Raw genomic sequence first — 284,539 nt, 5'->3', positions numbered from 1 at the left:
CCATGAATCGAGCTATTGTGGAAGTTTGTGCCAGGCTATTAGCAAATCCTTGGCATATGTATAAAGTTATAGGCTAGACAACAAAAAAGGATGTAATATCTTTGACCTGTAAGTGTGATATTGACCTTTGAGTGTTAAATTTGACATCATCTTATGGGAATTGTTCGTACTAAATTATTTGAATATTCATCTATGTATGTATACAAAAATACCAAAGTCATAGACTGGACATGAAAAATGAGGAATTTACCTCTAAGGCTGACATTGACCTTTTAGTTAGGTGTGTAGGTATTGCATGCAACACACGGTCTAGCTATGGTAAATGTTCTTGCCAAAGTACTTGAATATCCATCCATTCATACAAAAGTTATTGACTGGACAAGAAAATTATGTAGGTCTTGCGTGTAACACACGGTCTCGCTATGGTAAATGTCCTTGCCAAATGAATATATATCCATTCATACAAAAGTTATTGACTGGACAAGAAAATTATGTTTGAACTGTAGGAAGTGTGACCTTGACCTTTGGTGTGGGTATGGGCATTGAACGCGATAAGTCGTCTTGTTATGGTAAATGTTTGTGCCAAGTTATCTGAATATCCATGTTTGCATATAATAAACCACTGAGTGTGACCTTGACCTATAAACGTGGCAAGTCGTCTTTTTACGATGGTCAATTGTGCCAAGTCATTTCAAAATCCGACAGAGCAAAACAAAGGTATAGGTCGGAAAGGATTTTGTGCATGGACAGGCGGACACACATACGATCAGGGATAACACTATATCCTCCACCCCACCCTATTTAATGCAGGATGCATAATTACAGATTTGGGACTTGTGATTTATCTCATTTCGCACAACTGTTTAGTTAGTTTTTAGCTCACCTGAGCCAAAGGCGAGCTTTTGTGACCGTCCGTCGTGCGTCGTGTGTCGTGTGTCAACAATTTCTAAAATCTCTTCTTCAAAACCACCGGGAAGATTTACACCAAACTTCACAGGAATGATCCTTGGGTGTCCCCCTTACAGAATTGCCCAAAGAATTAAAATCCATTTAGAGCTGTGGTTGCCATGGCAACCGAAAGGAAAATCTTTAACCAAAATTGCTTAAGCCGTTCCAGTTCTGTAAAAAACATGGCTGCCAAGAGGCGGGGCTTATTTTCCCTATATGACTATATTGTAAATTTCAAAAATCTTCAACTCTGAAACCTGAAGACTTAGAGCTTAGATATTTGTTAAGTGGCATTGTCTAGTGGACTTTTACCAAGATTGTTCAAGTTATGATTCATGGGTCAATATTGGGGCCGCCGCATGGTCCCTTGAATGGTCCTAGACTGTTTAATTATAATTACCTGATGACCCCAAGTAATAATTAGGGGTCACTTGACTGTCACCTTGACCTGCAGACCTACTTTCTTGTTGTTTTTTTACAGCCTTGAAATTTGGCTGACATATACAGTTTTGCACACCGATCGTAAAACTGACTTTAGTGTCCATGAATGTGACCTACTGACCTACTTTCTGAATATTTTAGTATCAGTTTGACATTTGAAACATGTTCACACAACTGGGAAAAGATTTCAATGCTTACTTATATTTGACTTTCTTACTTGTCTGTGTAGCTCATATTACTCAGGTGAGCGATCCAGGATCATCATGACCCTCTTGTTTATTTTTGTTCTTTTTAGCTTACCTGAGCACAAAGTGCTCATTGTAAGATAATTGTGTCCGTCGTCCGTCGTGCGTCCGTCCGTCGTTAAAAATTGTGTTTAAAAGACATCTCCTCCAAAACCACTATATGGATTTTGATGAAGCTTCTTGGTATGGATGTTCTTGGATGGTCCTCAACCAAATTTGTTCAAACGGTTCAACTTGGTTGCACATAGGAGCCGCCAGAGCTAAAAATAGAAAAATCTTCAAACGACATCTCCTCCTAAAGCGATGGTCTGATTTTGAAATAATTTCACACAAACGGTTCTTGTGTGACCCTCTACCAAAAGTGTTCAAATTATAACGATTCATCAAAAAAAAACATGGCCGCCACGGGTCGTGGTAACTTTTCCCTATATGTATATAGTGGAAATTTTTAAAATCTTATGTGTGAAACTGCTGGCCCGATTTTAAAATAATTTTACACAAATGGTTCTTGTGTGACCCTCTACCAAAAGTGTTCAAATTATACCGATTCACCAAAAAGAAAAAACATGGCCGCCATGGGTCGTGGCAACTTTTTCCTATATGTAGGCCTATATAGTGGAAATTTTAAAAATCTTCTTGTGTGAAACTGCTGGCCCGATTTTAAAATAATTTTACACAAATGGTTCTTGCGTGACCCTCTACCAAGATTGTTCAAATCATTCCGATTCGTCAAAAACATGGCTGCCAGGGGCGTGGCCACTTTTCCATATATGTATATGGTTCAAACTTAGAAAATCTTGTATAAAACTGTTAATCTGATTTTAAAATAATGTCCTTATGTGACCTTCTACAAATATTTTCAATAAACATTGCCGCAAGAGGGCGAGGTCACTATGTAATGCAAAAAGAGACAACTCTGGCATGCATAAGAATGAAATAATTATCTCTTTATAAAAAAAGTGCAAAATCGTAAAGACATAACTCATGTCAAACTTACAAAATGTAAGAGTTGTCTCCCTTTGCATGCAAAATTTCCACAATACACGCATTTTAAGACAATTGACTACCCACAAAAGTATTCCGTAGCCCCCTTTTCTGGTAGAAAGAGAAACCCTTCTCCCGGGAGTAACTTCCCTCGCAAGGCAATGTATTTACTATTATAGAAAAAATGTCGTCGCTCTATATAATACTATGAGTAAAACTTACAGACCCTGCGTATTCCTAAGCATGTATGCATTATCATCTACAGTAATCAGAATACAAACCTTCGGTTTGTCCGATGTAATACAAAAAGAGACAACTCTGACATGCATAAGAATTAAAGAGATCTCTAATAAAAAAATGCAAAATCGTTAAGAGATAACTCATGTCAAACTTACAAAATGTAAGAGTTGTCTTCTTTGCATGCAGAATTTCCATAATATTCGTATTTTAAGACACTTAACTACCCCAAAAAGTATTCCGTAGCCCCTTTTTTCTGGCATAAAGAGCCCCAAGAGAAACTACTTCCCTCTCAATGCACTGTAATTACTATTGTGGAAAAAAATTTCGTCGCTCTATATAATACTATGGGTAAAACTTACAGGCACATTGTAATTCTATGCATAATAATTTACAGTTAAAAAGTTCAAAGTGAAAATTCTTCATTTAGGTTTTAATACCATGATATAAAAATATTTACAGTTTTCAAATTTTCATAACAAACTAATCAATGTCGTTAATTATAAAGTATATACAATGTAATAAGTCCATATAAATAGACTGAAAGCCATTGAATGAAATCTTAATATCTTTATTCCATCTAATACCACAATAATCTTTCATAATTGCTTGATAATGTTATCGAACATTTCAGAAAATCACATTACCATGGGGAGCTTGAATGATCTGCAGCTCGTACTGAATATATCGCTTCTTTGAACACGTTGAACTTCGATGAAAATAAGTAGTTTTTCTTACCGCACCAAATAGGATGTTGACAAAATTAACAGGAAATGCCGGTAATGGAACGTACAATATACCATGTATGTAGCGTACACGCCGTAAATGCAACGTATACGTTGGACACGGTGACTGTGCCCAAAATGGCTGCCGTTTCATTACATATTAGGTGGTACTCAAATGGCTATAACTTTTTAGCTCACCTGTCACGTAGTGAGAAGGTGAGCTTTTGTGATCGCCCTTCGTCCGTCCGTCTTCGTCCGTCGGCGTCCATCGTCCGTCCACAATTTCTTGTGGACACGATAGAGACCACATTTTGCAATCAATTTTAATCAAACTTGAACACAACTTGTATTGGCATAATATCTCGGTTCCTTTCGAAAACTGGCCAGATCCCATCATATGTTCTAGAGTTATGACCCCTTAAAGGGCCAAAATTTACTACTAGTATTTTGGCTTGTGAACACGATAGAGACCACATTTTGCAATCGATTTTAATCAAACTTGCACGCAACTTTTATTGGCTAAATATCTCGGTTCCTTCCGCAAACTGGCCAGATCCCATTATGGGTTCTAGAGTTGTGGCCCTCTAAGGGCCAAAATGTGCTATTTTAGCTTTTGCAGCCATACAGAGACTTAATTTATGGTTTGATTTGATACAAACTTGCAAAATATCTTTAACAACACTAGATCTTGGATTCCATGATTAATCTGTCAGATCCAATCATAGGTTCCGGAGTTACGGCCCCTGATTGACCCCTGAAAGAGCAAAAATTTGTTAATTTTTACCTTGTGAACACGATAGAAGTATATTTTAAAGTCACAATAAGATCTCGGTTCCTTTCAAAAATCGGCTAGATTCCTTTATGGGTTCTGGAGTTACTGCCCACAGTTTTCTATTTTGGCCCTTTCAGGCATATAGAGGTTTCATTTATGCTTTGATTTTATACAAACCTGCACAGAATGTTTATCTTGATGATCTTTAGGCCCAGTTTGAAACTGGGTTATGCGGGGTCAAAAACTAGGTCACCAGGTCAAATCAAAGGTAAAGCTTGTTAACATCCTAGAGGCCACGTTTATAATCCTATCTTCATGAAACTTAGCCAGAATGTTTATCTTAACGTTTCTGATGCCAATTTCAAAACTGGATTATATGGGGTCAAGAACTAGGTCACCCGGTCAAATCAAAGAAAAAGCGTTTTAACACTCCTGAGGCCACATTTATGACCCTATCTTCATAAAAACTTGGTCAGAATGTTTATCTTGACGATTCCTAGGCCAGGTTTGAAACTGTGTCATTTTGGTCAGAAACTAGGTCACCCGCTCAAATCAAAGGTAAAGCTTGGTGACACTCAACAGGCCATATTTATGAAATTATGTTCATGAAACTTGGTAAGATTGTGTATCTTGATGATTCCAAGGCCAAGTTCGAAACTGGGCCATGTGGGGTCAAAAACTAGGTCACCAAAAATCAAAGGAAAAGCTTGTTAATACTGTAGAGGCCACATTTATGACGCTATCTTCATGAAACTTGGTCAGAATGTTTATCTTGATGATTACAAGGCCTAGTTTAACAGGTGAGCAATATAGGGTCATCATTACCCTCTTGTTTGTTTGTAGTCCGATTTTGATACTTTTGTCTTTAGTGTTAATGTTGCACCTAGTTCTTCCCAATAAGAAATGTTGCCTAATGTTGCATATTCCCCTTTAAATATCAAATTTGAATGTGATAGAACTTGAAAAAAAAACACTTTCTTTCTTCCTAAAAACATGGTGAAATTTGTAATGTATTCCTAAGTAAGTTTCTTATTAGAGTTATTTATGTTAAATAAAGAAATGCCAAAAATAGATAAAAGAAATTAAAGTTATCACATATTTATCAAATAAAAATAAATGTAAGGTAGACTGACTTCTTGTTTGTATACAAATCCGTTGTATTAGGAGAGATCGTGTTTGTATACAAATCCGTTGTATTAGGAGAGATCGTGTTTGTATACTTAAGAGAGATCGTGTTTGTATACGAATACGTTGTGTAATCTATTTTTAGAACTGATAAGACAGTGATCGGGTGGGCAGACGCCGAACATCCATGTTTTTTGTAAACAATGATGTTTTTCTAACGGCCTATTCTTTCTTAAAACACAAATTATATCAATAACTTTTTGATCAATGGAAAGGTTATAAAACCAGCAATTTATTAATTACTTTTAATTATTATTTCGAAATAAAATGGATTAATTATGAACTCTTAACTTACAGTGTTTTCCTAAAAGTTTTGAACATCACCACGCCGCTACTAAAACTATTTGTCATTTAAAACGGTTATTTATTAAAAAAAACGGATATTTGAATACAAAAATATGAAAATTGTACGCATTTCAAAACTTATTAAATTTTGAAAATGCATAAATGAGCGAAAATGTTATTAAAAATTCCGATCCCATACACAAACGATGTAAAAATATTGTTTTTGCCCACCACCAGATAAACAGTACAATCTTTCCTTATAACCGCATACTGTGGAAGTCATTAGCCCCCAACTGTGCTAATGAAGACAGAAATCCCTTGGCCCACTGCCAAGGTCTATGCCTTTAAGGGGAAATCCTGGCAGTATCGTGGAATAAGAATGTGAAAATATATCCTATATGTAGATTAGTATTAAACGATTATTTCTCTTTAGCTGGTATTAGTCTTCCAATAATGAAAATTACGTAGCCAAATTGTAATTTTGCGCAACGTTACATCACAGTTGAGACAAAATTTAACTTAAGAACTAATAACTCGATCAATATTTTATAAGGTCTCTCAGTAATACAGTTTCCGTTGATTGCAAAAACACTATTGGATATTCATTCATTATAGCATACTGTAATATAAAGGAAGGGAAAATGTCGAAGACACAAGACAACCATTCTGACCATTGGCAACATTTAAAGTACAAAGCTTTAGCCGTCGGCTTCTTCTGTCGGCATGTGTCGGACAAATCCCGCCAGCGTGAAATACTTACAAGGTAAGTTTTCCCTATTTAGCCTAAATTATGTTCATTTTTATTAATAAGATATAGGCATGTCGATCTGCAGAATGTCCTCGAAAAGTTCAACCATAAGTTTTGTGTGAAAAAAACAACAACAAAAAACCAACGAATTTTGCAGATATATAAGCAAGCCTCTGTGGCGTACATGCTGCGTATTTGCTGTGTATATGCCGCGAACACAGCAGTACGCCAGAGGAGTACATTATACATACACCGCATGCCGCGTACATGCCGCGTACTATTTCGACGAGTACACAGCATGTACGCAGGAGGTCACTAGTACACTTCAAGTACGCAGCACAGACTCTAAAAATTTAAGGAGTACACTGCATGTACGCAGGAGGGACTTGTACAAGAAAATAGTACACTGCATGTACACCGCAGATACTTTGAAATTTGTGCAGTACACTTCATATACGCAGGAAAGACTTGTACAATTTCTTTTGGCATTTATACTTAGTTTTTTTTTATATAAGTTAAAGTCTGAAGTAAACTTCATATACGCGGGATGGACTTGTTCATTTTCTTTTGGTGTTTATACTTTGAATTTTTTTAGGTAAAAGTCTGAAGTACACTTCATGCAGGAAGGATTTGTACATTTTTTTTTTTTTTTTTGGAAGCAAGAACTTGATTTCCGAGTAACTTTTATCTTAATAGCATAGAATAGTTCAGATTACCAGTATTCTGAACAATGAAAATTTGCCAAACTATTTGCAATGTTCATTTGTGAAGCTTTCATCTTTGCATTACATTTTGTAATACATTAAATAATTACCAAGATAATGCCTCGACAGCGCCCGAATGAAAAAGAATTAATAGCTCTCACTGTTATTCGAATACTCTTAAGCAAAACATCATTCTATCATGTTTTATAAAGGCTTTAATGCTCATTATGTTAACTCATTAAGGCCTCACCAAATTAAAAAGTTGTTCATCGGATTTGCCGCTCATATATTTTCAGAACGTTTTTTGCTAATTGCGCTCGCCCCATTGGAAAAAATCAATCCAAAATTTTTTGGTGCGCTACTTTTTACGGACGTAAAAGTGAATAAATGCTTATATAATTCCAGTCCTAGATTGTTCTCAGATGGATTTTGATCAAAATAAATACACACTACGCACACATCGTCTATAATAAATCATAGGCAGTGGCTACGATTACGGTACCGTAATCCTAGCCTCTGGTTCTAGGATTACGGAAGTTCCGTATTCCTAGACAACCCTATAGGGATAGGCTAGGATTACGGAAGTATTTAAGAGGCTTCAAATTTAGGACATGCGTAACTGACGTAAAATTACTTATTTCACTATTATTTCGTGCTATCGATCCGCTGTTCTGGGTTAGTATAATCTTAATGGTGGCACGCGGAAATATTATAGAATTATCTATGTTTCATATATACCTGCAATTTTTGTCATCAGATCAACACAAATGGTCTTGAATAACATACAATATGGCTATAAATTAAAAAATTCAAGTATAGAATATTTTTTTAAACCTAACTTTTACCCTCATATTTCTATAATATTTCCGCGGGCCGCCATTAATATAGCGTTTAAGATTATACTAACCCAAAATGGCGGATAGATAACACGGAATAATAAGGCAGGCATCAAAAATCGCTATTTTGATAAAGTGAAATAAGAAGTTTACAACATCATTCATGCATGTCCTAACATATTTTGATGTCTCTTAAATACTTCCGTAATCCTAGCCTATCCTCATAGGGTTGTCTAGGAATACGGAACTTCCGTAATCCTAGAACCGGAGGCTAGGATTACGGTACCGTAATCGTAGCCACTGCCCTTATCATAACATTTATATTTAGTTGCGTTAAAGGGGCCTGTATAAAACGCAGACGAATAACGCAGACCATATAGTTATAGAGGGAAAACGCAGACGACTTTTTGGAAAACGCAGACAGGCTAATAAAACAATATTTAATTGCATGAAAGAGGTGTTTTTACAAAGGAAGTTCAACAAAATGATAATAATCGATAAAATTATTAATTCATTTGTTTATAGATCTATATTAACTGAGAAAAGATAATTAGACATACAAAGATTCGAGGGAATTAAAAAATTATTTTTAAGGGGGCAATTTGGACATGGACTTCGTTTTCTCCTGAAGCAACGTTGTAGGCTATATTGTATTTCGAATGCAAAAATAAATAGAAATCTAGCATTTATTAAAAAAAAAGAAAGAACAAAACATGAAATGTGAATTTTTAATAACACAGGTCTATGCTTGAATGTACAAATATTGATCAAATGAACTTGTAGAAAATGCAAAAATAAATAGAAATCTAGCATTTATTTAAAAAAAAAAGAAACAACAAAACATGAAATATGAATTTTTAATAGATCTATTAACACAGGCCTATGTTTGAATGTACAAATATTAATCAAATGAACTTGCAGAAAATATATATAATTTCTTCTAGTCAGTGTGTTATCGTCTGCGTTCTCCTTAAATAACTATATTGTCTGCGGTTTCTAACAACATAAAAACATCTACTTACTCACTTACTTACTTATATATGCATAGATTCTATCGTCAGCGTTTTCTCTATATAAATATTTTGTCTGCGTTTTCTAACTTACATGAAACATTGACTTACTAACTTACTTACTGATATATGTACACATCTGTGTTTTCACTATGTAACTACTGCCTGCATTTTTTAACTGACATAAAACATTTACTTACGCACTCACTTACTTACTTATACATGTATATGCACATAGTCTAGGCGTCTGCGTTTTCACTATGTAACTATATCGTCTGTGTTTTCTAACTTTCATTAAACATTTACTTACTCACTTATTTACTTACTTATATATGCACATACCATATCGTCTGCGTTTTCCCTATATAACTATATTGTCTGCGTTTTCTAACATACATAAAACATTTACTTACGCACTTACCTACTTACCTATATATGAACATACTCTGTCGTCAGCGTACGTTTTCACTATGTAACTATATTGTCTGCGTTTTCTAACATACATAAAAACATTTACTTACTCACTTACTTACCGGTACTTACTTATATATGCACATACTCTATCGTCTGCGTTTTCGCTATGTAACTATATCGTCTGCGTTTTCTAACATGCATAAAAACATTTACTTACTCACTCACTCACTTACTTACTTACTGACTTACTTACTTACTTATATATGCACATAGTCTAGGCCTATCGTCTGCGTTTTCACTATGTAACTATATCGTCTGTGTTTTCTAACTTACATTAAACATTTACTTACTCTCTTATTTACTTACTTATATATGCACATACCATATCGTCTGCGTTTTCCCTATTTAACTATATTGTCTGCGTTTTCTAACATACATAAAAACATTTACTTACTCACTTACTTACTTATATATGCACATACTATATCGTCTGCGTTTTCCCTATATAACTATATTGTCTGCGTTTTCTAACATACATAAAAACATTTACTTACTCACTTACTTACCGGTACTTACTTATATATGCACATACTCTATCGTCTGCGTTTTCACTATGTAACTATATCGCCTGCGTTTTCTAAATTACATAAAAACATTTACTTACTCACTTACTTACTTACTTATATATGCACATACTCTATGCATATCGTCTGCGTTTTCACTATGTAACTATATCGTTTGCGTTTTCTAACTTATATTAAACATTTACTTACGCACTTACCTACTTACCTGTATATGAACATACTCTATCGTCTGCGTTTTCCCTATATAACTATATTGTCTGCGTTTTCTAACATACAACCGCCAAACTATATTGTCTGCATTATATGGTGTCACTGTCTGCGTTTTCACATACATACTACGACTCTGTCGTCTGCATTTTCTTTAAATAAACGTATTTATCTGCGTTTCCTAACTTATAATCGCCAGTAATACAGTGTCTGCGTTTTCATCTCACATACGTAATTCAAACTTTTTTGTCTGCGGACTATCAGCATTTTCTAAGTATCATCATCGTCATAATCATCATCGCCATAGTTAAAACATCATAACCATGACTTCTGCGACCTTTGCATTGAAAATATCTGCTTATGTCATTAAAGCAAATGAAACATGTTGTAACTGCGAATTTGATCTTACCATTACATTTATAAATGCACAATACAAAAAGAATGGGAAAAGAAACTGATTTTCTCTTAAATGCACAGTCATCATTTTTTTTATTGTTGTTGTTGTTATAAGTGATGGTGGTATATAATGTGATAGGATCAAATTTTAAAAAAAATCGGTAGCTCTTTCACGAAGCACAGAGCACCAAAATAAAACAAACAAAAAAACACATACATCCAGTAGTTATCTGAAAATAAATGTCACACTTTTCTTGAATATCACATTTAAATATGTGCACAATTTTCAAAGTAATCGCATATCTATTTTAAAAGTGTTTTCTAACAAAATTTATTTATTCATAATTTTATAAAATCAACTGTCTCCTCTTCTCACTTATTGGTATAATATAAAGTAGACCGACTTTCCAATAAACAATGACTCCTGTTTATTGGGACCCTACTGTGAAAGTCTTTGTCCGCCAAGATCTGAAAAAAGGTGCGAATGGCCTGAAGATAATGGGATTACGAAGAATAACAAGTTAAGACAAATTAGATGTATCCTACTAATTCATAATTGATTTTTTTTAACAGAACAGAATCAATTTATTCCAGACCTATGCATACTTTCCGGAAAAATGTACAGAAGACACCAGTAAAGTTATCATAGTATGATAATCATTTAAAAAAAAAAAGTAAAATCTTCGTAGAAAAACGGAATATGAAGAAAAAAAATGTCCCGGCAGATATCTGATTTATCTGTAAAATAAATCTAGTACATTTGAAAAATATGTCACCCAAATTACTATATATTTATGGTATTGATCAAAGTCTGTTTTTCTTTTAATGATATTCAGATTAAGACTACCCACGTTTACATTAGTTAGAAGTGAAATAGTGAAATGAACTTTTACACTTTTTTTGGCGACGAGACGGTCGCTGATCGTTTCTGCTAAATTTCAAATTGGTAAAAAAGGTAAAAACAAAGAACCAAAGACCCAAATAAAGATATATTATTTCAATAAGATAAGTGGCAGTTTGGCAGTTTGTTTTTGAAGTATAGTATGATTATTTGATACAAAACATAATTCAATAAATAAATATATAAATGATATGTAGAGTGGGTATCCTATAGACTATAGTATTCATTTTCCGCTTCTTTCTTATTTCTTTTTATTAATTTATTATCATTTTTGTCAAGTCAAAAAAGTCAAGCGCTATTACATTTTTAATCAGTCAAAACCTATATTACTTTGATATTACCGGTATAGCTCTTTTATGACAGACATAAAATGATCGAGACACAAACGCGTGCCACTGTGTTTCGATCGTCTCCGTCCTTTAATGAGGTGATAAAAGGATTAGTGCATTTTTGTGATTATATGATTATATTTTTTTTTTCAGTTATAAATGAAAATAGAAATGCATGACATATATATTTGCATTAATTATCAGGTTGCAAAACTTTACAAAAGCTTCGGTAAAGAAAGTTACTCAATACGATGTTGAAGTTATGAAAATAAGCCAGTTATGTATATTGTAATTATTGGGTGATCAAAGGCATCAATAATAATAATAATACAACAAGTTTGTTGCTTGATCTGTTAACATTCTACTATTGAATTTAATGACTTGGAAAAGAGATGTTCTGTTCTTCTGATCTGAAATGCAGTTAAGGTATAAATTATTATAAACATGTCCTTCTTTTGAAATGACGTTCTAATTTATCAAGGAAGTTGTAAGAAATGCTGAAATCTTTTATGTTTACCGCTAACTTATTGATTTAATTTCTTAATAACTCTACACAATATCGAGTATCTAATTAAAAAGCAAAAATAAGACCTATGTAAAATTGACGTTCATGCCAAATAAGTATAGAATACATTTTATAGGGTAAAATGGGGTAACTGGGACAATGGGGAAACTGGGACACTTTACACTTTTCAGTAAATTGGGGTAAATATTGGTTACGTTCCCTAAATAAGATCATATGTTGAAAAAAGACATTCAGTGTTAAAGCCTAATATGACAAAACTTTTCTGCCGATGGATTGGAAAATATTTTAAGAATCGATTTTCTTAGACATATGTTGAGAGTATTACTAATTAAATAAAAATAAGAAAACATAAAATTACACGCTGTAAATAATTATGCCTATTTTTTCAGATGGTGCATTAAAATATTCTCGTTATGTTCCTGTCTAGTGAAACGCACAGTAGAAATAGTCGTCTGACTTTATAGATGTATTTGCTTATATGTGGTCGGTATATCAATAAAGATATTTAATTTCGGTACCGTAACGGCTTGATCATAAATGTGACGTCAATTTTGACGCAAGAAGCTGGTTCTCGTATACACAAAATATCGCATTTAACTTGTTTGAAATATTGAAGCGTATTATGTATCATTGCAAATCAAGGACATGCCATTATTTTTTTAAAATTCTATAAAAAAGTATAATGATTTTGTTTTATTGACTTTCATTTTGAATAATAAAGTGGCCTGTCATGAACCGTTGCGTTGACGTCAGACAACGACGTTATAAAACAGGTGCTTGTTTGTGAAATATGGCATTTCCAAAATATTTATATTAGTATGTGTTGATACCTTCAGTTATGGGAAGAGTTGCAAAACTGTAGGTATCACATTACTATTTCATACAATGGGATTTGTTTTTGAGAAAATTACAACATACTTTATTTTTGAACGTTCCTTTTCAAAAGTGTCCCACTTACCTAATGTATTGGGGCAAGTTGGACACTGTCATTAAGAACAAAGTTCTCCATGATTTTATTTTTGAACGAACTGGATGCTGGAAGAAAATGGGGATATGCTCCAATGGACAGTACATAAAAGTTGTACATAACTGGACATAACCACTATAAATTGTCAACTTTTAATCTTTTTCCACAAATGAAATGAAAATAGGAAAGAAAGTCTAGTAATGACGAAACTCTGATATTTTGTAAGTATACCACTAGTTCACAGGCGTGGTCATAATATATATTAGCTTAACTCTGGTGCAACTACTGAATTTTCTACCCGATACCAAGTTTACATGATCTAAGTCACTGTTTAGTCACATACGTTTATTTAAAGGGAGATCGTTCCGTGAACCCCTCCCACTCATTCCGCGTAAAATCTGGTGAGTTTAGAATTTTTGATAGTCTAATAGGCTAATACTGATATTTCTTTCATGTTTAAAGAAACTGTCGTTAAATCTTATATTAATAAGTAGTATTTATACTAGGTGAAGCGCAGGAACCAACCGACAGTCAAGCCAACATAGTAATATTCAGGCTAAAGCAAACACCAAATATTGGCCAGACAACACATTTCAGGTACAGTTTGCCAATAGTTTCCGAGAGCGTATGCCATGTGTCCGTCTAGATCTCCTTAACCCTGCCTTCATTCCCCTCACATTTCATCCCCTCCTCCCGAGTCTTCCTGTATGCAAAAAGCTAGTTAATGTCCTTATTTCTTTGTGAAAAAAGAAACACATTTTAATTGTCCCGTTAATATTTGATAAAATCTATGTTTTAAGACTGTTTAAAATTTTGATCAGTTTCAAGTTAAAAATCACATATATAAGTACATAATGGATTATGTCAAGTTTATGTTTAATTCATACATAGTTATTACACTTATAACATTTTTCTATTTTAAACGATTTATATAATAAGCATATATTGAAACAAATAATGACATAATTTAGGCAAAACTTGGACATATTGATTTCTTTATGCATCCTTGTTTTACAAAACAGTCATAAATTGTAATTAATACAGAGCTATATTTTCAGTTTAGAATTCGTTTTTGATCTGTGGACATGAATGGTTTCATTTGTCATAAATGCGACTGTAATATACATAAATTCTAATAAAACTAAAATGTCCCAAGTTACCCCAACTGGGTGGGGTAACTTGGGACACTTGACCAATGTTTAATTAATTTATAGTTAGTCACAGGTTATCAGGTATTTGTAAAAGTTTATATTCGTCATATATTATATAGGTTGCGCATACTGAAATATCAATAAATCAAGTATATATTTTGTCTTTCTAAAATATTACTCAACAGTGATTCTTTAAGTGTCCCAGTTACCCCATTTTACCCTATTTGTAGTTCTTTATTTTGGTAAATACCAATTCAAAATGTCTAATTTACTTTGATAATAACCTGTTGAAATGCATTGCATCAGCTGCGTTATAGTTTCTCCTATATGTTGTATATTGTCTGCGTTTTCACACTACCCGTCTGCGTTTTCCCTCTATATCTATATTGTCTGCGTTATTCGTCTGCGTTTTAATCCGTGCCCCGTGCCCCCGCGTTAAAGTTGTTTCCCCTTGATGCAGTTACGCCATTTTCTTCAAATGTTTACCAAATTACATGCTACAAAAATTGATTTATTTCATTGAAAAGTGGATGAAGAAAAGCATACTAATTTATTTGATAACATCAATCTACATTATTTTGGTAAGGGTAAATACTTACTGATGCATGTCACTTATCTTCTTTTCTGTTTTTTTCTGTCCAAATGATCAGCATTTGCATACGAAAGTTGGTGGGGTAAGGAATTTACATTATCACAGCAGTTTCGCCACAAGAGTACACGTACAGCATGTACGCCGCAGGACTCGGGCCAGGAGTACACAGCATGTACGCCGCAGGGGTAGTACACCGCAGGCTCATTTGCATGTGAAATTTATTTATTTATTTTGTTGGGTTTAACGTCGCACCGACACAATTTCAGGTCATATGGCGACTTTCCAGCTTTAATAGTGGAGGAAGACCCCAGGTGCCCCTCCGTGCACTATTTCATCATGAGCGGGCACCTGGGTAGAACCACCGACCTTCCGTAAGCCAGCTGGATGGCTTCCTCACGTGAAGAATTCTACGCCCCAAATGAAGTTTCGAACCCACATCGATGAGGGGCAAATGGTTTGAAGTCAACGACTCTAACCACTCGGCCACGGAGGCCCCTTGCATGTGAAAAGTTTATGTGCCGCATACATGCTGCTTACTATTTCCCGCATACTAAATTCCTCCAGTGTACATCCTGTGTACTATGTAGTCCACAGCATGTACGCAGCAAGTAGTACGCGACAGAGCTCATTTGCATGTCAAAAGTGTACTACAAATGTACTATCGGTGTATGTGCGGTGTATATCCTGCGTACTATTTAAAGCCCTTGATTTCAGTACACATCATGTACGCATCATATACGCTGTATGTACACAGCAAGAGTATGCAGCAGGCCTTTTTCTTCTGTAAGGGTAGGGGAAAAAACTACAGAAGGTTGAAAGTACGCATCATAAAAATGTATTTCTATTTTAATTAAAGTGTACAATGTGTATACGTAAAAGACTTACGTAAGTACGATTTACATGACAGTTTTATGAGGAGAATGAAGACACAAATGGAGAACGACAAGGATGAGCTGTTGAGGAAACTAGAGGACTATACCATTACAGAAAGTCCTAGCATATCTACAATCCGACCAAGGTCACCCGTACAGTCAACCCGTAAAATACCGAACCCGGACGTGCCGACATATGTTAAGGTATATCTTCTTTTTTTAAACCATATCCGAACATTGTAGCTGGAACCGGGTTCTACAGTTAAAGATGGAAATGTTTTAAATGTAGACTTCATGATACGTTACTGCAATAGATTAAGTCTGTGTATTTGACGAGTGCACTAAACACACGCACAATTTCTTTGGATATCAAAAATCGCTACAGTCGCTCAACAATTTATCTTTCTTTCCAGTATGAGATACCTTCAAATACTAAATGTGCGATATGTGAGCACGTGTTTGCCGTGTTCCACGAGCACGAGGCAGTACCATGTCGAGTGTGTGATGATGTCTTCCATAAAGATTGTCTGATGAGATGTGGAGATCTTACAGATACAGACAAACATAACATAGACAAAGCAAGGTCCAATATCGGATGGAGCTGTCCGCATTGCGTACGTATATTGCTTACAAGTTCAAATATATCATGAAGACGAAATTCAAAAAAGATTGTATACACGTTGTTGCTTGTCAATATCACTACGACCAGTTTGCATATATTTCAGGCAAACATTTTGCTGTTATTAACGACTGAAGAAGTGAAGGCGATGACATATTTATTCGAGAAAATAGACTTCAATCAAGGTACAGCGTCTTTATGTACATTTCTCTTAATATGTCTGTCCAATCTAATAGACATCAAAACAATGGATTTTGTGTCAAGTTTGAAATAATTTACTTGGACGATGAATTTTGAACATGAAAAAATCCGTATCTGTGATTTTCCTTAATTAAATTTTGACAAATACATTTATTTACGCAAGTAATTTGTTAGTTTTAAAGCTCACCAAATATAAAGATGTTCTTACATATTTTTCCAGATTTACAAATTTCACTGACGGAGTACCTTCACCATTTTTCACGCCGGTGTTCACTGACCAACAAACGTGGCCAGCTATTACCGGCAGAACGGGACAGACTTTCACGCAAATTCAAATACATGGACATGAACAAAGAGGGAAAACTGGACTGGTGGGAATTTGTCAACCACGAAAGTAAACTTTATCCGGCTGATAAAAACAAAGTATGTTAAAATAGTCTTTACTTAACATAGACTTAAGACGTGCATATGCTGCAAAACATTTGATTACATAATCGTTTGTTACAATATGCATGACGTAATTTAACGTGTGGCGCAGGTGGCCGAGGGACTAGTGGATATTTCTATCCAATTCGTCAACACATGACTAATATTTTTTCTTGCACAGAGCTTTTTATTTTGACAGTTTATTTTTCTTGCATGCCGTATCTTACAAATAAATTAAGCAAACAGAAATACTTTCAATGTAGCACTCTTTCTTATAGTAGAGTATGTACACAATGTGCGGGAAATTAACGTCTGTAAGCAGGAGTGACGTCATTACATTTCAGCGACGCACAGTAACAAAGTTCCCCTTTAATCCACAGGTGCTAGTAATTAAATCCTTTTCAAAGGATTATAGAACATTATAAAGGATTTACTGGCACCTGTGCTTTAATCGTTTGTAGCGTAATGTATGTTCTCACCAAAAAATAACGTATTTTGAATCGAGAAATTTACTAGATCTATAAGGAATAAACAATAAATAATCAATGCATGAATCACCACTGGTTGTCTTTAACAGCACGAGAGTCATCTCCAAATCCGTGACTCTAGTTACCTCCACTGACGGTCCGTCCACATAGTCACAAGCAACGACTATTAAAAGTCGGCGTAATCGAGGTACTTCAATCCTTCAGACAGAGTTGTACGCTACCTGATGTTTTCGTATTTTACATAAACAATATATAGGCCTAACCAATGCATCAATCGCTACTAGTTGTCATTAACAGCACGAGAGTCATCTGGCATGGGGTAAATCAAAATCCGTGACTCTAGTTACCTCCCCTGACGGTCCGTCCGCAGAGTCACAAGCAACGACTATTAAAAATCGGCGTAATCAAGGTACTTCATTCCTTCAGACATGACTGCTAGCTTAATGATGATTTAATGGCGAAAAGAAAAATATTTCTAGCAAATGTCTTTGTGTAAAACGTAATAGATCTATATCATGTCATGTGCAGCTGCGCTTTACTCGAAGAAAGTCACCTATTGATCTATATTTGGTGTATCTATACAAGTATCTGAAGTTAAATTACAACATTTGAAAACAAAACAGATCTAGGGAGAGATCTGTTCATATCTACTCTATTCCCATGTGCTTGTTCCTTCATGAACACCCGGAATAAAGATAGGTGAACAAATCGAGCATGACTTTACACTGTGCTAAAAGCTGTAATAATAACTCTGTAGGGAATAAATGTTTCATTATTGAGTCGGCTAAACGCTGTCAAGCGTTTGACGAGTCCTTGCTATCGCTCGATTTCTCATTCTTAAATGGCCTCACAACACAGCGAAGTGATGTAGTTCCATTAGATTGTCTCTAATTTCAAAGAGTTCATTGATCCAATGAAGTTCATTTATGTCAATCCTATTTGCTATGACCAGTATACGATGTAATCTGTCATATTTATGACTTGTAATTGTGCAATACTCAAATAAAGCCACGTATTTTCTTCCGCGGTAACTCATTAAGCATAAACACACATAACGATTCTGCGGGATTTGGTAATACATTTGCGCATATGATTTTTGGTGACAAATTTTATGCCTTTTGTCACAAAATAGCAAATATGATGTTCGTAAATTCAAATAAAAACTGACATTAACTTATTATCCAAATTATCCTTTGTTACCCTGTCGTTTCAAAAAATAATCTTTAAAATCATTGCGCAAATAACAAATTTATTGCGCTGTGCTTTTATGAATTGCGCAGGCTTACAAAACTTGGCGTAACATCCAGCGAAAGAAAATATAGTTCCAGAACATACTGCTAGTTATTTTATTGAGTGGGTACCTCTGAAAGCTTGGAATGTCTCTTAAAAAGAGTTTCCACATCGTGAAATTAAATTATGACAGCTTCATTTTAAATGACCTGAAAAAGATATGTGCGTACGTTAATTCTTCCCCGAGACTTCGCGGATGAATCCTACTACATTCTGGACACTTGTCGGCAAACCGCGTGACCTGTTTATAACAACGCTTCTACGATCTTGCGTGGGTTGATTTTGCAGTCAGTAAACGGATAAATTATCGGAAGAAGAAGATTTATGGTTTGTTTAGTACTATTTATATTAAAAATGATTTTATTTCTTATTTTTCGGAAATAAAAAAATCGGCGAAACATTAAATTGTATTTTTTTGTAGTTTTTGAAATCGAAAGTAGATCGTCTATGTTTGGCTGCTTTGACGAAACGAAACAACTTTTTTTATAAAAAGATTTAAATAAGAAGTAATTTAACCGTAAACTTCAATGTCAGATACTGCCAATTGCTGCTAAATTTCTTCGTATCATTGGTAAATATCGAGCTGTGTTATGAAATTTTAACATTCAAGTAACATACATGGTAGATATTATTGTAACAGAAATGATTCTAAGGGATTTATTTTTTACACCTACATATAATCTATATCAGACTCATTTCTAGTCCTGAGGCATGATCTGAAAAGTAAAAAGATGAAGTGACAGTCATACTTTGGTATTGTAATACTAGAAAGAATCTAGGTAATATTTTGAAATTGAAACAAAGATTTTCAGTTTTAAAAACGCACCAAAGGCTGTATCAAGGGTCTACATATTCAAAAATTTTCTTGTGGTAATACCCAAACCTACTTGCAAAAAAGTGGGTATCCTCCCACACCCTTCCCCCATATTGCCACTTTACAGTTTGATACATTTTCCCTTTTAAAACCTGCCGAAATGCCATTTTCAAAATCTGACTGCAATTTAAAAGCGGAAAGAAACACCCTCCCCACACCCCCACCCTGCTACCGACCACGTAAAAATTGCTCAAAATTTTCTGCCCAGTTGGGCCGTCTGTCTACATGAATCAAAATGGATAATTGAATGTGGATGGACTTCGGGATAACAGACATGATTTTTTTTGGGGTTAACAAGTCTGAAATAGAATAAATGATAGTTTTAACTAAAAAGAACTGCATTTATTAATATCGGTTACACTATATATTGACACTCAGCAACATTTACATACATGTATCTCTAAACGCAAAAGTAAGTGTACTTTAAATTTTACATCACTTATAATATGATTGAACAAACCTAACATATGAAAGGCTATCGCCAGGCCCCCTTATAATATCTGTAAATATCAGTTCTTTCGTCCATCCGTTACAAATTGTATGTGGCAATCCGCGCTGTAAAATTTTAAATTATAAATTGTCATATTCAAATTTTATCATGTGCGAATATATACCAGCCGATAATTGCCTCTTTTGGCAATGCCGGAGGCAAATGTTTACTGGAAAAATATATAAAGTCATGGGCAGTATCTTAGTGTCAGCTGTCAAATTGTAGTTTGTACTTTCAACATTTTTATTTCTGCGAACCACTCTTCAATTTTAGAGAAATATATTGGGTTTAAATACTTGTATAATGTCAATCAAAGTTTTACTAGGCATCGACCGAATGTTCATTTCATTTATTGTAACAAAATCTCTCTTTAGTTGGGGGAAAAAAACTGAAAACAAACTGAAACTGGTAGACTATACTGTCAGTACATCAATCATTAGCCGACTCAGGCCCTTCAGGCCTTTGATATTTTTGATTGTGTACACTTTATTCCTGAAAGAAAAAAAAGACATCCCAAGAGATCTAAGAACGCGCAATAGTGTATCTTTTCAAATCTGATAGTCTGTTAGAACTGTTTGTTAAAACTTGCATTATTTGTTAAAAATGTGATGCAAAAGGTAAAGTAATTTTACCACCTTCCACCTACATAATATAACTTCCACCTACATGATATTACATAATATAACTTCCACCTACATGATATAACTTCCATCTACATAATATAACTTCAACCTACATAATATAACTTCCACTACATAAGATAACTTCCATTACATAATATAACTTCCACCTACATAATATAACTTCCACCTACATGATATTACATAATATAACTTCCACCTACATGATATAACTTCCATCTACATAATATAACTTCCACCTACATAATATAACTTCCACTACATAATATAACTTCCATTACATAATATAACTTCCATCTACATAATATAACTTCCACCTACATAATATAACTTCCACCTACATGATATTACATAATATAACTTCCACCTACATAATATAACTTCCACCTACATAATATAACTTTACATTTACACATATTTACACGTCTAGTCACCCTCAGATAGAATTACTGTTTGAAATATGTCTGAACTGTCTTGAGACTGTTTTGTAGAAATTGTTAGTGTGTCATACAGATGCCCTTATGGGGCCTTGTATTGAAATAAACTGAAACTGAACTGTAAGTTCATGCATATATTTGATAGTTGTTTTTCTATGGGTTTTATGCGGAACATGTCAAATAACGTTTCTATGCACGAGATAAAATGTATCATAGATTATACAGCAAACTAAATTTTATAGATCTACTGTGATAATTACGTCATATAAAATTCTTTCACTGGTGACAGGTGCAGATGGGAATATCCGGCTCGAGGGTAACTGTTTACGGCGGTAACGAGGCCCCTGCCGAGTTACCGCTTAAACGGTTACCCGAGAGCTGGATATTAAATCTTTTTCTTGCATGCCATATTCAACAAATAATAGTAAAACTAGATTCAAACAAATGATTTTCTTATAACACCTTTTTCTTAAAGTGGCGTATCAACAAAGCGCGGGAACTTTGCGTCCTTAAACAGGAAGTATGTCATGACGTTACAAAGACGGAAACAACGTAATAGTTCCAGTTTTGTTTTATCATCTACAGTGAAACGTTATATTTTTTCCGTAAAATGACGTTTTTCGAATCGAGAAATATGTTATAAGGAACAAAGAGAAACTATCAAGGTATCTGATTTTTATTCCGTTTTACTTAAAACATAATTATTACTACACAAATCTAGGCTATTGTACAGATGTAGTTAGTTAACGTCATTTACGGCACTAGTCATCTTACACTAAGATGGAGTTTTCCAGCACCGGTGAAATCACCAGAAATCCCAGTCTGGTATGCAAGATTGAGGGGTGCCAGATGGATTTTGCTGGCATGGGTAAAATCACCGGAACGCCAGTCCGGTGTGCAAGAAATATTTACATATTTACATTCACTATACATTGAAGTGGAAAGAAAGAAGCGGTTATTTTGTATAAACAACATTGGTGTAATTATATCAAGGACGACCCTTTTCGTGTTCTGACATCATTCAAAAAAAAAGAAAAAGAAGAAGAAAGAAAGAAAAAAATGGCGTCGTTCGAAAACTTTCAAAATTGGACGTAAAAATTTCAAAAAGAAAAATATCAAAACTGAACTTAAACGACTGCATGTATGATTTATCACTTGATTTAGCAATATTTTAAATACAAACTAGGCACTGTATTTTATCGAAAGCCTAATCACAATTAAATGTGGCAGGGTGTTTTGACTGTTCTATGTCGAAAAGTGCGAAATCCTGACATGTACGTATTTTGATTTTTCTGATACTACTTGAAAGCAAACCACTTATTCCTGGTAACATTTATGCTACCCATATAATGGCTATCAGGCAAAATAGAATGATCTAAATGCTATTTTTGTGCGTTTAAACAGGTATAAACCACATTACGACTTCTTGCACACCGGCCTTTGGCGTTTCCGGTGATTTTATCCAAGCTGGCACCATTTGGAGCTACAGATGACTCTCGTGTTGTTAGGACAACTAGCGATTCATTCATTGTCTATTGTTTATGTAAAATACGGAAAAAATCAGGTACCTTGACAGTTTCTCTCCGTTCCTTATAGTATATTATAATGTAAATATGACATTGTAAAGAAAACTTTGGTATTTACACACGTGCTTGCACATAATGAAGGGCAATTTAGTATATACACTACGAAGAGCAGTTTGGTAAATACACAATGTACGTGTACATAATGAAGAACATTTTGGTATACACTCATGTACATGTACATTGTAAAGTAATGGTCTATAAAATAGGCCTGTTCCAAAATGAAAATTCCACTCAAATGAGGGACTAAATAAATTATTGGATAAATGACTGATATTTTGCCTTCAGTATGATTTGGTTGATCTATTAACCAAGAAGGAACTGTGTGCAGCCAAGGCAATATTTAACAAGATGGATACCGACGGCGACGGCAGAATCAGGGAATATGAAGTAAAAGAGACCTTCAAACATTGGTACAGAAATTTCGAAAGTCAGAAGCCTAGCTTGAAGTAAGTTTATACAACTGGCCTTGCTTTTTATGCTTTGCCAACAATTATCTCCATGTTCAGGTCGATGATTTTTCATCGAGTTATTTCCCTTTGATAATTCAACATTAGTACACTATATATGCAGTGTAACTAAAAATACAAACTTCAAGTAGGAACAATCTGTTTTAGATATATGTTAGTTAACTGCATCAAAGTATGTAGACTGAAAAAATATTATAATATCATTTTTTGAGAAAAAAGTTATTTGAGCTGAAAAAAATGATCCCGGATAAAATCTTTGGAAAATATGGAGACAACTTCGCTAAGACTTTATGGTAGATTAAGGTGACTATTAGCCTAGAACCTCATGCAAACTATGCAGTTTTTACCTCTAAAATGTCAGAACCCACAGAATTTCACAAAGTAAAATATGCTGAAAAGGCTACTGCTGGAAAGAGGACAATCTCTACTACCCATATATATGCGTCAAAGTATGGGAAAAATATCAAGAAATATGAGAAAATCAAAGAAATCAATTTCAGGACTGTTAGATGCATGACTGTCTTATCATGCATAGCATTTAACATAGATAGGTTACTTTTCCTTTGCACTGATATAACATGGACAGGATTAGGATTAACAGACGATGTTCACTCAACAATTTCACCATATATAAAAAGATTGTACCTCTTGTTTAAAGAAGGCTTAGGGTAAGTCTCTACACTATAACATCATTTCTTGTCTCGTGTATTCCTCAGCAACCACACGCTGGCGTTCAGCGAAACTTCATAAGAAGCTTCATGTCCAATAGGAGATGCGCATATTACCTTCATGTTCCGGTCGGATGATTTTTCACTGAGTTATTGCCCTTTGATTATTCAACTTTAGTAAGCTATAGCACCATCCTTGCCGAGAGTATTCCTAAGCAACCTCTGGCTGATATTCAACGAAATTTCAAATGAAGTTTACTCCCAGGAGAAGTGCATAAGTTGTGGGTGCTTTTACTAGTAACAACTACTTGCTGGAGTTCTTAGAAGCTTCTTTGGAAGCTTCACTACTAAGAAGCCAAATCCTGCTTTTGTGCTTTTAATATGCAATAGTCATACTTCGGGGAGCATCAATTGGTTTACCGATTTTTTCTTGTTCTTTTCGATTTGCAAAAGTTGTCACCAGCTATATTATCAATTCATTGATGGATATATGATGTCATCGATGTCAATGTATTTAAGACAATTATAAGTTAATAAAATGAGTGGTTTCACATCACAGGAGATAATGTAACACAGAGGACATCTCACAACAAGGTTATTAAGAACACAGACCCCTCTCAGTTTCCTTTAAACCAACTTTATAGTGATTATACTTTCCAGTCGGCATAACAGGAATATTTCTTTTTTAATATTACCAAATTCGAACGTGTACTGCCAGATAATTTTCAGAAAGACAAGTCAAAATGCATCTATTCTTCTATCGTGTGCTTACAGGACAGAGATGGTGAAAGACTCGGACATCCTTGATCTACATGCCAGTGTTTTCACCCAGTTGGTCATGGAATCTAATAACAGTCAGGGGTACATATTTCAACGGGTTTTAGGTCATACCAACATATTTAAGGAACTAGCTTTAATGGTGGAGGAAGACAGAAGATGCCCCTCTGGAATTAATTCAGACGGGCTGGCATATGGATAAAACCACCAAACTTCCACAAACCAGCTGGACAACTTCCTCGCATTACAACTCAGCAGAGCAGACCACAATGTAGTTGGCTCAAAAGCTCACATGAGTTTATGTTTGTACTTGTTTACTATCTTGCCAACTTTGAATAAATCTTACCTTAAACCTAAATTAATAGCAATTTGCCGTAGAAAGTTACCTTTTTTGCAAATAATTTTATAGTGGGTTTTAATTTAAGAACTCTTTCTTTTGGACATCTTACAAATGGTGTTTCTATTAAATATTGCAAGTAAATAATAATATTGCAAGTAAATAATAATTTCAACATAAAATAATTACAAACCTATCAAAATGATAACCTAACAATTTCTGTATTACAGTGATGTGAAATGGGAGGATTTCATATTAGACCAGGCATTGTATATCATTTGTGCTCGACCAAACATCAACATATAGGAGAAAGGATACAAATCAACTTGAAAACACCATTCAAAGTTTTTAACAATTCTCAGGGATTATTTGTCAGTTGAAACAGCAAATGCTAAAAATGTGTATCTCTGACACAAAGACGGTTTAAGCACTGGTATGGAAGGAATGTTGTATGTGAAGTATATAATTTTAACTTGTGTTATTGTGTATATATGATGAGAACAGAAATAGTACATTTTTTACAATCGGATTTCAAATTTTTGTGCTATGTAATATGTATTAAAAACAAGAGGGCCAAGATGGCCCAAGGTCGCTCACCTGAGAAACACACCATAACAGTGTAAACATGTTTGATCTAGGGATTTCTGGCCAATTTTCATTACAATTGGACCACAAATGTGGTCTCAAATATTTTATTTGATATGACCTAGTGACCTAGTTTTTGACCCCAGGTGGATGACCCATATTCAAATTTGACTTAGATTTCATCAAGGCCATCATTCTGACCAAATTTTATGAAGATCAGTTGAAAAATACAGCTTCTATCGCATACACAGTGTTTTTCTTTGAGTTGACCTAGTGACCTACTTTTTTACCACAGATGACCCATATTCAAACCTGACCTAAATTTCATCAATGCAATCGTACTGACCAAATTTAATGAAGATCAATTGAAAAATACAGCCTCTATCGCATACACAAGGTTTTTCTTTGATTTGAACTAGTGACCTAGTTTTTTTACTCCAGATGACCCATCATCTAACTTGACCTAGATTTCATCAATGCAATCATTCTGACCATAATTCATGAAGATCAATTGAAAAATACAGCCTCTATCGCATACACAAGGTTTGTCTTTGATTTGACCTAGTGACCTAGTTTTTAACCCCAGATAACCCATTTTCGAACTTGGGCGAGATTTTATCAAGGTTATTATTCTGACCAAATTTCATGAAGATCAATTGAAAAATACAGCCTCTATCGCATACACAAGGTTTTTCCGTGATGTGACCTGTTGACCTAGTTTTTGATCCCAGATAACCCATTTTCGAACTCAGCCTAGATTTCATCAAGGTAATCATTCAGACCAAATTTCATGAAGATCAGTTGAAAAATACAGCCTCTATCGCATACACAAGTTAAATGTTGACGGACGACAGATGCCGGACATCGAGCGGTCAGAAAAACTCACCCGACCATTGCTCAGGTGAGCTAATAATAGGGGATCGATCCCTCTACGGTAACATGCGATATACCGAATTAGATATATACTGTCGAATTAAAAAATATGTCCTTCCGGCACGTGCTCAGAGCATCTGACTTCGGATTTTGTTTTAGTAAGCGTCTACATAACTTGTCCCAATCGCAACGTCTTGCACATCAGTACAAATAAGGGAAGTTGTTGTTTTTATTCCAAAATCTACCTTTAAACTGATAGGGAATCGATCTACGATAACATGCGATATACCGAATGAGATATTTACTATCAAATTTAAAAAACAAGAGGGCCATGATGGCCCTAGGTCGCTCACCAGAGTAACACACCATAACAAACATGTTTGACCTAGTGACCCAGTTTTTGACACCACATGACGCAGTTTCAAACTCATCTGAGTTTTCAAGGACATAAACATTCTGACCAAGTTTCATGAAGATTGGGGCAAAAATGTGGCCTCTCGTGTTTTTTCTTCAATCTGACCTAGTAACCTAGTTTTTACACAACCGGAGCTAATTTTTAACCTGTCCGAAATTTCATAGAGACAAATATTCTGACCAATTTTCATTAAGATTGGACCAAAAAATGTGGCCTGAGTGTAAAAAAGAGCGCCAAGATGGCCCTAGGTCGCTCACCTGAGAAACACACAGTAACAGTGTAAATATGTTTGACCTAGTGATTTCATGGAAACATATATTCTGTTTAATTTTCATGAAGATTGAACCAAAAATGTGTAAACAAGTATTTTATTCCATTTGACCTAGTGACCTGGTTTTTGAGCCAAGATGACCTACATTCGAAGGCTATCATTCTGACCAAATTTCATGAAAATCAATTGAAAAATACGGTCTCTATCGCATACACAAGGTTTTTCTTTGTAGTGACCTAGTTTTTGACCACAGATGAGACATATTCTGACTTGACCTAGATTTCATTAGGGCAATTATTCTGACTAAATTTTATGAATATCCAGTGTAAAATGCAGCCCCTATTGCATACACAAGGTTGTTCTTTAATTTGACTGGGCGACCTAGATTTTGACCCTAGATGACCCATATTCTAACACGACCCAGACTTCATCAAGACAAACATTCGGATCAAATTTCATGAAGATGCAGTATAAAATGCAGCCCCTATTGCATACACGAGGTTTTTCTTTGATCTGACCTAGTGACCTAGTTTTTGACCTTAGATGACCCATATTCGAACCTGACCTAGAATTTATCAAAGCAATCATTCTGACCAAAATTCATAAAAATCAATTAAAAAATACAGCCTCTATCGCATACACAAGGTTTTTCTTTGATTTGACCTAGTGACCTAGTCTTTGATCCTAGATAACCCATTTTTAAACTTGGCCTAGATTTCATCAAGATAATTATTCTGACCAAATTTCACGAAGATCAGTTGAAAAATACAGCCTCTATCGCATACACAAGGTTTCTCTTTGATTTAACCTAGTGACCTAGTTTTTGACCCCAGATGACACATTTTTCGACGTTGGCCTAGATTTCATCAAGGTAATCATTCTGACCAAGATCCATGAAGATCAATTGAAAAATACAGCCTCTATCGCATACACAAGGCTTTTCTTTGATTTGACCTAGTGACCTAGTTTTTGACCCCAGATGACCCATTTTCGAACCTGGCCTAGAGTTCATCAAGGTAATCATCCTGACCAAGTTTCATGAGCTAACAAGCATTTTCTTTCATTTGACCTAGTGACCTAGTTTTTTGACCCCACATGACCCAAATTAAAACTAGTCCACGATTTCATGAAAACAACATTCTGACAAAAGTTTTGTGAAGATTGAAGCAAAAAAGTGGCCTCTAGAGTATAAACAAGCTTTTCATTTGATTTTACCAAGTGGCCTAGTTTTTGACCCTACATAACCACACCCTATAACCTGATGCCCACCACGCCGAGGGATGCGGCTGTCACAGAGGTCAGAAATCAATAACGATGAGTAGTGGTGTTAGTCTTTTAAGCTGTATTTTTTCATTTCGACTTTCCATGAAAATATTCTGGCGCAAGCATACGTGTAAATGCCTTAAGATATTATGTAATTAATCCTGGTGACCAATTTTGCGAAATAAAGAAGAATTCAGCTGTTTAAATTGGACGTTTATTAAAATTGATGTGAAAATCATATTTAAAGGCCCCATTCGAAGTGTTTACAAAATATTTTGATCGGATTTACCTCACACGCCAAACCATCAATCATCTGGGGATAGTCCTGGCAAGTTTCAAGTCTGTCCGTACGTCTACACCGACGTTCTGACCCTCCAAAGGGACCCGGGTATAGTCACGCATGATAAACCTTACCGCAGAGTGCATTTTTAAATGATGCCCATCCCGCTGAGGAGTCAAAATATAGGATACCGTTTACGGCAGAGGGGAATTTGGTGTAAAAACGTCTATTTTGGCTGTTTGTTGCGCTTTTAAGACTTGGAGGTCATGGAATCATTTGCAGTATGCATTGTTTATACTTGTGTTTAAAATGGGCTATTTTCAATGGTGAACACCGCTGTAACACAGTGTTAGTCAGTCTAGATTGAACTTCTATCTATCTCCGACGTTGCATACTATCTGCTACATGTATAGATTGGTTCTGCTGCAGTAAATGTTCATTTTGTATCAATTTCTTTTATGATGAAATATACAGAAATAATGATATCTTAAGTTCTGGTACTTGCGTTCTTGCAGGATTCAGTGTTGAAGTTACGGTTAATATTAGATATTAAATCGTTTTGCATTTATTATATACAGCTTTCATTTAAATACACATCTGATCATATAGTTTAACACAGTTTGTTGAGTAGTATATTTAAGCATATGTATTTGAAATATATGAGAATTGTTTTTTAAAAAAATGCTAAGACACTGATTTGCAGCTTACGCTAGAATGATTGACCATTTAGTTACAGGGAACTGAAACAGATGAAAACATTTGGAATGCTGGATATAGGACAAAAACATACACCTCCACACTTTAAAAACGCACCACTCAGAAAATGGGTCACAAAATTTTATTTTATATGACAATTCCATTATTTTTATGTGATTACATAAATTCATTATCTGGTACACAAACAAGGAAAACTTAACAAAAATCGGTTAACAAAAACTGTTCATTTTGTCTTATTAAACAACACCACCCTCCGAGTCAAAATTCACAGACGGCCAGTATTTTATTAGAGATCACGAATTTATCAATTTTATATTATTTGACAACTCGCATGTACAGTGCACATGCAAAACGTGCTAGTCTTACCTGTGCATAATAAGTCACGGATGAGTGGTTTTGAATAAATATAATTATCCCCTGCCGATGAAATCGAAAGTGGGGTATTGAAATGGCGTTGTCCGTCCGTCAGTCCGCAGCCATTTCTCAGTAACTACTTCATAGAATTTCATGAAACTTGAAACAAACATGAACCAACATACTGCGATGCACGCCAAGTTTTTTTTTTTTTTGGATTGGTCAATTTCGCTCAGAGTTATTGCCCTTGATTTAATGAAAAATGCACAAAAATATCCCTCCACAGCCATTTCTCAGTTACTAGCAGGTAGAATTTCATCAAACTTGAAATAAATATGAACTAACATACTTTGATGATGCCCGTCATTTTCTTTTTTCATTGGTCAATTTTTCATATAGTTATTGCCCTTTAATTGTTTAAAAATCCACAGATCTGTACATAACAAACCAACCAATTGGAAGAATTTCATTATACTTCTTTCATTCTTTTCCATGAACATTTATTATAAACATGTGATGTTGTGTACCTACACCTGGTCGCCACCTTACCTTGGTCACACCCCCTCCCCCTCAACCCCCCCCCCCCCTCCCCAATTTTTTTTTTTTCATGTTTAGTTTTCCATCAATATTTATAATCAGCATGTAAACTTTTGTATCCTCACCCCCCCCCCCCCCCCCCCCCCCCCCAAAAAAAAAAACAAAAACAAACAAACAAAAAACATTCATTTTCTGTTAATTTGATTTTGACTAATGAAATTACTTGCTTCTTGGTAACAATCTTAACTTTTTGCTGGATATATTTTTTTTGCCGTTCCTCACCACTGACCCTTTCGGCGGGGGATACCAATTTATCGAATTTGCTTGTCTTAATTAAGGGGGAATGGTACTTTGTCAAAATTTAAGATCTGATGATTGTCTTATATACCAAAATAAACTTGAAGATATTTCCAATTGATATCATCATCTTTTAGAGCAGTAAACATGCGTATGACGTTACCATGACGTCGCAAACATGACCCGTTTTCGCGCTTTTTACGTCCGCTAATGGTAGCACTAAAATAGTATAAAACTCGATACTACAAGCGTATTGTTGGCGTCAATGCATTAGATTATATATCAAACGACAGAATAAAGCAATTTCTTAGTGATTATTAACATGAACTGGTATGTTCTATCTGAATTTTCGAAGGAGGTTCGAAAACAGACATTTGGTTGTTTAAGAAAATTCAGGAAGAAAATCGATTATGATCCATTTTGCAAAAAATTGGCCCGTGGAATTTTTGCCAAATTTTTGTATGTGAAAAATTCATTATGTTGTTAATATCTGTGCCAAAATAGAAAAAAGTTCACCGAAGCGTTTTTGTAGTAAAACCGTTTGAACTTGACTACTGCAGCGTCGTTAAAAGACATGTAATCGTTATGTAACGTTACATGTGTTTATTTTAAATGGCTTGTCATAATTCTACCTGGAAACCTATAAACAAGCAGTTATGAGACATGAATTAAATATTTCAATCTAATCGTAAAAATATTACACATTTCATAACATGCAGTATTCCAAAATATTTTCATTGAAAAGTGCGTATATTTTAAATTACTAGAAGTTCTTGATGTTCATTTCAATAGCCACTTCATGCACCTTTTTCAAACTCAGCTGCTCTCTAAAATCTCTAAAGTTGTGATAAATACGGACAGTTCAGAAGGCTAAAAAAGTTAAGTTTTTGAAGAAAGGGAGTGTCGGGAGTGATAATAAAACAGAGAAAAGCAAAATAGAAGAATCGTCGACAATGGTTGCAAAATATGCGGAAAAAGACTTTACTGAAGCCCGCCCGCTTAGCTCAATAGGTAAGAGCGTTGATCTACGGATCTCGGGGTCGCTAGTTCGATCCTCGGACGGGGCGTATGTTCTCCGTGACTATTTGATGAACGACACTGTGCCTGATATCATTAGTCCTCCACCTCTGATTCATGTGGGAAGTTGGCAGTTACTTGCGGAGAACAGGTTTGTACTGGTACAGAATCCAGGAAAACTGGTTAGGTTAACAGCCCGCCGTTATATGACTGAAAAACTGTTGAAAAAATGGCATTAAACTCAAAACAAAGACTTTACTGGAAAAAACCTATTTTCCGAAACTAAGTATGGTCTATATAGTGTACTACATTTTAAATATCTAAAATGCTATGGCGTTTTAACGGAACCCCTATTTAATAAACGTTGCAGCTGCATTAGGTAAGCATGGATAATCAAAATACAAACATTTCCGCACAGTTCTATCCGAATGTGAATTTCGTTTAAATTGTATTAATGATACAATTAAAGGCAGATTTATAGAATTTAAGTAAGTACTACAGTAATAAGACTGTCAAAAAAGTTGATTAATTTTCTGAATCAAGTTTTTAAACGCTCGTTTCTACAGTATGGCGGGTAGTTTCCTTAAACATTGTTCCTGGGAACGACCAGTACTAAACCCCTAACCTCCGACACAAACTACCAAGTGTTCTCACATAAAGAGCCATGTTCGGTAGCGGGGCTTGAACTTACAGTCCTCCATCAGTGAGATATCTCAGTGAATCAGACCACGTAGGCAGTCCTAAAAGTTGACAGTTTATATATATATGCTATTTGTCTTTTGCAAGCAGTACAACGGAATTTTAAAATTCAAATGTTAAGTATGAATTTTAAGATTCTGCCGTGTACTGTTTGCAAAACACGTCAAAACCTTTACATAAATGGTTACCGTTCTACCTGTTTTAACATATGTTATTTGAGCCGCGCCATGAAAAAACCAACATAGTGGCTTTGCGACTAGCTTTGATCCAGACCAGCTTGCGCAGTCTTGTCAGGATCTATGTTGTTCGCTTTTAAAGCCTATTGCAATTTAAGAAACCGTTAGCGAACAGCATGGATCCTGATCAGACTGCAAAGCCACCGTATGTTGGTTTTCACAAGGCGCGGCTCATTTCATTTAAATATTTCTGTTATTTGTTATTTGTTGCACAGGACGGGGAAAAAAGCCTGAATAGAAACGACTAAATTATGAATTTTAAACATGCCATCACGGACAGGTGCCCCTTCCGTTTACATGACGACATAACGATATAGCATGATGAATGTTCGTCCAGATGCCGTTTGTTTCGCGGCTTGGTTCACAATATTGTCTTTCCTAAAATTCAATAAAAAATATATTAAAGTTTGCAATGTTGGTCCAAATAGAAACTAGCAGTATACACTAGAGAACGATCACTCAAAAAGATGCTAAATCCGTTCCCGATCCTGGATTATGTACTGAGCTTTTATTTTACACGTATTTTAGAAAGAATAAGTTTGAATAGAATGGCTGTATAATAAGTCTTAATAAATTAAGAATGCTTATATTTTTGATAAAAAAACAGCCAATGAGCGGCAGTAAGCTTGTCTACCTGCCTGACATAATTGAAATACTGAAAGGGCCGTACAACAGGATTCTATCAATCAAAACAAACAACAATATGAATTCATTTGGAATTTCCATATAAGCCGACAATCTCGCATGTTATGCGCCCTTTTCCGAGGTCACCGTACCGCGCTACTGATAATTTCCTGACAAGTCAACACGATGCTTCTGTAATAAGAATGTATATAACAGCCGTACTTAATTAATCAGTATCTGTTTGTCTCCCTTGGCTATATTTTTGCATGAAAACAAAAATGGGATAATCTCGTAAATATTAGAACTAAAGAAATATTATCAATAAATTCATCTATAAATATAAATTTGCCATCAAAATATTATGTCTGTTTCAAAGCAACTTATTACATAAAATAAATACACATACAAAAATAATATATATGCAAATTTAACACACCCGTGTGAGTGATAATTATCTATGACTGCTATATAAGTACAATAATTTTCTAAAAGTTAGAGTGAAAAAGAGCATTACTTTTATTGAGTTTTCTGTCAATTTATTTATGTTAATTTCGTTTTGAAAACTATATTATTATTGACCATTGAGCCACTGGATATGCTATGGTAATTCACTGGAAGAGGTAATGCCCTCTTCCGTGAATATCACATCATATCCGATGGCTTAACAGTCAATAACTGTTTTATTATATGGGTTCAAGTTTATAAATAAGTAACAAATATTGTTGCAACATATGTAATGTTTGAAAGTAACAATAAATGTGTGAAAACTTATCAAAGTTTACGCGAAAACAATTAAATATGGTCAACTTCACAGATGCCAAAAAATTGGAGCAATTCTGTAAAAGCTATGGAGCCCGATATTCGTGCTCAATTGCATAAAGAGGCAAGCAATTCTGGACTGATGTACAAACATATTATAGAGGACGATGACTCTGCAGCAACGAAATAAACAAGGGAGAAAGTTAATTCTGACATTGTAAAATTTTCAGATCCAGCACATACAAAACGGATCGTAGGAAATAAACTTGAAAAGATTAGTCGAGCCTGTCCATCATTAATCGAAAAAGTGAAATCATCATTCATTATAAATTTCACATACGCTGTCAATCAAAACAAACAAAAAGGAGAAGCTGAATTAATACAGGCGCTAGAAAGCATAGTTCCACATATGTATGGAGAGCACCATCTTTGCAGCCACTGGTGTAAAAATAAGGCTAATAATGTAAATATTCACGTGCTTACGTCATGTCTTAAGCGACGTTGTTTATTGCGTCACAATGCTCTAATTCAAACGGTTATACTTGAAAAACGCTTCGGTGAACTTTTTTCTATTTTGGCACAGCCATTACCAACATAATGAATTTTTACATACAAAAATTTGGCAAAAATTCCACGGGCCAAATTTTTGCAAAATGGATCAGAAGCGATTTTTTTCCTGAATTTTCTTAAACAACCAAAAGTCTGTTTTCGCACCTCCTTCGAAAATTCGGATAGAAAATACCTTTTCATGTTAATGATCACTAAGAAATTGCTTTATTCTGTCGTTTGATATATAATCTGATGCATTGACGCCAACAATACGTTTGTAGTATCGAGTTTTATACCATTTTAGTGCTACCATTAACGGACGTAAAAAGCGCGAAAACGGGCCATGTTTGCGCCGTCATGGTAACGTCATACGCATGTTTATCGCTCTAAAAGATGATGATACAAATTTGAAATATCTTCAAGTTTATTTTGGTATATACGAGTATTAGCAAATCTTAAATTTTGACAAAGTACCATTCCCCCTTAAGCGACAAGTGACTAGTTTATTGGAATAAGACATTTGTTATCATTTAAATTAATATTGGAAGACTTTATGCGTGAAATAAGTAATAAAAAATCTCAAAATTCTATTTTGTGATTTTTGAAACTGAGGGGTACCAGATATAAACATCTTAAATAAGTAGTTTTTATTTATAGATCTTTTTCATTTTTGCACATCTTATGGAAGAGATATTGAGATTACTGTATAATACAAGAATGAATAAATTGATCCACTCAGAAAGTGTAATTTGTGTATTTATTAAGTGGTGCGTTTTTAAAGTGCGGAGGTGTATATTGATGTGATTCTAAACGAAGGTGAAATACTTATTTCTAGCAACCAGCGTGTGGGCATTTATCGAAGTTACAGGGCAAAATATCAAAATTGAATACATCTTTAAAGTTGTCAAGCGAGGTTGATCAGAATGAAATCTTCATTTCAGATAGTAACTCAAGAGGTGGTTTAATTGTTTCCATTGCATTTTGATATATCTCTCTTGACATGACAATTAACTAAATGGTCAATCACTCCAGTGTTAACTTCAAAATCATTGTTACAGTAATAACACATGTATGCCTTCATCTCTGGTTCTAAAATTGAATACAAGATAAATTGTTTAGAACATTTCTGTAAACAATTAATGAATAACAGCTTTATTTAGAACCGATCAATTGACTTATGCCACTGACAACAAATAATTGTAAAATAAATGTTAGTTTGTATATACTTGACATTCTGTCAGTGGAAATATGTTTTGAACAGCCGAAAGTGTGCCTGATATGGATACAACACCTTGAATCATCATCAGTTTGGTGTTTTCTGAACTTGTATCACCTAGGTTTGACAAACTACCCTATGGTACTACTTTCATTGTCAGTTGTGATACACAAACAAGTTGATACCACATCTTGTGGTGTTTTCTAAACTGATAGACTACATTTTGTATGTAGGTAGTTTACACTAGCGTGTTGGTCTGGGCATTTCATATCCTGTGTCACTGACTGAGTTACACTAGCGTGTCGGTCAGGGCATTTCATATCCTGTGTCACTGACTGAGTTACACTAGCGTGTCGGTCTGGGCATTTCATATCCTGTGTCACTGACTGAGTTACACTAGCGTGTCGGTCTGGGCATTTCATATCCTGTGTCACTGACTGAGTTACACAAGCGTGTCGGTCTGGGCATTTCATATCCTGTGTCACTGACTGAGTTACACTTGGTATTAAGGACAATATGAAATCAACACAACCGACTTGACTCGATACAAATGTCCTGTTCAACACACTAGCATTGTATTCCCTATGTACTGTGGGGTTGTATAAGGCATTTGGTATAAAAGCTGAATGTGATTACAGGAAGTGGTGGCAGTGTTGGATTTGATGGCAGTCCATAACAGTAACATTTATTTGTCTAACCAACCTGACAACTCTAGTAAGAAAACATGTTTCATTTTAAACAGCTAGTGTTATAGTTTGATATAGAACATAACACTAGTAAGAAATCAAAGTACTGAGAGGACTGATGGGGACAATGCTTTGCAGTTTCAAGACTTGATATAACCCATTCAAGTCAGGGAAGTACAAGCAGGCATTATGTAATGTACTTGTGTGGGGCAAGAAATGGAGTGGTCACAACTTTAACAGTGCACAACAATAAAATTTATCAACTTTGTTTTCAATACACTTCTATATTTTGATAAAAAAATCTATCTTGTTCAATAGCAGTTGTTCATCGACAAACAAAAAACTTTCATTGTCAGATTTGATAAAATGAAAAAGATAAAGCTATACACTGTATTTCAATTTCTTCAATACTTCTATGTCCTGACATCATGTGTTCTTGACAGTGTAACAGAAACAGGAAAACTTTGTAACACTATGAAATGTTGGAAAAAAAGTCAAAATATTCCAATATGTGAAAGTTTAAAGGAACAGGATTTCCTTGAACTGACATTGAAAACATCTAGGCTATGTTTTCTATTGTGTACAATACTTATTTTTTTTTAAAAAAGTCAGGAATGTTATTTTGTTACAAATAAGCATCATTTTAATAAGGAGTCGTCATTAGTTAACACACAAACACCTGTAAAAAATAATTTTACAGATCTACCTTTATTCCTTTCCAACTGTTGCTAAAATTCAATAACTGCTTTCGTAAAAACATACATGATATATGATGATATTATTATTTATATTGTTTGTTGTTTGATGTTTAAAATAACATTGTCTGTTTCAATTTTAAGTTATTTAATATACACCTGTATTTCAAACTATCAATATCATAATATAAGAAAAACATTAAACACTATGAAAACCGTGATTCATCATATCAATGAACCTACCGAACTGGCGTATACAGTTAAGTTCGAGTAAATGAGGATACGAAACACCCGCGGAAAAAGAACAAAATTTCTGGTGGTTCTGCCTTCGAATATCACCATCAGAAACCATTTGCACCTTCAGATAGATGAAATACATTAAACTGGTAACATAAATGTACATCTGCAGGGATAATTACCAAGAAAATGAGGCAAAAATATGACGGGTACCTGCCGCAAGTTATCATCGCAAATGGTGGATAGCAAAAATTACTCGGTGTGAAAAATGTTGAAATACGTATATGTGTTTACGTGCAGTTATAACAGTATTTAGCGCACTTTTTACGCTAAACGATAATTTTCCTGCAGATAAATACCAGTTTGATCAGCGTATATGGCGTTTCTATTTTTTAATATAAAAGTCTGGGAATGAATTCAAGGATTTCTCGAACATTATATGTTAAACACGTCATATACACAATGTTCTGATCTTTAGACTAAAGAATCGGGTACATGTTCAGTTTGGGAAATGCTGTACTTTCCAAGAATAAGCGCGTTCCTATTGGCCCTACAGTAAAGTCGGATTTCAGGAAAAAGTAAAAAAAAAATTCCCCTGATTTGCCGTGTCATGGTGGTTGCTATTGAAATTACTGCCTTCCCGCAAGATTCTGATATCATAACTTTTGACAACATCTCCATGGATTCAACTCCTCTTCCCTAGATAACATGTATATTCAGGATGGTCTCTCCGATTCACAGTACATATCCACTCTTTGCGAAATATCGGCACCGACTATTCTTTGCTATAAACAGTGCCCAGGTTGGTATGGGAGGCGAAAAGTCGAGCTGCCATCCACAATCAAAGGTATACTGCTCAAAAATAAGTAGAGCACGGAACGTAAGATTGCCTTTTCTATGTTTTATAGTGTTTACTTTTTAACTATCAGCGATTTTGCTCGCAACTCGATGAAACTTGTTGATGGTGTACTGACATGGAACATTAGCCCGACTTTTTCCACATCTTTAACCAGTTTTTGCTTTGATATCATACATATCAAGCGCACTATATGTTTTCATTTATCAATATTCTTCCAAATAATAAAGATAAATAGGCTGAAATGTAAATGGATTTTTTCAAAACCACTTACTTTCGGTTTTGTCATGGCACCTTTTTATGCAACTTTTGTGGACAAGACATTTTGATTAACGATTTACAGCTGATTTCGAGATCAAAATATATAAATATACATAATATACAGTCACGAATATGGACGGTCCGACCACATACATGTGATACGTCCCGGATTGCCCGGGATTGTCCCGAAAATTACATACTCGTCCCGGTGTCCCGCACAGGGTTGAAAAGTCCCGGAAAAAATAAAAATATAGGAACAAATAAAAATAATAAAAAAAAAATGTTTTTTGTCTATAAATTGTTCAATTTTACACAATAAACAGTCCGCGGTGTCACATTGTTTATTCCTAATCAGTTTCATGCCCTCGAGCGGGACACGTGTTGATTCGCGCGACGATCTTTTGATGACACTGATTAAGTTACAGTCAGTTATTATGATGACCCTGATTAAGAACTGACAGGATTATGCAATCAGTAACTGTTTTATCATACTTAAATTAGGAAGAAAAGTCGTAAATCTCCTTGTTTTTAGCACGTTGGCGGTAAAGCTACATGTAGCCTTTATGGAAGAGATTATTGAAAATGGTCAATTAAATGATAATTATTTTAAAAGGTTGTAATCATTTAAGATCTAGATCGATTGTCACACATATTCTAAATTAAAATGTTAAATGCCTTTGCCGACCGACCGATGAAAATTGACCCAACTCCATATATTTTATATTGTCGATTTTTATCTACAAAATTTATTTTATTCCTTGAAGGATTCAATTTAATCATTAGATAAATAGATAAATGTTTAAGCTTTAGAATAATACCAAATTAGCTAGAATCTAAATCATGATGACCTGGTTGATTCTTTTAATCAACGTATATAGTAAGTCTCTTAATTCTGTTCACCTCTGGAATGCAATAAATTCCCGTGCCGAACTATAGATGTGTATTCCCTGTACATGTATTTACCTCCCTTAGAAAGCTAGACGACATTTGCAGCAAATAAATACAAGCTAGTGAACATTGTTTATCTCTGGAAACTACACGTAATAGTATGATATTTTTGCATGAAACAGACGAATACCAAAGTCACGGTGTATGTCCCGGACAAAAGGTAAAAATCCCTGAAATTTTAACTCAGAATCCCGGAAACGTTCTGAAAAATTATGGCATGTATGCCGACCAAGTACATAAATATGTCTTTAAGCTGTAAATGTTCTTAATAGTTTGTGTAAATTTAAACGGAAAACAATAAGAGAAAAAATCTACTGACGATTATTAGATTAGATAATAATTACAAAAAAAAATCAAACTGTCAAATCAATTTCTTTCCTCCCCACCCCAGAACCAAATAAGTCATAAATTCAAACTGAAGAATAAGTAATGAATTTTTTTCTACCTATTCTATTCCAAGTAAAACACTGTTTTTATTTAATTTATTATTATTCTTTTGTATAGTATTAATTCTTATAAATAACATATCTCTTGAAAATATTTTCTTAGACATGCGAAAAGTATTTCATTTCAGCACTGTATTTCCTAAAATAATATTTTAGAAATAGCACCTGCACAGAAAAGATATTTTAACAGATTGCGAATCGGGATCTATATGATTTTGCCGCATATTTATTGATTCGCCTACTGATAAACGGTACTGATCGCCGCATATTGATAAAGTTTCTACATAACGCAATACACATCCACAACATAGTCGAGGCACAGCATGAAAAAATCAATAATCTATCGGCTTATCAGTGGCGTTGCAATTCCTTAGTAGTTGCTATTTTCACGCAGAATCATGAACACATTTTTTAGCGTATTGAAACTGGTTATTGGATTTCAGAATAGGTCACATGATCAAAACACGTGTCGGTTTCAGAATCGATCATGTGATCAAATCAAGCATCCTTATTATTCTTACGCTTACGAAGATCTATTATAATTTATATTTATAAAAGGTTAGTTTTCTTCACATACTGTTGTTAAAAAAGGTGTAGATCTATTTAATCATATCTGGATCAAAAATATAATTGCAAAATGCAATATGAAAGTTATGTTTGGTAAATACTTTGGAACTTGTTTTCTGTGTTGTCAGGTTGGTCATAAGCTCGACAAGAAAATTGAAAGAAGGTTTGTTAAATCTGGGGGCATTGCCCCCAAAAATGTTTCATTTTAAACAGCTAGTGTTATAGTTTGATATAGAACATAGCAAAGGTTTGTTACATCTTCAAATGTCTCAAAGTACGATTATAAGTAATTTCAAAAACGAAACTGCAGCCATCTGCCTGATATTTAAGATTATTAAGGTCCCAAATAAAACCTAACAATCTTTTCAGGTTTAACAACATTTTATGTATTTTTTATATCTAAAATGATGAGAAGTACATAAATGAAAGGCTACAACACAAAAACAAGAGGACCATGATGGCCCTATATCACTCACCTGTTATCATTGCACTTGAGGACAAGAAGGTCCTCAGAAAAAAAAGTTCAAAAGACAGGAAAAACAAAGGAAAGAAATCTAACCAAAAAGAAAAAAAAATCTTACAAGGTACAGATATGTCAAAATACACCTAAAAATTGGAGGTACCATCCATGTTGTACCATAGAAAAGTGGTCTCGATTTTTCCCTACGGCCTATAGTAAAAAAGTTAATAAAATAAGCTATTTATATTAATGTAAAAGGGAAGTAATTAAAAGAAAATTATTGTAAGTAATCAAAAGAAGAAACTGCCAAATAAATCTGTTGACATAAATGAAATTTCAGGTCAGTATCTTCATTAGTTACGGAGATATACCCATTTTAATTTGAAATAAAGGGAGGTAATTTGACATAAAATCAGTCCATAGTTATCTACTTTGATTGGCTCAGTCCAACTAATGACAACAATGAAATTTCAAATAAGTCCTATAAGTACTTTTACTGATATAAATCCATTTTGACTGCAATCAGGGGAGGTAATCAGATATAAAATAACTCTGGAACCTACGATTGGATCTAATTTGTCATGGAATCCAAGATTTATTGTTGTTGAAGATATTTTAGAAGTTTGTATCAAATAAAACCATAAATGAAGACTCTATATAGCTGCGAAAGCCAAAATAGCCAATTTTGGACCTTTAAGGGGCCATAACTCTGGACCCCATGATGGAACCTGGCCAGTTCAAGAAAGGAACCAAGATCTTGTGGTGATACAAGTTGTGTGCAAGTTTGGTTAAAATCAAATAATAAATGAAATTGCTATTGTGCAAACAAGGTCAATATAGCTAATTTTGGCCCTTTCAGGGGCCATAACTCTGGAACCCATTACGGGAATTGGACGGTTCAAGAAAGGAACCAAGATCTTATGGTGATACAAGTTGTGTGCCAGTTTGGTAAAAATCAAATCATAAATAAAGCTGCTATTGTGCAGACAAGGTCAAAATAGCCGATTTTGGACCTTTCAGGGGCCATAACTCTGGAACCCATAATGGGATCTGACCAGTTCAAGAAAGGAACCGAGATCTTATGGTGATACAAGTTGTGTGCCAGTCTGGTAAAAATCAAATCAAAAATAAAGCTGCTATTGTGCAGACAAGGACAAAATAGCTGATTTTGGACATTTCAGGGACCATAACTCTGGAACCCATAATGGGATCTGGCCAGTTCAAGAAAGGAACCAAGATCTTATGGTGATACAAGTTGTGTGCAACCTTGGTTAAAATATAATCATAAATAAAGCTGCTATTCTGCAGACAAGGTCAAAATAGCTGATTTTGGCCCTTGCAGGGGCCATAACTCTGGAACCCATAATGGGATCTGACCAGTTTAAGAAAGGAACTGAGATCTTATGGTGATACAAGTTGTGTGCCAGTTTGGTAAAAATCAAACCAGAAATAAAGCTGCTTTTGTGCAGACAAGGTCTAAATAGCTGATTTTGGCCCTTTCAGGGGCCATAACTCTGGAACCCATAATGGGATCTGGCCAGTTCAAGAAAGGAACCGAGATCTTATGGTGATACAAGTTGTGTGCAAGTTTGGTTAAAATAAAATCATAAATGAAACCACTATCGTGCAGACAAGAAATTGTTGACGGACAGACGGACGCACGCACGGACCGACGACGGACGAAGGCTGATCACAAAAGCTCACCTTGTCACTATGTGACAGGTGAGCTAATAAAACCATAAATGAAGTCTCTATATGGCTGCAAAAGCCAAAATAGCCAATTTTGGACCTTTAAGGGGCCATAACTCTGGAACCCATGATGGAATTTGGCCAGTTCAAGAAAGGAACCAAGACCTTGTGGTGATACAAGTCGTGTGCAAGTTTGGTTAAAATCAAATCATAAATGAAGCTGCTATTGTGCAGACAAGGTCAAAATAGCTAATTTTGGCCCTTTCAGGGGCCATTACTCTGGAACCCATTGTGGGATCTAGCCGGTTTAAGAAAAGAACTAAAATCTTATGGTGACACAAGTTTTGTGCAAGTCTGATTTAATTCAAATCATAAATGAAGCTGCTAATGTGCAGACAAGGTCAAAATAGCTGATTTTGGCTCTTTCAGGGGCCATAACTCTAGAACCCATAAAGGAATCTGGCCAGTTCAAGAAAGGAACCAAGATCTTATGGTGATACAAGTTGTGCGCAAGTTTGGTAAAAATCAAATCATAAATAAAGCTGCTATTGCGCAGACAAGGTCAAAATAGCTAATTTTGGCCCTTTCAGGGGCCATAACTCTGAAACCCATAATGGGATCTGGCCAGTTCAAGAAAGGAACCGAGATCTTATGGTGATACAAGTTGTGTGCAAGTTTGGTTAAAATAAAATCATAAATGAAACCACTATCGTGCTGACAAGAAATTGTTTACGCACGCACGGACGGACGCACAGACGACGGGTGATCACAAAAGCTCACCTTGTCACTATGTGACAGGTGAGCTAAAAACAGAACAAAACACTGAGTAGTAATCAAAGTTGATAGAAAAAACTTACAAGCATAACCGATAATAAAATTACTGGACCAGTTGCAATTATTTTTTACAATTTATATAAAACAATCTATAGATACAATGGCATACTATAGTAATAAAACAATATATAGACACAATGTTATATACTTGGCATACTATAGTAATAACAAGAGCTGTCCGTAAGACAGCCAAGCTCGACTATTCGAAATATTGTCCCAGAGGCAGGAAAATATTACCTAAAAAGGTTAAATATCAAAAGAGTTTTAAGTTCAAAAGGGGGAATAATTTGACCAAAATGCATATCAGTTATGGGACTTGCTGCTATCAACTAGTTTTATAACCCCTAAGGCACAAGTGAAGTTTCAAATCAATATCTGCGTTAGTTTTGGAGAAAGAAACTCGCATGTAAAACTTAACCAGAATTTTCAAAGTCCAAAAGGGGGCATAATTTGCCCAAAATACATGCCAGAGTTATGGAACTTGATCCAGTGAGGTTAGTAATTGATGTAGAAAAAGAAAAAGTAAGTTTCAAATCTATATGCCTTTTAGTAATAGCTGTATGTACTTGCACGCAAAACTTTAACCAGAATTTGCTAAGTCCAAAAGGGGGCATAATTTGGCCAAAATGAAGGTCAGAGTTATGGGACTTGATGCTATCAACTAGTTTTATAACCCAGAAGACACATGTGAAGTTTCAAATCAATATCTGCATTAGTTTTGGAGATAATAACTTGCATGTAAAACTTAACCAAAATTTTCTAAGTCTAAAAGGGGGCATAATTTGCTCAAAAAACATGTCAGAGTTATGGAACTTGACCCAGTGAGGTTGGTAATTGATCTAGAAAAAGAAAAAATAAGTTTCAAATCTATATGCCTTTTAGAAATAGCTGTATGTACTTGCACGCAAAACTTTAACCAGAATTTTCTAAGTCCAAAAGGGGGCATAATTTGGCCAAAATGAAGGTCAGAGTTACGGGACTTGCTGCTATCAACTAGTTTTATAACCCTGAAGACACATGTGAAGTTTCAAATCAATATCTGCATTAGTTTTGGAGATAATAACTTGCATGTAAAACTTTAACCAAAATTTTGTAAGTCTAAAAGGGGACATAATTTGCTAAAAATACATGTCAGAGTTACGGGTCTTGGTCCAGTGAGGTTGGTAATTGATCTAGAAAAAGAAAAAATAAGTTTCAAATCTATAAGCCTTTTAGAAATAGCTGTATGTACTTGCACGCAAAACTTTAACCAGAATTTTCTAAGTCCAAAAGGGGGCATAATTTGGCCAAAATGAAAGTCAGAGTTATGGGACTTGCTACTATCAACTAGTTTTATAACCCCGAAGACACGTGAAGTTTCAAATCAATATCTGCATTAGTTTTGGAGATAGTAACTTGCATGTAAAACTTTAACCAAAATTTTCTAAGTCCAAAAGGGGGCATAATTTGCTCAAAATACATGTCAGAGTTATGGGACTTGACCCAGAGAGGTTGGTAATTGACCTAGAAAAAGAAAAAATAAGTTTCAAAGCTATATGCCTTTAATTGATGGCTGTATGTACTTGCATGCAAAAACTTAACCAAGGTGTGACGCCGATGCCGACGCCAGGGTGAGTAGAATATCTCTTCAGAAGAGGGTTGAAATGTTGAAACAGAGTACAAACTTGGCTACAACAAACCGCTATATAAAAGCATATATAAAGTCTGCTGTTCAAACAATGGGTGAACTCCTATTATTCCACATACAGAATGGTACTGGAATATATTATTCTAATAAATAATTTGGAAATCTAACAAGAGGGCCAAGATGGCCCTAGGTCGCTCACCTGAGAAATACACCATGTTTGACCTAGTGATTTTATGGAAACAAATTTTCTGGCCAATTTTCATTAGGATTGGACCAAAAATGTGGTCTCTTGAGTTTAAACAAGTATTACCTAGTGACTTAGTTTTTGACTCCAGATGACTCCAGATGACTCATATTCGAACTCGACCTAGATTTCATCAAGGCAATCATTCTGACCAAATTTCATAAAGATCAATTGAAAAATACAGCCTCTATCGCATACACAAGGTTTTTCTTTGATTTGACCTAGTGACATACTTTTTGATCCCAGATAACCCATATTCAAACTCGACATAGATTTCATCAAGGCAATCATTCTGACTTAATTTCATGAAGATCAATTGAAAAATACAGCCTCTATCGCATACACAAGGTTTTTCTTTGATCTGACCTAATGACCTACTTTTTGACCCCAGATGACCCATATTCGAACTCTAACTAGATTTCATCAAGGCAACCATTCTGACCAAATTTCATGAAGATCAATTGAAAAATACAGCCTCTATCACATACCTTGTTTTACTTTGATTTGACTTAAGACTTTTTAACCCCAGATGACCCATATTCGAACTCGACCTCGATTTCATCAAGGCAATCATTCTGACCAAATTTCATGAAGATCAATTGAAAAATACAGCCTCTATCGCATACTCAAGGTTTTTCTTTGACTTGACCTAGTGACCTACTTTTTGGTCCCAGATAACCCATATTCAAACCTGACGTAGATTTCATCAAGGCAATCATTCTGACTTAATTTCATGAAGATCAATTGAAAAATACAGCCTCTATCGCATACACAAGGTTTTTCTTTGATTTGACCTACTTTTTGACCCCAGATGACCCATATTCGAACTCGACCTAGATTTCATCAAGGCAATCATTCAGACCAAATTTCATGAAGATCAATTGAAAAATACAGCCTCTATCGCATGCACAAGCTAAATGTTGACAGACAGACAACAGACGCCGGACATTGAGCGATCACAGTAACTCACCCGAGCATTGCTAAGGTGAGCTAATAAACAAGAGCTGTCACTAATGGTGGCAAATGCCCCCAAAGCACCTTTACCTTTGACCTGATGACCTTGACCTTTGACCCCAAAGTCAATAGGGGTCGTGTACTCAATAAGTACTATTAGCATGTGAAGTTTGAAGGTCCTGGGTGCACTGGTTCGCGAGTAAAGTGCCTTCATGCAAAAAGTTAACGTTGCGATGAACGAACTAACGAACAAACAGACGGACAGTTGAAGACTGATATGCCTCCCTTCGGGGGCATAAACACAAACACATCTACTATGATAAGCTGAGAAAATTCTCTCTTAACGAAGACATGAACATAAGCTTCAGCATAAAATCTAACACTGTTTAAGCTTATCTTGTATTCTGTATCTAACACTGTTTAAGCTTATCTTGTATTCTGTATCTAAAACTTTTCAAGCTTATCTTGTATTCTCATTATAGAAATAGTGCAATAAAATCACTTTTATTTCAACATACTACACACTGCAACAGCTTCAATGTACTACACACTGCAATAGCTTCAACATACTACACATTACAATAGCTTCAATGCCAATGACCTTAAATATCTTTGGAGATGATTTTTTTTGCGGAAATTAAAAAATGACCATTCATCAGATTGTCAACTTATATTAACTACATTAATGGAATCTCTTTGTTCAGCTTAAATCAGTCCAGCAAATCATACAGATTTTCTCTTCTTTCTGGGGTAATGTAGTGCTGGTTATGTTGTTTTACAGTTATTTACTTCTTCCTGGCATTCTCTGATGAGTTTATCCTCTTTCTTGCTTGGATTCAGGTCTGGTACTTTATATCTTGGTTCCTTCTTTGGACTAGGTGGCACTGTCATGTAATCTGTGCCCGTTTCTGAGGCAGTTACAAACATGTCTGCAACAGTATCATATAAAACGTTACACATCTGCTTAATTCATCCACTATTTAGATTTCACATATTGCAAATATTTTACATACATTTTATATTTTATAAACATACTTAAACAGGGTTGAATATTAACGCTTTAAGCTCATGCTTTCATTTATTTTACCTGGAATCTAGAATATACAGTAATAAGGTCATCAACAATGGATCAGAAAGTCATTACACATAAGAACAGATTTAAATGAATGAAAATTCTAAGAAGTTTAATTCACATAAGAAAATGGATACTGTAATTATAGTTTTACCTCCCAGTGGATGTCTCGAATTTAAACTGTTAACCAATGATGTGTCCCTATGCGAGTCCTTGCTTTTACACATGGCCCTGTAAAATATATATTTAAAGCCTGAATACACCCAAGTACAGGAGATTCTTAAATTCTGTAACTAATTATAAAAGTCTCAGGTGCCTTAACAGCTATATAAATGAATTCTCACAAAAAGAATACTTCCTGTATTTATATGGAAATATTATTAATCTTGAGAAGAGGTTCTACCAATACACAGAGTAGAATGTTATAAAAGCTACACTCTTATTCTGCACTGTCATTAATGAACTGCCACTTTACCATGTCTTTTTCCAAACTAGAGCTATCACTGAAGATGATTAATATCCCCAGATGCTGCTTCAATACAGGAAGGGTAAGCACTCTTGATAAGGTAACTAACAACTGATGTTAGTTCTATAACAATTCTTTGAGTGACTTAGAAGATAATTACCGAGTGGAAATAAAATACACGGAAAGCTATTTGACCTTTGAAACCTCGATCAAGCTGTCTACATACCTCGATCAAGCTTTCTACATATCCTCTTTAATGCTAGTTTTATGAAAATCTCGAGTGGACACAAAATAAAACTATCTGATCTTTGATCTCCAAGTGCAATCTAATTACCTTGATCATGTTTGTGTCTTGTATTATGATGTGAACATTTATATATAGTCACTTGTAAATTAAAAGGTTTTGAAGATACGGCTCCTGGCAGGAATTAAGAATGTACCATCAGTCATACCAGTATTATTACTCTAATATTATCTCCGTATATATTGGATCTGGGGGAATTACAATTACACATCTAACAGGGATATAAATTAACACTCAGCAGCTATTAGCCAGCTGGGCTTGTAACTTCCAAAGTTTAGGGGCCCAGCCTAAAACTTAGGGGCCCAACTATATAACAAAATACATTACAATATGCCTAATACATACAAATGTACTTATTTCTTTTTAGATTGTGAATGATGCATAAATGTACTGTTATCAATAAAATCATTCATTCTGATGACCCCTTTATACATCTTTCCTCAAACAAAATCAATGTTCAGGAAAAATTTGCTAGTTTGTACATCAATATTATACTGAAATAAGTCAGCATAATTACTGCACGTCTAGACCTTGGTCTGCCTTAGAGGGATGCCCTTTACCACAACTTTGGAAATAATACACACAAGAATCTTTCATGGGAGCTGCCATTAGATGGTCTGTAAATTATATATCAAGTATGCTGATTAAGTGAAGCATATACTGGCAATTGTAACTGGTCCACCATGTCACACAAAAGATAAAGTTATAAATAAAACGATAGGAAAGCCCAAGCTATTGCAGCTGGCTGGCTGGGCGATTGTCTAGGAAGACTAATTTGTCCAGTTTAAAACACAGTCATAGTGGGTGACTGGGCAAGTGTTAATTTATATCCTCTAAATTATGAAATTCCACATAGTATTTACATCCCAAAGCATTTTCATTTTAACAGAAAGATCATACTTTTTAAGTTCTTCTTTCAGATGCAAGTTTTCCTTTTCAATTTCTTCAATGTGTTGATATTTCTTACGGAAATTCTGTAACTCTTCTTTCACTCTGGAGTTTTCACGTTCTAGGTCTTCAACTCGAGACATTTTCTTTTTCTGTTTATCCATCTCCTGTTTGAGTCTCTTGTTCTCTGCCTCTGTGATACACACCTTTAACAAGAGTTATACCAACATGCAGAAATCAATACAAAAATCTACAAGCCACAGGCTCTCAAGGTGTTAGCAACCTATACAAGAGCTGTCAGTGGACAGTGCGCTCGACTATTCTCAGTGCTTGATAGTATAATATATAAGCAATGAGTAAAACTTTAACATTACAATAAGCATATTCTAAGTCAAAAAGGGGCCATAATTCAGTCAAAATGCTTGATAGAGTTGCCTCCTCCTTTTTACAGACTGGGGCCATGATGGTAAACAAGTATGCAAAATATGAAAGCAATATCTCAATGGACTTTGAAAATATTTGGGGTGGTACGCAAACTTTAACATTTATTCTAAGTCGAAAAGGGGCCATAATTCAGTCAAAATGCTTGATAGAGTTCCCTCCTCCTTTTTACAGACTGGGGTCATGATGGTAAACAAGTATGCAAAATATGAAAGCAATATCTCAATGGACTTTGAAAATATTTGGGGTGGTACGCAAACTTTAACATTTGTGTGAAGCACACGCTAATGCTGACGCCGGGGCGAGTAGGATAGCTCCCCTATTCTTCGAATAGTCGAGCTAAAAATACTGTTTAAATACAATCATTTGAACACAAACTATATACAATGTACAACAGCAAACTGATTTATTTGAAAGCTTAAAAACAAACTGATTTTAAATAAAATCTTTCCTATCTTTACTGACAGTGACATTAATCTGAGTGTTGTTACACATTCCTTGCAACATACTTTCTCTGTTTACCAAATCATACCATCATGATTGTTACCTTAAAGTGGTCGACAATTCCACCACTCATACTGTTACCATATGATATATCATCCTGTGCTGAAGGTGTACTACAGGGGTTGTTTGCCGGGACAGGTCTAGGCTGGGTATCCATCTCCAGCTTGGCTATCTTCACTGATCTTCCATCAACTACAATATAACAATATGCTATGAAATAAAAACTCCATGTTGTTTGTCAGATAAAACTACACCTGCTGGTGTGCATTCCAAATATTAAACAACCATAGCCTTTCAGTGTGGTTGATATTATACAATTATTGCCTTTTGGTGAGGTCGGTATGTGAATTTATCAGGTCAACAAATCCACATATCGACCAAACTTAAAAGGCAATTTTTATTATTAAATCCAGCCTACTCATAAGTATAAACTTTAAATACAAATAACTGCAGCCTTTCGTCATTATTCATGGTAAATTGTGTACGACGTCGCATTGTTTTGACGTCAAACTGTGATGTCACAGCTGGAGGTTAATACGCGTTTTGGGCTCCACCTTCGAGTCAATACGACTTTTTGTCATTGATCATGGGACTACATCTAGACCAACGGAAAGGACTATAAATATAGATTTAATAATAAACAGATTTATCAGCCTGGGAAAAGTGATACTGACCAAACATTAAAGGTATATTAAATCCAACAACATGGACACAGTTGTGTGAAATTTTAACAGGTGATTAAGCTAATGGTTGATTAACTTTAAGACTTATATTTCAACACTCAAGAAGACATAGTAAAACAAATGTAAGGGTTAAAGATTATGAACACTAAAAGGTACTTACACTAAAATCAAAACATCAAACTAGTGTTTCCTACCAAGACAAATATTTCTAAAAGTTAAAGTTTCGAACATATGTACCCTGAAGATTACTTGTGGAAAGGATTAAAAACATAGTTTTTACATTTGATAGTATTTTTTTCATTATAGTCTTAAATTTTGTATGACGTCACATTTCATGACCTCACTGCTGAAAGTCATGCAGTAGATTTTTGACTGTCCTCTAATCAATAAGATTTCTTGTTACTAATCATATATAATATTTAGACTAATTTGATCTTTGAACTCTAAGTGTGGCAATGACCTTGGACTTATTGACCCTGGTCATCTGCTATGCATGTTGTCTTGATGAGTTAAAGTATAGATGTTAGTTTGATGAATATCTTCCAAGTAGTTTAGATATGGATGAGACACGAAGTGAAGCTATTTGACCTCTGACTTCAAAGTATGACCTAGGACCTAGTGACATGAGTCGTGCATTCTGCATGTCAACTTGATGAGATTAATAACTGATACCAGTTTTTTGAAATTCTTCCAAGAAGTTAGGAAGATATGGAGCAAACACAGCATGAATTCAATATAGCTGTCATATACTTTGAATCTGTGGGTATAATGGCTTTAAAAGTCGTTTTGATAATAACACATGATTATCATTATTACCTCATTCTAAAGTCAGTGCTCGAATGTTAAAATAATTTCAATTTTGCAAATTTTTTTACTAACACTACTAACAACAATATTGAACAGTGTACTATATTTACATGTTGTGTCCATATTACTCTGGTATCTCCTCATCTCATTCTTCATACGGGCAATTCTCGCATCATACTGTTGTATAGTCTCTTTATACTGCACTATCCTACAAAATGAACATCATAATTCAGTATAATTCTATACAGTTAATGTCATAAATCAGCACAACTCTACACATTTAGCCTGGTAAGTCAGTACAACTCTATACATTTAGCCTGGTAAGTCAGTACAACTCTATACATTTAGCCTGGTAAGTCAGCACAACTCTACACATTTAGCCTGGTAAGTCAGCACAACTCTACACATTTAGCCTGGTAAGTCAGCACAACTCTACACATTTAGCCTGGTAAGTCAGCACAACTCTACACATTTAGCCTGGTAAGTCAGTACAACTCTACTCATTTAGCCTGGTAAATTTAGCCTGGTAAGTCAGCACAACTCTACACATTTAGCCTGGTAAGTCAGTACAACTCTACTCATTTAGCCTGGTAAGTCAGTACAACTCTACACATTTAGCCTGATAAGTCAGTACAACTCTATACAGTTAGCCTAATAAATCAGTACAACTCTATACAATTAACACCGTAAGTCAGTATAACTCTATACAATTAAAATTATAAGCCAGTACAACTCTTGACAATTTACACCATAACCAGGTTTTTTCCCCCTTCTATAATAGGGGCCATTAACAGGCCTCTTCCCCTCAGAAAATTTCTTTTAAATCATGCAGTTTTGACTTTACATCAGGTTTTTTTATTCCCCTTTGCCTAAATACTGAGCTATTTCCACCCCCACCCCCAAATCACAGGCCTGGGCCCCTTCCCACAACCCTGATAACTATCATATGCAAAACTATAATCCTTTTTTTGTTTGATTTTCCAGTACAGTATGGCATTAAAGGTAAATATATTAACTTTGTCATAAATCTGTGTCAGTTACAATACTGCACCCAGCCCCCACCATGATCAACAATTAGGTAAAATTTGTCGTCTTATCGGTAAAATTATCCCCCTTCAAATCACCTGGCAGTGCGATATCGATTTTTATCTGGTTGATATTTTCCAATAGAAACAAAGAAGGAAAAAAAGTTTGAACAAATATTGTTTTAATTAGAACGAATACACAATATTTATTATCCTATTGAAGTGTTCGTCATTCTTTTCTCTTTACAAAGATACAAAAATTATTTATCTAAAATGAAAAATTAATGCTTCCCTTGGCGATTAAAAAACATCACTATCAGTCTCTGTTTACGACATACAGTTACTGAATAAAATAAGCAAAAACCTGTGATACGTATCTTATTCTTTTCCCTGTAGCCACTTTATTCATATTTTGAGAATATTTATTATCCTATTGAAGTATTCTACAGACAATAAACTTTTTATATATGTTTTTATTTTGAAATTATTTTAATGTCTTCTTGCTTCCCTAGACGTTTAAAAGTTGGTGATTTTTGTATTATTTTTTTATTTGCCGTGTCCGTGGTATTTCTGGACGCGTGCGGAAACGCACGAACTCGCCCGAAGTTTAGCTGCCGATGATACAGAAAATATGATTGTTACAACATAGTATTAAGTGATAATAACAGTGCGGGAATAATTTCAGTTATATAAAGGCGAACCATAGTCTTTGGGAATTACAAGCTTTCCGCAAAATAAATGTTACAGAGAAAGATGCTGACGTATCATGTTAATAAATAAAAAAAATTAAGACATGATGCACGTTGCAACTATATATATTTCTTTCTAAACCACTGTCTCGTATTTTAAAGATTCGTTTAATTATACTTATACCCCTTAGTTTAAGTTTTAACCATAAATATGTTATAAAGAATTTATATAATGCAACATTTGAGTAAATTGTTTGAGGGGCCTTGAAACAGCCATATTAAAGCGCTTTTCGATAGTTGTTTATTACCAATTTGCAAGTTTATTGCTTATCAACACCTTTTTATTAGGGGATTAGGGACGATCAGGTCTTTTTATTACAAAGACAATAATCTTCTCGGTGACTGCGTAAGAGCATTTTGAAAATTGTAACATGTTTAATGAACGAGACTTAAATACACAATAATTTTTTTTTTCATTTTCAAGTACAAATGTTGTTAGATACATAAGATAATGGGACAGTGATTGAGTATTTAATTGTATTTGATTAACAGAATTTTTCTGAATACAGGTTAATTGTTCGATATTAAAGTATAGCTATATATAACACGTGTTAAAAGTTCGCCTAAGAGTGAAAATATTATACTATAGAAGCTTTGTGACAACATTGTGAAACATTGTCGTTTATTGATTTATTAGTTTATTCAAAGAAGTATAAAATGCATTTTTAATTTTTTTTATAGCTCTTTGGTTTATTGTCTCTTTTGAAAATTATTATGTACTTTCTCTGCTCCATATTATATAATGCTTTCACTTGCTGTAGGCATTGTATTTATGCAATAAATCGAAACTGAATTGAACAGCTAATCTCAAGAAGGTATAGCACGCGCTAAAAGATGAAAAATCTGTAATCCCCTGTTCATATAGTAAACATATTCGTGATAGTTATTATGAATAACCTTTACACTACATTAGCGTCACTTTATCCTAAATCTTTTCTAAAAGACTTTCTTTCTATGGTGTGCTTGTTTTATTCTTAGGTTTTCCACTATTTATTTTAAAAATCGACATTATTAAATAGTACAGTCAGTCCCTTTCAAAAATCACGAGAAGCTGCATAATTCGCAATTTACTTTTAATTCAATGACAGCTCGGGGCAAATAGGTTCACCTTCCAATAACAGCTCTGTGTAATAAGAAGATACCTTTTACAGTTTCAATTATTTTGCTATTAGTTTTCTCTCATGTAAGACTATAGTTCAAATTTCATACATCCAAAATAATTTGACAATAAAATGTTTAATAAGATATAAAAACGCATTCACACTATTTAGTAATGACTGAAAATGAAAATTGTCCAATTGTAAGCCTTTTAAAGTATATAACTATATTTTTTTGCCTGCTCAAAATTTTAAATAATAGTAGTTTTCTAGTCCAAAGTATTTGCCGCAAAATAACATGATTTTGTGATTTATATCGTTTTATGTGTCAGTTTCTTTCATTAAAATAAAAGAAAAAATAAGTTTAGATCATATTTTTCATAATACTTATGCCAAAGAAATAAAAACTTTTTTATAGCTCTTGATATCAATAATAGAAAATAACGTATGTCTTCTTTTTTCGTTCCGTATTTACTTATGTCAAAAGCAGAATTAAGCCAAATGATGCAAGTTATTGTGTTGTTTTACAGTATTAAAATTGTGTAAAATAAATCACACCCTCACTACGTTTTACAAATCTATATCTATAATCTTGTATTTTTTATGATGCACTGAACGATAACGAGATAAAATAACATCTGAATCTCGTAAAACATAATTCCATAAGTGATCGTATATTTAGCTAACTCGAAGGAGACAACATGTAAGGTTTCTCAATAAACAAAAAATAGAATCATTTTGGATTAGCCCAATTCTTCTAACTCACCCCATAATTACATTTATAATGTACTTGACCCAAAACTGCTGTCATGTATTTAAAGATATATTTGTTTTCTTCATGCAAAACACTGTAATAGCAGTAAAACTTTGCATATTCTTAAATGAATATCAAGTAATTAAAATCAGAATTTGTTTAAAAGGTATTTTTTAAGATTATTATTTATTAAATAAGAAATTAGTCAACTTTTTTAACAGTATGACAAAATTAAGCCAAGTATGTTAGTATTGGATTTTATATGTGCAAATGTTATATCTGATTACCTTCCAGAATGCAAATTGAATTTGACAATAAATTGGTGTGTTAGTAATACAACAAACCTTTTAACTGTTGTCATTAATAATAATTGAAATGAAAATTGTCATAGTTATGTGTAAGGCACACTTTATAAATATTCTATAATATATTTTTTTCTGTTTAATTTTTTAATTAAATGTTTAGTCAGTAGTTTTTGCTGCTAATTACATTGAATTTTGACACTAATTTTAAAGATGTTTTTAAAAGTTGCATCTCTTCCAGGTAATAAATAAATGATTAATATAGTCGACCTATTTAAACTTGAAAGAGTAAACACACTTTTTTTTTAAAAAGCTCTTTGAATTTTATGAAAATTTAAAATGAAATTAATAACGTAGTGTTTACATTTTTTCCTTGTTATATCTTAATATGGAAAACCTGAATTAAACCAAGATTGATACAATTACATTGTTTTTTTTACAGTACATTAAAAGGTAAACTAAAACACACGCTTACTAGTTTTACAGGAGATTCCTTAAATTATAATCTGTGTTTTTTTTTAATGAATCGGCAATTCCCTGATACGATAACGGAGATAGCCAAACCATAACGACTGAACACTCGCTAAAAAATATCCGATAGTGATCGATATTTAGCTAGACGGTCGAAGGGAGACAACAAGGTATAGCGTTGTTCTCAATAAACAAGGAAAGATAATAGAATCGATTTTTGCCCAATTCTTCAGTATGACCCCACCCCATTAATTATTATAATGCTACTATGAACCTTCAAAACTGTCTGTCAGTGTATTTAAGAGCGTATATATTTTGTTTTCAATTTTCATTGCCAAAACACGTGTAATAGCAGTAAAATTTAGGCCATATTTTTAAATTGAAATATGCAAGTAATTAAAATTCAGAAATTTGTTTTAAAAAGGTATTTTTTTTAAGATTATTTATTTATTAAATTAAGAAGATTTTCAGTAGATTTATTATGCAGATAATATGCAAACAAAATGTGAAGCCAAGCTATATGATAAGATATTGGCACTTTTATGTGCAGATATGTGATATCTGGCATTACCTGTCCAGAACTGCTAATTGCAATTATCATAAATTGGTGTGTCTGCTATCACCAGGTATCTTTTATAAGCTTGTTGTCATGTAGATATAATTTGAATATTGAATAATGGTATTAGTTTATGGCTTTAGATGTGAGAGGGTCATCCAGGCCCTTTCAAGCTTAAATTTGATTGGCTGCTGATAAAAGTATATTTCTTTTCATTGGTTAATTATTTTTAATTGCAAATCTTGATCAGGCAGTTTTTGCTGCTATTCAGGGGGTTAAGTTTTAGACACTAAGTTGTAAAGATGTTTTAAAAGTTCCTGGCATCTCTTGCCAGGAATAGAGGCATATCAGTGACTTATATTGAGTCAGCCTATTAAACTTTGAAGGAACACTTAAGCTTTGCTTTGTTATTTAAATACAGGCTTTTGTGAATTGTTGTAACTTTAACATTGGAAATTTATTATTCACTGGAACTTTGTTACATCTTTGTTGCTTGTTATCATCTAAATGGGAAACCTGAATTAAACTTCAAAAAACAGTTACATTGTGTTTATCTGCAGTGTGGACAATTATCTAAAGGTCAAGCCTAAAACCAAAGGCTTATAAGTCTGTCAAAAGGAGGTTCCTTTAAATTTATAACACTCGGTAGAATCTCACAGGAGCTTGAACCTGGCTAATTTCCCCAAGACTACAAAAATCAACCGGTACCACCTGTGAGCCCGAGTCATGACCCCAACACCCTTGAAACGATAACGGCCCTCTATAACACATCCTTCATTAGTAACTGACAAAAATTACAAAGAAACATGTATAGAAGTGAGCCAAGCTACAAATTTGTTCATCTTTTGCATGTCATTTGATCAGATATGACTTAATGCCTTTCAGAAGGCATTTTTAATTAAAATACCGAAAGTTAAAACAATTTTTTCTAGCAAATATCTGAAAGCTGTTATATCCTAAACAACGTAAAAGTACCTTACATAAAACACAAAATTACAAACGGATGATACTGAACAACACAAGACAATTTATAGCTCTTAGCAGTCAGGGGTGTAACTGTTTCAAGTTATGGCAGTTTATAACCCATTTGAGTTACTGCTTAAACTTTCATAACTTGTTTAAGTTTTCATAAAATACTACAAAGCCCTCCTGTGCCAATTCCTCATTATGAATGAAACTAATGCAATTATTTCATGAATCTTTGACCTTTTATCTTTCCAGCTATGCAGTAAAAAAATTTTATGCAAGGCTGATAAAGTTTTACGCAAACGTTTTAAAGCTATAAAACTCTTAATATCCCATTATGCTAATCAGGTCATGCTCAGACTAAAAGAGAATTTGATTAACCACAGTTTGCTACTAATTTCACTTTAAAGGTCACTTTGTGAGAACAGCAAAGACTTTTTTTGAATAACTTACCTGAGTTAACTATATTTTATAACTAATACAGGTTATAAAATGCTTGACTGAAACAGGTTACATAACTTAAAACAGTTTCATCCCTGATTGCTTAGCATATTATATTCATCTGTACAAACAGAAAGTCTACTAATGAGAACCAAGTACATGAAAATACATAGAACCCACCTCTTAGCATGCTCCTCCTGAGCTGTTTGTAATTTTTCTGTGGCACTGAAACTCTCCAGCTTGTACTTGCATGGATGGTCTTCCATCATAAAGTCAATTTCTGTATACAGAAAACTGCATAATGATATCTTACTAAGCAATGCATTTGTTTTAATTATCATAGTTTAGACTTTTTTCTAAATTTGGGAAGAAAATATGAAAGACCAGTCGACAAGCATCAGAGCAATACTTGAGACGACAAATTCTAGTCTTACTCTGGATTAACATTTAAATTTTTCTAACACTGTGACAGTATAGGGCTATGATAATATCAATTGCTTAATTTCAAGACACTTGAAATTAACTTGAGGTACTCAGAGAAATTCGAGAATGAATCTTAATTTTTTTCAGGAACTATATGTATGTCACAGTTTCAGACTTAATTTAGTGAGAATGTTCAAGCAAACTGTTAGCTCAGTCAGTATAGCATAGAGACAGTGTTCCAACATGGAACCCCTGACAATATGCATGTGTCCACTTGATATTGATGAATACCAAGTTCCAATTACATGGGATGAGAAATGTAAGAGGAGTTAAGTGCACAAACTACAGACCATACAGATCTAGTAAATACAACTAGAGCTGTCACAGGTGTGTCGAATTATACCCCCACAATACTCCCTTGTCACAGAAGTAAGCAAATGTCAAAGGCGAACTTCAAAATCAACAGAGGTCATCTGCTGGTCATGATCAACCTCCCTATTAAGTTTCGTGATCCTAGGCCCAAGCATTCTCAAGTTATCATCCTGAAACGATTTAAATGTTCCGGGTCACTGTGACCTTGACCTTTGACCTACTGACCTCAAAAATCAATAGGGGTCATCTGCTGGTCATGACCAACCTCCCTATCAACTTTCATGATCCTAGGCCCAAGCATTCTCAAGTTATCATCTGGAAACTGTTCCGGGTCATTGTGACCTTGACCCTTGTGTATTGGAACCATACTGTGATGGTCATTAGGCCCCAACTGTGCTGGTGAAGACAAAAATCCCTTGGCCCACTGCCAAAATCTAGGCCTTTAACTGTTCCGGGTCATTGTGACCTTGACCCTTGACCTACTGAACTCAAAGTCAACCATGACCTGTATCTTAAGATGTTGCACCTGTGTACCAAAATTTAAGATCCTTGGCCCAAACATTCTCAAGTTATCATCCGGAAACCGCTTAACTGTTCCAGGTCACCGTGACCTTGACCTTTAACCTACTGACCTCAAAGTCGAACTTGACCTGTATTTTATGATGTTACACCTGTATACCAAAATTTATGATCCTTGGTCCAAGCCTTCTCAAGTTATCATCCGGAAACTGTTTACCTGTTCCAGGTCATTGTGTCCTTGACCTTTGACCTATTGACCTACACCTGTGTACCAAAAAACTATTTAAATCTGTCAAGCCTTTCATGAATTATTGTCCGGAAACCATGAAAACCAACGGACCAACAGATAGACTGACTGACAAGCTCACTCCTATATACCCCCCAAACTTATTTTTGTGGCAGTAATACAAATTATAATAATCACACATAGATCTCCTGAAAATATGCATATGTCCACTCGATGTTGAAGGGGTAATCCAATTTTCATTTGAAGTAGATGGAAACTGTAAAACGTGTTGAGTACACAAGGTACTAATGTAGTTGACTTGTAGTAGTATGAAGTCCCAAAAATATGCGCATGTCCATCTCATGTTAAAGAAGTATACCAAGTTTTATTTGAAAAGCAGTGAAGCTGTTGGAGAATTTGAGTATACAAGAAAGTGAGATAGACAGACTTCCAGACAGACAATTCAAATACTATATGTATACAGGGTCTTTGACACAGTAGGCAAGCCCCCTCCCCCCCACCCCCCCCAAAATGTATGTTTGTTTGTTTTAGGTTTAACGCCGTTTTTTCAACAGTATTTCAGTCACATAACGGTGGACAGTTAACCTAACCAGTGTTCCTGGTTTCTGTACCAGTACAAACCTGTTCTCCGCAAGTAACTGCCAACTTCCCCACATGAATCAGAGGTGGAGGACTAATGATTTCAGACACAATGTCGTTTATCAAATAGTCACGGAGAACATACGCCCCGCCCTAGGATCGAACTCACGACCCCGCGATCTGTAGGCCGATGCTCTACCTACTGAGCTAAGCGGGCGGGCTCATGTATGAGAAAAGCAATGTCAAGACAATTACATAGAAGATGTTTGTTCTTTTTTTTTTTTCGGAATACAGAATATATCTAATCAACAAGTAAGACAATTTAAAACAAGAGGACCATGATGGTCCTGAATCGCTCACCTCTTCCCACATGCCCTAGTTTTGAGTATGACGTCGTTTTTTCTATTATTTGACATAGTGACCTAGTTTTTGAGCTCATGTGACCCAGTTTTGACCTTGACCTAGATATTATCAAGATAAAAATTCTGACCAATTTTCATGAAGATCCATTGAAAAATATGGTCTCTAGAGAGGTCACAAGGTTTTTCTATTATTTGACCTATTGCCCTAGTTTTCAAAGGTATGTGACCCTGTTTTGAAAATTACCTAGATATCATCAAGGTGAACATTCTCACTAATTTTCATGAAGATCTCATGAAAAATATGGCCTCTAGAGAGGTCACAAGGTTTTTCTATTTCTATACCTACTGGCCTAGATTTTGACCGCACGTGACCCAGTTTCGAAACTGACCTAGATATCATCAAGGTGAACATTCAGATCAATTTTCATGAAGATCCATTGAAAAATATGGCCTCTAGAGAGGTCAAAAGATTTTAATAATTTAAGACCTACTGACCTAGTTTTTGACCGCAGTTGACCCAGTTTCAAATTTGACCTAGATGTCATCAAGAAAAACATTCAGACCAACTTTCATACAGATCCCATGAGAAGTATGGCCGCTAGAGAGGTCACAAGGTTTTTTTATTTCAAGACCTACTGACCTAGTTTTTGATCGCAGTTGACCCAGTTTAAAACTTGACCTATATATCATCAAGATAAACATTCAGACCACTTTTCATACAGATCCCATGAAAAATATGGCCTCTAGAGAGATCAGAACGTTTTTTTATTATTTGACCTATGACCTACTTTTTGAAGGCACGTGACCCACTTTCGAATCTGACCTAGATATCATCAAGATGAACATTCTGACCAATTTTTATGGAGATCCATTCACAAGTATGGCCTCTAGAGAGGTCACAAGGTTTTTCTATTTTTAGACCTACTGACCTAGTTTTTTACCGCACATGACCCTGTTTCGAACTTGACCTAGATAACATCAAGATGAACATTCAGACCAACTTTCATACAGATCCCATGAAAAATATGGCCTTTAAGAGAGGTCACAAGGGTTTTCTATTATTTGACCTACTGACCTAGTTTTTGAAGGCATGTGACCCACTTTCGAACTTGGCCTAGATATCATCAAGATGAACATTCAGACCAACTTTCATACAGATCCCATGAAAAATATGGCCTCTAGAGAGGTCACAAGGTTTTTCTATTATTTGACCTACTGACCTAGTTTTTGATGGCACATGACCCACTTTCGAACTTGACCTAGATATCATCAGGGTGAACATTCTCACCAATTTTCATGAAGATCTCATGAAATATATGGCCTCTAGAGAGGTCACAAGGTTTTTCTATTTTTAGACCTACTGACCTAGTTTTTGACCGCACGTGACCCAGTTTCGAACTTGACCTAGATATCATCAAGATGAACATTCCGACCAACTTTCATACAGATCCCATGAAAAATATGGCCTTTAGAGAGGTCACAAGGTTTTTCTATTTTTTGACCTACTGACCTAGTTTTTGAAGGCACGTGACCCAGTTTCAAACCTGACCTAGATATCATCAAGGTGAATGTTCTGACCAATTTTCATGAAAATCTTGTGAAATATATGGCCTCTAGAGAAGTCACAAGGTTTTTCTATTTTTAGACCTACTGACTTACTTTTTGAAGGCACGTGACCCAGTTTCGAACTTGACCTAGATATCATCAAGATGAAAAATTCTGACCAATTTTCATAAAGATCCCACAAAAAATGTGACCTCTAGAGTGGTCACAAGCAAAAGTTTACGGACGGACGCACGGACGGACGGACGACTGACGCTGCATGATCACAAAAGCTCACCTTGTCACTATGTGACAGGTGAGCTAACAAGAGCACTGCCTTGCGGGTGCAGACGCTCATCTGATTTTTTTGTCTCTGTAAAATAGAAATATTGTCCTACTCATGATTTTCTAAGTCCAAAAGGGGCCATAATTCTTGAAAAAAGCAGGCTGGAGTTATGTTTCTTTCTGTAGAGAGTCCGCTTATGATGGTGAACAAGTGTTGCAAGTTTCAAAGCAATAGCTTTGATAGCTTAGGAGAAAAGTTTACCTAAACATAAAACTTAACCAAGAAATCTGATATTTTCTAAGTCCAAAAGGGGCCATAATTCTTGCAAAAAGCAGGATGGAGTTATGTTCCTTGCTTAACAAGGCAACGGCAATGCCGACACCGACCAAGTGTTGACAATAACTCATTATTTTTTTTTCAAACAAGAGGGCCATGATGGCCCTATATATCGCTCACCAGTTGATCTGGCCTACTGACCTAGTTTTTTACCCCACATGAGCCAGTTTCAAATTTAACCTAGAGATCATCAAGACAAACATTCTGGCCAAGTTTCATAAAGACTGAGTCACAACTGTAGCCTTTAGAGTGTTCACAAACTTTTTCTTTGATTTGACCATGTGACGTTTTGACCCTAAATGACCGAGATTAAAACTTGACCTAGAGATCATCAAGACAAACATTCTGACCAAGTTTCATAAATACTGAGTCACAACTGTGGCCTCTAGAGTGTTCAAAAGCTTTTCCTTTGATCTGGCCTACTGACCTTGTTTTTGACCCCACATGACCCAGATTCGAACTCGGCCTAGAGATCATCAAGACAAACATTCTGACCAAATTTCATAACGATTGGGTCACAACTGTGGCCTCTAGAGTGTTCACAAGCTTTTCCTTTGATCTGACCATGTGACCTAGTTGTTGACCCAACATGACCCAAATTTGAACTTGATCTATAGATAATCAAGACAAACATTCTGACTAATTCTAATGAGTTTCAAACTTGAATTGTAGTCTCCAGAGTGTTGACAAGATTTTCCTTTGATCTGGCCTACTGACCTAGTTTTTGACCCAACATGACCCAGTTTCAAACTTGACCTAAAGAACATCAAGACTAACATTCTGACCAAGTTTCATCAAGATTGGGTCAAAAATGTGGCCTCTAGATTATTCTCAAGCTTTTTCCTTTGATCTAGCCTACTGACCTAGTTTTTGACCCAACATGACCCAGTTTCGAACATGACCTAGAGATCATCAAGACAAACATTCTGACCAAGTTTCATTAAGACTGGGTCACAAATGTGGCCTCTAGAGTGTTCACAAGCTTTTCCCCTATGATCTGGTCTACTGACCTAGTTTTTGACCCCACATGACCCAGATTCAAACTTGACCTATCAAGACTAACATTCTGACCAAGTTTCATAAAGATTGGGCCAGAAATGTGGCCTCTAGAGTGTTCACAAGGCGAATGTTGACGCACGCCGGACAATGACCGGTCACAATAGCTCACCTTGAGCACTTTATGCTCTGGTGAGCTAAAAATCAGATGAGCTAAAAACAAATATACATTATTTCTATCTTAAGCTAATTGATTAATTAAGCAGAGAAATAAACAAAAATTGTTTCACAGTGAGTGATATGGATTATATTTTACTGAAAGAACAGTATTTCATCAATCTGGAAAGTAAATCAGCATATCTTAAATTCCTCATGACTGTGGTGATTTATATACATACTTGTTGTTCCTTCACCATGTCCTTTTTCGAGTTTCTCGATTTTCTCTCTCAACTCCTTAGTGATGTTTCTTTCCCTCTCAAGGTCGTAGTACAGGGTATTAGCCTCATCACTGACAGACTTGATCTGCTCCTCCAGTTTCTTGTACACTTCTGTATTCTGTTCTTTCTCATACACAGCCTGTTTAAAAACTCAATTATAATGTTACTGTTCAAATAGTAAAAGTCTCATATGGCATCAAAAAAGAACAGAAAAGCAGTTATAGTGAACAGTCAGCTGAGAAAAACATAGGTAAATTTCATACATATCTGAATAAACATTTAATGTGTTTGATAGTCCAAGAAGCAACTTTGAAGTATGTAAATAAATGCATGTTCCTTTATATGTAGAAAACTATAAGTACCTCAATACTTGCATCATGGAATGTTAGAAATTTATTCCTTGAAAAATTTACTCTGTTCTATACAACTGGACTCTCTTTTATTCTAAACAATCAGACTGTCCTTTACTCTAAATAATGACCTTCCTTTGTTCTAAACAATTAGACTTCCCTTTGTTGTAAACAGACTTTTCTTTGTTCTAAACAATTAGACTTCCCTTTGCTATAAACAGACTTTTCTTTGTTCTAAACTAGAGCTATCACTTAAGGTGATGAATGTACCCCTCTCATGCACTGACACAGTACATAGCAATTTGATGCACACAAGATTGCATAATTATCTGGACTGTATGTATATAGACTGTATGTATACAGTATAGTAACAAAAAACAAAGTCCCATAACTATGCAGAATATTTATCTAAAAGAAAGTAACATGCACCATGCACAACTAGGGTTGGTACTGATCACTTGTGTGGTTTCATTAAATTGTGTTTAAGGGTTCGGAAGATTAGGCGCGCACAAGATTGCATATGCAGCCTGTATGTACATAGTATGTTAACAAGAAACAAAGTCCCATAACTCTGCAAATTTTTTTTCTGAAAGAACCTAACATGACCCATGCACAACTACTGTTGTTACTGATCAGTTGTGTGAAGTTTCATTAAATTGTGTCAAGGGGATGAGGAGACATGGTGCGTACAATATTGTGTCTATGTATATAGTATAGTAACAAAAAACAAAGTCCCGTAACTCTGCAATTTTTTTATCTGAAAGAACCTAACATGCCCCATGCACAACTACTGTTGTTACTGATCACTTGTGTGAAGTTTCAATAAATTGTGTCAAGGGGATGAGGAGAGATGGTGTGCACAAGATTGTGTCTACGGACTGACAGACAAGACAACCTGAAACCAGTATACCCTCCCCCCTTACAACTTTGTTGTCGGGGGGGGGGGGGGGCAAAAATCATAGTCCTTTGTTCTAACAATCTGACTTTCCTTTATTCTGAATAATCTGACTTTCCTTTGTTCTAAACAATCAGACTTTTCTTTATAACTTTGAAGAGCTTCTTAATGTAAAAACATTTATTGACCACAACCTGTGAACAATCTTAAAGGTGAACAACTTTTCTTATATTCATTTTATAATTTAAGACTGTAGTTTATACTTCTAATGCTTCCTCATATGCATTCTTCTGTCTTTCTTGTTCCTTCTGTACTTCCTTCTTCAGTGATCTTACAGTCGCAAACACAGCCACACGCTGAAAACACCATTTACAGTAATAATCCTGCTCCATCTAATCTTTGTTTACTGGATTTCAACAGTATTTCAGTTATGTAGCAGAGTCAGTCAACATTCAACATGCTGCTGAATATTGTACCAATACTAACCTGTTTCTTGCACAATAACAAGAATCTACATGAATCAGAGGCATATGATTGAAACACTGTTAAAGAGAACATCTAGAATCAACTAGTTAGTATAATTCTTCCTCTACTGAAGGCTGGACAGCTTTTTAATGTAGATTTACATGAACAAAGTTCTTTAATAAGATGTACCTTCTATGTATATACTAGATTTAAGCTGCAGACAGTGTCTAGTCTGTGCACAAATATATCTGGATATACACATAGACTAACATAATGGCAAACATTTGATTAAGAACTATCAACTAAATGTAAAATTGTGCATAAGTATACCTTTTTCTTTTCTTCCCTTACAAACTCATTCCACCTATTCTCCCAGTCAATATTCTCTGGCTGAAATTATATCATTATTAATACAATGATGGCTTAGCTCTTTAACTGTTACAATCATCTCAAATTGTTCTTTGAAATATCAACAGACTGAGAGGAAAGGTTGTTTAGTTCATGCTATATGAGATCTACTAAAGATACTTGCTATCAAAGATCTAGTGAGGTCTCTTGCTGAGGGTTGTTACTATCAAAGATCTAGTGAGGGTTGTTGCTATCAAAGATCTAGTGAGGGTTGCTGCTATCAAAGATCTAGTGAGGGTTCTGGCAATCAAAGATCTAGTGAGGGTTGCTGCTATCAAAGATCTAGTGAGGGTTCTGGCAATCAAAGATCTAGTGAGGGTTGTTGCTATCAAAGATCTAGTGAGGGTTCTGGCAATCAAAGATCTAGTGAGGGTTGCTGCTATCAAAGATCTAGTGAGGGTTCTGGCAATCAAAGATCTAGTGAGGGTTCTGGCTATCAAAGATCTAGTGAGGGTTCTGGCTATCAAAGATCTAGTGAGGGTTCTGGCTATCAAAGATCTAGTGAGGGTTGTTGCTATCAAAGATCTAGTGAGGGTTCTAGCTATTAAATATCTTGTGAGCGTTGTTGCTATCAAACACATAGTGAGGGCTCTGGCTATCAAAGATTAGTGAGGGTTCTTGATATCAAAGATTTAAAGAGGGCTCTTGCTATCAAAGATCTAGCGAGGGTTGTTGCTATCAAATATCTAGTGAGGGTTCTAGCTATTAAATATCTTGTGAGCGTTGCTGCTATCAAACACATAGTGAGGGCTCTGGCTATCAAAGATTAGTGAGGGTTCTTGATATCAAAGATTTAAAGAGGGCTCTTGCTGTCAAAGATCTAGCGAGGTCGTTGCTATCAAAGATCATGTGAGTGCTGCTGCTATAAGAGAACTTAGTGAGATTTGTTGCTATCAAAAATCTAGTGAGGGTTCTTGCTATCAAAGATGTAGTGAGGGTTCTTGCTATCAAAGATCTAATGAGGGTCTTGCTAACAATAAATAACAACAGAAGTAAAAGGGTGGAAGGGGAAAACAACACGTCCCAACACCAGAAAAGTTTAAGATTGTTTACAGTTCAACCTCTGTAGAGCAACACACTTAGGGAGATACAAATATTGACTGTTATGTAGAGGTTGATGTTTTGAAGAGGTAAATTTGATAGTATATTTCAGCTTAGGGAAATTTTGAAGATGTTGTTATAGAGAGGTTTTTGCTTAAGAGAGGGCAGTTCATGAGAGGCTGTACCATTCAATATAACACAGGTTTCGGTATATAGAAAACCTTCATCAGGTTATCAAGTAATAACAGAGATAAACTGAAAGTGCATCAGACGTACGCTGACGCTGGAGTGAGTAGGACAGCTTTCCATATAATTTATATAGTTGAGCTAAAAAATCTCAATATCAAAATCTAAAAGACTTACCAGAGAATGGTATTTGATAGCTGTTGGATGTAATCCTTTCTCCAACTGTAGTTTGTCCTCTTCCAGTGACAACTTCACCTCCTCCAGGTCATTCAATCTCTGTGCAGATTATAAACATTTATAAAATTAAAATATCATTTCTGATTGGTTAAATTTAAGAAACAGAAAGAATTTAAACAATGACCCTGGATCGTTCACCTGAGTAATATGAGCTACATAGACAAGTAAGAAAGTCAAATATAAGTAAGCATTGAAATCTTTTCCCAGTTGTGTAAACATGTTTCAAATGTCAAACTGATGCTAAAATATTAAGAAAGTAGGTCAGTAGGTCAAGTTCATGGTCACTGAAGTCAGTTTTAAGATTGGTGTGCAAACCTGTGTATGTCATCCAAATTTCAAGGCTGTATCTAAAAAAACAAGAAAGTAGGTCAAGGTCACAGTCGAGTGACCCCTAATTACTTGGGGTCATCAGGTAATTATAATTAACAGTCTAGGAAATATGATCAGATAATTTTTTAAGTATTTTTTCTTCTATAACTCATACAATAAGTGACCCCTGGAGTGGGGCCTCTTTTCACCCCAGGGGCATAATTTAAACAATCTTGTTAGAGAACCACTAGGCAATGCTACGTACCAAATATCAAAGGCCTTGGCCTTGAACTTTCAGACAAGAAGATTTTTCAATCTTAGATAAGTCTATGTAAAACTTTGGACCCCCAGGGCGGGACCTCTTTTCACCCGGGGTAATATTTTGAACAATCTTGGTAAAGGACCACAAGACAATGCTAAATATCAAATACCAAAGGCCTAGGTCTTGTGGTTTCAGAAATAAAGATTTTTAAAGTTTTTTCCTATATAAGTAATAAACAAGAGCTGTCTCCATAGGATGACATATGCCCCCTATGGCACTTTGAATGAGTAGTTATGGCCGATGTTAGAGTTTAGGACCTTTGACCTACGGAGCTGGGTCTTGCGCGCGACACGTCGTCTTACTGTGCCACACATTCATGCGTAGTTATTTTAAAACCCATGCATGAATGACAAAGATATGGACCGGACACGCCCATCAATGCACTATCATGAAAAATGACCTTTAACGTCTAAGTGTGACCTTGACCTTTGAGCTACGGACCTGGGTCTTGCGCGCGACATGTCGTCTTACTGTGGTACACATTCATGCCAAGTTATTTGAAAGTCTATCCATCGATGACAAAGATATGGACCGGACACGCCCATCAATGCACTATCCTTTAATGTCTAAGTGTGACCTTGACCTTTGAGCTACGGACCTGGGTCTTGCGGGCGACACGTCGTCTTACTGTGGTACACATTCATGCCAAGTTATTTGAAAATCCATCCATCGATGACAAAGATATGGACCGGACACGCCCATCAATGCACTATCCTTTAATGTCTAAGTGTGACCTTGACCTTTGAGCTACGGACCTGGGTCTTGCGCACGACACGTCGTCTTACTGTGGTACACATTCATGCCAAGTTATTTGAAAATCCATCCATCGATGACAAAGATATGGACCGGACACGAAAATTGCGGACAGACTGACAGACTGGCAGACTGACAGACCGACAGACGGACGGACGGTTCAAAAACTATATGCCTCCCTTCGGGGGCATAAAAAGTATAACTATGTCAAACTTGGGACCCCCAGGGGTATAATTTGAACAATCTTCATAGAGGACCATTAGATGATGTCACATGCTAAATCTCAAGCTATATGCCTTGCAGTTTTGGACAAGAAGATTTTTTAAGTTTTTCCTATTGGTTGCCATGGCAACCAGAGTTCTGTGTGGAATTCAACTGTTAGAACAATTTTGAAAGGGGGGCACCCAAGAATCATTCCTGTGAAGTTTGGTGTAAATCTGCCCTGTGGTTTTCAAGGTTGTTTTTTTTAGAAATTGTTGACAGACGGAGCCTTAGGCTCAGGTGAACTAAAAAGCTCTTATATTCTCTCCGAAATGTGTTTAAAATACATTTTCTCTCATAGATTTTAACATTGTAGTTGCAGGCTACAAATCATCTTCATTATATAAATATATGTACAAAGAAATTTTCAAGTCCCATCCTAACAACTGCTTTTTTAAGTTAATCTTGCAGATAAACACTCAGTCCCCAGGAGTTCAAAGTACCAAGTTTCAACTGTATAAGATGGATTTTGATGCCAAAATTTTAGGTAAAGAAAACAAGCAAATTCGATGAATTGGTATCCCCCGCCGAAAGGGTTTGTGGTGAGGAATGGCAAAACAATATATCAGGCAAAAAGTTAAGGATGTTACTTTAGAGGCAAATAATTTCATTAGTCAAAATCAATTTAACAGAAAATTGGTGGTGGTGGTGGTGGTGGTGGGGGGGGGTGACTGGGTGAGAGTACAAAACATCACATGTTGATCAAGGTTTGAAAAAAAAGTAATTAAAAGGAATAAAAAAAAAAAATTCTTTTTTTTTTTTGGCAGGGGGAGGGGATGACCAAGGCAAGGTGGTGACCAGGTGTGGGTACACAACTTCACATGTTTATAATAAATGTTCATGAAAAAAAAATGAAAGAAGTTTAATGAAGTTCTACCAGCTTGTTACTGAGAAATGGCTTCAGACGTGGATTTTTCATTAAATCAAGGGCAATAACTCCAAGGGAAATTGACCAATCAAAAAAAAACTTGACGGGCATCATCGCAGTATATTGGTGCATCTTTATTTCAAGTTGTATGAAATTCTACCTAATAGTCACTGAGAAATGGCTGTGGACGGACATTTTTTGGTATTTTTCAATAAATCAAGGGCAATAACTCTAAGGAAAATTGACCAATCAAAAAAAAAACTTGACGGGCATCATCACAGTATGTTGGTGCATGTTTGTTTCAAGTTTCATAAAATTCTACCTGATAGTTACTGAGAAATGGCTGCGGACGGACGGACGGACGGACGCACGGACAACGCCATTTCAATACCCCCCTCCCGATTTCATCGGCGGGGGATAAAAATAACTTAACTGACCAGGCTTAATCATTTGTTAAGCTGAACTTATTTGTAACTGACAAGTCTCAATGCATCTAATTCTTGTTGAGCATCAGTTTCAAGTAAGAAAAACATGACAATTATTGCCCTTCTGTCAATAGAAAAATATTGGTTATCAGAAATTTTTAAGCATATGGTAATTGGTTGAGAGCCTGTGGTTGGCTTTTGTATTTGCTTACATCAATGTAAAACAAGAGGGCCATAATGGCCCTATATCGCTCAGCTGTTATCACTGCACTTAAGGACAAGTAGGTCAAACAACAAAGGGAAGAAATTTAACCAAAAAGAAAAAAAATTCTTACAAGGTACAGTTATGTCAAAATACACCTAAAGATTGGAGATACCATCCATGTTGTACCACAGAAAAGTAGTCTCGGTTTTTCCCTACGGCCAATAATAAAACAGTTACTAAATAATAGTAACATAAAAGGGAAGTAATTAAAAAAGTAAATGGAGGCAATTTGTCATAAATTCAGTCAATATGTATCTTCACTGATTGTCCAAGTCCATCTGTTGACATAAATCAAATTTCAGATCAATATCTTCATTAGTTAAGGAGATATACCCATTTTATATTTGAAATAAAGGGAGGTAATTTGACATAGTCAGTCCATAGTTATCTACCCTGATTGTCTCTGTCCAACTAATAACAATAATGAAATTTCAAATAAGTCCTATAGGACTTAAATCCATTTTGATTACAATCAGGGGAGGTAATCAGATATAAAATAACTCTGCAACCTACGTTTGGATCTGACAGATTCATCATGGAATCCAAGATTTATCGTTGTTGAAGATATTTTGGAAGTTTGTATCAAATCAAACCATAAATGAAGTCTCTATATGGCTGCAAAAGCCAAAATAGCAAATTTTGGACCTTTAAGGAGCCATAACTCTGGAACCCATGATAGGATCTGGCCAGTTCAACAAAGGAACCAAGATCTTATGGTGATACAAGTTGTGTGCAAGTTTGGTTAAAATAAAAATCATAAATGAAGCTGACCAAGGCAAGTGGGTGACCAGGTGTGGGTGCGCAACTTCACATGTTTATAAAGTTTCATAGTTCAAGGTCAAATATATCAAAAGTTATGATGCAGAAATTGCCATATCTATAGATCTATAGTACCCTATATTATAGTTAACACTAGAAACTTCTAAGGGCCATAACTCTGGTGTTACTTGGGCAATCTGACTGAAACTTGACGGTCCGCAAGAACTCATAGTGGTGAACATGTATATGAAGTTTTAAATAAATATTCCCAACTATTTCCTAGATATGGCTCCGGACGGACAACGCCAAAACTATATCCCTCCGACTTTGTCGGGGGATAATAAAATCATAAATGAAACCACTATCGTGCAGACAAGAAATTGTTGACGCATGACGGACAGACAAAGGGTGATCACAAAAGCTCACCTTGTCACTATGTGACAGGTGAGCTAATAAAAAATTTGAATGCATCACTATAGAACTAGAGTGGTAAGGAAACAGTACAGTAAATTATTCAATGTTTCTATGAAGACTAACTTAATCTTCCTTTAATTCACTTCACCTTTTCAATTGCTTCTTTTTCAGTCTTCAGACTTTCTGCCAGTCTCTTTATTTCATCTCGCTCTCCTTCTATGACCTTAACCTTTTTCTCAGCAGCCTTCACATTTTTGTTAAATTCTGTTTCTAGTCTATCCAACTCTTCCTTTTCTACAGATGTACTTTCCGCTAATGCCAATTTATCTTTCAAACACTCAATTTCAGTTTCACATTTAGCTATAAATTCTAATTTTTCACTTAATTCTGATTCTAGACTTTCCAGTTTGACCTTAAGCATGTCATTCTCTGACAGCGTTTCCCTGGCAACCTTACTGTCAGCTTCAAGTTCAGTAACTCTGGAGCGGAGAAGTTCACTCTCCTCCTCATTCAACTTTATCTCTTCCTGAAGTTCCTTCACAGTCTCTGCATAGATATCCAACTTCTGTAATATAAGGAATGGAATCAGAAGCAGCCCAAATCGTTCATTGACTAAAATAAAACTGTAAATATCTATGCACCATATTTAACACTCAAACAGATAGGCAAATTGACAAGAGCTGTTGGAAGGACAGAGCGCTTGGCTATAAGAAACTGTTTACTAACAGATAAAAGAAAATGAGGCATGAGGGATACTGAGAAACAATATATCAGATGCAAGTTAGTGCGAAAAATGTAAAGAAAACCCAAACATTTCAGGATGGGGGGAGAGGGTAAAGTCTCTCAGGGTGTGAGGGTTACTAAGAAACAACAGGAGATAGAGGGATCTTCATGGCTGAATGGTTATGACTGATGACCTCTAACCCTTAATGCTGTAACTTTGAAACCTTAATAATGGTGTAGAATTCGTTCATTTTCTGGCTGGTTTGAGGAAGGTCAGCTGTTCTACACAGGGGCTTGTGTCTGAAATAATGCCCTGAAGGGTTCAACATCAAAAGCTGAGAAGTAAACTAAGAATCATTTGTGTGGAAGTAATTTTACAAGAGCATCGCAATGTGGAGCAATATACCTCCAAAGTTATGACCTTTGACCCCTAAGTGTGACCCTGACATTCAAAGTGTGCCATCCAAAACATGCGCACTGCATGTCACCTCGATGTGGTGAACATTTATGCCAAGTTTCTTTAAAATCCTTCAAGCAGTTCAAGAGTTACAAAGCGGACACGAAACAAAGTCATATGACTTTTGACCCCTATGTGTGACCTCGACCTTGAAGTGAACCATTCAAAATATGTGCTCTGCACATCGTCTCGATGTGGTGAATATTTGTGTCAAGTTTCTTCCAAATCCTTCAAGGGGTTCAAGAGTTACAGAGCGGACACCAAATTGCTAACAGACTGACGGACAGACGGCCACCAGTGTCGTAACATAATACGTCCCTTTGGGCTTATAAAAATCAGGAATACAGTTTCTAAACAAGATTTTTAAAATTCTTCCTCTCTTTTGTCAGAGTTTTGCATGGAATGGATTTTTTTTTTAACAACTTTGGAAGATTACCATCCACGAAACATTTAGGCCAAGATTCATCAACTTTCTACAAATGGTTTTAGAGAATTCACTTGAAGAAGATGCTGACGGAATGACAATGGACAGTAAGTGACCACAACAGCTCAACATGAGTGTCTGTAACAATGGCTGATATCCAACACATTATAAAGAGTTGATTCATTGTGCCATTAAGTGACTGGAACTTTAAGTAGCCTGATTTCTCATGATACCGGGGTACTTAACATGCGCAAAACGAACAAAACTAAAGAAAATAATTCACCTCAGTATTTTATTTCTTTGCTGCTTCCTATATCCTTCATTATTATTATGAATTGAAAACTTTAATTATCTGGTTATTGTTTATGAATTCCCGATGAGCATGATGCCACGTTGAAATCTGACAAGTTAAAGTTGTTTCCCATGATACCGGTGTAATCATAAAAAAGTGTCAACTATGGAAAGCCTGATACAGAATGATATTAATATTTCTCAATAATTCTGGTAAGTTTACAGTCTATGATTTCAGACAAATTTCAAAAGATTTTTTTTCAACACAAAAAGAACACTGAACAATCCTACATTTAGAGGGCATATTACCAAAGATATACTTTTACCAAATGATATCTAGATCTTACCTTTTAGACCCAGATCTATCTAGGTCAAAAGTTTTGGCAAGAATTTCACAAGTTACCATATTAAAGAGTAGCAAAGATATCTTGTGTGAATATACATTTAAATCTTTTTTAAATGACAGACCCATATATATATATCAACTGGGGCTTAATTGGGTATCATTATATTTTGCATATTGCTGTAATTCCATTAATTTTGCCTTAACGGCTTGCCATACTTTCATTTCTAAGAAATGTCCTAGATATAGAAACAACATGGCTTCCGGTTTGGTGAAGTCATCAGCATTATGTCAGACGATATTTTTAGCTAAAGATTCTAGATGATAAACATTGTTTATAGGAGATATAGATGTTTAAACCTGACATTTTCACAAAAAAATGTGCGATAAGGAAGAGCGGCTTCCGGTTTACTCTGCTAATTATGTCAACATCCAGTAGGCGGGGCTAACATAAAAGTCTCGCGAGAAAACTGTTTACACCGGCATCATGGAACCCCCGGTACCATGAGAAAGGAGTATATACATGTAGATACAAAAAGTCAATATATATACTGTACCATTAATATCTCAGTCATTCTATATTCAATAAAGACAAAATTCCAGTACTTGCCTCTTCCATTTCATGCAGTTTCTCCTTTGATTCATCCAGTTGTTGTTCAAATTTCATCACAGATTCTTCTTTCTCTTTTTCAATCTCTTCTCTTTTCTCAGATTCTTTTTTTAACGCTTCCTTGAGTTCTTCAACTTTCCTTGATATAATTTCAAACTTATTTTGAATTTCATTTCGTTGAGATTCTATCTCCTTTAAATGGTTTGACGACTGTTTTAATTCAGTTTCAAGTTCTGCTATTTTGTCTTGGTATCTGCACTGGATTTCTTTTAACTCCATGTCTTTGTTTTGGGCCAACTCTAAATGTTCTGTTAGTCCCTCTATCCTTTTTTCCTGCTCTGAAAAAGTATTTTCCAATTCCGTGTTTTTTGCTTTCACAGATTCAATGTCCGTTTCCAGCAGAACAATCTTCTCTTCGTACTCGGTACAAACTTTACTCAACTCTTCCTCTTTTTCTTTATACATTTCCACATCAGACTCTAGATTAAGAATTTTATCTGAAAATTGAGCTTCACACTGTTCTAATTCTTCAATTTTTTCATTTGCTTGTTTCAATGTTTCTTCACCTTCACTAACTTTCACTTCAAGTTTGATTGTGTATTCTTTCATCTCTCTAACTTTTTCTTGCAATTCAGTGTCCAAACTTTCTTTCTGTTCATCAAGATCACTAGCAAGCTTCCTTAGTTCCTCATCTTTACTTGCTAGCATGCCTTTACCAATAGTTATATGGTGTTCTAGCTCTTTCAGTCTTGACTTGAGACACACATTTTCCTCTTCTATTTGTCGAATGTTATCCTGCAATTCTTTTTGTTTTTCTTGCAGCTCCTTAATAGTAACTTCATGGTCATCACACATCTAAAACAATTTTGCATAACACTTATGTATTATGCTTCACAGCTTCAAAAAAGCTTACTTAGTTAATGAAGAGGAACTTTCTGATAGAAAACTGTAGAACTGAGGCAAAAATTACTTATCAAATCTCACATTTTCTCAACTAAACAAGAGCTGTCACTAATGGTGACAAATGCCCCCGCAGCGCCTTGATCTTTGACCTGGTGACCTTGACCTTTGACCCCAAAGTCAATAGGGATCGTGTACTCAATAAGTACTATTAGCATGTGAAGTTTGAAGGTCCTGGGTGCAGTGGTTCACGAGTAAAGTGCCTTCATGCAAAAAGTTAACATTGGCCCCTGTGACCTTGACCTTTGACCTGGTGATCTCAAAGTTAGTAGGGGTTGTGTACTCAATAAGTACTATCAGCATGTGAAGTTTGAAGGTCCTGGGTGCAGTGGTTGGCGAGTAAAGTGCCTTCATGCAAAAAGTTAACGTTGGCCCCTGTGACCTTGAACTTTGACCTGGTGATCCCAAAGTTAGTAGGGGTCGTGTACTCAATGAGTACTATCAGCACGTGAAGTTTGAAGGTCCTGGGTGCAGTGGTTCGAGAGTAAAGTGCCTTCATGCAAAAAGTTAACGTTGTGACTAACGAACGAACGAACGGACAGTTGAAAACTAATATGCCTCCCTTCGGGGGCATAAAATGTTAATTCTTACAAAAATTTAGAAACAAATCCCTTTAAGATTCTTTAAATGTGAACCGAACCTTGGTTTATAATACTAGTCCCTCTTGACTTTCTGTGACATTTTTGTTTTCAAAACTGTTTAAATGACTAGATTCAATGAAGAAGAACTAGAAATGTGTCCATGGGACACAGATGCCCCCACTACATGACAAAGGACACAAAGTTTTTCCTAGGTCAGGGGCCATAACTCCTACAATACTGAATGAATCCGGACGCGAAACCCCAGGTGCACAACTGCACATGCTGACCAACATTCCTTTAAACTTTGGTGACACTAGGTCAAATACTTTTGGAGCTACGCGCGACACAACATTAAAATGACCAATTTTTAACTAAGTCAGGGGCCATAACTCCTACACGACTGAATGAATCCGGACGCGAAACCCTAGGTGCACAACTGCACATGCTGACCAACATTCCTTTAGACTTTGGTGACACTAGGTCAAATACTTTTGGAGCTACGTGCGACACAACATTAAAATGACCAATTTTTTACTAAATCAGGGGCCATAACTCCTACACGACTGAATGAATCCGGACGCGAAACCCCAGGTGCACAACTGCACATGCTGACCAACATTCCTGTAAACTTTGGTGACTCTAGGTCAAAAACTTCTGGAGCAGGCGGGACACAACATTAAAATGACCAATTTTTGACTACTAAGTCAGGGGCCATAAATCCTACACGACTGAATGAATCTGGACGCGAAACCCCAGGTACACAACTGCACATGCTGACCAACATTCCTTTAGACTTTGGTGACACTAGGTCAAATACTTTTGGAGCTACGTGCGACACAACATTAAAATGACCAATTTTTAACTAAATCAGGGGCCATAACTCCTACACGACTGAATGAATCAGGACGCGAAACCCCAGGTGCACAACTGCACATGCTGACCAACATTCCTGTAACATTTGGTGACTCTAGGTCAAATACTTCTAGAGCACACGCGACAAAACATTAGAATGACCAATTTTTAACTAAATCAGGAGCCGTAACTCCTACACGACTGAATGAATCCAGATGCTAAACCCCAGGTGCACAACTGCACATGCTGACCAACATTCCTGTAAAGTTTTGTGACTCTACGTCAAATACTTTTGGAGCTAGGCGCGACACAACACTAAAATGACCAACTTTTACAAAGTCAGGGGCCATAACTCCGACACGACAGAATGAATCTGGACGCAAAACTCCAGGTGCACAACTACACATGCTGATCAACATTCCTGTAAAGTTTTGTGACTCTATGTCAAATACTTTTGGAGCTAGGTGTAATACAACATTCTCGGAAGGACGGATAAGAACAAATCTATATGCCCACCCCCACAAAGTGGGGGCATAAAAACCAGTCTCTGACTTTGAACAATATTACTAGTCAATCTGAACTCACAACAAGCTACTTCACAATTTACAGATGAACTGAAAATTACTGCAAAAACAATTATGCAAAAACAGGCAATTATTGAATTTATGAAAATACTTTACATGACTGAATCTTTCTCTAGCATTTATGAGGTCAAGTTTCTCCTGTTTAAGTCTAGCATTGGCAGTCTGTAAGATTTCTATATCTTTAGGAAGTTGTTGTAACTGTGTTGTCATATTGCTGAGGTCATCCTGCATCTCTTCTATATTCCTCTCATATACTTCGCGTTGCTGAAAGTAATCTTTGCCACATTATGTTGTTCAAACACTTCTAATATAAGACTGAGAAAATGCTGTAAAAGGTAATGGTAAATTTTAGTTTTTATCTGCACTTTGGAAGACAAGAAACATAAGCTCTGTAAAGCTTAAAAGAAATTACATATTACCCCTAGCAATTTGCTGTTACTGATTTACAGTAGGGTTAATTGAGGACATTGTGATATAGTGTCTTACACAAAGACACTCGACAATAGGCGTAGCTAGAATTTGAACCTGGAACTTTCAATCCAGTCAAAAGCATTTTAATCCTCTGACCGACCAATGAGTCCAGCACAGGGCTCCGGAAATTTTGATAACTCAATCGGTCCGAAACGAAAATCTTGACATCGGCGCTACCCCACCCACTGCATTCCCAATATTACATATTTTGTAAAACGTGATAGAGTAAAGATATAATCATGTCATGCATTAAAACTGAGTTACCGGTCACCGCGTGTTTCCATACAATGAAGACAGTTATTCAGTGTTATGTGTGATTGTTACTTTGTTTAAATTTCGATTTTTTTCCGAGAAAATACTTGTAAGGATAAAATTACCGAGGCATTGACACCGTGTGCGTAACTAGTCTAAAAGCCAACGCACGTGACCGGTACCGTATACACGGCAGATACTTTGTGATGTTTCCTCATTCTTTGACGGAATTCTATAAAATACAATTACATGACACATATTCTCTGCTAAACAGTCTCGGTATTTTAAGAATACTCTGCCGCGGACCGAATGTGTACGTTATATGAACGCTGAGATCGAATTTCCCGCATGTATAGTACCAAAAGGTCACGCGTGTTGGCCACGGATATTTCATTTCACTTATGTTGTACTTCAATAAGCAGCTACATTTTAAAAGTTATATGTTCTCTTCTGATGTAAACAAAATTTCATTTTGAAAGGTTTTTTAAAAGACCGATTTGATAAACAGCACCACTCCGGTTTTCTTTATCATTCGTGTTTGCCAGTCCATTTTTTTTTTCTTTTTCTTTTTTGCACCGTCGGGTTGCAAAGACGATTTTCTGCACTTGTTTCAACTGGAGCCCCAACAAATGAATCTTGTAATTTTTTCAAATCAAGTTATTATAAAAAATATTTTGATTGGTTTTCCGTGTGATGTCTCATTAAATCAAAGACCTATAATGTACAATTATAGCTCTTTGATTAAATGCAGTGACCATTTGTTTTTTACCATGATGAAACATAGCCTTTTGAAATAAACCATCCGTCGGATTGTAAATAAAAGAAGTGGATCCCAGTCGAAATGATTTGGATCCAGTCAGACATATCTGGAAACCAGTCAAAAATGTTTAATACATTGCAGTCGGCTGTCTGCAAACATTAAAGGATGTGCCACGCTAGTACTGATTGCGTCACATGCTAGTTACGGACCGATTATCAAAGTGACAGTCAGACTGTTTGACACGTTTATTGATTATCTGAGGGTGCGACCAACAATTTCCTGCTTGGCAGTAGATGGTGTATTGAGATATCAGACAGAAATTTGTACTTTTCTCCATTTTTACGGGACCGATTTTTTTTGTTTTTTCACTTTATGAATCGGTCTGAAAAGTAAAAAATCGGTCCAAAACCGACAAACCGGCAAATTTCCTAAGCCCTGGTCCAGCACATAATATAAACTTACTGAATATCAATGTTAACAGTAGATGTTGTCTACAACAGATCATTTCATTTGTTGTATGTTCTTCATAAAATCTGGAACATTTAAATCCTTTGCAGTTATTTATTTGGGATAATATCAAATCAAACTAGAGCTGCTTTTGAGAAAAGCGCATGTCTCCTACAACTGCCTAATCATCTGAATAGTAGTATAGAAGTCAACCATGCACCAAGGCCTCAACTGCCTAATCATCTGACATGATTAGGTCTTGGGGCATAAATGACTCCTATACTACTATTCACATAACTTGTAGTATACAAGTCATTTATGCCCCAAGACCTTACTGGTAAACACATTTTGTTCAACTTTTGTAAAGATTGGATGAGAAATGTTCGACTTAAAACGTGTGGGCAAGATTTGTGACAGACTGACAAACACACAGACAGGAGTAAATCAATATGTTCTCCCACCACAGTGGTGTGGGAGACATAATTTACTTCAGGAACTACTTTCAAATGAGATTTTATTTTAAAAAAAAATCACTTTAATATTTTGAGGAAACATCAAGGCATTGAGATTTTCAAAAGCAGAAATGCATTGCTTTTAATTTTAGACACATTTTGTGAAGTACACGCTTAAAACACATCCATGTTTAGCAATCATGTTGATAAATAATGTAAGCTATTTTGTTTACGGTACCTTCTCAAAAGATTCTATAGTGTCTTTTAACTGTGAGATTTTCCCTCTCTCTCCCTCCAAACATTTTTGGCAGCTTTCCAAGTCCAGCCTAAGTTGCTTTACCTCATCAGCTTCTGGCATGCTGTCTTCAACTAACAGTCACAAAATTATTATAAACTTTACTGATTTTTGTAAAGCAGCTGGCCTGTATAATTTTAATCAATGTAGGCCATTTTAACATGTAATTATATCAAGATGAGAGACCATAAACTGAATCTGTAAAAGGTATTTTCAACACATCCTTTGAATTTTTAAAGGATCAAGTAACTTTGCTTAAATTGTTAAAACTAAACTTAATCAAAAAATCATTAATATTTGGATGAAGTGAAACATTATTCAACTTTACAAGTGAACTGCCTCTAGATATCTAGTCTAAGTATGTAAATATTACTAGACTCACCTTGTATTTTATTGGTGTTAATACTAACATCAATTGTCTCCTTGCGACTTACTGACTGTATCTGTCCCTGTAATTTTCCTATTTCCTCAGCATGATTTTCTTTCAGTGTTTCTATTTCTGCTCTGAGCATCTCACTCTGAAGGTCCATGCCTACACATTCTGAGTCTTCAATGCAATTTTGTGGACTGTTAGCACTTATTGTTTCTAGTTTTTGCTGAAGTTCTGAAATCTCTTTTTCATATCTAATTCTCAAATCTTCAGTAAGACTAGGGTCTTTGCTACATTCTTGCAATATTTTCTTCTTTTCAAGTTCTGACTGTAAAGATTCTATTTCTAATTTGTGTGTCTTTTTCAATTCGTCCAGTTCAGATTTCAATAATTGTGATCTCAAAACACAACAATCTGACTCGCTTTTATTCTCTTCAGCTTGTTTGCATTTCTCTTTCAAATTTTGTAATTCTTTTTTCAGACTGTCAATTTCTTTCTCATATAAAGTTTTGATCTCTTCTGTATCAGATTCTCCTTCCAGGCCTTTCCCCTGTAAATGCTGCTCAGCAAACTTTGCAAACTCTTCCTTCATAAATTCAATTTCTCTTTTATGCTTATCTTCAAGCTCTTCTATGTGTGTCTGAAGTTTTTCATTATCTAATACTACAGAAACATTATTCTGCTCTGCAGTGTTTTCACAGCTATTTTCATTCTTTTCTTTCTCAATTTCATACAAATTTGTAAACTTCTGCAATTCAGTTTTCAACCGTTCTATTTCTTCAATGTATTTACCCATATTACCTTCTACTTCTCCCTCCAACTTTTGGTCATCCGTACTCTGACTTTTTCCTTCCTCCAACAAATCCATGTAAATTTTAATATCCTCATTCAGTTCCTTAATTTTTCCTTCATACATACTTTTCATACTTTCATGTTTCTCCAGTTCAGTCCTGCGTTCATCAACTGATTCAAGAATCCTCTCCATTTTCTCCTTTTCCTGCTGCAGCATTTCCTCATAGGAAGTCAGCTTTGCCTTCAGTTCAAGTATTTCCAAGTTTTGTGTCTCAATCTCCTCATTCTCACATTGTGTTTGATTTTTCTGTAACTGTTCCTCATAAGATGTTAATTTAGATTTCAATTCCTGGATTTCCTCAATGTACTTAGCCTCAGCTTCTTCCTGTTCAGCTCTTAACATTTCTGATCTCAAATCTAAAACTTCTTCACCTGATAAATTGTTCCTTTTTTTCTCAACTTCAAGATCATCAGTTAACTCTTGTATTTTTGCCCTTAACCTTTTTATTTCGTCTTCAAACTTTTGATTAACTTCAACAATTTGTTCATGTACTACATTACCATGAAGACTTTTGTTAGGGCATTCTTCAGACATGTTTTGGGATTGAATAGTTTCCAACATTCTAACATATTTATTGATCTCTTCTCTTAATTCAGTTACTTCAGATTCATGACATTCCTTCAGTTTGTCAATTTCAGCTTGTAACATTTCTTTCTGTAAATCTATTCCACTGTTTGCATTATGTTCAGTGCTTGTTGCAATACAATCACTTGTGCAAACACTTTCATCTAAGGTAAAACTTAATCCCCCGCTCCTCCTCAGTTTGGCTTTTTCAGATTCAAATAAGTCTTTGTATTTCTCAACCTCTAACTTCAAGTCTTGTATCTGTTCTTTCAACTGCTTAACAAATTCTTCATCATGTTCTTCTGAGCTTAATTTATCATTATCAACATCTAATTCTGACGAATTCTTATTGTCACAGAGTTCCTTGTACCTATCAATTTCAGATTTCAAGGTGAAAATTTGCTCATCATACTGTGTTTTAAGTAGAACTAAATCGCTTGCTTGTGACTCATTCATACTTTTTTCTTCCAAGACGGCATGATAAGCATCTCTTTCTTCAGTCAGTTCAGTTATAACACTTTCATACATCTCCTTCTGGTTTTTTATTTCAGCAGTATAATCAAAGTTGACATGCCTTTCTATCTTATCTGTTTGACATTCTTTGGACTCTTTTATACTTGCATTGCAGTCAACTGACTGATCCTTCAACTGTTCTTTCAACTCAGATTTCAAATTTTCATTTATTTCCTTCAGATCATTTATCTGCTTTTTATATTCATTTTCCCTCTCAGTTTCATTATTCTTTTCCATTTCTAACTCTTCGGCTAAATGCGTAGTTTTAATTTCATATTCTGCTTTCATTTCATCCATTTTCTTTTCATATTCTGCTATCATTGCATCAATTTTCTTATCATATACTACAGAAACATTTTCTTCTTCTGACACTTCTTTACCACTGCCCGCCATCTCTCTAAGTTTAGTAATTTCATTTTGTAGCTTTGCAATGTCAGTTTTATAATTTTGCTTTTGTAATTCAAATTCAGACTGCAATTCTGTCAGTCTTACATCATCAACACTGGCTGTCACCTCACCATTCTGTTTTGTGTTCATCCTTTTAGCTTTTTCTTCCTCCAACATTTGCTGATATATTTCAATTTCTTCTTTTGCCTCATCAATATCTTTCTGAAATCGAGACTTCTGGTCTTCCAATTCCAGCTCAGACTGTTTCTGAGATTCAGCAGTCTCTTGCTTCTCTTTCTCAAGAGCTAATACTAACATATCAACCTCATTTCTCAGATCATTAATCTCTTGTTCATGTTTCTGTTTTAATTCTGCTATTTCATCATTTTTCTCTGTATTAACTTGATCTAATTCCTCTGACTGACTAGAAAGTCTAGCTTTTATACTATTGTAGTCTACACCTTTTTCTTCAAGCATTGTTGTGTAAACTTCTAACTTATGTTTCATCTGTTGGATAGCAAATTCATACTGTGATTTCTGAATCTCAAGATCAGTGTTTAGATCTGAAACTCGTGCCTCTGACACTGTCAACTGTTTACTTTTTTCTGATAGTCCTGAACCATCCTCTGCAGCATTCAATTTGGCATTTGTTGACTGCACAGTCATTCTTAGGTTCTTCCTTTCATTCTGTGACTTCATCAGTTCTTCTTCCAGCCAGTTTACAGTTTCTTTCATTGATCTGTTCTCCTCGGTCAATTTCTTCAAATCCTAAAACCAGAAAATTTACACATTTTGCTAGTATATGTTATAACTAAATCATTCTAAAATGCAAGTAAACAAAAACAAGAGCTGGCGGATGACATCACGCTCGACTATTCGAAGAATTGATTGAAGAATGGGCTCAAAATATTACCACAGATATTCAGACAAAAGAAAAAAAAGATAAGACAAACAATGTTCTTGTATTTGTAGATTTCGATAAGTCTTGCACTAAATGGCAATGTGTGAACCAATTTCAAAATCCAAAAAGGGCCATAATTCAGCCAAAATAGTTGTCAGATTTATGTACTCTTGCCTACAGATTGAAATCATGATGATAAACAAGTGTTCAAAGTTTAAAAGCAATATGTCAAATCGTTTTGACAAAACGTGGACTTGTATGAAAACCGAACCAATTTGCAAGTCCAAAAAGGGCCATAATTCAGCCAAAATAGATGACAGAGTTATGTACTCTTTCCTACAGATAGAGACTATTATACTGAACAAGTGATAAAAGTTTCAAAGCCATATGTCAAACACTTTACACAAAATATTATCTGGTACGAAAAACTTAACCCAGATTTCTAAGTCAAAAGGGGCCTAATTCAGCCAAAATCCTTGATGGAGTTATGTACTCTTGCCTATAACTGGACATGGTGATGGTAAACATGTGTTGAAAATTTCAAAGCTTTATCTCAAAAGACTGTCAAAATATGAACTGGTACAAAAAACTTAACCAAGATTTCTAAGTCAAAAAGGGCCATAATTCAGCCAAAATCCTTGATGGAGTTATGTTCTCTTGCCTATAACTGGGCATGGTGATGGTAAACAAGTGTTGAAATTTCAAAGCTTTATCTAAAAAGACTTTGTCAAAATATGAACTGGTTCGAAAAACTTAACCGAGATTTTTAAGTCAAAAGGGGCCATAATTCAGCCAAAATCCTTGATGGATTTATGTACTCCTGCCTATAACTGAACATGGTGATGGTAAATAAGTGTTGAAAGTTTCAAAGCTTTATCTCAAAAGACTTTGTCAAAATATGAACTGGTACGAAAAACTTAACCATGATTTCTAAGTCAAAAGGGGCCATAATTCAGCCAAAATCCTTGATGGAGTTATGTGCTCTTGCCTATAACTGGTCATGGTCATGGTAAACAAGTGTTGAAAGTTTCAAAGCTTTATCTCAAAAGACTTTGTAAAAATGTGGACTGGTACGAAAAATTTAACCAAGGTGTGACGCCGACGCCATGGTGAGTAGGATAGCTCCACTTATTCTTCGAATAGTCGAGCTAAAAAACATTTAAACAACAGTACGTTCAGAAAACAGCCACAAGCTCATTGCAGTCATGCACTTTCTATATTTGTAAATTCCTGCATTTCTTTAAATCTGCAGATTAAATTAAAATGCAGACACTTGCAGAAGAGATAAATACAGTCACAAACAAGTGTTACATCTTTTATCAATTAAGACCACTTAATTAAGCACAGGTGCTTGAAGCTTGAATATTATATAGCCAATTCCATTATCATGTTAAACCATATTTGCCTTCTACTGCGTTATATTGAGAGGATCTTTCAAGAATGCCTTAGACCAAATTTGGTGAAAATCCTGCAAGTGGTTCATGAGAAGAAACTGTTTAAAAGTTGGTCTATTTTTAGCTCTTGTGACCCCATAAACAGGTGAAGTGAACCATCTGAAGAAAATTGAAAGCAGTTCATACAAGGGTGCTACAGACCAAGTTTGATGAAGATCAATCAGCTGGTTCATGAAAGTTGTTCAAAGGTTTGCAGATCTTGTTTCCCAAAACAGGGGCCTAGTGAAACCACTTGAACCACGTTGAGAGAGGTCCAGGATGCTACAGTCCAAGTTTGATATCATTCTGACCAGTAGTTTCAGAGATGACATTTAAGTAAAAATGTTGATGCAGGATGCTGGACCATCCATCTATACAAATATAAGCAATCACTAAACAGTAGTATATGTTTGAGACTGTTTTAAAAGCATTCTACCTGTTGTTTCATTTTACAAATATTTACATTACATAATTATAACTTGTTTCGTTTTTCCTTAATGTAAGACAATGTTTATGTAAAACAAAGTGTTTATTTTCTTATAGGGCCGCCACTTTGAAAAGGCAGCCATTTTGATTTATGATATACCATTGTCTTGTGCATATTCACCTACCGAATCACATTCAAATGTCAGATATCAGACATTAAGGCAATCTGTAACCATTCTTTAAGCTTCTTCAGGGCTTTTTCTAGGGTTTTTGGGAAAAAGGCCCCTGGTCAAATTGGGAATTTTTAATGCGGTATTGTCAAAATTGGGAAAATGTATCCACAAATCAAGCACGTTTTTAACATTTAACTATGTTAGTTTAAAACTTCAGTTTCAAGTTTTACTGGTATACATTCAAATGAATTACAAATTTAAAGTATTCCCATATGAAATTTTGAGAATTTTTTTTTTTCAGGATTGTTTTCTAAGTTGTTGATACTATACTAAAATGCAAAAATAAAATACAGTAACTCTTCATTTGTCATATTTAAACTTTTGTTTACAGTTTGTTTTCACCACAATTATAACCAAATTTTCAAAAAAGTAGAGTGGCAAAATGTGGGTATGTTCAAGTGAAAACAAGAGCACCGCCTTGCGGGTGCTGACGCTCATCTGATTTTTTTTGTGTAATAGAAATATTGTCCTACCCATGATTTTCTAAGTCTAAAAAGGGCCATCATTCTTGCAAAAAGCAGAATAGAGTTATGTTTCTTGATGTTCAGTGTCCACTTATGATGGTGAAAAACTATGGCAAGTTTTAAAGCTATAGCTTTGACAGGATAAAAGCTGACCTAAACATAAAACTTAACCAAGAAACTGATTTTCTAAGTCCAAAAGGGGCAATAAATCTTGCAAAAAGCAAGATGGAGTTATGTTTCTTGATGTACAGGGTCTGCTTATGATGGTGAACAAGTATTCCAAGTTTCAAAGCAATAGCTTTGATAGTTTAGGAGAAAAGTTGACCTAAACATAGAACTTAACCAAGAAATCTGATATTTTCTAAGTACAAAAGGGGCCATAAATCTGGCAAAAAACAAGATGGAGTTATGTTTCTTGCTATACAGGGTCAGCTTATGATGGTGAACAAGTATTCCAAGTTTCAAAGCAATAGCTTTGATAGTTTAGGAGAAAAGCTGACCTAAACATAAAACTTAACCAGGCAACGCCGACGCAGATGCCGACAACCGCTCAAGTGATGACAATAACTCATCATTTTTTTTCAAAAAATCAGATGAGCTAAAAATGAGTTGCGAAAATATGTGACAATTGATTTTAATGGTGTAAGAACTATCGGTCAACATGTTTTGAGTACTATATATTCAATAAATATTGGTGTACTTATGCATTTTTTGAGGTTTATGCTTACAAATCATACAATTTTTTAGCAAAATCTTGTATTTATTTTTTGCCGAGGTTGCAGACAGTCATGTTACTAAAAATAGAAATGAGTTGATTTTTCCAAAATTTTGTTTGATTTCCTTGGCAAACAACTTACTATGCAAGAGTTATCTCTTATTAACCAAAAATAACTTGATTTCAGTTGGGAATTTTTTCTTCGGTTCGGGAATTTTTTGCTTCACATTGGGAAATATTGAGCATATTTGGCATTGGGAATGGGGCCGAATATCGGCCCCGTGAGATAGGTGGAAAAAACCCTGTTCTTTGTGGCTCACTAACCAGCTATATGGATGCCAGTGGGATTTAAGGTGGTTCGCGGGTTTCCTACGAAAATTTCGAAGTATGAGATATAAGATTGATATTAGGTCTGTATGTACTAAAATCTCCTGTCTTTCATTTGGAGAAAAAATAAAATCATTCCGAATCCACATTTCCTTTGAGGAGAGCCCCCCTGGCGGCGCATGTATTTTTCAAGGGAAATCGCCGTTTTTCTGTCATAATTGCATTAAAATTAATGTTATAACTTTTTTCCAAACTCAAGAATATAGCTAAATTCAATGTTATTGTTTACATGTTGCATTTTGTACATTATTTCATTTGGAAAATGCTTAAATAAAGAGATATCCGTAGTAGGGGTGGGGAAAACTAGCAAAAAAATTCAATGTATCTCATGGCCGTTTAGCCGATATAAAATAAACGCAACGGTCAAAGTTCTTGATTTTCAAGTATAGTCTTCTTTAATCATTTCTGAACAAGAAAATAAAATAAACAAGAGCACCGCCTTGCGGGTGCTGACGCTCATCTGATTTTTTTTGTATAATAGAAATATTGTCCTACCCATGATTTTCTAAGTCTAAAAAGGGCCATCATTCTTGCAAAAAGCAGGATAGAGTTATGTTTCTTGATGTACAGTGTCCACTTATGATTGTGAAAAACTGTTGCAAGTTTTAAAGCAACAGCTTTGATAGTTTATGAGAAAAGTTGCCTTAAACATAATACTCAACCAAGAAAATGATTTTCTAAGTCCAAAAGGGGCAATAATTATTGCAAAAAGCAGGATGGAGTTATGTTGCTTGCTGTACAGGGTCAGCTTATGATGGTGAACAAGTGTTGCAAGTTTCAAAGCAATAGCTTTGATAGTTTAAGAGAAAAAGTTGACCTAAACATAAAACTTAACCAAGAAATCTGATATTTTCTAAGTCTAAAAGGGGCCATAAATCTTGCAAAAAGCAGGATGGAGTTATGTTTCTTGCTGTACAGGGTCAGCTTATGATGGTGAACAAGTGTTGCAAGTTTTAAAGCAATAGCTTTCATAGTTTAGGATAAAAGCTGACCTAAACATAAAACTTAACCAAGAAAACTGATTTTCTAAGTCCAAAAGGGGCAATAATTCTTGCAAAAAGCAAGATGGAGTTATGTTTCTTGATGTACAGGGTCTGCTTATGATGGTGAACAAGTATTCCAAGTTTCAAAGCAATAGCTTTGATAGTTTAGGAGAAAAGTTGACCTAAACATAGAACTTAACCAAGAAATCTGATATTTTCTAAGTACAAAAGGGGCCATAAATCTTGCAAAAAGCAAGATGGAGTTATGTTTCTTGCTATACAGGGTCAGCTTATGATGGTGAACAAGTCTTCCAAGTTTCAAAGCAATAGCTTTGATAGTTTAGGAGAAAAGCTGACCTAAACATAAAACTTAACCAGGCAACGCCGACGCCGACAACCGCTCAAGTGATGACAATAACTCATCATTTTTTTTCAAAAAATCAGATGAGCTAAAAAGGGGGATCTTCACGGCAGATTTTTTGTAAATTTACTTTTTATTTGTTTTGGTAATCTAAATATTGTGACGTTGATACACCAATGACAGCGGTAAGTTCACAAAAATCTAATTGTTTTTATTTAAATATATTCACATGATGTACATTGTTGCGAATTTCACAAACTAAGTATATAGGAGAGATTGCCCTGACGTCACGCATTAACACCTGTTTATCTGGTGGTTGGCAAAACAAATGTTTTTTACACCGTTTGTGTATGGGATAGGAATTTTTAATTTTTAATAACTCTTTCGCTAATTTATGGATTTTAAAAATTCAAAAAGTTTTGAAATGCTTACGATTTTCATATTTTCTAATTTAAATATCTTTTTGAAATGAATGACCATTTTAAATGACATATGATTTTAATAGCGGCGTAGCGATGCTCCATACTTTTAGAAAAAACACTGTAAGTTAAGCGTTCATAATAAAGCCATTTTATTTCGAAATGATAATTAAAAGTAATCAATAAATTGCTTGTTTTATACCCTTTCCATTGATCAAAAAATTATTGATATCATTTGTGTTTTAAGAAAGTTTTAGCCGTTAGAAAAACATCACTGTTTACAAAAAAACATGGACGCTCGGCGTCTGCCCACCCGAACTTTGTCTTATCAGTTCTAAAAATAGAAAATACAAGGGATTTGTATACAAACACGATCTCTCTTATTATATTATCTAGTAAAATATATCAGAGTCGAGTCAGTTAAAGCTACTTGCCCATAGTTTGGGTGAAAAATGTATGTACACCAAGTCTGGCACAAAATGTGAACATGTAGCGCTAAAACATGTACTATAACTGTTGAATATGGTATCAATTATTTAATCTTGCATAACTCGCGTATCTGGCTCCGTATTCAAGGGTGAGTATAGTCTTAGTGTTTAGTGAATAATTTTATTGCAAAAGGTCTCAAAAAAGGAGATAACCATGGTAGGGGGTGGGGGGATTAGAAAACAAGAGGGTCATGATGACCCTGGATCGCTCACCTGAGTAATATGAGCCACAAGTTTCAAATGGCAAACAGATGCTAACATATTAAGAAAGTAGGTCAGTAGGTCACATTTATGGTCACTGAAAGTCAGTTTTAAGATCGGTGTGCAAAACTGTATATGTCACCCAAATTTCAAGGTTGTATCTTAAACAAGAGCTGTCACTACTGGTGACAAATGCCCCCGCAGCGCCTTGACCTTTGACCTGGTGACCTTGACCTATGACCTGGTGACCCCAAAGTCAGTAGAGGTCGTGTACTCAATAAATACTATCAGCATGTGAAGTTTAAAGGTCCTGGGTGCAGTGGTTTGCAAGTAAAGTGCCTTCATGCAAAAAGTTAACGTTGTGACGAACGAACTAACAAACGGATGGACAGTTGAAAACTAATATGCCTTCCTTCAGGGCATAAAAAACAAGGAAGTACGTCAGTAGGTCAAGGTCACAGTCAGGTGACCCCTAATCACTTGGGATCATCAGGTAATTATTATTAAACAGTCTAGGAACTATGATCTAATAATTTTTAAGTACTTTTTCCTATATAACTCATATAAGAAGTGACCCCCAGGGCGGGGCCTCTTTTCACCCCAGGGACATAATTTGAACAATCTTGTAAGAGATCCACTAGGCAATGCTACACACAAAATATCAAAGGCCTAGGCCTTGAACTTTAGGACAAGAGATTTTTTATTTTTTTCCTATATAAGTCTATGGCTCAGATGAGCTAACAAGAGCTGTCAGTGGATAGCATGCTTGACTATTCTCAGTGCTTGATAGTATAATATAAGCAATGAGTAAAACTTAAACATTACAATAAGCATATTCTAAGTCGAAAAGGGGCCATAATTCAGTCAAAATGTTTGATAGAGTTGCCTCCTCCATTTTACAGACTGGGGTCATGATGGTAAACAAGTATGCAAAATATGAAAGCATATCTCAATGGACTTTGAAATTTTTTGGGGTGGTACACAAACTTTTAACATTTATTCTAAGTCGAAAAGGGGCCATAATTCAGTCAAAATGCTTGATAGAGTTGCCTCCTCCTTTTTACAGACTGGGGTCATGATGGTAAACAAGTATGCAAAATATGAAAGCAATATCTCAATGGACTTTGAAAATATTTGGGGTGGTACGCAAACTTTAACATTGATTCTAAGTTGAAAAGGGGCCATAATTCAGTCAAAATGCTTGATAGAGTTGCCTCCTCCTTTTTACAGACTGGGGTCATGATGGTAAACAAGTATGCAAAATATGAAAGCAATATCTCAATGAACTTTGAAAATATTTGGGGTGGTACGCAAACTTAATTTGTGTGATGCTCACGCCAGGGCGTGTAGGATAGCTCCCCTATTCTTCGAACAGTCAAGCTAAAAATAGTCCTCAATGTATATTATTGATATCACTTTGACAGAGACAAGTACTCAAACAACTTTCTAACAATAAGACTTTGCATCTGAAGCTTTTAATAAATCTAAAACAAGACCACCGCCTTGCGGGTGCTGACGCTCATCTGATTTTTTTTGTATAATAGAAATATTGTCCTACCCATGATTTTCTAAGTCTAAAAAGGGCCATCACTCTTGCAAAAAGCAGGATAGAGTTATGTTTCTTGATGTACAGTGTCCACTTATGATGGTGAAAAACTGTTGCAAGTTTTAAAGCAATAGCTTTGATAGTTTATGAGAAAAGTTGACTTAAACATAATATTCAACCAAGAAAATGATTTTTTCTAAGTCCAAAAAGGGCAATAATTATTGCAAAAAGCAGGATGGAGTTATGTTGCTTGCTGTACAGGGTCAGCTTATGATGGTGAACAAGAGTTGCAAGTTTTAAAGCAATAGCTTTGATAGTTTAAGAGAAAAAGTTGACCTAAACATAAAACTTAACCAAGAAATCTGATATTTTCTAAGTCCAAAAGGGGCCATTTATCTTGCAAAAAGCAGGATGGAGTTATGTTTCTTGCTGTACAGGGTCAGCTTATGATGGTGAACAAGTGTTGCAAGTTTTAAAGGAATAGCTTTGATAGTTTAGGATAAAAGCTGACCTAAACATAAAACTTAACCAAGAAAACTGATTTTCTAAGTCCAAAAAGGGCAATAATTCTTGCAAAAAGCAAGATGGAGTTATGTTTCTTGATGTACAGGGTCTGCTTATGATGGTGAACAAGTATTCCAAGTTTCAAAGCAATAGCTTTGATAGTTTAGGAGAAAAGTTGACCTAAACATAAAACTTAACCAAGAAATCTGATATTTTCTAAGTACAAAAGGGGCCATAATCTTGCAAAAAGCAAGACGGAGTTATGTTTCTTGCTATACAGGGTCAGCTTATGATGGTGAACAAGTATTCCAAGTTTCAAAGCAATAGCTTTGATAGTTTAGGAGAAAAGCTGACCTAAACATAAAACTTAACCAGGCAACGCCGACGCAGACGCCGACAACCGCTCAAGTGATGACAATAACTCATCATTTTTTTTCAAAAAATCAGATGAGCTAATAAGACAATACCTCTTTTAATTTTTTGATTTCATCTGCCTCCATTTGTCTTTCTATATTTGTAAATTCCTGCAATTCTTTTAACTCCTCATCCTTTTTCCTTAATTCTTCCAACACCACTTCATGTGCATCTTGTCTTAAAAAATAACATCTTGTTTAATATCATTGTTTTTATAAGAATCATTTAATAAAATGGTTACAAACGAACTCTACATACACTATCTAATACAGAAATTCTTTCTACTTTCACATATCAAAACTTTTCTCAGGGTTACTTTAAGGTATAAGAACACCAAATGATTAATGCATGATACCTAATTTATACCAGTACAACAGCATTTGTCTATTTTGTTGGTTTGTCACATCGAACAGTTATGGTCATTTTTTTTATCTTTTTTTTTGTTGTTGTCTATTTCTTGTATAAGACCCCAGTTTGCTCTTGGGGATTCTTTTAGGCATGGGCAGACATCTAGGTAGAGTCAACAATCTTCTATAAGGCAGAGGGAGGCCCCTAGTAATGACCCTGAAGTCATCAACTGCTAAAACAAATCAGCCACAGAATAATAATAGAAAGAGGTCACTCTGGAAACACAATATTACAGTACTCAAACAATACTTGTGAAACAACTGTTTTCTTATACTGGTTTGTTGGTACTTACAACTGAAACAGTTGCTTCAGAGTTGCGTCTGTTTGTATGGTTTCATTAGGATCTGGTGAGTTTTGCTTGTGACTGTTGCTGCCAGAGTTTATACTTGTTGCATTCTCCAGCAAGTGGAACGAGTCCTCCTCTTCAAACACTGTGTTGTCCTGCACTCTTGCAGTGAATGGAAGTGTTTTGTCCCGTAATTCATACAGTTTTGGGGGTGAAATCTCAGAGATTGCTAAAATATAAAGCAGTCACATAATCACATATGATGCAGCAAACAAACTAGAATATGCTAGCAAAAGTTTCTTACAGAACTCATCATTCTTCCCCAGATCTCAGTTTATCACTACTTTCTACTTTTTGAACTTAAATTATTTAATGCATATATCAGTACTGCCAAGTTATTTCAAACAATGTGGTCCGTCATCATCACTTAAAAAACAACAACAAAAAATCAACAAAATATTGGTAAAATCGATGCTCCCCGAAGTACAATTATTGCATTTTAAAAGCACAAAAGCGGAATATACTTAATCTTAGCAGTGAAGCTTTCCAAGAAGTTTCTTAGAACTCCAGCAAGTAGTTGTTAGCCCTTCAAAGCATTGTTTCAGGTATGCACAATACCTTGGTAGAACCACCAACCTTTAAGCAAGCTTGATGGCTTCCTCTCATGAAAAATTCTCCAACTAAACCAGGAATTCAAAATCACATTGGTCAGAAGCAAGTTATTCAAAAGTCATCAAACTTAACAACTTGGCCACCAGTTGCTAGTCCTTTTTTACTCTATTTTGAGAGTGAAACCAGTGCTAAGGTTGACTAATTTGTTCCTGTAAGAATTTGACCAAACTGGAAAATGTATGTCATGGCTTCAAGTACAAGAACTGTACATTTGTTATTTCTCAGATACAAACTGCAATGTACGAGTTAAGAAATATCTTATGATTACAATATGCCAGTAACCGGAGTGACTTATATACAAACTGTAACGTAAAATAAATGCATGATAATATCCCAGAAACCGAAGTGAGTTATATACAAACTGTAACGTAGAATAAATGCATGACAATATGCCAGTAACCTGAGTGACTTATATACAAACTGTAACGTAGAATAAATGCATGACAATATGCCAGTAACCTGAGTGACTTATATACAAACTGTAACGTAGAATAAATGCATGACAATATGCCAGTAAGCTGAGTGACTTATATACAAACTGTAACGTAGAATAAATGCATGACAATATCCCAGTAACCGGAGTGACTTATTTACAAACTGTAACGTAGAATAAATGCATGACAGTATGCCAGTAACAGAAGTGAGTTATATACAAACTGTAACGTAGAATAAATGCATGACAGTATGCCAGTAACCGAAGTGAGTTATATACAAACTGTAACGTAGAATAAATGCATGACAATATCCCAGTAACCTAGAATAAATGCACGACAATATCCCAGTAACCTAGAATAAATGCATGACAGTATGCCAGTAACCGAAGTGAGTTATATACAAACTGTAACGTAGAATAAATGCATGACAATATGCCAGTAACCTAGAATAAATGCATGACAATATCCCAGTAACTGAAGTGACTTATATACAAACTGTAACGTAGAATAAATGCATGACAATATCCCAGTAACCAGAGTGACTTATATACAAACTGTAACGTAGAATAAATGCATGACAGTATGCCAGTAACCGAAGTGAGTTATATACAAACTGTAACGTAGAATAAATGCATGACAGTATGCCAGTAACCGAAGTGAGTTATATACAAACTGTAACGTAGAATAAATGCATGACAATATCCCAGTAACCTAGAATAAATGCATGACAGTACGCCAGTAACCGAAGTGAGTTATATACAAACTGTAACGTAGAATAAATGCATGACAATATCCCAGTAACCGGAGTGACTTATATACAAACTGTAACGTAGAATAAATGCATGACAATATCCCAGTAACCTAGAATAAATGCATGACAATATCCCAGTAACCTAGAATAAATGCATGACAATATGCCAGTAACCGAAGTGAGTTATATACAAACTGTAACGTAGAATAAATGCATGACAATATCCCAGTAACCTAGAATAAATGCATGACAATATCCCAGTAACCGGAGTGACTTATATACAAACTGTAACGTAGAATAAATGCATGACAATATCCCAGTAACCTAGAATAAATGCATGACAATATGCCAGTCACCGGAGTGACTTATATACAAACTGTAACGTAGAATAAATGCATGACAATATCCCAGTAACCTAGAATAAATGCATGACAATATCCCAGTAAACTGAGTGACTTATATACAAACTGTAACGTAAAATAAATGCATGACAATATCCCACTAACTGGAGTGACTTATATACAAACTGTAACGTAGAATAAATGCATGACAATATCCCAGTAACCTAGAATAAATGCATGACAATATCCCAGTAACTTGAGTGACTTATATACACACCATGTAAACCACGAAACTCTCTTTTAGCTTTTCCTGGACACCATGTTTCTCTTCTACGTTTCTGTAATAAATAAGGATATCAATATTCAAACTTCAATAAATCTATTATAATTGTATATTATCAACTTTTTATTTCTTGTATATTTCATAAAACGATAAAGGAAACAAACATTATGCTGTACAGATATAGCAAGTAGTACTTAATTTGTTGTAAGTGTCAGAATAATTTGTATATTTGATACAATGATAACGTGACACATAAGCACAGACAGTGCTTGACTCCCTTTTTATATAATCATTGCTATTATCATTGTTGAATTGCTGTAAATAATAGAATTAGGGTCATTTGTGGCTTATTTGGGTTCATTATGTGAATAGCTGGATCCCAGCATCACACATTATGTCATATACAAAAGTTAAAGGGAACCAGATATTTGATACAGCAAGTACTCGTTGTAAAACGTTATGTTTAAATTTGGACCAATCAGAAACAAGTTCTAAAAATAGCATGTCTGCTGGGGTATAAATAGGTAGATGGATGACGGAGAAGGCATTCGGTATCCAGCGGTCGAAGAAGACACATCGAGGATTCAACTAGTAATTTATCCCAGTACCTTGATAAGGAGACTATTGCAGTTACCCTGTCAGGGCGGATAAATTATTAAAAAGAAGACTTTCAAAGTTTATAGACTAAAGAAGAGTTGCAGAATTTCAATAAGGTTTCGAGCTATAGGGCCAGCGCATAGGAGTTTTACCTTAAGGGTAGTTGAATGCTATATACGATAGCATATATAGGCTGAGCATCGGGAAGCTGAAACAGAGACCCAGAGTTTGGTCATCTACTGAGATAGTAGGAGAGTTCCAGCTTATAGACGGTTCAGCGTTATTGGCGAAGTACAGCCAAGGCATCGGGGATATACCTATATGGTAGTTGAATGCTACATATGATAGCATATAGGCGCTGAGCATCCAGGAGTCAGGGCATTCATACAGAGCTGAGAGGACAGAGGCCGAGCATCTATGCGATAGGACTCGTATGTTGTTGATTCAATGACACTGTCTGACGAGAACTTCAACAAAAAGACCAGTCAAGTATAGAGTCTCCAGCCTATAGGAGTTTCAGCTAATTAAAAATTGTTAGTTTGAAACATTTAGTGATTTGCCTGATCCCTGAAATTGTCTAGCTCATAATTGAAATCATTTACGAATCATTGGTACACGAATCATTTAGGCAAGGTAGCCAGAGGAAAATTTTATATACGAGATATTTGGTCTCACCAGCTATACGTTTTAACAAAGGACATTCTATTTCGTTTGTCAGCTAGTCTAAGACATAGTCACCTTAGGGATAGGACCCATTTTATTGTTCAAGATACAAAAGGCATAGGCACTTCCCTGGGTCATATAACTTGTATCCTGACAGTAAGGGCCCTTTCTACATCTGTTTGATATTACTTATCATTTACTTTGTTATTTTCACATGCCTTACATCAGACAGCTCTTGACTTCAGTCGAATTCACAGCTTTTTGTTCTGATAAAGGTGTAAAGATTTCACAAATACAATTTAGCTAAAAAATTACAATCACAGACTGCAGATGTGCTAAGGAGATCACTGACTGCAGATGTGCTAAACAGATTCTTATGGTACAATCAAACACTCCAGGTATTTTGGAGGTCAGTGACAGCAGGTGTACTAGGGAGATTCTGATGTTACAATCACAGACTGCAGGTGTGCTAAGGAGATTCTGATGTTACAATCACAGACTGCAGGTGTGCTAAGGAGATTCTGATGTTACAATCACAGACTGCAGGTGTGCTAAGGAGATTCTGATGTTACAATCACAGACTGCAGGTGTGCTAAGGAGATTCTGATGTTACAATCACAGACTGCAGGTGTGCTAAGGAGATTCTGATGTTACAATCACAGACTGCAGGTGTGCTAAGGAGATTCTGATGTTACAATCACAGACTGCAGGTGTGCTAAGGAGATTCTGATGTTACAGACTGCAGGTGTGCTAAGGAGATTCTGATGTTACAATCACAGACTGCAGATGTGCTAAGGAGATTCTGATGTTACAATCACAGACTGCAGGTGTGCTAAGGAGATTCTGATGTAACAATCACAGACTGCAGGTGTGCTAAGGAGATTCTGATGTTACAATGACAGACTGAAGGTATGGTATGGATACCAGTAAGTTGCCCCTGTTTCCTGTTTGTGCCTGTACGGCCAAGTGCTACTGTCACTAGTTTAACCACTGCTGCTTCAAGGAGAATTCTTCAACAACCACTTGGTCTATGAAGTAAGTAGTAAGTAAGTAAGTAACGATTTTATTTCTAGAGGCTACACATTGGGTTCCCCATCTACCATCTGGGCCTCAACATATATGCAGAATATACACATTAAACAAACATAATCAAGCATAGAATATCATTAATACAAAATGAACAATACATTATTTAAACATGCAAGTCAAAAAAAAAGATATAAAGATTCATTGAAATAACATATCTCAGAAACAGCAATGATACAATAAAATGAAGTGCTGTAATAATCCCATACGAACAATAAAAATAAAAATAATGCATACTTATTTGACTTGGAATAACTGTTTGAGACAGTGATGATTCCTTTAACTGTTTAATGAAAAATACCACTTAATGTATGAACTTTGAAATTGTTTTTGCGTTTCTGATTTATGGACTGTAGGTGGTATTTCATTCCATAATTTTGGACCAGAATAGGCAAAAGATTAACGAAAGAATTCTACTTTAGGTTTTGGCACTTTTAGTTCATTATTACTCTCTGAGCATAGGTTGTGATTATGAATCTGATTTTTAAATTTTTCTTTCAAATAGTCAGGAATTGTTTCATCATTTATAGATTTATACATAAATATTGCCTTTTTATATTTAATTCTTCATCAAATTTCATCCAGTTAAGTTCCTTGAATAAAGCTGCAGATGAAGACTTCACAATAGATGTGACTTGATACAAATCTTAAACCCACAACAGGTTATTCACATTCATGTTACAGTGCTAGCTTTGACTTCCTTTACAAATTTCACATTTTCTCTATATACATTACCTTAGGAGGTTCTGGTCCAACATGCCCTGAGCCAGATGTTACAATCATGGCCTGTAGTTTTGCTATCATTTCAGCTTGCTGAAGTTCCTTTGCCTGCAGTTGTTTTTCCCATTCAGCTTTCTCAAGATTTATGTTTGTATCATTTATCTGAAAATAATAAAGCTGTCTCTGTGAAAAACATACCAGTCCTCAACTATATATTGCCTGTGTTACCAGTCCTCAACTATATATTGCCTGTGTTACCAGTCCTCAACTATATATTGCCTGTGTTACCAGTCCTCAACTATATATTGCCTGTGTTACCAGTCCTCAACTATATATTGCCTGTGTTACCAGTCCTCAACTATATATTGCCTGTGTTACCAGTCCTCAACTATATACATACCAGTCCTCAACTATATATTGCCTGTGTTACCAGTCCTCAACTATATACATATCAGTCCTCAACTATATATTGCCTGTGTTACCAGTCCTCAACTATATACATACCAGTCCTCAACTATATATTGCCTGTGTTAGCGCAATTAGTTTGCTAATGTTCCATCATTTCTCCAACTGAATCATGGCTCATCTCAATGTTTACTGAATAGTGTATGTATGAACCTTATTGATTACACATCCAAAACGCTTCTGTAGCTTGTTACACGAGTTGTTTACAGTAGATTTAATCAGCTACAAACTAACAACAATACTACAAGTAATATTCTGGAACAATCTTGAAACAATTTCAGGTGAAGAATATAACAAGATCTGTCTAATGACAGTACTCTACATTACTTGAGACCCTTCCACACAACAATTTTAACAAAATTTTCTCAGTTGGAAAAAGGGCATGATTGTGTAAACTGTAAGTTGGGAATATGGAACTTTGAACCTACTGTTTCATTTATTTTAGCTTTGATAGTTTAGGAGAAAAGCTGACCTAAACATAAAACTTAACCAGGCAATGCCAACGCAAACGCTGATGCCGATCAAGTGATGACAATAACTCATCATTTTTTTCCAAAAAATCAGATGAGCTAATAAAAGGGATCATCTACTGATCACAGGCAATCCTAGGAAATCTGGGTCTATAGAAAAGCGTTCTTCAATTATCGACTGGAAACCAATTTTCAACTGGAGGTCACAATGACCAAACTAACCTATCACAAAATCAACAGGGTTCATCTGTCAGTCACAACCTACCTGACTATCAATTTTGAAGTTCCTGGCCCATAGGGCTGTGGATCGTCAGACAAGTGGCGATTCGATCCGATCTTTGAGTCGGGGCTGACGATTCACAGATCGAACCACGGATAACCAACAACTTATAATGATACAAAAATGCAAGCCTGTTATTTTTGTACTGTTTTCTTTATGGAATCAAAGCTTTGCAGTTCTCATAGTGCTCAGTTAGTTTTGACCTATGTTTAATGTTTTGCTCATTAATTAAAGTCAGGTTTCTCGGGTGGACTTCTGTAATGTTCAGCCATTCTTGCAGATGAACGATATGATGTCGGTCATTAATAATCACAATATTTAGTAACAGTTTTGCATTTTTTGATAAGAAAATTTTATTTGGACAGAAATTTCATATCTAAATTTTTATTGAATTTAATTACTTACATGATAAATGTTCATTCACTGTTTTGACATATTCCATATTAACTTTAGTTCGAAAATAGGACCGATGCTAACTCTACCTAAGACATTTATTTACATCCGGTTTAGAATCTAAAAACTTGTAATCATTTTAGATGTGCAAGAAAATTCATTGAAGACGTTTAATGTGGCTTTAATTATAGTTTTATTGATAGAATTTTACAAATTGCATGTATTAATGAAAAAGATCGCGATCCAACGATCCTGACAATGACGAATATCCGTACTCGAACTTCTGGTCAAAGTCGTGGATATCCGAGTACTCGGATACTCGTTACAGCCCTACTGGCCCAAAGCATTCTTCGGTTATCAAACAGAAATCAAGGGGAGCATGCACAGACTGACAGTCCTATTACTATATGCTAACCCTTTCAAGGCGCATAGAAATGACTGCTTTTTTATATTATTTTTCTTCCTAAAATGGAGTTAAATTACTATATTTAATATCAAGTCTCTCATTCAGGAAGTAGGGAAAACCAGGTGGTTGACTTCCTGAATGAGAAGTTCCCCCTACTAGAGTAAAAATTACCTGACCAAAATCACAAATATCAAATGATTATCCAGTATCAAATAAAATATGCATATTTACCGATTTAATTTGCTTCTCGAGTGCTTTGATCTTCAATCTGTATTGCTTCAGCATGGCTGCTTCACTCATAATCTCATTCACTACAGCCTTATTCTTTATGTTTTTTGCTCTAGATGCAAACTGAAACAACAAAATTAACATACCAATAACTGATTAATGTAAGCCTCACTTTTTTAATTTCTTGCTATAACAACAATAACATGTATATATATACAAAGACACAGAATTTCACAAACCATTTGCACTAAAAACAAGAGCACCATCCATTCATGGGTACCGAGATACCAGCTTACATACAAAACCTAAACCAAAAATTTCTAAGTCGAAAAAGGGGTATAATTTTGTAAAAAAGCAAAACAGAATGGAACCTGTGCAATGTAAGTCAGTTTATCACAGCGAATAAGTGTGTGAAGTTTCAATCCATTCCCACAAGTGGTTACTGAGATACCAGCTTACATACAAAAACTTAACAAAATCGGGACGTGGACGCACGGGCGAGTCCAATAGCTCTACCTATTCTTTGAATAGTCAAGCTAAAAATCACACATCATTTTTTTACCTTGACTTGAGAGACTGGGTCATAAGCGTGGCACACCTCAATATGGTAAACATTTGTGTCAAATTATTTTCAAATCCCTCTATGAAAGTTACAGCCTGGACAAGAATTTACACTGACGCAAGCACACACATACAAACAGATGGACAGTGCAATTTTAATATGCCCACCTTTGGGGCATAAAAATGTTGTTTATTAAGATTTAAAGTTTGAAAATAAAGTCATAAGAAGTTCAAGGTCATTTATATATAGGTCAGTTTGTAGGTCTTGCCACACGGCTTGTTGAGTGTATCAATTAAATCTGGTCATTAATATGGGCTGTAGGCAATCTGGTTCGTATAGACAAATGGAAGACTGATTGTTCAATCGCCTGGGGGCATTAAAACCCTCAGAATTTCAGTTGTAAGATACAAAACAAGAGAATACCACACTAAAGCAGTAATTGATCACAGAACTGAAAGTTTCAGAAGTTAAAGCTTGTTTAATATAGCCAAATGATGACTCCATGCTGGGCAATATGTATGTAATGCTGGCTATTACCTCAACTCAAGGTATGTGCACTATGCACCTACTCTAGTAGTCAGTAAATGCAAATCCAAATAAATTTTCATTTTTCTTTTAAATTACAAGCTCATCATGACAAAGTAAAACTACTGTAAGCGTATAGTTTATCACTCACACTGAAAGAGGAAAAACCTACCTTTAGGGTACCATCAGATTCTTCCACATGTGCTGGAGTGATTGTGCAGATAATTGCTGTCTTTGAGTTGCCACCAAGGGCATTCTGTAGAATACGTGTCAACTTGGAATCTCGGAATGACACATGCTGTTGACTGCAAGAGTATTAGCACTCTGGTACATAAGAAAAGTAACATTTATACAAAAAATAAAACAACTTATTACATGAGTTATTATTGAAATATTTAATATCAGCCTGCATGACGAAGAGTGCAAAAAGATCGAAAGACAGTGCTATAACTTATGTCCTATTTCTGTTAAGTCACAAAAAGTGAGTGAGCCTAACAAACATATAATATGATCAATGTTATACCTAGCATCTCCACTGAGTTTACGTATCACCATGCCCAGTGTAAACAAACTTTTATTGATGGCACAGCCCTCGCGGAATCTGTCTCCAGAGTTATCATTAGCTTTTTCTGAACCAGCAAGGTCCACAAAATACTGAAAATAAAAATTTGGTACGATAATTGAAGTAAAAGGTCAACAAAATATTGTCTATAATTTCAAATGAGATTTCGAAGGTTAAAAGTTCTTTCAAATAGCAACTTAATAATATGGCAAGGATGAAATCAATAATCAGAGTATTGTATAGACACTGGCATCAACACCTTTACATTTTTAAATTAACAAGACAAAAAGTACTAACTTATTACAGTACTGTTTTCTGATTTGCCAAACTAATCAATCAAGCTGCCACTATATCGTTATTGTGAAATAACTTACAAGATTTGACACATTAACTGCATCATCTTCATGTCCAATCTCTCTACTCTCTATCACCTAAAAAACAATTTTAGGAAGTAATATACATTCCTACATTTCAAAAGTGATAAAACTAGATGTGTCCCAAAGTTCTGCCGAGGCTGCGTTTTTGCGCAATTGACGCAAAAAATATGAATGGCACAAAAAAATAGCTTTGGTGGGCCTTTGACGCACCAGAAATGCTAACAAGAGTGGCAGACTGTGACAAAATACGCCCTTCATCGAACTTGGCCTAATTCAAGGGCCACTATCCAAGAGTGCCTGGGGCGATTTGGCTGGTTATCGAACTTGGCCGAGATATTATGCCCACAAACATTGTCAGCAAGTCTGGTGAAGATCAGATGAAAACTGTTCTACTAAGACAGCTGACAAGGCTAAATTTGCAGATTTCAAGTAATTCAAGGGCCATAATCTAAAAGTGCCTGAGGCAATTTTGCTGGTTATCGAACTTGGCTGAAATATTATGCCCACAAACATTATCTGCAAGTTTGTGGAAGATCAGATGAAAACTGTTTGACGTAGAGAGTGGACAAGGCTAAATTCACAGTTTTTAGAGTAATTCAAGGGCCATAATCCATGAGTGCCTGGGTGAATTGGGCTGGTTATTAAACTTGGCCAAGATATTATGCCAACAAACATTGTCACCAAGTTTGGTGAAGATCGGATGAAAACTGTTCAACTTAGAGAGCGGACATGCTTTTGAACGCCGACCGCCCGCCACGGGTGTTCACATAATACGCCCTGCTCTTTCAGAGATGGGCGTATAAAAATCAAACCCGGTAACGATTGCTAGTGTGCCGGTCTTGGACAGTAAACAGAGATACCTCCAGGGGAGATCAATGCAAAAAATAACGTGTCGTGATAATCTCACCATCATTGTGTCAAAATGGCGACCGGACTGAAACGAAAAGAGACTTTGTACCCATGGTTCATACAGAACTTTCAAAACAAAATTCAAGTACTTTTCAAGATTTTTTTCCCCATTTTCAAGGACTACAAAATCGCATTTGTTGCATTTATTTCTTTTAATAACCTGAAAATGACCTTCAATTCAGCACCAATAAAATTTCACGTTGTGATAATTGCGTTTAGAGTAATAAAACCCGTACCGTACTATCATTTACACGTCCGTAAGCCCTGTCGAAGATAGGTCTGTCATTTGTTCGTCTTTTATTTCAATATTTTGGTCTGATCTCTTATTTTTTCTGATTTTCTATTCGCAGAACATCAGTTCAGGGACAATTTATCATAATTTACTTGTTTTTCTTTAAAAATCAAGTACTTTTCAAGAGTTTTTGGCAGTTCCAAATTCAAGTACTTTTCATGTACAAGGCATCAAATTCAAGTACTTTTCAAGACCTGTGCGAACCATGGTACCACTTTTCGAGTCCCCCTGCCACTAAGAAAATGAACCAGACTAAAGTTACGCCGGGGAAAGATACAAATAACAATGATAAATTGAACAAAAGCTAAGATTCAACTATAGATAGCGCTGAATATTAAACAATGACCTCAGAATCAGAGTGATCCGACCCACTACCAGTCCAGTAATTTGAGTAAATAGAGTTCCGAGCCCGAAAACAATGGTAAAAAGTCGAGTAAAACGTCTGACAAACGGAGCTTTCATAAGAACTGGTTGGTTGAGTATACGTGGCTCAGTTATAAGGAAAAAGAGAACGTTATGACATGTACTTTGTGTGTAAAGCATAAGAAAAGTAAACTTTTTTAAACCTCTGGCAGCCCCAATGTGAAACCAAGCCGAATGGTTTTAACAAATTCAGAAGAAGACCACCCAAGGAACATCCAAGCCAAGTTTCATCAACATTCACCACATGGTTTCAGAGGAGATGTTGTTTGAAGAAAAGTGTGGACGGACAGATAAGACGGCCAAACGCTGGGTAATCACAATAGCTTACGCGAGCACTTTGTGCTCCAGGTGAGCTAACAAAATCCCAGGTGCACAACTTCACATGCCGAATATCATTCCTATAATGTTTAACGATCCTTGGTCAAACACTTTCAGTTATGTGCAACACAACCTTAAGGCCCTTCTATGCATACCAGCCATCATACAATATTCAGGTAACAAAGTTTAGTTAATTAATGCAAACTCTAGTTTTCCTAAAGGCTTCTCAAACATATTTGAAATTAATTTTACTAATTCAATTCTAAGAACTTCAGAACTTAGCCATTGATGTTTTTTACCAGTATGATGTTTAATTGTTCTTTATCTACTTTTGAGCAAACTCGGGCAATCTTCAAAGCTTATCACTAAACAAGAGCTGTCCGTAAGACAGCGCGCTCGACTTTTCTCAGTGCTTGACTCTGAATTAGAGCTTTGCAAGTTAAAAAGAGACATAACTCTGTCAAAATTGAAATCAGAGTTATGGGAATTGTGTCTCCTGGTGTAGACTTTGATATAGTAAATAACTATTTTGAGTTTCAAGTCAAAACCTTTAAATAGTAACAGAGATATAATTAGGGTTGGATATCGTTAAGGACGAAGCGGTCCGATACCGATACCAACGAAACGATACGGTATTTTTAACGATACCGATACCATGCTTTGTAGTACATTACATAAGCAATGATTTGTTTAGTATTACATACACCTATGTAAGTACATATACATGAAAATTTGCAGTGATAAATAAACATTTTAAGTCTGTTAATGGAATGTTGTATGTATTAGATTATGAAAGAGTAAAAAATAAAACTATCTTACAGACTAATTTTCCAAAATAAAAATCTAGAGCAGATACCTCGCTCACTATGCAATTTAAATCTATGAATACACTCACTGTAGTAATGCTTTTAAAGCTCAGTACTGTCTAGAACTGTTAACTAAACACTTATTAGCTTTCAAATTACTCCTCTAACAAGTCAGACTAATTCTCACTCATGATAATCTTCGACTAGGTTGACTAGTAATGTTTTTAAAGTGAAACACTTTGCAACACATTTTTAATTGAACAATAACCTTCAAAACACTTGAAAGAACCAACATTCCAACAATATCATTATTTCTAATGGTTCGCGAAAACCGATTATTTGTTTACGTAGGTTACAGCTTAGTCTCGTAATTTTTTATTTACATCATTTTTTTTCATTGGTTTTAAAAGAAAACTACAAAGAAAAATGGTGTCGTATATTTTGAAATTATGTATTGGTTTGCGTTGTTTAAAACGACAGGGAAAGAAGTATTTCAGGTAATATTTAGCATACGAAACTATTCGCACGGTTAGCTCTCCATGTCAAGGGAGGTTACTCTGAGTGAGCAGTATCACAGTAAACAATGTCGATCGCGTTATTACGCTATTTGCTTAAATTTCTGCTTTATTTTGCCGCAGATTTTGTAAGAATTTTGTTTTTACTTTTATAGAAATACTGAAATCGGAACCGGTTCTTTTACGAAACGGTATATACCGGTACTTTTCGAAGTGATTATTTGGTATTGTACCGATACCGGGAACCGGTATCCAACCCTAGAGATATATGACTTTATCAAAAATTTAAACAAAAAATTCTAAGTTAAAAAGGGGCATAATTCTGTCAAAATTCAAATCAGAGTTATGGGGATTGTTTCTCCTGGTGTAGACTTTGATGGTAAACAAGTATTTTAAGTTTCAAGTCAACAGCTTTGATAGTAACAGAGATATTTGACTTTATCAAAAACTTTAACCAACAATTCTAAGTTAAAAGGGGCATAATTCTGTCAAAATTCAAATCAGAGTTATGGGAATTGTGTCTCCTGGTGTAGACTTTGATAGTAAATAACTGTTTTAAGTTTCAAGTCAATAGCTTTGATAGTAACAGAGATATTTGACTTTATCAAAAACTTTAACCAACGGCGACGCCGAAACCGGGGCGAGTACAATAGCTCTACTTTTTCTTCGAAAAGTTGAGCTAAAAACCAATACATCTGTAAGTTCAAATTTCTAAAATCTATTTGCAACACTCACAAATCTGAGTATACAGTGAGATCTGGAGCTCCTATCATTTTGTTTTGTCTCTGCTGTGTGACGTTTTGCTGAAAGAATAAACGAAAAATAAAATAAACAGCATTGTAACAAACCTATGTCTCAAGTTAACAAAATGAGACCTCATTGCTTTATATAGGTTGCTTTAAATATATCTGTGATTTCACTGTTACGGTGTTACCACTTAGCAACCCACATAAAGAAAGAACAAGAGCTGTCCGCAAGACAGCACCCTCCACTATTCAGCGATTGAACTTATGTCTCAATAAGAGACCTCTACTTTAAAAGGAAGATACACCAAGATATAAAAAGACCCTACTACTCAGAGGGGTTAAAGGTCAAGTATGGAAGGGGTACTGATGATGATGGTAGATATATTTTGAGTTTCAAGTCAAAGTTATGTCCAGAAAACAAAGTTTGTCAAAAATACAATTAGAGTTAACCTTAAAAATAATCTTTAAGTATAACACCTTGGTGACCTTGACCTTGGGTATAATGGGCCCAGCCCCTGCACATACTTTCTTTGTATGCTGGACAATGTTTATGTGAAGTTACAGTAAGATATAAGCAATAGTAACAAAGAAGAAGAAAGGTTGCCGAAAAACTTTAACCAAGAAAGCTCACACCAACACAAGTAGAATAGGTCCCCTATTCTCCGAATAATGGAGCTAAAAAAAACCCTCCCTTTCTATCCTCTGACACAACTACTGTTTATGAACAAAAGTAAAATCATTTTAATTCTGAAGACAGCAGTGCTTGCTGTCAGTGGCCTCAGTAACCTTCAAGTCTAGTGTAATTCTATTTCTTTACTCCAAAACTGAAAAAAAAATATGTAACAACTAGAATGTGTCTGTAGGACACAGGGTGTGCCCCCCACTGGAACAATTGATACAAATAAGGGGCAATGATTTAAATGTTTGCAGTCTTAATGGTGTATAGCCTCAACAAACATTTTATGAAAAGGATTCATTATTCTAGGCCCTATACTTTTTGAGCTATGAGCATCACAAACAAAAAATTCACTATTTTGGCTATTTCAAGGGCCATAACTCTGTAATAAGAGTTAAGATTCTCAAGAAGAATGCCAAGTGTGCAAGGTCACATCACGATAAAGACTCCAGCAAGGTTTCCTGAATTTACATCTTATACTTTTTGAACTAGGCATATAATTAGGTGAAAAAGTACATTTTTTTTACTATTTCAGGGGCCATAACTTTAAAAATAGGGGGTGGAGCCAGCCAAAAAATTAGAAGTGTGCAAGTTTATATCATGATAAAGACTTATGCAAGTTTATATTAAATACTTTTTGAGCTAGGTGCATCACAAGGTGAAAATGTACATTTTTGACTATTTCAGGGGCCATCACTCTAAAAAAAGGGGGGCAGACCTAAACTAGAACTGTCACAGGAGTGACTCATACCCCCACCATACGGTCTTGTCACAGAAGAATGGCAACCATAAGGAATCTTAAAAATACTTTGGAGTACTTCATCCTGGGCTTCCACATGTAAGTAATACTAGTATAATACTAGTATAGTAATACTAGTAAATATATTAAATCTCTAATATTAGAGATACACTAAAAGTGAATACAAAAAAGTGTCTTACCGACCCATGTTACCACAGAAAAAATGTTTTTATTTTTTACATAGGACTTATAATAAAAAAGTTAGAAAAATACCTAAAATATTGAAAATCTAAAAATAGGATTTCTAAAAATAGACTAATTCCTGGAATTTAAGGGGAAGAAACTCAGTACAAAGGTTAAAAAAAGGTTACTTCCCTTTGGCTCTAAGCCAATCAGAATGAGATATAGTGAAAATACATCAAAATTAACCTTAAATTCTAGGTAAAAGGGGACACAATTCAAGAAAAATAGTGTCAGAGTTATGCACCTTGTGTCACATGATGTGGGTGATGAGGTGGAACATCTATTTTAAGTCTGAATCAAATCCATTCAGTAGTAATTGAGATATAGAAAAAATACATCAAAATTAACCTTAAATTCTAAGTAAAAAGGGGCATAATTCATGAAAAATTGGTGTCAGAGTTATGCACCTTGTGTCACATGATGTGGGTGATGAGGTGGAACATCTATTTTAAGTTTGAATCAAATCCATTTTGTAATAATTGAGATATAGTGAAAATACATCAAAATCAACCTTAAATTTCAAGTAAAAGGGGACATAATTCATAAAAAAATTAACGTCAGAGTTAAGCACCTTATGTCACATCATCTGGGTGATGAGGTGGAACAACTATTTTAAGTTTGAATCAAATCCATTTTGTAATAACTGAGATATAGTGAAAATACAACAAAATTAACCTTAAATTCTAAGTAAAAGGGGACATAATTCATGAAAACTTGGTGTCAGAGTTATGCACCTTGTGTCACATGATGTGGGCACATGATGTGGGTGATGAGGTGGAACATCTATTTTAAGTTTGAATCAAATCCATTCAGTAGTAACTGAGATAAAGTGAAAATACATCAAAATCAACCTTAAATTCTAAGTAAAAAGGGGCATAATTCATAAAAAAATGGTGTCAGAGTTATGCACCTTATGTCACATGATGTGGGGGATGAGGTGGAACATCTATTTTAAGTTTAAATCAAATCCATTTAGTAATAACTGAGATATAGTGAAAATACAACAAAATTAACCTTAAATTCTAAGTAAAAGGGGACAAAATTCATGAAAACTTGGTGTCAAGAGTTATGCACCTTGTGTCACATGATGTGGGTGATAAGGTTTAACATGTATTTTAAGTTTGAATCAAATCCATTTGGTAATAACTGAGATAATAGATTTCGGGACGCGACGGGACGGGACGCGACAAAACTGACTCCTATATACCCCCCTCAAACATGTTTGGTGGGGGTATAATGAAAAATAGGAGGTGTGCAAGTTTATAGGTTTCATGAATCTATATCAAATACTTTTTGAGCAAGGCGTGTCACAAGGTAAAAATGTGCATTTTTGACTATTTCAGGGAAATAGGGGGCGGAGCCAGACAAAAAATAGGAGGTGCGCAAGTTCATATCATAATAAAGACTCATGCAAGGTTTCATCAATTTATATCAAATATTTTTCGAGCTAGGCGCGTCACGAACTTCGGACGGACGGGACGCACGCACGGACAAGACCAAATCTATATGCCCCACCACTCATGGGGGGGGGGGGGGGGGGGGGGCACAAAAACTCTTTAAATAAAATAATGTAACATATTTGTACTTCATTTATCATAAAGCTACTTACTATCTCCCTTTTTGAGAACTTTGTAAACATCCGAACTATCTTTAACCACTTCTTCAGTGAGTCCTGCCACCTGTATGTTGTGAGCCTGAAGTTTACAAACAAAGCGGTACTTGCAAAGTTATAAAATGTGTAAGGACTACAATCACTGGTTAAATATAAACTTAGATTTGAAATAAGAACAAGAGCTGTCACTATTAGTGACAAAATACCCCTGAAGCGTGCCCAATAATACTACAGTTGTCTGCGCAAAATATGCCAGAATATTTTAGGTATGATTATTTTGTGACCTTGACCTGAGAGACCTGGGTCATAAGTGTGACACACCGTCTCAATATGGTTAATATTTTTGTCAAACTAGAAAATGCTTTTGTAAACTAGAGCTATCACTAAAGGTGATGAATGTACCCCCCGCATGCACTGACACAGTACATTGCAATTTGACACACACACAAGACTGCATAATTATGTGGACTGTATGTATATAAACTGTATGTATACAGTATAGTAACAAAAAACTATGCAGAATATTTATCTAAAAGAATGTAACATGCCCCATGCACAACTAGGGTTGGTACTGATCACTTGTGTGAAGTTTCATTAAATTGTGTGCAAGGGTTTGGTAGATTAGGCATGCACAAGATTGCATATGCAGACTGTATGTACATAGTATGTTAACCAGAAATCAAGTCCCATAACTCTGCAATTTTTGTCGCTGAAAGAACCTAACATGCCCAATGCACAACTACTGTTGTTACTGATCAGTTGTGTGAAGTTTCATTAAATTGTGTCAAGGGGATGAGGAGAGATGGTGCCAACAAGATTGTGTCTATGTCTATAGTATAGTAACAAAAAAACAAAGTCCCATAACTCTGGAAAAAAATTTTCTGAAAGAACCTAACATGCCCCATGCACAACTACTGTTGTTACTGATCACTTGTGTGAAGTTTCATTAAATTGTGTCAAGGGGATGAGGAGAGATGCTGCGCACAAGACTGTGTCTATGTATATAGTATAGTAACAAAAAACAAAGTCCCATAACTCTGCAAAATGTTTTTCTAAAAGAACCTAACATGCCCCATGCACAACTACTGTTGGTACTGATCACTTGTGTGAAGTTTCATTAAATTGTGTCCAGGGAATGAGGAGAGATGGTGCACACAAGATTGTGTCTATGTATATAGTATAGTAACAAAAAAACAAAGTCCCATAACTCTGCAAATTTTTTTTCTAAAAGAACCTTACATGCCCCATGCACAACTACTGTTGGTACTGATCACTTGTGTGAAGTTTCATTAAATTCTGTCAAGGGGATAAGGAGAGATAGTGCGCACAAGATTGCGTCTACGGACAGACGACCAGACGGACAGACAGACAACCAGACAGACAACCTGAAACCAGTATACCCCCCCTTACAACTTTGTTGTCGGGGGGTACAAAAAGCGCATGTCTCCCCCAATGCAAAGTCCTATAGGCAAGAAGTCAATAGGGGTCAGGAGCGAAAGTCAAAGAGACACTGATGGTTGGCTGCAATAGGGATCATCTACTTGGCATGTCCAGTCTTCCCGCTAAATTTCAACACTCGTGGCCTAGTGGTTCTCAAGTCACTGTTCAGGCTCCTGTGACCTTGACCTTTGATGAAGTGACCTCAAAATAAATAGGGGTCATCTACTCTGCATGTCCAAACATCCTATTAAGTTTCAACATTGTAGGTCAAGTGGTTCTCAAGTTATTTCCAAAAAATGATTTTACATGAACAGGCCACTGTGACCTTGAACTTTAATAGACTGACCCCAAAATCAATAGGGGTCATCTACTCTGCATGTTCAATCATCCTATGAAGTTTCAACATTCTGGGTCAAGTGGTTCTCAAGTTATTGATCGGAACTGGTTATCAATGTTCAGGCCCCTGTGACCTTGACCTTTAATGGAGTGACCCCAAAAACAATAAGGGTCATTTACTCTGCATGAACAATCATCCTATGAAGTTTCAACATTCTGGGTCGAGAGGTTCTCAAGTTATTGATTGGAAATGGTTTTCCATGTTCAGGCCCCCGTGGCCTTGACCTTTAACAGAGTGACCCTAAAATCGTTAGGGTTCATCTACTCTGCATGACCAATCATCCTACGAAGTTTCATCATTCTGGGTCAAGTGGTTCTCAAGTTACTGACCGGAAATTGTTTTCAATGTTCGGGCCCCTGTGACCTTGACCTTTCACAGAGTGACCCCAAAATCGTTAGGGGTCATCTACTCTTTATGACCAATCATCCTATTAAGTTTCAACATTCTGGGTCAAGTGGTTCTCAAGTTACTGACCGGAAAATGGTTTTCAATGTTCAGGCCTCTGTGACCTTGACCTTTAATGGAGTGACCCCAAAATCGATAGGGGTCATCTACTTTGCATGTACAATCATCCTATGAAGTTTCAACACTCTGGGTCAAGTGGTTCTCTAGTTATTGATCAGAAATGGTTTTCAATGTTCAGGTCCCTGTGACCTTGACCTTTGACGGAGTGACCCCAAAATCATTAGGGGTCATCTACTCTTCATGACCAATCATCCTATGAAGTTTCAACATTCTGGGTCAAGTGGTTCTCTAGTTATTGATCGGAAATGGTTTTCAATGTTCAGGCCCCTGTGACCTTGACCTTTGACAGAGTGACCCCAAAATCAATAGGGGTCATCTACTCTTCATGACCAATCATCCTTTGAAGTTTCAACATTCTGGGTCAAGCGGTTCTCTAGTTATTGATCGGAAATGGTTTTCAATGTTCAGGCCCCTGTGACCTTGACCTTTGACGGAGTGACCCCAAAATCAATAGGGGTCATCTACTCTTCATGACCAATCATCCTATGAAGTTTCAACATTCTGGGTCAAGTGGTTCTCTAGTTATTGATCGGAAATGGTTTACAATGTTCAGGCCCCTGTGACCTTGACCTTTGATGGAGCGACCCAAAAAACAATAGGGGTCGTCTACTCCAGCAGCCCTACAACCTTATGAAGTTTGAAGGTTCTAGGTCAAATGGTTCTCCAGTTATTGCTCGGAAATGAAGTGTGACGGACGGACGGACGGACGGACGGACGGACGGAGACGGACAGGGCAAAAACAATATGTCTCCTGGGGGAGACATAATTATTTTCAAATCCCTTGATGAATGGCAGAGCTATGGACCAGACAAGAAACAGACCATGTTAACCTTTGACTTCTAAGTGTAGCCTTGACCTTGGAGCTAGGGGTCTGAATCTTGCGCATAACATGTCATCTCATTATAGGAAACATTTATGTCAAGTAATTTTAAAATCCCTTGATCAATTGCAGAGTTATGGACCGGACAAGAAACAGATCACGTTAACTTTTAACCTCTAAGTGTAATCTTGACCTTACAGCTAGGGGTCTGGATCTTGTGCACGACAAGTCCTCTCATTATGGGGAACATCTATGCCAAGTAATTTCAAAATCCCTTGATGAATGGCAGAGTTATGAACCGGACATGAAACTGACCCTGTTAATCTTTGACTTCTAAGTGTGACCATGACCTTGAAGCTAGGGGTCTGGGTCTTGGCAGGACACATTGTCTCATTATGGTGAACATTTAAGCCAAGTTATTTCAAAATCCCTTCATGGATGGCAAAGTTATGGACCGGACATGAAACAGACCATATTAACCTTTGACTTCTAAGTGTGACCATGACGTTGTAGCTAGGGGTCTGGGTCTTGCGCATGACAAGTCATCTCATTATGGCGAACAAGTTTTCCAAGTTATTTCAAAATCCCCTTATGGATGGCAGAGTTACAGTCCAGACAAGAATTTACACGGACGGACAGTGCAATTTTAATATGCCCACCTTCGGGGGTATAAAAATGAATGAGTTTAGCAGTGGAAATATTAGAGGACTTAGGCATGTAACATACCCAACAAGTGCATATTTATCAATACAAAGCTAATAATGCTTTCAATACTCATCAAATACTTTATATGAACAATGAAGATTTGTTCTATGGCATGAGCAAAATGAATCAAAGTAAATCAAAGTAAATCAACTGTTTACTATGCAACACAATGAAATGATGTCAAATAAGCTGGGTCATTCCATGAGAAAATCTGTAATAGTTTTATAATAATTATTGCCATTAATAGCTTGAAAATACTGGAAAATCAATGTTTCTACAGGAACTAGACACTAGTATATTGTAATTTATTTACCTCACACAAATCAAATTCCACCTTATTTTACAAACATATGTTATTTCTGTTAACATGACATTTACTTGGAATTATCAGGATTAAATAATTCTTCTCTGGGTTTTATTCAATGTGTGCATTATTCGGCAGGGTTTCATTTATGATTTAATAATAGGAAAATTTATGTCATACTGTGTCTTCTTGTAACTTAAGATGGCTATCCTCGGCACTAAGTAGGTCTGACACTTTCTCATTGTAGATCTCTAAATAACCAACACGTATGAGAAACTCCCTGTCAGGTATCTACAATCAAAACACAAACATTATTAAAGTCAGTTAAATTTTCTTTCACTAATATGTATGAATCATACACTCAAGGTTTTTATCAGAATGTGAAATTCCATTATTTCCGAAATAGATTAAAACTGAATGCATAATGGATGTTACATAGCTGTATCGATGACTTTTCATGTTTTGATAAGGCCAGGTGGCGAATTCAATAAAGGTGATTTTTAACATGATTATTATACATATACCTAGGAATGTTTGAATGAATGACCTACATGTATCAAATTAAAATGATGTATTTGTACTATTCTCATAAGATCCAAAACATAAATAATATCTCTAAAGGTCATCTGAGGGTGGTTCATGGATTTTTTAAAAACTATCTTAAGAATTTCATATTATGGCAAAAAAATTTCTCCCATTGTAAACACTGGGCAAATCACAAGAACAAAAAATTTCATTTTTATAAATTTTACATTTTTTTTTTTGCATGGAAATGTTGCTTGTATACTAAGATATCTTGAAAGTTTTAAAATAATCCACAAATAAATCCCAAAATTTAAATCTAATCAAGACAGATTGAAAATATAAAATGTCCTTATTTTCTATCTCTAGTTCTCCATTAATCTATGATGTATAATTTTAATGATTCTGTCTTACATTTTAAGAGAAAGCAAGAAAAAACCTTATTAAGGAAAATTTGGATCAAACCGTAAAGCCATATTACACTTATTTCATCTTCTTCTAAGTCTTTGTTTGCTGTCTCCCGAGCCTACTCTGTAAAGTTGGGTAGGTACGTAGGCAATTTTTTTTTTATTCCAGTGCTACTTATAACTAATTATCTTATATTTCTCTTGAAGATAAATGAATGAAATATGAAAAGATATCTTATGTCATTTTAAATCTGATTTGTTGAAAAAAATCTAAATTTTAAATGACACAAATAAGCTTCTTTCTGCTCTTCTACAACAATGACTAAAATTCAATTATTGTTATCATTTATGTGGAGAGGTGGACCTCAGTCTGGGTGGATGTGTGGTGTGAAAATGTATTTCAATTCCGTAGGTTAGTTTTTTTTAATAATTTAATTTGTTCATTGGGTTTTTTTAACAGACAACTTAATGTAGGGAAGAGTGATATCTGATGAGCTATGGATCCACATATATGTTTAAAAGGATTCACCGAAAAAAGTCATACTCCCAATCTCCGGACGTCGATCCATAAATACTGTGTGCAAAGACAAACTACATTTCTGAAACTTTACTTAAAGTAATTTACATAAGCCTCTAAATGTTGAAATATATTCGCATATCTTTCAGGGAAAATATGCACATTCAATAATGAATTATTCGCGCGTGTATTGTTTTCCCACCATCAGCAATAAATTTATTTTTAGTGCTCAAAGCTCATGATTTTTGATTACCGTCTGTATTTCAAGTCGTTAAATGTGAGATTTTGAACTATTTTCATATTAACATCCGATAAATTGACGGATTTTGCGCAGCGACATCGAATAACAAGAGGACCATGATGGTCCTGAATCGCTCATCTATCACCACATGACCCGGTGTTGAACTGAGTATGACGTCGTTATTTCTATTATTTGACATAGTGACCTAGTTTTTGAGCATATGTGACCTAGATATCATCAGGATAAAAAATTCTGACCAATTTTCATGAAGATCCATTGAAAATTATGGCCTCTAGAGAGGTCACAAGGTTTTTCTATTATTTGACCTAATGACCAAGTTTTTGAAGGCACATGGCCCACTTTGACCTTGACCTAGATATCATCAAGGTGAACATTCTCACCAATTTTCATGAAGATCTCATGAAAAATATGGCCTCTAGAGAGGTCACAAGGTTTTTCTATTTTTCAATCTACTGACCTAGTTTTTGACAGCACATGACCCAGTTTCGAACTTGACCTAGATATCATCAAGCTGAACACTCTCACCAATTTTCATGAAGATCCATTGAGAAATATGGCCCCTAGAGAGGTCACAAGGTTTTTCTATTTTTAGACCTACTGTCCTAGTTATTGACTGCACGTGACCCAGTTTCGAACTTGACCTAAATATCATCAAGGTGAACATTCTGATAAATTTTCATGAAGATCTCTTGAAAAATATGGCCTCTAGAGAGGTCACAAGGTTTTTCTATTTTAAGACCTACTGACCTAGTTATTGACCGCACGTGACCCAGTTTCAAACATGACCTAGATATCATCAAGATGAACATTCTGACTAATTTTCATAAAGATCCCATGAAAAATATGGCCTCTTGAGAGGTCACAAAGTTTTTCTATTTTTAGATCTACTGACCTAGTTTTTGAAGGCACGTGACCCAGTTTCAAATCTGACCTAGATATCATCAAGGTGAACATTCTGACCAATTTTCATGAAGATCTCATGAAAAATATGGCCTCTAGAGAGGTCACAAGGTTTTTCTATTTTAAGACCTACTGACCTAGTTATTGACCGCACGTGACCCAGTTTCAAACATGACCTAGATATCATCAAGATGAACATTCTGACTAATTTTCATAAAGATCCCATGAAAAATATGGCCTCTTGAGAGGTCACAAAGTTTTTCTATTTTTAGATCTACTGACCTAGTTTTTGAAGGCACGTGACCCAGTTTCAAATCTGACCTAGATATCATCAAGGTGAACATTCTGACCAATTTTCATGAAGATCTCATGAAAAATATGGCCTTTAGAGAGGTCACAAGGTTTTCCTATTTTTTAGACCTACTGACCTTGTTTTTGCCCGCACATGACCCAGTTTCAAACTTGACCTAGATATTATCAAGCTGAACATTCTCACCAATTTTCATGAAGATCCATTGAGAAATATGGCCTCTAGAGAGGTCACAAGGTTTTTCTATTTTTAGACCTACTGACCTAGTTTTTGACCGCACTTGACCCAGTTTCCAATCTGACCTAGATATCATCAAGGTGAACATTCTGTTCAATTTTCATGAAGATCTCTTGAAAAATATGTCCTCTAGAGAGGTCACAAGATTTTTCTATTTCTAGACCTACTGACCTAGTTATTGACCGTATTGACCCGGTTTCAAACTTGACCTAGATATCATCAAGGTGAACATTCTGATCATTTTTTCATGAAGATCTCTTGAAAAATATGGCCTCTAGAGAGGTCACAAGGTTTCTCTATTTTTAGACCTACTGACCTAGTTATTGACCGCATGTGACCCAGTTTCAAACATGACCTAGATATCATCAAGATGAACATTCTGACTAATTTTCATAAAGATCCCATGAAAAATATGGCCTCTAGAGAGGTCACAAAGTTTTTCTATTTTTAGACCTACTGACCTAGTTTTTGATCGCACGTGACCCAGTTTCAAACTTGGCCTAGATATCATCAAGGTGATTCGCAAACACAATATCCATCATGAAACGCAAGTGTTTCTTTCCCGCCCATATTATAATAATGTGTCCACAACGAAATTTTTTTCGAAAGCGTGCACAATAGATCTCATTTCAATTTACCAAAACTATCCTCAGATGTTAAACAAGAGGTTCTTGCAGTTTTGTATATAGGTTTTTTTTGTGGTTCAATACGTTTTTTTTTTCTTCAGAACGGACAGCAATATTGACGCTTTCTATAAAAGATAGGTTCTTATTTGCAACATAATTATTAAAATTTATGAGCAAAAATAATATTTACATCTGGAAAAATGTTATAATGGTCTTACGTAAGTAAGGTATTTCGCTTTGAAAATTTGCTTTTTGCACACGTCGGCAACTTGAACCTGTAATCTTGTCAATCGGCAATTATTAGTTGATTAAATATCATGTAATATATCTCTGACACCTTGTGATACAAACACACAGACTAATTAATGTAATTGTCGGCCAGTGATAGACTTTCGGGTGCTAATTGAAAGTGCTACTCTGTCACAAGAATGCAGTTTGGGTTAATGTTCTGCAGCTGATCGTAACTTATAAAAACAAGAATATGTCTGTAGGACACAGGGTGTGCCCCCCACTGGTACATTTGTCACAAATAAGGGGAAATAATTCAAATGTTTGCAGTCTTAATGGTGTATAACCTCAACAAACATTTTATGAAAAGGATTCATTATTCTAGGCCATATACTTTTTGAGCTATGAGCATCACAAACAAAAAATCCACTATTTTGGCTATCTCAAGGGCCATAACTTTGTAATAAACGCTAAGATTCTCAAGAAGAATGCAAAGTGTGCAAGGTCACATCATGACAAAGACTCCAACAAGGTTTCCTGAATTTAAATCAAATACTTTTTGAGCTAGGCACATAATTAGGTGAAAATGTGCATTTTTTTACTATTTCAGGGGCCATAAGTTTAAAAATTTGGGGTGGAGCCAGACAAAAAATAGGAGGTGCGCAAGTTCATATCATGATAAAGACTCATGCAAGGTTTAATCAATCTACATGTAATATTTTTTGAGTTAGGTGCGTCACAAGGTGGGAATGTGCGTTTTTGACTATTTCAGGGGCCATAACTCTGGAAATAGCGGGCGGACCCAGATGAAAAATAGGAGGTGCGCAAGTTCATATCATGATAAACACTCATGCAAGGTTTAATAAATTAATATTAAATACTATTTGAGCTAGGCGCGTCACAAGGTGAAAATGTGCATTTTTGACTATTTCAGGGACCATAACTCTGGAAATAGGGGACAAAGCCAGACAAAAACTAGAAAATGCTTTTGTAAAAAAAGCGCATGTCTCCCCCAATGCAAAGTCCTATAGGCAAGAAGTCAATAGGGGTCAGGAGCGAAAGTCAAAGAGACACTGATGGTTGGCTGCAATAGGGATCATCTACTTGGCATGTCCAGTCATCCCGCTAAATTTCAACACTCTTGGCCTAGTGGTTCTCAAGTCACTGTTCAGGCTCCTGTGACCTTGACCTTTGATCAAGTGACCTCAAAATAAATAGGGGTCATCTACTCTGCATGTCCAATCATCCTATTAAGTTTCAACATTGTAGGTCAAGTGGTTCTCAAGTTATTTCTAAAAAATGATTTTACATGAACAGGCCACTGTGACCTTGACCTTTAATTGACCGACCCCAAAATCAATAGGGGTCATCTACTCTGCATGTTCAATCATCCTATTAAGTTTGAACATTCTGGGTCAAGTGGTTCTCAAGTTACTGACTGGAAATGGTTTTCAATGTTCAGGCCCCTGTGACCTTGACCTTTAATGGAGTGACCCCAAAATCGATAGGGGTCATCTACTTTGCATGTTCAATCATCCTATGAAGTTTCAACATTCTGGGTCAAGTGGTTCTCTAATTATTGATCGGAAATGGTTATCCATGTTCAGGCCCCTGTGACCTTGACCTTTGATGGAGTGACCCCAAAATCAATAGGGGTCATCTACTCTTCATGACCAATCATCCTATGAAGTTTCAACATTCTGGGTCAAGTGGTTCTCTAGTTATTGATCGGAAATGGTTTTCAATGTTCAGGCCACTGTAACCTTGACCTTTGACTGAGTGACCCCAAAATCAATAGGGGTCATCTACTCTTCATGACCAATCATCGTATGAAGTTACAACATTCTGGGTCAAGTGGTTCTCTAGTTATTGATCGGAAATGGTTTTCAATGTTCAGGCCCCTGTGACCTTGACCTTTGACAGAGTGACCCCAAAAACAACAGGGGCCGTCTACTCCAGCAGCCCTACAACCCTATAAAGTTTGAAGGTTCTAGGTCAAATGGTTCTCCAGTTATTGCTTGGAAATGAAGTGTGACGGACTGACGGACAGGGCAAAAACAATATGTCTCCTGGGGGAGACATAAATAGGAGGTGCGCAAGTTCATATCATGATTAAGACTCATGCATGGTTTCATGAATCTATATCGAATACTTTTTGAGCTAGGCATGTCACAAGCTGAAAATGTGCATTTTTGACAATTTTAGGGGCCATAACTCTGGAAATAGGGGGCAAAGCCAGACGAAAAATAGGAGGTGCGCAAGTTCATATCATGATAAAGATCCATGCAAGGTTTCATCAATTTATATCAAACACTTTTTGAGCTAGGCGCGTCACGAACTTCGGATGGACGTACAGACACACGGACCAGACCAAATCTATATGTCCCCACCACTCGGGGGGTGGGGGGCGTTGGGCACAAAAAAATATTCTGCTGAGTGGGCCAATAAAAAAATTTAGAGTGCAGTGTTTTTGGTGGGTCGGTCGGGAGACAGCAAACAAACCTAATTTTAATTTTGGCCTCATGCATTGTAACAACATTTAACATCATAAAACTCACATTTTCAATATAGTTGAATATCTCATCAACAGCAAGGGAAATGATTCCTGGCTGAACTCTGCTCCCTGACATGGTGAAAGTCTTTCCTGATGAACTCTGGCCATATGCAAATATAGTGCCTTAAATACATATAAGTGTAAATGTTATGACTGATTGAAACAGTATTCCAATATTCAGTATCAGTACTATTTACTTGACCATATTGTCAACACCTTATCATACAAAGATTAGAATGATTAGTTCAATTGCTATCGTTCAGTAATGTTTAGGAGAAAACATATTTTACATTATTTTGTAAAAAAGGAAAGCAGCTCAATGGAACCTGTGCATTGAAAGTCAGTTCATCTCAGTGTGTGAGGTTTCAATCCATTCCAATTAGTGGGTACTGAGATACCAGCTTACATACAAAAACTTAGCAAAAAATTCCCAAGTCCAAAAAGGTGCATACTTCATTTTGTAAAAATGCAAAGCAGAGTTATTGAACCTGTGCACTGCATGTCAGATCATCACCATAAACACGCGTATAAAGCTACAATCCATTCCATGGTTCATACAGGAACATCTGAGACAAAATTCAGGTACTTTTCAAAGACTTTCTACAATTTTTCAAGAACCTATTTTTTTCAAAACCACAACCTAATGAGAATAACTTTTATTGTGTTTATCAAGGTAATGCAAAAGTTAAACAACATTAAAAATGGTATCAGCAAATGCTCATCACTTGTCAGACTAAATGCATGGCTGCTTTATTCTTAAGCTTGTTAAGGATGCTACATAAAAACATGTGTAAAGTAACAGCACAACAAAACAAAAGCATTGTTTTCATAACTACTTTGCTGATGTTTAACACTTTTCATGTGGCTTTTAAGCGCACTCTCTCCCGATTGATGATATTTCCATAATTTTGTCACAAGACATACAAATACACTTTTTTCAGCTTTAAACAGCTTCAGTCGCTGTATATATAAAACGAGTGAGTTGCAAACCATATTTAGATTTTAGATTTTTAGCCGCGAGTTAAAATATTTCAAACCATTCAACCGCGTTATTTCTATAATTGGCCAATTATTCTTTTACTGTATGTCTGTGATAAAGTTATAAACATGTGTTTTTATACATCTTTTTTTATGACCTAAGAAAAATAGTAAGTCAACAACTCAGAATTGTTTCATCAATTTTTAAATACTCCGTTTCATCGCCGTACTAAGTTTCATAAATAAATGTATACATGTTAAGTCAATTAATGTCACTGACATGTCATTTCCGGTGTGAAATATTTTATTTTATGAATAAAAGATAAAATCGCTATATAACCATTTTTTAAAACACAATAGCTAAGCTATATTTGTGTTTAAAAATATCTAAAATATCGAAAGATGCGTCATCTTATAATTGTTTTTAATAATTTATTGTAGGTTGATTGTGATTTGTTTTGTTTTGCGTTTTAACGCTGTTTTTCAACACTAACGGATTCCGTACCAGTAAAAACCTGTTCTCCGCATGTAGTTGTCAACTTCCCCACATGATTAAAGTCACTATAACCCCTATCAAATCGTCACGGAGAAGAAAAGTCTCGCCCGGGGATCGCACTCGCACTCCTGTGATCTGCAAATCTGCGGTGTCCTTATTTAGCTTGTGAAGCAAATTCTACAGCTTATATATTAAATAAATTTCGACATTTCATTCCTGATGAATCCATCATCAGGGTAGGAGAAAAGAAACCAGTTTCCCTTTTAATGATAAGCATCCAAGCAAGGAAGCTACTGGTAATAGTTCTCACATCTTTGGTATGACGGGGCCGGAGATCAAACCCAATACTACCCCACCCCCCGTAGTCGAAGCGGGCCTGGACTAGCTAGGCTCCCTGCACTGTTAATGAATACGCTTTTGAAATGAAGGCACATATACAGGTGTTGTGTTTTTTTCTCTTTCTTTTCTAGAATAACAGTTATGATTTTTTAAAAACCGAGGAATGAATAGTTAAGGTATCACAGAGGGGGACATGGATGTTTTTGTCATACTAAAACGTGCGCACGTATTAGTTACTTTGTGCTCACGTAATATCTATTACTTGTGCACGTAATAAGAATTACATTACGTGTTACGTGTGCACGTAATAGTATCAAACATCTGCACACGTATTAGTGTAAAAATACTTCTGCGCACATATCACTCAGCATGATGGAAAGCTTACTATAGAGATCACTTATTACCTTATAGATGGGCATGTGCGCAGATGTTTCTAGACTAACACGTGCTTACTGAGCAACTATGCCGGTTCTTTATCGCTGCAGCCGTTTCGTCTCGAATCTGTCTGTCTTTCTATTCGAGGAAAGGGAAAGCGGTAATCCAGAGGAAAGCCAGGTCATCTGCTTCTTACTGTGCAGCCATGACCTATTGTTATTTTGTAAACGAATTATACCTACCGCTCTAATGAATTCAGTGTTCAATACAGTTAGAATAATATCAAATGTCTTCATGCGCGCATACAAATGTTACTACTTGGGTATATCTCAGGTTGTCTTGAAAACTGATTTTAATATAAACGCAATATATAATATAAATGCAACAATTGTAACTGGAATATAAAATAATGAAGTAAAATCAAATAGTTTTCTTTCATCTATAATCCAAAATCTTTTGCAGGAAATCGGAAGCATTTTATGTTACATACATAAGGGCATTTTTGCGGGAAACTGCACGTGCCTTTCATGTCACTCCTTCCTGATGATCTTACATTACGCTAATGTATATTTCGTGCTTCTCATATTGATATTACAGTTTCGTGTCAAAGGAAACGTTTTTGATTTAATCCAAGAAATTAAACTGAATAAACTACACAGATATGCTTCCATAGTTGTAATACCGATCTAACTTGGTTCCGGCGACGTTTCTGCGGATACGTGTTTTAATTATGTGGTAAGGATTTGATAATATTATGCAACTCGTATATTATTTATTCAAGTAAAATGAACACTGTCGTTTTTTCAATTTACTTGATGAAAATTCTCCATTACATATTTAAATAAAAAATCACCAAAAATATGAAAAATGGAAACTTGTAAGACACAGTCCTGCCTCCTGATTTATTCGACGGAGGTTTCGTTTTATACGAATGTCACACAAGAAGAACATTCCGTATACGAAACAAAAAAACACTAAATATGTAAGGAGATATAGAAGCAAAAATGTGTGTTAAAAGTTAATATTTCATCAAGTATGTGAAATAACTCGCTAAATTACTACAAATCCAAAAAATGCAAAACTGTTCCTATGTTGCTATGGTAACGCATATGAAATGAAAGTTTTGATTTTAGTGTTAGAAATTTTCTTGATACGAAATAAAACGAAACAGACATAATAGTTAGAGAATAAGCCTAAGTAGATGTATAAACTTAAAAAAAAATCTTATTTCTTAAAGGAGTTTTCTGTCGTCCTTACATGAAAGAGTTATCTCCCTCGTTTTCCTTGTTTTTGCACAATCATTCTGTCTTAGAATACAAAATAAAAATTTGTTTCAAGAAGTTGGATCACTGAGTATTGTGACGACATACAATTTTTAGGGTTCAGCAATATAAACTAAAGTATATTGCAAAATAGTTTTCTATACCCCCATTCTAAATGATCAAATATCTTTCCAGCGTAAGTCTTAGATAGATGTAATAATCAATTATTTTTGGGTCATTACCGACGTCTGGTCATTATATCTTGGTGGATTTTGAAAAATATAGTTAATTACCAATGGAATGATGTTGTTTTACATGCATATTTAGTGGGGGCCATTGTTGGTCCTTATCATATCCCGTCCTTTTCTCAATCCCTCATGAACTATTTTTAATGTAAATGCCCAGGGCTGTACATTCTATTTTAAGGTTTTTATTAGTCAATTGAGAGTCAAACGAAGACAAATATATTTCTTCGCTCTTCGTTCGCTCCTGATTTTCTCAAAAACAAAACAAATATTTAAATTATTTTTTCGCTCGCCGCCTCAATTTTTTCAGAAAAAAATCCGATGAACAACTTTTCAATTTGGTGTGGCCTTAATAACGTTTACTATCACAATCACTGTGTTTCAGTTAAAAACGGAAATGGAAATACACAAACAATGATATAGTAGAGATAGCACACTGTAAATCTCCATAAAATGGGGCCACAGACCACTACTGAAATCAGTTTGTGACCTAATCCAGCGTTTTCAAAAAATTATTACCATTTTCTCCGATTTATTTTAAACTTCATTCTTTCTGCAAAGCAAACTGAATGTTTTCAAGGAGTCCGAGGTGAAATTCAAGCATTTTTTTTCAAAATTCAAGTACTTTTCCAGGTTTTTTATGGTTTATGTCATTTTCAAGGAGTTTTCAAGGACTACCATTGAATTCAAGGACTTTTCAAGGCCTGTGCGAACCCTGCATTCCCATTAGTGGGTACTGAGATACCAGTTACATACAAAAACTGGACTGAAAATTGCCAAGTTGAAAAAGGGGCATAATTTTGCAAAGTTATTGAACCTGTGCAGTGTAAGTCAGTTCATCACAGTGAATTAGTTTGTGAAGTTTCAATCCATTCCTACAAATGGTTTCTGAGATACCAGCTTACATACAAAAATCCGGAAGCTGACAAATTGGAGAATCCAATAGCTCAGCCTATTCTTCAACTAGTAAGGATATAAAAACTCAATTTATTTTTTATCATACCGTTAAAACCAGCCAAGGCAGAATCGACAATTGGCTTGCATATTTCTTCAAAAATGTCCACTGTTACAGTAGTGTCATCAAATACTCGATCTGAATAGAAAAGGAAATAATTCAATTACAATCACATGAACTGTACACTTCAATTACAAATAACATTAAACCGATAAAAAAATGTACTGTAGATACCCATGTATAATGTGCACCCGTGTATAATGCGCACTCCCGATTGTAGTCAAAAATCCTGGGAACAAAAAATAATTTTTGATCAATTTTGAGGTAGATGGAAATTGGAAAACGAAAGTAGAGTCTACATCGACACCAGTGAAAATTTAACCTCTACAGCGGAGAGCACCATAGGTCTCGCAGTACTATCCATTTTTGTTTTCTCGAAAAAATAAAACTAAGAAATATCATTATATTTGTTTCTTTTTTTTAATTAAATATTTTGAATAAATAGAAAGCAGTTGTTTTCAATATTTCGGAATGGTATCTTTCAAAATGACATGAGCTTCTCAATTCAAACCGATAACAAAAGGTGTGATCGTCTTTTGTTACGATCAAATGGCCAGTAATTATCGGCAATTAGTGCGACACCTTGTGTCAATTTTGTTGTTTGATCTCAGTTAAAGATAAACTCGATCTTTAATTAGGCCATAATTAAACAAGAGCTGTCCGTAAGACAGCCAAGCTCGACTATTCGAAATATTGTCCCAGAAGCAGGAAAATATTACCCAAAAGGTTAAATATCAAAAGAGTTTTAAGTTCAAAAAGGGGGAATAAATTGACCAAAATGCATATCAGTTATGGGACTTGCTGCTATCAACTAGTTTTATAACCCCGAAGGCACATGTGAAGTTTCAATTCAATATCTGCATTAGTTTTGGAGATAGAAACTTGCATGTAAAACTTTAACCTGAATTTTCAAAGTCCAAAAGGGGGCATAATTTGCCCAAAATACATGCCAGAGTTATGGGACTTGATCCAGTGAGGTTAGTAATTGATCTAGAAAAAGAAAAAATAAGTTTCAAATCTATATGCCTTTTAGTAATAGCTGTATGTACTTGCACGCAAAAGTTTAACCAGAATTTGCTAAGTCCAAAAGGGGACATAATTTGGCCAAAATGAAGGTCAGAGTTATGGGACTTGCTGCTATCAACTAGCTTTATAACCCCGAAGACACATGTGAAGTTTCAAATCAATATCTGCATTAGCTTTGGAGATAATAACTTGCATGTTAAACTTTAACCAAAATTTTCTAAGTCTAAAAGGGGGCATAATTTGCTCAAAAAACATGTCAGAGTTATGGGACTTGACCCAGTGAGGTTGGTAATTGATCTAGAAAAAGAAAAAATAAGTTTCAAATCTATATGCCTTTTAGAAATAGCTGTATGTACTTGCACGCAAAACTTTAACCAGAATTTTCTAAGTCCAAAAGGGGGCATAATTTGGCCAAAATGAAGGTCAGAGTTATGGGACTTGCTGCTATCAACTAGATTTATAACCCCGAAGACACATGTGAACTTTCAAATCAATATCTGCATTAGTTTTGGAGATAGTAACTTGCATGTAAAACTTTAATAACCAAAATTTTCTAAGTCTAAAAGGGGGCATAATTCGCTCAAAATACATGTCAGAGTTATGGGTCTTGACCCAGTGAGGTTGGTAATTGATCTAGAAAAAGAAAAAATAAGTTTCAAATCTATATGCCTTTTAGAAATAGCTGTATGTACTTGCACGCAAAACTTTAACCAGAATTTTCTAAGTCCAAAAGGGGGCATAATTTGGCCAAAATGAAAGTCAGAGTTATGGGACTTGCTGCTATCAACTAGTTTTATAACCCGAAGACACATGTGAAGTTTCAAATCAATATCTGCATTAGTTTTGGAGATAGTAACTTGCATGTAAAACTTTAACCAAAATTTTCTAAGTCCAAAAGGGGGCATAACTTGCTCAAAATACATGTCAGAGTTATGGGACTTGACCCAGAGAGGTTGGTAATTGACCTAGAAAAAAAAAAAATAAGTTTCAAAGCTATATGCCTTTAATTGGTGGCTGTATGTACTTGCATGCAAAAACTTAACCAAGGTGTGACGCAGACGCCAGGGTGAGTAGAATAGCTAGACTATTCTTCGAATAGTCGAGCTAAAAATTGTTTGCAGTGCTCCGACCAAGATTTTTAGGAGTGGGTAGGGATTTTTAACCAGGTTTTCAACGAAAACCTGGGTTATTAGATTGGGGTAGATGTTGGTCGGGCGAGCGGGCGGCGGCGTCAAACTGGTGTTTCCGGTCAATAACTTTTGTTTCGGTAAAGATGTTTGAATAAAACTGGTATGTATGTAGCTTATATCAAGACAAAGGCTGGGATTGATTTTGGGGTTTCTGGGGTCAAGGTCACTGTTACTTAAAATAGAAAAAGGGTTTCCGGTCAATAACTTTTGTTTCGGTAAAGATATTTGAATAAAACTTGGTATGTATGTAGCTTATATCAAGACAAAGGCTGGGATTGATTTTGGGGTTTCTGGGGTCAAGGTCAAGGTCACTGTTACTTAAAATAGAAAAAGGGTTTCCGGTCAATAACTTAACTTAGGAATGAGCTATCATGATGAAACTTGGTGTATAGAAAACTTATATAAAGTTGTAGCTTGGGATTGATTTTGGGGTTTCTGGGATCAAGGTCAAGGTCATTGTTACTAAAAATAGGGTTAGGGTTAGCATATCTTCTACATGCATGGAGGGATTTTGATAAATGTTGGCACAATTGTTCACCATCATGAGACGAAGTGTCATGCGCAAGAACCAGGTCCCTAGGTCTAAGGTCAAGGTCACACTTAGAGGTCAAAGGATACAAGAATGAAAACTTTGTCCGGAGCATATCTTCTTCATGCATAGAGGGATTTTGATGTAACTTGGCACAATTATACACCATCATGAGACGAAGGTCTGTATGAACCATGGGTCAGTATGATGCATGAGGGCCTCTTATAAATGTGAATGTGTACTTTTCAGTCTCCAGCATAGTAAGACCTTGAACTTTGAACTTATATCAAAGGGATTATCTACAGTAACTGGTCATAGACAAGTAAACTATGAAGCATGATGGTTGTAGGCCAAAATTATCTGCAGCTATTGATAGGTAACCATTTTTAATGTCTGCCCATAAACAATGACCTACTGACCCCAGAAACAATAACAGTCATCAATTAACCACTAGCTATCATATCAAGCCCTAGCTTTCTCTTCTTACAGACTGAAAATTGTTTTAATGTCACCGGCACCTTCATCTCCTCACCTTGAAAGATTATACAGGCTATTTACAGACCACTTGCAAACATCCTGTGTAGGCAAAAACAATTTCCAGATATTGAACAGAAAATGTTTTCAGTCTCAATTTCACAGTATTCTTGACCTTAGATGTTCTAAAACCCCAAAACAACTGGGGTCACCAAAAGATGACAGCCAACCATCCTCTGAAGTTTGACAACTATACACCTAAATCTTATCCATATACCAAACAGATACTGTTTTCAGCTTAAAGGTTTCTGTGTCAAACCTTGACCTTTAAGCTAAGCTATCGACCCCCAAAACAAATGGGGTCATCTAATCATAAATGACTACATGCAATCATCCTGTGAAGTTCATCATCGTAAGTAACTGCCTTCTCCAGCAATTGGGTGGAAAAAAAATTCAGTGTGAAAGTCACTATTATTTACTTACTTACCTACCCATCCCATTTTTTTATCAATATCACAGGAAAAGTAAACGCTGACCTTTGACATTCCTCCCCTCCCCTAACATAATAGGGGTCATCTACTGACCACAGGCAATCATCCAATTAATCTGACTACTGTAGGCGAAAGTGGTCTTACTTATTGAGCTGAAATTGTATCAAGTTTCAAGGTCACTGTACCTTGACCTTTGTCATACTGACCCCCAATCAGGGCTTTACATCAGGAAATTTGGAAGAGGCACTGGCCTTTCAAATTAGGAAATTTATGCACGATAATTGTCCATTTTGGAAAAAAATATCAAGCAGAAGTAAACACAGAAAGACTATTTAAATTTATCTCCCCTGAAACACAGACTAAAATCCAGGCCATGGAACATAACGAATTAGACTGGTAATGTGTCACACATGGATCTGTGCGCTGTTAGGCTATAGTGCGATAAAAAATCAATACCAGACAAAGCGCTTCCTCTGGAAATACTAAAATGTAAACAAAATCTTAACCATCAGTTGGCATGATTTTGGGAAATCTTCCTTTGCATTTTAGGGGATATCTCTGCCACGGGAAAAAATAGTATATTTTAGGATTGGGAAGTGGCCTTATATAAGGCCTCTGTTATAGAAAGATGAAAAGCCCTGCCATTCAACAGGTCTCATCTACTGACCACAATTATTTTAGTTTGAGCATTCTCAGACCAAGCATTCTGTTGATATTGATTGGAAAGTAGTCAACCAACTGACAATGAGCAAAACAATATATCTCCTCTTATATGAAGGGTAGTGTGTGTGTGTGCCAGAGAGAGATACTTTTCTTGTCAGCACTCATTTATTTACACACTGCAAAAATCTGCAATATAAGATTTACCAAATATATAAGGAGTTGGTTTCCTTCCATTTGCATCACTGTCATCGCAGCAGATGGAATTCTCATGCACACTCCAGTGTGACTTTAGACCACTAGTCAGCTCTCTAAAATAAACAAAATGAAATTTAAAACTATTCATTTATTTTTCATTTCATATACAAGACTTTGCTGTATTATTTATTATTGCAAATTGCTGTCTGTGAAACCAGAACGCAGAAAAGTCAGTAAACTGTTTGAAACCTGTGTGAATCTTAATATTATCATTTGCTGAAATATCAAAACAGTCATCAGTGAATGATAATTGAATCTCTCTATGAAAACAGTTATAAAACAGTTTCTGACATCAAAAATGACTGAATATTCTAATACTTTTTGTACAATATTTAATTTTTTTTTACTTTTTGCCACATGGGCAACTTACTTCAAGTGAGATACTTTTCTCTTTACAGTCATCACATCAAGGTAATATAGATTTTTACCTCTTTTTTAAACTCTAGTCTAGGAAAACTATACCCTGACTGTTGTAAGCCATATTAAGAACATAATCTTTCAGTTGCTTCCATCAATCAAAGACAGACAAAACTGATTTGCAAAAGTCATTACTTTTCTATTAAAGTCTAGCCTTAAACACATTTGCCTTATAAATCAGGATGACTTAATTTAATGATCAGATATTTTATAGTTATCATCCCTGCAAGCAAAGAAGTATAAAATACACAGAATCATAAAAAACAGGAGATAATCTTGCATAGTCTCATATCACCGCGTTATCATATTGAAGCACTTTGCTGATTTGGATCACCCGTGATCAAATCAACAGATGCTTATGTAAGTATAACACTGGCCATCGTGTCAAATTTTCAAATGACCACTGTTGATTTCTCAGACTTCAATCATAATCACCATAGGCTTGACAGCATGCTGCATTCAATATCATGACTTCTCGTAAAGAATTTGTCTGACTTCATTTAGTTTTCAGAGTTTTCATATTTTCCTTCCCTGTTTTGTAAAAAATACTAACAACATTATTACACAGTTGAAAATACTTAAATCGGCTCATAAATGACACTACAGGTTCAGTACTGACCTTCAAAAATTCAGTAGTTTCTAAGGGTTTTCATAGTAGTTTTCCTCCATTTTCAAGGACTAAAATGGGCGCAATGTCACCGTTGCTGAGACATGAAATAACCAATTTAAATCCAATTTAGGACAAAATCAAACAATGTAACACAAGATTTACCTTCAACGCATCGCGGAAATTAAATTACACAGTGTGAAAATTACTTGAAAGAGCATAAAACCCGTAAAGTCAAGTACTGTACCGTACTATCGCCGACTCCGTGGCAGGCCCTAATGGCGGTAACGGTTGTTTTTTAGTTTATTTTGGTCTGTTTATAATGTTTGTCCGTTTTCACTTCGCACCTGACGAATTAAAGGACTATTTGCCATCTTTTGTACGTTTTTTCCTAAATTCAAGTAGTTTTCAAATAGTTTGTAACTGTTACAAAATTCAAGTAGTTTTCAAGGAGTAGGCATCAAATTCAAGGACTTTCCATGGCCTGTGCGAACCATGTGACCATGCATTTAGTGTTTGTCTATAAATTTAGGTCTACCAGTAGTCCAACTAATTTGACGCGATCCTAGGAAATATTGAGATATATTTTTCATATGGGCAATATCCCCACTCGCGTCAAACACTCGAATGACCAAAATAGTTGAAGCAACTTCCGATGAAATTTTCATCGCTGCCGACGCTTTACATGCTATAGGTTTAAATGTTGATTATTTCACGATTTGACCATAAATTAAAATATAACTTACATGTATCGAAAGGGGATTCAACTTCTCATTAATCTATGTTAAAATTATCAAATAATATCCAAAATTACGAATTAAACCTTTGTATGTACTGTACACCATCAACCTTTACCGTGTTTACACGCCATATAAAACCAATAACTGTGCACTGTGATTTAACTTCCATTATTTTGGTCCTTCGAAGTTTTAACGTTTAGATTGCCCATCACAAATATAAAACAATCTGATCTGAACATCAAATTATTTTGACTACATTTAGGTCTACAGCGAAGGTTTAAAAATAAGATAAGATTTATTTTAAGTCGGCAAGACATCAAACAAGTACAACATAAGCGGTAGGCCTAAAGTACGAAAATAAGGTTATTTTCGCGAAAATAAGATTGTTTTACGAAAATAAGCCATATATTTTTTATTTCTTTATTTTTTAAAATTCTTTCTTTGGTTTCTTAAAGACTATATTAGTATATGCTTCCATACGAAAAATGAGCGATTTTTATCTAATAATAAAGAAATAATCATCATTTATATGCAAACCGCGCTGATTTTACTTACGAAAATAACCGTAATAAATGCGAAAATAAGGCATATATTTTATGTCAGTTCTTTTTTCTAAATTCTTTTTTTAGTTTCTTAAAGACTATATTAGCACATTCCTCCATACGAAAAATGAGTGATTTTTTTCCAATAATAAAGAAATAATCATCATTTATATGCCAACAGCGCTGATTTTACTTACGAAAATAACCGAAATAAATGCGAAAATAAGCTATTTCTTTTATATCAGTTTATTTTTTAGATATTTTTCTTTAACTTTCTTAAAAACTATAACAATACATGCCCCCATACGGAAAATGATTAATTTGAATCTTATAATAACGAAATAGTAAGCATTTATGTGTCAGCCGCACTGATTTCAATTACGAAAATAACCGTAATAAATGCGAAAATAAGGCATATATTTTATATCAGTTCTTTTTTCTAAATTCTTTTTTTTTTAGTTTCTTAAAGACTATATTAGCACATTCCTCCATATGAAAAATGAGTGATTTTTATCCAATAATAAAGAAATAATCATCATTTATATGCCAACAGCGCTGATTTTACTTACGAAAATAACCGAAATAAATGCGAAAATAAGCTATTTCTTTTATATCAGTTTATTTTTTAGATATTTTTCTTTAACTTTCTTAAAGACTATAACAATACATGCCCCCATACGGAAAATGATTAGTTTGAATCTTATAATAACGAAATAGTAAGCATTTATGTGTCAGCCGCACTGATTTCAATTACGATAATAGCAGTAATAATTGCGAAAATAAGCCATATCGTTTAAACTTTTTTTTTAAATATCTTCTTTTACTTTCTTAAAGACTATAACAGTTAATGCCTCTATGTGAAAAATCAATCATTTTTATCTTTTAGTGAGAATAACGGGAATTATTAACGAAAATAACGGGAATTATGTATTAGATTACGGGATTTTAACTACTAAAATAACTTTAATAAAGTTACATATTTTAAATCTCTTTTTATTATTATTTTTTTTTATGAATGATACATGCATCTCATTTCAATGGGTTTCATCCAAATATAAATATTTGTAATGTTATTCAAAGTAGTTTATGATGTTAATATTTACAATCATAAACAGGAAAACGTTATATATATATATATATATATATATATTTATATATGCAGAGAGATGCAGGTTTCGCATTTTAATAAACGGGAATAAGAATTACTTTTTTTGGTGAAATTTCCGTAAAATACATAGAAAAATAGTTTATATCATACAAAATAACGACTTATGTCTCTTTGAAATAATATGGTATATAATAATATTTCTCTCCATTGTTCCCTTTAATTGCTACTACAAACAACATATCACTTTTGATTGGATTATCACACCTTGATTAATTGTTTGTTTATATAAAGCACGTGTATATTATCTGCAATGCGCATTGCAATTAACAATCAATCAAGCGATTGTGCTGACATCGGGTAACGCTTTGGTGTATATACTTCAAAGAAAAGTACGACTATTGTGAAAATATTTCTTTCTTCATATAGTCGATCACTATCTTATCATTAGTCTACCAAATTTCAGTAACTTATTTTCGCATATAAAAAGTTATTTTCGTTACGATTTGAGGTATGTTAATAAATTTCGCTAATTATTTCATAAAATTGTTGGACTAAAATCATTAATTTTCGCTTCATAAGTGTCTTATGATCGTATCTATATAATGATATAAATTCAAGTTGAATTAGATAAAAAAAAAAAATAAAATATAGCTTTTTTTCGCATATAAAAAGTTATTTTCGCAAGCGATTTTGACGCATGTTGATTAAAATCGCTAATTATTGGACTAAAATCACTTAATTTTGCTTTATAAGTGTCTTTATAATAATATAAATTAAAGTTCATTTAGATATTAAAAGAATAATATATAGCTTATTTTCGCACAAAAAAAGTTATTTTCGCAAGCGATTTTGACGCATGATAATTAAAAATCGCTAATTATTTCATAATTATCAGACTAAAATCACTTATTTTTGCTTCATAAGTATCTAATGATCGTATATATATAATGATATAAATTAAAATTGATTTAGATAAAAAATAAATAAAATATAGCTTATTTTCGCATATAAAAAGTTATTTTCGCAAGCGATTTTGACGCATGTTGATTAAAATCGCTAATTATTTCCTAATTATTGGACTAAAATCACTTAATTTTGCTTTATTAGTGTATAATGATCGTATCTTTATGATGATATAAATTTTTTCAATTTTTTCATTTTTTTTTTCAATTTTCGATTTATTGCATAAAGCATGTAAATACAATGCCTATAGCAAATACAAACATCATATAATATGGAGCACAGAGAGTACATAAATATTTTCAGAAGAGATAATAAACTAATAAGTCAAACAATTTGTCACAATGTTATCACAAAACTTATATATTTTCACTTTGATATCAAACAATTAAACCTGTGTTCAGGGGTATATACACCCTATATATACCTATACTGTAAACCAAATATATTATGAGTTTCTCCTTTCCATTGCCAGGTAAATGAATTTTGCTAAATCATTTAAGATTTTACTAGAGGTTGAAGAGATAAGACTTTCGAATTTGTTAATGTTTGGCCAATGACAAAAATATGGTTTTAAACATTTTCTTCTTATTTCACTATAAAATGGACAGACAAGTAGGAAATGATATTCACTTTCCACTTTACTCATATTGCAAAAAGTGCATATTCTATCTTCTCTTAATACGTTTTCATACCTTCCTGTTTCAATGCGGAGTTTATGTGATGAAGTTCGAAATTTACACAGTGCGTTTCTATATTTACCTTCAGGAACAACCTTTAAATATTTCTCTAATTCAAAGTCATGTTTAAACAATGCATACGACCGCATTCTACCAGAGTTATTTATATCAGAATACCAGTTTTGTTTATAAGTATCAAAAACTCTTTGCTTAATAATTTCATATGGGATATCTATAACATCTTGATCAATCCACACTTGAGAGAATCCATGAGAATCTAAGAAATGTTTAAGCTGATACGCCCAATTATTGTTATTATAATTTCTGTTTAAATCCGCATCTTGCCTAAGTAAGAAATATGCCTGTTTTACTAGTGAAGTATTATTTTGGTTTAATATTTTCATCCAATATCGCAGCATTATCATCTTTCTTAGTACTTCAAATGGAAACCGCCCTGTTTCACCATACAGTGCCGACAAGTTTGTTGATTTCTTAACACCAAGTATACTTCTTATAAATTTTGTGTGTATTAATTCTACCTCTTTTGCAGTATGAAAACCCCATATTTCAGCTCCAAAATTTAAAACTGATGCAACTAGGGTGTCAAAAAGCTTAAATTTCTGTGACACAGGTAATTCTATATTTCTGAATACTTTCAATAAATTGTACAATGCAAATGATGCATGCTGAGCAATACTATAAACTAAAGTTCATTTAGGTAATAAATAAATAAAATATAGCTTATTTTCGCACATAAAAAGTTATTTTCGCAAGCGATTTTGACGCATGTTAATTAAAATCGCTATAATTTCCTAATTGTTGGACTAAACTCGTTTAGTTTTGTTTTATAAGTGACAAATGATCGTCTCTATATAATGATATAAAATAAATTTTAATTAGATATATAATAAAAAATATATGGCTTATTTTCGTAAAAAAATCTTATTTTCGCACTTTAGGCCTACCCCAACATAAGCTCATGTGAGCTTTTGAAACGACTCTGTGTTTGGTCCATCATTTTTCGCCAATGGTACATTTTGAAGTCGTATGGATAACAAAAATAATCGGCACGACTTTCAAGGCAATTATCAGCATTATCTGCACGATCGTCGATAGCCTCCGCTGAAAAGTTGATACAATTTTCTCGCGAAAAGTAGTTACAATAAGATTTTATCTAAAAACAATTACTTCTGGATCAGTTGACGAACTCTTATGGCTACTTGGATGTTGTCTGATGCCATAATCGTCGTAAAAAGAGATGGGGGCCTGTATTACAATGATGTGACTAAATTTCTTTATTTTTCCCACAATCAATTTTTCAAAACACCGCCTCTCCGTTTGATTGGCTCGCGCTGGTAATTTCCGGTTTTATTTCTTGAATAAAATCCGTATAATGCCGTCAAAGGAACCGTTCAGATTTTCGTTCACTCCTCCAAATTTTACCAGCTTGACAACCACAACCTAGACAAGTCCCAGAAAACCCATGCCTTGGAGTGACAATTTCCGAAGATCTGAAATGGAGCTCCCATATCACCAAAAAATAAAAGGTAAGGAGCAGATACACCACAAACACAGCCACAGAGCCACGCATTTGCAAAGTAGGCCCACAACAAAAAGAAGCTATAACGGAAAAATATTATATATTATATTCAAAAATCCAACAAGTACATTTTGATTTTATGCAAAATATAGAAAAAGGAGGAGGAAGGTGTAGAGGGATAGAGGGGTGGGGTGGGTGACTGGATTGAAAGGGAAAGTGGAACAAGGATGAATATTCAAAAGTGAATGCTACGTTCCTTAATCACAGTTACCCTACAACATAAACCACAGCAGCGCAGACACACACACACACACACACACCCACCCACCCACCCACCCATATACACACACGCACGCACGCACGCACACAACTAACTTACATTTCTCTCTCTCTCTATCTATCTGTTTATCAATATATCTATCTACCCAAGAAGTACATTTTAATAATTTTATGCACAATATAGAAAAAGGAGGAGGAAGGGGTGGGACCCAGCCAGCATTCTATATCGGCCCGATATCAAACCGACGTCGTTCTCTATAACGGCCCGATATCGGCTTCAATTTCGGCTGCAAATAGAAATGATGTCGGCCCGACGTCGGCAGACGATATCGGGCCATGTTATCATAAACAATTAGATTACTTTTTCACGTTTATCAATAATATTTTGAAAAATATAGCTATATTAGAGAATCCAATATCGGCCCGTGTCAATCCAACTTACGAAATAATTACACTGATTGATGTCGATCTACCGATTTCAATATTTTGCGGCAGTTCAACGGTCCGATCTCGGCGATATATGATCATTTTGTGTCGATTCGCCGTAAAACCTAACTCACTCACTCACAACGGCCCGACGTCGGCCCTACATCGGCACATTTTGCCGACATTCCGACATTATACCTATATCGGGCCGATATAGTCATGCTGGCTGGGAAAGGCTAGTGTGGTTTCCGGTGTCCCACAAGGCAAACTTTTAGGCCCTTACAATTCCTAGCCTATGTCAATGACCTACCTGCATGCACATCATCCGAGACCAGACTGTTTGCAGATCATTGCCTCCTGTATAGGCGTATCCGGACACCTGATGATACCAAGAAGCTCCAAGAAGACTTGTTCGCACTCTGTAGCTTGGAACACAAGTGGCAGGTGAAGTTTTATCCCAAGAAGTGTCAAGTACTGAGCATCTGTACCAACAGCAGGTTTAGACAGGACACCCAGTACACACTATATGACCACGGACTGCAGAAACTCGACAGTGCAAAGTACCTGGGCGTTACAATTTCCAATGACCTTTCTTGGGGTAAACATGTAGATGGCATAATCTCTAAAGCATCCAAGACCCTAAGTTTCTTGCGACGCAACCTATACAATACCACCAAGGAAGCCAGACAAACTACCTACTCGGTATTTGTGGTCCCATCTATTGAGAACTCTGATGTAGCCTGGGACCCACACCTCTGTTCTGATATTGATAAATTGGAGCAGACCCAGCGTAGAGGTGCACGTTTTGTCACCTACAACAACCATGACAAAACATCAGGCAGTGTAACAAGAATGTTCCAAGAACTCCAGTGGTCTCCACTCGCCGAGAGACGCATACAGCATCGTCTCATCCTGCTTTATAAGATTCAGCATGTCTTGGTTGACTTTCAGACGACTCCAGGACCAGTACCAGCCAGCTGTATAGTGCACTGTACAAAAGGTTTCTTTATTCCCAAGGACCATCCAAGAGTGTATCACCATCACTGACATCAGCACTCTAGAGGGCTTTGTGGCTGCCATTAGGTCATCGGCGGTCGCCTACGTCTTCTTGTCAGGGTAATTACGTGTTTTTACCGGAACTTTTACTAGTGTTTGAAGACAGGAAAGGGCGACTGTCTCATTTTTAACCGCTTGAGGTCTATATTACAGTGTACCAGACTCCTGACCTGTTAAAAAGATAGTTGTGTGATCCCAGGTGTTGTCCTAGATGTGATGTATGAGATAACGCCGCTTGGCTCAAAATGTACATTTCACATACAGTTACTACATAAGTTTGCACTACCTGCTCAAGGGCGTAACCAGAGGGTGGGGGAGGGGGTGCGACGGGTGCGATCGAATCCCCCTTTTTCGGCAAAGCTTGCATTGTTCATTACACCAAAATACCTTTGGACGTCCATTCTTTGATTTTTTGGCTCGCTACGCTCGCAAATTTACATATGTTTACTACTTTTGACGCTGCAACCTTTGTATAAAGTCTGTTGATGACTGTCTGTATCTCAAAAGATCAGTTGTTTCAATATTGAAACTGGCGATTTTACAGAAGGTTGGATGTATCTATCAATACAGAGGACTGTTACATCCATCATATATTTAGATTGACAGATTTGCCAACCTTCATCAAAGGAAACTCGAGCTCAAAAGTCTTATTTACTGAAAGACTATAGACTTTGTACGTGTATTAGATCTAGCCTTATGGGGAATTAATCTGACACAAGTTATTCTGTATTTTTTTTACGTGAACTGCATATGAAATCAAATTTTATAGCTGTGCCTTTTCCTTTCAGTATATTTTTGATTATAAATATATTGTAAGAAAAATACAGTGTCACGCTACAGCTGCTAAAAACAGAAAATTTATTTTGTCGTGCGTTTCTTTAAACGCCATAACGACATTTCCGTTCATAGACAGATTTTCCTGCGCTTTCGTGAATTTAGATTAAATTTGAATTGACCGAGAAGCGTATTTTAAACCCCATTTTCTTTTCTTTCTATAGCTGATGCCTAATTCACATTTGACCCGGGCGCGTGCGATTATTCCTTGCGGATTTTGAGGCATTGTATATGGCTACGAGCTAAGGCGTATGTGTTCACATTATATACGAGCATCGTGCCATTAATTGTACCGGCTCTCGGAGAAGGCCGGGAGAAATCCGTACGGACGCTGAGCGGAGATTATACGGCAATCGTGTCATTCAGTGCAGTTGCCGTGCAGTCTCCGCAAGCTTCGCACGGAAATCGTACGATGCCCGTACTGCTTCCGTGCATGCAGAGGCTGCGCGGAGAAGATACGGTGACGGTACAAGCCTGGACGGCAGTCTATGTGCTTAGAAATTCTGGGGATCAGTCTGTCTACCATCTCCCGAAACATGGTTGGCTCGATTTTGAGGTAAGTTTAGAAGTCCCCATGGGTTTCCTGCATCAACTTCAGCATCAGGGTGTCGTAGTGTCCCAGGGTGACCCGTCTCAGCAGCAAGGGCTTCACGCACACCCCAGCCAGCATGACTATATCGGCCCGATATAGGTATAATGTCGGCAAAATGTGCCGGTGAAGGGCCGACGTCGGGCCGTTGTAGTGCCGCAAAATATTGAAATCGGTAGATCGACGTCAAACACTGAAACAGTGTAACTATTTCGTACGTCGGATTGACATCGGGCCGATATTGGATTCTCTAATATAACTATATTTTTCAAAATATTATCGATAAACGTGATAAAGTAATCTAATTTGTTTATATGTGCTAATTCATTAAGCAAATATGATGTATGCCAGAATTAATCAAACTGGGTTCCAAACAAAATTTGTAGACGGTAGTTATCAAAATTTTATATGTAATAAAGGGAGGTAATAATTATAATGCATTTTTATTTTATGTAAAATGCCGCCATAGAAATATATTTATTTACAAAAAATTGAAATATGAATATGTTTAAAATTCTAATTGAACAATTTTAATAGTGTTAAGAATATACAGAAAGCTTACGTAACTATATAAAATATGCAGTATATAGTTGTGAAAAATATTATATGAATAAAATCAAATAAGCATCATACACATGGTGCGAGACATCAGTTCTCAAGAAAATTACTGTGAGAATTTATGAAGTGTATAATTTAAGAAAACTATGATAAAGCACTGTGTGTCACACAATTTCTCGACCACGATATGATCTGCCAATATCGGGCCGATATCATTTTGATGTTGGCCAAATATCGTTTGCAAAAATCGGACCAATGTCATGATGTTGGCCCGATACCGTCTGCCGACGTCGGGCCGACATCATTCCTATTTGTAGCCGAAATTGAAGCCGATATCGGGCCGTTATAGACAACGACGTCGGCTTGATATCGGGCCGATATAGAATGCTGGCTGGGACCGTCTTCTTCATGTGCCTCTGTCGGGCCTGCTGCTCATCAAGGACGGCGACCAGGCTTGTAATCATCTGCTCACTTCTTCTGACCTGCGTCAACTGCAGCCGCAGGTATGCTGCTCTGAGTCTTAGTGGTACTATCATTACTCCGAAGAGACCAATAATGAAAACATGTCGGAGATGGCCAATATATATAACCATCTGAAAAATGTTTGCGGCAATGATGCGGCCGCTGTAGGGTTGTCGCGCGATGATTGCTTAATATCCGTGCGTTTTAACGGGTACCGCACGGGAAGCTAGCGGCAACCTTGCGGCACCTGTGCGAGGGCCGTGCGAAGGTCCCACGAGTCTACAATCTCCATACGATTTCTTTTAGACAACATGTCCACGAAAAATCGTGCGTTGGCTGCACGAGCAGCGCAATGCCTCCTAAAGATCCCCGTGCGGGAATTGTGCAATGCCATCTACGACACGTCTAGGAGCTACGGGCTTTCGATTTTTCGAATTTGTATAACTTTTCACTAACGAAATTAGTAGAGGTTGCGGAGCCCGTGAATCCGTACGAAAATCGCACTGCCGCCTCCTGCAGTGAAAGGAGGATAAGGGCTGTCTACGGGCTCCTCAGACGCATCGCAGGCCAAATGTGAACTAGGAATTACTTGCCAAATATTCTCAGCTGTGCACATATACATGTAGGCTCTAATTATTCTTTGTATCACAGACTATGATTTTTATGCGAAAATGATTATGTATAGCTATATACCTTTTCACAATAGTGGAATGAAATACATAAAAATGGCAGTTTGAGTTGACTTCAATTTTCTTATAAATGGTACAATGTAAACTTTGTTTCATAAACAATGACCTTATTCTATGCACATCGCATCTGTCAAATATTTTTTTTTTAAAAATAGTGTCTTTCTTGATATTACTTTTATATTATTATCATTATCTTAACTTACTGATTACAAAAACGGAACATTAAAGAAGTTATATAATATTCACAGAAAAAAAAGTAATAAATGAGCCACATATCTACCCATCAGTAAGCTTTTAAACGCCAAATCGCACGAAATGACTTCTTGATTTAAATTTTTTTCTGGGGGAGGCCCCCCATACCCTCACCTGCGAGAGGGGGAAACCCCCTCCCTCACCTACCCCCATTCGTCGTTTCGCGACTCTTACTCGCGTCCCCGCCCCCTCTGAGAAATTCTGGTTACGCCTATGCTGCTTGAATTTGGTTTATTTCATTTCGACAAACACAAATAAAATACTAGTAGACGTTCCACAGTATGTCTCATCTCCTCTACCACTGATCATATTACACTCTTAAAACCATGCAAACAGGAAGTCAAAGAACCTGTTATTTTGTAAATTATTCTCTCTAATTGAGGATACACTTTCAAGCAAATGACTCCATCGAAGTACTTGATTCGGATGACTGTATTAGGAATTGTAAAAAAATATTAGGAATGAGTGTACAAATGCATAAAGACATCTCATGACAGTATTATCAAAGATGCAAAAGCATTTTGAAAATATGCATTTTAGCGTGACTTAAAATGTGTGTTCTGTTATCAACATGGTGTTGATTTCTTTCGGTGTTGAATAATTAATAAACAATGCCATATATAATAGCGGATAATTGATAAATAACAAGAGGATAATTTTCGAGTACTATTATTTTTGACGTTAATAAAAGTGCATATAGCGAGGAATGTTTATAAATAAAATCCATTTGCTAAGTATTCCGATACTCTCACATGTTTTGTGTGAATGAATAAAAACTACAGATTTATTTTTTTATTTTCACAATGACAATGGATACGGTCTACAGTAACATGTCTTCAACAACAGATGCTATGACAACAGTGACTGTCGACGATGAATTGTATAGCATGCGAAGTGATTACCGCGGTGCTATGATATTTATTGTACTCACATTGTGTGTTTACAGTCTTAGCATTACTGCTTTTGTTGCTGGACATATTTACCGACGGGCCGAGTCGAAGATTCAGGACATGCAGATTTCTGAATATTTATCTTCAGTGTATACGCAAAAAATAGAGAGAATTGTAAGACTGGAACGTATCAAAGCAACGACGGCAGCGTGCCGCCAGCTTTTAAAAGATGAGAACTTCGATGAAGGAAAACAAAATGAAACTGAAGATGAGGAAGTGAAAACATATGGGAATGACAGTGAAATAAACACTAGTTATTGTGAGAGTGTTCCACTTCAGAGGTCTAGTGATGGTGGTAATACTGATACAGAACCGACCGAGTGCCAGAGGTCTAGTGATGGTGGTAATACTGATACAGAACCGACCGAGTGCCAGAGGTCTAGTGATGGTGGTAATACTGATACAGAACCGACCGAGTGCCAGAGGTCTAGTGATGGTGGTAATACTGATACAGAACCGACCGAGTGCCAGAGGTCTAGTGATGGTGGTAATACTGATACAGAACCGACCGAGTGCCATATGACTGCGTAGTAGTACTCGGTGTTTTAAGAGGCAGTGACAGAAGCCTTCAGTGCTTTACGTACAATTTGGAATAAGACGCCGAGGGTACAGATGGGACACGTCTACTGGCAATGTATGATCAAGTTAATGTTGATCTTGCTTGATACTAAAACTTTTAGTATTATAAGTTCATTCGTTGTATATATTTAATAGTTCCAATAATTACAGAATATGTGTATAGTAAATATGAGTTTTTCCTTCTGGTTTTCAATTCAGCACAGTAGTTATAATTCTCGCATAGCCTATCATAGAGACAAAAAGTACAAGTGTGGCGTTCAGACGTTTGGACACAATTTTTTTTACCTGTTTCAAGCTGGATCTTAATGATTATAGACAATCATTTTGACAGGTTTTATGTAGATAATTAAGGTAAAATGTGTCTAGTGTTAATTAGGGTGTCTTGTGATTTGATCTGTTGGGTCAGTTTTTGACCCTAGACAACCCAATTTCAAAGTGCCACGGAATACACAATACTAATATTATGCATGTAAATCAGGTAAAAATGTTTAAATAAAAGGTTGATCTATAAACTTGACCTAGTGACAAAGTTTTAGACCCCATACATTGATACATTTAATAAAGACAAACATCCAAGAGGTTTCCTATGCATCAGATGGCCATTCAGGCAGGTAGAGTTAACAAGGTATATCTATAATTTGAGGTAGTGTTCAGGTTTAGACTCAATATGACCTTCACCTTAATTTATAAATAGGACAAGTATTCTGGCAGGGTTTCTATGTGACAGGTAGAAAATGAGGCATTAAGTGTAAGAAGGCGTTTTTATGATCTGACCTAGATTTTACTGAGGCAAACATTCTGAACAGATTGGGCCATAATTGCGACCTCTTGAGTGACTGTGTGAACAGTAAAGTTGTTCACTGACTGACAACAGTCAATTGAGAAGAAAATTGGGCTACTGTAAGTTTATAAGGTACCTATATACTAGCCAAATTTATAAACAAGAAACACACAATTCATGTATTTGTATTTATTTTATTCTTATTCAGATGATAGTGTATAGCTGCATACAATAAATACAAATCCATACAAGTTTATAAAAGTAAGTTTTGCAAAATGAAAACGTTGTGCATAAACAATGTACTTTCACAATATAGAGAATACTTTACAAATAAAATATTTGAAAAGGAATTTTTATTCTTACTTACATGTTCAACAAGAATGAATTGCACCTTAATCACAAAACTAGTTCATTTCTTGATGCCATACTCCTACACATAAGAATCATCTACTTTATTTGACTTTAAATTATTTCATTTAAACCTTACAACACATACACAAGGACTCAAAAAATGCCTCAGGTATATTCTGATTTTTGTCTTTTGCAGATCAGTTGATTAATAATGCATACTAGTCTTTAAAACTTTTTTTCCCCAAAGTATTCAAAAAAAGTTTCAAATACTACTTTCAATATTACAAAATCTGAAAGTAAGTATGGTTGTAGGTATTGCACAGTGAGTCATTTAGAGGTCCTCCAGTGTTTATTGTAAGTTATTACAAGACTCCTAATATAAAATGCTGGTCCATAGCTTGTGTTATATAACCTGTCTATATTCAACACGTTTTCTTGGCTAATATGTCGAAAGTTTAAAAATAAAACAGTGAAAATTAATTTCCAATGTCATTGTAATAAAACACTTACCGGTATTGAATGGCTTACTAGTCAATGGTCAAAAGTACTGGCCCTTGGCCCTTTGGACTACAGGCAATAGTTTTGACTAGTCTGGCAAGCCATTTAATAACAGTATACTATGAAACAGAATGAATTCATTAACAGCGTGAATGAAAAGATATTTAGGTATACATGAGAATTCACTGCTGTGATTCTATTTTGTAAGAACATTTCATACCCCGTTTAAGTGTTTAAATATTTAATGTAAAAGTCAACATTTGTGGAACTGACATGGCACAAATTCATCTCATTTTACAGTACATTGTTTGGTAAGACACTGGGAAAATGAAATCTTCCAAAAAATTATTTCAGTTCTTGAAAAAAAAAATGGAACAATATGATCGCAAACTCAATTTTTATCTTTATTGATAGGCTACAAAATGATAACGGGTGTAAACACAAAGCTATATGAGGCTCAGAGCAATAACTGTGATGTAATTTCTGAAATAAGTTAGTAACTAGACTGAACATGTTGAAACTCCATTAACAAAATCTTATACAAGCAGGTGAGTAAATGCATGCCATGTCAAATTATACCTACCAATAAAATGATGTTATATAAATAATCTACGATCGTATTAACTATAACTTCTACAAAAATAATGGTGACTTTTGTCTGTAATATCTTGATTTAACTTCCAATTCAACTGTACATAATGAAATACATGGTAAAATTAAACTATCAAAAATACATTATAATGGGCTTAATACCTATATAAATGCAAGTCTCTAAAAAGATAAGGTACAATTTGACATGACGTTCACACATAATCAGGTGGTTAACCTGTACACTACATCATTAAGCATTATTGCATCAATTTTATTAACTTACAGCCTTAACCATTACCTAAAACTGTACAATCAGTAAGAAAGGTAGAAAAATATCTGAAAAATCATCAGTCAAAAATTGAAACTTTTATGCACCATTATAATACAGACTATTTGAATGACAATTCCACATCAAATTCAACTACCATAGGTGAAAAAATGTCACAGGAATATTTTTCACTGAAGAGTCACTTATAACATTTTGTAAGTATAAAAAACATTTTGGAAGTACATTAATCTAAATACATGTGCCTGAATTATTTTTATACAACTGGCATGTGAAGTCTATGTGAATTTATTCTGTTTCGTTACAGCATCATTGTTAGGAAATAAATATGTTGTCATGCATTCTGAACATTTATATAGCCTGAAATTACACCTTGATGGTTCATGTGGTTGGAATAACAATTAATACTTTATGTAGCTGGAAATACCATAATGTCCATATGGCTGTAAATAACAGGTTGAATATTCCTGTGGTCAGAAATAACAGTTAATACTTCAAGTAGCAAGAAATAACAGATCATTTATGCAGCTGGAAATACCAGAATGTTCATGAGGCTGAAAAAAGAACAGTTTATCTGGTTGGAAATAACAGTTAATGCTTCATGTAGCAAGAAATAACAGAACATTTATGTAGCCTGAAAAAACTGAATGTTCAGAAGTTTTCAGAACTTTTATATTAACAGAAATAATTACTTGAATAGTTATGTTGCAGATAATGAGTGTTTGAACATTAATTGTTTGAAAATTTATGTAGACCTAAATATCCATCTGATTATGTAGCAAAGCCTTATTTTTTGAACATTAAGACATTCTGGCATCTGAAATCTCGACAACTTCAGGGCATTCTCTTGTACAAACACAATATATATTACCAACATCAACAATTTACAAAAAAGCTCTTTACACATTTTTTTTTCTGTACAAAATTAAAAAATATATTTAACAAATGTGGCTTGCAATTGATTATAAGATTCACTGACCAATATTTTAATGATTTTGAACTTGATTTCAGTTTGTATGCAAATGAACAATAATGACTTAACCTCATAATTCAATACTTCTGCTGAATTCAGTAAAATAAGAGCCAGCACCATTTTATTTCAGTCATTTCATATTACATGAATATATGAGAACTTCCCTTCAAGTGAAGTGAAACTTCCTCACAAACACAAGGTACTAAATATTGTTTTTGTTTTTGAATAAATTTGAATTTTCTTTAAAAATATGCATACAAGAAAGCAGAAACAAATGGCCAGTGAAACTAACAATCTCTGTTCCGCCAGATATAAAAATCACATACTTATAACAGATTAAGTACCAGTATTCTAACATAATTTGAACATCTGTTTCAGAAAAAAAGTCAAATCTTCAGTATTTAATTCAAAACCTTTGAAAAGAAAAAGATGTTCTCATTAGATAGGATTCCACTAACAGTTTGCTAATGTCCCCTAACTCATTTTTTTTTCAACATGTACATCTTATTTTACCTAAATGAATTGTGTTTCAAACTACAGACTGACATGAATGGATGAGACCTTATCTGAACAAAACAAAACAGGACTCCACAATTGTATATCTGCTCTGACAGAAGTAATAAACATTCAATATATATATATATTATGAATTTAGTTAAATGATACATATGAAAACACCATTATCAGAATGGAATGAATATGTTGTACTGACAAGTAGACGAAAACATTGTGAACAATTTCCCATATATTACAATAAGTTCTGGCATATATATTATTTTATATATTGAGAAGAAAGACAAATGTATATATATATGTGTGTTTGTTGACTGGAGAGGAAGCACAGCAGTCGAAGTGAAGCAGTTCAAGAAAAAGCAGCCAGAGAAACTTGTAGTGAAGTGTCTTCTATGGCAGAAAAATTGAACAGTTTGACAGCAGTCAAATAGATATATAAACATTTCAATAAAATATTCATAAAAGATACTTTAAAAATGTATTTTTTGTTTGTCAAACAGAATGCATAATCACTGTTAATGATTCTCAGTGTTTCTTTTTCCAGATCAACAATCACTTTAGAAACAACCCACAAGGGAACTATGTTTTGAACTTTTGGTTCAAGCACTGAAATGATTAAACTTTCACTGGAAAAGAATAAATCAATATGAACTTCTTGAAAATTTCCCACTTTAATTCATATGCAATACATAATTATTCCCTTCTGGTCTGTTTTCAGCACACAAATAATTTTCATAAAGTAAAATAATGAAAATCTGTAACTTGTGTTACTAAAATTTGTGTTACTTGTGTTACAGTGTTACATGTGTTACTAGTGTAAGGAGATGTATATGTTATTATGCTGAGATCACAGACTGACAACTAGCACACACAACACAATACTCTATTCCACCGCAACCATCAAACTAAATTTAAATTTTTGAACTGGGAAGACTGTACACAACTGTTTGTACCATTTCAGCAGACCAAATCAAACCATTCTGAACTTAATTTTCCAGTATTCAATTTTATCATACATTAGAAACTTTCAAGTTGAAAATGACAAAGGAGGTAATGTTTGTCTTGAAAATAGTTTTTCCTTTGAGTATTGAAAAAAAAACAAAAAAAAAAACACTCTTAACAATAACAAAACACTAATTAAAAAAATTTTCCTTTAACTTTGAACTCTTGATCTTGTTTAGAGTGACTTCAATTAATCAAAACTGACCATGACAGAGATAGTCTGCTGATCCCAGCTACTTATCCTTACTAAAATATGGAAAAACAATGCGTTTGTCTTTCAATCATATGGTATCCTTTTTACAAAGAAAACACTAACTCTGTAATTTTGAATTAAAGTTGGTAAAACATTTATTGTACAAAAGGTATGAAGAGAACTGTGTTGAAATCTGTAAAGCATGTATTTATAGATTCTCGGGTACATACTGACACAAACAACACAAAATGCACACTTGTATATCTCCAGTTCAATCTACATTAAAATTCAATCCTCCCTACAAACAATCATGTGAATATTGTTTAAGTAAAACATGGGTAGTGAGATAAGGAAAGTCTTTCATGACCAAATGTTTGGTTGGTTTCTTATCTTTGCCTCTTTCCTTCCTGTCAATTATGGCCATTTTTAAGGAAAAAAAAAAACAACAACAACATCAAACACACAAAGTGACTAATTTCCAGTAAAATACAATCAAAAAAAATATTGCTCAAACATAAGGTACCTGTACATAGCATTGAGTTTAGCACCATTCTTCAATGGTATTTCAGTTTTGAAACTTTGTGCAATTAACCTACAAATTACTCCAGGATTCTGTACCAGTACTAACATGTTTTCCACAAGGAACTGCTAACTTCTCCAAATGCATCTGAAGCAGGAGATGATGATTTCTGACAAGGTGTCTTCTATCAATTTATCGCTGAAAAAATATGTCTCGCTAGGGGAACAAACTCATGAACATACATCTGTAGATCTGTTTCTCTCTACTGACCTAAGTGAGCATGTCTTCATTTCAAAAATAAAATGCGACCTAATTTAAACATAAGTAAAACAGATGTGTTTATAGAGAAATGGTAAATACCATCACTGTTTGCTTACAGAGCTTTTTAAGACCAAGTGTACATCACCAATATGGACACAATTTGAAAGTTTTTTCAAACCTCGCAGACGAAAAGTTTACATGAAGAATACTGAAAATAATGAAATTTTTGCAACATATCTACAAGAAAGGACACGACTTGGCAAGAATTATTATTAGCACTTATTTAGTGTTTTAATGACTGAACAGATAGTGGGTCATTCTAATCCAAGTCAAATACCCTCATCCAAGACCAAAATCTTTACAATGTTTATTTTTATCACTATTAAAATGACTCTTTACAAATGTCAGGCTATCACCAACATTTTGTTTACAGATTCCGTAATATAACAAGACAAGTTTATAAGAAATATACAAACTTGGCACTATATGTGGAAAGGAAATTTCAAATAATTTTGAAATAATAACAAAGCCAATTCCAAATATCTAGTGAAAATTTTTACACCTGTTTTTCAATATATACAAAAAATACCTACAAACTGTACACATGTTTTGGTCCAGTTGGAATCACATATAAGAAACAAGAGGGTCATGATGACCCTGAATCGCTCACCTGAGTACCATATGTTTAAAATAGCACATTGATGCTTGTGGTCATCAGGTAACTATAATAAAACAGTCTAGGAAACATGATCAGATTATTTTTAAAGTATTTATTCCTATATAACTCATATAACAAGTGACCCCAAGGGTGTGGCCTCTTTTCACCCCAGGGGCATAATTTCAACAATCTTGTTAGAAATCCACTAGGTAATGCTACATATAAAATTTCAAAGGCCTAGGCCTTGAACTTTCAGACAAGAAGACTTTCTTCCTCCCTATACAAGTCAATGTTAAATTTTGGGACCCCCAGGGCTTGGCCTCTTTTCATCCAAGGGGCATAATTTGAACAATTGTGGTAGAGGACCACAAGGCAATGCAACATACCAAATACCAAAAGCCTAGGCCTTGCAGTTTAAGGCAAGAAGATTTTTAAAGGTTTTTCCTATATAAGTCTATGAAAACTTGAGACCCCCCCCGGGGCTGGGCCTCTTTTCACACCAGTGTTATAATTTGAATAATTTTGGTAGAGGACCACAAGGCAATGCTACAAACAAAATATCAAAGGCCTAGGTCTTGTGGTTTTAGACAAGAAGAATTTTTAATTTTTTTTTTCTATATAAGTCAATGTAAAACTTGTGACCCCCGGGGCGGGGCCTCTTTTCACCCCAGGGACACACTTTGAACAATCTTCATAGAGGACCATTAGATGATGTCACATGCCAAATATCAAGACTCTACACCTTGCGGTTTTGGACAAGAAGATTTTTTAAGTTTTTCCTTTCAGTTGCCATGGCAACCAGAGTTCTGCATAGAATTCAATTCTTTGAACAATTTTGAAAGGGGGCCACCGAAGGATCATTCCTGTGAAGTTTGGTGTAATTCTGCTCTGACAGTGGTTTTCAAGAAGATTTTTTTAGAAATTGTTGACGGACGTATGACGCACACCGCACAACGGACATAGAGCGGTCACAAAAGCTCACCATGAGCCTTTGGCTCAAGTGAGCTAAAAATGTAGCAAATGAAAGCAGGAAGCAGTGTTTGTGTCACCCTACACTCAATGCTAAAAATAGAAATTACATTATCAGCTGGTAACTTTTTGTAAGTGACCCGGTATGCATCAAGAAAATAATCATAAATTATCTCATTTAACTCATGACAGTTTTCTTTTAACAGGTTCGTATAACAAATTAAAATATTACTAACTTAAAACAATTTTAGGACTGACATTTTACCATAGTTTCATAATTCATTTTTATTAAATATTTTGGTGTTGTAAAACACTGTCTTCAGCAGATACAGGGTAGAGACATATATCCTGTTTTATCTGAGACTGAAGACAATGCTGTCAAATATGTAACAAATTCACTATAAATTTTGAAGCAACTGTAAAATCTGCCACCAATAACCAAAGAAACACGGCCACACTGGTCAGTTGCTAACATGCAATCCGTTGAGCTTTACACGAGAGATAATTTATTTATAAGAATAATTTAAAAATCAAATTAAATCAAATTGTGCAACAAACTATTACACTAAGCACTGGAAATAAAATTCCCTACAGTCAAAATTAAATTTTATAGCTATACAATTGTTCTACAGACACACATTTTATGCTAAAAAAAACATGTACAATATTTTTCATGAATCAACATGATGTTTGTATACATGAAAATGATTGTTTTCTGACAAAAACATGTAAAACATCTCTATCTGACACTATCTTTCAAAGAATGTCAACATAATAATTAACTTTGTAACCAGGAATTCCACTGTTTTCAAAAAAGTAATCAGTGATACATAAAACTGAATACTAGATTTCTATGAGAATTTTTAGTTCATATTTCTACCTGTTTTCCCCCCTCTAATATCTTCATAAACTAACAAAGTCTGTGAGAAAAGGAGAAGTTATTAATGATTTATTTTCCCTCTGGTACTTAAGTAAAGTAATGCTTCTATTACCAGACTATATCCCATTAACTTCAAATAATTATGCAGTGTGTAATCTAAATGCAGATATAATCCTTTGAACAGAACTAAAAACACATAAAATACAGATATTTTACACAGTGGCTATCAGTGAAATAAGTTTGTGTATTATGACAATGCTGTAGACTGGGTTACTGAATGCAGTCTGAATGCCTGTTTTGATGGTAGTAACAAATTGATCACAGTCTAGAATATAGAGGCCAAGTCCAGTTTGTACTGGCTAGATATAACAGGCACCACTGATGGTTCTATGAAGCACCATCGTGTCACATCAGGCATCAGTTAATGCCAGTTTCATATTATATATACCGGTATATAATAGATATATATTTTATAGCAGGCTTGATTGGCATGTCTACATGCAACAGACCTGCTCCAGTATAGGCACTCCCCTAAACATTGTAGCACAATGGTGTCAGGGACGATGGAATCTGAAAAAAAAAATACAAGCAAACATCAGAAAAATAAAGGGGGATAATTAAAACAAGCGGGTCATGATGACCCTGGACAGCTCACCTGAGTAATATGAGCTACATGTTTCAAATGTCAAACTGATGCTAAAATATTAAGAAAGTAGGTCAGTAGGTCACATTCATGGTCACTGAAAGTCAGTTTTAAGATTGGTGTGCAAAACTGTACATGTAATCAAAATTTCAAGGTTGTATCTTAAAAAACAAGAAAGTAGGTTAGAAGGTCAAGGTCACAGTCAGGTGACCCCCTAATCACTTGGGGTCATCAGGTAATTATAATTTAACAGTCTAGGAAATATGATCTGATAATTTCTGAAGTATTTTTTCCTATATATCTCATATAAGATGTGACCCTCAGGGTGGGGCCTCTTTTCACCCCAGGGGCATAATTTCAACAACCTTGTTAGAGATCAACTAGGCAATGCTACATACCTAATATCAAAGGCCTAAGCCTTGAACTTTCAGACGAGAAGATTTTGAAACCTGTGTAAGTCTATGTTAAACTTTGGACCCGCTGTGAAAGGCCTCTTTTCACCCAAGGGGCATTATTTGAACAATTTTGGTAGAGGAATACTAGGCAATGCAACATACCAAATATCAAAAGCTAATGCCTTGCAGTTTTAGGCAAGAAATTTTTTCCTATGTACCTCTATGTAAAACTTGGGACCCCCTGTGTGGGGCCTCTTTTCAACTCAGGGGCATAACCTGAATAATCTTGGTAGAGGACCACTAGGCAATGCAACATACCGAATATCAAAAGCTTAGGGCTTGCAGTTTTAGACAAGAAGATTTACAAAGTTTTTTCCTATATATATAAGTCTTTATATAAGTTTTTCCTTTCGGCTACCATGGCAACCAGAGTTCTGCATGGAATTCAATTTTTTGAACAATTTTGAAAGGGGGCCACCAAAGGATCATGCCTGTGAAGTTTGGTGTAATTCTGCCCAGTGGTTTTCAAGAAGAAGACTTTTTATTTTTAGAAAATATTGATGGACGACACACGATGCACATTGAGCGGTCACAAAAGCTCACCATGAGCCTTTGGCTCAGGTGAGCTAAAAAAGAAAACAAAGTATTAAGTTTTTCTGTTGTAGGTCAGAGCGTTTCCAAGTTTTCGGTAGGAAACCAACTTTCACCTTAAGGTCACCGTAGACTTGATCTTTGAGCAACCAACCTCAAAATCTATTGGGGTCATATGCCAGTCATGAACAACCTGCCTACCAAGTTTGAGGTTTCTGCTCTGAAGCGTTATTCATTTGTTGATTGGAAACCGAAGAGACGAAAAGACAGACAGGCAGACTAACACCTTGGGGGATGGGGGGTGGGCATAATAAAAGTATTCCACTACAGGGTTCAACTCCATCCACCCTGCCTCGGACGAGTTAAAAATATGGTATCTGTAATTCAGTGAGTATCAGTTATTTTCATAGGCACCACTCCGAAGTTTTTACCGAAATGGCTATTATGTGGGGATACAAATTTGTGAATTTCCACATCTAAGATGAAATAAATAGGAATTTGATGTGTTCATCAGGAAATGATGCAACCATGAAACTCACAAACATTCGTCACATTCACATTTCACTAAACATTATATACAGCAATACTGTACAAATTGTGAGAACAGGTCAAAAATGAGAAAACCTACCTTGTTAAATGTCTACTTTCATCATGTACAGCCATCTCCGATGCCTTGAAATCATTCAGTTCTTTCCTTATGGCAGCCTGTAATAAACATGGTAAATGTTTGGCAAAAATGTTTTTGCTTAACTTCAGTTTCTTTAAATAAAATTGTAGCCATTTTCTTCCCAGAAAATTTGAAGTGAATAGTCATTATCCAGTCAGCTTCTTGAGAAAAACTGATATTGGAGTTTTATGAGAAATGACTGAATAATCGAAGTATGTGTAAAATTTGGAGTTCAATGAAGTATGACAGAATATTGGAATTTCATAACTATGACTGAATACTAAATTTCATAACTGCATTTTAGAGTTTCCTGAAGTATGACTGAGTACTGGAGTTTCATGATGTCTGACTGAATACTGGAGTTTCATGATGTATGACTGAATACTAGAATTTCACGAAGTATGACTGAATATTGGAGTTTCATGAAGTATAACTTTCATGAAATATGACTGCATTTTGGAGTTTCATGAAGTATGACTTTCATGAAATATGACTGCATTTTGGAGTTTCATGAAGTATGACTGAATATTTGAGTTTTAGGATGTATGACTGAATATTGGTGTTTCACGGAGTATGACTGAATATTGGAGTTTCACGAGTAGAACTGAATACTGGATTTTTGAAGGTGTGAGAGAATATTGGAATTTCAGGAGGTATAATTGTGACTGGTAGAAGATGGACACAGGCTGCACCTGATCGATGAATCCCCTCTGCGTTCTGCTGATATACTGGCTGGGAACCAGTAGCAAGACAAATTTTCCTATTTTTCCTACATTATTTTATCAGAAGATATTTGACATGACTGAAACTCACACCACATAAACTTCAGCTCCTATTGCAATTGAAAATGTAATCAGCACCTTTGATATATCATTAACAAGAGATCGCAGAGTGATCTTGGCGCCCACCAATGTGCCATTTTTGAGTGTTCCAAATTTCAAGACTTATTGACTAGCTCAAGGTCAAATTTAATTTCCGTACACAACACTGTGCATGTGGTCCAAATTCGAAAGTTGTAGCTTGAGAAATGTGAAAGTAGGTCACTAGATCAATTTCAAGGACAAAGTTCTTTGTACACAAAACTATGCATGTGCATCAAGTTTGAAGGCTGTAGTTTGAGAAATTTGAAAGTAGGTCACTAGGTCAATCTTAAGGTCAAAGTTTATTCTGGTACAAAAAACTATGCAAGTGGTCCAAATTTGATGGCTGTAGCTTGAGAAATGTGAAAGTAGGTCACTAGGTCAAAATCAAGGTAAAATTTCACTTCAGAACACAAATCTATGCATGTGGTCCAAATTTAAAGCCTGTACCTTCAAAAATGTGAAAGTAGGTCACTAGGTCAATGTCAAGGTCAAAGTTTGTTTCGGTACACAATCCTATGCATGTGGTCTAAATTTGAAGCCTGTAGCTACAGAAATGTGAAAGTAGGTCACTAGGTCAATCTTAAGGTCAAAGTTCATTTCGGTACACAAAACTATGCAAGTGGTCCAAATTTGAAAGTTGCAGCTCGAGAAATGTGAAAGTAGGTCACTAGGTCAAAATCAAGGTCAAATTTTATTTCGGAACACATAACTATGCATGTGGTCCAAATTTGAAGCCTGTATCTTTAAAAATGTGAAAGTAGGTCACTAGGTCAAAATCAAGGTCAAATTTCATTTCGGAACATGAAACTATGCATGTGGTCCAAATTTGAAGCCTGTATCTTCAAAAATGTGAAAGTAGGTCACTAGGTCAATGTCAAGGTCAAAGTTTTTCCAGTGCACAAAACTATGCATGTGGTCCAAATTTGAAGGCTGTAGCTACAGAATTGTGAAAGTAGGTCACTAGGTCAAAATCAAGGTCAACTCAAGTCAAGGTTCATCTTGCCACTCAAAACCATACATGTGGTCCAAATTTGAATGTTGTAGGTTATTGACAAGGAGATTTTAAAAGCTTTTCCCTATATAAGTCTATATGAACCATGTGACCCCCAGGGCACGGCCATATTTGACCGTAGGGGGATAATTTGAACAAACTTGGTAGAGAACCACTAGATGATGCTACATTACAAATGCCAAAGGCCTAGGCTTTGTGGTTTGGACAAGAATATTTTCAAAGTTTTTCCCTATATAAGTCTATGTAAACCATGTGACCCCCGGGGCGGGGCCATATTTAACCCTAGGCGGATAATTTGAACAATCTTAGTAGAAGACCACTAGATGATGTCACATACAAAATATCAAAGCCCTAGGCCCTGTGGTTTTGAACAAGAGGTTTTTCAAAGTTTTTCCCTATATAAGTCTATATAAACCATGTGACCCCTGGGGCGGGGCCATATTAGACTCCAGGGATATAATTTGAATCATCTTGGTAGAGGACCACTAGATGATGCTTCATACCAAATATCAAAGCCCTAGGCTCTATGGTTTTGGACAAGAAGATTTTCAAAGTTTTTCCCTATATAAATCTATGTAAATTATAGAAATAAACAAAGGGCCATAACTCACTAAAAATTGTTGAACCAGTCTGATTTTCAGGGGGACACAACTAGGGTATAAATACATCATTCTGACAAAGTTTGGTCAAAATCCCCCCGGTTGTTTCTGAGGAGATGCGACAACGAGAAATTGTTAACGGATGGACGGACGAACAGACGGACAGACCACGGACGCAGAGTGATTTGAATAGCCCACCATCATGATGATGGTTGGCTAAAAATATAGACTGCCTAGTGGCTCAAATGGAACAAGAGCTGACACAGGAGACAGCGCGCTCGACTATTTCGATGCTGGATAGTGAAACTGGGCACATCTGAGGAAACTATAGGTGTCACTGGAGTGTTTAATGACTCCAATTGTGGATGAAGATATTGCACAATAGCCTGAATCTATGTCAAAAATATCAACTTAAAGTAATAAGAAAGGTAAAGATAAAATGTATCAAAACACTATATAAGTACATCCTAAGCAAAAAGGGGTATAATTCATTAAATATTGGTGCTAGAGTTATGCAGCTTGTGTCATATAGTGTGGGTGATGATGTTAACAACTATTTTAAGTTTGAATCAAATCCATTCAGTAATAACAGAGACAGAGTGAAAGTGCATCAAAACTTTAACCTAAAATTCTAAGTAAAAAGGGGGAATAATTAATGAAAAATTGGTGCCAGAGTTATGCATCTTGCATCATATGGTGTGGGTGATGATGTTGAACAACTATTTTAAGTTTGAATCAAATCCATTCAGTAATAACAGAGACAGAGTGAAAATGCATCAAAACTTTAACCTAAAATTCTAAGTAAAAAGGGGAAACAATTCATGAAAAATTGGTCCCAGAGTTATGCACCTTGTGTCATATGATGAGGGTAATGATGCTGAACAATTGTTTAAGTTTGAATCAGATCCATTCAGTAATAACAGAGATAGAGTGAAAGTGCATCAAAACTTTAACCTGAAATTCTAAGTAAAAAGGGGAATAATTCTTGAAAAATTGTGCCAGAGTTATGCATCTTGTGTCATATGAAGTGTGTGATGATGCTGAACAACTATTTCAAGTTTGAATCAAATCCATTCAGTAATAACAGAGGTAGAGTGAAAGTGCACCAAAACTTTAACCTGAAATTCATAGTAAAAAGGGGGAATAATTCATGAAAAAATGGTGCCAGAGTTATGCACCTTGTGTCATATGATGTGGGTGATGATGTTGAACAACTACTTTAAGTCTGAATCAAATCCATTCAGTAATAACAGAGATAGAGTGAAAGTGCATCAAAACTTTAACCTGAAAATCTAAGTGAAAAGGGGGGATAATTCATAAAATATTGGTGCCAGAGTTATGGCCCTTATGTCAGATGATGTGGATGATGATGAGGAATAAGTATTTCAAGTTTGAATCAAATCCATCAAGTAATTACAGAGATAAGTTGAAAAAAGAGAAAGTGCACCAAAACTTTAACCAAGGTGGGGACGCGGAAAGACGCCGACGCCAGTAGGATAGCTCTCCTTATACTTCGTATAGTCGAGCTAATCATAAAAAGTAGTAACTTTCCCCATGTTGTCATTCTTATAAAACTTTTATTTCAAAGTATTTAAAAAGTAACCAATGAGCAGTATGGAATGAATCAAATTTATCATTACCTTTTGTCCCCAGTACCCAACACATGTCATTTTGTTTGTTTGTGCACTGATGGACAGAGAGTTCAAACACTATATGCCTTCCGAGTCTTCAACACCGGAGGCTTAACAAGAGCTGTCACAGGAGACAGTGCGCTAGACTATTTCGGTGTGGATAGTGAAACTAGGCACATTTGACGAAGCTGGAGCTGTCACTGGAGTGTTTAATGACTCCAACGTGGATGAAATATTGGATTACAGCTTGAGTCCGTGTCAAAAGTATTAAGTAATAAGAGAGATAAGGATCAAGTATATCAAACATTAAATATTAAGTATAATTCTTAGCAAAAAGGGGACATAATTCATGAAATATTGATGCAAGAGTGATGTCATGCTGAATCAAATCCATTTTGTAATAACTTGAGATATAGTGAAAATGCATCAAAATTAACCTTTAATTCAAAGTAAAAGGGGCATAATTCATGAAAAATTGGTGCCAGAGTTATGGACCTTGTGTCATATGATGTGAGTGATGAAGTGGAACAACTATTTTAAGTTTGAATCATATCCATTCAGTAATAACTGAGTTGGAGTGAAAGTGCATCAAAACTTTAACCTGAAATTAGAAGTAAAAAGGGGAATAATTCATGAAATAATGGTGCAAGAGTTATAGCCCTTGTGTAATATGATGTGAGTGATGGTGTTGAACAACTATTTTAACTTTTTATCAAATCAATTTAGTGATAACTGAGATAGAGTGAAAGTGCATCAAAACTTTAACCTGAAATTCTAAGTAAAAAGGGGGGGCGGATAATTCATGAAATACTGGTGCAAGAGTTATAGCTCTTGTGTCATCTGATGTGAGTGATGATGCTGAACAACTATTTTAAGTTTGATCAAATCCATTTAGTAATAACTGAGATAAAGTGAAAGTGCACCAAAACTTTAACCTGAAATTCTAAGTAAAAAGGGGGAATAACTCATGAAATATTGGTGCAAGAGTTATGAACCTTGTGCCATATGATGTGGATGATGATGAGGAACAACTATTTTAAGTTTGAAGTAAATCCATCTAGTAATAACAAAGACAAGAGGGTCATGATGATCCTGAATCGCTCACCTGAGTAATATAAGCTACATGTTTCAAATGTCAAACTGATGATTTTGAGAAATTTTTTGGAAGATTTTCCGATGTACAATCAAGTAACCCCTGGGGCGGGGCCAATTTTACCCCGGGGTCATGATTTGAACAAAGTTTGTAGAAGTCTACTAGGCAATATTACATATCAAATATCTAAGATCTAGGCCTTCTGGTTTATTTTAAGCAAATTTATGAAGATTTCTCTATGTACAATCATGTAACCCCTGGGCTGGGTCAATTTGACCCTGGGGTGTCAAGATTTGAACAAATTTTGTAGAGGTCCACTAGGCAATGTAACATGTCAAATATCTAAGCTCTAGGCCTTCTGGTTTATTTTTAATAAATTTTGAAGATTTTTCTATGTACAATCAAGTAACGCCATGGGGTGAGGTCAATTTGACCCCAGGGGTCACGATTTGAACAAATTTTGTAGAAGTCTACTAGGCAATGCTACATGTCAAATATCTAAGATCTAGGTCTTCTGGTTTATTTTTAGATTTTTTTTAAAGATTTTCCTATGTAAAATCAAGTGACCCCTGGGGCGGGGTCAATTTTGACCCTTGGGACATGATTTGAACAGATTTTGTAGAGGTCCACTAGGCAATGCTACAAGTGAAATATCTAAACTCTAGGCCTTCTGGTTTATTTTAAGAAATTTTTTTAAGATTTTCCTATGTAAAATCAAGTGACCCCTGGGCAGGGGTCAATTTTGACCCCGGGGGGTCATGATTTGAACAAATGTTGTAGAGGTCCACTAGGCAATGCTACATGTGAAATATCTAAGCGCTAGGCTTTCTGGTTTATTTTTAGAAAATTTTTGAAGATTTTCCAATGTTAAATCAAGTGACCCCTAGGGCGGGGTCACCCCGGTGTCATGATTTGAACAATTTTAGTAGAGGTCCACTAGGCAATGCTACATGTCAAATATCTAAGCTCTAGGGCTTCTGGTTTTTGAGAAGAAGATTTTTTAAGGATTTTCCTATGTAAAATCAAGTGACCCCTGGGGTGGGGTCAATTTTGTCCCCTGGGGTCATGATTTGAACAAATTTTGTAGAGGTCCACTAGGCAATGCTACATGTGAAATATCTAAGCTCTAGGCCTTCTGGTTTATTTTTAGAAATTTTTTGAAGATTTTCCTATGTAAAATCAAGTGACCCCTGAGGCGGGGTCAATTTTGACCCGGGGGGGGGGGGGTCATGATTTGAACAAACTTGGTAGAGGTCCACTAGGCAATGCATCACACCAAATATCTAAGCTCTAGGGTTTCTGGTTTTTGAGAAGAAGATTTTTTAAGATTTTCCTATGTAAAATCAAGTGACCCCTGGGGCGGGGTCAATTTTGACCCCAGGGTCAGGATTTGAAAGAATTTGGTAGAGGTCCATTAGGCAATGCTTCACACCAAATATCTAAGCTCTAGGGCTTCTGGTTTTTGAGAAGAAGATTTTTAAAGTTTTTCCTTTTGGTTGCCATGAGTTCTGCATGGAATTCAATTCTTTGAACAATTTTAAAAGGGGGCCACCCAAGGATCATTCCTGTGAAGTTTGGTGTAATTCTGCCCAGTGGTTTTCAAGAAGAAGATTTTTTTACAAATTGTTGACGCATGATGCATGATGGACGACACACGACGGACATCAAGCGGTCACAATAGCTCACCTTGTCACTTCGTGACAGGTGAGCTAATAAAGAGAAAGTGCATCAAAACTTTAACCAAAGTGGGGACGCGGAACGACACCGATGCCAGGTCGAGTAGGATAGCTCTCCATACTTCGTATAGTCGAGCTAAAAAACAACAGAGATAGGAACTAGCAGTAAATGATAAATGTTTGGTCAACTGTGACTTTTCTTTCTCCACTTATCTTACCAATTGTTATTAGTAATCACAAGTTACCAAGCTTTGCCAATTGATCTGTCTGTTGACTGTGTATTAACTTTTAGACTGGCATATGTATGGATTTTTTCAAACTTCTGGCAGGTCAATAGTATTAACATCTTATCAGGAGACTGAAGGGACCTGTAAAATATTCGGATTTTGACCCTCCTGTATGACCTACCTTATCCCTAGGTGTAAGTCTGGTCCAAGGTTTGTCTGCTCGCCTGTCATATTCATGTGCATCTGTGCATTCTATGTATTCATTGAACTTAATGATCTTTTTCTCCCGCAGTTCCTCTATGGTTGGTCTAAAACTTAGCTGAAAAATAAACAGTATCATAACTTCATTAAAGTCTATATATAATGTCTTCATATTTTAATTTTAACAATTTGAAAAGAGATTCAAAATGTTAATAACCACTATTCTTACACTGCAAATAACACATAATAATTATTTTCTTTTTCATCAATTATTTTGGTTCTAGGGTTTTCGTACCCATTGGGTAGTGCAATTTGGAGGAATCAGAGTAACAAAACAATAGCAATGCAATGCGGAGCAATATATGCCTGAAAGTATGACCTCTGACACGTTAGTGTGATCTTGACCTTCAAGAGAGCCATCCAAAATATGCGCTCTGCATGTTGTCTCGATGTGGTGAGTGGGGGAGGCAGGGCACTTTTAATACTTGTCAATTTATAGCGTTTTTATTTACTTTTCTGATTTTTTTGTTTTAGTTGGGTTTAACATTACTACGACACAATTATAGGTAATAAGGCCACTTTCTAGCTTTTCATGGTGAAGGAAGACCCAAGGTGTCCCATCACTGGCCAGAACCTGAGTAGAACCACTGACCATAAGCTAGATGGATGGCTTCCTCACAAGAAGAATTCTACACCTTTAGTGAGGCACAATTCCTTATTGTTGAGAGGCTAATGATTTGAAGTTAGCAACCATAACCACTCAGCCACAAATTTTTGATAAACAATAAATGTTAAACAAAGACAGATGGATAGGAAATTTAAGTAGTGTTAATTTTATTATAGACAATAGTTTCTAACGGGTGAACAATAGCTCTAATGAAACCAAGGAGTTACATACTTGCAATGGTGCCCTAATCTAGTAAAACTTACTTTTCTGATCAACAGTTTCTTTTTCTCTTCTTTTTCCCTCTTAGCAGCATCTTCAGTGCTCACTATAAATATAGAAAATTCTACCTTTACTCACTGTAAATACAAACAATTCAATCTTTCCTCACTATAAATATAGACAATTCTACCTTTATTTACTGTAAATACAAACAATTCTATCTTTCCTCACTATAAATATAGAAAATTCTACCTTTACTCACTATTTATATAGACAATTCTATCTTTACTCACTGTAAATACAAACAATGCTATCTTTCCTCATTATAAATATAGAGAATTCTACCTTTACTCACTATAAATATAGACAATTCTACCTTTACTCACTGTAAATACAAACAATTCTATCTTTCCTCACTATAAATATTGACAATTCTACATTTACTCACTATAAATACTGACAATTCTACTTTTACTCACTATAAATACAAACAATTCTGTCTTTCCTCACTATAAACAGGGGTGTAAATTTTTTTCTTCACAACACTTGCCCTGCAGGACTAGTAGCAAGTAAAATTTACTCACCCTTAGTGAACAGTCACTTGCCCTAATAAAATTACAACTATCTTAATGACATTTTTGATACTGTCACTTTTACAAATGAAGTATTACGTACAACAAACAAATTTCAAATATAACACACAGTAGACAAAAAGTATTCCCTTGTACACTACGTTTCCTTTTTAATTAATCATATTCGTTCTGCTTAAATTTTCTTTTCACAGCAGACATTTTTCTTTTTCTTTCACTGTATTTTTGTCATCTCCACCACCCAGTTGCACTCCAAATAAACTACTGATGTTGGTTTGCCATGCTTTGACAAAGTACAGGAAAATAAATGGTGATAATAATGTCATAAATTCTGATAAATAAGTTTATCTTGACTGGCTTACGGTACATGGTTTTCTTGTAATAACTGCATTGATCATAATAATAGTCACAGTCTAGCGCATAATCATTTTCGGTAAGCAATTGAATAATAAAGAGACTACCGACGCAAAGCTTGTTATCATGTTTTGCGATGTAATTCAAGACATTTTTTTGCTGAATTTTGGTAAAGTTACGACGTAAAAAGCACTCGCCCAATCGGTCAAGTATACAGCGAGGTCCACACGTCCTTTCCAGACTTTAAGTCGCCAATGCCAGCAGGTGAGTGGAATTTTACACCCCTGATAAATATAGACAATTCTACCTTTACTCACTATAAATATAGACAATTCTACCTTTACTCACTATAATAGGACAATTCAACCATTACTCACTATAAATATAGACAATTCTACCATTACTCACTATAAATATAGACAATTCTACCTTTACTCACTATAATAGGACAATTCTACCATTACTCACTATAAATAGGACAATTCTACCATTACTCACTATAAATATAACAAATTTTTACCTACTCACTGAAATATAGACAATTCTAAACCCTTACTCACTAGAATATAGACAATTCTACCATTACTCACTATAAATATAGACAATTCTACCTTTACTCACTATAATAGGACAATTCTACCATTACTCACTATAAATAGGACAAATTCTAACATTACTCACTATAATATGGGCAATTCTACCTTTTACTCACTTAAAATAGACATTCTACAATTACTCACTTAAATATAGACAATTCTACCATTACTCACTATAAATATAGACAATTCTACCATTACTCACTATAAATATAGACAATTCTACCATTACTCACTATAAATATAGACAATTCTACTTTTTAACACTATAAATTTGACAATTCTACTTACTCACTATAATATAGACAAATTTTCCATTATACTAAATTATAGACATTCTACCATTTCTCACTATAATATAGACAAATTTTACCTTTACTTCCTATAAATATAGACAATTCTAACCTTTACCACTATAAATATAGACAATTTCTACCCTTACTCACTATATAGGACAATTTTTTATTTAAACCTTACTCACTATAATATAGACAATTCTACCATTACTCACTATAAATATAGACAATTCTACCTTTACTCACTATAATAGGACAATTCTACCTTTCTCACTATAAATATAGACAATTCTACCCTTATCACTATAAATATAACATTTTACCCTTTTCTCCACTATAAATATTTGACAATTCCAACCTTTTTCTCACTATAATATAAAATTTCACCATTACTCACTATAATTAGACATTCTACCATTCCACATAAAATAGACATTCTCCATTAGTCACTATAAATAGACAACTACTTTACTCACTATAATGGAGGGGGGGGGGGACTTTTTTTTTTTTTCTATAATGGACAAGTTTTTAATTTATAAATATGATTGAATTTACCCTTATTTTACTCAAATATAAATATAGACAAATTTTACCATTAAATTCACTTAAAAGGCAATCTACCGTACTCACTATAATATAGACAATTCTACCCTTACTCCTTATATATAGACAAATTCTACCTTTACTTCACTATAAATATAGCAATTCTACCATTACTCATTAATAGGACAAATTCTACCATTACTCACTAATATAGACATTCTACCTTTACTCAACTATAAATATGACAATTCTTTACCATTACTCACTATAATTAGCAATTACATTACCACTATAATAGGGCATTCTACCATTACTCACCCATAAATTGACAATTCTACCTTTACTCACTATAAATATGAAAATTCTACCTTTACTCCTAAATAGACAATTCTAACTTTATCCTATAAATTTTAAAACAATTCTACATTTCTATATAATATAGATCATTCTACCTTTACTACTAAAAATAGACCTTTTTACCTTTACTCACTATAATAGGGACATTCTACCATTACTCTACTATAATATAGACAATTCTAACCATTACTCATATAAATAAGAATTCAATCTAACATTCTCCTATAATGGCAATTCTACTTTACTCACTTAATAGGAAAAATTTACATTACTCACTTAAATTATAGACAATTTCTACCATACTCACTATAAATTAGACAATTCTAAACCTTATGTCACTATAAAATAGACAAATTCTCCTTTTTTTACCACTATAATAGGACAATTCTAACCATTACCAACTATAAATATAGACAATTCTACCATTACTCACTTTTAATATAGACAAATTTTCCCAACCATTACTCACTATAAATATAGACAATTCTACCCTTACTCACTATACTCACTTAAAAATAGACAATTCTCCATTACTCACTATAATATAGACATTCTACCTTTACCCTTAAAAAGGAAAAATTCACATTACTTCCTTATAAAATTTGACAATCTACACATTTACTATAAAAATTTGACAATTCTACCTTTTACTCACTATAATAGGACAATCTACTTTACTACTATATAAAGACAATTCCTAAATATTACTCACTATAAATATAGACAATTCACCGTTACTCACTATAAATAGACAAATTTTACCTTACCACTATAAATATAGACAATTCTACCTTTACTTCACTAAAATTAGACAATTTTTACCTTTACTCACTATAATATAGACAATTCTACCATTACTCACTAATATAGACAATTCTCCTTTTACTCATAAAATATGACAATTCACCTTTATAAGGGACAAATTACAATTCCTAAACCCTTTTCATCAGTCTAAATTAAACAATTCTACCATTACTTCACTTAAAAATTGACAATTCTCCATTACTCATATAAAATAGAACAAGTCTCCCTTTACTCCTATAATATAGACAAATTCTACCTTTTACCACTATAAATTAAAACAATTCTACCATTTACTTTACTATAAGAAATTCAAAAACCCTTTCTCACTATAATAGACATTCTAACATTACTCACATAATATTGACATTTCTACCTTTACTCACTATAAATATAGACAATTTTCTACCATTATTTACTATAATCGGACAATTTTAAACCCTTCTCACTATAAAAAGACAATTCTAGCCCGTTACTCACTATAAATATAGGGCTTCTACCTTTTACTATAAATATAGACTCTACCATTTATTTCCCATAATAGGAAATTCTACCATTACTCACTATAATTAACAATGCGTCACTACCTTCTCCTATAATATAGACAATTCTATTTCTAACTTAATAGGACAATTCACCATTACTCACTATAATATAGACAATCTACTTTACTCACTAAAATATAGACATTCTACCTTTACCACTATAAATAGGACAATTTTAATTTTTTCTCATATAATAGGACTTCAAACCCTTACTACTATAAATTGACATCACTTTTCTCCTATAATATAGACAATTTTTTACCTTTACTCCTATAAATATAGACAAATTTGACCTTTACTCACCCATAAAATTTGACAATTCTACATTACTCACTACAATATACATTCTACCTTTACTCACTATAAATATGACAATCTACCATTCCCTAAAAAATATAGACATTTTCTACCATTACCTTACTATAAATATAACAATTTTACCTTTACTCACTATAAAGACAATTCTAAACCCTTACTCACTATAATAGGACAATTCTACTTTACCACAAAAAATATAGACATTCTACCTTTCACTTCCCTTAGGGACAATTCACCATTATCACTTAAATATAGAAATTCAACCATTACTCACTATAAATATAGACATTCTACTTTTACTACTATAAATATAGACAATTCATTCTACCTTTACTCCTATAAATATAGACAATTCTACCTTTACTCATATAATAGGACAATTTTACTTTACCACTATAAATATGGGCAAATTTTACCTTTACCACTAAAATATAGACAATTCTACCTTTACTACTATAATAGGACAATTCTACCTTTACTCACTAAAATAAGACAAAAACTACCTTTTACCTCACTATAATAGGGCAATTTTCTACCATTACTCACTATAAATAAGACATTCCAAACCAATTACTCACTATAATATGACAATCTACCTTACTCACTATAATTAGACAATTCTACCTTTACTCAACTATAAATATAGACAAATTTTTACTTTTATCACTATAAATTGAAATTTCCTCTTTACTCAACTATAATGGAAAAAATTCTACCATTTACTACTTAAATATAGACAATCTACCATTCTCAATAATAAGACAAATCTACCTTTTCCCCACTATAAATATAACAATTCTACCATTACACACATAATAAGCAATTCTACCATTACTCCTAAAAATAACAATTTCTACCTTTAACTCCATTTAATATAGACAATTCTACCTTTACTCCACTATAATAGACAATTCTAAACCCTTACTCACTATAAATTATAGACATTTCTACCTTTTACTCCACTAATAGACAATTTAACCTTTACTCACTATAATATAGCAATTCTAAACCCTTTACTCACTATTAAATTAGACAATTCTACCTTTACTCCACTATAAAGGACAATACTTCTACCTTACTCACTTATAAATATAGACAATTTCTACCTTTACTCACTTAAAGGACAATTCTTAAACCCTTACTCACTATAAATATAGACAATTCTACCATTACTCACTATAAATATAGACAATTCTACCATTACTCACTATAAATATAGACAATTCTACCTTTACCTACTAAAATATAGACATTCTACCTTTACTCACATAAATATACACAATTCTAACCATTACTCACTATAAATTAAGAATTCTACCTTTACTCACTATAATAGGACAATTCAACCTTACTCACTATAAATATAAATTTCTACCATTACTCCTATAAAATATAGACAATTCTACCATTACTCACTATAAATATAGGACAATTCTACCATTACTCACTATAAATATAGACAATTCTACCTTTACTCACTATAAATATAGACAATTCTACCATTACCCTTTTAAAAAATAGACAATTCTACCTTTACTACCACTATAATAGGAAACAATGACAATTCTACCTTTTCTCATATAATATAGACAAATTTACCTTTTTCTCACTATAATAAGAATTTTCTACCATTTCTCACTATAAATATAGACAATTCTACCTTTACTCACTATAATAGGACAATTCTACCATTACTCACTATAAATATAGACAATTCTACCATTACTCACTATAAATATAGACAATTCTACCATTACTCACTATAAATATAGACAATTCTACCTTTACTCACTATAAATATAGACAATTCTACCATTACTCACAATAAATATAGACAATTCTACCATTACTCACTATACTCACTATAAATATAGACAATTCTACCTTTACTCACTATAAATATAGACAAATTCTACCTTTAACTCACTAAATGGGCAATTCTACCCTTTTCTCACATAAATTAGACATTCTAAAACCCTTACTCACATAATATAGACAATTCTACCTTTACTCACTATAATAGACAATTCCCTTACCTTTACCCCACTATAAATATAGACAATTCTACCTTTACTCACTATAATAGGACAATTCTACCATTACTCACTATAAATATAGACAATTCTACCATTACTCACTATAAATATAGACAATTCTACCTTTACTCACTATAAATATAGACAAATTTTACCTTTACTCACTATAAATTAGACAATTCTACCTTTACTCAAATATAAATATAACAATTCAATTACTTTACTCCTATAAAAAGGACAATTCTATTTCTCACTATAAAAATGACAATTCTAAACCCTTTACTCACTATAAAAATGACAATTACCTTTACCACTATAAAAAAGACAATTCTACCATTACAAACACATAAATATAGACAATTTTCTACCATTACTCACTATAAATATAGACAATTCTACCTTTACTCACTATAAATATAGACAATTCTACCTTTACTCACTATAATAGGACAATTCTACCATTACTCACTATAAATATAGACAATTCTACCTTTACTCACTATAATAGGACAATTCTACCTTTACTCACTATAAATATAGACAATTCTACCTTTACTCACTATAAATATAGACAATTCTACCTTTACTCACTATAAATATAGACAATTCTACCATTACTCACTATAAATATAGACAATTCTACCTTTACTCACTAATAATGGGCAATTTCTACCATTTTCTCTATTTAAAAAAGACAATTCTACCATTACTCACTATAAATATAGACAATTCTACCATTACTCACTATAAATATAGACAATTCTACCTTTACTCACTATAAATATAGACAATTCTACCTTTACTCACTATAAATATAGACAATTCTACCATTACTCACTATAAATATAGACAATTCTACCTTTACTCACTACACTAAAATATAGACAATTCTACCTCACTATAAATATAGACAATTCTACCATTACTCACTATAAATATAGACAATTCTACCTTTACTCACTATAAATATAGACAATTCTACCTTTACTCACTATAAATATAGACAATTCTACCTTTACTCACTATAAATATAGACAATTCTACCATTTACTCACTAAAATAGGACCCAAATTTTACCTTTACTCCTATAATAGGACAATTCGACCCAAATTTAAACCTTTACTCACTATAAATATAGACAATTCTTACCTTTACTCCCCTAAAATATAGAAATTTTCTAACCATTACTCACTATAAATAAGACAATTTTACCTTTAGCACCCTAAATAGGACAATTCTACAATACTCCCCTATAAATATAGACAATTCTACAATTACTCACTATAAATAGGACAATTCTACTATAAATATAGACAATTCTACCTTTACTCACTATAAATATAGACAATTCTACCATTACTCACTATAAATATAGACAATTCTACCTTTACTCACTATAAATATAGACAATTCTACCTTTACTCACTATAATAGGACAATTCTACCATTACTCACTATAAATATAGACAATTCTACCATTACTCACTATAAATATAGACAATTCTACCTTTACTCACTATAATAGGACAATTCTACCTTTACTCACTATAAATATAGACAATTCTACCATTACTCACTATAAATATAGACAATTCTACCTTTACTCACTATAAATATAGACAATTCTACCTTTACTCACTATAAATAGGACAATTCTACCATTACTCACTATAAATAGGACAATTCTAATTTTACTCACTATAAATATAGACAATTCTACCTTTGCTCACTATAAATATAGACCATTCTACCTTTACTCACTATAAATATAGACAATTCTACCATTACTCACTACAAATATAGACAATTCTACCTTTACTCACTATAATAGGACAATTCTACCATTACTCACTATAATAGGACAATTCTAACCATTACTCACTATAAATATAGACAATTCTACCATTACTCACTATAAAAATAGACAATTTTACCTTACTCCTTTAAAAAAAATAGACAATTCTTACCTTTAACCACTATAAATAAACAATTCTAAACCCTTCTATATAAATATAGACAATTCTACCATTACTCACTATAAAAGGACAATTCTAACCCTTTACTCACTAAATATAGACAATCTTCCATTACTCACTATAAATAAAGACAAATTCTAAAACCCTTTACTCACTATAAATAAGACAATTCTACCATTACTCACTATAAATATAGACAATTCTACCATTACTCACTATAAATATAGACAATTCTACCTTTACTCACTATAAATATAGACAATTCTACCATTACTCACTATAAATATAGACAATTCTACCATTACTCACTATAAATATAGACAATTCTACCTTTACTCACTATAAATATAGACAATTCTACCATTACTCACTATAAATATAGACAATTCTACCTTTACTCACTATAATAGGAAAATTCTACCATTACTCACTATAAATATAGACAATTCTACCTTTACTCCCCTATAATATAGCAAATTTACCATTACTCACAATAAATATGACAAATTCTACCATTTTCTCACTATACTCACTATAAATATAGACCAAATTTTACCTTACTCCTATAAATTAGACAATTCTACCTTTACTCACTATAATAGGGAAAAATTTCCATTATCACTATAAATATAGACAATTCTCTACCATTACTCACTATAAATATAGACAATTCACCTTTACTCCTATAAATATAGACAATTCTACCTTTACTCACTATAAATATAGACAATTCTACCATTACTCACTATAAATATAGACAATTCTACCATTACTTTCTCACTATAAAATAAAACAATTCTACCTTTACTCACTATAATATGAAATTCCTACCATTAAATCACTATAAATATAGACAAATTTTACCATTACTCCCCTATAAATAAGACAATTCTACCATTACTCCTATAAATAGAGACAATTCTACCTTTACTCACTAAAATATAGACAATTCTACCATTACTCACTTTAAAAATAAAATTTTTACTTTTCTCACTAAAAATAGGACAATTCTCCATTACTCACTATAATATAGACAATTCTACCATACTCACTATAAATTATAACAATTTTTTACTTTACTCACTAAATAATAGACAATTCTACCTTTTTTACTCACTTAAATATAGAAATTCTACCAATCTTCCACTATAAATAAAAGACAATTCTACCTTTACTCACCCATAAATATAGACAATTCCTATTATCACTATAAATATAGACAATTCTACCCTTACTCACTATAAATATAGACAATTCCCACCTTACTACTTAAATATAAATATGACAATCTACCTTTACCTCACTAAATAAAGACAATTCTACCATTCTACTTAAAATTAACATTCTACCTTTCTCACTATAAATTTGACAATTCTACCATTACTCCAAATTTAAAAAATAGACAATTCTACCTTTACTCACTATAATAGACAATTTTCTACCTTTACTCACTATAATAGGACAATTCTACCTTACTCACTATAAATATAGACAATTCTACCTTTACTCACTATAAATATAGACATTCTTTACCTTACCACTTAAATAAAACATTCTCCAACATTAAACCCCTATAAATATAGACAAACCACGTTAATCCTATAAATATAGACAATTCTACCATACTCACTATAATAATAGACATTCTACCTTTACTCACTAAAATTAGACAATTCTACCTTTCTCACTAAAGGAAATTCTACAATTAAAACTCATAAAAATATAGACAATTCTACCATTACTCACTATAATATAGACAATTCTACCATTTTAAATCACTATAAAATAGACCAAATTTTACCTTTACTCACTATAATAGGAAAATCCCACCTTAAACTAAAGATATAACAAATTTTACCTTTACTCACTATAAATATAACAATACCCTTACTCACATAAATAAAGACATTCTACCTTTCATACTATAACTATAGACAAATTTTACCTTTCTCACTATAATAGGACAATTCTAAAACCCTTACTCACTATAAATATAGACAATTCTATCCTTTCTCAAAGTTCCCTTTACCACTAAAAAATATAGACAATTCTACTTTCTCACTATAAATATAGACAAATTACCTTACTCACTATAAATTAACAATTTTACCTTTCTCACTATAAATTGACATTCTACCTTTACTCATATAATATAGACAATTCTACCTTACCACTATAATAGGACCTTTACCTATTCTCAAAGTCCCTTTACTCACTATAAATATTAGACAACTACCTTTTTCAAAGTCCCTTTACTCACATAAATAAGACAATTCTAACTTTATAAACCCTTCCCTACACAATATAAATATAGAAAACTTATACTTTAGTCACTTAAATAAGAAAAAATTTTAAACTTACAATCTGATTTCCCAATCTTCTACCCCTGAACAAGAGGGCCAAGATGGCCCCAGTTGCTCACCTAGAAAACACAAAAAATAACAGTAACATGTTTTGACCTAGTGATTTCATGAAAACAATATTCTGACCATTTTCATTTGATTGGGCCAAAAATGTGGGCTCAAAAAAGTATTTCCTTTGATTTGACCTAATGACCTAGTTTTTTGGGCCCACCTCACCTAGATTCATCAAGGGAGCCATTCTGACTAAATTTTTGAATACCATTGTAAAATGCAGCCCCTATTGCATACAAAAGGTTTTTAATTGATTTGACCTAGTGACTTAGTTTTTGACCAAAGATTATCCATATTAAAACAAGACTTCGATTTCATCAAGGCAACCATTCTGACTTATTTCATTAAATCTGTGCACAATGGAGGTCCCTAGTTGGCATACACAAGTTGTTCTTTGATTTGACCTATGACTTCGTTTTTGACCCCAGATGACCCATTTTCAAACCTGACCAGTTTCATCAAGCAATCCTTCTGACCACATCATGAGATCATTGAAAAATAAGCCTCTAATCGCATACAAAAGGTTTTTCTTCTTTGATTTGACCTATTGAACAGTTTTTGACGACCCCAGATGACCCATTTTCGACCTGGCCGAGATTTCATCAAGGTAATCATTCTGACAAAATTTCATGAGACAGTTTGGAAAAATACAGCTCTATCACATAACAAGCTAAATGTTTGATGGACGAGACGACAGACCGACCGACTACGGACATTGAGTGATCACAAATTGGCTCAGGTGAGCTAAAAAATAGGTGAAGATGGATATAAATCACATTATCAACAATCATGGTCTTAACAATTTTCTTGATCCATTTTATTGCTGAAGATTGCTTACAAATTATCAATAAACCCCTCAAACAAGAGCGCGCGCAAGCGGGGCTATATACTCCCGAAGGCTCCCTCATAGTTATCGGGCAAATTTAAGAACTTTGACTGTTGTAGCCCCAAAGGGACTGTCACAACAAAAAAAAACTTCAAACACAAATCCAAGTCCACAAAAAAAATATTCGAAGCTATAACAATCCTTTCAGTACAGGTATGTAAATACACCTTAACTGGAGGTACCCATCATGTTGTACCACAGAAAATGGTCTCGGTTTTTTCCCTATGGCCAATAATAAGAAAAGTTCAAATAAGCTCTTTATAGTAACTAAAATGATAGTAAATCAAAAAAAATTATTGTAAGTACCAAAAAAGGAGTAGAGATCTGCCAAATAAAAACCAGAGCACTGCATGCAAGCAATACCACAAAGCAAAGTCATAATATGACCTTGGACCCTAAGTGTGACTCTTGAACCTTGAATCAAGTCCGATCTCCGAAACAGATGCGCTCTGCACATCGTTACAATGTGGTGAACATTTCTGCTCAAGTTTCTTTAAATCCTTCGCAGCAGTTGAAGAGTTACAGAGCGGACACTAAACAACTGATATGACTGTTGAGCCCTAAGTGTGAACCTTGACCTTCAAGCAAGTCTCCGAAACATGCGCACTGCATCATCTTGTGTGTTTGAACATTTGGTGTCAAGTTTCTTTGAAATCCTCAAGGGGTTCAAGAGTTACCTAGCGGAACAAATCGAAACAACTGAATATGACCTTTGACTCTAAGTGTTGACCCTTGCCCTTGACGCGAGACATCCAAAAGCAAAACATGCGCTCTGCACAGCGTCCCAGTGTGTGAACATTTGTGTCAAGTTTTTCCTTGAAATCGGACAAGGGGTTCAAGGTTCCAGAGCGGAACAACGAATTGCTAATGGACCAACGGACGACAGACAAACAAGAACAGACGGACAACCAGCATCATAACATAATATACGTCCCTTTGGGCGTATAATAAAAAGTCCTTCACTATGTTGATGTCTTTTTACTTGTTATGCATTCAGATAAACTAATGTCAATTTACATGTCTGCTTTCTTAAGTTTGAAATAAATCAACACTTTTAAAACATAACTTTTATATTTCTTTTTGGCCATTTAATTTTGTAGGTGAAGTGGTAGCAACAGGGGAGAAAAAATCCTCTGTGAAGCTTTGGTACAGAAAATTTCAATCAAAATTATGTTTTTCCGCTAATGAAACATGCAAATATATACTGTAGCATATTGGAACAAGGCAGTCTGAAAAGACATCTAAATCCCCCGCCACTGCTATGATATGAAGGGTAAACACTTCGTTTTAGCTGCGACCTGCCTTGAACTGACATGGCTGACTCAGATTCTGCAACACAAACATCTTGATGAGGTATCATTTGGACCCACGTTTTCATTCATGGAATCCTTCAAGCGGTTTAGGAGATAAAGACTGAAAAACCTTTACCTTCAGTTGTGATCTTCGACCTTCAGTTGACATGGCTGACCCTCATGAGTTCTTGATGAGGTGGTCGTTGAACCCAATTTGATGAAATCCTTCAAGGGGTTAAGGAAATACAGAGTGGACACAAATGGAAGGCTCAAACCTTCGACCCTTAGTTGTGCCTTACCTTAGCTGGCATGGGGTGACTCAATAATTTCCTGCACATCGGTCTGAGGAGGTAATCAAATTTTGACCCAAGTTTTCTAAAATTCCTTCAAGGGGTTTTAAGGAGATATAGAGCGGACAACGGAAATTGAAGGCTCAAACCTTTGACCTTCAGTTGTGACCTTGACTTGAGCCGACATGGCTGACTTAAAGAATGAGGGACATTCTGACTTATAAGTGCTGCACATCGCCGTGATGAGTGATCGTTTGACCCAAGTTTGATGACAATCCGTTAGGGTTTTAGGAGATATAGAGCGACACAAAATGGAAGGTTCAACCTTTGACCCTAAGTTGTAACCTTGACCTTGAGCCGGCATGACTGACTCATGGGTTCTGCACATCGTCTTGATGAGGTGATCATTTGACCCAAGTTTTATAAAATTCCTTCAAGGGGTTTAAGAGATATAGAGCGGACACAAAATGGAAGGCTCAAACCTTTGACCTTGAGTTGTGACCTTGACCTTGAGCCGGCATGGCTGACTCATGGGTTCTGCACATCGTCTTGATGAGGTGATCATTTGACCCAAGTTTTATAAAATTCCTTCAAGGGGTTTAGGAGATATAGAGCGGACACAAAATGGCAGGCTCAAACCTTTGACCTTGAGTTGTGACCTTGACCTTGAACCGACAAGGCTGTCTCATGGGTTCTGCACATCGTCTTGATGAGGTGATCATTTGACCCAAGTTTCATGAAAATCCTTCAAGGGGTTTAGGAGATATAGAGCGGACACAAAATGGCAGGCTCAAACCTTTGACCTTGAGTTGTGACCTTGATCTTGAACCGACAAGGCTGTCTCATGGGTTCTGCACATCGTCTTGATGAGGTGATCATTTGACCCAAGTTTCATGAAAATCCTTCAAGGGGTTAAGGAGATATGGACCGGACACGATTTTGTTACGGACGGAAGGACGGACGGAAAGACGGACGGAAGGACAGACAGACGGACGGAAGGACGGACGGACGCAGACCATTCCTATAATCCCTCCACCACGGCGGGGGATTAAAAAACTTTGATAACCTTTGCCAACTGGTTATTTTTTATATCTTCATAAGAAACATCATTGAACAAGAGGGTAATGAAGACCCTGTATCACTCACCTGACCTAGATCTTATCCCAGGTCAACTTGTATCTAATTTTATCTAGATTTCATAACAACAAACATTCTGATCATGTTTTATTTAAACCAAGTATAACATTAAGTTTTTCAATGATCAGACCTAGCGACCTAGTTTTTTACCCTTGCTGATAATCTGTTTCTAACATGACCTAGATTTCACAGAGTTAATAATTCTGATAGTTTTATGAAGATCAGGCACAAAATGTGGTCTTTAGACTGTCAACAAGATTTTTCTATCACCTAGTTTTTACCTTCATGAACTAAGTTTAAAACTTTAACTAGATTTCACAGATAAACATTCTGACAAAGTCTTAGGAAGATCAGGTAGCATGTGTGACCTCTGAATAGTTAAAACTTTTTTCTATGATCAAACCTAGTGATCTAGCTTTGATCGTGGGAAACCTAGTGACCTGACCTAGTTTTGATCGCGGGGAGATCCAGCTAAAATTTTTACATAGTCTTGACAAAATTTATGAAGACTATGTATAAAATGTGGCCCCTAGAGAGTTAACAAAGTTTTTCTATTATTTGATCTTGTGAACTAGATTTTTAGGTCAGGTAAATCAGTTTAAATTTGATCCTGATTTTGTAGTGACAAACATTTAGATAAAGATTTATGATGATCAAGTATAAAATGTACGCACTAAAGTGTTAACAAAGTTTTTCTATTATTTGACCAAGTGACCTGTTTTTTTTTTACCCAAGATAACCATTTATTTAGATGTCAATGACATTCTGAAACATGTGTAGAAATAGTGGCCTCTAAAGTGGCGACCTAGAAACATTAAGATTGTTGATGACAGAACAAGGGCATCTGATAATGCACGATAATGGTCACAAGTAGCACAAGTAGCACACTAGCTCACCCTGAGCACTTTGTGCTGAGGTGAGTTAAAAATTGGCCACCCCAGTTATAAACTGATACATTGTACAAGTTTTTACATTCAGTAAGTTTCCACATATTAATGTCCTCCTGTTTACCAGCAACAAGTAATACAATACTTGTGCAGTGAACTGCCTGAACCAATCCTCCTCCTGTTTTTCACTGAAGTAATCTGAGCCCATTCTCAGAAAGCAAGCAAGTTTCTGGGAAACTGCTTGTAACTTCCTGATAATGAACCAATAGTTGACTTACTGTGTAGAATGTTCTTCTGTTCCAGCTCTTCCTGTGAAGGTCTCAGACTTAATCGCCTGTAAAATACAACAAGAGGACCATGATGGTCCTGAATCGCTCACCTCTTCCCACATGATCCAGTTTTGAGTATGACGTCGTTTTTTCTATTATTTGACATAGTGACCTAGTTTTTGAGCTCATGTGACCCAGTTTTGAACTTGACCTAGATATTATAAAGATAAAAATTCTGACCAATTTTCATGAAGATCCATTGAAAAATATGGTCTCTAGAGAGGTCACAAGGTTTTTCTATTATTTGACCTACTGACCTAGTTTTTTAAGGTACGTGACCCAGTTTCAAACTTGACCTAGATATCATCAAGGTGAACATTCTGACCAATTTTCATGAAGATCCATTCAAGGGTATGGCCTCTAGAGAGGTCACAAGGTTTTTCTATTTCAAGACCTACTGACCTAGTTTTTGATCGCAGTTGACCCAGTTTCAAACTTGACCTAGATATCATCAAGATAAACATTCAGACCAACTTCATACAGATCCCATGAAAAATATGGCCTTTAGAGAGGTCACAACGTTTTTTCATTATTTGACCTACTGACCTACTTTTGAAGGCACGTGACCCACTTTCGAACTTGACTTAGATATCATCAAGGTGAACATTCTGACCAATTTTTATGAATATCCATTCACAAGTATGGCCTCTAGAGAGGTCACAAGGTTTTTCTATTTTTAGACCTACTGACCTAGTTTTTGACCGCACATGACCCTGTTTCGAATTTGACCTAGATATCATCAAGATAAACATTCAGACCAACTTTCATGAAGATCCATTGAAAAATATGGCCTTTAGAGAGGTCACAAGGTTTTTCTATTTTTAGACCTACTGACCTAGTGTTTGACGGCACGTGACCCACTTTCAAATTTGACCTAGATATCATCAAGATGAACATTCAGACCAACTTTCATACAGATCCCATGGAAAATATGGCCTCTAGTTAGGTCACAAGGTTTCTCTATTATTTGACCTACTGACCTAGTTTTTGACGGCACGTGACCCACTTTCGAACTTGACTTAGATATCATCAAGGTGAACATAATGACAAATTTTCATGAAGATTTCATGAAATATATGGCCTCTAGAGAGGTCACAAGGTTTTTCTATTTTTAGACCTACTGACCTAGTTTTTGACGGCACGTGACCCAGTTTCGATCTTGACCTAGATATCATCAGGATGACCATTCAGACCAACTTTCACACAGATCCCATGAAAATTATGGCCTTTAGAGAGGTCACAAGGTTTTTCTATTAATTGACCTACTGACCTAGTTTTTGATGGCACGTGACCCAGTTTCGAACTTGACCTAGAAATCATCAAGGTGAACGTTCTGACCAATTTTCATGAAGATCTTATGAAATATATGGCCTCTAGAAAGGTCACAAGGTTTTTCTATTTTTAGACCTACTGACCTAGTTTTTGATGGCACGTGACCCAGTTTCGAACTTGACCTAGATATCATCAAGGTGAACGTTCTGACCAATTTTCATGAAGATCTTGTGAAATATATGGCCTCTAGAAAGGTCACAAGGTTTTTCTATTTTTAGACCTACTGACCTAGTTTTTGATGGCACGTGACCCAGTTTCGAACTTGACCTAGAAATCATCAAGATGAACATTCAGACCAACTTTCATACAGATCCCATGAAAAATATGGCCTTTAGAGAGGTCACAAGGTTTTTCTATTATTTGACCTACTGACCTAGTTTTTGAAGGCACGTGACCCAGTTTCGAACTTGACCTAGATATCATCAAGGTGAACGTTCTGACCAACTTTCATGAAGATCTTGTGAAATATATGGCCTCTAGAGGTCACAAGGTTTTTCTATTTTTAGACCTACTGACCTAGTTTTTGACCGCACGTGACCCAGTTTCGAACTTGACCTAGATATCATCAAGATGAACATTCTGACCAATTTTCATGAAGATCCATTGAAAATTATGGCCTCTAGAGAGGTCACAAGGTTTTTCTATTTTTAGACCTACTGACCTAGTTTTTGACGGCACGTGACCCAGTTTCGAACTTGACCTAGATATCATCAAGATGAACATTCTGACCAACTTTCATAAAGATCCCATGAAAAATGTGACCTCTAGAGTGGTCACGAGCAAAAGTTTATGGACGGACGCACGGACGCACAGACGGACGAGGGACGATGGACACCGCGTGATCACAAAAGCTCACCTTGTCACTTTGTGACAGGTGAGCTAAAAAGAACAAGTTAATGAAGAGATGCTGCAACAATTCCTTGCCTACAAATCTCAAGTTCCATGTAGGATAAAGACTGTCGGGAAATGCTGTAACACTTTTTTTGTGTGAAAAGATAGAAACCACAGCAACAGAACTTGACGTGAAATCAATTTATAACTTACCAATTAAGCTGTCTGTACAGACTTTGAATAAATTACTTATAAGTTCGAGAATGAGTACCATGAAATTCTAATTTCAAAATATGTAAAAGTTTTCAACTTTAAGAATTACTAATCAAATGCTTTCTGAAGTGATCTCTGTAACTGCTTGCAATCTGTACATAATTCAATATTTCAACCCAAGTCATGCACACACTTTAAGGAAATAGAACTTCAAAATAAATATTTTCTACCTATAAAGAAATAGATTAAGTGCAAGAATTTCAGATTCTAAACAGGATGTACCAAGAAGCAAAGAAATTACCAAACACATTACCGTATCAGTTTTGATCCTATGGCTTGTCTGTCTTGATGAATCTCATCTTCAGATTTATTTGGAATTATATTTTTGGCTACCAATTCTTGCCGTGATGGCCGATTACTTAAAAACCTTGCTAAACTATCCTGCCGTGCAACTTTGGCAGCCAGAGAACCTGAAATAGACATTGACATGTTACTTTTCAATTGAGAGCATCTTAAAACAAGGCACTTCTAGCAGGTCTAGTCAACGATGTTTGACATTACCTCCATATTTCTATTCAATGATGTTTGACACTACCTCTGTATTTCTATATCAATGATGCCAGACATTACCTCTGTCTTTATATTCAATGATGCCAGACAGTACCTCTGCATTTTTATTCAAATATGCCAGACATTACCTCTGTATTGCTACTCAATGATGCAAGACATTACATCAGTATTGCTATAAAATGATGCCAGACATTGCCTCTGTATTTCTATTCAATGGTACCAGACAATACCTCTGTATTTCTATTCAATGATGCCAGACATTACCTCTGTATTTTTATTCAGTGATGTCAGACATTACCTCTGTATTTTTATTCCATGATGTCAGATATTACCTCTGTATTTCTTGTCAATGATGCCAGACATTACCTCTGTATTTTTATTCAGTAATGTCAGACATTACCCCTGTATTTTTGTCAATGATGCATTCCACAACAATGATTCATCTTCATGATATCTTTAATACAACCTTTAGTTCTGTTTCAGACTGACTATTAAATGAAAACAAGAGCTGTCCGTAAGACAGCGTGCTTGACTTTTCTCAGTGCTTGACTCTGAAATAGAGCTTTGCCAGTAAAAAAAATTCCAAGTTAAAAAGGGACATAATTCTGTCAAAATTCAAATCAGAGTTATGGGAACTGTGTCTCCTGGTGTAGACTTTGATAAAAAATAACTGTTTTGAGTTTCAAGTCAAAAGCTTTAATAGTAACAGAGATATTTGACTTTATCAAAATTAAAAAAAAAAAAATCTAAGTTAAAAAGGGGCATAAATCTGTCAAAATTCAAATCAGAGTTATGGGAATTGTGTCTCCTGGTGTAGACTTTGATAGTAAATAACTATTTTGAGTTTCAAGTCAAAAGCTTTAATAGTAACAGAGATATTTGACTTTATCAAAAATTTTAACAAAAAATTCTAAGTTAAAAAGGGGCATAATTCTGTCAAAATTCAAATCAGAGTTATGGGGATTGTTGGTGTAGACTTTGATGGTAAATAAGTATTTTAAGTTTCAAGTCAAAAGCTTTGATAGTAACAGAGATATTTGACTTTATCAAAAATTTTAACAAAAAATTCTAAGTAAAAAAGGGGCATAATTCTGTCAAAATTCAATCAGAGTTGTGTAGTTTTTGATGGTAAATAAGTATTTTAAGTTTCAAGGCAATAGCTTTGACAGTAAGAGAGATATTTGACTTTATCAAAAACTTCAACAAAAAATTCTAAGTTAAAAAGGGGCATAATTCTGTCAAAATTCAAATCAGAGTTATGGGGATTGTTTCTCCTGGTGTAGACTTTGATAGTAAATATCTGTTTTAAGTTTCAAGTCAATAGCTTTGATAGTAACTGAGATATTTGACTTTATCAAAAACTTTAACCAACGCCGATGCCGACAGCGACGCAGACACCGACGCCGATGCCGGGGCGAGCGCAATAGCTCCACATTTTCTTCGAAAAGTCGAGCTTATGTATTTAAACAAGAGCTGTCACAGGGGACATCGCGCTCGACTACTTCGATGCTGGATAGTGAAACTGGGCACATCTGAGGAAGCTGGAGCTGTCACTGGAGTGTTTAATGACTCAAAATCAATAGGAGTCAACTACTCTGCATGCCTAATCATCCTATAAGTTTCAACATTGAGGGTCAATTGGTTCTTAAATTATTGATCGGAATTCATTTTCCATGTTCAGGCCCCTGTGACCTTGACCTTTAACAGAGTAACCTCAAAATCAATAGGGGTCATCAACTCTGCATGTCCAATCATCCTATGAAGTTTCAATATTCTGGGTCAAGTGGTTCTCAAGTTATTGATTGGAAATGATTTTCCATGTTCATACCCCTGTGACCTTGAACTTTGATGTAGTGACCCCAAAAACAATAAGGGTTGTCTACTCCATAAGCTCTGCCACCCTATGTAATTTGAATGTTCTAGGTCAAATGGTTCTCCAGTTACTGATTGGAAATGAAGTGTGGCAGACAGACGGACGAATGGACAGGGCAAAAACAATATGTCTCCCCCTCATACATCATCTGGTTGACATGTAATTTCTGACATAACTTTCACTGTGGCTTGGAATCAAACTCTCCCATTTACCTGGTAGCTTTGTATCCTTTCCTGTACCAAGTTAACTGGACAGATTATCGTAACAACTTTGTAACACCTGTTTTCCCTTTAAGTACAGACAAAATTAACTTGAAATTGTCCCACATCTTACAACTGTTATACATACTTGGTGGTTCATCATCGTCCCTGTATTGTATTTCTTCATCATCATCTGATGATTCCTCTCCAGGTGATGAAACTGGCGGCTTGTATGGGGGTGGGGGATGCTCCGGTACTGCCGGGGAATGATATGCCGGAGGTGCCGGCAAACTATCAGGATCACTTGCTGCCACACCCCTTCAATAAAATATTCACATTTATTTTATACTTATAGCACCAGAAACCTTTAATACAAGCGCAAGGTAACTGTAGGTAAGCACCAGAAACCTTTAATACAACTGTAAGGTAACTGGAGGTTAGCGCCAAAAACCTTTAAAACAAGCGCAAGGTAAATGGAGATTAGCACCAGAAACCTTTAATACAACTGCAAGTTACTGGAGGTTATAACCAGAAACCTTTAATACAACTGCAAGTTACTGGAGGTTATAACCAGAAACCTTTAATACAACTGCAAGTTACTGGAGGTTATCACCAGAAACCTTTAATACAACTGCAAGTTACTGGAGGTTATAACCAGAAACCTTTAATACAACTGCAAAATACTGGAGGTTATCACCAGAAACCTTTAATACAACTGCAAGTTACTGGAGGTTATCACCAGAAACCTTTAATACAACTGCACTGTAACTGTAGATAAGAGCCATAAACCTTTAATACAACAGCAAGTAACTGGAGGATAGACATGGAAACCTTTAATACAACCGCAAGGTAAACAGGTAACTGAAGACATAAAAACCTTTAACGTAATAGCAGATTTGTGCCAGAAATCTTACATGAAGTTGCAATGAAAAAATTAAGTCAAATAAAGTTTATGACAATGCGACCTTTACCATATTCATAAAGTAAATGTTAAATACTCATTTAACCTTCCATGAAAATTACAAACATTATATGAATAGATTTGCCCTTTACTTTACAAGGACACACTTTTATTTAAGAAACAATATATACAGAACCATGTTTTCATACATCTAAACAATATGAAGAAGGCACATGCCTGTGATATACAGTCTAACCTGTACTAACGGTCACCTCCGATCAGCGGTCACCTCCGTTCAGCGGCCATTTTATGACGCCCCCGACGGATTTTCCTCTATTTTATCACTTTATTCAGCGGCCACCTGCCGTCCGCGGCCAGCGGCCACCGAAATTGCCTCCCGACCGCCGTATTTGACCCCTTTCAGCGGCCATTTTTCTTCCAAAATCAATTATTTTTAGGCAATAATCGCCAAAGATACACGATTTTTGAGAAGCACGTGATTGCTAAGTTTCGCTTGACTTCACCACAAGAACGACAAAATGACATGAGCTTCTCAATTAAAACTGATAACCAAAGGTGTAATCCCCTTTTGTTATGAACAAATTGCCAGTAATTATCGGCAATTAGCGTGTCACCTCGTGTCAAATTTGTTGTTCACAGTTTGACCTCGGTTAAAGATAATACTCGATAACTAACTAGTAGCATAATATTTGTGATTTTTTTATACTTCTGTCATCAAAATACTATTAAATTTATACGAAATTAATTGTGTTTGAAAAAAAATATAAACCACTCCATCTTTTAACGAACGTAACGGCAATCGTAGATTTTAGCGTAGACAATAAGCGCGGAGAGTAGCTTCCCTTACCAAAATGGCGAAAATTGTAAACAAAACTTGTTTTGAAGTTGGAAAATTGTCTGTAACAATTTTTGTAGTAAAAAGATCACGCTGGAATTTTAGATTGCTAAGAAGACCATTCGTATTGCGAAGGCAAATGCACGTCATTGTATCCTGGTAAAATAATAATGGGAAACCCCCCAAAAATGGGCCTAAAGGCTATACTGGCCAGAAGTCTGAAAATACATATATTGGCTGCACCTCCGATCAGCGGTCACCTGGCTTTAGCGGCCAAATTGTCTGCTTCCCTTGGCTGGCTGCTAAAGACAGGTTAGACTGTAATTTGAGCTCTCTTAAATTTTTCGATGTGGGGTATAACTGTGTTTAGATAAATAGAAACACTGCCCTGCTGTATTTTATTCTGATTATATTACATATTATAAACTATCTTTTTATGTACACAAGTAAATGCAATATGGAAGCATTATTTCATTGAGTATGTATGTCACCAAACAAAGTAGGTGACATCAACTTGTAACAGTGTTTAACAGTATTAAAATATGAGAGGTAAAAGCTTCTTCAGAATAACTTGTCTAGTCATCCGTTAAGTTATTCTGCACACCTAATAATCAACAGAATATGTGAATTAAGTGTAACACTGTTCTGTTGTATCAATTAGATTCAGAATCATTGTTTAAATAAGAGGGCCATCATGGCCTTGTCTCGCTCATCTGACCTGGTTCTTACCCCTGCTAACCTAGTATCCAATCTGACCAACATTTCATTACAACAGACATTTTGACCACACTTTATTTAAATCAGAAAGAGCATAAACCATCTTTTTCAATTATCTGACCAAGTGACCTAGTTCTTGACTCTAGTTGAATGAGTTTATAACTTCACCTGTATTTTATAAAGACAGACACACAGACAAAATTTTTAGATCAAGTATTTAATGTGGCCTCTAGTATGTAAACGAGATATTTCAATGAATTGACCTAGTAACCTAGTTTCTCACCTCAGGTAAACCAGTTTTTCAATGAAGTGACCTAGTAACCCAGTTTCTCACCTCAGGTAAACCAGTTTTTCAATGAATTGACCTAGTAACCTAGTTTCTCACCTCAGGTAAACCAGTTTTCAATGAATTCACCTAGTAACCTAGTTACTCACCTCAGGTAAACCAGTTTTTCAATGAATTCACCTAGTAACCTAGTTTCTCACCTCAGGTAAACCAGTTTTTCAATGAATTCACCTAGTAACCTAGTTTCTCACTTCAGGTAAACCAGTTTTTCAATGAATTCACCTAGTAACCTAGTTTCTCACCTCAAGTAAACCAGTTTCAAACTTGTCCTATATTTCATTATAACAAATATTCTAACAAAGACTAAGGAGCATGAAAGAAAATGTGGCCTCTAAAGGGTTAACAAGGTTGTTCTGTTATTTGACCTTGTCACCTACGTTTTGATTTTAGCTAACCTGATTTTAAACAAGAGCACCGCCTTGCGGGTGCTGACGCTCATCTGATTTTTTTTTGTGTAATAGAAATATTGTCCTACCCATGATTTTCTAAGTCTAAAAAGGGCCATCATTCTTGCAAAAAGCAGGATAGAGTTATGTTTCTTGATGTTCAGTGTCCACTTATGATGGTGAACAAGTGTTGCAAGTTTTAAAGCAATAGCTTTGATAGTTTATGAGAAAAGTTGACTTAAACATAATACTCAACCAAGAAAATGATTTTCTAAGTCCAAAAGGGGCAATAATTATTGCAAAAAGCAGGATGGAGTTATGTTGCTTGCTGTACTGGGTCAGCTTATGATGGTGAACAAGTGTTGCAAGTTTCAAAGCAATAGCTTTGATAGTTTAAGAGAAAAAGTTGACCTAAACATAAAACTTAACCAAGAAATCTGATATTTTCTAAGTCCAAAAGGGGCCATAAATCTTGCAAAAAGCAGGATGGAGTTATGTCTCTTGCTGTACAGGGTCAACTTATGATGGTGAACAAGTGTTGCAAGTTTTAAAGCAATAGCCTTGACAGTTTAGGAGAAAAGCTGACCTAAACATAAAACTTAACCAAGAAAACTGATTTTCTAAGTCCAAAAGGGGCAATAATTCTTGCAAAAAGCAAGATGGAGTTATGTTTTTTGACGTACAGGGTCTGCTTATGATGGTGAACAAGTATTCTAAGTTTCAAAGCAATAGCTTTGATAGTTTAGGAGAAAAGTTGACCTAAACATAAAACTTAACCAAGAAATCTGATATTTTCTAAGTACAAAAGGGGCCATAAATCTTGCAAAAATCAAGATGGAGTTATGTATCTTGCTATACAGGGTCAGCTTATGATGGTGAACAAGTATTCCAAGTTTCAAAGCAATAGCTTTGATAGTTTAGGAGAAAAGCTGACCTAAACATAAAACTTAACCAGGCAACGCCGACGCAGACGCCGACGCAGACGCCGACGCCGACAACCGCTCAAGTGATGACAATAACTCATCATTTTTTTTCAAAAAATCAGATTAGCTAAAAATCAACTAGATTTTATAGAGACAAACATTCTAATAAATATTTATGATAACTGGGAAGAAAAGGCTTTTCTAAAATTTGACCTCGTGACCTAGATTTTGATCTTGGGTAACTGACCTTCAAATCTAATTTAGATTTCATAAAGATCAACAATCTGATATATTTTTATGAAGATCAAGCTGAAAATGTGGCTTCTAGAGTGTTAACAATGTTTTTCTATGATTAGACCCAGTGCCCTAGTTTTTGACCCCAGATGTTCCAGTTTCCAACTTCACATAGATTTCATGGAGACAAATGTTCTGACACACAGGTAGAAAATGTGGCATCTAAGAGTGTTGACAAAGTTTTTCTATGACCTCAGTTAACCATACTTTGACATAGGTTTCATAAACAATCTAAGATGAAGCTGAAATTGCAGCCTCCACAATGTTAACATTAGGTTTTTCTATAATTTGACCTAGATTTCATAGAGACAAATATTCTGACAAATACTTATTACAATCAGGTAAAAAATGAGGTTTATGTAGAGTTTTCCTATTAATTGATCTAGTGATTAATCTTCTTTTTTTTCATCTAAGATGACCCTGTAAAGAAATGTTCCAAGATTTTGTGAGGGTAACATTCTGACCAAAGCTCTTAAAATTAGGCCAAAATTGTAACCACTAGAGTGTCATTACTCACAACTTACTTATTTAACTTTACATACAAGATTTAAACATACCTGCAATACAACTTATCAAGGTCAAATTTAAGATTTCTATCGCAATCATAGCTACATGTTGACCTACCTGAGAAGTGTGATCCTTGGTTTAGGTCTCGGTGGACCTTGATTCACAGGTGTTGCTTTGGGTGAGGGCATAGCATTATGTGCCGACTCTGGGGGTGGGGTATCCCTTGACCCAGGGGTACTAAAGTTTGTTTGCACACTATCTCCAGATGCATTACTAGTCTGTAGAGTTCTAGAATTTACAGTAACTGGAGTCTTTTTTAAAGCACTTTTTTTTGGCTGTTTATTTAAGTTTGGTTCCGAGATCTCCGCTTCATAAACACGAGGAGTTTTTGTAACGGGAAAACGTTCCGGTTCAGGTTCCTCCTCCTCACTCTCCTCCTCTTCCGACTCGTCACCTGAAACACAACAAACATTTCAAAACTTAGCTTATAATTTCCCAATTTGAACAGCAACCTTAAAACTTATTACAGCAACTGTTTTGCAACCCTGAGACATTTCTAAGGTAATAAAATATATCAGTTCAAGACTTTCCATATTAAATTTGTAACATGGTATTGTCTGAAGCTAAAAAGTATGTATCTGTGATTTCAGCTAAAAACAGGTAATGAGATCTAATTTAGAAAGTAAGAAAGGAGAATGGCAGACATTTTGTTTATTACATAAACACTTGATATGTTACGTTACCAATTATATTTCTTTTTCTTTAACACCCTGAAAACTCTTTTTGTGTGTGGATAACTAGTTTTCATAGATTTTGCATACCATTTCCCAATGAATGCCTTCATAGACTTGCAACCTTCTTGTATTTATAAAAAGTTTTAACCTACATGAATACATCTTTACTGAGTAGTCTCAAACTGTCTTAATCACTTACTATCATCAAAGTGCGGTCTATATCTAGGTGTCGTATCCATTATTGTTGATACGTTATTGGAAAATGTTGTCATCACAGGCCTAGGGGTGCTATCTGATGGTTGCGTCTCCTCAGCGGAAGGCCGAAGTGTTGAATCTGCAGCTGTGACCCCTCCTTCACTTTTAGTGACAGAAGTGCTCTGTGCTGACACCTGACTGTCTGGAATGATTCTTGGAGGAACTGATGATATTATCACAGGTCGTGCCTGAGATGCTGAGGCTGCAGAAAACATGTAAACATTAGCTTTACTAACAAGAGGGCCTAGATCGCTCACATTCACTACTGGACTGAATAATTTCAAAAAATTCTGGAACAAGGGGCAATGCTGTGAAATTATTATACAAGAGGGTCATGATGACCCTGGATTGCTCACCTGAGTAATATGAGCCACATGTTTCGAATGGCAAACTGATACTAAAATACTAGAGTTGCTTTTGAGAAAAGCGCATGTCTCCCACAACTGCCTAATCATCTAAATAGCAAGTCAGTCTTTATATACTGTTTACTCACTACAAATATACCTTTGAAGAGTAAAAAGGCCGATTTTGGGTAATTCAAGGGCCATAATTCTGGACTGCCTTGGGTGATTTGGCTTGTTAATGAACCTGGTCAAGGAGTTATGGTCAAAAACATTTGGTTCAAGTTTGGTGAAGATCGGGTGGGAAATGTTGGACTTATAGCGCGGACGAGAATAAAAAGGCTGATTTTCGGTAATTCAAGGGCCATAATTCCAAAGTGCCTGGGCCGATTTGGCTAGTTATCCAACCTGGCCGAGGACTTATGGTCAAACACATTTTGTTAAAGTTTGGTGATGATCGGATGAGAAATGTTCAACTTAGAGCATGGACAAGAGTAAAAAGGCCGATTTTCTGTTATTCAAGGGCCATAACTCCGAAGTGCCTGGACCGATTTGGCTCATTATCAAACTTGCCCTACTAGAACGCATGCACATTCATCAAGTAAAAAGGACTACTATACTACTCAGACTGCATGCACATTTCTGGAGCCAAAAGGACCCCTATACTATGAGTAGTATAGGGGTCCTTTTGGCTCCAGGAATGCACCTAAAATCTGAGCATTTTTCGGTAATTAAAGGGCCATAATTCCGAAGTGCCTAGGCCGATTTGGCTAGTTATCGAACTTGGCCGAGCACTTATTAGCAGACACATTTTGTTGAAGTTTGGTGAAGATCGGATGAGAAATGTTCCACTTAGAGTGCGGACAAGTTTTGCGACAAACAGACACACACACACAGACTGGAGTAAATCAATATGTCTCCCACACCACTGTGTGGTGGGAGACATAATTAAGAAGGTAGATCAGTAGGTCACATTCATGGTAACTGAAAGTCAGTTTTAAGATCGGTGCGCAAAACTGTACATGTCATACAAATTTCAAGGCTGTATCTTGAAAAACAAGAAAGTAGGTCAGTAGGTCAAGGTCACAGTCAAAAGATCCCTAATCGCTTGGGGTCATCAGGTAATTATAATTAAACAGACTAGGAAATATGATCTGTTAATTTTTTAAGTATTTTTTCCTTGTATATAACTCATGATTATAACAAGTGACCCTCCAGGGCAGGGCCTCTTTTCACCCCAGGGGCATAATTTGAACAAACTTGTTAGAGATCCACCAGGCAATGCTACATACCAAATATCAAAGGCCTACGCCTTGAACTTTCAGACAAGAAGATCTTTATTATTTTTCCCTAAATAAGTCTATGTTAACTTGGTACACCCAGGGCAGGGCCTCTTTTCACCCTAGGGACATAATTTGAACAATTTGGTAGAGAAACACTAGGAAAGGCAACATACTTAATAACAAAAGCCTAGGCCTTGCATTTTCAGGCAAGAAGATTTTTAAAGTTTTTTCCTATATGTCTATGTAAAACTTGAGACCCCCAGGGGCAGGGCCTCTTTTCAGGCTATAGGCATAATCTGAACAATTTCGGTAGAGGACCACAAGGCAATGCTACATACAAAATATCAAAGGCCTAGGTCTTGTGGTTTTAGACAAGATTTTTAAAGTTTTTTACTATGTAAGTCTATGTAAAACTTGTAACCCCCGGGGCGGGGCCTCTTTTCACCCTGGGACACAATTTGAACATTCCTGAAAGAGGACCATAAGATGATGTCACAGGCCAAATATCAAGGCTCTACACATTGCGGTTTTGTACAAGAAGATTTTTAAAGTTTTTCCTTTCGGTTGTCATGGCAACAAGAGTTCTGCATGGAATTAAATTCCTTGAACAATTTTGAAAGGGGACCACCCAAGGATCATTCCTGTGAAGTTTGATGTAATTCTGCTCAGTGGTTTTCAAGAAGAGGATTATTTTTAGAAAATGTTGACAGACTGACGATGGACGACACACGACGAACATTGAGTGGTCACAAAAGTTCACCATGAGCCTTCGGCTCAGGTGAGCTAAAAAGCAGGCTGACATAGAGGATAACAACCTGTGACTATATGAACTGCTAAAGTCGGAATAGGTGTTTAAGTGAGCAGTATTTCCTTGTTTTTAATGAAATTTGCTTAGCATTTTAGGGATGTCATTTGGAGGAATTGATAATGCTTGTCCTTCGTGCATTATCTTGTATACTTACTGGTTGGAGCTGTAGAAACTTTGGATTGGTCTTGCTGGGATGTTATTGATGTCCCAATATCTGCAAGAACGGAAAATATATTTTTATTCCTTTTAATGTCATCAAATGTTTCCTTTAAATATAATGTTAAATATAATGAGTTTATTTGCTTTTGTTTACAGAATGTCTTTTTACCCCTAGTTAGAGAATTATAATCTATGTTTATAACCTCTGAGTAAGAAAAGTTTTGAAATGGGTTTCAGACCTAACGCAACTTAAAAAAGTGTTTTCATTATATTTATGATTCTAATCAATTCTTTGAAACAAGAGGGTCATGATGACCCTGGATCGATGACCTGAGTAATATGAGCCACAGGTTTCAACTGGCAAACAGATGCTTAAATATTATGAAAGTAGGTCAATAGGTCACATTCATGGTAACTGAAAGTCAGTTTTAAGATTGGTGTGCAAAACTGTACATGTTGTCAAAATTTCAAGGCTGGATCTTAAATAACAAGAAAATAGGGCAGTAGGTCAAGGTCACAGTCAAGTGATCCCTAATCACTTGGGGTTATCAGATAATTATAATTAAACAGACTAGGAAATATAATCTGATAATTTTTGAAGTATTTTTTCCTATATAACTCATAACTGTAACAAGTGACCACCAAGGTGGGGCCTCTTTTCACCCCAGGGGCATAATTTGAACAAATTTGTTAGAGATCCACCAGGAAATGCTACATACCAAATATCAAAGGCCTAAGCCTTGAACTTTCAGACAAGAAGATTTTTTTTCCCTATATAAGTCTATGTTAAACTTGGTACCCCTAGGGCAGGGCCTCTTTTCAAACCAGGGACATAATTTGAAAAAATTTGGCAGAGAAACACTAGGAAAGGAAACATACCAAATATCAATAGCCAGCAGTTTCAGGCAAGAAGATTTTTAATTTTTTTTTCCCTATACAAGTCTATGTAAAACTTGAGACCCCCCAGGGCAGGGCCTCTTTTCACCCCAGGGGCATAATTTGAACAATTTTGGTAGAGGACCACATGGCAATGCTACATACAAAACAAATATCAAAGGACTAGGTCTTGTGGTTTTAGACAAGAAGTTTTTTCCTATATAAGTCTATGTAAAACTTGTGTCCCCTGGGGTGGGGCCTCTTTTCATCCCTGGGGGACAATTTGAACAATCCTGATAGAGGACCATAAGATGATGTCACATGCCAAATATCAAGGCTCTATGCCTTGCGGTTTTGGACAAGAAGATTTTTAAAGTTTTTCCTTTCGGTTGCCATGGCAATCAGAGTTCTGCATTAATTTCTTTGAACAATTTTGAAAGGGGACCACCCAAGGATAATTCCTGTGAAGTTTGATGTAATTCTGCCCAGTGGTTTTCAAGAAGAAGATTTTTTTAGAAAATCTTGACGGACGGATGACGGATGACGCATGTCACATGATACACGACGGACCACAAACACTGAGGGGCACAAAAACAGAAAGGGAAATTGTTCATGGTATTAAAAGGTGATACTGTATGCAATCATAATAACTAATAAACAAAAGCTAACAAGAGTGCCAAATTGTCACAACATATGCCCATCACAGCCAGGGTTTTTTTAGGCCGTATTTATAGCCGTTTTTCGGCTATATTCCCAATGCCAAAAAGTATGTTTTTTTCCCAAAATGAGTGCAAAAATTCCCAATCTACATCCTGAAAAAAAAAAATCATCAAAATTGCACAAACATTGATCAAATTATGGACAATTTTGTAATGGAAGTATGTTAAAAGAGGTTGTACAATGTGAAACAAGTTTATGAGAAAGTGCTTAAACACATCCTTACTATATCCTGTGGGACTACATATTTCCCAATTTGGAACATTTATGCGTCAAAATTCCCAATTTTAGGGGTATAGGCTATGTTCCCAAAATAGCTAGAAAAAACCCTGACAGCAAATTACTTTTGACTTTAAAGTACTCTTTTTTATTAGATAGACAAGTCATCAATTTTCTTATACATTAAATAGGTATTCATGCATATAAAAAAAGATGATCAAAATTGAGAGTAAGAATTACATATTCAGCATTTAAATTACTAGTGTAACTAGAGCTATCACTAAAGGTGATGAATGTACCCCCCGCATGCACTGACACAGTACATTGCAATTTGACACACACAAGACTGCATAATAATGTGGACTGTATGTATATAGACTGTATGTATACAGTATAGTAACAAAAAACAAAGTCCCATAACTATGCAGAATATTTATCTAAAAGAATGTAACATGCCCCATGCACAACTAGGGTTGGTACTGATCACTTGTGTGAAGTTTCATTAAATTGTGTGCAAGGGTTTGGTAGATTAGGCATGCACAAGATTGCATATGCAGACTGTATGTACATAGTATGTTAACAAGAAACAAAGTCCCATAACTCTGCAATTTTTGTCGCTGAAAGAACCTAACATGCCCCATGCACAACTACTGTTGTTACTGATCAGTTGTGTGAAGTTTCATTAAATTGTGTCAAGGGGATGAGGAGAGATGGTGCCAACAAGATTGTGTCTATGTCTATATTATAGTAACAAAAAAACATAGTCCCATAACTCTGGAAAAAAAATTTCTGAAAGAACCTAACATGCCCCATGCACAACTACTGTTGTTACTGATCACTTGTGTGAAGTTTCATTAAATTGTGTGAAGGGGATGAGGAGAGATGCTGCGCACAAGATTGTGTCTATGTATATAGTATAGTAACAAAAAAACAAAGTCCCATAACTCTGCAAATTTTTTTTTAAAAGAACCTAACATGCCCCATGCACAAGTACTGTTGGTACTGATCACTTGTGTGAAGTTTCATTAAATTCTGTCAAGGGGATAAGGAGAGATGGTGCGCACAAGATTGCGTCTACGGACAGACGACCAGATGGACAGACAGTCAGACGGACAGACAGACAGACAGACAACCTGAAACCAGTATACCCCCCCTTACAACTTTGTTGTCAGGGGGTACAAAAACCTGGTGCACAATTTGTATGTTATGTTCTGACAGCAACTATTGCTACTAGAATTCCAGATAATATTTCTATTTTCAGCTATCATAAAAGACTGAACAGAATCATGGAATATGAGAAAACATTGTGGGTGATGATGGCACATTGCTAGCTTAATGATGTTACTGAATCCTGCAAAAATTATAGTCTGAAAGACTGTATTGATGCTAGTATGACATCAAGCACTCAGAGATCCAATAATGTGACATTTCCTACATAAGGGACTGTCTCACCGTAACAGTAATCATGTCTGCTAAAGGCTTTGTGTTATACCTGTCCAACGTGTAAACAGCATTTTCCAACCTAACACAGAGGTAAGGGTATGACACATTCTGGCCAAGTTTGATAAAGCTTGTCTGCAAAAATGAAACCAAGGCTTCCACGGAACAAATCAGATTATAAACAGCTAACAACTATTATTTTGAACTAACTTTCAGTTTTACTTTGTATGGGCTTATTTTGGTACAAAATTTCAATAATACTTTGTTCAGGACTTACTGAACACAGATTTGCTGTATTGCTTTGTTAGACAATAAACCATGGTTTGGAAACAATCACCAGATATAGCCCAAAATTTGATAAATTGTGACAGAGTTACCAACAGTCCCGCCGTGGGACATTTTTCACAAAACATATTGTCTGCCAATACAACATCCTCATCAAAGGTGGTGGAAGAGAGGTGGGGGGCAAGGGCAACATACGAAAATGTTTTAAGAAATAAGAGGACCAAATGGTCCTAGGTCGCTCTCCTGAGAACAGCTTATCAAATTTAATGAATATCCTGCTTAAAATGCGACCCCTTTTGCATATACAGGTATTTCTTTGATTTGACAAGGTGACCTAGTTTTTGACCCAACATGACCCATATCTGAATTAGACCTAGTTTTCATCAAGACAAACATTCTGATCAAATTTCAGGAAGATCCACTGAAAAATGCAGCCCCTATTGCATACACAAGGTTATTCTTTGATTTGACCTAGTTTTTAACCCAACATGACCCATGAGCAAACATTTTTATCAAATTTCATGAACATCCTGCCTAAAATGTAGCCCCTTAATTGCATTTACAAATTTTATCTTTGATTTTACTGGGTAACCTAGTTCTTAACCCCAGATGACCCGTTTGAATTCGACCTAGATTTCATCAAATCAAACATTCTGATCAATAAATTCAATAAATATAATCTGGCGACAGGCTATATATCTGAGATTTTACTAACCCAGAGATAAAAATAGGTATAATGTGAACAAGTTTCAAGATAACATTTGAAAAAATAATCTAAGTATTATTATTTTACATTACAGAGCAATTCCATAGAAATGCCACTGGTCAGTTGAAATCCAGTGGTATTGGTTCCAGTGAAACTCAATGCCAGTGAACTCCACTGGAATTCCAGTGGACTCTGCTAGAACTCAACTGTCAGTGGAATGCCAGTGATGATACCACTGGAATTCCAGTGGAATAACTATAAACTCATGCTTCCAGTGGAAACCACCGGAAACCGCTAGTATTCCACTGACTTTTTTCTATAGGGTTCATAAATGGTAGAGTTGTGGACTGAACATGAAACTGATACTCTTAATCTGTGGTCTCCAAGTGTGACCTTACGTTTAAGCTAGGGGTCTTGGTCTTGCACATGACATGTTGTCTCATTACGGGGAACACTTGTGCCAAGTTATTTCAAAGCCCTTGATGAATGGTAGAGTTAAGGATTGGACACAAAAACAGACCCTGTTAACCTTAGACCTCCAAGTGTGACCTTGATCTTGAAGCTAGGGATCTGGATCTTGCAAGTGTCATATTGTCTCATTATGGGGAACATTTGTGCCAAGTCATATCAAAATTCCTTCATCGATGACACAGTTAGGAACTAGATGGATGGACAAAGCCATGTCCCTCGCTTTTCTTTGAAAAAAAAAAAAGATGGAGATAATTAACAAGTAGGTGTGCCATCATTTTTACCCTCAGAGGAAAGATCTTGCTGCATCAATGCTTCTTTACCATATCCACAAACAAAAACAAGAGCTGTCACAAATGCCCCTGAGCATTTATGCCAAGTAATTTTAAAATCCTTTCATCGATGGCAGAGCTATAGACCGGACAAGAAACAGGCCGTGATAACCTTTAACCTCTAAGTATGACCTTGACCTCAGAGCTAAGGGTCTGGATCTTGCGCAATGACATGTCATCTCATTATGGGGAACAATTATGATAACTATTTTCAAAATCCCTTGATGAATGGCAGAGTTATGAACCGGACACTAAACAGACCCTGTTTACCTTTGACTTCTAAGTCTGACATTGACCTTGGAGATAGGGGTCTGGGTCTTGCGCATGACACATTGTCTCATTATGGTAAACATTTGCCAAATTATTTCAAAATCCTTCAGGGATGGCCAAGTTATGGATCGGACACAAAACAGATGGTGTTAACCTTTGACCTCCAAGTGTGACCTTGACATTAGAGCTAGGGGTCTGGACCTTGAGCATGACATGTCATCTCATTATGGTGAACATTTAAGCAAAGTTATTTCAAAATCCCTTTATAGAGTTACAGCCAAGACAAGAATTTACACGGAAGCATGGACGGACACACAGTGCGATTTTAATATGCCCACCTTCAGGGGCATAAAAACTATTATTTTAATTGACAACTGAATGATAATTATGCCCAATGACATACTGTTTAATACTAATGCAATACAATACATTCAAATATTAAACTTAAAATCTGAGATGATCATCTCTAAGGCAACAAGTAGAACAAAGACCTGCAATACTACTCTGTTATGGGAGTTTGTTTTTCTGATTTTTTTTGTTGGGTTTAACATCGCACTGACACAGTTATTATTATTATTATTATACCAGATTTATATAGCGTCCTTTTCATGATAAACACGTTCAAAGGCGCTTTACATATAGCAAACGCAGCCACACTGGGCGCGAAATTCATCCTCTACTAGTACAGGCACAGAGCGATCTGACCAGAGGGACAGGGTGAGACAAAGCCCCGGGAACAGATAGAGAGAAATCCTTTTTAGATACAGGCCTGTCTGGCTAACTTAGCCTAGCTTTTTGCGAATAGACAGTCTGGTTCTTCAACGTGCCCAGTGTATAGCACTGATACACGCGAAGCTGTCTTTCCTGGGAAGAACCAGTACAGGCCTCTATGTTAGGTGGGAGACACTCAAGAGCATCTCAGAAATTTCCAGTGTCTGGATCAAGATTTGAACCCCGACCACTGGACTGACAGTCAAGCGTGTTACCACTTGACCACCAGCCCACCATTATAGGTCATATAGCAACTTTCCTGCTTTGATGGTGGCGGAAGACCCCCAGCCCTCCGTGCATTATTTCATCACGAGCGGGCACCTGGGTAGCTGTGCAATGGTGATATCTTCGCAACAAAAAACAGACCTGCAGTATTACTTTGCAAAGGTGTTATCTTGGCAACAAGTAAAACACCGACCTGGAGTATTACTATGCAAAGCTGATATCTTGGCAACAAAACACTAATCTGCAGTATTACTTTGCAAAGGTGATATCTTGGCAACAAGTAAAACATTGACCTGCAGTATCTATGAACACAAACTTTCAATATTACTCTGTAATAGGAATATCCAGGCTACAAGCTAAAAACAGACGTGCGGTATTGCTCTATAAAAGGGATATCCCTAGAACAACTACAAGAGATCACAGAGTGATCTTGGCGCCCACCAATGTGCCATTTTTGAGTGTTCCAAATTTCAAGACTTATTGACTAGCTCAAGGTCAAATTTCATTTCCGTACACAACACTGTGCATGTGGTCCAAATTCGAAAGCTGTAGCTTGAGAAATGTAAAAGTAGGTCACTAGATCAATTTCAAGGACAAAGTTCTTTGTACACAAAACTATGCATGTGCACCAATGTTTGAAGGCTGTAGCTTGAGAAATTTGAAAGTAGGTCACTAGGTCAATTTTAAGGTCACAGTTTATTTCGGTATAAAAAACTATGCAAGTGCTCCAAATTTGAAGGCTGTAGCTTGAGAGATGTGAAAGTAGGTCACTAGGTCAAAATCAAGGTCAAATTACACTTCTGAACACAAATCTATGCATGTGGTCCAAATTTAAAGCCTGTACCTTCAAAAATGTGAAAGTAGGTCACTAGGTCAATGTCAAGGTCAGTTTGTTTCAGTACACAATCCTATGCATGTGGTCTAAATTTGAAGCCTGTAGCTACAGAAATGTGAAAGTAGGTTACTAGGTCAATCTTAAGGTCAAAGTTCATTTTGGTACACAAAACTATGCAAGTGGTCCAAATTTGAAGGCTGTAGCTCGAGAAATGTAAAAGTAGGTCACTAGGTCAAAATCAAGGTCAAATTTTATTTTGGAACACATAACTATGCATGTGGTCCAAATTTGAAGCCTGTACCTTCAAAAATGTGAAAGTAGGTCACTAGGTCAATGTAAAGGTCAAAGTTTGTTTCGGTACACAAAACTATGCATGTGGTCCAAATTTGAAGGCTGTAGCTTGAGAAATGTGAAAGTAGGTCACTAGGTCAAAATCAAGGTCAAACTAGAAAATGCTTTTGTAAAAAAGCGCATGTCTCCCCCAATGCAAAGTCCTATAGGCAAGAAGTCAATAGGGGTCAGGAGCGAAAGTCAAAGAGACACTGATGGTCAGCTGCAATAGGGATCATCTACTTGGCATGTCCAGTCATCCCGCTAAATTTCAACACTCTTGGCCTAGTGGTTCTCAAGTCACTGTTAAGGCTCCTGTGACCTTGACCTTTGATGAAGTGACCTCAAAATAAATAGGGGTCATCTACTCTGCATGTCCAATCATCCTATTAAGTTTCAATATTGTAGGTCAAGTGGTTCTCAAGTTATTTCCAAAAAATTATTTTACATGAACAGGCCACTGTGACCTTGACCTTTAATAGACTGACCCCAAAATCAATAGGGGTCATCTACTCTGCATGTTCAATCATCCTATGAAGTTTCAACATTCTGGGTCGAGAGGTTCTCAAGTTATTGGTTGGAAATGGTTTTCCATGTTCAGGCCCCTGTGGCCTTGACCTTTAACAGAGTGACCCTAAAATCGTTAGGGGTCATCTACTCTGCATGACCAATCATCCTATGAAGTTTCATCATTCTGGGTCAAGTGGTTCTCAAGTTACTGACCGGAAATGGTTTTCAATGTTTGGGCCCCTGTGACCTTGACCTTTCACAGAGTAACCCCAAAATCGACAGGGGTCATCTACTCTGCATGACCAATCATCCTATTAAGTTTCAACACTCTGGGTCAAGTGGTTCTCAAGTTACTGACCGAAATGGTTTTCAATGTTCAGGCCCCTGTGACCTTGACCTTTAATGAAGTGACCCAAAATCGATAGGGGTCATCTACTTCGCATGTTCAATCATCCTATGAAGTTTCAACATTCTGGGTCAAGTGGTTCTCTAGTTATTGATCGGAAATGGTTTTCAATGTTCAGGCTCCTGTGACCTTGACCTTTGACAGAGTGACCCCAAAATGAATAAGGATCATCTTCTCTTCATGACCAATCATCCTATGAAGTTTCAACATTCTGGGTCAAGTGGTTCTCTAGTTATTGATCGGAAATAGTTTTCATTGTTCAGGCCCCTGTGACCTTGACCTTTGAAGGAGTGACCCAAAATCAATAGGGGTCATCTACTCTTCATGATCAATCATCCTATGAAGTTTAACATTCTGGGTCAAGTGGTTCTCTAGTTATTGATCGGAAATGGTTTTCAATGTTCAGGCCCCTGTGACCTTGACCTTTGACGGAGTGACCCCAAAAACAATAGGGGACGTCTACTCCAGCAGCCCTACAACCCTATGAAGTTTGAAGGTTCTAGGTGAAATGGTTCTCCAGTTATTGCTCGGAAATGAAGTGTGACGTACGGACGGACGGACGGACGGACGGACGGACAGGGCAAAAACAATATGTCTCCTGGGGGAGACATAATTTCATTTCGGAACACGAAACTATGCATGTGGTCCAAATTTGAAGCCTGTACCTTCAACAAGAGCTGTCACAGGAGACAGCGTGCTCGACTATTTCGATGCTGGATAGTGAAACTGGGCACATCTGAGAAAACTGGAGCTGTCGCTGGAGTGTTTATTAACTCCAATGGTGGGTGAAGATATTGCACAATAGCCTGAGTCTGTGTCAAAAATATTAAGTAATAAGAGAAGTACAGATAAAGTGTATCAAAACACTATACAAGTACAGCCTAAGCAAAAAGGGGGGATAATTAATTAAGTATTGGTGCAAGAGTTATGCATCTTGTATCATATGATGTGGGTGATGATGTTGAACAACTACTTCAAGTTTGAATCAAATGCATTTCATAATTACTGAGATATAGTGAAAATGCATCAAAATTAACTTTTAATTCTAAGTAAAAGGGGGCATTATTCATGAAAAATTGGTGCCAGAGTTATGCACTTTGTGTTAAATGGTGTGGGTGATGATGTTGAACAACTATTTTAAGTTTGAATCAAATCCCTTCAGTAATAACAGAGATAAAGTGAAAGTGCATCAAAACTTTAACCTGAAATTCTTAGTAAAAAGGGGGAATAATTCATGAAAAATTGGTGCCAGATTTATGCACCTTGTGGCAAATGGTGTGGGTGATGATGTTGAACAACGATTTTAAGTTTGAATCAAATCCATTCATTAATAACAGAGATAGAGTGAAAGTGCATTAAAACTTTAACCTTAAAAGCTAAGTGAAAAGGGAAGATAAATCATGAAATATTGGTGCTAGAGTTATGGCCCTTATGTCAGATGATGTGGGTGATGATGAGGAATAACTATTTCAAGTTTGAATCAAATCCATCAAGTAATTACAGAGATAAGTTTAAAAAAGAGAAAGTGTAAAAAAACTTTAACCAAGGTGGGGACGCGGAAAGATGCTGACGCCAGGTCGAGAAGGATAGCTCTCCTTAAAAATGTGAAAGTAGGTCACTAGGTCAATGTCAAGGTCAAAGTTTTTTTCAGTGCACAAAACTATGCATGAGGTCCAAATTTGAAGGCTGTAGTTACAGAAATGTGAAAGTAGGTCACTAGGTCAAAATCAAGGTCAACTCATGTCAAGGTTCATCTTGCCACTCAAAACCATACATGTGGTCCAGATTTGAATGTTGTAGGTTATTGACAAGAACATTTTAAAAGCTTTTCCCTATATAAGTCTATATGAACCATGTGACCCTCAGGGCGGGGCCATATTTGACCCTAGGGGGATAATTTGAACAAACTTGGTAGAGAACTACTAGATGATGCTACATAACAAATATCAAAGCCCTAGGCTTTGTGGTTTGGACAAGAAGATTTTCAAAGTTTTTCCCTATATAAGTCTATGTAAACCATGTGACCCCCAGGGCGGGGCTATATTTGACCCTAGGGGGATAATTTGAACAATCTTAGTAGAAGACTACTAGATGATGTCACATACAAAACATCAAAGCCCTAGGCCCTGTGGTTTTGAAAAAGAGGTTTTTCAAAGTTTTTCCCCTATATAAGTCTATATAAACCATGTGACCCCCGGGGCAGGGCCATATTAGACCCCAGGGAAATAATTTGAATCATCTTGGTAGAGGACCACTAGATGATGCTTCATACCAAATATCAAAGCCCTAGGCTCTGTGGTTATGGACAAGAAGATTTTCAAAGTTTTTCCCTATATAAATCTATGTAAATTACAGAAATAAAAAAGGGCCATAACTCACTAAACAAGAGGACCATGATGGTCCTGAATCGCTCATCTGTTCCCACATGACCCAGTTTTGAGTATGACGTCGTTTTTTTCTATTATTTGACATAGTGACCTAGTTTTTGAGCTCATGTGACCCAGTTTTGAACTTGACCTAAATATCATCAAGATAAAAATTCTGACCAATTTTCATGAAGATTCATTGAAAAATATGGCCTCTAGAGAGGTCACAAGGTTTTTCTATTATTTGACCTAATGACCTAGTTTTTGAAGGTACCTGACCCTGTTTTGAACTTGACCTAGATATCATCAAGGTGAACATTCTCACTAATTTTCATGAAGATCTCTTGAAAAATATGGCCTCTAGAGAGGTCACAAGGTTTATCTATTTTTATACCTACTGGCCTAGTTTTTAATCTCATGTGACCAAGTTTCGAAATTGACCTAGATATCATCAAGGTGAACATTCAGACCAATTTTAATGAAGATCCATTGAAAAATATGGCCTCTAGAAAGGTCAAAAGATTTTCTAATTTTAGACCTACTAACCTAGTTTTTGACTGCAGTTGACCCAGTTTCAAACTTGACCTAGATATCATCAAGATGAACATTCAGACCAACTTTCATACAGATCCCATGAAAAGTATGGCCTCTAGAGAGGTCACAAGGTTTTTTTTATTATTTGACCTACTGACCTAGTTTTTGAGAGCACGTGACCCAGTTTCAAATTTGGCCTAGATATCATCAAGGTGAACATTCTGACCAATTTTCATGAAGATCCATTCAAGGGTATGGCCTCTAGAGAGGTCACAAGGTTTTTTTATTTTAAGACCTACTGACCTAGTTTTTGATCGCAATTGACCCAGTTTCAAATTTGATCTAGATATCATCAAGATAAACATTCAGACCAACTTTCATACAGATCCCATGAAAAATATGGCCTCTAGAGAGGTCACAAGGTTTTTTCATTATTTGACCTACTGACCTAGTTTTTGAAGGCACGTGACCCACTTTCTAACTTGACCTAGATATCATCAAGATGGACATTCTGACCAATTTTTATGAAGATCCATTCATAAGTATGGCCTCTAGAGAGGTCACAAGGTTTTTCTATTTTTTGACCCAGTTTCGAACTTGACCTAGATATCATCAAGATGAACATTCAGACCAACTTTCATACAGATCCCATGAAAAATATGGCTTAGAGAGGTCACAAGGTTTTTCATTATTTGACCTACTGACCTAGTTTTTGAAGGCACGTGACCCACTTTTCGAACTTGACCTAGATATCATCAAGATGGACATTCTGACCAATTTTTATGAAGAATCCATTCATAAGTATGGCCTAGAGAGGCACAAGGTTCTTCCTATTATTTTGACCAGTTTCGAACTTGACCTAGATGTCATCAAGATGAATTCAGACCAACTTTCATACAGATTCCATGAAAATTTGGTCTTTAGAGAGGTCACAAGGTTTTTCTATTTTTAGACCTACTGACCTAGTTTTTGATGGCACGTGACCCATTTTCGAACTTGACCTAGATATCATTAAGATGAACATTCTGACCAATTTTCATAAAGACCCCTTGAAAAATGTGACCTCTAGAGTGGTCACAAGCAAAAGTTTACGCACGGACGGACGCACGCACGCACGGACGACGGACGCTGCGTGATCACAAAAGCTCACCTTGTCACTTTGTGACAGGTGAGCTAAAAATTGTTGAACCAGTCTGATTTTCAGAGGGACACAACTAGGGTACCAATACATCATTCTGACAAAGTTTGGTCAAAATCCCCCTGGTAGTTTCTGAGGAGATGCGATAACGAGAAATTGTTAACGGAAGGACGGATGAATGGAAGGACGGATGGACGGAAGGAGGACGGACCACAGACGCAGAGTGATTTGAATAGCCCACCATCTGATGATGGTGGGCTAAAAACAAAGACCTGAAGAGTTGCTCTATAGAAACAATATTGTTGGCAGTAGTAAAACACAGCCCTGAAGTATTGCTCTATAGAAGCGATATAGTTGGCAACAAGTAAAACACAGCCCTGAAGTATTGCTCTGTAGAAGCGATATAGTTGGCAACAAGTAAAATACAGACATTAAGTATTGCTCTGTAGTAGCGATTAGTTGGCAACAAATAAAACATAGACCTAAGTATTGCTCTGAAGAAGCGATATAGTTGGCAACAAGTAAACACAGACCTGCAGTATTGCTCTGTAGAAACGATATAGTTGGCAACAAGTAGACACAGACCTGCAGTATTGCTCTGTAGAAACGATATAGTTGGCAACAAGTAAAACACAGCCCTGAAGTATTGCTCTATAGAAGCAATATAGTTGGCAACAAGTAAAACACAGCCCTAAAGTATTGCTCTATAGAAATGATATAGTTGGCAACAAGTAAAACACAGCCTTGAAGTATTGCTCTATAGAAGCGATATAGTTGGCAACAAATAAAACACAGCCCTGAAGTATTGCTCTATAGAAGCGATATAGTTGGCAACAAGTAAGATACAGACCTGAAGTATTGCTCTATAGAAGCGATACAGTTGGCAACAAGTAAAACACAGACCTGCAGTATTGCTTTGTAGAGGTGGTATCTTGGCAATAATTGTAATGATTACTCAAAGGGGATATTTCTGCAACAAGTAAAGCACAAAAGGGGATATCTTTGCAAAAAATAAAGCACAGACCTGCAGTATTGCACTCCAAAGGGGATATCTCAGTAACAAGAGATCACAGAGTGATCTTGGCGCCCACCAATGTGCCATTTTTGAGTGTTCCAAATTTCAAGACTTATTGACTAGCTCAAGGTCAAATTTTCATTTCCGTACACAACACTGTGCATGTGGTCCAAATTCGAAAGTTGTAGCTTGAGAAATGTGAAAGTAGGTCACTAGATCAATTTCAGGGACAAAGTTCTTTGTACGCAAAACTATGCATGTGCATCAAGTTTGAAGGCTGTAGTTTGAGAAATCTGAAAGTAGGTCACTAGGTCAATCTTAAGGTCAAAGTTTATTTCAGTACACAAAACTATGCAAGTGGTCCAAATTTGAAGGCTGTAGCTTGAGAAATGTGAAAGTAGGTCACTAGGTCAAAATCAAGGTCAAATTTCACTTCAGAACACAAATCTATGCATGTGGTCCAAATTTGAAGCCTGTACCTTCAAAAATGTGAAAGTTGGTCACTAGGTCAATGTCAAAGTTTGTTGCGGTACACAATCCTATGCATGTGGTCTAAATTTGAAGCCTGTAGCTACAGAAATGTGAAAGTAGGTCACTAGGTCAATCTTAAGGTCAAAGTTCATTTTGGTACACAAAACTATGCAAGTGGTCCAAATTTGAAGGCTGTAGCTTGAGAAATGTGAAAGTAGGTCACTAGGTCAAAATCAAGGTCAAATTTTATTTCAGAACACATAACTATGCATGTGGTCCAAATTTGAAGCCTGTACCTTTAAAAATGTGAAAGTAGGTCACTAGGTCAATGTTAAGGTCAAAGTTTGTTTCGGTATACATTTTCACTAATGCATGTGGTCCAAATTCGAAGGCTGTAGCTTGAGAAATGTGACAGTAGGTCACTAGGTCAAAATCAAGGTGAAATTTCATTTCGGAACACGAAACTATGCATGTGGTCCAAATTTGAAGCCTGTACCTTCAAAAATGTGAAAGTAGGCCACTAGGTCAATGTCAAGGTCAAAGTTTTTTTCAGTGCACAAAACTATGCATGTGGTCCAAATCTGAAGGCTGTAGCTACAGAAATGTGAAAGTAGGTCACTAGGTCAAAATCAAGGTCAACTCATGTCAAGGTTCATCTTGCCACTCAAAAATATACATGCGGTCCAAATTTGAATGTTGTAGTTATTGACAAGAAGATTTTAAAAGCTTTTCCCTATATAAGTCTATATGAACCATGTGACCCCCGGGGCGGGGCCATATTTGACCCTAGGGGGATAATTTGAACAAACTTGGTAGAGAACCACTAGATGATGCTACATTACAAATATCAAAGCCCTAGGCTTTGTGGTTTGGACAAGAAGATTTTCAAAGTTTTTCCCTATATAAGTCTATGTAAACCATATGACCCACAGGGCGGGGCTATATTTGACCCTAGGGGGATAATTTGAACAATCTTAGTTGAAGACCACTAGATGATGTCACATACAAAATATCAAAGCCCTAGGCCCTGTGGTTTTGGACAAGAGGTTTTTCAAAGTTTTTCACTATATAAGTCTTTATAAACCATGTGACCCCCGGGGCGGGGCCATATCAGACCCCAGGGAAATAATTTGAATCATCTTGGTAGAGGACCACTAGATGATGCTTCATACCAAATATCAAAGCCCTAGGCCCTGTGGTTTTGAACAAGAAGATTTTCAAAGTTTTTCCCTATATAAATCTATGTAAATTATAGAAATAAACAAAGGGCCATAACTCACTCATAAATTGTTGAACCAGTCTGATTTTCAGGGAGACACAACTAGGGTACCAATACATCATTCTGACAAAGTTTGGTCAAAATCCCCCCCAGCAGTTTCGTAGGAGATGCGATAACGAGAAATTGTTAACGGACGGACGGCCGGACCATGGACGCAGAGTGATCTGAATAGCCCACCATCTGAACAACTAAAACACAGACCTGCAGTATTGCTCTGTAGAGGTGAAATCTCGGCAGTAGTTGTAATGATATTGGAAGCATCGTTCTCTTGCTCGACAGTTCTCACAGTTCCATTTTCTGTTAAATTTTTCCCATCACTGGAATCCTCAGTTACTTTTGACACCGACTCTGAAAATAAATACAGAGTTTTTAGCAGAAGTGCATTATATGCATTGTGGAAAGGTCCAATCTGTGTATTTTCATATATATCATTATCAGAGAAATCCATTAAACTATTGAAGTGACTGTTTCGGAATACTTATTCCAGACAACATCCCTCAAAATATATTTGAGCAAGCACCAGAAAGAGACCAAAAAGTGTCATAAAATCACACATCAGTCTCACCAAGAACACCTAGAACTATGAGAGCTAAAATGTATTTAGACCCTTTCAATGAAACTCCAGTAAAACAGTCTGAGACAAATTTTACACCATTAAGACAATAAATTCTAATACAAAATTAATTATATGAGAAGCAGAGGACATTAACCAAGGACCAGTATCTCTATGCAGAACTGTAAAACAATCTTTGTAGTTATTAACAGCTTCTGTGGGCAGAAAATCTATTATTTTGTGTGGGCGAGCTCCAGTTTTAAATCTCAATATCTGCTGGTATCATGAGGAAAATAATCCTAGCTACAGCAGAGTATCACTCGAATATAACAAGAGGACCATGATGGTCCTGAATCGCTCACCTCTTCCCACATGACCCAGTTTTGAGTATGACATCGTTTTTTCTATTATTTGACACAGTGACCTAGTTTTGAACTTGACCTAGGTATTATCAAGATAAAAATTCTGACCAATTTTCATGAAGATCCATTGAAAAATATGGTCTCTAGACAGGTAACAAGGTTTTTCTATCATTTGACCTATTGACCTAGTTTTCGAAGGTACGTGACCCTGTTTTGAATTTTATCTAGATATCATCAAGGTGAACATTTTCATGAAGATCCATTGAAAAATATGGCCTCTAGTGAGGTCAAAAGATTTTAACAATTTTAGACCTACTGACCTAGTTTTTTAACGCAGTTGTCCCAGTTTCAAACTTGACCTAGATATCATCAAGATGAACATTCAGACCAACTTTCATACAGATCCCATGATAAGTATGGCCTCTAGAGAGGTCACAAGTTTTTTTTTATTATTTGACCTACTGACCTAGTTTTTTAAGGCACGTGACCCAGTTTCAAACTTGACCTAGATATCATCAAGGTGAACATTCTGACCAATTTTCATGAAGATCCATTCACAAGTATGGCCTCTAGAGAGGTCACAAGGTTTTTCTATTTTTAGACCTACTGACCTAGTTTTTGACCGCAGTTGACCCAGTTTCGAAAGTGACCTAGATATCATCAAGATGAACATTCAGACCAATTTTCATACAGATCCCATGAAAAATATGGCCTTTAGAGAGGTCACAAGGTTTTTCTATTATTTGACCTACTGACCTAGTTTTTGAAGGCACATGACCCACTTACGTATTAGACCTAGATATCATCAAGATGAACATTCAGACCAACTTTCATACAGATCCCATGAAAAATATGGCCTCTAGAGAGGTCACAAGGTTTTTCTATTATTTGACCTACTGACCTAGTTTTTGAGGGCACATGACCCACTTTTGAACTTGACCTAGATATCATCAAGATGAACACTCTGACCAATTTTCATGAAGGTCTCATGAAATATATGGCCTCTAGAGAGGTCACAAGGTTTTTCTATTTTTAGACCTACTGACCTAGTTTTTGACCGCACGTGACCCAGTTTCGAACTTGACCTAGATATCATCAAGATAAACATTCAGACCAATTTTCATACAGATCCCATGAAAAATATGGCCTTTAGAGAGGTCACAAGGTTTTTCTATTATTTGACCTACTGACCTAGTTTTTGAAGGCACGTGACCCAGTTTCAAACTTGACTTAGATATCATCAAGGTGAACGTTCTGACCAATTTTCATGAAGATCTTGTGAAATATATGGCCTCTAGAGAGGTCACAAGGTTTTTCTATTTTTAGACCTACTGACCTAGTTTTTGAAGGCACGTGACCCAGTTTCGAACTTGACCTAGATATCATCAAGGTGAACATTCTGACCAATTTTCATGAAGATCTTGTGAAATATATGGCCTCTAGAGAGGTCACAAGGTTTTTCTATTTTTAGACCTACTGACCTAGTTTTTGATGGCACGTGACCCAGTTTCGAACTTGACCTAGATATCATCAACATGAACATTCTGACCAGCTTTCATAAAGATCCCATGAAAAATGTGACCTCTAGAGTGGTCACAAGCAAAAGTTTACGGACGGACGGACGGACGGACGCACTGACGGACGGACGACTGACGACGGACACCGCGCGATCACAAAAGCTCACCTTGTCACTTTGTGACAGGTGAGCTAAAAATGGTGTAACTTATTTCATTAATTATTCTTGATTATTATCATTTCTACCAATGTGCAGGCTTTTGTTGCAACACAGAATTATTTAAAGAGGAATATGCAACATTAGGCAACATTTCTTATTGGGAAGAACTAGGTGAAACATTAACATTAACGAAAAAAGTATCAAAATTGGACTACAAACACAAAAGATATAGCCATTTGAATACCATCTATGTACTCAAATGGCAGCCATTTTGGGCACAGTGACATCATCATTCTTTCCTTATATGGGCATTACCATATATGGAAAATCAGTGAATAACAACTAAGAGAAACATATTTTGTGGGCCATAATATAGTATGAACCTTAGTATGTGTGTAAAAGTGTATATCTTAAATTTAAGCTCCATGTTTAATTGTATTTAACATAATTTTGCCATAAATACAATATTTGGTAATGCCCATGTAAGGAAAGGACGATGAGGTCACTGTGCCCAAAATGCCTGCCGTTCAATTAACTGATACTATTTAAATTGCCATAGCTTCTTTATCTGTGGTCTGATTTTGATAATATAGTACTTATTGAATTCTTTCTAAATATACACATTGTCAAATGTTGAATATTCCCCTTTAAAGTAAAACAAAAACATATTTGTTTTGCGTTGTTTACTTTTTTCAACAGTATTTTAGTTTTGAAAGCGTGGGCAGTTAACCTAATGACTATTCCTAGGTTTTGTACCACTACTAACAGAGGTGTAACAGCCAACTTATCCACATGAATCAGAGGTGGAGGACAAAAAATTTCAGAATAAACATTATGCCACATCTGGAATTGGAAGTAATGACCCCATCAATCCAGAGATCTACACTCTACCTACTGAGTTAAGCATGTCATATAAGAGATAGAATAACTTTTCTTAAAGGCACTGGCCTCCAGATCGTAGGACAACAAAAAAGGTGAACATTTTTGATATCAGAAAACTATTGCTTAATTTCTTAAGAAGGCTTTATAACTTAGTTACTGACAGATTATATGTTATGGAAACACATAAGAATAAGTTGTTTTTACTAATATTTCCATTATAAATTGAAAAGCATATATAATGGGGTACCGGATGTAAACTGCTTTAATTACAAAGCTTTCTAGTTAAGTACGTGTTCCTCCGTGGTGTACTGGTCAAGAATGCAGGAAATATTTATTGCTGAGGCAGCCAGGGTTCGATTCCTAACTCGGGAATATTTTTTCCTTCTTGATTTGGCATTTTTAAGACAGTTTAGAAACAAGACCTCGTGTTTTTATCTTCACAAAATGACCAAACTTCAGTTTTAAAGAAAGATCATTTTTAGCCAAAATCTAGAGGTCAGTGCCTTTAAGGGCTGTTTTTCTGTTGTATGTTCGGGGTTGGATTTTCACTCCAGGGCTTATTTTACAAGGGTAATAATTTTTATTGTACTCATGCAGCACCAAGATATTATCTTTAAATCCCAAGTCCGTGCAACCTTTAATACTACACCACAGAAGTTGAAAAAACAATTTTGAAAATCTCAGCTGATGTTGCAAGGAAGATATTTACATAACTGGATTTCTGTTTAATCTTAAAGTATAACATCCATATGACACCACTAATCAAGTTTGATTTTTGTATCATCATGCACAGAAACCTCCAAGTGTTTAGCCAATTTATAACTTTAGACAAGAAACAGAGGCTTCTATCCTACAAAATGTATTTACATTGGAAACCTCATTTCTATGGTAACTTACCTGATAGCAGGATTATTACCTGCAAGTCCAGTATAAAAATCAATAGATAAAAACAATATTTCTGAGAATTCTCTATTTCCTAAAACACTTTAATACATTTAATTTTGATTCTTTTTCCCCTTTTCCTAAAATTCTGCACTTTGCATGGTCAAGATGATTGTAATATACTACTTTTCTGTAGCTCTGGTGGACATTTTGTGCACAACAGTGATGTCCCCCATAAAAGATATGTGCTAAAAATACCATGAGGAAATTATACACACTATTGATTGTGCTGAGACATTAAGCCACTGATGTCTTTGCTTGCAGCCATTGCAGAAAATCAGGGTAAGAGAATTAGGTAATAATACAATCAGAGTTCCTGCCAATTACTACACCATCTACTGTAGCTGTGAATCTACAAATTACAGAGCTGTAACTGATTCTTTTCAGCCTAATATAAGCCTGTACACAGATCTACCTGTCAATTAATTTTAACAAGTTCTTAATAGAAAATATTTCTCCACATACAACTAAAATATGCTACAAAGAGGACAAATGACTCATCAAAGCAGCACAGACTAAATGAAATATTCATACATCTTGTATATCCCTAATAAAGAACTGCAGGGGCAGTAACTCTTTAAAGAATGACTGTAATGAGGAATATCTTTATAGATACTATGGTGGCATATTTCTGCTGTATGTTAACCTGTTAAGTTTTACAAATAGATTAACCTTAGTTTAAAATAACTATCAAGAAAATTTCCTCCCTATCCAGGTAATGTATGCAATTTTTTTCCAGTAAGATAAATATCTTAACAAAAAAAATCAATGACAAGGGTTTTATTAATTATTGAAGTTGCAAAGCAGAGGGAGGTCTGAGAGTTGTCCCAGTTAGAACTTATAGAGAAAGTCGCTAGGGCTTCAGAATATCATAGCAGGTTAAATCTCTAGGCCCTCAATGAAACATCTAAATAACAGCCCCAGAGTGTCCACAACTGCCACCAGTTACCTTATTTTCTCCTTCAAACAGTAACTAGATAATAATATCTAGTTTCACATTTTTGCGTAACTAAGTGGTTAACATGAGAAGATTTCTTTCATTCATTCACTAACTGGACAATCAGAATACTCCAAGACATATTTGTTTTTTTTTTATACAAGATATGTAAAACATATGCAAGTATAAAAGGGGCATAATTCAATAATACTTCTTTCGGACAAATGGACAAGCACAAATCTAAATGCCACTCCCATCTCTTAAATTTTCAGGTGCAAAAAACACCACTCAACTGTTGGCACTTCTGGACACACTAAGATATTTATCTTAGGGAGAAAAAGCATTAACTGGATAACCAGATAATTTTCTGAATATTTATCTAGCTATCGTGAATCTGTTTTCAAATCTAATAGCAGAAATACGCCACCTTAAGTTGCTCCTTATTTTACAACATACCTCAAAATTTACAGTTTGTTGCATAACAATCAATCCAAGAATTTACACGTTCTATGCAAATCATTAACAACCAACAATATATATACATATACAACAAGGTAAATGTGCTTGAAAACATATTACCTGACTAACCTACACGTGATTTCTCATACATGAGGCTGCAATCATCCAAATATTCAAGGTACTACATATGTGTACCACTTATTACATTCACATAAAAACAAGATAAATACTCTAGCATTACATCCTTGTAAAACATAACAAAATATAAAATGACTTGTAAGTTTTAGTTCATTACTCAGATAACTGAATTTTGACATTAATTCTAAACAACACGGAAATAGTTCATGATCAAGAAGTTTTGCGTAAAGAATAATCTGGAAAATTCTTCATAAATATTAATGTATTATCAAAATATAAAAGATCATTTTTTGTACTAACAGAAGATATTTAAGTTTGTATAAGAAATACGATAGAACACATAACATACCTACGTTATATAAAAACACACCAAAAACAAATCCAAACTAAATGCTAAGTCTGTATATTAAATATTGTAAAATGTAAACATCACTCTGATATCAGGTAAGAAGAACTGACAACAATTTGCACAACCTGCTGTGAATCAGAATATTAGAGAGAACTGAATAATGTTGCTTGATTCCTCCTTAAATAGCAGAGTGTTGCAGTGACTGTGGATGCTCGAGATTCTGCTACATACATTTACTATCATTAGCAAATATAATATTGATTATTCCTCTCATAGAAGAGTATGCATTAGCAGAATGAAATTATTCTGAATAATTCCAAAATCCAGTTACCTAAAAAGGCCTGCAGGTGGATGTCTGTGAAACAAGGTCTGTCATCTGAAGAGGTCTGCCAGAAAATTAAAGATTCAAGTCTAATCAATAGCGTCTCAGACTAAAGTAAGATACACCCAGCCATACTTTATTCTAAATCCAGTATTCAAGACAAAAAGACAAATAAACAAGAGCTATTTGTACAATACATAACAATTATGGCCCAAGCCTTCAGAGGTAACAGGTACAAAATGTTCAGTCACAATAATCTTTCATACACTGTGAGCCCAAGCATTCTCCAGTCATATAGAGAAAACCATTTTCAGCCTTAAGGTTGACCTATTGACCCCAAAACAATTAAAGGTCTCATCTACAAACAAATTTTAAAATCATCCTATGAAATTTTACTGTTATATGTTGAAGGTTTCCCAGTTACTGGTAAGAAAGTTTTTTTTTGTGGTCCTCAGGTCGCAATAATATTGATATTGTCTTTATCTCAAAAGCTTTAGGGATCATTTGCTGACCATAGGCGCTCATCCTTTGAGTTTGCTACCACTATCCAAGTGGTTTGGAACTAAGGTCACTGTGACACCTATCCTATGAAGACTGACTATGCATTCTTTTAATATGAGCACATGTTTTCAGTCTAGGTCAGTGTGACCTTGATCTTTGACCTACTGACACCCCTAAAATTAGGGTCATCTACTGACCACAGGCAATCATGCTGTAAGTTTTACAATTGTAGACTAAAGAGTTCTTTAGTTATTGAACAGAAACCATTTTCAGGCCAAGGTCAAAGTAACCTTGAACTTTGATCAACTGACCCTAAAAACATTAGGGGTCACCTTCTGACCACAGACAATCATCCTATGAATTATAACTATTGTGACACCCAACATTCTCTACTTACTGATTAGAAACTAAATGGTTTTACAAGCAGACTTAGTAAATGCTGGAACAATGACCAAAACATTATAACCCCTTACTTCAAAGGGGGGTACAAAAATGCAAAGTTATGGAACCTGCACAATGGATACCAGATCATCACAGTGATCAAGACTTAGTGAAGTTTTACTGGTTGTTACTGAGAGACTACCTTAATTACAAAAACTTAATCTGATGCTGACATGGATGCAGATGCTGGCACTGGCGAACAGGTGAGTGCAATACCTCTATTTAGTTGTCAAATAGATGACCTTAAGACTCAATGACATCTTTACTTATTATGACAAATCCTAGTGTTTGAAACAAGTAGACATTATCAAGGGCTGACAATTTTATCCCATTAAAAGTTCTTTGTCAGACACAAGCCATTTAACAATTTTTGCTTTACTGCAAGTTTCTGCAGCACATACCATGACAAATGTATTGATAGAATGACTCAATTCTTTTTAACAGCAAGGCTCAGAGAAATCATACTTGTATAATTATGTATTTTCTCAATTTCAAAAGTGATCTGAAACAGGCAATTTTTATGAGGATAAGCCAATTATTTCTTTAAATGACTTATGTCTTGACAGAAAATTACTGTATAACTGAACACAATAATAAGCTAAAAACAGGAGTGCCAGATTGTCACAAAATACGCCCGTCATCGAATTTGGCCTAATTCAAGGGGCATAATCCAAGAGTGCCTGGGGCGATTTGGCTGGTTATCGAACTTGGCCGAGATATTATGCCCACAAACATTGTCAGCAAGTTTGGTGAAGATCCGATGAAAACTGTTAGACTTGAGAGAGCAGACAAGGCTAAATTTGCAGTTTTTCGAGTAATTCAAGGGCCATAATCCAAGAATGCCTGGGGCGATTTGGCTGGTTATTGAACTTGGCTGAGATATTATGCCCACAAACATCATCAGCAAGTTTGGTGAAGATAGGATGAAAACTGTTGGACTTAGAGAGCGGACATGCTTTGGATGCCGACTGCCCACCGCCACCGCCACAGGAGTTTACATAATATGCCCTGCTCTTTCAGAGATTGGCGTATAACAAGACCACTGGCCAGCTAAGTAGGTAGATCAACCCCCAGAGTGACAGAAAGTAATCTTTCACCTCTATATTTGGCAAAGCTGTCCATTTTTTGCAGAGAACAAGACCACCAAGAATCTAAGAAAACTGGTTTGTGAGAAACAGCCACCTGGCCAGCACAATACTGTGAATAGAAAAGTTGGATATTTGATCCCCTGGCCAGACAAAATTGTTGTCCCTGACAATAAGTAAGGAAGTCAATCCTCCTCCTCCTCTGACATATATGGAGAAACTTTTGGTTACTCCACTGGCACATGCCTGCTGTATACTGGTACAGAATCTGGGAACATTGGTACATGTCTGCTGTGTACTGGTACAGAATCTGGAAACACTGGCCCATGTCTGCTGTATTCTGGTACAGAATCTGGGAACACTGGTACATGTCTACTGTATACTGGTAAAGAATCAGGGAACACTGACCCATGTCTGTTGTATACTGGTAAAGAATCTGGGAACACCGACCCATATCTGCTGTATACTGGTAAAGAATCTGGGAACACCGACACATGTCTGCTGTATACTGGTACAGAATCTGGGAACACCAGCACATGTCTGTTGTATACTGGTGTATACTGGTACAGTATCTGGGAACACTGGCACATGTCTGCTGTATACTGGTACAGAATCTTGGAATACTGGCACATGTCTGCTGTATACTGGTAAAGAATCTGGGAACACCGGCACATGTCTGCTGTATACTGGTACAGAATCTGGGAACACTGGCACATGTCTGCTGTGTACTGGTACAGAATCTGGGAACGCCGGCACATGTCTGCTGTATACTGGTAAAGAATCTGGGAACAGTGGTACATGTCTGCTGCATACCAGTACAAAATCTGGGAACACTGGCACATGTCTGCTGTATACTGGTACAAAATCTGGGAACACTGGCACATGTCTGCTGTATACTGGTACAGAATCTGGGAACACTGGTACATGTCTGCTGCATACCGGTACAAAATCTGGGAACACTGGCACATGTCTGCTGTATACTGGTACAAAATCTGGGAACACTGGCACATGTCTGCTGTATACTGGTACAGAATCTGGGAACACTGGCACATGTCTGCTGTATACTGGTACAAAATCTGGGAACACTGGCACATGTCTGCTGTATACTGGTACAGAATCTGGGAACACTGGCACATGTCTGCTGCATACCAGTACAGAATCTGGGAACACTGGCACATGTCTGCTATATACTGGTACAAAATCTGGGAACACCGGCAAAAGTCTGCTATATACCGGGACAGAATCTGGGACCACTTGCACATGTCTGCTATATACCGGTACAGAATCTGGGAACACCGGCACATGTCTGCTGTATACTGGTACGGCACATGTCTGATGTATACTGGTACAGAATCTGGGAACACCGACCCATATCTGCTGTATACTGGTAAAGAATCTGGGAACACCGGCACATGTCTGCTGTATACTGGTAAAGAATCTGGGAACACCGGCCCATGTCTGCTGTATACTGGTACAGAATCTGGGAACACCGGCACATGTCTGCTGTATACTGGTACAGAATCTGGGAACACCGGCACATGTCTGCTGTATACTGGTACAAAATCTGGGAACACTGGCACGTGTCTGCTATATACTGGTACAGAATCTGGGAACACCGGCACATGTCTGCTATATACCGGTACAAAATCTGGGAACACCGGCACATGTCTGCTGTAAACTGGTACAGAATCTGAGAACACTGGTACATGTCTGCTGTATACTGGTACAGAATCTGGGAACACTGGCACAATCATGTCTGCTGTATACTGGTACAGAATCTGAGAACACTGGTACATGTCTGCTGTATACTGGTACAGAATCTGGGAACACTGGCACAATCATGTCTGCTGTATACTGGTCAGAGTAACTAGCCAATCAGAATAACTGACAGATATCTGTTTAGTGCTATATACCAGTTCAAAATCTAGGAACACTAGAGATAATCACTGACAGATGAAATGAAGTATTCAAAAACAGTATTAAATAATATCAAACGCTGGGACAAAGTATATAGTCTGCAATAAATACAGAAACAGACTTTAATGTCCATTTTTATGAAATGTATACATTAGTTCTTTTTACAGCAAGTTGTCATTACTGACATCAGTAGATGATATTTAATGACACTTGGAAAATATAGCTGACAAGAACAAGACAGTGTGCTTGACTTTTCTCAGTGCTTGACTCTGAATTAGAGCTTTGCCAGTAAAAAACTTTAACCAAAAATTCTAAGTTAAAAAGGGGCACAACTCTGTCAAAATTCAAACCAGAGTTATGGGGAAAGTTTCTCCTGGTGTAGACTTTGATAGTAAATAATTATTTTAAGTTTCAAGTCAACAACTTTGATAGTAACAAAGATATCTGACTTTATCAAAAACTTTAACCAACAGCGACAGTGACGCCGGGGCGAGTGCAATAGCTCTACTTTTTCTTCGGAAGTCGAGCTAAAAATGACTTTTGACATGTCTGAGATGTGAAATTTGGAGAAATAGTGATGAATTACATTATACTTTGAAGTAAAGTGGAGCAACAAAACATAAATATCAACTCCCACACACTGGTTCACAGTCATAAGAAAGTTATCTCCCTTAAATCATTATGATGTTAATGTTTTTTTCTGAACCACTGAAATCTAATTATTCTAGAAAAATATTGTTTGCTGGAGGAAATAGGGTAACACATATCTTACCAACCTACAGAACAGAGAACAGTATATACTGCTAACAAATGCCAGATCATGTAAAAATCTCAGAATTTTTCCAGCTAATATTCTCCTAATGATAACCTGAATGAAAGATGTAAGTTTGTTTATGATTATGAAAAATCATAACATAATGTCTTTTCTCAATAAAAACAACTGACAAAGCCATACTGAAATTAACCTTTAAACAAGGGCACCGCCTGTGGGTATATATTGTTATTGTTCTTGGCCTTCTTACTCATCTAAATTTATGACCAAAAAAAAATGTATGAAGTTTCAAAGCTATATAGTAAGTATTCAAGGTAAGTTAACTTAAACAAAAAACAAGAGCTGTCTCCGTAGGATGACACATGCCCCCGATGGCACTTTAAATGAATAGTTATGGCCGATGTTAGAGTTTGGGACCTTTGACCTACGGACCTGGGTCTTGCGCGCGACACATCGTCTTACTGTGTCACACATTCATGCATAGTTATTTTAAAATCCATGCATGAATGACAAAGATATAGACCGGACATGCCCATCAATGCACTATCATGAAAAATGATCTTTAACGTCTAAGTGTGACCTTGACCTTTGAGCTACGGACCTGGGTCTTGCATGTGACACGTCGTCTTATTGTGGTACACATTCATGCATAGTTATTTGAAAATCCATCCATCGATGACAAAGATATGGACCGGACACGCCCATCAATGCACTATCCTTTAACGTCTAAGTGTGACCTTGACCTTTGAGCTACGGACCTGGGTCTTGCGCATGACACGTCATCTTACTGTGGTACACATTCATGCCAAGTTATTTGAAAATCCATCCATCGATGACAAAGATATGGACCGGACACGCCCATCAATGCACTATCCTTTAATGTCTAAGTGTGACCTTGACCTTTGAGCTACGGACCTGGGTCTTGCGCACTGCACGTCGTCTTACTGTGGTACACATTCATGCCAAGTTATTTGAAAATCCATCCATCGATGACAAAGATATGGACCGGACACGCCCATCAACGCACTATCCTTTAACGTCTAAGTGTGACCTTGACCTTTGAGCTACGGACCTGGGTCTTGCGCACTGCACGTCGTCTTACTGTGGTACACATTCATGCCAAGTTATTTGAAAATTCATCCATCGATGACAAAGATATGGACCGGACACGAAAATTGCGGACAGACCGACAGACCGACAGACGGTTCAAAAACTATATGCCTCCCTTCGGGGGCATAAAAAACCCCAAGAAATACTGATTTTCTAAGTTAAAAAGGCCCATAATTCTAACAAAATGCAAGAGTTATGGTTTGTGGCCTACTTACTAATGTAATGACAATAAACAAGTGTATAGTTTCAAAGCTATAGCTAAAAGAATTCTAGAAAAGTGAATCTAAATAAAAAGAAATTCATAAAGGGCCATAATTCAGACAAAATGCATATCAGACTTATGGCTCTTTGCCTACATACATCTAATGATGATAAACAAGTCTGCAAAGTTTCAAAGCTAGTGTTCTTATAGTATTCAAGTAAAGCGGACCTCAACAAAATTTTTAATCAAGAAATTCCAATTTTCTAAGCACAAAAAGGGCCATAATTCTAAGAACATGTTAGAGTTATGCTACTTACTCACCTAATGATGATAAACAAGTCTGCAAAGTTTCAAAACTGTAGCTCTAACAGCTTTTGGGAAAAAAGGACCTAAACAAAAATTTTAACCAAGAAAATCAAAATTTTCTAAGTACAAACAGGACCATAATTCTGACAAAATGTTTATCAGACTTATGGTTCTTGGCATACATAGTCATCTAATGATGATAAACAAGTCTGCAAAGTTTCAAAGCTAGTGTTCTTATAGTATTCAAGTAAAGCGGACCTCAACAAATTTTTAACCAATAAATTCCAATTTTCTAAGCACAAAAAGGGCCATAATTCTAAGAACATGTTAGAGTTATGCTACTTACTCATCTAATGATGATAAACAAGTCTGCAAAGTTTCAAAACTGTAGCTCTAACAGCTTTTGAGAAAAGGTGGACCTAAACAATAATTTTAACCAACAACGACGCCAATGGTCAAGTGACGACTATACCTTGTAGATTTTTCAAAAATCAGACAAGCTAAAAATTAGGCCTCTTCTATACAGCAGAAGTAGGAGTCCAGATGTTGCAAGTTATATCTCAAGGTGAGGTGTATGTTTTCCAGGACAATTTCACAGAGGGCTGTGTGTCTGTCATTCATCCACTTCTGTCATATGGGGTGAGGGGCTGTCTAAAGTTAGTACTAGTTCAGAATCCAGGAAGATTAAATGAGGATACAGAAATGAAATTCTGTTAAGATACGGCATATTGTTGAATCCCATCAAACAGTCAGGGTTTTACTATTTGGCACTATGTCATCAAAGTTTGGCTGACACAACCTCATTTTCACTGCTAAGACACCAAATCTTCAAAGAGAAACTACATACAAAGAAAAACTCCGATGAGACAAAAAGGATCTGACTACATAAAAAGAACTCCTCTCCAGAGACAATAAGGATAAGACTACATACAAAGAACACTTCCATGGAGAAAACAAGGATCTGACTACATACAAAGAACACCTTCCAGTGATTAAGAAGGATCTTTCTACATACAAAGAACACCTTCCAGGAGTCAAGAAGGATCTGACTACATACAAATAACACCTTCAGGCAGACAAGAAGGATAAGACTATATACAAAGGACATCTTCAAGAGGACAAGAAGGATTTGACCACATACAAAGAACACCTTCAAGATGACAAGAAGGATAAGATTACATACAAAGAACACCTCCATGCAGACAAGAAGGATCTGACCACATACAAAGAACATCTTCCAGGAGACAAGAATGATCTCAACTACATACAAAGAACACCTCCAATGATCTCAACTACATACAAAGAACACTTACATGCAGACAAGAAGGATCTGACCACATACAAAGAACATCTTCCAGGAGTCAAGAATGATCTCAACTACATACAAAGAACACCTATATGCAGACAAGAAGGATCCGACTACCTACAAAGAGCATCTCCATGTTATAGATAGAGTTTATGAAGTGAATTCTTTGTTATAGATAGAGTTTATGAAGTGAATTCTTTGTGAAAAAGAAACCAATAGGGAGTGACCGATCGAGGTTTCTTTTTTCTGGAAGAATTCTCTTCATGGACTCTATCTGACAAAGTGTGAAATCTACGTTTGACCAATCAGAATTGCAGTCAGTCGTATTCATTTAACTGAAGTTTACAAATCGTATCGGATTCTCTGCCTACCTGCTCTTCAGTGTGCAGAGCTGATCTTCGAAAATTATTGATTCGGTCACTTTGGTCTTCAGGAATAAGAAGCCAACTTTTTTTTAAAAAATAACTCGCTTTGATTGGTCAAAAAAGTAGGTTGCACACTTCGGCAGCAAGAAGGATCTGACTACATACAAAGAACACCTATTTGCAGACAAGCAGGATCTTTTTTAGAAGAAGATTTTTTAAGTTTTTCCTTTAGGTTGCCATGGCAACCAGAGTTCTGCATGGAATTCAATTCTTTGAACAATTTTGAAAGGGAGCCACCCAAGGATCATTCCTGTGAAGTTTGGTGTAATTCTGCCTAGTGGTTTTCAAGAAGATTTTTTTAGAAAATGTTGACGGACGGATGATGCACGACAGACGACGGACGACTGATGACAGACGATGGACATTGAGCGGTCACAAAAGCTCACCATGAGCCTTTGGCTCAGGTGAGCTAAAAATAACTCACTTTGATTGGTCAAAAAAGTAGGTTGCACACTATGGCAGCAAGAAGGATCTGACTGCATACAAAAAACACCTATATCGTGGGCTGAGCGCGAAACTATTGTAACTGTATATGAATAAAGAACAAGATACAATAGTTTCGCGCTCAGCCGTCGATATGCAGACAAGAAGGATCAGACTATATACAAAGAACACCTATTTGCAGACAAGCAGGATCTGACTACATACAAAGAACACCTATTTGCAGACAAGCAGGATCTGACTACATACAGAGAACACCTATTTGCAGACAAGAAGGATCTGACTACATACAAAGAACACCTTTATGATAACAAGAATCTGACTTCACAAAAAGAATATTTAAAGAACTATAATGCACAGCTTCAATAATGTGTGATGCGAAGGACTGAAATTAAATAGCAAAACCTGCAAGTCTCAACTCTTATTCAAATTTCAATGATTAAATCAATTTATATCTGAAAGGACATTTAAACAAACAAGGATCTATTCAATTACACAATGACCAACATTCATACCAGAAATGAAGTTTTGCAAGCCAAATATTCAATTCAATACAGTTCATTATACTTGCGGTCATGAAACTTGAGAACAAGGGGAAGATCCATTTTAACATCCCCTTTCGAAGTGAGCAACAAACCATAAAATAAAATTTCCCCTCAGAGAAAATTCATGTATATATTCATTCTGTTTTTCTGTAAAGTAAATTCTTAAAAAAAAAAAATGTATTTCAACATTTAGTATCCCCTCACCTTTCCTGCAGCACAAACATCGCAATCTAAAGCCAGCACCTCTTTTCTTGTTTTTACTCCACATTGTTCACAATAATCCATCTATTCTACTTCCTTAACAAACATATTCCTCCTTTATATCAATTATTAAACATCAAGAACTGAATAAATCCACAAATATACATGTGAACATGTTTTGTAGGGTTTAAAGAAGTTCAATGAGGCACAGACACCTGTAGGCTTATTCCAGCAATTAAGGCAGTTCAGTGATTTCATTCATTCCTCATCTACTGTATCATAAAAAACAACAGAAGGAAAGATAAATTGGTGCAATCCCACAGGTAAAACCTGGTGTTTAGAGGCACACCTAGACACAATTTAATACAATGTAATATTTACATCTAGAGAGGTAAAAATTGCTGGTTCCAGGTCAATGACAATAATGATAATAAAACAAGGAAATTTTATTTTTCTGGTTTTGAATGGTTTGGCGATGTTGGGTTATGAATCACATTACAAAATTTCATTAATTCAGTTCATAAAACAGATTTAAAGAGTATTTTGATATCTATAAAAATCCGCAATTATGTAGCCCTGATATGCATTTTACAAGTCCCCACAATTCATCCCATTTAATCAGGGTTAGCCTGGCCCCCTGGCTACATGGTCATTTTTTTAAAGCTTAAACCTATGTTTGGAGTCAGAGGCAACAAAATGTCAATACAGAAAGAACCTGCTAAAGTTACTTGCAAAATTTACATGTGAGAAATATGACAGAACAAACAAAGGGACGAGAGCCAGTCTAGATCAGGGATTGCAGTTTCATCCATTTTTTATACAAAATTTAATGTCTAATTTCTAGTTTATCACTGTTAAATGAAATCTCCTCTACATTTGCAGCGAATGTCCACCTACATCCCAAAACACCTATCAACCTCTTGTTGCAACCCACCTGCTCTGGGAAAACTATATAGTTACACACAACATTTCTTGTTTATGGTAAACATGAGCACATTTATCATTATTTATTATTATCCACAGAAATATTCATAGCAAAGATAAATTTATTCAATTATTCAGTTAATTAAATTTAGTAATTCCCAAAAATAATGAAAAGAAAATGTTTTAAAAGCTGAATATATCAAATTCCATTATCTCTTCTTTATTTTTAGCACTAAAACCTGCAGACATTCCAAAGAAAGCTGCAAGCCTTACTGTATGAACAGGTATCTTTATAAGATCATCTCATAGGAGACTCAATTTTGGAACATCTTAAGACACTGGCAAACTGACTGATTAGAGTTAATAACATTGATCTTTTATCTCATACTGCTACTATCTTACAAATTACCTCAATGGATGCAGTTTGTTCATATCATTTTATATTATTCTTGACTGAAGAAAGTAAGTGTTGCACCCTTTTTGAACTAGAAATGTGTCCATGAGACACAGATGCCCCCACTACCTGACAAAGGACACCTGCACATGCTGACCAACATTCCTGCAAACTCTGGCGACTCATGGTCAAATACCTTTGGAGCTACGCGCGACACAACATTAAAATGACCAATTTTTAGCTAAGTCAGGGACCATAACTCCTACACGACTGAATGAATCCGGACGCAAAACCCCAGGTGCACAACTGCACATGCTGACCAACATTCCTGTAAACTTTGGTGACTCTAGGTCAAATACTTTTGGAGCTAGGCGCGACACAACATTAAAATGACCAATTTTTTACTAAGTCAGGGGCCATAACTCCTACAAGACTGAATGAATCCGGACGTGAAACCCCAGGTGCACAACTACACATGCTGACCAACATTCCTGTAAAGTTTTGTGACTCTACTTCAAATACTTTTGGAGCTAGACGTGACACAACACTAAAATGACCAATTTTTACAAAGTCAGGGGACATAACTCCTATATGACTGAATGAATCCGGTTGCAAAACCCCAGGTGCACAACTACACATATTGACCAACATTCCTATAAAGTTTTGTGACTCTACGTCAAATACTTTTGGAGTTAGGCGCGACACAACATTCTCGGAAGGACGGATGGACAAGGGCAAATCTATAATGCTCCCCCACAAAGTGGGGGCATAAAGAACAATCAATTTTGTTAATTTTGTTGGATACCAACACAGTGTAAGTACAGGTGCCCTTTTCATTTTATTTTGTGTCAAACTGACACAATTTATGTAATAATGTAACTTTCCCAGAGTTCGATACCCTTCCAAATATTGTATCAGGAATGGGACGGCATGTGGGTAGAACCACTGGCCTTCCATACACCAGCTGAATGGCTTCCTCACATGAATTCTAAATTCCAAGCAAGGTTTGACGAGGAGCAATTTGAAGTCAGTGACATCAACTGCTTGGCCATCGTTTCCCAAGGTGCCCCTTCGTAAGTATTTAAGATAGTTCTGTATGTTCGGATCTGATTTTTTTCTACAATGTAGATTTTGATTAAACCCTGATTTTTCAAAACTTCAGAATATAATTAGAAAATCGAGCAAATAAAAAAAAGATAGGGTTGTTTGCTTGATTTTATGGACCTCACACAAGTTTTCATAATGGGAGTCTATGGGAAAATCACAACTTTCATTACATTTTTGCGAATAGCAATTTTTCTACATGTAGATTTTCATGAAACTTCCCACAGTTGTAAACAAACATATGGCCTTTAATGAGGTGATATAACATGTATAGGTTGGTGTGCTTATTTTTGAGATATCTGACCATGATTAAGGTGAACCATACATTTCAAGCTAATTTTAAGGCATTATTAAGAATTATTTAACAAGTCAGATGTTTTAATATCGTATCTAAACTTTAGATGATTATGGTCAGGTGCCACTGTAATAAATTTACTCATGAGTTGTCATTACTTCATAAAAATGATTTTCATTTCCATACGCCAAATCCAGGCTTTATTCTATGTTTTCCGGACAAATGATGTTACGCAATAACTTCCAGTTTATCAAACATGCAGAACTACCTTAAGGTAGTTATAGAAGCTCCTTTGAGAAAATGATGATTTGCCTAATTTGGTTTCTGATGTCGTCATGGTTCAAGTTCTATTTCATTTCTCAAATTAATTCCTGTGTTATCAGGGGCTTTAAATATTACACTTACAGATATGCATTTGATATACATTTATTTTAGACTTGACAAGATTAAAAAAGATACTTAACAAGAGCTGTCTCCATAGGATGACACATGCCCCCGATGGCACTTTGAATGAATAGTTATGGCTGATGTTAGAGTTTAGGACCTTTGACCTACGGAGCTGGGTCTTGCGCACGACACGTCGTCTGTGCCACACATTCATGCATAGTTATTTTAAAATCCATGCATGAATGACAGAGATATGGACCAGACACGCCCATCAATGCACTATCATGAAAAATGAGCTTTAACGTCTAAGTGTGACCTTGACCTTTGAGCTACGGACCTGGGTCTTGCGCATGACACGTCATCTTACTGTGGTACACATTCATGCCAAGTTATTTGAAAATCCATCCATGGATGACAAAGATATGGACCGGACACGCCCATCAATGCACTATCCTTTATCGTCTAAGTGTGACCTTGACCTTTGAGCTACGGACCTGGGTCTTACGCGCGACACGTCATCTTACTGTGGTACACATTCATGCCAAGTTATTTGAAAATCCATCCATGGATGACAAAGATATGGACCGGACACGCCCATCAATGCACTATCCTTTAACGTCTAAGTGTGAACTTGACCTTTGAGCTACGGACCTGGGTCTTGCGTGCGACACGTCGTCTTACTGTGGTACACATTCATGCCAAGTTATTTGAAAATCCATCCATGGATGACAAAGATAGGGACCGGACACGCCCATCAATGCACTATCCTTTAATGTCTAAGTGTGACCTTGACCTTTGAGCTACGGACCTGGGTCTTGCACGTGACACATCGTCTTACTGTGGTCCACATTCATGCCAAGTTATTTGAAAATCCATCCATGGATGACAAAGATATGGACCGGACACGAAAATTGCGGACAGACTGACAGACCGACAGATGGACAGACGGTTCAAAAACTATATGCCTCCCTTCGGGGGCATAAAAAGTCAGCTTTTTCTGGTCCTTAATACAAGCTGTAAAGGAGTAAGTTTCATCTAAAATGAATATTAATTTGGTTGAAGAGGCGAGAAACAAAACTTGTGACCCATGGTATCTCCATCCAGTATTCGGAAGCTGGACATGACTACAGTAACTTACCTATTCTCTCTTCTTGGGTTTCTGTGACCGCCACTGCTGTGGTTGACTTTTCTTGACTAGTTTCAGTTGCTGTATTCTGATTCTCATTGCCCTCCTCAATCGTATCTTCCTTCCGTTCCTTTATAACACCTTTCTTTATAAGTTCTTCTCGTGTTGAGCGTACTGATATCTTTCGCTCCAATTCTGAAAACATGCAAGTTGTTCATGAATGATTTAGAACAAAGGATGAGATGTGTAGAAATAAAAATCAGAAACACTGTATCAACTGAAAGCCACATATAACAATTTAACAAACATATACTTTATTCTTCCAAAATAAGTTTCACAAGTGTTTGATCCCAAATGTCCAAATTCTGTTTAGAAATGAGGTTCCACTTTTTCACATGTATAATTTATTTCTGTAATTCAATTTTTCAAAACTTAATAAAGGAAAGATTCTTCAATAATCACATTGATTTAAAGATAATTTTACACTTGGCACATTTTGAATCTGAAACCACTAAGTACCAACTTGACTCAATCCCTGAACCACTACTGTGTTGATGTCAAAATTCCAAACTACTTGTTTTGAATCAGGAATCTTGGATTCCTCATTTGATTCCACCCCTACACAGCAGTACTGATGCCAAATTTTACACTACTGGATTTGAATCTGCAATTTACAAGTCCTCACTTGATTCCATCCCTGCCCCAATGCATAATCAAATTCAACACTAATGGATTTTACTCCACTCACCTGACTAAACTTAAATATATCTATTTTTTGAGAAATGTAAGGACATCTGCATGCATTTCACATAAGAACTAGAAGAATCAGATGCTTTTGTAGAAAAGCGCATGTCTCCCCCAAAGCATAGCTGTATAGGCAAGAAGTCAATAGGGGACAGGAGCGAAAGTCAAAGAGACACTGATGGTTGACTGCAATAGGGATCTTCTACTTGGCATGTCCAATCATCCAACTAAGTTTCAACATTCTGGACCTAGTGGTTCTCAAGTTATTGATTGAAAAGAGTTTCTATGTTCAGCCCCCTGTGACCTTGACCTTTGATGGAGTGACCCCAAAATCAATAGGGTCATCTAGTCTGTAAGTCTTATCACCCTATGAAGTTTCAACATTCTGGGTCAGGTGGTTCTCAAGTTACTAAACGGAAATGGATTTCCATGTTCTGTTAGCTGTGACCTTGACCTTTAATAGAGTGACCCCAAAATCAATAAGGGTTATCTACTCTGCATGTCCAATCATCCTATGAAGTTTCAACATTCTGGGTCAAGTGGTTCTCAAGTTATTGATTGGAAATGGCTTTCCATGTTCAGACACCTGTGACCTTAACCTTTAATAGAGTGACCCCAAAATCAATATGGGTTATCTACTTTGCATGACCAAAACCGAGTTCATCATGTTTGGTAGTAGGCAACAGCTCTCTAAGTGTTCAACTGACAAAGTATGCATTGTAGGTGATGAAGTGAAATCAGTGAGCTTTATTCGATATCTAGGTGCATTCCTGGATGAAAACTTGAATCTAAAAGAGCATGTAAAACGAAAGTGTAGAACAGCAATGCTCAACTACTTCAGAATAAAATGTATCCGGAAATATCTTACCGAAGAGGCTACCGAAACCCTTGTCCTGTCATTGGTGATATCCCATTTAGATTATTGTAATGTCATTCTGTATGGTATTGCTCAAAGCAAAGTAAACAAAATGCAATGAATTCAGAAAATGTGTGCAAAACTTGTCCTAAATCGAAGAAAATATGACAGTTCCAAGCAAGCGCTGTATGACCTTCACTGGCTACCAATCAAAGCCAGAATCACATTCAAAATGCTCACCTACATGTATAATTGTTCAGTTGGAAACTCTCCAGAATATCTTTCTGAACTTCTCATAAAACAAACACAGACAAGAAACTTGCGTTCTTCAAACTCCGTTACTGGGTGTTTCGTTGTTCCTTTCAACAAGCGCAAAACGTTCAGCGACAGAAGTTTTGGTACTGTTGGACCTAAACTCTGGAATGAATTGCCTCTCGAAATAAGGAACTCGGACTCAATAGATGTTTTCAAAAAGAAGTTGAAAACTCATTATTTTGGAGATTACTTTGCACTCTTTTAGAGACTGTGACTGTAATTTTTAAGAAACTGAAGTAACGTGAACTGGATGATTTTATTGTGTAAATACATTCGAAAATGAACTATATTATAACAAATACAAAATACAGTTGTTTGTAATAACTTCTGGACATGTCGCAATAACCCACTTATTCTTACTTAATAACAAACAGCTGTCTTACTGTATCTTAATATTCTAATATTTTATTAATCTTATCTGATGTCTGATCATTCTTTTTTTTTTTTTTTTTTTTTTTTTAATGCTTACTAAATAGTTTATTCACAATGGTATTTATGCTCATTTATGTTATATGTCATTAAATATCTTAATTTTTGTCGTATTTTTATGTATTTGTAAAATGCCATTGAATATGTTTTGCGTAAAAATAGGCGTTTAATCAAATGAAACAGTTTCAGTTTCAGACCAATCATCCTAATATGAAGTTTCAACATTCTGGGTCAAGTGATTCTCAAGTTATTGATCGAAAATGGTTTTCCATGTTCAGGCCCCTGTGACCTTGACCTCTAATAGAGTGATCCCAAAATCAATAGGGGTCATCTACTCTGCATGACCAATCATCCAATGAAGTTTCAACATTCTGGGTCAAGTGGTTCTCAAGTTATTGATAGGAAATATTTTTCCATGTTCAGGCCCCTGTGACCTTGACCTTTGATGGAGTGACCCCAAAAACAATAGGGGTCATCTACACCATAAGCCCTGCCATCCTATGAAGTTTGAAAGTTCTAGGTCAAATGGTTCTTCAGTTATTTATTGGAAATGAAGTGTGACAGACTGACAGGGCAAAAACGTTGGGGGAGACATAATACAGTAATGCAAACTAAAGTTTTTTAGCAACAGTGACTTTGACCTTGCTCTTAGTGGCCTCATATGCATTCCCAAACTTTTTATGCAAGCTACCAATATACCAAGTTACATTTGAATCGGTCACTCCTAACTCAAGCTACTCAGCAGAAACCACCCACCTCCACATCCTCATTTTTTTTTTGAAAACCTGGTTAAAAAGATTGTACTTTTTGGGTCAAACGGCGGAAGTCCATTGGGTCGGGCAGAAGCCAAAAACAAACAGAATTTTATTTAAGCTATTTGATTTGAGTCCTCGCTCAGATAGGAAGTCCACACTACTCTGTGTGTGTGTGTGTGTGTGTGTGTGTTCGGGTTTAACGTCTTTTTCAACAATTTTCCAGTCATATAAACGACGGTGTCTACTTGTAGCAGTGAGCACAATGCCCAACTTTATAGTGCTGCCTCACTGGATTATCACGCCGTAGACATGTGGCATGATACCCCACCCAGTCACATTATACTGACACCGGGCTGACCAGTCCTAGCACTATCCCCTTAATGCTGAGCGTCAAGCGAAGAAGCTGCTAGTACCATTTTTTACGTCTTTGGTATGACGCGGCCGGGGATCGAACCCACGACCTCCCGCACTCGAAGCGGACGCTCTACCACAAGACTACCGAGGCGGTCTCCACACTACTGGATTTGCACCTGAAACCTATGTTTAAAGAGTAAGAACTGTTAGATCTATACCACTGCTGAGTAGATATATAATGATGGAGAAGGAAAAATGGAAAATGGGTGTAAAATGTATCCTTTCTGTGCAAAAAATCACAGTATAGAAGGCTTACACAAAAATGCTCCCAGCAGAATATGTAATCATGTTCCATTTAAATCATATAGCCTGAGGAAGGATTCTCATTTCACCAACTTAATGATAACTAAATGTCAACACACTGGGGAAATGCTGAAGAAAATGACATAAGCAAATATTCTACCATATCTCAAGTGTGGTAAACATTCTTGCTGTTAAGTTCTTTGTTTTTTCTTACAAGACCTTATAAGGAGAAATCAGGGATTCCTAGTCTCTGCAGTAAATATTTAATGAGGAATATTGGAAGAATATTACTTTTAATGAAACAACAAATGGATCTGCTGTAAAGGGTAAATGTTGCCAGTGAGCAGGCATTTCATATCCAGTTTTGCTGAGTAATTCTAGGACAAAAACCTTATTTGGTAAAGCTGCAGAGCTGCTACTGCTGTTGTTATGTATTTCATTTGTTGTTCAGCATAAAAAGCAAGATGGTTTTCTTAAGAAGCAGTCTTTCAAATATGGTGTTTCAAATATAACTTGATCTTAATATGAGCATAACACTTTGTACCTCATTCCTGACAACTGTAACCACAGCAACACCTGGACTATTTATTACGAGATACCCTACAAACTTTACACGTCAATAACGGACTGGACTGTTCATCTGTTTAAGGCCACAGCAAACACTTGGTATACATCTACTTATGTGAAGCACCCACAGACTTTACATATCATTTCCCATATAAACTGTATGTAAGTTTGGAACCACAGCAGACATCTGGTCTATTTATGATAAGCCATTATGAGAGGCTAAAAACTTCACATGTCATTCCCCATGTAGTCTGTAAACAAATGTTTGGAACAACAGTAAACATCTGGTAAAAATGACCACTTGTTCAGAAAAATTCAATGTCACCTAAATTTGGAGTATTACTGGTTAACACTAGTGTGTGACAGGGGAGAAAAACTTAACAACCTTCTAATGTCAAATATAAATTCCTACAGATTTACTTCCCCTGTCTACTTACCTACAACTGTTTTCTCAATTTTCTCACTCTTCTTTTTCCGCTTCCATTTCCAAGGTTTAAATATTTTTCCTATTGCAGCAAACTTAGATTTTCGCTCTGGGGGTGGTGTGGCAACCACCGAGCTGTTGTTGTTTCCCATTGAATGAGACTTCAAGTCACCATTTTTCTTTTTATCTGAAAACAAAACCAGTAATAAACACTCAAAACTTCAACATTTTACTATGTTTGTTACCAAATATAAAAACTTCTGCCTATTTTGATACTTAAAGTAAATACTATTATAGGTATATAAGGTACAAGGGGTACATCTGTTAATCTATTTTTTCCTTAAAATTTGCTTCAATGTATCGCTCTCCAGATCCAGAACAAAATATGCTACATGGCATGTATTCTGCCCAAATATTGACCTGGTGACTGCACACCTGTATGCAGGAAATTCTAAATACATTTTGTATGTAGATTTTGCCAAAACTCTACAGAAGAAATTCCTTAGAAAACAGGATTTCTAATTCTGACTTCGGCTCGTCTCTGTGTGTTCACTTCATTAGCTTAATTCCAAAATACTGTATGTCTATTTTTAGCGATACTGAGATTGTGGGATCTGCTCAGAATATTACATTTTTATAGAACTACTTAATGTGACAAAAAAGCAGTTCCTAAAACTCACAATCATGTCTATTTAACCATTAATGAATGCGTCAAAACTCTAAAAACTCATATTTCTAAGAATGCTAAACATGGACTTATGGTATTGTGTAATTAAGTCAATGACTATGACTTGTTTTAAGTTTCTTCAAGTAAAATTAACTTTTTCTTTATTTCTTTATTTCAATAATATACAAAACATAACTTTCTGCCATTGAAAAGATGATGTTTCAGATGAACTATTGTATTTATAATTATAAAAAACTTCCACAAAGAACAAAAAATATATAATTAATGACCCTAGACCAAATGAATGCTTCATAATTCATTCATTTCACCAGCTCACTGAACCTTAATATTAAAGTAGGCCACTTCAACAAGAGAGTACCAAAGTATTATATTCTTCATGCTATATTAATTTCCCTTTATTTATATAAAAATGTTCAGTGAGTGCTTCATCAAAACTAATCAGTTTCAATCGTTGGAAAGGAGCATGAAGACACTATTGACCTAGATCTGTCGTTAAGCTTTATTAAAGTTTGAATACAAATTTATGTAAATCATACATAATAACTGTCAACATGAGACAGCTCAAAGACTTATATGAAGTTTTATATCTCTAACTTTAATTGTAATTGCTATCAGTTATTTAAAGACTCTTGCTGAAAAGCATCAACTTGCCTTTTGTTTTAGAAGAAACTGGAGAGACCTTCTACAAGGTAGGTTGATAACTTCCCTACACAGAGGAGTTCAAATACCATCAAAGCTCAACCCTACAGTGATGAAAGCAAGTCATTCAAAGTGAGCAACATTCGCCCAAGGAGACATTGCTCATCTTAGAATGCTAATTATTTAAATGTACAGTGATGTGAGGCAAGTCATTCAAAGTGTGGAACATTTGCCCAAGGAGACATTGCTCATCTTAGAATGCTAATTATTTAAATGTACAGTGATGTGAGGCAAGTCATTCAAAGTGAGCAACATTCGCCCAAGGAGACATTGCTCATCTTAGAATGCTAATTATTTAAATGTACAGTGATGTGAGGCAAGTCATTCAAAGTGTGGAACATTTGCCCAAGGAGACATTGCTCATCTTAGAATGCTAACTATTTAAATGTACAGTGAAGCGAGGCAAGTCATTCAAAGTGTGGAACATTCGCCCAAGGAGACATTGCTCATCTTAGAATGCTAACTATTTAAATGTACAGTGAAGCGAGGCAAGTCATTCAAAGTGAGCAACATTCGCCCAAGGAGACAATGCTCATCTTAGAATGCTAACTATTTAAATGTACAGCGAAGCGAGGCAAGTCATTCAAAGTGAGCAACATTCGCCCAAGGAGACATTGCTCATCTTAGAATGCTAATTATTTAAATGTACAGTGATGTGAGGCAAGTCATTCAAAGTGAGCAACATTCGCCCAAGGAGACATTGCTCATCTTAGAATGCTAATTATTTAAATGTACAGTGATGTGAGGCAAGTCATTCAAAGTGAACAACATTCGCCCAAGGAGACATTGCTCATCTTAGAATGCTAACTATTTAAATGTACAGTGAAGTGAGGCAAGTCATTCAAAGTGAGCAACATTCGCCCAAGGAGACATTGCTCATCTTAGAATGCTAACTATTTAAATGTACAGTGAAGCGAGGCAAGTCATTCAAAGTGTGGAACATTCGCCCAAGGAGACATTGCTCATCTTAGAATGCTAACTATTTAAATGTACAGTGAAGCGAGGCAAGTCATTCAAAGTGAGCAACATTCGCCCAAGGAGACATTGCTCATCTTAGAATGCTAACTATTTAAATGTACAGTGAAGCGAGGCAAGTCATTCAAAGTGAGCAACATTCGCCCAAGGAGACATTGCTCATCTTAGAATGCTAATTATTTAAATGTACAGTGAAGCGAGGCAAGTCATTCAAAGTGAGCAACATTCGCCCAAGGAGACATTGCTCATCTTAGAATGCTAATTATTTAAATGTACAGTGATGCGAGGCAAGTCATTCAAAGTGAGCAACATTCGCCCAAGGAGACATTGCTCATCTTAGAATGCTAATTATTTAAATGTACAGTGAAGCGAGGCAAGTCATTCGAAGTGAGCAACATTCGCCCAAGGAGACATTGCTCATCTTAGAATGCTAATTATTTAAATGTACAGTGAAGCGAGGCAAGTCATTCGAAGTGAGCAACATTCGCCCAAGGAACATTGCTCATCTTAGAATGCTAACTATTTAAATGTACAGTGATGCGAGGCAAGTCATTCAAAGTGTGGAACAATTGCCTAAGGAGACATTGCTCATCTTAGAATGCTAATTATTTAAATGTACAGTGAAGTGAGACAAGTCATTCAAAGTGAGCAACATTCGCCCAAGGAGACATTGTTCATCTTAGAATGCTAACTATTTAAATGTACAGTTAAGCGAGGCAAGTCATTCAAAGTGTGGAACAATTGCCTAAGGAGACAATGCTCATCTTAGAATGCTAACTATTCAAATGTAGAGTGAAGCGAGGCAAGTCATTCAAAGTGTGGAACAATTGCCCAAGGGAGACATGCTCATCTTAGAATGCTAACTATTTAAATGTAGAGTGACGTGAGGCAAGTCATTCAAAGTGTGAACATTGCCCAAGGAGACATGCTCATCTTAGAATGCTAATTATTTAAATGTAAGTGAGCGAGGCAAGTCATTCAAAGTGAGCAACATTCGCCCAAGGAGACATGCTCATCTTAGAATCTAACTATTTAAATGTACAGTGAGCGAGGCAAGTCATTCAAATGTGGCAACATTCGCCAAGGAACATTGCTCATCTTAGAATGCTAACTATTTAAATGTACAGTGATGCGAGGCAAGTCATTCAAAGTGAGCAACATTCACCCAAGGAGACAATGCTCATCTTAGAATGCTAACTATTTAAATGTACAGTGAAGTGAGACAAGTCATTCAAAGTGAGCAACATTCGCCCAAGGAGACATTGCTCATCTTAGAATGCTAATTATTTAAATGTACAGTGAAGCGAGACAAGTCATTCAAAGTTAGCAACATTCGCCCAAGGAGACATTGCTCATCTTAGAATGCTAATTATTTAAATGTACAGTGAAGCGAGGCAAGTCATTCAAAGTGTGGAACATTCGCCCAAGGAGACATTGCTCATCTTAGAATGCTAACTATTTAAATGTACAGTGAAGCGAGGCAAGTCATTCAAAGTGAGCAACATTCGCCCAAGGAGACATTGCTCATCTTAGAATGCTAACTATTTAAATGTACAGTGAAGCGAGGCAAGTTATTCAAAGTGTGGAACAATGGCCCAAGGAGACATTGCTCATCTTAGAATGCTGACTATTTAAATGTACAGTGAAGCGAGACAAGTCATTCAAAGTGAGCAACATTCTCCCAAGGAGACATTGCTCATCTTAGAATGCTAACTATTTAAATGTACAGTGAAGCGAGGCAAGTCATTCAAAGTGAGCAACATTCGCCCAAGGAGACACTGCTCATCTTAGAATGCTAACTATTTAAATGTACAGTGAAGCGAGGCAAGTCATTCAAAGTGTGGAACAATTGCCCAAGGAACATTGCTCATCTTAGAATGCTAACTATTTAAATGTACAGTGAAGCGAGGCAAGTCATTCAAAGTGTGGAACAATTGCGCAAGGAACATTGCTCATCTTAGAATGCTAACTATTTAAATGTACAGTTAAGCGAGGCAAGTCATTCAAAGTGTGGAACAATTGCCCAAGGAGACATTGCTCATCTTAGAATGCTAACTATTTAAATGTACAGTGAAGCGAGGCAAGTCATTCAAAGTGTGGAACAATTGCCCAAGGAGACATTGCTCATCTTAGAATGCTAACTATTTAAATGTACAGTGAAGCGAGGCAAGTCATTCAAAGTGTGGAACAATTGCGCAAGGAACATTGCTCATCTTAGAATGCTAACTATTTAAATGTACAGATAAGCGAGGCAAGTCATTCAAAGTGTGGAACAATTGCCCAAGGAGACATTGCTCATCTTAGAATGCTAACTATTTAAATGTACAGTTAAGCGAGGCAAGTCATTCAAAGTGTGGAACAATTGCCCAAGGAACATTGCTCATCTTAGAATGCTAACTATTTAAATGTACAGTGAAGCGAGGCAAGTCATTCAAAGTGAGCAACATTCGCCCAAGGAGACAATGCTCATCTTAGAATGCTAACTATTTAAATGTACAGTGAAGCAAGGCAAGTCATTCAAAGTGAGCAACAATCGCCCAAGGAGACATTGCTCATCTTAGAATGCTAACTATTTAAATGTACAGTGAAGCGAGGCAAGTCATTCAAAGTGAGCAACATTCGCCCAAGGAACATTGCTCATCTTAGAATGCTAACTATTTAAATGTACAGTGAAGTGAGACAAGTCATTCAAAGTGAGCAACATTCGCCCAAGGAGACATTGCTCATCTTAGAATGCTAACTATTTAAATGTACAGTGAAGGGAGGCAAGTCATTCAAAGTGAGCAACATTCTCCCAAGCTATACCTATTTAAATGTATGGTGATGCCAGGCAAGTCACTCAAAGTGAGCAACATTCGCCCAAGGAGACATTGCTCATCTTAGAATGCTAGCTATTCAAATGTCTCATCACAAAAAAAGAAGTTGAACTTTTGTCTCTTATAATGCTATGTAGGATACCAGTTTACATACAAAACCTTAACCAAAAATTGCAAAGTAGCATTTGCATGCCAAAACATTACAGTGAGCAAATGTGTGAAGTTTCAACCCATTCCCATAAGTGGCTGCTGACATAACAGCTTTCATACAGATAACTTTGTTTAAAGCCAAAAAGGGTTATGGAACCTGTGCATTAAATATAACGCTATCACAGTGAATAAATGTGTTAGCTTCAATCCATTTACATACATTTCCGACTTCTTAACCTCAAGAAAAGCCAGAAAAAATCCCAGAAAACAAGAAAACAACCTGCTTTATACTGAAAGCTATCCCCCAAATATGGAATGCTACATCATGTATTATAGCAATAGCCTTGCCACTAGGTAGCCTAGACTTAAGAACTACATGTTGATACACACTGACCCTAGCTGACCCCTGTTTATCATTTGTATTATAGCGCAACGGTACGTTCTTACTGTAAAATAACATCCTTTGAATCGAGAAATATACTATAAGGAATGGAGAGAAACTATCAAGGTAGCTGATTTTTTTCGTATTTTATATAAACAATATATAATCAATGCATGAATCACTAGTTGTCATTAACAGCACGAGAGTCATCTGGCATGGGTAAAATCACCAGAAACGCCATGGACTGGAGTCCGGTGTGCAAGAATATAGTATTCAATAGTCATTAACAATAATGTGTCAAAACAAGCTTCATTTTTTCCACTATTCCAGTAGAACTTACAGTCATCTAGCCTATTCCACAAACACAAATGTGTCCTCATTATCTCTCCTCTTACCAACACTTTTTTTTCAAAGAGATATAAATCAGTCTCTCCACAAAGCGTTTTTCTGTTATGAGCACCTGAGCACAGTTTTTAGATAAAATGGTAAGATAGAACACAATATATCCTTAGATCAATGCAACATGTGGTCAACTGCTCCATAAGTGACAATTTCATTAAATCCAAACCTTTTTACCAAACAATATGTCAACAACCTGCAATGACCTAACATTACCCACCAATCTTTCCATTATTCCTGCATTACAGTAACCATATTATGAGAGTACCTGTACAAAGAGCAGGTAAATGACCAGTCATAATAGGCAGGAAAAACATATTTATATTGATTACAGGCTCCAAGAACAGGAAGTTATTGAACTCTGTCAATATCCTTGCATACTTGTCAACTAAAGCAACCACTTACACTTTTGCCTGTTCCAATAATGGTCAAATTACTGTAGTTAATCACTAATGAGCTGTACATTCAATCCAATTCAGTCTTACAAATACTATAAAGGCAATTACTCCCCATCCACACCAAAAAAAGTTGTTTGAAAAGGGCCTTTTGTCCTTGCCCATTTATCATTGTATAGAACGTCATTCCCCCCACCCACAATCTGACTAAAGTACATCTCCTATTACGCTACGCATAGGATCTGACAACGAGCTATTGATGGCCTCGTTCTGACAACCCTTCCGCTAGCCAATCAAAAGCTACCTTACAGCATTCTGTAAGCTTTATAAAGTCTTGGGTTTTGATATCAACAATTTTTATGTCGAAATATTTCAGATAGCCGGTTAGCTCAGTCGGTAGGGCACTTGCTCTGTAAACGAGAGGTCACAGGTTCGAGCCCTGGGTTAACTACAAATTTTTCTTTCTCTTTGACATTCGAACAAGTTGTCTGATTGGTTCAAACAAAAATAGATTTGCGAAAATAAAAATAGCAATATTGGAAATCCAAAATAAGTAGAAGACGAATGTGAATGGGTCGTTTTCAGATCTTCGTTTAGAAGATCAAGTACTTTAGTCAGATTGCCCCACCCACCACCAAGTATAAAAGGGAGATAATTTCACAATTATTTTAGCTACAATGTACATTCAAATTATGGTTTACATAATTATGGTGTTCTTCTGTATCATAAAAAAAAGATTCACAAGACTTCTAACAACCTACTCTTCATCCATCTGGTATCAAAACAACTACTTAAATTAGGAAATAGATCTGTGTATCAATTATCAAAATAACCACTTTATGCAACACAAAAACTCTCATCCTGATTCATATTTCAACATATTTCACATCAAAAGCAGCATACTTTCCTATACTGGGGTTTATACATATTTCTCAAGTTCATCAACAGCAATCAAAACTTCATATCTTTGTTAAACACTATCATACTCCAAATTAAACTAGAACTGCAGATGAGTTTTTAGAAAACACTTAATTCCTATGCAATTAAACTTCTCAATTGCAATAAAAACAAATTCAACTTTTCCAAGTGATGTTGTTTGACAGGACCTGCATGTATAAACAGCAAACTAACTTATGACAACCTGAAGTTCTTAAGGTTCCACTTTGGTTTGCTTAAATGATAATGATCAATAATAAAGGCCCTTTTAAAGTATTGCTGGGAAATAAATGCGAGTTCACTACACAGTTTCCTTTTGTTCCCTTGTGTAATATCATTATCATAATTGTAACCCATTATTGTAATTGAATAATTTAATAATCTGGAAACATGAGAGCCAAATTTGATTCTGTTTGCTTGAGAGATACTCCAGTGTAATGATCTATTCTGTCACAAGATCACTGGGCATTTATAAATCTGAAGTAAAACATGGATGAAATCAAAGAAAGGAATAAGGTCTTGAAACATTTCTTAAATTACAATCATTAATCAATTCCAAGAATGTGCTCATCAATCTGCTACAAATGAGAATTCAGAAATTGAAACTCAATTAAGTAATCTATACAGTCAAATATCAAACCAATTCTCTTATTTTCAGAATTGTATTACCTCCTTTGTAAGCAGCAATTTTCGCGCTTCACACATATTAAGAATTTAACCAGCACAATTCAGACAATATTGCAACTATGTGTGGAGGACTCAGCACCTGTTTTCAGGTACAGTTTAGTACCAATGACCAACCACACGCCGGTTGGATAGTTTCTTCACATGGAAGAATTCTGCATCAAAAGCAGGGTTTCAATCCCACAGAGGTGACAGGCAAGTAACTCAAAATCATCTATCTTAAACCACTGGACTGTAAAATTGCATGAAAAAAAAGAGCTGTCCATAAGACAGCCAATGCTCCACTATTTGAATTATTGTCCCAGAAGCTGGAATATTACCCTAAATCTACAGAGTTTCAATCCAGTATTTTCATTAGTTTTGGAGATAGCAACTTGAATGCAAAACTTTAACCAGGATTTTCTAAGTCCAAAAGGGGGCATAATTTGGCCAAATTACATGTCCGAGTTATGGGACTTGATGCTATCACCTAATTTTATAACCCTCAAGACACAAGTGAAGTTTCAAATCAGTATCTGCATTAGTTTTGGGGATAGTAACTTGCATGCAAAACTTTAAACCAGGATTTTCTAAACCCAAATGGGGGCATAATTTGCCCAAAATACATGTTAGAGCTATGGGACTTGATGCTATCACCTAGTTTTAAAACCCTGAAGACACATGCGAAGTTTCAATTCAATACCTGCATTAGTTTTGGAGATAGTATCTTGCATGCAAAACTTTAACCAGGATTTTCTGTAACAATGCATGCTAAGTCCAAAAGGGAGCATAATTTGGCCAAAATACATGTCAGAGTTCTGCGACTTGACACAGTGAGGTTGGTAATAGACCTAAATAAGAAAAGATAAGTTTCAAAGCTATATGCCTTTAAACGATAGCTATATGTACTTGCATGCAAAACCTTAACCAAGCTGATGCCAACACAAACGCCAGGGTTAGTAGAATAGCTCAGACTATTCTTAGAACAGTTGAGCTAAAAATGACCAATGTTTTTTTCCAATCCAGACAGTCCTTGTTATATTGTAGTTTCTTTAATTGTGGTGTACTCTTTAAACCTCTGGGTGGGTGGGTGGTGTTTGGATTTTTTTTCTTTTTGTATCTCTGCAAGAGATGATAAATGGGATAATCTGATTTGTGTATAATTATTCACACACAAAATATTCTTATATCAATTCAAATAGTTAACACAAGACAGCTAGTAGAGCAGTTACTGCTATCTGTAACAGATCGGCATTTATAAACAAAATGTCAGTCAGTCTCTATCAACAGAATAAGAACCCAAAGGTTTTGTTTGGTGTCATACAGGATTTAAGTGCACTGACTAACATACACCATATTTTGGCAAACTTCTAACTACATGTAGTAGCATATAACAGCTGCATTTTATAAATATAAAACAAGAACTGCCCATAAGACAGCCAGACAAGACTTACACAGGATGTTATTTTACTATAATTTATTACAAACTAAACTAGTATTTTAGGGACTGACCTCCAGATCTTAGGACAACAAAGAAAGAAAAAAAATTCATGAAATTATTGTTATATTTCTTCAGAAGGCTTTGAAAGTTAGTTACTGGCAGATTATGTTATGGAAACACATGAGAATTAGTTGGTTTTACTAATGTTTCCATTCACAATTGAAAAGCGTTTGCCACAGGGTATCAAAGGTAAACTGCCTTACTTATACAGCTTTATACTAACAGTCATCAAGTACGAATTCCTCCGTGGTGTACTGGTCACAGTGGTAGCAAAGTCTTTATTGCTGAGGCAATCTGGCTTCAATTCCCTAATCATACATACTTTTTTTTATAGATTTAGCAATTAGAAACAAAAATTCATGCTCTGTAAACACTGGCTCCACCTCTTTTTGGTGTCGAGTTGACGAAACGGCCAATGATACTTCAGACTTTGTTTGTTTTGGGTTTAACGCCCTTTTTCAACAGTATTTCAGTTAAACAACGGCGAGCAGTTAGCTTAACTAGTGTTCCAGGATTCTGTACCAGTACAAACCTGTTCTCCGCAAGTAACTGCCAACTGAGGGTCAAACTTGCCCCCCTGTGATCCGTAGATCTGCACTCTCCCTTTTGAGCTAAGCAGGCGAGTCATGATACTTCAGAGGTGGTAACCATTAATGCAAAACATAAAAGAACTAGAGCTGCTTTTTAGAAAAGCGCATGTCTCCAACAACTGCCTAATTATCTGAATAGCAAAAGCTAGAAATACATTCTGCATGCCCACGGGCAGAATGTCGAGCCCACCAGCACCTTTGGCCTCTAAGTGTGACCTTGACCTTAGACCTAGGGACCTGGTTCTTGCGCATGACACTCTGTCTCATAATGGTGAACATTCATGCCAAGTTACATCAAAATCCCACCATGCATGAAGAAGAAATGCTCTGGACAACTTCAATTTGACCTTCCACCTCCAACTGTGACCTTGACCTTTGAGATAGGAACATGGGGTTTTCGCATGACAATCCTTCTCATTGAGGTAAACATTCATACCAAATATAAACAAGATTGGTCCATGCATGTTAAGTTATGGTCCGGACAAAATCGGACGGACGCACGCACATAGTATTACACTGAACCACCAAAAGTGATGACTATATCGAGTTCACCGCAAGCAGGCTCGACAAAAAGTACAGTAGTTTAGTGTTTAGTGACTCTAGGTGGACTAGGATGAATGGTTCAGTAATTTTTGGTCAAGGGCCATAATTCTTAAGTGCCTGGGCTGATTTGGCTAGTTATTGAACTTGGCCGAGGGCTTATCGGCAAACACATTTTGTTCAAGTTTGGTGAAGATTGGATGAGAAATGTTCGACTTAGAGTGCAAACAAGATTTGTGACAGACAGACACACAGACAGGAGTAAATCAGTATGTCTCCCACACCACTGTGTGGTGGGAGACATAACTATTGTGGGTTGATCTGACACCTCCTGTAACAATCTGGTACCATATTGTAAACAAACACGCAATGTAGTTCCACTGAAAAATGATTCCACCTTACATACAAGAAAATTGCTTTTCAAACAAAATGTTTATCATTACATGAGTGGTGAAATTGAGCTGATTCAGAAAGAAACTTGATATCTGGCCATATATTCCACCCAGATTTGTACGATCTTGTGATTTCACAGATATTTCATTGTGTAAAGTAAGAAAGCTGCAACTATTACACTTATGACTTACCGCCCAGAAACCACTATTTACTTTGACCTTTGACCTACTGACCCCAAACACAACAGAGATCCTTCTCTAGTGGTGCTAAGTCATCCTTTGAAGTTTGAAAGCTGTTGCTATTATACTTTCTGACTTAGTGCCTAGAAACAAAAATATTACAAATAATTAAGTCAGGTCCCTGTGACCATGACCTTTTAGCCATTAACCCAAAATCAATACAGCTTTTCCTCTAGGGGTACTAAGTCACTATATTAAGTCTGACAGCCATATTTAATAAGTCTCTAAACCAGTTTCAGTTTCCAAGTCACTGTGACCTAAAACTCTGACCTATTGACCTGAAAAACAATTGGGGTCTATCCTCCTCATATGCGGCTGTGTCATCCTGTAAAGTTTAAATACTGTAGCCATCAAACTTTATGACTTAGAGTCTGGAAAGAGAAAATGTTGACGTAGGTATAGACGGACAACACAATTCCCTAATATAAATGACTAGTTTCTCCATGTGAATATCTAGAACAGATGATTCCACTCAGAGACTCTAATAAGTCTTGTGGAGCACAATGAAATGAAATATATGGTCACCTTAGCTTACATAATTTATGTTTTGTTTATTTCTAGTAAACAATATTTCAGATGGTAGCATATTAAGGTACACAAACTACATTAATTTCAAGGTCTATAAAGCTTCTTCAATGGAAATCAAATAATTTTAGGCCAACTCTTCACAATATCAACGATATCAGAATATTCCTACTCAATTTTCAGTTAGAGTTTACAAATATTTATACTTGACTTTCATCTATCCGAGTACTCAGATACCAGCTACAGCCTTCTACCTTGACTTTCATGTATCCGAGTACTCTGATACCAGCTACAGCCCTCTATCTTGACTTTCATGTAACGGAGTTCTCAGATACCAGCTACAGCCCTCTACCTTGACTTTCATGTATCCGAGTACTCAGATACCAGCTACATCATCTATCTGAGTACTCAGATACCAGCTACAGCCCTCTACCTTGACTTTCATGTATCCGAGTACTCAGATACCAGCTACAGCCCTCTACCTTGACTTTCATGTAACGGAGTTCTCAGATACCAGCTACAGCCCTCTACCTTGACTTTCATGTATCCGAGTACTCAGATACCAGCTACATCATCTATCTGAGTACTCAGATACCAGCTACAGCCCTCTACCTTGACTTTCATGTAACGGAGTACTCAGATACCAGCTACATCATCTATCTGAGTACTCAGATACCAGCTACAGCCCTCTACCTTGACTTTCATGTAACGGAGTACTCAGATACCAGCTACATCATCTATCTGAGTTCTCAGATACCAGCTACAGCCCTCTACCTTGACTTACATGTATCCGAGTACTCAGATACCAGCTACAATCATCTATCTGAGTACTCAGATACCAGCACAGCCCTCTACCTTGACTTTCATGATACGAGTACTCAGATACCAGCTACATCATCTATCTGAGTTCTCAGATACCAGCTACAGCCCTCTACCTTGACTTTCATGTATCCGAGTACTCAGATACCAGCTACATCATCTATCTGAGTACTCAGATACCAGCTACAGCCCTCTACCTTGACTTTCATGTAACGGAGTTCTCAGATACCAGCTACAGCCCTCTACCTTGACTTTCATGTATCTGAGTACTCAGATACCAGCTACAGCCCTCTACCTTGACTTTCATGTAACGGAGTTCTCAGATACCAGCTACAGCCTCTACCTTGACTTTCATGTATCCGAGTACTCAGATACCAGCTACATCACTATCTGAGTACTCAGATACTAGCTACAGCCCTCTACCTGACTTTCATGTATCCGAGTACTCAGATACCAGTACAGCCTCTACCTTGACTTTCATGTAACGGAGTTCTCAGATACAGCTACAGCCTCTCCCTGACTTTCATGTATCCGAGTACTCAGATACAGCTACATCATCTATCTGAGTACTCAGATACCAGCTACAGCCCTCTACCCTGACTTTCATGTATCCAAGTACTCAAATACCAGCTACAGCCCTCTACCTTGACTTTCATGTATCCGAGTACTCAGATACCAGCTACATCATCTATCCGATATCTCAGATACCAGCTACAGCCCTCTACCTTGACTTTCATGTATCCGAGTACTCAGATACCAGCTACATCATCTATCCGAGTACTCAGATACCAGCTACAGCCCTCTACCTTGACTTTCATGTATCCGAGTACTCAGATACCAGCTACATCATCTATCTGAGTACTCAGATACCAGCTACAGCCCTCTACCTTGACTTTCATGTATCGGAGTTCTCAGATACCAGCTACAGCCCTCTACCTTGACTTTCATGTATCCAAGTACTCAGATACCAGCTACAGCCCTCTACCTTGACTTTGATGTATCCGAGTACTCAGATACCAGCTACATCATCTATCCGAGTACTCAGATACCAGCTACAGCCCTCTACCTTGACTTTCATGTATCCGAGTACTCAGATACCAGCTACATCATCTATCCGAGTACTCAGATACCAGCTACAGCCCTCTACCTTGACTTTCATGTATCCGAGTACTCAGATACCAGCTACATCATCTATCTGAGTACTCAGATACCAGCTACAGCCCTCTACCTTGACTTTCATCTATCCGAGTACTCAGATACCAGCTACAGCCCTCTACCGTGACTTTCATGTATCCGAGTACTCAGATACCAGCTACAGCCCTCTACCTTGACTTTCATCTATCCGAGTACTCAGATACCAGCTACAGCCCTCTACCTTGACTTTCATGTATCCAAGTACTCAGATACCAGCTACAGCCCTCTACTTTGACTTTCATCTATCCGAGTACTCAGATACCAGCTACATCATCTATCCGAGTACTCAGATACCAGCTACAGCCCTCTACCTTGACTTTCATCTATCCGAGTACTCAGATACCAGCTACATCATCTATCCGAGTACCCAGATACCAGCTACATCATCTATCCAAGTACTCAGATACCAGCTAAATCATCTATCCGAGTACTCAGATACCAGCTACAGCCCTCTACCTTGAATTTCATCTATCCAAGTCCTCAGATACCAGCTACAGCCCTCTACAGGTATGACTGTACTTTCACAATGACTTCAACAGTACCACTACAATCATACTTATGTAGCTTTAAAAAATGGGATTTCCAATTATTATTGTCTGCCACCTATATTTTTGCTGAATTTTTAAATCATTGCTTTGGCTTTAGCCAAAATACTTTGCTGTTTTCTAAAACCTTTTATGGACATTTATAGATAGTAGTCTGGCAAACAAGAAGGTAAGATAATAGATCAAACAACTTTTATATCCTGTTAAGCATAATTATGTTATGACTTCCAGAAATACCTTGGTGATACGGAAGGTCATACAAAAGACACAGGCATAATTTCAAGAACAGATGGGCCCACTGGGCAGAACAACATATATTTTACAATTCACAGTGGTAAGGGGCCTCTGGTTGCAACATACATATTCCACAAGCTGCAGTGGTGAGGGCCACCGTGGGCACCCGTACATTGTGCAAGCGGTAGTGGTGGGGGCCACTCTGGGCACCCCCTTCGTAGAACCAAGCTGTTGCAGTAAGTGTCAAATGATGCAAAATATGAATGACCTTGACCACTCTGCCACCGAGACCCAAATTAACAATACAATGAAGTTACCTGAAACTATAGCAGTTGTACAGCTGTAAATATATAGAATATTAATAATTCTTGCACCAGACCATTGATTGTAGTAATGAAAAACAGTGAAGTTATTGCTCTAGAACATGTTATAAAACAAATATATAAATTATGTATAAAATTATACAAACCTGTCTTCTTTTTCTTCCGAAATCTCATTCCACTGACTGATTTTAGATGTTTAAAAAATGCCAAAAATCATGACTTGGTAATAAAAATATATCCAATACGTTATGATCACAGGACACAATCACAACAAAATTAACCACAATAAATACCCGAGTTTAAAACACCCAACATATAACACTGGTTAATGAGCAAAAATAAAACAGAGTTGGTTTTGATATTTCCTTTAAGTTATCAAAAGTTTAAATTAATCCCTGTACATTCCAGCATGTATGTGGTTTATCCTTCACAATAAAAGATAGCAGATATCAAAGTAAACCAGCAGTATCATATTATTATGTTATAGACCTGTTAAAATCCTTTGCCGTTAACCTTGTTTCCTCTAACCACATGCATACCTTATGCCTATACTTCATAAATACATGGAACGGAAGAAGCATACAGACTGCATCTTAAACTGACATTCACTGTTTACAGTTCAGTAATTCATAGGTAAAATATGTGTAACATTATCTTGTAAACTGATGATATTGTGCTTCATGTACTTCAACCCGTTCCTTACCTAAGGCTACACAAAATGACAAGTCTCAGGTCACATTTCACTAAATCAATGTTATCTTTTAAAACATTAACACATTTATTAATAATGACTGGTTTTAGTTTCACTTCATAAAGAACTATTCACAGTACATGGAGATCTAATGACAGAGTAGATGCTAGAATAACAAGCCTTTCTGACTACAGCATACATTTCTTTGTTGTAATTCAATTCTGTTGCCCACAATATCACAACTCAAGTCTTATACATCTACCTCACTAACAGTCCTTCATTGTTATAAATCTAATTAAACAAAAAAGTTTCTATCACCAAGGTAACATTCTGACTGGGCAGTGAGCTGACTTACTATTTCAGTGAAGACAAGAGCTATGGCAGAAGTTTGTGTTTGATCCTCAAGAAAAATAATCACTAGGACATTTGACTAACCTGCATTTATAAAGACATAGATGACTGACCAGCATTTACTAAGCCAAAGATGGCATATCACAATTTAATTAGCTATAGATGACTGGCCAGCATTTACCAAGTCAAAGATGGCATATCGCAATTTAATTAACTATAGATGACTGGCCAGCATTTACTAAGCCAAAGATGGCATACCGCAATTTACTAAGCTATTGATGGCTAACCAGCATTTACTAAGCCATACACGACTAACTAGTCTGAAAACAGACTAACGACTACCCTGTAGACCACTTACCAGCATCTGCTAAGCTATAGATGACTAACCAGCATTTATCAAGTCAACAGGCGCCTACCCAGCATTTACTAAACCACATATGCCTAACTGGCGTTAACTAAGTCATACACGGCTAACCGGCATTCATTAAGCCACATCGGGCTTTCCAGCATTTACTAAACCACTGATGGCTAACTATCCTTTACTAAGCCATACACGGCTTTCCAGCATTTACTAAGCCACTGATGGCTAACTAGCATTTACTAAGCCATACACGGCTTTCCAGCATTTACTAAGCCATACACGACTTTCCAGCATTTACTAAGCCATACACAGCTTTCTAGCATTTACTAAGCCATACACAGCTTTCCAGCATTTACTAAGCCACCGATGGCTAACTAGCATTTACTAAGCCATACACAGCTTTCCAGCATTTACTAAGCCACCGATGGCTAACTAGCGTTTACTAAGCCATACACGGCTTTCCAGCATTTACTAAGCCACCGATGGTTAACTAGAATTTACTAAGCCATACACGGCTTTCCAGCATTTACTAAGCCACTGACGGCTAATGGCTAACTAGCATTTACTAAGCCATACACAGCTTTCCAGCATTTACTAAGCCACCGATGGCTAACTAGCGTTTACTAAGCCATACACGGCTTTCCAGCATTTACTAAGCCACCGATGGCTAACTAGAATTTACTAAGCCATACACGGCTTTCCAGCATTTACTAAGCCACTGACGGCTAATGGCTAACCAGCATTTACTAAGCCATACACGGCTTTCCAGCATTTACTAAGCCATCGATGGCTAACTAGCATTTACTAAGCCATACCCCACAGCTTTCCAGCATTTACTAAGCCACTGACGGCTAATGGCTAACCAGCATTTACTAAGCCATACACGGCTTTCCAGCATTTACTAAGCCACTGACGGCTAATGGCTAACCAGCATTTACTAAGCCATACACGGCTTTCCAGCATTTACTAAGCCATTGATGGCTAACTAGCATTTACTTAGCCATACACAGCTTTCCAGCATTTACTAAGCCACTGACGGCTAATGGCTAACCAGCATTTACTAAGCCATACATGGCTTTCCAGCATTTACTAAGCCACCGATGGCTAACTAGCATTTACTAAGCCATACAGGACTGAACAGCATTTACTAAGTCATACACAACTTACCCATATACAACTTACAGGACTAAGGTTATACTGATTAATGATCACTCCAAAAATACTAGTACTGGAAAATCATAAATTTTTGCGGATGACAATTTGTGTGGATTTTATGACTGTATGAATCCACAAAATTAAACCTCAGAAACATAGAAAAGTTTCATCTTTAAACTATTACATCCACAAATTTAGGCCCCACCCCCCTCCTCCTCAAAATAGTAAATTTGACCAAAACCAAAAAATATTATGCCCATACAATTAAACAATTTCACAGTATCTGAAATACAGCCGGGTTAAACCCAAACATACCAACTTATCCTGCAGCATACCTATCTTGCTGTCCAGTTTAAGTTACTAATGCAAAGGTTTAAAACAAAGAACCAATTTATTATACAAGTACATGAACGAAACAATCTGTCACCCAAGTGACTAGATCAAGACTAGAATAAATCAACCTGAACTAACAATTAATCATGTTAAGATTTTGTCAATTCAATTTGTGTCAAGTCTTGTCAAAAATGAAAAATTACTCAATAACAAGTCTATAATATTAAATATTTTTTTCTTCATTATCACTGACAATTTTTAGTGACAAACTAAGAGAGACTACAAGTCTCTAACCCCATTATTCATGAAAAACCTTTTACTAAATGAGGGTTCTTGCACTGATTCTGAAAACTTTACCATACAATTTCTGAACTAGAAGCAGTTTTTTTGAGGCTACACATATTATGATACGGAGATTTCAAACTGTTATCCCACCTATAGCTGCTGGTAAAAGTACATCAGTTTCTGTTAGAGAAACAGTGTTTCCTTTATTTTTTCCCATAAATTCATAATTTACGATGAATTTCCCCCCATTTTAGTAGAACCGATTCTATCCCCAAAAACTGAAACAAATCCCTGGTAGTGACTTGACACAAGTAATGCTGAGTGTCTATCTCAGAACAGTGTGAAAAGTGAACATAGTGCTCAAAGGCTCAAACCTGCACTTTATAGCCTTCTATGTTTTTATATATCATTATAAGGGGCTTATTTATTTTGGCTTGATTTGGGATGAAAATAGGTCTTTATCATCTCATTACATTTTTTCATCCCAGGTCCAATACTTGTGCCAGTCTTTAGTGTTTATTGTAGGACGTGCGATTGTGAGAATAATGCTAGTTTTTTCCACATCCTGCACCATTCTAGGTCGTATGCACGACAGGGAGCGTGCATCCTTGGCTGTAGGCATGCATGTATAAAGCTAAAACAGTAAAGCGGAAGTGCCATGTTTTGTTGACAAGAATGATTTTCCCTTATATGACGTGTTTTCTGTTCTAATTAAGGAACCCCCCACCCCACCCGCGTGACCTCCATCAATAATATGAGGCTTATAAAATCATCAACTATCGATCTGTTTCATAAAAGTAAATGTCTCGTAATTAAAATCCATTGCTTTTTACTATGTGTGGGGTTGGGGGATAGGGGGAAAGAAAGAATGATTTTAATGACTTGCCCACTTTTTACCGACATGTTTTTGTCTACGCTACCAACAGAAGTAGCCATATATTGCAGTGCAAATAATCAGAATGTCACAGACAAGAAAGACAATCACAGATTTCTTCAAAACTTCCCAGTCAGAGCCATCAAACTTCAGCAGTTTGAGGGTCCTCCTGAGAGAGTGTAGCATACTAAGATGCAATAAAGAATCTTCTCTAAAATGACAAATTAGTCAATGGTGAGACAAGCTGTTACCTGTAATAAAACATCAAGAAGTATGCTTGTTTTGCTTATGTACATAACATCCCGCATGTCTCTGAGGGGCATCCCCCTCATTCTTGAACACTTTTTAGACAAAGGGGTGATTCCCTCCCCATCCCGTTTTTAGATTTCTGGAATAAACACAGTGTCTTTCCATCACAGACTTTTCAATAACAATACCAAGGTTCTTTAAATTTGAAAGCATAAAGACTGATTTGGAAATTCTTGTATGAACAGTTCTTATCAACATTTCTAGTAGTAATAATTTGGTTTGTGTTCTGTTGCCAATGTTACCCTTCCACATGAGATTGAGTTGACTGTTTCACAGAGATGATAATGATTTTGCTGCAGTCTATGGGGAGGACACTGAAGCACCAATATCTGGGATTGATTTTTCCTGATTTTCTCTTTCATCCTCCTTCATCATTATCATCTTGCAATAAAACCCACTATTGTTGACACAGTTCTGGCCCATAGCCCAGTAATAACTAAACACAATATAAGTGCTTTCATTTTCCCAATCAATCTGATTAACTCCCAGATAGCATCTATCCATTTTTAAGCTTCTCTTAGTCTATTTCATTCATTCAGTGAAAACGGAAAAAAATATCAATCCAGAGGAACAAAGTTCAATCCTTTTCAACTGATGCATTTTAGACAGGAAAGTTTTCCACAGCGATCTCACAGAAGACAATATATCAAAAGTTATTTCTATTCATGTAGAGTAGTTGCCAGATACTCCTAGAGAAAAGGTTATAATCTTGGTTCTAAAATGATGACTACCATATTCAAATGATGGGGTTAGATCCATTCAAAACAATTTCTGCAGACAGTTTATAACAAACTAGAGCTGAAAAACATGTCTCACAGCATTGTAAAATGCCAATTAAGGGGCCATAACTCCAGTGAAATTCCCTAACTTGTTTTCATAGCAATCACACTTGCTGCCATACCAATATAACAAGAGCTCGTAGAACACGTAATGCCTCCCTTGATGCATTCAGTGATTGCACAAGGAACAGAAATTATTTGCTCACTGTAAACAAAAGTTCTACTGTTCTGGTTCAATGTGACCTTGACCTTTGACCTCAAAATCAACATGGGTCATCTGCTGGTCATGATCGACCTCCCTATTAATTTTCGTGATCCTAGGCCCAAGCGTTCTTAAGTTCTCGTCCAGAAAAGGTTTAACTGTTCTGGGTCAATGTGACCTTGACCTTAGGCCTACTGACCTCAAAATCTATAAGGATCATCAACTGGTCATGACCAATCTCCCTATCAAGTTTCGTGACCCTAGGCCCAAGCGTTCTCAAGTAATCGTCTGGAAACGGTTTAACTGTTCCAGGTCACTGTAACAATGACCTTACCTACTGACCTCAAAATCAATAGAGCTCATCTGCTGGTCATGAAGAACCTCTCTATCAACTTTCATGATCCTTGGCCCAAGCATTCTTGAGTTATCTTTCAGAAACCGTTAAACAGTTCCTGGCCAATGTGATCTTGAACTTTCTACTCAAAATCGATAGGGGTCATCTGCTGGTGATGACCAACATCCCTATAAACTTTCACGATCATAGGCCCAAGCATTCTTGAGTTATCATCTGGAAACCGTTAAACTGTTCCAGGTCACTGTGACCTTGACCTTTGACCTACTGACCTCAAAATCAATAGGGGTCATCTGTTGGTCATGACGTTATCAACTTTCATGATCCTAGGCCCAAGCATTCTTGAGTTATCATCCGGAAACCGTTTAACTGTTCCGGATCAATGTGACCTTGACCTTTGACATACTGATTTAAAAATCAATATGGGTCATCTGCTGGTGATGACCAACCTCCCTATCAACTTTCATGATCCTAGGCCCAAGCATTCTTGAGCTACCATCCAGAAACGGATTGGTCTACATACCAACCGAACAAAATACCCCTCCTTCTTTGAAGTTGGGCACAAAAAAGGACATGCACTAAGCACATTCTCCATTGTCATGTATCTTTGCACAGTTTCATGAAAAAATATCTTGTACTTTTTAAGTTATTGCAGGACCTAATTTTGTACGAAAAAAAATGTTCTCTGGACCATCTACAAATGTTATTCTACAGCAGAGTAATTGCCTAAGAATGACTTGTGTCAACATGTCTTCCTGAGTGTAGACTTTCTAAGTGAAGGAATTGTTAAAATGTAGGAAATTTTAATATCTCACTTTGAAACAAATCTGACCATCTCAATCTACCAGATGCATCAAGTTATCATTTTCAAATTAAAATTTTCAAGTGGATGACATTTTAATTTTAAACTGACAAATTACTGTCTTTTCCCCTACAGCAATACATCCTTATACAACAGGACAGTTTGAGTGTAAATACTAGAACGACTTTTGTCTAATTAATTAACTGCAATGTCTATATATGGTAACACTGCACACTAATTGACTCATATGCTGTATCAAGTCATGACCACGCATTTTTTCAAGTGATCGTCACATTAATACTCAAACATCCCTGCAAATGTTTCTTTCTGCGGTTGATTTAAAAATGTTTAAGAACAACTAGTATCGCCTGGCAATACAAAGTCCTCTGCATACAAAATGTTTTCTTGAAACAATCCAATTATTTTATTGTGTTATTTCTTTCAGCTTTATATCTTCCAGTGTACCCAAGTTACACCAAAAACAGAAAACTTACTTGGGTTCTTATGACCTTGACTCTCAAGGTCACTATGTCCAAATATTAGTAGCACATGCCTTATGCTGACATGAACTTGCACCGATATACATCAGGGATATATAAACCAATAAGTCTAATGAAGAATGACTGGGTTTGCATTTGCCTTGAAATCTATGAATGGTTCTTGCTTTCACATAATTTGAACTTTGAAAACAATTTCATTTTAAACTGGAAGAAACCTGATCATGTTAAAATTGGGGGAAGGAATTATGATGAACATACACCTTAAACAATACCCTGTCCCCAACATCTTAATCTTTAACCAGTGTAACAATTCTACATCCACCTTTTCCCCCACCCCAACAAAATTAATCTTTTAATAGTTTATGTTATGACTGCAGTAATGAACAGGGCTTCGGAAATTTGCCGGTTTGTCGGTTTTGGACCGATTTTTGACTTTTCAGACCGATTCGCGAAGTGAAAAAACGAAAAAAATCGGTCCCGTAAAAATGGAGGAAAGTATAAATTTCGGTCTTATATCTCAATACACGATCACCTGCCAAGTAGAAATTGTTGGTCGCACCTTCAGATAATCAATAAACGTGTCAATCGGTCTGATTGTCACTTTGATAATCGGTCCGTAATTAGCGCGTGACGCAATCAGTTCTCGCGCGGCACATCCTTTAATGTTTGCAGACAGCCGACTGCGGTGTATTAAACATTTTTGACTGGTTTCCTAACGTTTCTGACTGGATCCTAATCATTTCGACGGGGATCCACTTCTTTTATTTAGAATCCGACGGATGGTTTATTTCAAAAGGCTATGTTTGATCACGGTAACAAACAAATGGTCGCTGCATTTAATCAAGAGTATAATTGTACATTATAGGTCTTTGATTTAATGAGACATCACACGGAAAACCGATAAAAATAATTTTATAATTACTTGATTTGAAAAATTACATGATTCATTTGTTGGGGCTCCAGTTGAAACAAATGCAGAAAATCGTCTTTGCAACCCGACTGTACAAAAAAGAAAAAAATGGACGGGCAACCACGAATGATAAAGAAAACCGGAGTGGCACTGATTATCAAATCGGTCTTTTAAAAATGATTTTGTTTACATCAGAAGAGAACATATAACTTTATAAAATGTAGTTGCTTATTGAAGTACAACGAAAGTGAAATGAAATGTCCGTGGCCAACCCGCGTGACGTTTTGGTACTATACATGCGGGAAATTCGATCTCAGCGTTCAAATAACGTACACATTCGGTCCGCGGCAGAGTATTCTTTAAATACTGAGGCTGTTTAGCAGAAAATATGTGTCGTGTAACTCACTTTGACGCATTGTATTTTATAGAATTCCGTCAAAGAATGAGGAAACATCACAAAGTATCTGCCGTGTATACGGTATTGAAGTCACGTGCGTTGGCTTTTAGACTAGTTACGCACACGGTGTCAATGCCTGGTATTATCTCGGAAAAACATCGAAATTTAAACAAAGTAACGATCACACATAACACTGAATAACTGTCTTCATTGTATGGTAACGCGCGGTGACTGGTAACACAGTTTTAATGCATGACATGCTTATTTCTTTACCCTATCATGTTTTACAAAATATGTAATATTGGGAATGCGGTGGGTGGGGTAGCGCCGATGTCAGGATTTTCGTTTCGGACCGATTGAGTTATCAAAATTTCCGGAGCCCTGGTAATGAATTGTGCTTTACTCAGCAAAATATTTGAAGAAATGGGTAAGCCTGTTTGCAAAATGTTTAAGCTGTCATATTTGATACCTTAAATAAATCATCTTGACTGATCAGTGGGTCACCTTTATTAAATATAAGTTAATTAGATACAATTTTCATAAATTAAACATTAAAGACCTTCTTATATCTTTTCTTATAATTATGTAAAACTACTATTTCCTTTCCAGTCTAATTATTATGAATGCTTTGACTGTACCAGAAATATGGTAATTTTAACATTTTGTTTCACATATTCATGAGACTCTTTTCCATAACAATATGCTGGAAGTAGGAAACAAGGTGTTGAGATGTCTCCTTTCATCATTAAATGATACATAACAGTTCTGTTAGAACTTCCTCATGCCATTCAGCATAACAAACTAAGATGATTCAGAAGTCCACCATCATCTGCAGAATAACCATGTCAAAACTTGAAAACATTCTCAGCTGACAACATTTCTACATGAATCATAAGGCTTCAGTGCTATTCTTTTTTGAAAAAGAGTGACAAATGAGTACTGACCATGAATCAAACTCACATCTTACTACACTGATGGTCAAGTACTCCTCATACTGACCTAACTGTGGGGAATGATAGTAACACACTCAGAAGAAAGAGTTTGTAGAAGCAGAATGTATCAGTTTGTCTTCAAATTCAAGTGGAAACTTAAATCTATCTTTTGCAACTATAACAAATGCAAGCAAATTATTCATTCAAATATTTTTCATCATTTGTGATTTTCTTATGTTAACTGTCAGAAGTATTTTTAAGTCAAAACTAACTGAAGATCCATACAAACATAATGTTATTCTAAACCAGCATCACTCAACCATTCCTCAAACATACAAAATGCCAGTTATAATTTTCTCCTGTATCATGTCACCATCAAAACATCTTGATGAAACCTTGAAAATTCAATACAAGGTTATCCTCCAGAAACTTAAATGTAAACTTAAACTAGAAGATGCTTTTGTAGAAAAGTGCATGTCTCCCCCAATGCACAGTCATAATAGGCAAGAAGTCAATGGGGACAGGAGCGAAAGTCAAAGAGACACTGACGGTTGGCTACAATAGGGATAGGCTACTTGGCATGTCCAATCATCCTACAAAGTTTTAACATTCTTGGTAAAGTGGTTCTCAAGTTATTGATCAAAACCGTTTTCCATGTTCAGACTCCTGTGACCTTGTTCTTTGATCAAGTGACCCTAAAATCAATATGGGTAATCAACTCTGCACTTCCAATCATCCTATTAAGTTTCAACATTCTGAGTCAAGTGGTTCTAAAGTTATTGATCGGAAAGGGTGTTCCATGTTCAGGCCCCTGTGACCCTGACCTTAGCTCAAGTGACCCAAAAACGAAAAGGTCATCTACTCTGATTAGTCTTATTATCCTATGAAGTTTGAAGGTTCTGGGTCAAATGTTTCTCAAGTTATTGATCGGAAAGCGTTTTTCATGTTCTGGTCCCTGTGACCTTAACCTTTGATCAAGTGCCTCAAAAGTCATTACGGAGCCATCTACTCTACTTGTCCAATCATCCTATAAAGTTATAACATTCTGGGTCAAGTGGTTCTCGAGTTACTGATCAGAAACGGTTTTCCATGTTCAGGCCCTTGTTACCTTGACATTTGATCTAGTAATCCCAAAACTAATAGCAGCCATCTACTCTGTAAACACTATCACCCTATTAAGTTTGAAGGTTTTAGGTCAAATGGTTCTCAAGTCATTGATCGAAAATGAAGTGTGACAGACAGATGGCCCCTGTGACCTTGACCTTTAATGGAGTGACCCTAAAAACAATAGGGGTCATCTATTTTGTAAGTCCTATCACCCTATGAAGTTTGAAGGTTCTAGGTCAAATGGTTCTCAAGTTACTGACCAGAAATGGATTGCCATGTTCTGGCCGCTGTGACCTTGACCTTTAATGGAGGGACCCCAAAATAAAAAGGGGCCATCCACTCTGCATGTCCAATCATCCTATGAAGTTTCAAAATTCTGGGTCAAGCGGTTCTCAAGTTACTGATCGGAAATGGTTTCCATGTTCAGGCCCCTGTGACCTTGACCTTTAACAGAGTGAACCCAAAATCTATAGGGGTCATCTACTCTCCATGTCTAATCATCGTATGAAGTTTCAACATTCTGGGTCAAGTGTTTCTCAAGCTATTGATCGGAAATGGTTTTCCATGTTCAGGTCCCTGTGACCTTGACCTTTGATGGAGTGACCCCAAAAACACTATGGGTCATCCACTCCATAAGCCCTGCCACCCTATGAAGTCTGAAGTTCTAGGCCAAATATTTCTCCAGTTATTGATCGGAAATAAAGTGTGATGGATGGATGGAAGGACAGACAGGGCAAAAATCAGTCAATATTTGGTAAAGGAAAGATGATCTTTACTTATTATAATTAATTCTGCTATAAATCTTTCATATGAAGTAAATTTAAAACAGTTGGAAACAGTTCCTTCTTAAAAAAGTGTCCAAATAAAGTCTGTCAAAAGCATACATTTGCAATAAAAATTAAGGCTTTAAAGAAAGAGAAGTTCTTTAATAACAAATGGAATCTCATTTTTATAAAGATCTGATATAACTAGAAAATGCTTTTGTAAAAAAGCGCATGTCTCCCCCAATGCAAAGTCCTATAGGCAAGAAGTCAATAGGGGTCAGGAGCGAAAGTCAAAGTGATACTGGTGGTTGGCTGCAATAGGGATCATCTACTTGGCATGTCCAGTCATCCTGCTAAATTTCAACACTCGTGGCCTAGTGGTTCTCAAGTCACTGTTCAGGCTCCTGTGACCCTGACCTTTGATCAAGTGACCTCAAAATAAATAGGGGTCATGTACTCTGCATGTCCAATCATCCTATTAAGTCTCAACATTGTAGGTCAAGTGGTTCTCCAGTTATTTCCAAAAAATGATTTTACATGAACAGGCCACTGTGACCTTGACCTTTAATAGACTGACCCCAAAATCAATAGGGGTCATCTACTCTGCATGTTCAATCATCCTATGAAGTTTCAACATTCTGGGTCAAGTGGTTCTCAAGTTATTGATTGGAACTGGTTATCAATGTTCAGGCCCCTGTGACCTTGACCTTTAAAGGAGTGACCCCAAAATCAATAAGGGTCATTTACTCTGCATGAACAATCATCCTATGAAGTTTCAACATTCTGGGTCGAGAGGTTCTCAAGTTATTGATTGGAAATGGTTTTCCATGTTCAGGCCCCCATGGCCTTGACCTTTAACAGAGTGACCCTAAAATCATTAGGGTTCATCTACTCTGCATGACCAATCATCCTACGTAGTTTCATCATTCTGGGTCAAGTGGTTCTCAAGTTACTGACCGGAAATGGTTTTCAATGTGCGGGCCCCTCTGACCTTGACCTTTCACAGAGTGACCCCAAAATCGTTAGGGGTCATCTACTCTTCATGACCAATCATCCTATTAAGTTTCAACATTCTGGGTCAAGTGGTTCTCAAGTTACTGACCGGAAATGGTTTTCAATTTTCAGGCCCCTGTGACCTTGACCTTTAATGGAGTGACCCCAAAATCGATAGGGGTCATCTACTTTGCATGTACAATCATCCTATGAAGTTTCAACATTCTGGGTCAAGTGGTTCTCTAGTTATTGATCGGAAATGGTTTTCAATGTTCAGGCCCCTGTGACCTTGACCTTTGACAGAGTGACCCTAAAATCAATAGGGGTCATCTACTCTTCATGACCAATCATCTTATTAAGTTTCAACATTCTGGGTCAAGTGGATCTCTAGTTATTGATCGGAAATGGTTTTCAATGTTCAGGCCCCTGTGACCTTGACCTTTGACGGAGTGACCCCAAAATCAATAGGGGTCGTCTACTCCAGCAGCCCTACAACCCTATGAAGTTTGAAGGTTCTAGGTCAAATGGTTCTCCAGTTATTGCTCGGAAATGAAGTGTGACGTACGGACGGACGTGCGGACGGACGGACAGGGCAAAAACAATATGTCTCCTGGGGGAGACATAATTATTCTAAAGAGGTTTAAATAGTCATCAAATGAAAATTTGTTAATGAATTTAAAACCAATACTTACAAGATTTTCCCATTAAATTTGTGAAATATTTATTATAGAAATCCATACTGTTATAGACACTTCACATATGACATTTGTTTCAATAAAGTGCCAACTTGTAAAAAACAGTATACAGTATGCACTAACTAGCACAGTTTTCCACTGGTATACTTTTCACATTTATACCATTTGTGTTAAGACTTGACACACGATCAGGCACAAAGTTAGCTTTTGTTTTTTCCAACGACCACTAAATTGCCTATTTAAGGAACTATAAAAGAAGTACAAGTTATAACACAGAAGAAATTAATAACATACAATGCTTACTTGTTGACAAAATCTTAACATGAACTGTGACGTCATTTGCAATTTAATAAATAATCTTTCAAGTAGAGAGAAAAATTTAATACATCATGTAATTCGGTCAAAAAGAAAACAACTATATCATAACTTTTATTCAGTTAAAACTCCCATTTTTTCCTGCTGTACTGTTTCTACTTTTGACGATAAGGAAATAAAACTGGTTAAACAATAAAAACCTGAAAGTGCTAAGCTATGACACTAATACAGCTGCAAGATGCTGTCTACTCAATGCCAATGACCTTGTTGTACATTGTCCATTCATAATACAGACAGGACATATTCAATATTCATCACTTCTTACTGGCACACAGGAATATTTGTAAGTCTACTCCAGCAAGGAGATTAATTTTAATGTCTCCATACCATTTCAAAACGAGTATTATATAAGAAATGGAGTTTTCCTGATCCACATACAGTAAACCTCACTTATAAGGAACTCGGATATAAGGAACAGTCGGTTATAAGGAACAGTTTTCAATTCCCCGATCTAATTCCTTCTTTATTCAATGTAAAAATCCTCGGTTATAAGGAACACTTTTTCCAGTCCCAAAGTACAAAATTCAATAGAAAACTCCTCGGTTATAGCGAACAGACATAAAGAATAAAAATTATTGAAAACTGGAAATAAACAGGAGAATTGCTGATGACGTCAGAGTAACGTCGGCACTTTCATGTGCTTTTATGCACATGAATAAACACATACTATTTCATTTCTATGATATTTAGTTTGTTATTTTATGGATATGATAAAAAGAAAATAAATAATATCATCATTAACTTATATTTACTCGAGATTATGTTTCAGAGCTACATGTATTAAGTTTTTCATGTTAACAATAGCGAACGAAAGTCAGTCGCAGACACGGTCATGTCATACTATCCTAAATAAATGTGTTAATTACACGAGATTAACAATGGCAAACAGTCCAGTTCACCAAATTTCAATTGTAAAAATTATAGCAGGTGCTAAAATGGACAATAGCAAAACTAAAGGTATAATTTACACTTTAGTCCGTATGTATGGCGCCGTTATCTAGTCATAATGCACTGTATGTCATAAAAACCCTACCTTTAAATTTTAATTTGAAGTCTAATTTAACATTTTTATATCAATTATTTGAACATTTATTTTATATTAGTATTGATGCATATTCACATAACATGCTGTCGAGCAAGGTAACGGCTGCAACATATCTTATAACCATAATGTAGTGCTCTCTAAATAAGAAGATAGAAATAGCAAATCACGTCATTCTTACCAGTGTACATTCTGGCTTAGTTTAGGTTTAAACGCCGTGTAACGGTGTTTCAACACTATTTCAGTCATATACACGCAGTCAGTTTACCTTACCATCTCTCTAGGAAAGGACCGGTACTAGACTCAGAACTTTCTCACATAAAGATTCATGGTCGACCCGGAGCCCTTTTCAAATGTCAGTCAAAAAGTGTTCGCTATACAAATTGTGTTCGTTGTGTACAAACCTCGGTTACAAGGAATTAGTTCGCTGTATTGATATAAGAAACCTCGGTTATAAAGAACAATTTTTAGAGGTCCCAAGCTGTTCCTTATAAGCGAGGTTTACTGTATTGTTTCTGTAGAGGTTTTTCAAGAGTTCTACATAAATATTTCAGACAGAAAACACTGCCCCATCCCCACCCCAGGATTCAGACTCCCCTGCAAATAACTACCTTTTTCATAGTACTGTAGCCGGATTACCACCTAGTTGTCATTCCTAGCCAAGAAAATTAGCTTTAAGTAGATCATTTATGGATCAAGCCCCCAACTAGTGGTTTGATAAAATTCACCCAGGTTGGAGATAAAATGTTGTTAGTATAAAAGAAATAATACTACCTTCCTACATCAACTGATATGATATTAAAAAGAATTAGCATTCTGCAAAAAACATTATAATCATAGCCAGTTTCTTCATAAATATTGTTCTCATAACAGTGCTCCAGCTAGGATTAAAAAAGGGCAGGGTGCTGGCAATGAAAAGGGCACTTCTGGGGGAGAGGGAGGGAGGGAGGCATGCTCCCCCCTCCCCTCGTCAAAAAATTGTAACTGGTGCATGCCTTAGGTGCATTTTAACATATACTTTAGGCAAGGAATTTTGCATACTTTTGGCATTATATTAGGCACACTTTAGGCATGGTTTAAGGCATACTTTGTGCTTTGATAGGCTAGGTTTGTCATCTCTAATATACTAAGAATGCTGCTGTTCGTATTTCACTTGGCAGTTCCAAAAATTTTTGAAATACAGGCATGAAATGGTGGCCTCTGGTGCATTTTTAGGTCTCAATTTTGAGGTATTGCAGGGTTATGTTACTCTCCTCTTGATTGGGTGGTCAGGGGGCTCTCCCCCTGGAAAATTTTGAAATACAGGTATGAAATGGTGGCCTCTAGTGCGTTTCTGGGTCTAAATTTTGAGAAAAAAATATTCTTTTGTCAAAAAAGTAGGGTGCATCTTTGATGAGTATAGGTCTCTAAAGAAATAAAAGCTTGAAATCATTTCTGTAGCTTTAACATTTTAATAACTTTTGTTTTGACCCATTTTACTTGTTAAAATTTCAGAACACATCTTCTCCATGTACTTGATATTTATAAATTTATATGTGTAACATACAGAAGATAAAGTTTAAACTTTCACTTAAATAAATGAAATAATGCAAAGCTTTTAACTACAACAGACTAAATGCAAGTTTAGCACTTCTAATAGAACGTATTCCGGGCATCCAAAATTTTATATCCGGGTATGGTTACACTTTTCTAAAAACTCATTTTAAAACAATATTTTTGAAAAATTATTATGATGCAAAGACAGTTTAACAGCATTTTACAGTATCTGACATTAAAGTTTACAGTGTCCTTACATCTTATTAAACTAATTTCAAAGAAATGTTCACGAAAAATCGGCAATTTTATACAGCAGACGACAATCTACTTTCGATTTCAAAAACTTTTAAAATGATCAAGGTAAAAAAAATTCCTATCTAAATTTGATTGTGGTCGATTTTTATCAATAAGATTTACATGTTTGTTGTCTGGACTTAAGTTTTAATTGTGTATAAACGGAAATTTACGTCCGTGACCGAAAACGAAAGTACAGTTTGACAGGCGGCGCGAAAATGAAGATAATTTTCAGACTTGTTAGATATTGTTTTAACACTATAAGCTTCAGTGATTTTAATGCTGGTGTAGCAGACTAAATCGGGCCGCTTACAGCAGGTAATGATCCATTGTTTGCCAATTATGTCAATGCCCTCGGGCGTGTATCACTCGATAAAAAGGTGCAATAAAGCAGTTTATTATAACCACTGAGGCAAAAAAGGGAAGGTTGGCTAAAAAGGAAATGAATGGTTGTAAAACGGGCATGGTGCCTGGCGAGGCAACAGGGCGGAACGAATTTCGGAACGGGCGATGCGCCCTGCTAAAAATAGCTAGCTGGAGCACTGCATAAAGAAATGAATATCTGCATTATTTTCTTTCCAATGAAACACAGACACTTGTTTTCTTTTTTTGAAACTGATTTGGAATGTCATGCAATAATATACTTTAAACATGTGCCAAATTAATATACCAGTAATAGCATGCATATGAATGGCATAAATATTTTAAAATAAAGAATAGGTAAGCTACAATACTGATGCTTAGAATACAGTATGTGTTATGCTTGAATACTGCAATTTTGAATAAACAGTGTTGTATGTTTGATGACAGATATATCTAGAATACAGATTCTAGAATACAAGTATGGAAAGATTTAGAATATAGAAATGTGTCTAGCTGAAATACAGAAATCTACAATGTGGCATGAAAGTAAAAACATTCTGTCATACTTTTACAAATCGAGGGATCAGAGCGAAACTAGTCTATGTGTATATAGAAATAGAAGCAAACAGACTAGTTTCGCTCTAAGCCCTCGAAATACTTAAAGGGCAAAGAATGCCTGACAATAAGTCAAATTCCGTATGAAAGACACCCTCAAACCTTTCATAATGCTGAAAGTATTTTTTAAATCGGACCACTACTGAAAACGATATGGCAGTTTGAAATTTAAGAAAATGGCTGACCATGGAGGCATTTTATGATATCATTTACACACTGATAAATTCTTTCTTTAGCAAAAATTAATAACCTTTTAAATAGATTAGTTTTATATGTTTCTTGAGGGTAAGATGTAAAACATGGTAATTTCTTTCATTATAGCTGGAAAAAATAGAGAAATGAGTAAATAGTGTTCAAATATGTATCTAGAAATGTAATAAATCTGCCATTTTGTTTTTTTGTTGTCATGGGAACAAAATGGCCACCATTTTGATTAAATATTTAAATGCTCATAACTTTTTCATTTTTTAGCCTATTTTGAAAATTCTTTTTACTTCTTTAAATGATTAAAGAAATCCTTGTCATGAGAACATCAATGCCTTTCCCTTTAAAACACAGAATACTTTGTGCTGGAATAGATCAGGAATACAGAGTATATCATGCTGGTGAAAGCAAATCTAGAATACCGAGTATAGTATACAATGTTGTGTAAGTAGATCAACCTAGAATACAATCAACCTAGAATATACAGTAAACTAGAAGACGCTTTTGTAGAAAAGAGCATGTCTCCCCAATGCATAGTAGTAATAGGCAAGAAGTAAATAGGGGACAGGAGCGAAAGTCAAAGACACTGATGGTTGGCTGCAACAGTGATCATCTACTAGCATGTCTAATCATCCAAAGAAGTTTAAATATTCTGGGCCTATAGGTTCTCAAGTTATGGATTAAAAACATTTTTTCCATGTTAAGGCCCCTGTGACCTTGTCATTTACTCTGCATGTCCAATCATCCCAGGGATATAAATTAGCAGAGGCCCAGTAGCCCATGGCCTCTAGATTTTGAGCTGGGCCCCTAAATTGCTGGAGAAAACGTCCATATACCTAATGTTAAACATTAAATTTTAACAATCTGGGCCCCTAACTAAAAATAACTAGTTTATATACCTGCATCTTACGAAATTTCAACATTCTCGGCTAAGTGTGTCTCAAGTTATTGATTGGAAACAATTTTCCATGTTCAGGCCCCTATGACCTTGACCTCTGCTCAAGTGACCCCAAAATTAATAGAGGTCATCCACTCTGTAAGTCCTATCACCCTATGACGTTTGAAGGTTCTGGGTAAAGTGATTGATCAGAAACGGCTTTCCAATTTCTGGCCCCTGTGACCTTGAACTTTGATCAAGAGACCAAAAAATCAATAGGGGTCATCTATTTCCAGTCATCCTATAAAGTTTCAACATTCTGGATCAAGTGGTTCTTAAGTTATAGACCAGAAACAGTTTTCCATGTTCAGGCCCTTGTGACCTTGACCTTTGATCGAGTAACCCCCAAAAATTATAGGGATCATCTACTTTGTAAGCCCTATCACCCAATGAAGTTTGAAGGTTCTAGGTCAAATGGTTCTCCAGTTATTGATCAAAAATGAAGTGGAACAGGCAGACGGCCCCTGCAATATTGACCTTTGGAGTGACCCCAAAAACAATAGGGGTCATCTACTCTGTAAGTCCTATCACCCTATCGACTTTGAAGGTTTTGAGTAAAACGGTTCTCAAGTTATTGATCGGAAATGGATTTCCATGTTGTGGTCCCTGTGATCTTGACCTTTAATAGTGACCCTAAAATCAATGGGGGTCATCTACTCTGCATCTCCAATCATCCTATTAAGTTTCAACATTCTGGGTCAAGTGGTTCTCAAGTTATTGATTGGAAAATGTTTTGAATGTTCAGGCCCCTGTGACCTTGACCTTTGATGAAGTGACCCCTAAAACAATAGCAGGGTTCTAGCCAGGTTTTTCTGAAGGCATGTTGCAGAAGGATATTTTTTGACGAGCAAAGGGGTGGGTGCAGGAGGGCATATATGCCACAAAAACAGCACCCCTGCACAAAGCTCTGTATTTGTTACCACACTATGTCTTTGGTAACTTTGGTAACTTTTGGTAACCTTCAATCTCCAGAAAGTTTTATAGAAATAACCATAAAAAGAAAAAAAACTTCTATATTTGTTACCACTCTATATCTTTGGTAACTTTGGTAACTTTTGGTAACCTATGGTGAAAAACAGTGGTATTTTCAGTGATTAATAAACATCATTTACATGTCCAACAAGAAAAGATATTAGGTCATAAAAATCCTATGGAGTTTATTTGCTGAATGACAATTAAAAGCTCATCAATTTTAAGTTGCTAAAAATGTTCACTTACTATTTATTGTACATAAAACAACACAATTTTAGCACTGCACACAGATCTATTTGTATTTTAAAGTTTATGTCTTCCATTTCTGCGGAGTTTATTTGCTGAAAACTTATCCATTTTAAGTTTTTGAAAATGTCAACTGTTTGTTGTACATACATGTAAAACAACACAATCTGAGACTGTCATCCAGGGAAACGCTGGTTTCCATTTTGGATCAATGCCCGATTTCCTTTGGCCATTTGGCGTGGCTGGGAGAGATTCTGAAATTGTGACCGGGGCCTCCATGGCCGAGTGGTTAAGGTCGCTGGCTTCAAATCACTTGCCCCTCATCGATGTGGGTTCGAGCCTCACTCTGGGCGTTGAATTCTTCATGTGAGGTTCTTCATGTGAGGAAGCCATCCAGCTGGCTTACGGAAGGTCGGTGGTTCTACCAAAGTGTCCGTTCGTGATGAAATAATGTACGGAGGGTATTTCAAACTTTTATTTACAAGTTCTATTTTGAAAGTGACGACAGAAAACATTAATTCTTGCATTGTCTTTTCGATATTCCGCCCGAGAAAACACATTTGAAAAACATTGTACTATTACGGCTATAATTGTTCAAAAGCATTTTACCGTATTGCACAATTTTTTACTTAATTCCTTACATTGTCTTTCCTTGATTGCGAAAAACATTCGGACGATAACTGATGAATCAACTGTCATTATATCTAATGACATGTATAATCTTAAAACTTGCGAAAACAGTCACCACAAGATACCGCCTGTCAAAGGATTTAAAGTTGGAGCTACGATGAAATTTACGTCACACGTTCCACATATAGGAAGCTGTCATTGGTTTATCAGTTATCTTAACTGGCATCGCTTTACCTAAACTATCGGGTAAGCACGTGGAAGCTTTTCGAATACATTTTCGGGTTAATCGGGGTGTTTATTGGGATGATTTTATGACATGTCGCTTCGTCAATTAAGGGATGACGGGGAAAATAAGGGATGTCGAATAATACAACTCAAAGTCTGAAGGCATGTCGCACGCGACAGGCGATAATAGCCTGGCGAGAACCCTGAAAAGTGGTCGCAACTCCATAAGCCCTTCCATCCAATGAAGTTTGAAGGTTCTAGGTCAAATGGTTCTTCAGTGATTGATCGGAAATGAAGTGTGACGGACGGACAGAGCAAAAACAACAAGTGGGGGGGAGACATAATCAGCCTAAGTGTAGGCATATTTAGTGTACCAGCATAAAGCAGATCTAAAATACAGACTGTATCAGTGTACGGCAGATCTAGAATACAGAATGTATCAGCATCAAGCAGATCTAGAATACAGAATGTATCAGCATCAAGCAGATCTAGAATACAGAATGTATCTGCATCAAGCAGATCTAGAATACAGAATGTATCAGCATCAAGCAGATCTAGAATACAAAATGTATCAGCATAGATCTAGAATACAGAATGTATTGGCATCAAGCAGATCTAGAGTACAGAATGTATCGGCATCAAGCAGATCTAGAGTACAGAATGTATCAGCATCAAGCAGATCTAGAATACAGAATGTATCAGCATATGGCAGATCTAGAGTACAGAATGTATCAGCATCAAGCAGATCTAGAATACAGAATGTATCAGCATCAAGCAGATCTAGAGTACAGAATGTATCAACATCAAGCAGATCTAGAATACAAAATGTATCGGCATCAAGCAGATCTAGAATACAAAAGGTATCAGCATAGATCTAGAATACAGAATGTATCGGCATCAAGCAGATCTAGAATACAGAATGTATCAGCATCAAGCAGATCTAGAGTACAGAATGTATCAGCATATGGCAGATCTAGAGTACAGAATGTATCAGCATCAAGCAGATCTAGAATACAGAATGTATCAGTATAAGGCAGATCTTGAATACGGAATGTATCAACATCAAGCAGATCTAGAATACAAAATGTATCGGCATCAAGCAAATCTAGAGCACAGACTGTATCAGCATAAGGCATATCTAGAATACAAAATGTATCAGTATCAAGAAGATCTAGAATACAGAATGTATCAGCATAGATCCAGAATACAGAATGTATCAGCATAAGACAGATCCAGAACACATAATGTATTATCTTTAGGCAGATCAAGAATACCGGCTCTATCAGCATTAGGCAGATCCAGAATACAGAATGTATCAGCATAAGGCAGTTCTAAAATACAGAATGATCAACATAAGGCAGACCTAGAATACAGAATGTATCAGCATAAGGCAGATCTAGAATACAGAATGTATCAGCATAAGGCAGACCTAGTATACAGAATGTATCAGCATAAGGCAGCTCTAGAATACAGAATGTATTATCTTTAGGCAGATCTAGAATACCGGCTGTATCAGCATTAGGCAGATCTAGAATACAGAATGTATCAGCTTCAAGAAGATTTAAAATACAGAATGTATCAGCATTAGGCAGACCTAGAAAACAGAAAATATTATGCTAGTGTTGGCAGTTCTAGAAAACAGTAAAACATGCTAATGCAGCAGATCTATTATATAGAATATAACATGCTACTGTACACAGATCTTGTCAAGCAAGTGAAGGCAGATATATACAGTTCTAGATAACAGAGTAGAACCTGTTAATGTATGCAGTTGTAGAATACCAGGAGCATAATGCTAGTGCAGGTGCATCTAGAGTACAGAGCATAACATGCTACAGCAGGCAGTTCTAGAAAACAAAGTATAACATGCTAGTATAGGCAGATCTAGAATATATAATTCAACATGCTAGCATAGGCAGACTTAGAATAAGGAGTATAATATGCTAGCATAGACAGATCTAGAATACAGAGTATAAAAATATACTTGTGTAGACAGATCTAGAATACAGAGTATAACAGTTACATACAAGTGTAGATACCATAGATATAGGATACAGTTAAGCGTGTAATGCTGGAATAGATGTACAATTAGACATTGAAAAAGGATTCCACAACACTTGATGCCTTGGAAAACCCTGTCACTGTACTCTGGCCAGAAAGATAATATAAATCTGCTGTTAAAAGTTACAAAGAAATGTAAAGTAAAATTTTCTATGTACCATTATTCACTCTGTTTCCATTTTAATTTTAATGCAAGATAGTAACACAGTTATTCTAACCAACGTAAAAAATATTCATCCAGCAGATGTTTTCAGGGGATTATCTTTCTGATTTAAATTACATGTCCTCCAAAGATACATGACACTTTTTGTCAATTTTTGTCATACTTTTAGTGTCTTACAAAGGTTTCCTAAATGAGACATTTGACAAATTCTAACAAATGTCAAAAATTCAAGGTATTAATTATCATTTCTACATTTTGCACAATGCCTCAACAATTACAACAATTGCACTAACTGCTAAATTATCATCCACATTTTCATAACATTTTTAAAATAAAATATATTTATCATATACATACTAGTAAAATACTGAAAAAATATTGATGAAATATAATTAATATTTTCATTGCATTTATTTTTCACAGCAGTGAAACATACTTTTCTTTATTTTCACTGCAGTGAAACATATTTTCTATATTTTCATTGGCTTTCCGGAACTATTTGAGTATTCTTGAGCAGTGACTTTGGTACCATTTGAAGTGAAAAAATGTATATGGGTAGTTAATCAAACTATTTCAAGTCAAAATACAGAATTTACTATGATCACAACCCGCCTATTCTACATTCTAACCTGTATATATGTACGAGAACACAGCATTTAATCTTCAGCAAAGGAACATTTCTCGGGAGACCATTTGAAAATAAAACCGCAACAATATGTTGAAATTATTGGGAAAGTTCTGCAAGTTGTACCCAACTTGTACAACTGCACTTTCATACATAATATCTCCGCAGATACTATAAAAGGTAATGTTTTTTTTTTCGTTTATAACTAAAATAAGACTAAATTTGGGCTGTGTGGAAAATGTATTGTTGTTGTTGTCGCTCATTTTAAATGTAAACAAAGGACGTTTTCAGACTGATAAAGAAAAAGTATCAATGGAAGACTATATAATAAATGTGATTATATAAAAAATGTACAGAAGCATCGATTCTACTTTCATTTCACAATCTCATTTTAGACGAAAACACACACTTTCATTTATGGTAGGAAATTTTAGTTTTGTTTCAGCATTGGAAAACATCATTACAACTTCCCGAGTCTGTGACAATTTGTTATGTTACAAATACACAAAGTGTTTTCATACAGGATACTATTATCACAAAGAGAAAATAAAATCCTTGCCTTCTTTTCCATTTTAAGAAAAAAATTGGATGATAATCTGGCAATTAATTCATAATGGTTTTACCAATGTCTTCCATTTCTAGAATACAAATGATTTTTCAGTTGCCAGTCAAAACATAAATTTTCTAAATAGTAAGTGGCATAATGTATAAGCTACAGAAGTCAAAAAAGGAGAAAAAAAAACAAAGTTATAATTTGTAATGCTTTCTTATCCCATAGAAGTGAAATAATATTCAAAAATTCTCCCTGATCAATTCTATTCTCTCTTTAAAAACTGCATATTTCCCATTTAACTTTCCATGCATAAAAGTTGCCAAACAACATGCAGTACAGTTATGCATTCTTTGGAGAACAGTACAAGGGAGGTAACTGCTATAAAACTAACCTGATTTGTGACCTCCTAGTTTGAACATGACTACAGTAGATGCCTGGTGAGAGCCTCTAAAAGCAAATAAAGCAAGCAAAATATATTAAAACCAGAAAAACAAACTGAGTCAACATTCAGCAAGGAACTGGAAGTGATATCATGCATTGATCTACAGTTTAGAAAAAAAAGAAGATGCATCTTTACAGTAGTCTACAAAACTTGAGAGTTTGATGCAAGCATGTCAATCTGCAATACAGAACCACTCATGGTATACAATTACACTACAAGAATTTAGTAGCCACTGCCTTCTTTAAACATTAATTTCACAGATTGGAATCCCATGGTCTGGTTCTGATTGGAAGGAGACATGCCCATGACAATGGTAATGAAGGAGTTTTCCAACAGTAATAATTATCACATAAATTTATATTGTGAGAATCTACAGTACTTTTAACCGTAAGCATAAATTAGATAAAATGGTAGTAAAGGAAACCATGTCCCTATGGTGAGTTTGATCCTGATCCCAGGACATACCCTATTAAGTATCAATTCAAATCAATCTAAACAAGTTGTCCCTAGGATTAAAAAACCCTGTCTTACTCCAGCAGGCATATTAGAATTAAGATCTTTATTATCTGTTCAGAGCAATCAATTACCTATTACATATTAACTAAAATTAACAGGTTAAGCAGTTAAAAAGACAGAACCAACTGATCATCTTTCAATACAAATCTAAACTTACTCCAAATTTAGTGGAGAAACAAGAGCTGTCACTAATGGTGACAAATGCCCCTGCAGCACCTTGACCGTTGACCTGGTGACCCCAAAATCAGTAGGGGTGGTGTACTCAATAAGTACTATCAGCGTGTGAAGTCTGAAGGTCCTGAATGAAGTGGTTTGCATGTAAAGTGCCTTCATGCAAAAAGTTAACATTTGCCCCTGTGACCTTGACCTTTGACCTGGTGACCCCAAAGTCAGTAGGATTGGTGTACTCATGAAGTACTATCAGCATGTAAAGTTTGAAGGTCCTGGGTGAAGTGGTTCGCAAGAAAAGTGCCTTCATGCAAAAAATTAACGTTGGCCCCTGTGACCTTGACCTTTGACCTGGTGACCCCAAAGTTAGTAGGAACTGTGTACTCAATAAGTACTATCAGCATGTGAAGTTTGAAGGTCCTGGGTGCAGTGGTTCGCGAGTAAAGTGCCTTCATGCAAAAAGTTAATGTTGTGACTAATGAACAAACTAACGGACAGACAGTTGAAAACTAATATGCCTCCCTTCGGGGGCATAAAAACTCACCTTAGTCTTTAATCAAGATTGTACACTGATTAGGATTCAAGTCAACCATCCCAGCTATTATTGTTTTAAGCTGGATGACTTCCTTTAATACACGAGTGAGGCTCATTCTACAAAGGCGATTACTATTAATACTAAGTTATTCAAACTCAGTTATAGTACCTTAACCAAACCCCAAGAAAAGGAAACAGGTTATTTTTTCTGTGTGGAAATATCATGAGCTGTTCTAAATCAATAACACAGAGAAAATAGTTGATAACTAATAAATAACTACTACACAGGTGTTGAACTCATACTTGTGTTTATAAATAATAAACAAATAGACATGTACAATCAGACTTCAAAGAGAATCTGAAGAAAATGGAAATCTTTATAGTAAGTAACAAGAGTAGCAAACTTTTAGACTCAAAATATAGGTTCATCATAGCAAATTACTTTTCACTTTCAAAATATCTACTATCAAATTGAGCAGTCAACTTTCTCAATTTCAACAAATTCAATGGCTATAACTCCAGTATGGCATAAACTATCCATATGATTTATACCACTACTTAATAGTTTCTTTGAATGGTGTAACATGGGCCGTGATCACTCACCTGAAATGATATCTTGATACTGTCTGTCTCTTAGTAACATGTCTATTGCTATCATCACTTACTATATTACATCCAGCAACAACCCTACAAAAAAGCCCAAATGGGCCATAAAGACCCTAGATTGCTCGCCTGAGTTACGCTGCTAGCCCGAACAGTTTTGGCAGATGCTTATAGATTGTTATTAGATCGTGACTTTTCTATCGATGCATACTATCGGGACACTCAGTATCGCAATGCATCGACATTTCGATGTATCGTTACACCCCTAGTTAGCAGTGATTTAGATATCATATAACATGACAGTTCATGATAATTTGAAAATAATAAGAAACATTCTGAAAATAAATGAGAAACTTAAGTAAATAGAATCTTTTTGAGGATTGCTATGAGGATCGCCGTGAAAACAAAAATCCCAAGTAAAAATCTTTATATTTCTTACTCATTCATCACATTCAAATATAATTACTTTAATTAATATTTAGGCCATTTTCATGTTACATATAGTCTAGATCTATAGATCTAGATATAACGTAGGCCTACTATCGTAAGTTTAATACCATAAATTTCATATGTATGTTAAAAGTTCTAATAACTACCTATACCTACGAGCATGAAATTAATATAAAAAAACTCCAGAAAAGTAAAAAAGAAAGAAACAAATCAAGAAATCTGCTGTCTGATTATTTTATATAAGTATATTTAATAATAACAACTGTGAAATATAAATTTCTAAAAATAGACCTCAACTTCCGTACATTTTCGCCATTCTCCGTACAAAACCGGGTGTTCCCAAATATGGATGTATGGTGCGGGTACGGTACGGGGATTAGGAATAACCATTTGTAAACAACATTTTCTGACTGATTTTTCGATGTGTAATATATTCCAATGTAAGCATTTTCCCCCAAGATTTTGATACAAGATCGGGGGTGCGTAATATACATCAGGGCGTTCGGTTGACCCGAGGTCCCGGGTTTTAACCCACGAAAATCAAGAAAAACTCGTATATGACCCGCATAAATTACGCCACGTGCGTTGACTTGACTCGCGGAAATTTACTTTGATGGGTCTCAAGTTCGATAGTTCTGCCCCCTGTTAATCAAAATCCCAGTGAATTTCAATACTGTTCGCCGGCACAAGCGGAAATATGGCAGTAGGCGGAGCGTCGTATGATAATTAGCTACCGACAGATGTCAGTCACGCCATGCGCCAAAAAACACGTGATTATCTCGCGGTTGGTATTTAGTACAGTATGCCTTGTCATTATCAAAGGTGTTTATTGATCAATGTGTAGAAGTTACTTGATAAACAATGCAGCCTTAGATTATCGTGTTTGTACCACTTGTTAATTATTTTGTGTGCTCGATACGATTACACGAGCCGGTCGGCCGTCACGGTCTATAGCAAAATTATTATCATTGCCGAGGCTTTGTTTGGGCTAAAACAAATTAAATAAGCAGAAATTATACGTGGTATGATGAGAAAATGAAATTTAAAACAGTTATTTTTTCAAGAATTTCAAATGTTATTTTCGTTTTCCGTATTTGTCACTAGTTTTCGAGACCGCCATTTTCGGACATTTTTATCATTTCTTACAAGATTATTCTAGTACAATCTGAATAAAAAGCCAATAAAACGTCTGCATTTACGAAAAATATGATCTCTGTTGCCAAAGCAGCTCTTATTTAGAAGAATTTGCTGATAATAAAAGCATGCAAAGCACTAAACCCCACCCACTTTTAGGCAATGTGCAAAATAAGACAACTAAAATATGAATTGCTTAAGAAAATCTGTTATGACTAATGTACTAGTTTTAGATAAAGTCTGTGGGAGTTGCATTAATAACAGTATACATGTAGCTTGACCCCTGAAAAGCTGATCTTGACTCTTGAAAATCTGATTTTGACCCTTGAATATTTAGGCTGAAGAGTCAATGACTCTTGAGTTTCAGAACCTACCGAAAGCCCTGATACATGCTAGCATAATATATTCGAGATTTTACGGTATATTTCAGCTTAGGGAAATTTTGATGACGTTGTTATAGAGAGGTTTTTGCTTAAGAGAGGGCTGCTCTGGAGAGATTGTACTGCACTTACAAATTTCATATTTACGTATTCAAATATCTTTTTTAAATGAATAACTTTTAAATGACATTTAATAGCGGCATAGTGAATAGTGATGTTCAAAACTTTTAGAAAAACACTAAGTTAAGAGTTCATAATTAATCCACTTGATTTCGAAATAATAATTAAAATTAATTAATAAATGCTTGTTTAATAAGCTTTCTATTGATCAAAAAGTTTTTTATATAATGTGTTTTTTAAGAAAGTTTAAGCCGTTAGAAAAAAATCACTTTTTACAAAAAACATATATGTTTGACATCTGCCCACCAGATCAATGTCTTATTGGTTCTAAAAATAGTAAATGTTACGGAATTGTATACAAACAAGATCTCTCCTATAAACACAATTTTTAAATCAAAATTTGCTAGACTCTGTTTTATTTCCATACATTTTTGTTTGTATTTTATTAAATAATTAGCCCATATGATACATGATACCCTGTAATACCTTTGATGAAATTGGGGGGTGAAACATCTTAATTTTTATTTTGTTGGGTTTAACGTCACACTGACACAATTTTAGGTCATATGGCGACTTTCCAGCTTTAATGGTGGAGGAAGACCCCAGATGTCCCTCCGTGCATACTTTCATCACGAGCAGGCACCTGGGTAGAACCACCGACCTTCCGAAAGCCAGCTGGATGGCTTCCTCACGTGAAGAATTCTACGCCCCAAATGAGGATTCAAACCCACATCGATGAGGGGCAAATGGTTTGAAGTCAACGACTCTAACCGCTTGGCCACGGAGACCCCGAAACATCTTAAAAGTCGAGACAATTTCCCCCCAAAATGGGAGGGAAAAAGTCTTGGGAGGAACTGTTGGGGGTAAATGTCTACTAAGTGAAAGTAAAGTGTATAAAATTCATATATATATTTATTTGTGGCACAACTCTTTATCTAGACTCAGTAAGTTCTTTGTTTTTAATCCTTTCACAGTACATATCTTCACACTGTATTTCTTTCTTTTTCTCGCGCATACCTAAAAATGGCAGTATTATCAATCTGTTGATGTTGGCCATAAAGTGGTAAAAGTAGAAGTACTATATTGTAAAGAATTAATGGTTGGCTAATTTATCGCCAGTATCAATTACAGTATCAACTTGATATTTTATAATATAACGCATTTTGATTTGCAGTGCATTTCACCGGATGTTAGTCAAAACGTCCCCTAGTCAAAACACCCCCATTTTGGTCAAAACATCCCCCTTTTCTGGTCAAAACACCCCCCTTCCAAAAATTACCAGGTCAAAACACCCCTAAATTATATATGTAAATACATATTATTTAAGTTAATTTGGTAAACATTATTAAATTATAATGTTCATTATATTGTTTTACATGCATAGATTTTAATTAGAATATTGTAAACCATTAGTTTTAGAATGTATATTTTTTACATTATATGTTGTGAAATTATCTGATGTTTATATTGTGTAAAAGTGATGTTTCTGTTATTTATCAATAAAATTAAATGAAATTATAATGTTGTTATGTTATAAATGAAATTGTTACAACCATACATGTGATCTCCCGCGCGGGAGGGTCAAAATCCCGATTTCTTCACCTTGCCTCCCGTCTCCCGACCAAAACCATATTTCTCCGGGAGACGATCAAAATCCCCTTGATCAAAATCCCCTCCACTGAAAAATGACAGGGTTTTACAAAATCCCCTTCATACTTTTGCAGGGGGTATCATAATCCCCTCTGTGATTTTTACTTATTTCATCAAGTTCAAATACAACTATACACAGTTTAAAAATCTATTACATAAAGCACGTAAATACAATGCCTTTAGCAAACATAATTTAATTTGGGGCACTGATATCTATATATCTATAATGAAAATCACAGAGGGGATTATGATACCCCCTGCAAAAGTATGAAGGGGATTTTGTAACTCCCAGTCATTTTTCAGTGGAGGGGATTTTGTTCAAGGGGATTTTGATATACACTCTATTTTTCTCCCGCTTTTCAAAAAAAAAAAAAAAAAATATGTAGACGGGGTTGATAATTACCGAGGAGTGCCAAACATGTTTATACAGTAAATCAAAGTGTCACTGACTATTGTGTACTATACATGTTTGACACACATGTAGCTGGAGGAAAGAGTTGTTTTTTCACAGGTGAATTAGTAATTGTTTGTGTTGATAAGGGATTAGATAAGCTGGGCCTTTTCCACCTGTCTCACAGGGATGAATATCGGTCCATTCTCAATGCCAGTTAGGCTCCATTTTTTACCAATTTGAAGCAAAAAACTCCCAGTCATAAGAAATAATTCCCAACTGAAATGAATTATGATTATTCAAAGAAAAGTTTTGTTTGATAATAAAATGACATAAATAATTGTTGGAAAAACCAACCCATTACTATTTTTAGATCAGGAGTGTTATTTCCCCTTATGCAGTTACGCCATTTTCTTCCAATGTTTACCACATTAATTTGCTACGAAAATTGGACTTATTGCATTGAAATTGGATGAAAACACACACTCATTTATTTGATAACATCAATCTACATTATTTTGGTAAGGGTAAATACATCTTGATGCATATCTGTTTTCTATTTTTCATGTCAAAATCATCATTTAAACGAAAGTGCACCATGGGTGGGGTAAGGAATTTACATAATTTATGATTTTGTTTTTCAGTCCTCGAGTAGAATAATGTTAATGCATGTTCACCACCATTTCAGACCTAAACTGAGACTGAAGAATCTGTTAAGAAAATTTAAAGTTAGAACAGAAGGGAGCTTATGTAAGACAGCATGCTCGACTTTTCTCAGTGATTGACTTTGAATTAAAGCTTTGCCAGTAAAAGGTGCAATTAAAGCTTGGCCAGTAAAAGGGGCATTATATAGTGAATAGCTTCGAATGTAACAGAGAAACAGAGATATTAGACAAAAATATAAAACTTTAACAAAAAAATATAAGTTAAAAAGTGGCATAATTCAAATCAAAGAGTTATGAGGATTATTTCTTCTGGTGTAGACTTATATATGTTATAGTGTGGCCAAAAATGTTGGATTTTGTCTCTAAGTTATGTGTCCGCGCGCTTAATTTATGTCGATAAAAAACCTCCAGTTTTGAGACCTCAACTCCAGCTGAAAAATGGCAAACCTCCAGTTTTGGGATTCTGAACTTATCACATGTATGGTTACAAAAATTAAATAATGTGAAGAAAGTTATAACTATTAAAAATGAAGTGTCCTTACATTAAATGTAGGAACAAAGTCATACCGCGTCAGCATGCCATCGCCTGCGACTAGTGTGGCAACGAGCAACACAGAACCTGTGACACAGGTAAGTTATATTCATGTTATAATTATTATTGATTACTTGAATTACTAGACTTCAGTAAATGTCTTTTGTGGAATACTTATCATATTCCAAATTGTCTAAGTACTTTTTTTGGCAAATACGTATATTTCTGCCAAAATCTGATTAACTTCCTTTTACCATTTAATAATATCTTAATTTTATTTTATAAAATATTGAAAATCTGGTCAGAAAGAAAAAAAAACAATATACAGATCATAATCGCATTATGAAAAGCATACAAATTCAAATATACAAGTAATCAATGCACTGTCAAGTTAATCCAATCAGAGCAGATAATGTGTTATAACAGGAACAGATTACAATAGGTGTTAATTCAATCAACAGATTCTGTATATTGAATTGATTAGTAAAAACAAATGAGAAATAAATGATAAATACTTATTTACAAGTACCAGAATTAAAAAGAAATCATGATATAATGAAGAAATATGGGCCGTTCCATGAGGAAACCTGTATTAGTGACAAAAATCAAAATTAATTTATCTTTCAAATCTTAAAATTTGAAGTAATTATCTTCACTATTTCAAGAATAACAATGCTAGTGAGTCACCGAAGGCATTTTGTGTAAGAATGTATTATTATTTATAGTTTGTGTAAAAAAGGAATTAACATTCTTTTCAGTCATTTCATTTTCTTACTATATTTTTTTTCAGTTACTTATGCACAATTTGTGATTTCTATCTCCTTTAAACGTTTCTTATGTCTTTTACAGCTACTGCACAGGGGGTATGTCTGCAAGTTCCTTGCTAAAAAAGATGAGCACCATTTACAAACCAAGGCTCTCCACAACAGTTCAGGATGAGGAATAATTGTGATAAAAACATTAACTAGCATAAACTTGAATTGGACTTCTTGATATTGTGTAGCTGGAACACTTTGAATTAATATTGTGATATTCTTGACACGAGATTAGACATGGAACAGCACATACAATGTAAACTCGGTATCCAGATCGTGCTATGGTCAGATCAGACAAATTGGTCACATAAGAAAATATCTAACAACTGACGCAACAAAATGTCTAGTAATTAAACTCCACGGACTATTGCAATATGCTGCTGCATGTAATACCGAAAACAAATCTTAAAAGACTACAGCTCATTCAAAACACAGCAGCCCGCCTCATCACAAAATCGTCTCGCTATGACCATGTTACTCCTATCCTGAAAGATTTCCACTGGCTACCTGTTCAGTATAGAATCAAGTTCAAAAACCTAACATCTACCTATAAAACATTACATAACAAAGGTCCAGTATATATCAAGAAAATGTTGAATGTATACCAACCAAAACGAGATTTACGATCCCAGAATGGTTTACTAAGACTGGAGTTACCTACGAACACTGGAACAGCAAATTATTCAGTTTCAGTTTTATGATTGCATCTGCCATGTTTTGTGATTTTCCTACATATCTGCGATATGTCACATGTTTAATTGTAAAGCGCCCTTGACCGTATATTTCATATGAAAAGGGCGCTCAACAAATCTGGTATAATAATAATAATAAATGATATTGTGAATTTGACTTCTTGGTGAAGAACAGTGAATGAATAGTGTGATGTTATTTTTACTTAGTAAATATGCAGAAGTGACTGTTCTGATGTTTTATTAATGTTTTATAAATAAAGTTATAACTCTGATCAGCATTTTGTTCATTCTATACAAATTTTGATTGTATAGAAGAAAAGATTTTCCCTTCACAAATGTTCACACCTTATTACTGGTGATTAATGGGTTTATGACACCTACTAATAGCGAGCTCGAGAATCGAGCTTTACGGTAACGAAAGTATACTTTCACACTTGGTGATGGATTTGAAAAGTTTCGTCGGAAGTTTTTAAAAAAGCGCACCCTAGCGGACTGGTGCTCACAGGAAGTACTTCTTTCCGGAGTGAATACATAACTTCATTCAATTGCTAAAAATTATTCATCACTTAACAATAATGAAAGAATTAATGATTTCCAGTTGTTTGAAAAAATATTGTTTTCATTTAAATCAAGCATTGGCAAGAAATGGAAAAAATGTCATAATAAGCAAAAAGAAACGGGAACGCGGTAATGAAGGCACCGTGACACTGGCTTCCATAAATTTTGCACTGTATGATATTCACTGTTATAGGTATGGTGACACTAAATGTAGACTTTTTCAGTGGATAGGTTCTCCTGAATTCTTGTGACTAGTGAATAGTTTCTTTGTGACAAATAAATGATGCATAATTTTAGATAAATCCGATTTCTTTGAGCTCGCTTTGAGGCTTTGCCTTATTTCATATTATCAAGCCCACAGCTCAATTAAAGCACAACCATATACAGTTGATAGGTGTTGATTGCATTATTTTAGGTACTAATAAATCAATTTTGTGTATTATCAGTACATAATCCATAAGTTTCAAATTGAAAAGATAATAAAATATATGAATTAATTAAAAAGAATTAAGAACAGGGCTTTTCATCAGGAAATTGGGAAGAGGCCCAGGCCTTTCAAATTGGGAAATTTATGCGCGATAATTGTCTATTTTGGGAAAAAAGCTATTCGTGGAAATATAGGTACTAGGGTATAAATTTGAACAGCAATAAGTATTTTTCAACTGAAATTTAACTTTTACTGTAATACAGCACTTTATTTTGAATTTTGATTTCAAATTTCACAAATCTAATGATCACAATCCATGTCTCTTTGTTTTGTATTTTTGAAATTATCAACCAACATATTCAGTTCTGTGTCACTTGGGGCAAGCAGAAACAGTGGAAATAGTAGTACCGATACTAGTTGGGACCGCCTCGGTGATATTATCACCGGTACCCTCCTCTAACTTACGTTGTTTCACCCCGCAGTCGAATAGTGACCTCTGATTTTCTGATATTGCCGCACGTTTGATTGTTTTGTTGTAATACTTTCCGTTATGTGACATGTTTTTAGAAAACGATGAACCGGAAGTTAACACAGAAATACGAATTAATTTATCTCCCCTGAAACACGGACTGAAATCTTAAATCCGGGACACGGAACATAACGGATTAGACTGGTTATGCGTAACACGTGGTCAATGTGCTATAGGAAAACAAAAAAATCGATACCAGACAAACGCTTCCTCCGGAAATAATGAATGTAAACAAAATCATAATCATCTGCTAGCCTAATTTTGGGAAATTTTACCTTGCATTTTGGGAAGTGTCTCTGCCACAGTTGGGAAAAATTACTATATTTTTGGATTGGGAAGTAGCCGAATATCGGCCTCTATTATATAAGGATGAAAAGCCCTGAAGAATAATACAAAAATATATTAGGGGGTGTTTTGACCAAATTCTAAACTGAATGGGGGACGTTTTGACCAAAATGGGGGATGTTTTGACTAGGGGACGTTTTGATTTGATTCCCTTTCACTGGTTTTGGCAAACAATAAAAACACACATAAAAAATTACTTTTGTAAATTTTTGACAGCTGAATCAGAGAAACAATTGTCTTCAAAACCACAGCAAACATTTAACTGAAAATGTGTGACAAACTGTATGAAAGGAGTTTATCACAAAGTTGTTACAATTCTACAAATTATCAACTTTTCTGACTTCGGAAAAATTCGCCGGACTTGCGACAGTTTTTTCAGTAAGTATATGCGTTTATGTCGCTTCACAAATTACTACAATGAAATTTACCCTCACTATTGTCAAGTTTTGAGGATTCTTTTTTATGCGAAGCAGCCTCCAAATTGACGTTTTTCTTTAAATTCACCGAGTTATCTTCAACTGTTTCTGTTTTGGTGTCCATTTCTTCCTAACTAACTTCCGTTTAAAAAAAACATATGCGAATTCAAAGACATCATCGTCCTCGTCTCCGCGACAGCTTTAGGTCGTATAGTCTGGATTACCTGCCTCTACTATCGTTATCGGTACTGTTTGCAGTACGACGGGAACCAGACTATAGGTCCGTATCTTACAGGTTAGAGACCACCAATTGTTTTCCCATAGACTTACATTGTAACATTATGGCGTGTACGGCCTTCCATCCATCGAAACATGTATATCTTATTACAGTTTTTCAAGAACTATCTTAGTTCTACCAAAATATCGGACGAAAAACATATGAATAGTGATACTTCATTTAAGTAATTTTCGTGTGAATGAGATGACCCCCTGTTTACATCATTGACATGGCGGGAGAAATTCGTTTGATAAAACTTTTTTTTCAATACACATAAAATGTAGCAAATTTTGTCAAAATGTATGATAAAATACTGTAAATGCAGTGAAAAAACATCAATTTTGAAAAAATAATCACTTCCTGGGTTTGTTTACATGACTGACCAATCAGAACGCACAGACGTTACCTTATTCCCAGGTATACACTTACCTCATTCCCAGTAAGTTCCCTGTACTTTTTTGAATTGGTGATCTCTGACCTACAGTATATCACTTTTCTCACACCTATTGTTCATGAAAGTTCTATCATAAATTAACGAAAAAATGAAAAGAAAATAGGGGTTGAATAGTTCCTACTGAAATGCCAGTCAGTGGTGAATGTGTGAAAAAGTGTGATCACAATATACTAGATCTACTAAAATTCTTTCTTTCTAAGAAAAATTCGTCTGTGGAATAATCTCCCAAGCAATGTACAGTAGAGCCCCAGTCTTGGTCTATTTGCTGAGTAACTGGTTACTGTACACCTTATCAAACAGTCATAAAAATAAATAGCTGTGTATTTTATACTTGTTTCATCTTATTTAAGGTATTGGACCCCTAATAGTAATGTTTAAGAAATGGTATTTGCTAGGTATATTCTTAAAGTTGACTGTGTTTTGCAACGATTGTAAATTTTAAACAACTTTTACCTTGACGATTTTTATAAATTTTGTATAATGTATGGTATTTCCGCAAGCTCAAGTAGAGACAAATTGCAAAGTAAAGGCTTGCAGAAAATTCATTATACCATTATTTTAATAAAAGAAATACTGAACTATTGGTAAACTATATAAACTATAACAAAACACAAAACTAGGGTGCCTCAAGTAAATGGATTTAATGAGACAGAATTCGAACTCCAACATAAAAAAAAAAATATGGTCGAGTCCAGTGGAACTGTTTTAAATGTTGCTCACTTCATTCAAAAATAATCTTGGGGCAGAAGTTAAACCTACCTACATTTCTTCCAAAATGAATAATATCTAAAGAATATCATCTTGGGGCAGAAGTAAAACCTACCTACCTACATTTCTTCCAAAATATATAACCTAAAGAGTAAAGGCAAAATAGAGAACTTGTACCGCATGTGACTCAATATTTTTACATATATCTAACTCTTCCTCTTCTGTTTCAATAGGTAAATTCACTTTGAACAGCAAGAAATTGCTTATCAAATGAAAAAAATCCACTTTTGTACAATAATTCAATAATATGTCTTGAAAAAGTAAAATCTTACTTGGAAAAGGTAAAAAGCGGGAAAAGAATTTGGTCCCAGTGGGTCACTACGCTTATTGTAGGAACTGGATACTTTTCAAAAAGGAGGTACTCTGTTACGGGTCTAATACCGTAATGCATTTCTTTTGCTTTTAATCACAGAACGGTAGCCTTTTTACTCTTTTAACCTTGCATTCTGTGAGACCTTTCTCAGTTTTAACAACTGTTCACATGACTTGCACCTCTGCCATATAGTCAGTATTAGTTGTGTGGAGTATTATCTAGATGGAGATGCAGAAGTATTATAAATCAATGAATTTTCCAAACTTCGAATTATCCTAAGACAATTCAGAAAATGAAAAGATGGGGTGTATGCTTGATACTTCGCTAGACGTATTGAAACATTAAGACATCTACACCTACAGTGTACTGCCCAACAATCAATTCTGATTATAACTGCAAGGCGCTTAATTGTCAGGGACAGACTGTTAAAAATGAACAAGCTCATTAGGTGCAAAGTTAAAAAGAACTACAATTAATCATTCTACTAAGATTAAAAACATAGATATAGATTAGAAAGTTACAGTTGCCAGCCTCTCAGTGAATATGATCAAACTGGGGCTGGACTGTATGTGTTCGAGGCGGCCATTCCAGGA

The 284,539-nt window shown here is 35.7% G+C and overlaps 3 protein-coding genes across 9 annotated transcripts; 1 reads left to right on the top strand and 2 right to left on the bottom strand.

The window, feature by feature from the left end:
* The first annotated feature begins 15,044 nt into the window (after positions 1 to 15,044).
* LOC123523444 (PHD finger protein 24-like) lies at positions 15,045 to 29,813 on the top strand. The gene is made up of 8 exons (XM_045301122.2): positions 15,045 to 15,176; positions 16,095 to 16,263; positions 16,473 to 16,673; positions 16,785 to 16,863; positions 17,100 to 17,302; positions 23,397 to 23,557; positions 25,021 to 25,107; positions 25,591 to 29,813. Exons 2-8 carry the CDS (start codon positions 16,099 to 16,101, stop codon positions 25,664 to 25,666), a joined length of 972 nt encoding a protein of 323 aa, XP_045157057.2. The 5' UTR covers positions 15,045 to 15,176; positions 16,095 to 16,098; the 3' UTR covers positions 25,667 to 29,813.
* An 11,297-nt stretch (positions 29,814 to 41,110) lies between these two features.
* Positions 41,111 to 137,078, bottom strand: LOC123525709 (centromere-associated protein E-like). Its single transcript, XM_053538835.1, has 30 exons — positions 136,926 to 137,078; positions 130,633 to 130,736; positions 126,044 to 126,133; positions 121,350 to 121,468; positions 114,963 to 115,073; positions 110,589 to 110,673; positions 107,311 to 107,378; positions 103,310 to 103,366; positions 102,897 to 103,027; positions 102,546 to 102,678; positions 101,290 to 101,409; positions 99,060 to 99,206; positions 95,973 to 96,033; positions 93,504 to 93,726; positions 92,857 to 92,980; positions 81,024 to 84,096; positions 80,585 to 80,715; positions 78,061 to 78,228; positions 74,988 to 75,842; positions 72,288 to 72,704; positions 67,704 to 67,802; positions 66,222 to 66,281; positions 65,690 to 65,782; positions 64,143 to 64,320; positions 58,263 to 58,362; positions 51,832 to 51,929; positions 50,275 to 50,423; positions 49,299 to 49,492; positions 47,783 to 47,859; positions 41,111 to 47,485 (listed from the first exon to the last, which is right to left on the bottom strand). The coding sequence occupies exons 1-30, from the start codon at positions 136,976 to 136,978 to the stop codon at positions 47,322 to 47,324; spliced, it is 7,482 nt and encodes a 2,493-aa protein (XP_053394810.1). The 5' UTR covers positions 136,979 to 137,078; the 3' UTR covers positions 41,111 to 47,321.
* Positions 137,079 to 144,906: 7,828 nt separating this feature from the next.
* LOC123524485 (phosphatase and actin regulator 3-like) lies at positions 144,907 to 282,305 on the bottom strand. 7 transcript variants are annotated; one of them, XM_045302719.2, is made up of 15 exons: positions 282,147 to 282,283; positions 271,159 to 271,214; positions 232,142 to 232,315; positions 227,394 to 227,576; positions 207,482 to 207,628; positions 192,083 to 192,142; positions 189,441 to 189,698; positions 188,625 to 188,961; positions 183,726 to 183,895; positions 181,248 to 181,404; positions 178,508 to 178,563; positions 162,956 to 163,017; positions 162,006 to 162,143; positions 154,685 to 154,761; positions 144,907 to 152,997 (listed from the first exon to the last, which is right to left on the bottom strand). In XM_045302719.2, exons 2-15 carry the CDS (start codon positions 271,184 to 271,186, stop codon positions 152,982 to 152,984), a joined length of 1,863 nt encoding a protein of 620 aa, XP_045158654.1. In that variant the 5' UTR covers positions 271,187 to 271,214; positions 282,147 to 282,283; the 3' UTR covers positions 144,907 to 152,981. The 7 variants fall into 7 exon arrangements, with proteins under 7 accessions (XP_045158654.1, XP_045158656.1, XP_045158651.1 ...); XM_045302721.2 differs by having other exon boundaries at positions 282,153 to 282,255; XM_045302716.2 differs by lacking the exon at positions 271,159 to 271,214 and having other exon boundaries at positions 282,153 to 282,305.
* Between the last annotated feature and the right edge of the window lie 2,234 nt (positions 282,306 to 284,539).

Source organism: Mercenaria mercenaria, chromosome 3, assembly GCF_021730395.1.
Source record: "Mercenaria mercenaria strain notata chromosome 3, MADL_Memer_1, whole genome shotgun sequence".
NCBI lineage: Eukaryota > Metazoa > Mollusca > Bivalvia > Venerida > Veneridae > Mercenaria > Mercenaria mercenaria.
The sequence above is the reverse complement of the archived record's forward strand: the minus strand, read 5'-3'. Positions and strand labels throughout refer to the sequence as shown.

Bases quoted from the DNA above. Each gene is read 5' to 3' on its own strand.
- LOC123524485 (XM_045302715.2), bottom strand. From the start codon at position 282,258: ATGGACACCAAAACAGAAACAGTTGAAGATAACTCGGTGAATTTAAAG. The intron at 192,143-207,481 runs GTCTGTGTTTTA...CCGTTCTTGCAG, and splicing joins TCTACAGAGCAATACTGCAG to ATATTGGGACATCAATAACA. The intron at 183,896-188,624 runs GTAGGTCAACAT...ATTTTATTGAAG, and splicing joins CCAAGGATCACACTTCTCAG to GGGTGTGGCAGCAAGTGATC.
- LOC123523444 (XM_045301122.2), top strand. From the start codon at position 16,099: ATGAGGAGAATGAAGACACAAATGGAGAACGACAAGGATGAGCTGTTG. The intron at 17,303-23,396 runs GTATGTTAAAAT...TTTTGCCTTCAG, and splicing joins ATCCGGCTGATAAAAACAAA to TATGATTTGGTTGATCTATT. The intron at 25,108-25,590 runs GTACATATTTCA...TCTGTATTACAG, and splicing joins GAATCTAATAACAGTCAGGG to TGATGTGAAATGGGAGGATT.
- LOC123525709 (XM_053538835.1), bottom strand. From the start codon at position 136,978: ATGGCATCAGACAACATCCAAGTAGCCATAAGAGTTCGTCAACTGATC. The intron at 126,134-130,632 runs GTAAATCTTATA...TTTTCTATTCAG, and splicing joins ACCAACTCCTTATATATTTG to ATCGAGTATTTGATGACACT. The intron at 75,843-78,060 runs GTAAAGTATTTT...AAATTGTTTTAG, and splicing joins CTAGAGAAAGATTCAGTCAT to ATGTGTGATGACCATGAAGT.